The 243,793-nt window shown below is 34.2% G+C and overlaps 13 protein-coding genes and 1 long non-coding RNA gene across 36 annotated transcripts; 8 read left to right on the top strand and 6 right to left on the bottom strand.

The window, feature by feature from the left end:
- The first annotated feature begins 813 nt into the window (after positions 1–813).
- On the top strand, positions 814–6,564 carry LeuRS (Leucyl-tRNA synthetase). Of its 2 annotated transcripts, XM_069117571.1 has the most exons (16): positions 814–1,006; positions 1,707–1,919; positions 1,998–2,204; positions 2,273–2,434; positions 2,511–2,755; positions 2,821–3,046; positions 3,126–3,344; positions 3,424–3,877; positions 3,954–4,092; positions 4,216–4,486; positions 4,553–4,800; positions 4,876–5,110; positions 5,230–5,487; positions 5,756–5,971; positions 6,034–6,262; positions 6,328–6,564. In XM_069117571.1, the coding sequence occupies exons 1-16, from the start codon at positions 944–946 to the stop codon at positions 6,543–6,545; spliced, it is 3,603 nt and encodes a 1,200-aa protein (XP_068973672.1). In that variant the 5' UTR covers positions 814–943; the 3' UTR covers positions 6,546–6,564. The 2 variants fall into 2 exon arrangements, with proteins under 2 accessions (XP_068973672.1, XP_068973673.1); XM_069117572.1 differs by lacking the exon at positions 814–1,006 and having other exon boundaries at positions 1,783–1,919; positions 2,026–2,204.
- A 584-nt stretch (positions 6,565–7,148) lies between these two features.
- On the bottom strand, positions 7,149–9,118 carry LOC138182064 (homocysteine S-methyltransferase YbgG). The gene is made up of 2 exons (XM_069117592.1): positions 8,325–9,118; positions 7,149–8,219 (listed from the first exon to the last, which is right to left on the bottom strand). The coding sequence occupies exon 2, from the start codon at positions 8,170–8,172 to the stop codon at positions 7,213–7,215; it is 960 nt and encodes a 319-aa protein (XP_068973693.1). The 5' UTR covers positions 8,173–8,219; positions 8,325–9,118; the 3' UTR covers positions 7,149–7,212.
- A 171-nt stretch (positions 9,119–9,289) lies between these two features.
- Positions 9,290–10,902, bottom strand: LOC138182063 (homocysteine S-methyltransferase). Of its 3 annotated transcripts, none has more exons than XM_069117590.1 (3): positions 10,758–10,902; positions 10,541–10,694; positions 9,290–10,458 (listed from the first exon to the last, which is right to left on the bottom strand). In XM_069117590.1, exon 3 carries the CDS (start codon positions 10,375–10,377, stop codon positions 9,412–9,414), a length of 966 nt encoding a protein of 321 aa, XP_068973691.1. In that variant the 5' UTR covers positions 10,378–10,458; positions 10,541–10,694; positions 10,758–10,902; the 3' UTR covers positions 9,290–9,411. The 3 variants fall into 3 exon arrangements, with proteins under 3 accessions (XP_068973691.1, XP_068973692.1, XP_068973690.1); XM_069117591.1 differs by having other exon boundaries at positions 10,762–10,843; XM_069117589.1 differs by having other exon boundaries at positions 10,541–10,821.
- A 1,195-nt stretch (positions 10,903–12,097) lies between these two features.
- On the top strand, positions 12,098–13,105 carry LOC138181463 (2-oxo-4-hydroxy-4-carboxy-5-ureidoimidazoline decarboxylase-like). Its single transcript, XM_069116280.1, is given in 3 exon segments — positions 12,098–12,502; positions 12,709–12,797; positions 12,892–13,105. Coding segments are annotated over 3 exon segments (708 nt in total).
- Positions 13,106–13,133: 28 nt separating this feature from the next.
- Positions 13,134–15,776, bottom strand: Pomp (proteasome maturation protein). The gene is made up of 5 exons (XM_069116867.1): positions 15,621–15,776; positions 15,276–15,373; positions 15,134–15,194; positions 13,913–14,088; positions 13,134–13,302 (listed from the first exon to the last, which is right to left on the bottom strand). Exons 1-5 carry the CDS (start codon positions 15,621–15,623, stop codon positions 13,215–13,217), a joined length of 426 nt encoding a protein of 141 aa, XP_068972968.1. The 5' UTR covers positions 15,624–15,776; the 3' UTR covers positions 13,134–13,214.
- Positions 15,777–26,871: 11,095 nt separating this feature from the next.
- Positions 26,872–33,696, top strand: LOC138181444 (uncharacterized). The gene is made up of 10 exons (XM_069116230.1): positions 26,872–26,892; positions 27,061–27,231; positions 27,943–28,198; positions 28,522–28,626; positions 31,554–31,738; positions 32,142–32,372; positions 32,690–32,827; positions 33,219–33,363; positions 33,446–33,623; positions 33,681–33,696. Exons 1-10 carry the CDS (start codon positions 26,872–26,874, stop codon positions 33,694–33,696), a joined length of 1,446 nt encoding a protein of 481 aa, XP_068972331.1.
- Positions 33,697–50,519: 16,823 nt separating this feature from the next.
- Pvr (PDGF- and VEGF-receptor related) lies at positions 50,520–115,904 on the bottom strand. Of its 4 annotated transcripts, none has more exons than XM_069117496.1 (25): positions 115,582–115,903; positions 105,626–105,762; positions 104,252–104,302; positions 103,501–103,684; positions 102,801–102,928; positions 101,316–101,454; positions 97,906–98,045; positions 96,758–96,926; positions 95,129–95,252; positions 93,843–94,036; positions 92,780–92,943; positions 92,080–92,215; positions 90,857–91,007; positions 90,635–90,768; positions 88,823–88,962; positions 88,332–88,491; positions 84,635–84,735; positions 83,937–84,087; positions 64,352–64,576; positions 63,120–63,288; positions 60,175–60,445; positions 58,611–58,942; positions 55,480–55,585; positions 53,516–54,129; positions 50,520–53,367 (listed from the first exon to the last, which is right to left on the bottom strand). In XM_069117496.1, exons 1-25 carry the CDS (start codon positions 115,640–115,642, stop codon positions 53,307–53,309), a joined length of 4,242 nt encoding a protein of 1,413 aa, XP_068973597.1. In that variant the 5' UTR covers positions 115,643–115,903; the 3' UTR covers positions 50,520–53,306. The 4 variants fall into 4 exon arrangements, with proteins under 4 accessions (XP_068973597.1, XP_068973598.1, XP_068973596.1 ...); XM_069117497.1 differs by having other exon boundaries at positions 60,175–60,412; positions 115,582–115,902; XM_069117495.1 differs by having other exon boundaries at positions 50,520–54,129; positions 115,582–115,904.
- A 12,139-nt stretch (positions 115,905–128,043) lies between these two features.
- Positions 128,044–156,207, bottom strand: ZnT77C (Zinc transporter 77C). Of its 7 annotated transcripts, XM_069117501.1 has the most exons (9): positions 141,179–141,593; positions 140,995–141,079; positions 138,051–138,243; positions 134,671–134,796; positions 133,639–133,937; positions 131,586–131,827; positions 130,610–130,788; positions 129,627–129,713; positions 128,044–128,586 (listed from the first exon to the last, which is right to left on the bottom strand). In XM_069117501.1, coding segments are annotated over exons 2-9 (1,548 nt in total). In that variant the 5' UTR covers positions 140,997–141,079; positions 141,179–141,593; the 3' UTR covers positions 128,044–128,166. The 7 variants fall into 7 exon arrangements, with proteins under 7 accessions (XP_068973602.1, XP_068973605.1, XP_068973604.1 ...); XM_069117504.1 differs by lacking the exons at positions 140,995–141,079; positions 141,179–141,593 and adding an exon at positions 156,071–156,207; XM_069117503.1 differs by lacking the exons at positions 140,995–141,079; positions 141,179–141,593 and adding an exon at positions 143,963–144,063.
- LOC138182030 (polyprenal reductase) lies at positions 151,681–191,364 on the top strand. 6 transcript variants are annotated; one of them, XM_069117512.1, is made up of 7 exons: positions 151,681–151,698; positions 188,490–188,799; positions 189,545–189,638; positions 190,103–190,251; positions 190,501–190,689; positions 190,778–191,073; positions 191,146–191,364. In XM_069117512.1, exons 2-7 carry the CDS (start codon positions 188,658–188,660, stop codon positions 191,236–191,238), a joined length of 963 nt encoding a protein of 320 aa, XP_068973613.1. In that variant the 5' UTR covers positions 151,681–151,698; positions 188,490–188,657; the 3' UTR covers positions 191,239–191,364. The 6 variants fall into 6 exon arrangements, with proteins under 6 accessions (XP_068973613.1, XP_068973611.1, XP_068973612.1 ...); XM_069117510.1 differs by lacking the exon at positions 151,681–151,698 and adding an exon at positions 188,260–188,351; XM_069117511.1 differs by lacking the exon at positions 151,681–151,698 and adding an exon at positions 188,283–188,381.
- LOC138181443 (uncharacterized) lies at positions 167,852–173,362 on the top strand. Its single transcript, XM_069116229.1, has 2 exons — positions 167,852–168,716; positions 169,425–173,362. The coding sequence occupies exons 1-2, from the start codon at positions 167,852–167,854 to the stop codon at positions 173,360–173,362; spliced, it is 4,803 nt and encodes a 1,600-aa protein (XP_068972330.1).
- Positions 182,349–186,103, top strand: LOC138182029 (TNF receptor-associated factor 6). 3 transcript variants are annotated; one of them, XM_069117507.1, is made up of 6 exons: positions 182,349–182,415; positions 183,646–183,707; positions 183,919–184,049; positions 184,159–184,468; positions 184,539–184,687; positions 184,777–186,103. In XM_069117507.1, exons 2-6 carry the CDS (start codon positions 183,651–183,653, stop codon positions 185,372–185,374), a joined length of 1,245 nt encoding a protein of 414 aa, XP_068973608.1. In that variant the 5' UTR covers positions 182,349–182,415; positions 183,646–183,650; the 3' UTR covers positions 185,375–186,103. The 3 variants fall into 3 exon arrangements, with proteins under 3 accessions (XP_068973608.1, XP_068973609.1, XP_068973607.1); XM_069117508.1 differs by having other exon boundaries at positions 182,402–182,415; positions 183,626–183,707; XM_069117506.1 differs by lacking the exon at positions 182,349–182,415 and adding an exon at positions 182,422–182,602.
- A 220-nt stretch (positions 191,365–191,584) lies between the features above and the next one.
- Ostgamma (oligosaccharide transferase gamma subunit) lies at positions 191,585–194,788 on the bottom strand. 2 transcript variants are annotated; one of them, XM_069116871.1, is made up of 8 exons: positions 194,616–194,787; positions 194,173–194,351; positions 193,977–194,094; positions 193,294–193,434; positions 192,772–192,912; positions 192,554–192,704; positions 192,005–192,170; positions 191,585–191,798 (listed from the first exon to the last, which is right to left on the bottom strand). In XM_069116871.1, exons 1-8 carry the CDS (start codon positions 194,706–194,708, stop codon positions 191,783–191,785), a joined length of 1,005 nt encoding a protein of 334 aa, XP_068972972.1. In that variant the 5' UTR covers positions 194,709–194,787; the 3' UTR covers positions 191,585–191,782. The 2 variants fall into 2 exon arrangements, with proteins under 2 accessions (XP_068972972.1, XP_068972973.1); XM_069116872.1 differs by lacking the exons at positions 191,585–191,798; positions 192,005–192,170 and adding an exon at positions 192,308–192,324 and having other exon boundaries at positions 192,533–192,704; positions 194,616–194,788.
- Positions 194,789–195,376: 588 nt separating this feature from the next.
- LOC138181596 (putative leucine-rich repeat-containing protein DDB_G0290503) lies at positions 195,377–206,598 on the top strand. 3 transcript variants are annotated; one of them, XM_069116558.1, is made up of 15 exons: positions 195,377–195,644; positions 199,940–200,109; positions 200,444–200,728; positions 200,803–201,027; positions 201,112–201,588; positions 201,666–201,848; positions 201,975–202,190; positions 202,447–202,641; positions 202,720–202,853; positions 202,964–203,336; positions 203,485–203,706; positions 203,790–203,858; positions 203,987–204,093; positions 204,171–204,324; positions 204,932–206,598. In XM_069116558.1, the coding sequence occupies exons 1-15, from the start codon at positions 195,599–195,601 to the stop codon at positions 205,115–205,117; spliced, it is 3,042 nt and encodes a 1,013-aa protein (XP_068972659.1). In that variant the 5' UTR covers positions 195,377–195,598; the 3' UTR covers positions 205,118–206,598. The 3 variants fall into 3 exon arrangements, with proteins under 3 accessions (XP_068972659.1, XP_068972661.1, XP_068972660.1); XM_069116560.1 differs by having other exon boundaries at positions 195,378–195,644; positions 201,975–202,175; XM_069116559.1 differs by lacking the exon at positions 195,377–195,644 and adding an exon at positions 197,701–197,842.
- Positions 206,599–238,201: 31,603 nt separating this feature from the next.
- LOC138182031 (uncharacterized) lies at positions 238,202–239,245 on the top strand. The gene is made up of 2 exons (XR_011173674.1): positions 238,202–238,879; positions 239,181–239,245. It is a non-coding gene; the product is annotated as an uncharacterized LOC138182031 (long non-coding RNA).
- The last annotated feature ends 4,548 nt before the right edge of the window (positions 239,246–243,793 follow it).

Raw genomic sequence — 243,793 nt, 5'->3', positions numbered from 1 at the left:
ACAGGGTGGTTGGTAACTGGTGGTACAAGCGGAAACGGGGTGATTCTACGCGAAAAAAGAAGTCGAAAATATAGAATAAACATTTTTTTTTTTAATTTTTTTTTTAATTTTTCCATCAAGACAACGATCTACAGTGAGATCCGTTATAACGTACCGCACGCGTACCGAGCGAAAATTCAAAGTCGATTTTCTCGAAAACAAAGTCTCAAACGGAAAATTTTTATTCTATATTTTCGACTTCTTTTTTCGCGTAGAATCACCCCCTTTCCGCTTGTACCACCAGTTACCAACCACCCTGTATACCTGGGTGTATTCCAATCGAATCCTAAGATCCATTTCAAGTATTTATCTTGTACCGCTTCTATGCTGTTCCATTCTTTCCATTCCCAGATTTCTGTCCCGTATACAGACAATCGAACATTCGTATTTTTCTATTATAATCTCTTTGAATTTCTTTTAATCAGTTCCCCAAATCTGTTTCATTGCCACCGTTGCCTTTTTGTGCTAATACGTAATGAAATACATATTTTAAATTGATAAATAAGTATTTCTCATCACTACTTTAGCTATAAACTAAAAACTTTTTAAATAATATATATGGATAACTTTAAATATACATGAAAATATTTTTTCCTGATATAGATTTCTTTATATAGTTCATTAAAATTTGTTTAAAAATTTTACTTTTATGTTTTATCAAGTACTGTATCACTTAATGAAACATTTATCATCTATTCGTTTACCTGTGTAAATTTTTTTTTTATTTGGTAGACTATTTACAATCAATTCTCATTGAGAATTCTAAGTAAATTATTTTGGCGTGGTACTGTAACTTGGATTATAAGAGTTTATAGTATCTTTGGTTCTAGTCGAATCTAATGTTCTGTGTAAATTGCATCATTTTCTATTGAACCTGTTCAGTATCTTGTAAGAACGTTAACACATGGTATTCAACACTTACGTACTTAAGTCAGATTTTGTTGGAACTTGTAACTTTAACAAAATGGTACGTACTAATACTACTTTTTTGGAAACTATATTCATTCATTATTACTGTACTTAATCAGAATCTGAATAGTAATTGACAATTTAAGATAAATAACCTCTATAGGGATAAAATGTACCAGCTGTAATTAATAAAATTCAATCACTTAGCTTCTTGTACTGCTTAAACAGAGAACTATTTTGTTTGATTAATTGCTTTATTTTAAATGTTAATTAAATCTTATTTAAAAAATCCATGTTTTAACTTATTTTATAATTTTTATATTTTAATTTATATATTTACTTATTTATTAAAATTGGAAGATTTTAGTTTAAATTATTTATTAAATTTACATGCTGTATAAAATAAAAATTTATGATACAAACTTTATTTACAATACTTTTAAAAATAATTTATGCATTAAAAATTATCCAAACGAAATAGGTTTTTAACCTTCTCAAACACTAAATTTATGTTTCATGGCATTTTTCTAAATTTAAGATTCCATAAAAAAATTTCTCGAGTATTTTGATTATTAATGTCAGCTAATTATTAAATTTTCATATTCATTGTAAATATTCTTAATATTGATTATAATTTCTTATGTAATTAACAATAAAATAAAATTTAATATCTAATATTGGTGTGTCAAATTCAAATTTCAAAGAAACAACATTTCATATATACCAACCTAATATTTATAATTATTTGTTACAAATAGGCAACAGAAAGGAAGGGGACATTTAAAGTAGAATATCTTCAAAAAATTGAGAGAGATGTGCAAACAAAATGGGAAGCTGAGAAAATATTTGAGGCAGATGCACCTTTGGAGCCAAAGACAAATTCTGACGAAAAGTTTCTTGCGACATTTCCTTTTCCTTACATGAATGGAAGACTTCATCTTGGTCATACATTTTCATTATCAAAATGTGAGGTAAGCATTTTATAATAACAAGATAATTTATACAAGTACAAATTAAATAACAGTTTTAATTTATTGTATAACTTATAGTTTGCGATAAGGTACAACCGTCTTTTAGGGAAGAAAGTCCTTTTTCCATTTGGCTTTCATTGTACTGGTATGCCTATTAAAGCATGTGCTGATAAGTTAAAGAGAGAAATGGAATTATATGGATATCCACCACAATTTCCAAACGAAAAAAGAATTGAGGAAGTTATAGAAGATGTAATAATAAAAGATAAAAGCAAAGGAACAAAGGTAAAAAATCCATTATTAATTCATAAAATATTCGTATACGTTATTTCTTAAATGATTATTACTTTTAGAGTAAAGCAGTTGCAAAAAATGTTACTGCAAAATATCAATGGCAAATTATGCAAACACTTGGCTTAAAAGATGAGGACATCAAGAAATTTGCTGATGCTACATATTGGTTAGACTATTTTCCACCTCTTGCTGTGAAAGATCTAAAATCAATTGGTTTACATGTAAGAAAAAATATATAACTTGACAATAAATATGTAATAATTTTTTAAAAAAGAAACAATGTGAAACTTCTTCTAGGTGGATTGGCGCAGAACATTTATTACAACTGATGCAAACCCATTCTTTGATTCATTTGTGCGTTGGCAATTTCAACATCTAAAAGCTAGAAACAAAATAAAATATGGAAAAAGATATTCAATTTATTCACCAAAAGATGGACAACCTTGTATGGATCACGACAGATCAATTGGAGAAGGCGTAGGACCACAAGAATATACACTAATTAAAATGAAACTACGAGAACCTTATCCTCCAAGTTTAAAGTAGGTATTACAAAAAAATTTACAAAATTTGATCTAAATATTGAACATTTCATATATTCCTATAGATCTCTTTCTGGCAAACCAGTTTATTTAGTAGCTGGCACTTTAAGACCAGAAACAATGTATGGTCAAACAAATTGCTGGGTTCATCCAGATATAAATTATATTGCTTATACACTATTGAATGGAGATGTTTATATTTCAACAAAAAGAGCAGCTCGAAATATGGCTTACCAAGATTTCTTTAAAGAGGAGGGAAAGATACAAATTACATTAGAACTTACTGGAAAAGTAATATTCCTTCTTTACTATTTATAAGGAAAAATCTGCTTATAATGATATCATGTAATAAATAATATAAAATTGATAGGACATATTAGGACTACCACTAGAGGCACCTCTTACATTTAATAAAGTGATTTACACATTACCAATGTTAACTATTAAAGAAAACAAGGGTACTGGAATTGTTACCTCTGTACCTAGCGATTCTCCTGATGATTATGCAGCTTTAACGGATCTAAAAAAGAAACAAGCTCTTAGAGAGAAATATGGTATAACTGATGAAATGGTGCTGCCTTATGATCCTGTAAGTGTAGTGTATTTTTGTAATAATAAAGGTATCAAATTATAAGCCAAAATATAATTAACAAAATTGTATATGATAGATATCTATTCTCGAAATACCCGAATTCGGGAATTTATCTGCGGTATTTTTATACAATAAGCTAAAAATCCAATCTCAAAATGACACAGCTAAACTATTAGAAGCCAAAGAAATGGTGTATCTGAAAGGATTTTATGATGGTATATTGCTAGTTGGTCCATATAAAGGAAAAAAAGTTCAAGAAGTTAAAAAGCTAATACAAAAAGAATTGATAAATGAAGGAAAAGCAGTTATATATTATGAACCTGAAAAAACTGTAATCTCCCGATCAAATGATGAGTGTGTAGTAGCTTTATGTAACCAATGGTATTTGGATTATGGTGAAGAAACTTGGAGAAACGAAGCAGTGGAAGCTTTAAATAATCTCAATACCTTCCATGAAGAAGTGAGGAAGAATTTTATAGCCTGTCTTAATTGGTTACATGAATATGCATGTTCAAGAACTTACGGACTTGGTAAGATTACATACTTCTTAAGGAAAAGACGTTATGTAATTTATCTAGCACATAGTATTATGAGTATAAATTCTAGGTACTAGATTACCATGGGATGAAAGTTGGTTGATAGAATCACTCTCAGACTCAACAATATACATGGCTTATTATACCGTGGCACATTTATTACAAGGAGGGACTTTCAAAGGCGACAAACCAAATACTTACAATATAAAGTAAAATTCCAAATTTCTACTAAAATTATTATTATTTGCTTTAACATTGACTTTTAGTTATTTATTAATTAACATTAGCTTTTTTTTATAAAAAGAAATTATGTTTGAATTATTTTTTTATAGGGCTAATGAAATGACATCCGAAGTATGGGATTATATATTTTTCAAAGATGTAAAGTTTCCGAAAACAGATATAAAGAAAGAGGCATTAGATCATATGCGACGTGAATTTCATTATTGGTATCCAGTAGATTTACGGGTATCTGGGAAAGATTTAGTACAAAATCATCTAACGTTCTTCATTTATAATCATATTGCAATCTGGCCTAAACAATCTGAGTTATGGCCAAAAGGTATCAGAGCAAATGGTCATCTCCTCTTAAATTCAGCAAAGGTAAGAAATACGATTTTCTTAATACATCTCACAATTACTTGAGAAAATGACAAGTAATTTTCTTAGATGTCTAAATCAGAGGGTAACTTCTTAACACTTACTGAAGCTGTAGAGAAGTTTTCTGCAGATGGTATGCGACTTTGTCTAGCCGATGCTGGTGATTCAGTGGAAGATGCTAATTTTGTAGAAAACATGGCTGATGCTGGAATTCTTAGATTATATAATTTTATTGAATGGGTTAAAGAAGTGTTGGATTCAAAAGATACCTATAAACAAAGACAATCATCTACATTTAATGACAAAGTTTTCGAAAGGTACTTATGAAAATATTTATGAAGTCTCATTTTGAAAAATTTATAAAATCTATATTAAGCTCACAATTATGTCAGTGAAATGAACCTGAAGATACAAGAAACTGGAGAAAATTATTCGAAAATGTTATACAAAGAAGCACTAAGAACAGGATTCTTTGAATTACAAGCAGCAAGAGATAAATATTTACAATTGAGTTCTCTAGATGGCGTTAGTTGGACATTAATTATGAAATTCATAGAACTTCAAATTATTCTCTTGTCTCCAATTTGTCCACATGTAGCAGAACATGTGTGGTCTCTAATTGGTAAAGTAAGTTTTTTCTACTTAATACAACTTCTAAGCAATGACTACAACAAATTTAAATGAAATAAATAAAATTCAATAATGAACTTATTAATGTTAAAAATAATGAAATAACATTTTTACAGGAAGGTAGTATATTAAATGCCAAATGGCCCCAAGTAGGCGAAATAGATGAAGTTCTTATAAAATCATCACAATATCTTATGGACGCTGCACATTCATTTAGGATTCTCTTAAAAAATTATTTAACGCCAAAGAAAGCACCTAAGAGAAAAAATGAAACATCAGTTATAGAGAAACCTAATCAAGGTACTATTTGGGTAGCTAAAACGTATCCTCCTTGGCAAAGTACTATTTTATCTACAATGAAAGACTTATATCTTGTAAGTAATATATAATAAAATATTCGAAATATTTTATTATTATATATAATTCTCGCCTATTGGCTTAGGACATATTTCTAACTTAGTATTTTTTCTCTTATTTCCTATGTTTACCTATCGCACTCTCACCCGCTTTAATTATCCTTTTCTAAGTTACTAATCGTTAAGCTCTAATCTACTCTTTTGTTACCATACCATATGTGAATATTATAAATATAATTAATTTATGTGTTTATACTAAAATATTTTATGCAAAATTATTTTTCAGAAAAATGACAATAAACTACCAGAAAATAAAATTATTGCAACAGAATTGGGAAAACTACAGGAATTAAAAAAACATATGAAACGGATAATGCCATTTGTACAAGTTATGAAAGAGAAAATGCAACTTGTCGGATTAAGTGCATTGAATTTAACGTTAGATTTTGACGAGTTTAAGATTCTCCAAGATAACAAAAAATATCTTCAAAATACATTAGATGTAAGTATTATATTCTTTTTAATATTTCTTATTAGGTTTAATAATTTTCTATTCACATCTAGCTAGAGGATATCATGATAAGGTATACGGATGAAGCTCCAGAAAAAACGAAGGAAGAATGTTGTCCAGGTGCACCTTACATGAATTTTTCTACTAAGCAAGGAGTGTCAGTATGCATCATAAATCCACAGAAGTACAGTGGTTTATTTAGAACGGACATTATAATAGCAGATGGAGACACTATAGAGGATATAATATCACGATTATTAAAAGAAAACAAAATTATAAAGAGTATGCATAAATCAAATTGATTTGACCTAACCTACATTATTCACTAAATTGTTTATTTTTTTTAGATCCAACGTCAGTTTCTCTGTATCGCTATAATGATCCTCTCATGGGGCCGAGGATAAAGACTAGGTCCGGTAATATATTAAAAGGTAAAACTCATATTCCACCCAATTGTGTATTTAATGTTGATATAGAAAACAAAAATGTAAATGTAAATGTAGAAGGAAGTTTATATTATATAGGTAATGAATTGGTCTATATTTCCCAGTCTTTGGAGAATTAATATATAGATATTCACATTACGTATAACTGTTTGTAATAATGTCAATATTGTAAAACGTTCAATATTGAAGTATGTATTTGTTTTGTTTAAATATTTTTTCATACGTGAAATGTGAATTTTTTTTGATATGATATAAATAATATATAATTTATATTAATAAATTGAATGTATTTTGATAGATAAGGAACTTATACTGTTCTGTAACCAATTTTTTACATGTTTAATAAATAGTTATGGAATCTTTTGACATATTCTTTGTTTAAGCTTTGATTATAAAGAATATTTAAAGACCTTTAAATTTTATTAATTATATTATTAGGCTTGATATAAATAAATAAATAAATAAACAAATAAATAAATAAATATATATTACATAATTTATAAAATCTTATATAATTTATTTATACATATATTTTGTTAAAGGAGAAATTGTGCAAAAAAACTGTTTTCTCAATTTATGTACATATATATTTTTACATTTAAAAATGAAAGTTTCTTAAAATATATCCAATATAAAATGTAATCCATAAATGATTATAGGAGAAATATTTTATATTAATTACAAATATGTATAAAAACATTTTAATAAATCTTCTGCTCATATTCCTAAGGATTTATTTTTATCCTGTAGTGTAAATGTGCAATATATATAATAGAATTTCAACATTTAATTACTTTTCCATTTTTCTACCTCTGCTCGTATTTTATTCACATCTACAGCATTTGTTCTACAACATCCACCTATGTATCGAACACCTAAATCGAGCCATTCGTGTATAAATTCCTGTAAACAATATCCTTCTCCTTTTTTCACCCAACCCTGTTTTACTGTATACTTTTCACCACTATTAGGATATACTACTAGTGGTATAAAGTCTTGTTTGCAATTTTCATTTATTCCCTTTAATAAAGAAGTTACATTTTGTGGTGCAATACAATTAACTCCAATTGCTAAAATTTGTCCTGGCAAGGCTTCCTTGTAACACCATAGTGCTATATCTTGAAAATGAGAGCCATCTGCTATGCTCTTCCCATCGTAGCTACACGAGAAAGACAACCAAGCTTTACTATTTGGAAACTCTGTCAATAATTTAACCAGTGCTTTTGCTTCTTGCTTGCATGGAATTGTTTCTATAGCTAACATATCAACGCCACTTTCTATTAATTTTTGAATACGTGGTCTGTGCCAATTCATAAGAATTTCTTCTGACACAGTTGAGCAATATTTTCCAGTATATTCTGAAGCATCATGCAAACAAGCTCCATAAGGCCCAACTGATCCAGCAATTAGTGGATTTGCATTTATAACATTTCTTTTATTTTTTATCTCTTCTTTGTATAAATTTATAGCTTCCTTAGCATAATCTACAGCTTTAGAAAACAAATTAAGACCTTCCTCTTCTGAAAGGTTCATATACTTTGAAAAACCATCAACAGATGTTTGATAAGTGTTTGTCTGAATTATGTCTGCTCCAGCTTTTAAAAAATCCAAATGCGTAGAAATAACTGCATTAGGATTCGTAACAAGAAATCGTGCAGTCCATAAAGGATCACCATCTATTATATCACCAACATGAGTTGCTAATTGTGTAGAAAATCCACCATCTAACACCTTCACTTCTTGCATGATTCTCTTTTAAAATTGTTATCAAATATTTTTTATATCAAGAATATCTATTCACGAGTAAAAATATAAAATTATTTTTCAGTTTTAAACATTTTAAATATAACTATAATTTTGTGTAATAGTAATGCGTTTATAACATCGAGAAAACCAACTTTTATTATTTCACGCACGTCTTGACCGTTTAAATGTGTTTGCGAATCTGAGGCAATAATTTCTACAATTGGCTTTATGAAATATACTTATTCCAAAGTCCATAACGAATCAGTGAGATAAATATTAACGTGAACAAAAGCTTAAGTATAATTGTTCTAAAAACCGTTAATTTTCTTCTTGTACCTACACTGTACAATTTTTACATTAAGATCAGATTTAGTCACGTGTTTACGTATGTTACGATAAACTACGTGTTATGGTATCTATCATATGTATGCCTAACATTTTTAAATTTAGCAACTTACATTGATGTGATAAGCATTAACTGATAATCAACATTAATTGATATTTTTTGTTACAGAAATTGGAAGTTGTTTTTTATTATCATTACTAATAGTGCTGAATTTAAGTTTTTATAGTCTTTTCATATTATTGTAATGCAGTACACAACAAATAAACAAGATTAATACACAGTTTGTTTTATGACAAAAGAAATATAACAATATATATGTATGTGCAATGAATATATAAAAAATATATATATATTTTCCTTCCTTAGTAGCAAATAATATTAACTGAAAATTATTAATCGTAATATATATACAGGGTGGTTGGTAACTGGAGGTACAAGCGGAAAGGGGGTGATTCTACGCGAAAAAAGAAGTCGAAAATATAGAATAAAAATTTTTCGTTTGTGGCTTTGTTTTCGAGAAAGCCGACTTTGAATTTTCGTTCGGTACGCGTGCGGTACGTTATAATGGATCTCACTGTAGATCGTTGTCTCGATGGAAAAATTAAAAAAAAATTTTTATTCTATATTTTCGACTTCTTTTTTCGCGTAGAATCACCCCCTTTCCGCTTATACCACCAGTTACCAACCACTCTGTATATATAGATGTTATTAATTTTGATATATTTTGTTAAGATATATTAGTCAAAATATAAGATTATATAAAACCATACATATATTTTCTAAATATTTAATATAAAGGTCACAGAACTTTACTTAAAATAAACAGGAAGAAAATAATTGATTTAACATAATGACATATTTAAAATAATTGATTAAATAAAACAGTTAATCCATTATAACTCCCTTTTTCTCTTGAAATTGTTTACTTCTTTTCTAATTGATTTTATATCTTCTGCATACATTCTGCAACAACCTCCAAGATAACGTATTCCAAGTTCTAGCCATTCAGGAATAAAATTTTCAAATGAAGCAGAGTTTCCATTTTTTATCCAGCCTTCACTTTGTAAATAGATTTCACCGCTATTAGGATATGCGATTAATGGTATAAACTCATTTGCTGGCCCTGTATTGATATTTTTTAGTAAAGGAGTTACGTTTTCTGGAGCAATGCAATTTACACCAATGGCAACTATTTGTCCTGGTAATGCCGTTTTATAGCAACGTAAAGCAATTTCTTGGAAATTACTCCCATCTACTATGTTTTGACTGTCTTTTTTGCAAGAAAATGAAAGCCATGCCTTAATGTTTGGATATTCTCTTAAAAGTTCAATTAATGCTTCTGCTTCCTGACAGCAAGGTATAGTTTCTAGTGCTAATAAATTTATATCAGCATCTACAAGAGCATTTATACGTGATTTGTGCCATTCAATGATGGTATCACGAGGTGTTGTTTTACCATAAGTTCCATTATATTCAGAACCATCGTGTAGGCTAGCTCCATAAGGCCCACAGGAGCCAGCAATGATAGGATTCTTATTTTCAATATCATTGTTCTCTATAATTTCTTTAATATAATCATTCACTGCATTTTTAGCAAGATTTACAGCTTTGTGTAATAATTTTATACCTTCCTCCTCAGTTACAGATAAATATTTCATTAAATCAGGAACTGAAGCTTGATATGTACTTGTTTCAATAATATCTGCACCTGCTCGTAGAAAATCTAAATGCGTAGCATAAACTGCATCAGGATTTGTCGCTAAAAATCTTGCTGTCCACAGAGGATCGCCATCAATCTTTGCATCAATATGAGTGGATAATTGTGAACTAAATCCACCATCCAAAATCTTAATATCCATATTTTTCAATATTATATGAAATTATGTCTTGTGTAATACGAAGGTTATCAGATTTTTCTATTAAAAAGTTAAGTAATGAACCTGATAATGAAATGATGATATTGTGATTAATTTCAAATTAATTTAATATTTAATAGTATTTAATAAAGTAAAAGTATCTCACAATCGGATACGGCGTTGAACTATACTGGCTATTTGATAATTCTGTAATTTAATTGCGATAACCTTTCATGTCTGTCGTAGTGCTGAATATTTATTTTTCTTCGGATAAACTGTGATTTTATGCCAGGTTATTTAAAACAAGGAGTAAACAAAATCTATTATCACAAAATAACGTTGTAAGGAAATTAATTCTAATTATTACCAAATTTATTACATACCTACATCGAACGCATATAACATGTGACACATATAACAATTTCATCGCGCGTAAAATGATCGATATATGATTTCTTACAAATTTTAAGTTTTAAGTAATGATTTATAATACAGTTAATATTCTATGAAAAACATTGTAACTTGAATAATTTGAGTTTTACGTTGGATTACAATATTTAAATATATTGTAAATAAAACACATATTGTCTCAAATATACTTTTGTTTGTAGTTAAATCTAGATATTTATAATATTTCGAAAATTATTATGTTTCTAAAATATCATTCGATTAAATATAATACATTTCTAAAGTTTTTATCGTGAATAATTTAAACTTTACTTGTTTAATATTTTAAATCATAATATTTAAATAAGAGATTTATACATTTAAACACATAATATTTAAAAATCCATTGCTTCGATCAATTCAAAAGATCATTGCTTCAAATACATTTACTCGTATTTATTAAAATTTTTATATTTTTCAAATACTACTAAATTTTTAAAACGTACATTCGATTAAATATAATAGATTTTCAAAATCATTATCGTCCTTTAAACTATTGCATTTATATTGTATTTAGACATTTAGGTGTAATTAAGTAAATTTTGAATATTTTATAGTATATAAGAGAATAATTAATATTATTTAAAAACTATATTTAAATGCGTTTATGTATTTATATAACGAATTATGCCATATTTATTTTATTTAATACATATGTAAATCTCTCTTTATCTGTAACCTTGAATTTGATTTGCCAATAATGGAACATAGTTGAGCGTTAATAGTTCGATAGCATATCGAAGATCATTTTATATTTTTAACGAAACGTAATTTATATTTGTAGTTGTAAGTTGTTATTGTTGTTAATGGTACTGATATATAAATTGTCAGAAATAAATACTTATACCCTGAAAAATAATCGTGATTTATTTAAAAAATTTTGTTTCAAGTGCGTGAAATTAATTACTGATAATCTTTTGAACTTCGTGCATGCTTCTCTCCAATGAAGTTGGAGAAGTTTATATCTCAAGAAAGAAACAGAACGGTATCAGTGGTAAGTATCCTCACTATAAAACTTATCATTTTTCAATTATTTTATTGCATATATATAATTAGAATTATACAATTTTTATTAAAAAATATAAATTTGAAAGAAAATAACAATGTTTTAAATGTTAATATATTTCTAGTTGTATAGATAATATTTATTATGAATGGTGAAACTTCAGTTAAGTTTTAATGCATGTAAACTTTTAAATTATACAGTTTGTGTATTAGATATGTATTTAGGTAGGATTTTAAGTGCCTCGGGGCCGCCAAGCAGTCCGGCCGTGACATGGCCGCACACCGCTCCATTAGGGGAGGTATTGTAGGGGGGCGGCGCGGTGTGTCGCTCGTACCGATTCCCGGGCCTCTCTCGATCGCAGCCGGGACGGTCATCGTGGAGGTTTTAGTCGGTTGGAGTTCTACATTACCACGCCGCTTCCCCCAGAAGTGGCATGGTGTCCGTGAGGATTTCGCTCACAATAAAAAAAGAAAAAAAAATGGTGGGATTTTAAGTATATCAGAAGTAGATGCTTTAACTTCTGAACAATTTGAATGGTTTTTTAGAAATGTTGTTGAGCATTACCCAGATATTGCACAATATGTAGCACATATGAGATCATTTGCATCAGTTAAAAATACTAAAAGATATTTTTATGGATATTTAGATAATTTGGATACTTCTGGTAAAGACAATGTATAATAATAATTATTATTATGTAATTTTAATTTCATAATTTTATGATATGGACTTTTGTTTATGTAATAAAATAAATATTATTTGGTGATTAATATATTGCATATGCAAGTATTTATGTCATTTATTTTTAAAAAAGGAAAATGTATTGCTTAGACATCCAGCTTTAATAGTAAAATTAGTAAGGGAACAATTTTTTACTGCAGAATCACATTCTGAACAATCATAAACCAAATCCTGAACTCGAATCTATGTCAAAGCAAGAAAAACAATTATTAGATACAATAATTTGTGAGTAAATTAAAAAAAATTATAGTTTAATCATATAATTTTATTGCGAATAAAGGATTATGAAATGTAGCGTTATATGTGTGTATTTACTATTTCAGATACAAGGAAAAATTTCATATTCCTTTTGTACTACATATGCAAGAAAATAAAGTGTAAACAATTCTTACATCAATTCAAACGCGTTTGCAAGATACGAAAGATAACGAATTACGTGTTGCAATTCAAGAAGTTAAGAAAATATGTAATAGCAGGATAGATCATCTCGTATGGTTAGATATATATGTAATGAAATTTAATTTTTCACTTAAATAAATCTAACTATTTAAAATAAATTACCTAATTATAAGAACCAAACATTTATTGTTACTTAAGATATTCAATAATACAAAGCCAAACTCATTAGAAATAGAAATACCCGTGTTTATAATATTCCAAGACTTTTTTCAACAACAGCATGTGGTTGCCCCATTTGTTCTCTAAATTCAGGTATGTTTAATATGTCTTCAAACCTAAATGTATAAAAAGTTATTAAAATCTTAATATTTATATTAATCAACGTTTCAGAAATTATAAACTAATGTCCTGAGGATACATGTATAATTATAAATAGATTGCGAATATTTATGCAAATACATATTTTTATGAATATAATGAAGGGAAACCTAAATACAAAATTGTTTTACTTACTAAAAATTTCAATGAGTGTTCTACTTTTTTTATTCTACCTTATATGCATTCTGTTTATTTTTATAGCTTTAAATTTCACATAAATGCATAAATTTATACAATCTAATTATATTAGATATAGAAATTAATTCAATGTCTCTTTTGTATAAGGCTTTCAGATATTTATGATTTAGCATTTATTTATCTCTATTACTTTTGGACCAATTTTAGTTTATTTAATTAAGTTCCACGAGTTCTTATTACATTTGAGTTTTACTATTGTTACTTGTTTTGTCAATTCATGGTTAAAATTGATAGTTTAAATTCCAAAAATAGAGGAAAATATTGGATTTCAAACAGATCTGTAGTTGGTTCAATGTAAAGGTATCAAATTAATTTCTCTACCTAATAAATTATTTAATTTAGATAGATGATATATATTAATTAATTTACCCTATTTCTTCATCCTTTCCAAGTAACACATCTTTCATCATGTGTGATGATGGAAGAAATGGAAGTCTTCCAATTTTTTCAGTAGCTTTTAATTCCATTGCTAGACGCATTGGAGCATGTAATCCTTGTGTGTTTCTTAATAACACCATGTTCATGCGAGTACGATTTTTCTCATACTAAAAAATATACACATATATAATATATATTATAAATTTTTGTACAAATAATTGAAAATCACAAGAGAAGACAATAAGTCACAATTCTCATTCTTTACAGAGAAGCAGTTTAAAATGGAGTATGTTGTCAATTATTCTTATATTATAAAAATTATTCTTTTATTTAATTTTGAAATTATATATATATTTAGAAAAATATATTTCTTTCCCACTTTCTATAATTTTAAAAATATTGTTTACCACAATATAAAAATATTATTTGTTTTAACGCTTAGCCAATAAGATAAGGAGTTCTCCCCTCTGTGAAATATATCGCTGCGTGACCGAACAGATCTCTTTTTTTGAATTTAGTAACGTGTTCCCCTCCCCTTTTTTTGTTATTATCAGTTATTGTTTACCTGAAACTATTCTCAATTAATTGCGCTATTTTTTCCGCTTTTATAAAGTACAGTACATAATAAAATATACCAATTTAATGGTGTTAAAATTAATTAAAAAGGTACACTATCAGTTATGACTAAATAAAGTTATAATTGAACGATACCGCACTGTAAAAAAATATTAAAATACATTATGAATTTTTAATTTCACGTTCAAGTCATGTTATTTATCTTTAGTCATCTTTAATGTTTTAAATTTTATATATATATATATATATATATATATATATATATATAATTGACCACTTAAATAGTTTTTAGACTTCTTTGTTTTTTAAGTAGTGAACATTAGTCCTCAATACTTGGAAAAATATGCAGTGGACAGTGTATAGGTTGGTTTGTCTATTGCAGTGAGAAATGTATGGCTCATTGTGACGCGTGTGGTTGGCTAAGTGTTAATAGTTATATTTTTAGCTTCTAAGAAACATCATTGACTATATCTTTGGATCTAACAAACTCTTCCCATTTTTAACAATGTATTTTATTAATTTATTTTAAAATATCCCTTTCTAGTCAAAGTGGCAATGAAATAAAAAAATCAACAGTCCTGTTCTTTCTCTATGATTTTCAATTGTTACTCCAATAAATAAAATTATTTTTTTTACACTTCTCTCAGATGCTTCCAATGGATGTGCATAACCTATGTGCTGCCTAGATGCTGTTAATCTAACAAGAAATAATAATATGATTGATATTAAATGTTAGAAATTCAACTGTGAATAAAATTGTGTAATAATTTAGTCGTACCCTGAAACCATTGGATTAGGTATACCATAATTGTCATCATGAATGTTGAACTGATCGTTTACAGTAGGTTTTGGAACAAGTGGTGGCAAACCAAAACTCTGAAACATATTATTTTAACATTATTATATTGAATCAAGCAATGAAAATTTGTACTTTCTTCTTTAGTTCAAACTCGTTTCATAATGAGATAAAGTTGTAAAAGATATTTACAAATATCTTTCATAACAACATTACCTTATAACATTACCTCATTATGAAACAAATGTTTTTCGAAAATATATATTTAAAATATTATAAATTGTATCTAATGTGTATAAAATAATTAATGTTTGTATTATTTCTTACCATTATTACTTAGTTATATGAAATTCAAGTCTTTATGGAAACCAAAAGTCACGCTAGATGAATTCACAGCATAATATGTATATATTCATTGGGTTCATAAACTCATTGAAATGTGCCTTGACGTTTCACATGTACAAGTAATGCAAGTCAGTGGTAACATCATAAATAATATATGATATAGAGTTCATATCGAATAACGTTTTTCGGTGTACAAACTATATTATCGATAATGCTCAATTTATGTTTTGAATTTTTCACATAGTTCTGTCAGAGAGAAAGTGAGAGTACTCACATTTACGGTTCTGGTTGTTCCCGGATTAGTGCTGCTTCCAACGGGCAAGTATTGAAGTTGTTCTGCGCTAAAACCTATGTAGCTCCATCATAAACGAAGTATTACTCGTTGTGACTCTATGCTACAAGAGTCTATTTTATTGTATAGTTCGGTCGAAAAGTTCATACCTTTTTATCTGAGGTAAACACAAGTATAAGAATAACAAAATTGCGGAATAATTAAACGAAGTTCCTTCAGTGGATAATGGATCAGTGGAATGTTAATGGATGCAATAATTTTGATATATTCTCTATGCATAATAATCTTTTAGATTTAATATTAAATTTACTTTCCTTTCGATAATGTTTTTGTCATAATAAAATTTAAATTTCATTTTAATAGTAATTTTAGTAGTTGATAAGCTGCGAATAATATTTCTAACGTGATGTATCTTTTTTGCCATACGTATGTATTCGTTTACAAAAACAATAAAAATGGACAAAAAAATTAACTGCAGATCAGATTTGACATCATGACTAATTTGTAATCCACGATTTTTATTTTTTCTTAGTAAAACTTATTAATTTTCTAACTTTCAATCTATAGTTGAAATTATAAAGATTATACGTATTAAGATTGATAAGTTAACAAGAGGTGTTTAATAAATAGCTGACGAGCAATACCTCTCCTTCTGAGCTACCCAGCGACTGCCGTTTGTTTACATACTTAGAATTAAAGATAATAACATGTAATGGCGCAAGAAAAAAAAAAAAAAAAAGAGAGAAAGAACAAAGTGTTAGTGTGCTACGGGTGTATATCGTGTTCGTGTCTATTTGTATTGCCCATTAAACACGTGTAAGGTTTGGGCCTTAGGGCTAGATCTTCAGCCTATATTCTAACAGTTAAGAGGCAGCTGGATATCGCACAGCAACAAGTACAACCAAGGAAGATTCATAAGCACAATGTCAGCACAACATAACCAAATTTTATAACAATATCATATTTGGTCTCATTTCAATCGGAGAAGTCTCACCAATATGTTAATGAATTTTTTATTAACAAAAGATAAAAAATAAAAAAATTTCATTGTTACATTAGCATTGTCTCTATGTAGGAAGGCGATATAGGTCTTGAAAGAAAAGCCGCTGTTGCGTCACATTACTCGTGACACTAGTTCAAAGCGGAACCACCCCAGTGGTGAGGATAAAGCAGATAAACAGTTATTAATAGATCCTTAAAAACAGTTATAGACAAAATATCATTTGAATGTTGGTTTTTAAAATGTTTTTGTCCATAGCACTTACATACTAATTAGTTAAATCTAAGTATATTAAATTTTGTATCATATAGTAGTGCATACTTTCATACGACTGTGAGTTCGTTGCGACCCACCTGCAGAAAAAAAATTTGCTGATTGAAATTATGTATGTATTTGTAAGAAAACACGATACGCTATGGAGCGGTCGCCTGAATTTCATCGCCTGAATGCCTGTTGAATGTCTAGGAATACCGCAGAGCAATATTTTTTCTTTTCTAAGTTCTGACTGATATTATGTGTTATATGATGGATTTGCTCTATCGTAGAATATTGCTTCCGAAAACTGAATTGATGATCTGGCAGTGTTTTCAAATCCTCTATGAGTGGAAGGAGTCAATTCGGTAGCATCTTCCCGAATAGTTTTGACAAAGTAGGTAGAAGACTAATTGGGCGATAGGAGCTAGTTTCGTGTATTGGTTTTCCGAGTTTAGGGATGAGAGTAATCAGTGATATTTTCCAGGACATAGGATAGTATTCAAGGCGAAGAATTGCATTAAGAATGGATGTGATGAGTGCAATCCATTTTATGGGAAGTTTGTTGATTGCTTTATTACATATTTGGTTATGCCTCGATGTTTTCCTGGGATTTAGACGACGGATTAATTCTGTAACTTCTAGAGAAGTGAAAGGTTCAATAGGAGGAGACATTTGGTAGGGAGAGTGCAGGTATTCCGTTATTTCCGCGGCAATATTGGAGGAATGAGGATTAAATACATTGGATAAGTGATTAGCAAACGGATTAGCTTTTTCTATAGGGCTACGCGCCCATCCACCTTGCGGACAGCGAATTGGTGGGATTATTTGCGGTGGACGCATGAGTTTCCTGGAAGCCTTCCATAGTGAGTATATGGAGTCAGCTGTGGGAGACAGATTGGCGAGATATATTTGGAAACAGTCATTTTTATAGTTTTTAATGATTTTGGTTAAATTCCTAGTTGCGTTATTTAGTTTGCGTTTGTCGTCAGGCGTTCCATGACTCTGCCATACTATTCTAAGTCTACGTTTTTCTGCGATTTTTTTTAATATGTGATGGGAGTAATCATGTTTATTGATAGAACTCTTAGTAGGTGTGGAAGAGCGGATAGCGTTCATTATGCTCGTGTTTAAGTATTCCGTGGCTGTTTCAATATCTTCATTTGTTTTTTGAGAAATTAAGGCTGATGATTAAATAATAAGGTTGAATGATTAAAGACTTCTCTAAAGAGCTGCCAGTTGATGAGTTGGTTATGAATAAAGCCATTAGGTGGATTTTCGATAATTGTTGAGCTAATTGTTGGAATAACGGGGGAATGATTTGAGAAGAATTCTGCCGAGGAGTTGATTTGGACATATCTTGGCGAGATATTTTTAGTTATAAAGAAGTCAAGTAAATCAGGTATTTTGTTAGTGTCAGTGGACCAGTATGTGGGTTCATATGTGGTGAGGCAGTTGAGTCTGTTGGTGTTTATGCTATTCAAGAGATTTTTGCTTCTTACTGTGATAAGTCTGCTGCCCCCATTGGGTATGTTTGGCGTTATAGGCTCCTCTAGCTATGAATCGATTGCCCAGAACATCAAGGAAGTTATCAAAGTCTCCTTTAGGAACGGAGTGTCTAGGAGGACAATATACTGCTGAGGTGGAGATTGTACCATGGCAATCTTCTATCGCTACCTTTGTAGCTTCGAGGTAATCCTTCTGGAACGATGGAAGCTCATAATGCTTAATGCTGGTTTTGATGGTAATTCCGGTGCCGCCGTGGGCCTTTCCACTGGGATGTTGGGTATGATAGAAGTTATAACCGTTTATTTTCAGGTAATTTTTGTCGGTGAAGTGAGTTTCAGATATGAGCATTACGTTGATTTGCTGTTGTTTTAAAAAGAGTTTTAGTTCGTATTTGTGTTGAGCTGGACCGTTGGCATTCCAAAGAGCTATGCGTATTGGTTTTATTTTGCGTCGGGGCCTATTAATTTATCCATGATGAGTGTTAATAATGATAGTAAGTTATTAATTTGTTCTGATTGTTTCTCGATTAATTTTTCGAGTCTAGAGAAGTTATTCGTGTTTTGTGAACTGGGAACACTATTTTGAGAATGGTCACTATGGATTTTCGGATTGTTTTGGTTTCCTTGAACTGCCTGGGCATGGGAGATTGAAGGAGTTGAGAATTTTTGAGGACTTGGTTGGTTATCTCCTTGACTCTGAGTTTAGGATACTTATATTTGTACAAGGTCTTGTAGGTTGAGCAACCTTTATAGTTTGCAAGATGCTCTCCGTGAGAGAGGATGCACTTCGCAAGGGTTTCTGGAGATTTAGTGCACTGATCAGTGGGGTGAATACCTGCACATTTAACGCAGCGGAAATTATGGTTGCAATATTTCTGCGTGTGACCGTACCTTTGGCACCTTTTACATTTCACTATCTCTTTTTTTTTATAAAAGGAGGTTCGAATTTTACTGCTGAGTTCATTATTCGGTTGATGTTGTAAATTTGTTTATTGTTCGGCTTTTGTTTTAAGTCAATGAAGAATAAGGATAGCGGGGTTTTTGAGATTCTATGCCTTATGTTGCTAATGTTTGTTACTTCATGGCGATATTTTAGGAGTTGGAACTTCAGTTCGTCTAAGTTAGCTGAGTGGTGGATGTTGCGTAGTACCACACGAAAAGGTCTTTCTTGTTTGAGTTGATATGTGTGGAAGTTTGCGTTCAAGGTTTTTAGTAACTTTGTTAGTTTTCTATAGGAGTCTGGGTTAGTCGGCAGAATTTTAACTTGGTTATTATTTATTTTTAATTTGTAATCCTCTTTTGCTGATATTTTTCTTAATGAACTTTATCATTGTTTGAATGTCGATGACATCATCAATGAAGATAAGTAGGGGAGGGGGATTTTTTGTGTATGTTGGTTAGTTAGTGTTTCAGCTACGTCCATGGAGTCGTTTGTGGATTCTAATATTGCGAATCTATTGTAAGTGGTTACACAGCCTGTTGACGGTTCGTTCTGGCTAGTGTTTGCGTTTATTTTAACTGTTTCTAGCTTACGCTTTTTTATTTTGTTAGTGTCGTTTGAAAGGAGCGATATATTGTCCTTTTGCCACGAAGGAGGTAGAGCGGTGTAGTTATGGTTTTGCTCAAGAGAGCCTGATCGAGATACTTAAGCGATCTTCGAGCTAGTTAATTCAATTTGAAATAACTAGTCGAGAGGCTATGATTCACTTCCGACGGATGGGCGTCACGTGTTGTATTGTGAACTTCACAGGGCACTAAACACACGTCTGCGCGCTTCGGCACTCAACAGCAACCTCACCACAAAATATAAGAAGAGAACACTAACAACACGGTATCAAAAGCACATCATCGATTTGATTAAAAAAGAAAGAAACTGCGAAAACAATAGCAAAAGACACAGTGGCCACTGTATAATATCAACTCAATAAACTCACTAACAAAATCAGAACTGAAATCCAAAAATCAAACAACAGCAACTTTGTAAATTTCATAAAAAATCTTCACGATATCGAAGGAACAAAGTACTTACTCACTTTGGGAATGTTCAAAGAGATTAAAAAGACCAATTACTCCCACATCACCGATACAGAAACAAGATGGAAGTTGGACAAAATCTATACAAGATTAGGCGGAAACGATGGCAGTCTATTTACAAATTATATTTACAAATGAGCTGCACATTCTCTTAAATATAGAAAACAATAACCTATTAAGCCACGAAGCTAAAAAACAAAAAAAAGAAAGAAATCACTCCTGTATCAGACGCTTAAAAAACAATAAAAACCTGGATACTACCTAATAACATCAAAAATGCTGAAAGAACTACTAGGAAAGGAAGTGAGATTCCTAACAATCTTAACTAGCGCTATCTTCAGATCGAATACTTTGCAGGCAGGGCGTCGAATACGACGCGGCTAGCCAGCCGCTAGTCGGAGGAAGCACTGCCAAAGCGGTAGATGGCCGGGAGGAGACTATCGATTTAGTACAATAAGTTCTACCGCGTCCTCCAGACAAATTTGGGCCGATCAAGGCGGGCGCACGACCTGCTCTTTCAGACCATCCAGGAGAGCAGGGTCGCCTTGGCAGTGGTGGCCGAGCCATATCGAATGATCGATTCCCCTATCTGGGTCTCGGACCTGGAGGGCTTGGTCGCTATGATTTGGACGTCAACGCCAGGCACGTCCGCCTCCGGTACCCTTCTTGATCGTGACAACGGATTCGTCGCGATCGAGTGGGCCGGCATGGTGGCGGTGGTCATTTACGTTTCCCCCAACAGCGGCCGAGCCGCTTTCGACAGCTTTTTGGACGGGGTCCGCGACTGCGTGGCTCGATATCTTCCCCGGCGAGTCCTCGTTATGGGGGATTTTAATGCCCATGCCATGCAGTGGGGAAACTCCACGACGGACGCCCGCGGCCGAGCGCTGTTAGATTGGGTTGCTGGCATCGGGCTCCTGCTCGTCAACAGGGGCTCGGCGAGCAGCTGTGTAGTGTGGAGGGGATGCTCCGTAATTGATCTTACGTGGGCCATCCCTAGTGCATTACGATGGGTCTCGGATTGAAGAGTGGACGAGTGGGCCTTACGATCGACAGTCTGTGGACGTTCGGGCCGTACTTCGAGCCCCTAGTCCCTAAAGTAACGGCCACAGCCAACGTCTTATGCGGCCTACTGCCGAATATCGGCGGGGCCGGAGTCGGAGTTCGTCGGCTGTACGAGGAGGTGGTTCGATTCCGTGTTTTTTAGGGGGCCCCGGTGTGGGCGGAAGATCTGATGGCGAACCGTCGCAGTCTACTCCTGTTGAGGAGGCTGCACAGGACGACCGCTATCAGGATCGTTAGAGGATATCGAACCATATCCTATGTGTCGGCGTCTGTCCTGGCGGCTTCCTTCCGCTCGAGCTTCAGGCCTTGGCGCTCCGACGAGTATATCAACACCTAAGAGGCCTGGGCTCGAGCGGGTCAAGATTAATAACATATAAAGAAAAATAACATATAAAGAGCTGGGCGAAAGAAAACAAAATCAATCTAAACTCAAAATAAGTGCTCGCATATTATCTTTGCTTTAAACAAGAAAGAAACTCCTAAGGTCAAATTGTTAAGTTAGGAAATCCAATAGACAACTTTCGTTAAAAACAATTAATTTTTCTTTCTTAGGCAACTTACAATTAATTTCATTATTGTGTGATTTTGTCATTCTCATATTTGTCCATCTCGGATAGAAAAGTAGATATGAGTGTTCCGTAGAACTGTAGAATTAAATAGGTTCTTGTAGCGTGATATTCAATAGGTTCTTGTCTATGCTTATGTGTAACCAAACAGGACAGATCCCTAACTTTACACTTAGATACATAGGCTCCTGTATACGCTAAATTGCAACAAAATAATTTTTTAACGACGATAATATACCCAATATACAAAAAATATCAATTAATATAAATTATAGATAAGGTGCTGTTTTTAATTAAATAGTGCAATGTAGTTTGTGAAACATTTATTAAAAAACATAAAAGGCTTAATTTAACAATTCTGCTAATAATTTTTGTTAAGTAAAAAAATTTTCGTTTTTTTATTTAATTCTCGAATTCTTATATAGGTAGACCTCCGGATAAGGGAAAGAATGACTTCCAATGGGATTGTAACTTCTGAAATACTTAATTTTTCATTGGGAATTTCAGTAATATTTACAAAGCTATTTTGTAAAATACGCAAAAGGCCGTAAAGCATACTTTATATCATTTCACCATGATTCTATGCACTTTTTTGTATAGGATAACGAGTTGCATCGTTTAACACATTAAGTACTAAGCTTCCCATTGTTATTGGCCAAACTGATCAATACCACTTTTTGTCAATTTCACAATTTCATTATGTAAGTGTGCGATTAATGTTTCATTTTCAAAAAATAAATTACTTATTTCCATGAGTTCAATTATTGCAAGGAGATGACATATAAACAATAGTAAATTCTAAGGTAAATTTAAAAAATATTGTTTGCAATGTCATCACTTTCTCCTGTTTTCCAGTACACAAAGATAATTAATGTGGCATCTGAACGGCTTAAATAGAACTCCATTCTAAAAAATGCAATTGTCTTTCATGTTCTCTTTGTGTTCACTTGCAGAAAAATTAATGATACTAAATCGTGTCTTTTTTATGTCATTCAATCTTTGTTTGAATCATTTTTTCGTATATTTGTAAGAAATTTTCTAGTAATTTGACATGTTGAGTAGAATATTCCATATGCCAAGAAATAATCTCTTGCTTCTTTGTTAATAACATTCTACCTATTTACTTTCTCTCTGATTGTAAAATATAAACATAAAGTAAATGTCAGTGTAAAAGCTAATAAGACTTTACATTTTTAAAGAGAACATGAGTTACATTACAACTCATTGTTCTTTTGATCAGTTTTCATCCTCGTGATGATTAGAAGAACACGATATATACTTGAATTTCAAGGTCGATCTTAATTATACTCCAGCATTCTTCAATGAATATTTATCGAACCAATGTCCACTATGGAAGAGGAATACAAAAGTAGAAAGAGTTACATCTTTCCTTGTCTTTCGTACGATAAATTTTACAAAATAAGAGTTAAAGTATCCACTAAACTAATAATTTTTTGACATAAATAGGTTAATAATTTTTTATAATAAAGAATCTCGAACTGCATCGATTAATGTATTAAAAAATATATGATTCTACTTAAAAAGTTGATGGTTACGTAACTTTTTTGTGCCCACTTACAGAAAAACTGGCAGTATCGCAATATATCTCCCTTGAAGCGATTCGACTTTTATTTGAAACATTTCTTGCTGCAGATAATAATAGTAACGAAAATCAAAATGTTAATATCTATACAGAAAAACTACGTAGTAAGTTATACATAGGTATGTTACAGATCAAGTATCAGTAGACTTTGAAAAATCAAAGGAAATTACAAACACACGCCGTATATATGTATAACTTGTCACATCGTGCAATAATTACATAGCATTATGATATATAACATTTTTTAAACATGGAATATAACTTTGCTATATTACGTGCTATATGTATGTACTATATGTTAGTATAGGAAACTATACAGTAGTCGCACGTTTACAAGACACTCTGTATAATTTTATCGATAAAACAACACACATGTTGTGAAAAAACGTCAAGTCACATCGCACATCCATTCAGTATTGAACAAAATTAAATTATGTTTATAAAATTATAAAGTGATTTTAATTTATATTAAATTAATATTACAATTGGTTAATCAAGAAAACGAAAGATGCGTTTATACAGTAGAAGAGTTTCACTTCGTGAATCATTTCTTGAAATACTAGCAAGAAGATCATTAATTCCAAAGAGAGTAAGTACATTTTGTGCAATCTTACTAATGAATTAGTTTCTTTTAATTTTCGGTGAAAGATACATATTTAAATAAAATTGGAAGTTTTCGTTAATATTATTATTATATTTGTTGATTTTACAAAAATATATTCTATATTGAAAAATAAATTCAGTTGAATTCAATAAATAATTCATATATTTTTAAAATGTTTGCACTTAAAATATCCTGTGAATATCAATATTTTTTAGCAACTAAAAAAATACAATATCACTGACATGATATACAGGTACATATATACTATATTACTCTACATACCGTTCAAATAGTGGTATGCGGATACCTGAGTATCTGTGATTGGGACGGGTCGAAAAAACTTTGACGGGAGGCAAAACCAAAAGTTACCGGATTCCGGGACGTGATTTAGGTATAAGCATGAGCGAGCAGTTTAACCTATACCCTGTACTAGTTAGTGGTTTAACTTCGGATCGGTTTGGCAGCCCCAGATTCAACTATGTATACATATACTTCATACATAGAGATGAAGAAGGCAAGTGACATGACTGCCACGGAGTGATTCTACATCTCTGGACTGGTGGAGATTTGTTAAAAAAAGATGAAATTCAAGATCAAATTTTTTTTACTTGCTTCGTTTTCTATTCATCACGAGGACCAAATTTGTCAAAGAAACCATGGATTGCAACTCAACTATTTTTTCGAAAAATGATGTTAAAGTTCCATTGGCTTTTCCATTGACATGATTTACGACATGTTTACATTTTACAGTCAGGTACAAAATAAATAACATGATATTAATGAGAAAAGAGGAAATTATAATATTTCTTAACACGTGAGATACCCTACCTTAAATAGAATGAAGCAACTAACTTCATGATTTCATGAAATTACTTATTGTACAAAAAAGGACCTTTCAAATAAAAGTTGAATGGCGCCGAAGAGAGCACGACTTAATGTTATTGGTATGTTTGCAGTTGGTCGACTATGTTTTTTTAAAAATAGAATCGCATTTCTTTATGCGTTGGTCGATGCATCTCGTTATTTCATATAGGAAAGTATTGAGATATTCCTTCCAAAAACCGGTCCAAGATAGATTCATTCTTTCTGTTGTTTTGTTTAAAAAACACAATTTATTATAATGTTTTTTGAACCAATTGTTTTTCGTTTGAGTAGAATACAATTCGAACAAAAAAAGGTTAGCTTTGAATTTCAAGATCTAGGTCAATAGTACGGCAATTTTTTTAAACAAATCTTTAGCAATTCAGAGATATAGAATCACGAATTTCCTCGTATCCTGTAATTACTAATTGTAGGAGAAGATGAAAGAAATGCTGATAATAATTCTTAAACTAATAACTACCATATTTAAAATTTGGAAGAAAGATTGTTTCTAGTTTGATAAAATATTTTTGAATTAATTACAAAATACTTTAATAACTTTATATAAAAGACAAAGTATATACAGCTAAAATAAAAAAAGTGTAGACAACTAAAAACACACTACATGCTACAAACTCCATACAAAAATACCAAATGTTTTATTGTTTCAAATTAGTGTATATTAGGTTGTCCCGAAAGGAAATAATAGATGGAAATAATAATAATATTTCCTTATAAAATGAAAGAAATTTTTGGGACAATCTAATACATGTTCATATAAGTATATATTCAGATATAGCTATATATATTCATATAAAAGTTCTTAAATAATAATTTTACTATATGAATATCATTCGTTTCTTATTTGTAGTTGTAAATGACAAGAAAAGGAATTAGTTGTAAGTATAAAAAGTACGATTATAAAGTACTATAAAACACCACAGAGAATAAAAATATGTAATAATTAAACTATTGTACATATGTAGGTATAATATTATACATTGTCGCATTATCAAAAGAAGAATATATCTAGGAAAGTAAAATTCTCAGGAAATTGAGCTGAGCTAGAAAGTTATTATCTATTTGTATAATGAATAATTAAATAATTTAAATTTAAATATCAATTTAATATCTAATTTAGAAAAAAGCAAACTTAATTAAATTTATATTAATAAATTTAAGTCGTTAGAAAATTTCTGAATGAATTGTAAATAATAATGTTGCAGGTAACTTAATTTTTGTATAACCAAAAGAAATGTTGTTTTACTATTTATTTTTATTGTTTTCCAAATTTTGCGGATTTGTGATAAAATATTCTTTGCAGCTATTTTTTATTATTAAAAATGATGTAAACAGATTTTGTGAATTAAAACAGTTTCTTAAAAAGTATAATTTCATTGAATAATTATCTCAATTCTGTCCTAGTAAATACAATGCATAGTTACAATATGTTTACATTTTACAGTCAGGTACAAAATAATGTGGAATCAATTTTTACAGATATCTCAAAATTAACAATTTTCGAGATGTTATTTTTCCGTTAAACCAACGATATGATCACTGAAAATAATATTAATAATAATGTTGAAACATAATATTAAAATAATACGATAATAGTAATGATAATAACTGTTTAGGTCAATAGGTTAAAGGGGATCTATCTTTTCCGAGCTGCAGTGAGACTGGTCTTGGAATATATCGAATGGTTAACCGAGAAGTCTGTAGTTGAAGAAGTCAGTGACGATATTACAATTAATATTCGGAAGGCACAAGAAAAAAAACACGAAAAGAAAGCTCTTACTCTAGAGGTTCAACATTTCTTTTCATTTATATGTATATATGTAACTAGACTGCGGATGTTTATGCATATAAAATAGTAAGCTTCAAGTACCAAATTATTGATTCCTAAACTATATAACAAGGAAAAGAGATTGTTTTACCATTTATTTTTCTTTTTCTTAGAATTTCGAGGGTTTCTGAAAACATATTGTTTATGCGTATTTTTACTATTAAAATGGGAGGTAAAGTAATTTTTGTGAATTAAGTCATAATACAGATATGCAAAATACTTTAGCAATATATTCCATGTAAATAATATACCGAATATTATATACGTAATAATATCTAGTAATAAATATTTAATAATGCTTTTACCGTTATTTTAGTCTATGTAGTTTGTGTTATAAAAATACGAGCACTTTGTTCAAATGTACAGTTGTAAACTGATAACATTTGTATGTAATATATAACGCTTGTCCACTCTTTCGACTACTCGTTTTACAAAAGATTTAAGAAAATTTTACGTACGCTTATCTCTTATTCATTCTCTAACAATCTATAAATAGTGCAGGAAACAAATCTCTGTTTAACTTCTGCTTTCGCAGTTCTATTCTTTGGAAATATGAATTTGTATAAACATCCGCAGTTTATTTATAATATGAAATACAATAAAACTACAAATTGTTGCTAATCATAATTCATCGAAATAATTTAGATAAAAGTTACACTTTATATTTAAGGATCGTTCTTATTTACTAACGAGGCCAGAAGACCGATCATCGGACGACAGAAAATATATATATGAATTATTTAAAAAGTTTCGCGTGTTCAAAAAATATCCTGAACATTTGAGAGAAATTTTAGCGGGGGTATGCTTTTATCAATATTTACGACCTGATCGCGTAATTGTGCGACAAGGTCGCGAAGCTGAAAATCTTTACTTCATTATAAGCGGAGAAGTCGGTGTATCGAAAATAGTTATTGATCGCTGGACTGGTACGTAAAATAAATTTTCCTTTATATGTCTTCAAATTCTCCGTAAATGTAAATTACAGGCAAAAAACAAAATTTTTCGAACTATGTAAAGCAAAAGAAATGTATTTCGTATTTATAGTCGCCCTGCAATATGTTACAAATTTACTTTGTTTTGTAAAGTTACAAATAACTACATAAACTAACAAACGAAGTTTTAAATACAATATCTCTATTCTTTATTGTCGCCTTATTTTGACTTGCACAAGGATTCCTTAAATTTTTTGAGCAGAAGTAGTTGTGTTATAAAAGCGTAGGGAAACGTTATAAATTTTATTTGTGCTTAGGTGAATCGGAAGAGGTTGATATGGGCATCTTGAGTCCTGGCGATATATTTGGTGAAGTCGCATTGTTGCACGAAGTACCAAGATCAGCAGCTGTATTTACAAAAAGTATGTATGTACAGTAGAACTACATATTTATTGCTTGTATTTTATTATAAATTTACCTACCATATAATATTGAAAATAATCTTGTATCGTTAAGTTTTAATATCAAGTCAAGTTAATATTATTATTAGATTGTGAATTATTATGAATTCGTGCAACATTTAAAGGTGCAAGGATGTATAGAATGCATATGTAGAGGCACTCGACAGTAAACTTCCCAACGGTTTTTGTCCCGTGGCTCGCTACACAAAGACCCTATTCTTCGGATAAAATGATTGCCAGATGTCCATACGTCCTCACAGTATATTTTCAGCTAGCCTAAAGACCCGCTTTTGTTATTAAATAGGTGTTGAGGTTCGATATTTAATTGATTCACACAGATTTAGTTTTGTATACTCTGTATTTCATCATCATGTACACCCATTACAACACACTAGATACTCTCTGATAATTCACACGTGGCGGACACGAAAACGAAAGAGCGCCGTTAGTAACCGTACCAACTCTACATGTAGGAACTAGTGATCACACCAATCTAACATTTACCTCAACAGGTTTTTCGAACGGACAAATAGCCTTTGTCTCACCAGTCCCTAAGTCTATCACCTACTACGGGAAGATACGAGAAATCTGCTTTTCTCACGATGCTTCCCGCTAGCAACTTTCTCTCAAGGGCGATTAGCATCCTTCCTTAACCACCAACATAGAAATTAACCAATTAACAGCAACGTCCATTTCCCTTAGTTTCTGAACGAAGGTTTCCCTTGACGAATCCGATGATCTCGTATCTTTAGACACACCCCATCATAGTTTTCCTCTGCAGCATCATCGTGATGGAAAACCAGTCGTTGGACGTTAGTCCGACTTGCTAGTTGGTAGTTAGCAGAAATAATTGATCCGAGTTTCTCGACATCTTAAGAAATCATCATTCGAACTTGTAATCGCAAATCACGAACCGCTAATAGTAATCGCGAGTTCTACGTAAAGTGTACATATAGGGTATATGTTAATAAATATGTCGGAGATGAAAGAACAGCGGGATTTCCCGTCTGGAATGTTGGGAAAAACCCCAATACCCTAGTCCACACTTTTGCTATAGCTACACTTAAATAATAAAAATAAGAAATAGTTTAGTAGATTGGAACGTTAGTTCCAATCTGGCTTTATGACGATGGGTTCGGGCTCGAAGTGACTTAACGGGTCACTAGACGTAGCCACGGTCACGGGAGGGACGTGAACCTGACAGAGGTATGGAATGACTATATGGCTCTCCTTAAAATCAAAGATTGATCCGAGAAGTGGGGACAGGAATATATAAGGACAGTTTTATTTGGATTACGGGGTTAATCAGATAGTTAGTTAGTGAGTCGTTGTACGAATTGCTGATTGAGTTACCCGAATCGTGTATTACGTTGATACTCGTCATCCCGTGGACCGTGGATTCGTTATCGAACCTGAATTTGTTGTCACCATCATCTCAAAATTTCAACCTGACTCCGACAAATATATATTGCTAAAAATACTCAAGTGTTCCTTCCGCACCTATCACGACTTATCCACTTCACATATAATGTACAAAAATATATAAAATATCCAGTTATAATTTTTAATAGGTAAAATGGATCTCTCTTCAAGTTCTGCTTCTTCAGTTGAATCTGTGAAAATATAAAGCATAAACAAAATGAAACAGATCCACATTATACATCTCAGTAATTTTGTTACAAAGCAATATCTCGTTGCTTTTGATGATAAGAAAAAATGTTTAAGGAATGAATTGCTTGCTTCCAAGAGACAAGTATTATAACACGAAATATTTCTTTTATGGTTATATTTTTCGAGATTTAGATGTTTCCGTAACTTTTCAAAATTGAATCTTATACCTTTTGATATATTATTCGATACGTTTTTTCATTTTCTATACAAAAGTGTTAAAGTATTTGTATCCTAAAATACTTAATTTAAGATTAGTATTATATAATATATATTATATATAGAAAAGAACTTAGTATTGTTATATAGGGTATAAAAAACGTATCTATAAGTGTTAGGCGAACTGGGAAGCGAACGCGACTTTTAAAAACGTCAAACACCTAAATTCTCTGGCAGTGTGCCCAACACAGTGAAGGTAGGAGAAATCGCGAGTCTAACAATTTTGCTGAATTCGGATTGATGAACATGTAACAACCGTTTTGTACGACGGAAAAGGATAACCTTCAATAATCGAGACAAAAATATGCCGTACGGGTCAACGAGGAAGTCTTGTACAACTGCAGATAGTTAGGTAGCGGACAATGAACTTTGATTTTGATGGATGAAACTAAAGTTGCTAATTCGTCGGTAACTATTTGCTCGAGAATGAGGTAGTCACTATGCCTTTATGCGCCCCTCTCCTCTACTGTCTGTTTCCGTAGCCACAGCGTTTTCTAACTGCGTCACGTTGACACCCAAAAATAGCAATTTCTCCTCCTTTCGTAGCAGGCTATCCTGCCTGCACGAACAATAGCGCGTATGTGACGTAATATTCTGTCTATTTCCCCTTAAAGTTAGATAAAGTTAGAGTTTGTACGAGGATTAAGGAGCTAAATTTGATAAACCTCTAACTTTAAGCGATATATACTGGGTGTACTGCTATAATCAGTGAAAATTTATCGCCAGTTTTTAACAACTGATGTACGGAAATATATAAGGTTTCATTAAAAAATAAATTACGAAAATATTTAAATCTCGAAAAATGTGACCATGAAGAAAGAATGTTTCGCATTATAATAAGCTGTCCTCTTGAGTCAAGCAAATCGTTCCTTAAGCGTTTTCTCGTGTTACTAAAAGTAACGCAGATATATTGCTTTATAGCAGAGTAACTGAGATTGTAAAAATATGCAAAATATACAAAAATATTATATGTAAGAAACATAATCTTGTTTTGCTTATAGCCGCAGTAGATTTGATCCGCATTCCTCGCTTGGAATTCGATGACGTTTTGCGGTCTTCTTTAAAAAAAGAGTGGGACATATTGCAGGATGCGTTAATACATTTCAATTATTTTAAATGTTGGGACGAAGAAGCAATACGAGAATGTTGTATTCTCAGTAAATTAAAGGATTTTCAACCTGATGAGGTATAAAATTACATTGCATAAAATAATACTCATAATATTAATATCACAGAAAAACAAAAATTAAGTATTTTTACATTTGTTATATTACATTAGTAACTAAATACTTTATAAGTGCTCGCGATGGGACGATGCTAACACAACAACGAAGTTTTGTATTTCTAGTTCTTCCGTAATAAAGATTTCATTATCGTACTAGTGATATTTTTCTGATTAAAACGAGGCCAAATACGATATTATTATAAAATTTAATTATGTTAATTTGGTTTATAGTTCCTTCATCATTCATGAGATAATTCAAGCATCAAAGATATATCTTTTTCTTTATGATAGTTTCTGAAAATTTTTCGTTAAATACTATTGAAGCGAAATAAGTGTAAATGGAATGACAAAATAATTATTTAAGGTTTTGTTAGGTGATGGTAAAGGAATGGTGAATCATGTCCATTTCCTATTAGAAGGTGAATGTCGTCTGATAGAACACATGATTGTTCGTAAAACACATTCTGTTTATGGAACTGAATACGAATTATACGATCCTGAAAAGGATAATGCAAAGAAGGAACCCAGATTATTAAAGAGCTTAGAAATGGCTACAAAGATGAACGAATTGGAATACGAATATGAAACTACCAAAGTATGATTTATATACTTATGATACCTAATAATAGTGATAAGTGTAATTTGTAATAATATACGGGGAATAGGACTAAATTTTGTATTTTTTATTTTATTCTTATTTTATTTACTTGTATTTTAGTTCTAGAGCCTACTATAAGAAGACTATTAAAGATTTAATTCCTGTCAAAACATTTTTTTCTTACACTAGATAATTTATCAGTACTTCGCATTTGTAGATTAAAATCGGACTTCTGTATAATGTTATTATTACATTACATATGTACAATAATATCGAATGTATTTCATATTATAATCTTTCACCTAATTCTAAAGGCAAATGGCATAGACGATGCTATCGATGGAAGTCGAGATTTCATAGATTATGCACAGCTCTTACTATCATCGAAAACAACTGATAGGAGAATGGATTTTGAACGTTCAAGCGTCATTACAACTACATTATTAGATGTCGTAAGTACGACACCGGCAAATATTATTACATCTTCATATTATTTAAGACAAAGAATGTAGGCAAGGAAGTTGAATGTAAGTACAGTCAGTTACAAAAATCTATATTCGTACGTTCTTTAAATATAACGTACTTTAACTATTTTCATCTTCTTTATTAAGAAGAAAGTGAGAAGATATAAAATATTAGAAGTAAAATATATTAGCATTGGAAAAATTTATGGTTTTGCCATTTCTAATGTAATTGTATCTCACAATTTTTATAAATTTTGTTTTAATTTTTTAATTTCTTTTTAGAAATTTAGTAATTTTATTGATATGTAAGTACCGTGACTGACTGTAAATAGAAAATTTATAAGTTGGACATTGATCTTGACAACATATAAATCTACAGATGAATGAATGGCAAAAAATTACGGATGTAGCAGAAATGTTAATGAGAGAACCTTCATCAACCTCTCAGCAACATTATCCGACTGACGTACGTACAATATTTATGCAAATTTGTACGTTTAACAGGGGTGCGTGTTTCGGCTTAGGTAATATTTTGCTAAATTTACTTGTCTAAGAATTTTCTTAACAAAAATTATTTCTATAATAAAATTGTTACGTATGAATTAGGAGAAAATATGGTTAATCGAAGAATAGTAGCTACTTCATCCGTAAGATGCTTTTTGGTTCCACGGTATTGGTTGAGAATTCATAATCGTGCAAATATTTGGGAACGCGTAAAGTTGTTCTTGGATTCCAAATTTCCTACTGAGGGGCAATTATTTGAAAAATTTGTAACAAATCGCAGGTATGTCATTTCTCGTTATTAAATGCAGATTTTTATTCATTTAAGAAAAATTTATAGATGCTACTTCTTCTAACTTCTTCAAATTGCATTCCTAAAAATATAAATTTGCTGTCTACTTATTATTATATATTTTGTTTATTCGTTTCTTTATCAGGATTATAAGATATCTTCTATGTTGTATTCCTTTATATTTATTTCCTACATCAAAAATTTTGGAAATAAGTATAGCTTTGTTAATTCTGAAGTTTTAAATACGTATCAGATGTCGTTTTAGGCAGTGGAATTTTAATTGCACGTAGTACCATCCAAATATCGTATATCTAATTAAAGTAATTTCCATATCACTCAATATATTTTTTCAACGACTATTTTGATGTTTGGTATTTTAATTGTTCTAATTTCTTCAGTCATACATTCCTTTAGAATAATTTATGCATTAAAATATTGCTTAGTTGAAATTGGGAATGTCTTTAACCTTCCCCAAATGCTAAATTTATATTTCTATAAATCTTATGGCACCTTTTTCAAATCATTCGGGCTCGGGCAACCGAGGCGAACAGACGTGTGTAAGCAGTCGTGCGAACCAGTGAAGTGATTCAGAGAAGTGTTACGAATAGTGCTAGTGAAGGGAAGTCAAACAATGCAGCAGCAGATACCAACAATCAAGATTGCAACCAAAGGAGAAAAGTATTATATAAACGGGTCGGTAGATTTACCAGGTTTAAAGCAACAGCAGCAAAATAACAACAATCAAAACGATATGGCTACAGAAAAATTAGAAGAGTAGCGGAGACAGGAGGAGTGTAGCCACGATAACGAAAGATGTTACCAGGACGAAAACTGGAAGCTAGCAAATACTAGCAAAGAACGTAAAATAATTCCAGGCACAAGTGTCGCAGGAAATCTAGATACAGAAAAACAGCGATGGCTGCAAGAATTACCATTAAGAAACTCCTTCAGCTCACTAACGGAAGAAATAGACGATGACCCAACAAGCAAAACCACAACTCAATCAACGCACATTACAAAACCACCACCAATATTTGTTGAGGCCCAGATAATAGACCCGTTTATTGATCGACTAAAAAATATAGTTGGGAAGAAAAATTACACAATAAAACAAACAAAATTAGAACAAGTAAAAATTCAAACAAACACCCCAGAAAATTATAGGAAAGTGTTAAAAGAATTAAAGGAAAAAAATGCTATATACCATACGTACCAGTTCAAAATGGAAAGGAGCTACAAAATAGTTATAAGAGGATTACATCCAAAAATTAACACAAAAAAATTAAGTGACGAATTAGCAAAAATTGGCCATCAAACAAGAGCAATAAACAATATGACAAGATACGATACGAAGCAACCATTACCATTATTCTTAATAGTAGTTGAACCCAGAACCAATAACAAGGAAATTTATGAAATCAAAAAAATTCTAAACACAATAGTAACAGTAGAACCATCATGCTACAAAAAAGATATACCACACGCATGCGGTGCCAACAATACGGTCACACAAAAAATTATTGTAACAGAAGCCCTGCATGTGTTAAATGTGCAAAAAATCACTTAACAATACACTGCCCATACACAGGAAAAATAGAAGTTAGATGTTATAATTGTGACGGAAACCACCCAGTCAGCTATAAAGGATGTGAAATCAGGAAACAATTACAACGTAAACTGTTTCCACCACTTCGCAATAGATCAATCAATAACTACCAACCACAACAAAGTATAATGGATAATGAAACAACATTGAAAGCACAATATGAACCAAAAGCTATAAACAGAAACATAGATCCCAAGGTAACCGAAGCTATGCGTAAGTAACCCAAAACATTAGACAAGCAACGCTCACAAACAATCAGAATCAAAACAACAAAATCGAAGACGATACAGAAATCAAAGAAATGCTCAAACAATCCATTAAAGGTACGGAGATATTAGGAAAAATGGTAAGTGAGCTAAACTCAATACTAAGGCAACAAGTACAACAAACAACAGTCACGTTACAACTACTCACAAACTTGCTAAGTAAAAAATAGAGATGGACATGTTGAAAATAGCAGCCTGGAACTCCAATGGCTTGCAACAGCTAGCCCACGAAACAAAAACATTTTTGTATAAAAATAATATTGATATATTACTTGTCTCAGAAACACATTTCACTCTAAAAAGTTACATGAAAATACCGTACTACACCATCTACGACACCAAACACCCCTCAGGTAAAGCACATGGAGGAACTGCAGTAATAGTAAAAAATGACATCAAGCATCACCTACATAGTCAAACAAATCAAGAACACTTACAAGCAACCACTGTTACAATACAAACCAATGACAATTACTTCCAGATATCAGCTGTGTGTACCTCCGAGACACAAAATGACACTTAAAAAATGGGAAGAGTACTTCCACTCCTTAGGCGACAAATATATAGCAGCAGGAGACTTTAATGCAAAGCACACATTATGGGGTTCGAGAATTAACACGCCGAGAGGTAGAACATTAGAAAAATACATTAGAAGTGTTATTTGATGTGGGTTTGGGGTTGATAATTAATCGATTCACACAGATTCGATTTTCTCCAATATATTTCTCCACCTCGTACAACATGTCTTAACTCACGGAATACACTTGGTCAATTAACACATGGTCGACTTCTAAGACAAAAGAGCGTCGTTAGAAGTCGTATCAACTTAGCTTGTAGTAACTTTTTTTTTTTTTTTTTTGTTTTTTTTTTTTTTTGTTTAACGTGGAGGAAATTCGCACGGACACCAGGTCGCTTCTGGGGAAAAGCGGCGTGGTAGTGCCGGACTCCAACCGACTAAAACCTCCACGATGACCGTCCCGGCTGCGATCGAGAGGGGCCCGGGAACCGGTGTAAGCGATACACCGGGCTCAATACATCACATAGTGGAACGGTGTGCGGCCACGTCACACCGCGCCTCGTCGCCGTGCCAAACAGTCCGGTTCCCCTACCAGGCTGCTCTGCGGCCCCGGGGGCGCTGAGCTGCCAGCGCCTAAGTTTGTACCCCACCGGGGGACGCGGCGGACCTAGCGCGTCTCACCGAAGCGCGTCCATGGCCTCTGCTGCGCCCTCGCCGGTCAATCCTCTCAGGGTGAGAGAACCGCACCCTCACCCTCTCCGCAGCCTCTTTTCGAAGCATGACCTGTTCACAGAAGGAGGTCACGGCCCTCCTCCTTCTCTCGCTTATCAACAATGCCTCGAAGATCACCGGAGGCGAAAGATCCCCGCCGATTTCCACGATGAGGTCGTGGCGCGGCCGCGCCCACGCCGGACAGTATTCCAGCGTGTGCTGCGCCGAATCCACGCTCGCATCGCAGTGGTGGCAGCGCGCGGTCGCCTCCTTCCCGATTCGGTGCAGATACTCACCGAAGCAACCGTGTCCGGTGAGCACCTGCGTCACCCTGTAGGTCAGGGGAGGCCCACCGCCGTCCGACTAAACGTCCCAGTTTGGAAGGACGGCCCCGAGGACTCTTATCCCCGGCGCACCCGCTCTCGTGTCGAGGCTGGCGCGCCATCTGTCGAGCAAAGCTCGCCGAGCCCGAACCCTGACGTCGGCGCCCCCCGGGCCCGCCCCGTCCGACAGACCCCGAGTGTGGAGATAAATCTCACGGCACCTCAAGGCCTGCAATTCGAACGGGGGAAACCCGGCGAGCACCGCCGCTGCCGCCGCCGAAATGGTGCGGAAGCCCCTCACTACCCTGATGGCCACCTCTCCTGTGCAGCCTCTTGACCACTAGGAGACTGCGACGATTGGTCATCAGGTCCTCCGCCCAGACCGGAGCCCCGTAGAGGAGCCTCGATCGCACCACGCCGGCGTACAGTCGGCGCACCCCGACGTCGGGCCCGCCCAGCCGAGGCAGCAGATGTCCTAAGGCGTTCGCCGTCGCCTCGACAGACGGCGTCAGGCGCTCGAAGTGAACGCCGAAGGTCCAGTGGCTGTCGAGGGTCAGGCCCAGATACTTCATGCTGGTCCCGACCCCGATCTCAGTCCTTTCCAACCTCAGGCGGTAACCCGCTGGGGGCGTCCCGTGATCGGCCTTGCGGCAAAACCACAGCTTGTAGTAACTAGCGATCATACCAACCTAACTTTTCTCAGCAAAAAGCCGCAACCTCAACGTACTATCTACAGGAAAAACCAACGTACTGGCCGACAGACCCCAATAAAACACCTGACTTGTTGGATTTTGCAGTAACAAAAGGACTAAATGTAAGCAAATTAAAAATAACAACCAGCCTTGAGCTTAACTCCGACCATACACCAATTATATTAGAATATACAAGCAAACCACTACTTTATAACAAGTCAGAGTCGCTTTGCAATAAAACCACCAATTGGCAAACTTTTAAAGAGCTAATCGAAAACAAAATCAACTGCAATATCCCATTGAAAACACCTGAACACATTGAGCAGGCAGTAGCAACTATGACAGAAATAATACAAGAAGCAGCGTGGGCAACCACCACCCATGAATCAAATAGCAAGCAATTAAAAATTATTCCACAGGACATCCTAGATAAAATCAGGGAAAAAAGAAAAGCGAAAGCAAAATGGCAAAAACAGAGAACACGAGAAAACAAGAAAAACCGAAATAAACTTACAAAGGAATTAAAGAATAAAATAAGGGAACATCATAATAACGAATTCTTAAAATTCATCGAATCACTATTCGCGCATGAGAATACTAACTACTCCCTATGGAAAGTCACTAACAAAGTTAAGAAAACAATAAAATCAATCCTAGCAATCAGAAAAATGGACAACACATAGGCCAGAAGCAACGAAGAGCAGGCAGAAGAATTTTCGAAGCACCTACAAAATATACTTTCACCGTACGAAATTAATAACAGCATCCCCAGATGGCAAACAAATGAAGAAGTGGAAAATACCAGCAACACAACTGATAAACGCTGCACCATACTCAGCACAACAGCGCAAGAAGTTACAAACTTAATCAAGACAAGTAAAGCACCAGGATTTGACTTGATCAATGAAAAAATCTTAAAAAACCTTCCCCCAAAGGCAATAAGACTAACAACGATAATATTTAACGCAATTCTAAGAATACAGTACTTTCCTGCACTATGGAAAATAGCATAGATCGTAATGTTACCCAAACCAAACAAAATCCCACATCTAACTGCATCCTACAGGTTAATATCATTACTACCTGCGTTCTCCAAATTACTAGAAAAAATAATATATAACCGCCTAAAACCAACAATAGAAAAAGAAAAGCTAATACCGGACCATCAATTTGGATTCAGGAATAAACACTCCACAATAGAACAAATGTATAGACTCGTCAATGAAATCTTACAGGCGCTGGAAACAAAACAATATTGCACGGTACTCTTTATGGACATTGAAAAAGCATTTAATAAAGTTAACCACGAAAAACTTTGAAAAAGCATTTAATAGAGTTAACCACGAAAAACTTTGAAAAAGCATTTGATAAAGTTAACCACGAAAAACTTTGAAAAAGCATTTGATAAAGTTAACCACGAAAAACTTCTTAAAACATTCAAAAAGCAATTTCCAGAACAAATCTACAAACTACTCAAATCTTACTTAAACAATAGAACCTTTGTAGTAAAGATAAATGATGCATATTCTGAAATTAAGGATATCAAGGCAGGAGTACCGCAAGGAAGCGTCCTAAGACCAATACTATACACACTATATACGGCAGACATACTAACAACTGTCAACAGCAAAATATTAACGTTCGCGGACGATACGGCCATACTAGTGAGGCACGCAAATCCAGAAACGGCTGCCGCACTACTACAAGAACACATTACAAAAATAGAAAAGGGGCTACAAAAGAAACAAATAAAAGCGAACACCAGTAAGTGCAATCACATAACATTTACACTTAGAAAAGGAAAAACACCAGATATCCAACTGAACGGCGCCTGCATAGCACAAACAAAGCAAGTCAAATATCTAGGAATACATTTAGACACACACCTTACATGGAAGCATCACATAAAATCAATAATAAACAGAATACGTGAAAAAAGGAAGCAAATGTACTGGTTAACCAATAGAAAATCTAAATTAAGTATAATGAATAAACTAAATATATGTAAAACAATAATCAAACCAATCTGGACATACGGAGTCCCACTATGGGGGACGGCAGCAATGAGTCACATAGATAAAATAGAAACAGAGCAAGCAAAAATTTTAAGGACAATAGTTAACGCTCCATGGTATGTCAGAAATGAAGACTTGCGAAAAGATTTAAAAATTCCAACAGTCAAAGAGGAAATCGCTAGATATGCAAAAAAGTATAAAGAAAGACTTGTAACGCACACAAACCAGATGGTTGCTGAAACGAATAAAACCATAATAGAAAGACAACTGAAGAAGAAGCATCCCGCAGACCTCACAATAGAAATAAAATAAACAACTTGGAAGATGGAACCCCGTTGGGGGTAACCATCCACATGTTATATTATTATACCACTAAGCTATAATATTTTACCAAATGTCCTACTGAACAAATTGTAAAATTTAAATTAAGTAAATAAAAAAAAACCTTTTTCAAATCAGTTTGCTGTTGAGTGCCGAAGCGCGCAGACGTGTGTTTAGTGCCCTGTGAAATTCACAATACAACACGTGACGCCCATCCGTCGAAAGTGAATCAAAACAGACATAAACCAAGTGTTTCTAAAATCCAACGCTCCTAATCTCTGACCCGAATCATAGTCTCTCGTCTAGTTATTTTTAATTGAATTAACTAGCTCGAAGATGGCCTAAGTATCTCGATCAGGCTCTCTTGAGCAAAACCATAACTAGACCGCCATACCTCCTCCGTGACAAAAGGACAATATATCCCTCCTAATAATTGACACTAAAAACATTAAAAAACGTAAGATAGAAACAGTTAAAACAAACGCAAACACTAGGCAAAACGAATAGTCAATAAGCGGTGTAACTATTTATAATAGATACGCAATACTAGAATCCACAAACGACTCCATAGTCATAGCTGAAACACCAACTAACCAAAATACACGTAAAAATCCCCCTCCCCCACTTATCTTCATTGATGATGTCATCGACATTCAAACAATGATAAAGTTCATTGAGAAAGATATCAACAAAGAGGATTACAAACTAAAAATAAATAATAACTAAGTTAAAATTCTGCCGACTAACCCAGACTCCTATAGAAAACTAACAAAGTTACTAAAAACCTTGAACGCAAACTTCCACACATATCAACTCAAACAAGAAAGACCTCTTCGTGTGGTACTACGCAATATCCACCACTCAGCTAACTTAGACGAACTGAAGTTCCAACTCCTAAAACATCGCCATGAAGTAACAAACATTAGCAACATAAGGCATAGAATCTCGAAAAACCCGCTATCCTTATTCTTCATTGACTTAAAACAAAAGCCAAACAATAAACAAATTTACAACATCAACCGACTGATGAACTCAGCAGTAAAATTCGAACTTCCTTTTTAAAAAAAAGGAGATAGTGAAATGTAAAAGGTGCCAGAGGTATGGTCACACGCAGAAATATTGCAGCCATAATTTCAGCTGCGTTAAATGTGCAAGTATTTACCCCACTGATCAGTGCACTAAATCTCCAGAAACCCTTGCGAAGTGCATCCTCTCTCACGGAGAGCATCTTGCAAACTATAAAGGTTGCTCAACCTACAAGACCTTGTACAAATATAAGTATCCTAAACTCAGAGTCAAGGAGATAACCAACCAAGTCCTCAAAAATTCTCAACTCCTTCAATCTCCTATGCCCAAGCAGTTCAAGGAAACCGAAACAATCCGAAAATCCATAGTGACCATTCTCAAAATAGTGTCCCCAGTTCACAAAACACGGATAACTTCTCTAGACTCGAAAAATTAATCGAGAAACAATCAGAACAAATTAATAACTTACTATCATTATTAACACTCATACTGATCCACTGACACTAACAAAATACCCGACCTACTTGATTTCTTCATAACTAAAAATATCTCGCCAAGATACGTCCAAATCAACTCCTCGGCTGATCTCTCTTCTGATCATTCCCCCGTGATAGCAACAGTCAGTGCAACAATTATCGAGAATACACCTAATGGCTTTATTCATAACCAACTCATCAACTGGCAGTTCTTTAGAGAAGTCTTTAGTCACTCAACTTCAGTCCTAACTTCACTAAAAACTAATGAAGATATCGAAGCAGCCACGGAATACTTAAACATGAGCACAATAAACGCTATCCGCTCCTCCACACGTACTAAGACTTCCATCAGCAAACGTGAATATCCCCACTACATATTAAAAAAAATAGCAGAAAAACGTAGACTAAGAAGAGTATGGCAGACTCATAAAACACCGGATGACAAACGCAAACTAAACAACGCAACTAGAAAGCTAACCAAAATCATAAAAAAATTATAAAAATGATTGTTTTCATAAGTATCTCGCCAATTTGTCCCCCACAGCTGACTCTAACTACTCACTATGGAAGGCTTCCAGGAAACTCACGCGCCCCTCGCAAATAATCCCTCCAATCCGCCGTCCTCAAGGTGGATGGGCGCGTAGCCCTATAGAAAAAGCTAACCTGTTTGCTAAATACTTGTCTAAAGTATTTAAACCCCATTCCTCCAAAGCTGCCGCGGACATTACTGAATACCTGCATTGTCCCTTCCAAATGTCTCCTCCTATTGAACTCAGTCGCCTTAATCCCAAGAAAGCAGCAGGGCACGACCTAATAGGCAATAAAGCAATCAAGGAACTTCCTATTAAAGGGACTGCACTCATCACTTCGGTTTTTAACGTTATTCTTCGCCTCGAATACTTTCCTAAGGCCTGGAAAATTTCACTGATTACCCTCATCCCTAAACCCAGAAAACCGATATATGAAACTAGCTCCTATCACCCAATCAGTCTTTTACCTACCCTGTCTAAACTATTCGAGAAGATGCTAACGAATCGACTCCTTCCACTCCTAGAGGATCTGAAAACACTCCCAGATCATCAATTCGGCTTTCGGAAACAACATTCAACAGTAGAGCAAATCCATCGCATAACCCACGTGATCAGCCAAACCCTTGAAAAGAAAAAATATTGCTCAGCGGTATTCCTAGACATTCAACAGGCATTCGACAAAGTATGGCATGAAGGGCTACTATACAAACTTAAAAAAATCCTACCACACACCTACTAGTCCATCCTAAAGTCCTACCTAACCAATAGACAATTCATGGTTAAATGCTTAGACGCCATTTCCGCAACATTCCCAATAGAATCTGGCATACCCCAAGGTAGTGTCCTTGGACCCCTGCTGTTCTCCATCTACACTGCCGATCTACCTATATCAACTGAGATAACAATAGCAACATTTGCTGACGACACAGCGCTATTAGCTTCTCACGCAGACCCGGTAATTGCCTCATCCACTCTCCAGCGATGTCTCGACTCGATGGAAAAGTGGTTTCATAAATGGGGCTTCAAAATTAATGAAAAAAAATTCTCACATGTAACCTTCACGCTCCGAAAACAAACCATCCCAGGTCACCATCAACAATACAACAATTCCTAGCAAGAACTCAGTCAGATGCCTGGGCATGACCCTGGACAGGAGACTAACATGGAAAAACCACATCACGGACAAAACGAAGCAACTGAAGGACAAACTAAAAAAATTCTATTGGCTCACGGGCCGACGCTCCAAACTAAACATACAGAATAAAATTACCCTCTACAAGACCGTAATAAAACCTGTCTGGACCTACGGAATCCAACAATGGGGAACAGCAAGTAACTCCAACATTGAAATACTTCAACGCTTCCAATCGAAAACGCTAAGATCCTTAATAGATGCACCTTGGTATGTTACCAACGAAACAACACATCGCGACCTCAAGATACCCACAGTCAAAGAGGAAATAGCAAAATATAGCGACAGATATAGCAAAAGAGTCAACAAACATCGAAACCCCCTAATTACTGGACTACTTGATACGTCGGACCAGATTCGCAGGCTAAGAAAACACTAAGCTTTAGACCTAAGCACTAGATTCAGCTAGAAATAAACGTATTATAAATAATTAGTCATGTCACTGCGCCACGCCAGAGAAACTTACTCAAGATTCTCAATGCGAGAATTGATCCTAATGTACTTGTAAATAAAAAAAAGCCTGCTTCAAATTTAAATTGACAAAAAGAATTACATAAGTGTTCTGATTATACATCTATACTATTGTTACGCCACGAGGCTTACCACAGGCTGTATTTCTAACCGTCGCTCGCGGTCCTACAGTGTCGCAGGCAGATCGTCTTATCTGCCCGACGGAACATATATAATGTATCGACGAGCGCATAGTTGTCGCCAAGCAGCGAGCTCTAGAAACGTCGATTTTTGTCCGTTACGTTTTCGACACAAGAAGGCGGCATACGTGATCATAATCGCGAGCGGTGGCGTGACCCGAGTATAGTGCGGGTCGTCTTCCAAACAAGACGAAGAAATGATCGAAAGGCAGTCAGTCCCTTCTGACGAGTCAAACGTTATACATCGAGAGGTCTGACGAGCAACATCAAAATCACAAAGTCTAACGAATTCATTGAAAGATATTGTAAAGTTGAGTCAACTTTCTATAGTATATTACTTTATTCACTGTTAAACAATCTGTGGCGTATTATTAATTATTATCAAATATATTATTTTATGTTAACCTGTTAATACAGTGTTACATTCATTGAACCACCTCTGTTATCTTAATCGAAACAGGGGAACGACTATTTCGCGGCGTCGATTAACAGAATCGTAGCTAGAATTTACGCCTCTCGCTGACGCGTTTTTCCTAGCGACCGCGTCTCTTCGCGAACGGTCGTAACAACTATATGTCGGGTTTACATTGGAATTAGGGTTAGGGACGTGAAACGAACCTTCGTCTGGATTATACATTGTCGATAAGCAATAGAGAAGACATTGACTAGTGCAGATACGATTATTATAGAATTGGACAAGTAACCGTGGTAATTAGATACTCGAGAAACTAATGACAATGATCCTAGGTTCAATAACGAATCCGCGGTCGACGGGATGATGGATGAACGTGCCCACAAAATCTAAGTCGGACTCTTTGTTAAAACATGGAATATCCACCGAGCGTACAGACGCTAAGTAAGTCGCTAATACGATCTCGCGAGAGAATGACTTTTCGTCGCAATGATGCTGCAGAGGAAAACTATGATGGGGTGTGTCTAAGGACACGAGATCATCGGATTCGTCGAGGATAGTCTTCGTTCAGAAAGTAAGGAAAATTGACGTTGCTGCTAATTGGTCAATCCCCATATCGGTGGTTAGAAAAAGATGCTAGCCGCCCTCCAGGGAAAGTTGCTAGCGGGAAGCATCTTTCGTGAGAAAAATAGATTACCCCTATCTTCCGGCAGTTGGGACAAGGACTGTTTGTCTGTTTGAAGGACTTTAGTTAATTAAATCCTGAGATTTATAACGGGTCCACAGGCTAGCTGAACATGTACTGTGGAGATGCATCGACATCTGGTAATCATCTTACCTGGAGAATAGGGTCTGCGTGTGGCGAGCCACGGGACAGAAACCGTTGGAATGTTTATTGCTGAGTGCCGCTACAACTATTTCTTTTTAAGAAGAGCTATACTATTATTAACCTTTGTTAGTCAAAACGTAAGTCCAGTAATACTTGTACCATAGATAAGCAAGTTGAGTACAACTTGGACTTTGGAAGGAAGCGCATTTTGTTATCCCGCTGATCGCGGATTTTTTATTTAACCTAGGATCATTGTCATTAGCATCTCGAGTATCTAATTACCACGGTTACTTGTTAAATTCTGTAATAATCATATTTGCACTAGTCAATATCTTCTCTATTGCATAACAACAATGTCTAATTAAAATGAGGATTCGTTTCACGCACTTAACCCTAATTATAATGTGAACCCGACATATATATATATATATATATATATATATATATATATATATATACAGCAATACATATATATATATATATGTACATATATATGTATACATATACATATATGTATACATATATATATATATATATATATATATATATATATATATATATATATGTATTGCTGAATCGTTAGAATTGATTTTAAAAGAAAACATAACTTATATTTGCTAATCTCTAATTATAATAATATTTTTTCACGTATTCCAGATGGCTAGAGTACAAGAAGACTTTAATTGAAGACATAGGTAGACAAGGTCGATGTATTCATAGCAATGTAACAATACATGATGTTCCTTATGCGATTAGGATTGCCAACGACATAGGCATGGAAATGTAGTCCTACGATTTTTTAATACAAAGACTGCGGATGTTTATGTGTTTAAATATGTAAGAAAGACATATGACATCTGTAATATAAAATATACACCGTCATTAGTGTCTAATCACCGCGGTTACTCGATAATTTTGTAATACTCACAATGTGTTAATAAACATTACCTCTATTGTATAATAACAATGGCTATTCCTAGTGAAAGTTCGTTAAATGCCCCTAACGCTGTTCTGAATGTGCTTACTTGGCTGTGTAAGTGATGTTTGATATCGTTTCTTATTATCACTACGGTCCCTCCGTGTACTTTTCCTGAGGGGTATTTGGTATCATATATGGTGTAGTATGGTATTTTCATGTAGCTTTTTGGAGTGCAGTGTATTTCTGAAACAAGTAATATGTCTATATTGTTGTTATACAGGAATGTTTTAGTTTTTAGGGCCCGTTGTTGTAGGCCGTTTGAGTTCCAGGCTGCTATTTTCAGCGTGTCCGTTCTTATTTTTTGCTTAGCATGTTTGTAAGAAGTTGTAACATGACTGTGACTTGTAGCGTTTGCTGTCTGAGATCTGCGTTTTGTTCGCTTATCATTTTCGTTAGCATTTGGGTGTTTTTGATGGATTGTTTGAGCAGTTCCTTGATTTCTGTAGTGTCGTTGCTGTTATTGTTCTGATTTTGGTTGTCTAAGGGTGGCGATTGGTGGACTACTTGCGCGTAGCTTCGGCTACCAACGGTGTTGGTGTTACTGTGGTTATTGTTCATTACGTGCTGTAGATTTGGTGTTGTCACAGTTTCTGTGCTATCCTGTTGCGCGTGGAAGTTGTTGTGTGTCCTGTTTCGAAGCGGCGGAAACAGTTTACGTTGCAGTTGCTTTCTGACTACACAACCTTTGTAGCTAACTGGGTGGTTTCCATTGCAGTTGTAGCGTTTTACTTCATTTATCTTTTCTATGTATGGACAGTTTGTTGTTAAGTGCTATTTCGCGCATTTGACACACGCCGGGATTCTGTTGCAGTAATGTTTTGTGTGTCCATATTGCTGACACCGTGTGCATTGCGATATGTCTTTTTTATGTCTAGGTGGCTCCACTGTTACTATTGTGTTTAGAACCTTTTTAATTTCACAAATTTCTTTGTTTTTGTTTTTAGGTTCCAGTTCTATTAGGAATAGCGGTAATGGTTGTTTAGTATCGTACGTGGTTATGTTGTTTATTGCTCTTACCTGATGCCCGACTTTAGCTAGTTCCTCGCATATGTTATTTGTATTTGTTTTTGGATGTAATCCTCTGATTACTGCTTTATAACTTTTATCAGCTTTGAGCTGGTAAGTGTGATACCCGGCGTTTTTTTCTTTTAGTGCTTTTGTCACTTTTCTGAAAATTTCTGGGGCGTTCGTTTGTACTTTTACCTGGTCTTGTTTTAATAGTTTTACTCTGTAATTTTCTTTTCCTGCCGTGTTGTTAAGTAGTTCAATGAGGGGGTCTATTATTTGGGCTTCAATGTAAATTGGCGGTGGTTTGGAGATGCGGATTATTGGTTTTCCGGTTGGGTCTGTTTCTTTCTCTTCTTGCAGTGCGCTGAAGGAGTTTCGGAGTGTGATTTCTTGTAGACATTGTTGTTTTTCTGTTTCTACAGCTTTCCTAACGTTTGTGTTTAGTGTTATTTTTCGTTTCTTGTTGTAACTTGTCACCTTCCAGCTTTCATCCTGGTGGGTTAGTTCGTTACTGGTTTTATTCTCTTCATTGTTTTGTATTGGTTCCATTTCAATTTCGTTTGTAGCTGAGCACTCCTGTTTTTCGTTTATTGATTGGCTCGGTTTTGATATGTTTGTTGCTTTATTTATGTAATATGTTTCATCTTTACTAATTGTTTTTATCGGTGGGATGTGGTTTTGCATTTTAGATTTGATAATAGTCTTCTTAGTAGAAGACACGGATTTCCACCATTTGGCTATGGGCGTTGACGTTCGTAACTTTCTTTTCCGCACTTGCCGCACTTTCTCTGAAGCACTGTTTTACACGTCCGTTTAGCTCGGCTGCTCGGGCAGAACTGACATTGCAAGCTAGTGACGCGATAAGTCAAATCGAACTATTCGAATTCGAAATACAAACTGCTACCTCTTACGTTTAACAGTCAACATTGCAAATACGCTGTTTAACGTGGTTTAGCACTTTACATAGTTCTGATAAATTATATTAATTTGATGAGATAAATACATTGCAATATGTAAGTGATACGCAATATATTTTTGCATAAGTTTTCAGACATAAATATACGAAACATATGCGTTATTCAAAAAATAATATATGAACAACATATTTTTATAGTTTTTTAATCATATAAAATTTCTATCTAGGTTTTATTTCTTTACTTGTATTCTTGCATGAACATTCGCAGTCTAGTCATAAAAAACATGTACTTTATTGCTATGTTGTTAAGAACGAACACACAAGTATTGCGAAGAAGGTAAAAAATTTATTATACAAATTTTATACATTCTAAACGTAAACGTTAGACAATTTAAATTAGACCGACACACGCGCTTCGTCATAATGTTCTCTTATCTAACGAGTAGAGTTGTATAATTAAGATTAAAACACGTTGTACATCTTTGGCTGTAACTAAATATATAAAATTTTTCGAAATTCGTACCTATTAGATTCGAATTAAATCCTGCGTTCAAATTTATAACGCATTGAGTATCAAGTATTGATAAACGAACCCATTCTACTCAAACATTATGCTTTGATAAATTGTATAGATCTGAAACATTTTGTTATTGTTGTTTAAATATTTTGTTGTCAATTTTTCAAAGATATAGTAATTAATGATAACTAAATCTCTCTTTAACAAGTAATAAGTTCATTATTAAAAGTATTCACCAACGGCATGTTGTCTTTGTACATGTTTTTGTGTCTCATCAATACGATTTCACATTTATTCGTACAATAATACTATTAAAAAATATATATACTCATCGAATTGACGATACTTTCCTTCTTTTTTGAAGTCGGTCTAAGTGTGGCGTAATATCATATCGAAGTATCTCCATACATACATATTTGGAATTTGATTCACATTTTCATTCTAAATATAATAAAGACTACAGGGAAAAACCATGTTAAATCACATTTTTTAGAAAGTAAACAACTGTAAAATTCTATTACACTACCAATTAATTCCAAAACTGTCTATTTGGTTTCTTCGATTAAGTGTTTTTATATCTTCTTAAATATTAAAAAAATATTGAATGTCAGATTATAAGATTAGGTTCACAATATTATACAAGTTATAGGCATTATTGGTTTTTGCGTTATTGGCTTTTTGATTATAGTATATAAAAATACATTCTTTTAGCTACCAAATAAGAGCCATCAAAATCAGAAAATCAACAGAAGAAGAATTATCATGATCTTTTCTTGTGATCCTCAGTTTCTACGTGTACATTTAAAGACTATATATGAAAGGCATGATAAGTCCACTGTTACGTGTCTAACGGAAAAGCCGGTTTTTCCCATGCATAAGGTCACCCCGAGCCACATCGGTAGGAGGCTTCCTCCTCCAATCTTCACTTATTAATATTGGCTATAATCAATGGACATCGCGGATCGTTACCCTCACTGTTCTAACGAAAAGTGTGAATAATGAATCCACGTTCTTAGTTTAAAAGACACACCTACTTCGAGCTTTCCTTTGTAATCACATAAGAACGAACTTCACTTATTCTTCATCGTTAGAATAGTCAACTAGTCTTAATCACGTCATACTTGTCTACTTGTCACGTCTAAACTTGTTCTCGGGACTACAGAAACTGTTCTGTCACTTCATATACTTAGTCTCCTTTATTGCTACGTCAACTAAAACGACAAACTCAACTGTAAGAGTCTTGCTCTATTGTGCATGTATATCGCATCTTCATACGGCAAATCATCGTCTACGACTTATATCATACGAAACGGTGTAACTTCGAGTATATAAGTGTTGGAAATATAAAGTTTATAACCCTGTTAATCGCAGCGTTATACTACATTAACCACCCCTATTATCTCGACGGAAATCAGGGGATCGATCTATTCGCGGCGTCGATTATTATAATCGTAACGGGAATTTACGACTCCCGTTGACGTGTTTCCTCGCGATTGCGTCTGCCCGCAATTGGTCGAAAATACATCCACTTATGCCAATTCTCCAACTCTTGATTCGTAGATGACCCACAAGAGCTTAAGTTAAGCTACTTAATTTTAGAGTTTGGTTCATTTTAATTTGTATTCTGTGTTTTATATATAAAGATCACAATTACCATTTATCGCATAAAAAATAGAATGCAAATTAAAATTAAACATCCTAAAATGCTAAGTAATCTAGCATATACCTAAATTAAACTGTATGGGCCCGCATGACTCAACGATATCGAAAAGAGAACAACCTTTTAAACTTCAGAAAAATAAATTTCGTGAATTATTGTAAAAAATCAGATGCATATAAAATATTATAGCGGTGGATAATTGTGAAATGATCATAATAATGAAAAAAATATATGTCTAATCTTAAAATCAAATAACAGTATAATTTTGGTAGTATAGGATTGATATATAAACCACTGAATTTTAAAAATTACAGTGAATGATATATAAAATCGTAAAATTGCTCTTTTATGAAGAAGTACAAAGTATGCATACTTTTCTCTTGATAGTCTTCATTTGGGAGAGATGCTAACATTCTACTGCCTATTTAACGTATAAAACATAAACTTGAATAAAATCGTTTAAAATCAAATTATAGATTTCGTAAGAATATTAAACATTAATTGAACATTAATATAAAAAGACGTAGAAAAATTAGGGAATTGTTTCCAAATCCTTCAAAGTGTACGATATCTGATTACGACCAATGCTTAAATCATATCAGAAACGGTAATTTATCATTAAATGCATACTAATAACGTATTTTTTAAATTTCTTCTGTTAGTTTCGAAATAAGATTCGATTCGTATGCGATGTATCAATTGCTTAAACAGGTATTAAAAAGTAGTAAACTTGTAGAAATGTTTCATCCTCTCCAATTTCGATAATTTTGGAATATGTTATAGAAATCAACATTTTGCACAATTTATTCCTATATACAATTTTCCTATCTACAATTAGACATGTCAGACTCTAAGCAATGTCGGTTATAATAAAAGTGTTCCTGGCCGCCTTGTAACTGCCGCATTCAAAAGTCGAACTGACACCTAAACCCAATATATTGATGATGTTCGCTTTTAATTGAGTTATAAGTTACAACAGATATTTTTTGGAGCCTCCCATATCCAACTGTGCACGAGGCCTTTAAGCTTCGACTGACCTTCGTTTATAAAATACTGACGCATAAGCGACACACAACTATAGACAAAATTCACTATAGTGATGTAGACAGTTTTTTAGAAATGTTTCGGAAACTAAGCGAAACCGCTGGTTATATGTATAGGAAAAAGTTATCCAAAATATTGATTTCTATAACATATTCCAAAATTATTGAAACTAGAGAGGATAGAACTTTTCTGTAAGTTCATCCCTTTTTTTGTTTTATTACCTCAATTAGCCTTAAAATTAACATAAAAAATTAAAGTATTTTACTTTTTTATTCCTGTATCAGATAATAATATCAGAATGTTTAGTTTTGAAAAACGAATAATTATGTATCCTCAATTCTTCACAATTTTATTTTCCGTCATTTTTGTCAAATATGTCTCTTTTCCGAAAGGTTATCATGCAGTATTGCTCATAGTAATGAAATTTTTTATGAATATTCAAAAGCTCGTTAAAAGGATCAATCATATATATTATATAGCATACATATGTTCTTTATCTCATTTGTCAAATCATTTTAAATGATTTTCGTCATGGTACATTAAAGATGGACCAACATGCACAAATGCAAAAAGTGACATTTAAAATCGATCATCTTGTTTAATCACATATACACGCTCATGACACGTAAGAGCTCACCCTCATGCACATTAATAGCAAACAGTAGTGATGGTTACTTGATTCTTAACTTTGAAGCTATTCAAAGTTTAAAAAAACTATGAAGATACAAATCATTTTGAACACAATCCAAAGCTTAAAATTCTGATAAGTATTGATAAGTCCTGAATTTTCAATCTTGATTCTTTAAATTTCATAAAACTATGGAATTTACTTTATGAAGAAGAAGTAGTAGCAAAAGAATATTAAACAAGTCGTTTGATTCTCTTTAGTACTTGCTATGTTAATAAGAAGAATTCAATGATGTAAACTAATTAAACAATCTTTAATGGTGCTTTAATGCAATATTAGCCCATAATGAGTTAGTATCTTATGTCAATGTACCACTTAGGCAACAGTAAATCAAAGTACTTGAAATATTCAATAGAATATTCCTCAAGGTCTGTAAACCAGTAGGTTTATCAGTAGATATTCTTAAGACTTTCATATACTACCAAAATTTTCAAGGCCTTCAAACAAGACTGGTTAAAACTGAAGCAACAGTGAAGGATTTTCATGTTTTATTTTTCTTGAAAAAGTTACTAATTGTTGTTGCCCATTGTTCTGAACCTTGATTATTTGCTTGCTAAGCAATTGCTTTAACACTTTAACCAATACTTTTCAAAACTCCTAATAATGAATATGATTACTGCCCACAGTTGCCAGTAACAAAAGCTACTGCTTATTGTCTGTTGTTGTCTGAAATGGTAAAAATAAAAAAAGAGAAAAGATAAGCAATATACAGTAGCACTTTACAACAGAAAGAAATGTTCATTTAGTATATACACTTTTTCAATTGTTTTATGACATATTTGTATGTGGACAACTAGAAGTAAATTTCTCTTTGAAACTAAAACTTATATACTCCTCTAATTATGTTGCTTCAGTGTAAACAAAATGTTTCTACAAGTTGCTATTTACTGAATACTGTTTGGAACATACAGCAACAACAGGCAACAGAACTTCTCTTTGTTGTTTCAACAAGGACACAGTTTAAGATTTAAATCATGTCCAAAGTCATTCAATTTTCTTGTCACATCTATTGGCTACAAAAAAAGTATTCGCACATACCCTTACATACCCAATGAATCATTTTTTAAATCAAGTCCCATACATTTCATTTTCATATTATTAAATTTTTACAATCACGCGCATATGTACTATTAAATGATACAAAATTTTATATACTTGGGCCTAACTAATTAATATGTGAATGCTATGATAAATATGTACAGTAGTGTATAAATACTTTTTGTAGCCACTGTATACAGATTCTAATTACTACAAAGTGTTTCAGATCCTATCGGGAGGAGACAGTAAAAAGATGTATTATTGCTCATTTTCTCCATTTACCATATCCATATCCACATGTCTATCCATGAAAGCCCGCCTGAAATAGACATTCCCTTCAGTTAATCATCATTATAAAACAATTGTCAAATTTTGTTCATGCACAGGTTCAGACTTTCATCTGATCTCTTTCGCAATTAGCCATCACCACGTAACTAGGATTGCTAAAACTGGCTGGCATGTCTAACCTTAAGTCATTCTTCTGCTTCGGCATGTTTACGTAATTGTCCTGTGTCCTAATGATGGCTGGTATGAAATCCTTCTTTGATAACGTGTTTCCATTATTTAATATTTCAATGTCGTCAGAATCCTTCTCATTCTTTCCATTTTTCTCGTTTAAATCTATCAACTGAACATTTCGTGGAGTATTACAATATGCGAAATCCCTATTGATGGGTTGGTGATCTATTGGTTGATTCTTCATTGTCTCTTGCTGTCGGACGAACTCTGCTCGCCGCGCGTGTACGTTAATTGGTTTCAGATAAGGATCCTCTTCTTCTAGTTTCTTTAACATTGGTGACAATTCTACAGCGTCTTCTGAATCGGTAGTGACCGGAAATTTAAAGTGCGTTCTCTCTTGATTAGGTCTAGGACTGAATATTTCTGAATCGTACCCACTCTGGCTAGTGGGACTCATGCACAGGTACGTTGTGTTTGACGCGGGCAAATTTGAATAATCGTGGATGGGAGAAGAGAGTGCTGCGTGATCAGGTGCGGAGAGCATAGTTAGATAGTCGCTCCGACCACCTTCTAGCAACGTCGTGTTCATGTCCATGTAAGGATCGTTTAGACTGATGTAATGCTGCAAATTAGATAGATATTTAATGTGTTACAATGAGATTATAACGACGTGCAAAATGCTATGAAATATAATTAAATGTTATTGGAATATTAATGAAATTTATTTAAATGTTATGGAAGACAGTAATTTTATTGTATAGTAGATTTAGTAAAATTCTAGCGCATTAAATATAGATTCAATTCAATTTTAATACAATTTTAATATGTTATGTAAAATTACACGAATTAATTACACGAAAGTGGAGGAATTTATTTTGCCCGAATTAAACTCAGATAATATAATGTAATTCGTTAAATCAGGGTTAGATTTAAGTTAGTCCACTTTTGCTCTTAATGCGTTTCACCACTTCTTACGAATATCAACATATTTGACCTTCCGTCAACACAAAATTTAATACGAATGAAGGGCAAGATAGGATCGTTTGAGTCAGTATTACATTTGAGTGAAGCTATAATACAATTTGCTTTATAATTCATCAAATTCGGTTATGGATAATTTTTGAGTGATTTACATTTGAAAGCAAACTGTTTAACTTGTTGATGGTGTAATTAATGGTGTGAGTGGTGTGAAGTATATCGAGTATTTATATTGATAGTTCGACGGCTATAGTTTTCTACAAAGATATATATTCATAAAAAACTAAGAAGTTTGTTATTCAATGTTAAAATTCTTAGATGTAATTATTATCATAATTTAGTAACGTGTGTACATTACTTTATTTCTAGAAGTTATTTTATTAGTTCTTATATAATATCTCCTTTCTGATTCAAATAACTGTACCATAGACTTGAGTCATTTTATCATCTTTAATGTTATTTCTTGTTAAACCTAAAAACTTACAGACTTATATAGTCTTGTAATAAAATTTTAATTCCTCACAAGTATGTATTTTACATATATTAATAATCTTTTTAATATAGAAATTTAATTATTCTACGTATAGTTCAAGATTGAATTTTAAAATATTGAAGCTTGTATCTCAAATAATCGTACCTTACCGCATTCATTTTATCACAAAGTACAGCATATTTAGATTGCAGTGAAAATTAACATATTTGAGACACAAAGTAGACAATATTCTTGTATCAAGCAAGTATTGTTATTATTGTAGAAGTAAAGGTAAGTACAGTAAAGTTACGTTATTATTTTGTATGCTTCTTTTCGTAATTAACTTTCCAAGTATAATTTTCACAATGAAAGATGAAACATAAATATTTTTCATATCAGTGAAGACAGTAATTTTGCATATGTGTTATACAGAATGGCCATAAATGTACGTAGGATTTTAGAAATGAAATTTTAAAGTAAATAGATTGGGAGATACCAAGAAACTGTTAACATCAAACTCACCGCTTTTACGCTTTCTTCTAATAATTCGCCAATACCCTGTACCAATTCTGTGAAACTCGGACGTAGGGTAGGCTTGGCTTTCCAACATTGCAGCATTATGTCATATCTGTAATATATTCACAATATTAAATTGTAATATTATAATACATACAGGATGTAAAGATATACGAGAGTAAAATGGTTTCTTTTATTTTTGAGAAAAAGAAGCTTTATAGCCTCAGGTTAATTAAAAAATAAGAAAAAATATTAATTGTTTTATCCATTATATATGTTAATAATAACATATTACAAAAATGATATATGATGTCTCAGACTATCTTGTGTCAAACAGTGTTCTGTAGGTAATATGTTATAGACAGTGACGTTCACAAGAAAGTTTGAAGTGTAAGCTGGGATAAAACATTGCAATTTTATAAAACTAAACTATGATTAACAAGAAAAATGAATGTATAACATAACGTACATCTTAGAATAGACAAATGTACAGGAAAGATGTTTAATATAAATTTTAGTTATACTCATATACAAGTATCAGTTTTAAACATTCTTCTGTCTACTACTATATGTAGATACATGTCGGTAAAGTATGAAAAAAGTGTGTAAAATTTACGAAGTCATATGCATACTGTATTATATTTACTAGTGTGATTCAATTAAGGTAGTGCAATAGAATAGAGTGAAAAAGAGGGGAGGTAGACATATAAGAAGAGAAATAGACATAAGAGATGTAAAACCGAAAGTTCATCCAATGCCGAAAGTCAGTAAGCTAAGACTGTTGCGGGGTAATTAAAATATTTGAATATTTCTTCATTAAAATATTCTTAAAATATTTCTTTTCGTTTTCTTAGGTTTTTTCCCAAAAAAGCGGTAACACTACATAATAAGAAAAATTTGAGGCACATATACATATATGTATACGTGTGTACATAATATAGTTTTTTTGTAACAGAGTTACTGAAAATATCCGATATGTACATACACGTTCAAATACATTAGTAATTCTGTTATAAAGCGATTCTCTGTTATTTTTAATGATATTATGATATGCGGAAACGCGAGACACATATTATGATACAATTTCTTCATGGCCATATTTTTCGAGATTTAGACTTTTCCGTAATTTTTTAACATGGAACCTTCTATCTTTCTGTATATTAGTCGATGCGTTTTTTTTACTCCCTATAAAAAAATGTAAAGGTATTCGTATACGAAAGTGTTTAGTTTAAAAAATATTTCAGTTTTAATTTCATCAAAATAAGAGGCAAGTAAAACAAACGCAAGGGCACTGTTCTCTCCTTCCGCATGCTATTGAAACCATCGACACAGATTTCGTAGACGCTGTTTTCACCGATAACATCCTTAACTGACTGACAGTATTAACACAAGGAAATAAGAGAGGAGTTTTACTTATGTAGGAATAGTTATTGGAGTAGTTAACGATTGCCGGCCACTTTACAGCGCTGTGGAAGCCGGATTAATAATGTCCAAACCTAATACAGACCATGGATTTGATATTGATTTGCGTTGAAATTTCATACAAACTTAGCGTAAATTAATTGAAATCAAACTTATAACAATAACTTATTTAATTGTTAGCCAGCTTGTATTGCATATTAAGCTTGGGTTAATTCTTTTTAATCCGACCGCCGTAAGGCAACCGACTATCAAATATCTGCGACAGTAAATTTACACAAGTAAAAATTCTTTCTTATTTCTCTGTACTAATATTGCCAAAGCTATTGTCGGTGAAGTCTGGTATCAGTGAAATCTTGTGTCGGGGAATTGTCGGTGAAAACAGTTTCAGGGATTTCAATGGGACCTGTCTTCCCTTCTCCATATGCAAAGTTTTACAAAATTAAAACTAAGAATTATTTTAAATCAAGCATTTTCGGATTCAAATATCTACAGGATGACCAGTTCAAATCTATAAATGCAAATTATTCATACACTACATGTTGTAGAAAAATATAATTTAAATAAGCAGTTTATAGTTTCGGGGGGGGGGGGCACAATCTGGTGTAAGTGCTTTTTTTCGAGACGGACACGTTATATGAAGGTGACATACATTTTTTAAAATACAATTATAGATGCTTTAATGCACTGATCGACGCAGATCGTTATTCTTTACAAAAGAGTATCAACCGATTTATACCCCAAAACCACTAGTCTAGCAGATATTTTAACTTTAATTTGTTAAATTTAATGTATGGAACATAAAAGTGAAGCGGTATTCTGGTGTTTATATTGTCTTTCATAAGATGTGTTGATTAATGAACAGAACCATCGTTATACAACACGGGCGATTTCAAAGCTACATAAAATATCGCAAAGATTTATCATGAAATATCTATACATGATTGGGTAGGTACGTAAACTATCTTATCGTTTGGGGACTACATACATTGTCAGAAAAGAATTTTATAGATTGGATTGTCCTTATGCGATTCTTTGATCAAATGGAACGAAAATGATCTATTTTTGAGGTGGATAGTCGGCGGCAACGAAAAGTGAATCTTTTATAATGCTACGGCAAAAAAGTCATCATGGTCAATGAACAAACAAGGTGAACCACCATTATCGAGTCCAAAAGCAGATCTTCATCCGAAAAGGGTTATGCTGCACGCATGCTAGGGAATTCTATATTACGAGCTTCTTTCAAAAAATCAAACAATTAATTCGGATGTATACAGCTCGCAGTTGAAGCGATAGAAGGCAACAATTGAAAAGAAGCATCCAGAATTGGTTAAGGTAGTCATCTTAAGACAATGCGAAACCGCATATGTCTTTGGCTAGTAGGCAGAAATTGATACATTTCGGGTGAGTTGTCTTGTCGCACCCTCCAATTACCATTTATTCCAGTCCCTACAAAACTTCCTTAACGACTAATTCCTAAATATTCAATTTCTTAGAAGAATGAAAGGAGTAAATAAAATAGTCTTTTGGACAAAGATCTGCAAAATTCTATAACAATGGTATAATAAAGCTATCTAAAAGATGGCGAAAGGTTTATATCAAAAATGAAGAATACCGTACTGGATAAAGTTACATTGAAAAAAAAAGAGAATCGTCTTGTAATTTGATTTTGAAAAAATGACACGAACTTTTCACTCAATCTAATACATTAAACTCACATTTCACAAGTAGCATATTCCGGTTGTTCCAGTCTGTACCCCTCAATCAGTTTCTGATATTGTTTTTCAGCTTCCATTCCGGGATAAGGTGTCTTAGCCAATGTAAAGAACTCCCATAGAACTATACCAAATGACCAGATATCCGATTGCGTTGAGAAAATTCGATCTCTAATCGATTCAATGGCCATCCATTTTATAGGTAACAGTCCACCTCCTTTCTTTTTATAATTATTATCCTTGTACATAGTTTTTGCTAGGCCGAAATCACAGATTTTCACTACGTTATTTTCGGCTAATAAGATATTTCTCGCGGCTAAATCACCGTGTAACACCTACAAATGATTATTAAATTATATTTCAAGCAAATGACTTTGTTTATATTTTTCATTTATTGATATTCATAATTTAATTAGCGAATTAATGAGGTTATTCCTCATTTCATACTACTTTCATATTGCGCTTTGAAAATTTTTCTATTATTTTTGATATCTTAGAATTTATTTCATCAGACACATTTTTTAGTTATCATGATATACTTCAAGTTTCATTTCGCATCCATTTACATAACTCGGAACCCACACGTGCGGGAACTTGGAAAATGACCACACTGATTACATGTAAGCTTACTACCACTATCATACATCGACATCCATCATCTAATCTATGAGCTGCTTCTAGAACTAGAGTTACATAGATCATGTTTATTGAAAATGGGTGACTTTGAGCATCTGAATTCTATATATGTACATATATAGATTATAGGCAAGATTTTGGTTGTGGTCTCTTGTGGCGGATGGTGCCTACGCTCCATGTTGTGAATGGGTCTTTGTATCCTGCCTATGAGAAGTGATGTGTTACTATTCTCGTTTATTTGATACTGTTGTGGTCGGTATTTGTGATCGCATCAAGATACGAAGACCCAGATACATCGAGTGTTAATCGTAAGTGATCGTTAATAAATTTTTAATTACAGCGGAGAGGAAAATGTTTAATACGTTAAAAATGAAATGTAGAGAACGGAGTAGAAAAGGGCCATGATGTTTGTAAGAATGCGAATAATAACATTGTGCGTAATTACCTTTCAGGTAAGTACCTTCCACCACAAGGGACCACAACCGAAATCGTTCTGTGTTCTTGTCTGTGTTATGTATGTACATATATAAAATTCAGATGCTCAGAGTCAATCCTTTTCAATAAACGACATGATCTATGTAACCCTAGTTCTAGAAGCAGCTCGTAGATTATATGGTGGATGTCGATATATAATAGTGATAGTAAGCTTACATTTACTGGTTACAATGTGTTGTTATTGTCCAAGTTCTCGTGTTTGAGAATTCCAAATTAAGTGAATGGCACTGTAGGTAATTCTTACATACAAATATTTTCCAGTTAATCTTAATCTAATCCATTTTACATTCAAAAATCACATTTTTACATTACAAATCTAGTTTACATTCTCCAATAATTGTGACGTAAATTATAAACCTTTGAGATTTACCTTTTGCTGTTTTATATACATAGCAAATTAAACAATTAAAAAAGAAGAGAAATTGTTGAAATGTACCTTTCTTTGGCTAAGATATTCCATTCCTCGCGCTACTTGGAACGCCCAGGATAACAAATCCTGCGTGCAGATTGGCTTCAAATTGTGATCTTTGTAATCACCTCGATAATTAGATCTCCATACCGGTTGAGAGGAATTATTACTAAGAACACAGCCATCTGGCGACATACTAATTCCTTGAGAATCCGTAGTAGAGGTTTGATATGTTGCCGATTCGGTGGCTGAATCTTCGCTACGACTGCGAGAAAATGACAATGCCACGTATTTTATCCTGTCGTATGAACAGAAGAGAACACGAATTTGTTAACACCGTAACCCCATGCACAACATCAGTAGTTTTATATTATAATAGCAGAATTATGGATCAAGAGTGGAAGGAAGCAGAAATGTGTAATAGTTAGCTAATTGTGTGTAGCGGTAAGTTAAAAAACATGGGACATACAAAAACAGTAGAGCTTCCTATATCCAAACTACAGTACTATAGTTTAAGTAATTATATAGAATAAAATACACCTCACCGATTCCATTGACTTTGAAATATGTCGTCGAGTTCAAATTCTGACTTTTTTCCATATACAGGGTGGTTGGTAACTGGTGGTACAAGCGGAAAGGGGGTGATTCTACGCGAAAAAAGAAGTCGAAAATATAGAATAACAAATTTTTTAAATTTTTTTTTTAATTTTTTTAAAAATCTACAGTGAGATCCGTTATAACGAGACGCGATAAAGTGCACGCGTACCGAGCGAAAATTCAAAGTCGATTTTCTCGAAAACAAAGCCTCAAACGAAAAATGTTTATTCTATATTTTCGTCTTCTTTTTTCGCGTAGAATTACCCCCTTTCCGCTTGTATCATCAGTTAGCAACCACCCTGTATATAATCGTCGCTCGGCTATAGTTTGCGAGATATTCGCAAAAGGACTTAATCACATTAACGGTAATCATATTGTTGTATAACTCAATTTAATCCTGATTCATTGATGGTAATTATTTTTAAATAAAGAAGACATAAAGAAAATGAAACAGAGGAGAAAAATATGTGTATATCAAATGTATAAATCGATTGGGCTACAATCGAATTGGTGGTTCCTTCTTCTCTTCACCCATTCAGTAGAGCGGTAGGAGAAAAAAGCTCTTTCCATAGCTTCTTTACTCTAATGAACTTTACAACCGCACAAGTGTACTATCAGCAGGCTAGTCACCATTATATACATGTATATATAGGGCCCGGCCGAATAACATGTAAAAGTGGGCACGTCATGATTCCTTATAGAAAAATAAGAAAATAATATAAAATAAAATTTTCTCATTTTCGACTTAATTTTTGATAAAATCGAGTTTGAGAATTTATCAAGTACATTGAATATGGCTAATTACCGACTGGATAACCTAACCTTCATTTAGTACTTACATGCGTACGATAAATTTTCAAATTTATTTTTTCGGAAATAAAGCGTCTTGAGAAAAAATTTTATTCTGCATTTCCGACTTATTTTCACACGTAGAATGACCTCCTGTCGATTACTTACTCCTACCTAGTTTGGAATTAGCCATCAATTTATTAAGTATACTTGATAAATCTTCAAACTCGATTTTCTAACCCCAGAACAAAAAAGTTTTATTTTATACTTTTTAACCGATTGATATGAAATGTTGCACTTTATTCTGATTTTCAAAACGGTAAACATGCAATAATTCATCGAAAACAGTCATTGAAAAATTCCTTATAGAACAAAAATCTTTTAAGTAAATTGTTAAATAATATTTATAGTATGAAACGTAAATTGTTTTATAACTTGAAAGCTTAGCGGCGGTGATATGTATGAGGAAAAATTATTCAAAATGTCAATCTGGACAACATATTTAAAAATTACCGAAATCGGCGAATTAATACTCTAATCCACATAATTACTCAACTCCGTTTATACGAACTTGATTTATATGAGCGGAATTTTACTTATAGCCTGATTAATTTAACTCTGATTTTCTATTAACTGAACAATTATCCAGTTATATGAACATCTAAAATGTATCTGTGTCTACTTATATTTATATTTAGACAAATGATTTCTGTCGACGTTTTGGCAATCCGACGAATTCAAAGTTGCATCGATGCAAATAGCCACCATTTCGGATATCTCTTATTATGATGCAAGATTTGTTGCTTATTTTCTATTTATTGCCGAATGACCTCGCATTAAGACTCGTTGAAATCGTAACTAAAATAAACATTCTCTATTCTACTAGGAATAAAAAGCTATAGCAAATAATTTAAAAAGTGATGATGATTTTGAAATGCCCGAAAACCCTCAACCTACAAAAATATCATTACCGTCATACTATAGCACTCTCTGTACCATTAAACTATTGTAAAAAATGTTACTCCATATCTGTAGAAAGAACGGAGATATTTAAGGTGATCAGAGATATTAACACAGTCAGTATTGTATGAAGTATATGGTATAGCTATTTTGGATATTCCATATCTTTCTACATATTGTGTTCACGCTATAGTCTGGATTTCTTATAAGTGCATTAACATCCGCAATCTAGTTATTAGCAAAAGTTCTATTCCAGCGAAAGAATGTTCGGACGATAGGAAACTCGAATATTATGGTATTCGATTGAAGGTTTGGGATACGAGAGGTTTTACTGTGATTTTTTCGTTTTCAAATATTCTAATGTTAAACACAGTGTTGCATTCTGAGATTGAAATATTTATAGGATACTGCTAATAGTATTGTTAGAATATTAACATACAATGGGGAGTTGGTTATTTTATACATATAGATTTTAATTGTACACATTTTCATTTTCACGAGCTCCATTCAATCGATCATTTAATTGTGCAATGGAATAAAGCAAGCAATTATCAACGAGTATATTAATAAATAGGAATATTATTATGATATGAGTTTTTATGTGGAAGTGAAAAACAAAAGCAAACCTGTTGTTGCTGCTAACACTAACAGATCTAGTTAAAAGATCTAAACCGATAGTAGGATCGAATTTGTCAGTCGCAGGATCAATTTGGTTGATGAAATCGGCCCTGTGTCGCAGCAAATAATTGTGCAAATTTCCAAATCGGCAATATTCTACGATCACTAATAATTCACCTATTAAAAGAAGACCAGAAAACTATCAAGATTAAAGCTTAAACTCCACCTAAAAAATATTAATATTTGGCAAATTATTAGGTTAATATTATTTCTCAAAAATTAGACTTCAGTCGAAAAAGTTCAAATTTCATTTCAAATATTATAGGTAAAAAATTCAAATTTTTGAAAAAAAGTTTCATATATTTTAACCAAAATTTAATAATTAAATAAAATTAAATTATTAATAATCAAATATACAAATTTATTTATTATTTGGTAATATTAAATTCACATCTAAGAATTAATTTTCATTTACAATGAATATTTCATAAATACATAAAGAGTATTTAAAACATTAAATTTTCAAGGAACATTATTCAAGTGATGATAGAATCGCTTAGATTTTTAGGTATGGTTTAAAAAGATATAACACAAACTTTATAAAAATAATGAAGCAAAATTCTATTAAGTTTAAGAACTAGGTCTATTTACGTGAAAAACGGTCAGCAAGCTCCAGATAGAGACTTTTGTGATTTTATCTATTAAAATATCTTTAAATTAATATTAAATAAATACAAAGAGTTTCTGTTCCTGCGATTGTGATATGTCGATACGTATAATTCCATTCATAAGCATTAAGACACTTGCAAAGAAACAAGGTACTTAAACCTGACAAATTATTAGGTTGATATTTTTAAAAAATGAGACCAGTCGAAAAATTTTTATTCTATATTTTTAACTTATTTTCAAATTTAGAATAATCCCCTTGATTATCCTCTCAAGCTAGGAATTAGGCAAATATATACTGTATACTTGACAAATTTTTAAACTCGATTTACTCAAAAAATTGTGCTACAATTTTGTTATTCTTGATTTCCCTCTTATTTTGAGCCATAGAATTTATTGAATAATTTGAGGCCACAGGGCATAGAGTCTTTTTCAGCGATTTTATAATCACGTTAAACATGGTTGTAACTTTTTGATTCAACTTTATTTGTTATGCAAGTCCTGCGTTATACGGATGCTATACGTGTTACTGTAGTGTTCCTTGTAAGTCCTGGATCTATTATATGATACGTACGTTTAGAAATGTTTTTCGTGCAAGCACCGAGAAGATTAACGACGTTCAAGTGCTTTCCAAGGTGCACCATAATTTTCAACTCACTGGCAAGCGCACGAACACAAGTTGGAACTGTTGTTCGCCGAACCATTTTTACAGCCACAGTCGTTATCGGTTCGTTCTCGCAAATTCCTTCTGCTTCCGCTTTCATAACAACGCCAAAAGCTCCGCTTCCTAATTGTTTTCCTGTTAAACGTTTTGCGTAATCAAGGTATGTACGTACCACCAAATTCTATTTCGCTATAAAAATGATATAATTAATACCTACAATTTTGTATTTTATTTGACATAATCTTGTTTAAATTGGAAAAGCATTATAATACTAATCATGGTTGGACACTCTTTGTTTGAAATAGAAATAATAAATGAAATCATATTTGAGAAATTAATTATCTTCAAATGATTTATTTGCCAAATATTTGATTACTACGAATAATAATAATAGATCAAATAATTATTCATAATAAAATAACAAATTTATTCGAAGATGAAGTTACTTTCAAATCAATTACAATCTTATTCGGAAAATAAAATATTTACAAATATGTTTGCTAATTATTTGATTATTTCATATAACAATACAAGATAGAGGATAACAAACAATTGTTTTTCGTGTATAACAAATATATTAATGAAGTATTCATTGTTGAAACAGGTAGATATTGAAACACTGACAGATCAAGCAGTGCGAGATTTAAAAAATTTGAGAAAGAGCATTAGAATCTTTCAATAGGAAGAATTTTTTAAACAAGAAAATTAAAAAACCATTTTTAAAATAAGAAGACAGCACCAGTAATTTAATTTCATGCAAGCATACAATACGTATGCATAATTCCAAAAAAAGAAGTTTTGAACAAGTGTAAACAAACAAGTGAGTCGTAATATGACTAGTAAACCAATAAATGTGACAGTACTGTTGATAAAATAATAATGTTAAAAATATATAATTACATACAATAATTTAATTAACAAAGAAACGATCTAATCAATGCATGTACAATATTCTTTTAGATAAATTTACATAGTTAATTTAATTTTTAGTTAAACGTAAAAATTAATTGTTAAATTAATTGCTACATATTATGAAATCTGATTCTTTTTAGTATTTTTCTTATGCTGAATGCGTTTAAAAAAAAGTTACGCATAACTCTGCTTAACTTAAATTTTTTATTCTATTTATATGCCATTTCATTTAGAAACCTACATTGCATTTTATAATTACAAAGAGAGCTTAAAATTTTCAGTTCTTATACAAGTATGAAGTACAAGAAGATGTAAGATGATAAATTTGATAAAAAAATGTTAATTAAATATTATTTTACAGTTTCCATTTATTTTTTATTATTCTAAGCTCAATTTTCGTACAGGGTGTTCAAAAATCATTTTTCATGGTTTTGGCAGGTGAGTCTACATAGATATTCGGATTGGTAAATTGATAAGGATCAAAAGTCTCAAAGGAACCATGGGTGTCAATTTAACCGTTCTCTTGAAAAAATATATTAAAGACCGTTCGCGGAGAGACGCGATCGCGAAGAAGCACGCCAACAAGAGTCGTAAATTCCCGTTACGATTTGATAATCGACGCCACGAAATGATCGACCTAACCTATTTCGGTTAGGATACTAGAGGTGGTTGCATTGATGCCAACACTTAGTTAAGATGCACTCTCCCTTCCAAATGTCTCCTCCTATTGAACCTTTCACTTCTCTAGAAGTTACAGAATTAATCCGTCGCCTAAATCCCAGGAGAACATCGGGGCATAACCAAATATGTAATAAAGCAATCAACGAACTTCCCATAAAATGGATTGCACTCATCACATCAATTCTTAATGCAATTCTTCGCCTTGAATACTATCCTAAGTCCTGGAAAATATCACTGATTATTCTCATCCCTAAACCCAGAAAACCAATACACGAAACTAGCTCCTATCGCCCAATTAGTCTTCTATCTACTTTGTCAAAACTATTCAAGAAGATGGTACCGAATCGTCTCCTTCCACTCCTAGAGGATTTGAAAACACTCCCAGATGATCAATTCGGCTTTCGGAAACAACATTCAACAGTAGAGCAAATCCATCGTATAACACATAATATCAGTCAAAATTCCTATTCCTAGACGTCCAACAGGCATTCGACAAACTGTGGCATAAAGGGCTTTTGTTCGAAGTAAAGAAAATCGTACCACACACCTACTAGTCCATCCTAAAGTCCTACCTAACCAATAGACAATTCATGGTTAAATACTTAGATGCCACAACCACATCATTTCCAATAGAAACTGGCATACCCCGAGGCAGCGATCTCGGACCCCTACTGTTCTCCATCTACACTTTTTTTTTTATATTTACGTGGAGAAAATCCGCACGGACACCAGGCCGCTTCTGGGCGTGGTAGTGTCGGACTCTAACCGACTAAAACCTCCACGATGACCGTCCCGGCTGCGATCGAGAGAGGCCTGGAAACCGGTGCGAGCGACACACCGCCCCCCGCCGCGCTCAATACCACCACTGATGGAGCGGTGTGTGGCCATGTCACACCGCGCCTTGTCGCCGGAGCCGCAGTGCCAGGCAGCCCAGTTCCCCTATCGGACTGCTAGGCGGCCCCAAGGCGCTGAGCCACCAGCGTCCAAGCCCCAACCCCAACCGGGGGGCGCAGCGGACCCAGCTCGTTTCGCCAACGCCACACGGAGTTCCCAGGCGACACCCATCCAAGTACTATCCGTGCCCGGCGATGCTTAACTTTCGTGATCTGACGGGAACGAGTGCTTTTTTTTTTTTTTTTTTAGAGTTTATTTACCAAGATACAATTTTTAATACATATTGGGTATTCACAATAAACTATGAATTTCGATAAGATGTGTTAGGCAAAAGTACCGATACGCGACGGTACGACATAGCCATACTATATTATGTGTCGGCGTTTTACATTTTTTGTGTTTTAAATCTATTCTTTGGATTTAAGCCTCTGGGAAGCGGAGCTTTTATGTAATTTTGTTTTTGATTGATTTTTTTGTCCTGAAAACTTGGTCGCAAAATAGGACGCTTCGGTAGTCTACATTTTGGGCGCTGTATAACTTTGGGGGGAGGTGGGATAATAAGGAGGGGGCGGGGGAGGGGGATGTCAAATAGGTTTATTTACAATATTTACAGATATTTACAATTACACCTGTATTATACGGTGTCAGAGTTGTGTTCTGTCGGTTTACTGGTTTGCTCTCTTTTTTTATTATGGATTTGGAATCCACCAATATTTCTTTGTGTTTTTTCTGTGTTTGTCTTTAATGTCTTTCAGAGGGAGGGCCATGTTGTATCTTCACCTAGTGTCTGCGGTTTTTCCGTTTAAGTTTTCTTCGTAGAGTATAGTTTTGGTTCCTATTTTTCTTTTTATGTGATATATTATTGGAATGTTATTTTGGTCTTGGAGGTAGTTTTTTTCGTCTAGGTATAGGAATGCTTCTGGGGGGATGTAGCCTGTTGCCAGAGTGTTTTTGTAATATGCGTCATTTGGGAATAAGCAACTGAAGATTAGACTATTTTCTTGTATCTTTGCAGCTTGCGCGAAGTGGTTTCTTGTTAATTTTAAGATGTGACAGTCTATGCGGTGAATGTTGGCTAGGTCGTAGATTGTTTTGTTTTTGACATATTTTTTGAATCCGCTGTGTTCGGATCTGTAAGTACTCAAGTAAGCTCTGATGCATTTTCTTTCGAATCTGCGAATTTTTTCCATTTGGGAGGCTGATATGTTGTACCAGATTGGGCAGCCGTAGGTTATGATCGGTCTGATTAGTGCTTGATAGCACAGGATTTTTACTTGACTGTTGAGATGTTTAGAGTAAAATAATCTTTTTGTTCTTCAGAATGCTTTACTGGCTTTGGAGAGTTGGATTTGGATGTGCTGCTTATAGTTTAATTTATCGTCTATGTTTATACCTAGGTATTTTACGCAGTTTTTATGTGGTGGTAGTAAGTCACTATTGTAAATATTGAAAAGTAACGGGGAATTTACTGTGCCTTGTTGCAGACCGTTTTTTATGGAGAATTCTTTGCTTGATGTGTGTGAACCTTCGGTCATTACGAATGTTCTGCTTGTGATCATGTCCCAAACTATTTTAATTAAATATTTGGGAAAGTTTTTCTTGATTAATTTGTATATGAGACCTGGGATCCAGACTGTGTCGAAAGATTTTTCGAGGTCTATTAAGCAGGCGGCTACTCGTTGTTTTGCGTTTAGCGCCCAGCAGATGTCCGACGTAAGTTTGTTTATTGCGTGAATTGTGGAGTGTTTGTGTCGGAAGCCAAATTGATTTTCTGGGATTATGTCATTTTTTGAGCAGAAGGAGGTGAGGGGGTTGTTTATGATTATTTCAAATACTTTGCTTATGTTGGGGAGGAGACTTATGGGTCGTAGGTTTGCGGGTGATGAGCCGTCTTTATCTTTTTTTGTTATAGCTATCAGTTTGGCTTTTTTCCATTTTTTGGGGAAATATGTGTTGTTTAGTGCATTGTTGAAGAGTACTGTGTAGTACCATTTTATTTTGTTCTGTAGGCGCTTGAGTAGGATGTTTGGGATGCCGTCGAAGCCGGAGGATTTTTTGTTGTTTAGTTTGGAGAAGATTTTGTTTAGTTGATTATAGTTTGTGAAGTAGTTTATTTCTGGTTCCGGTTGTTTGGGATTGTCTGCGGTGTTTTCGTTTGAGAATAAGCTGACTGTTTTGTTTAGCGTTATGTCTTGTTCCATTTCATTTTTGAGTTTGTTTGTTTCGGCGATGATAATTCTGTTTAGTTGTTCACGGCCCATGTGTTCGTTTTGTGTGTGTGTTTTGGAAAAGTGGGTGCCGATAATGTCTAGTTTTTCTGTTGTTTTGGCTATTATGAAGTTACCCTCGGTGTCTTTGATAGTGTTGAGTGTCGTTATACCTGCTTCTTGGATGAGGGAGGCTTTTTCTGGGGGCAATTTGAGAGGTGGGATGGGGTTTTGTCCTTTTGGCCTGAAGATTTGATTTATTTGTGGGAACATGTTGGCTGTGTCGTTTTTGGAAATGTTCTTTATTTTGTTTGTCCAGTAATGGTTTATGGAGCTTGCGAATTTTTGTTTCAGATGTGTTTTTATTTCGTATAGAAGGTACTTTAGAAATTCTAATTCTTCTCTTTTGTCGTAAGAATAGTTGAATTTTATATTGTTTACTTTGCAGAGTATGTAGCTTTTGTCTCGTTGTAGTTCTTTTATTTTATTGTTGATATAGGGCTCGCATGAATTTTTTTGTTTTATGATTGGCACGGATTTTTGGAGAGCGATTTGTGTATGTTTTTCTATTTCGTCTAAGAATGAGTCGATTTGACTGTTTGTTAGATTGGCGTTGTTGTAGATCTTTAGGTCGCAGTTCTGTTCGAGTATGTTTTGGAATTTTTTCCAATCTGTCTTTTTGTAATTGTACCTGGGTGCCTCGGTCTGTGTTTCGAGTGTTAGGAGGTCCGATGTATTCTTTTTTATGTGAAATACTAGGGCGTTATCGTCACTGTCATAGGCTAAGGTTTTAAGGGTGTTATTTGGACGTAGGTTTTGAAATTTTAGTCGCGCATCTGCTAAGCATATGTCCAGGTATGAGCCTCCTTTTGGGTAAGAGGGTAGCTCGGAGCTGTATAAGTTTGTTCTGAAGTGAATGCTTTTATTGTCTAGCCAGTTTCTAATGAAGTTGCCTCTCGTGTTGTTTATTTCGTTTTCCAGCTTGTATGTTTTGCGTTAAGGTCGCCTGCTATTATATAGTAGTTTTCCGGTTTGTTGAGCTGTAAGAGTTCGAAAAGTTTATTGAATTCTTCGCTAAATTCATTCCGGTTTCCATAGGTTGCGTAGGCTGCAGTGATAAGTAGGTTTTCCTTATCACTTATTTTTATTTTTATGATCGTTGTTTCTAGGATCTTGAAACTTGTTATTTTGTCATTTAGAATTGTTTTGTGTTTTATAGGGTTTTTTATGAGGATTGCTGTTTCTCCTCCTTGGCTGGCGTTCGGTCTGTCTTGTCTTATCATGGAGTAGTTTTTGAAGTGTACTTTGTGTCTTTTATTTAGTTTTGTTTCTGAGATGAGTACGATGTCGGGGGTTTCTTTATTTATTAGGGTTAGCATACTGTATCTTTTTTGATTTGAAATTAGGGAGTTGGCATTTATTGCAATTATTTTCAGATGTTTTAAGTTTAATTTATATGTTTTTTGCTGCACTTGTTGGTTTTGAGGTTTTTGGTTATTTGTCATATATACTATTGAAAGTGTTGAAGATGGCGTCGAACCTTTCTTCATGCGTTGATAGTGTTGTTTTTATGTCGTTTAATTGCATTTGATGTTCTTTTAGCTCTTGGAGTATGCTTTTTTTAAAGTCTTCAATGATGTTTGTTATGTTTAGTTGGTGGGTGTTATCGGTTGTAGTTGGGCTTTGGCCTGGGCGCGGATCTAAGTTTGTTTTTTGTGGTGTGTCTTCGGTTGTTTTATTTTTTGTTATTTGCTGTTTCACTATGTCCGAGAACTTTAGTTCTGGGACGTATTTACGGCTGATTTGGGCAATTCGTTTTGCCTTTGTTTCTTTGCCTTTTTTTTTATTTTTTCTGATATGTTTTTGCGTAGTTCTATGAGTTTGGGGCACCCCTTGTATGACGCTGGGTGTCCGTAGTTTTTGCAGATTACGCAGAATATTTTGTCCTTAGTGACTGCGTCTTCTTTTTTTATTTTGCAGTCGCCTGGGCCATGGGGCTCTGTGCATTTTACACAGCGATAGTTTAGGTTGCAGTTTTGTGCAGTGTGCCCTAGTCGCTGGCATTTATGACATTGAATTATGTCATCCTTTCTTTTTATTATTTTTTCCCATTTTATCTTAAAATAGTTAAAATGGTTAATTTTTAGTAGATTGCTTATATTGCTGTGAGGGGATAGTTGTATTATATAAATTGGGAGCAATATCTTGTTCTCCCTTGATCTTTTTGTCGTGAACCGTGAGACTTTCGTGAATTGTACGTCGTCTATTTGTAATGATTGTAGGTCTGCGAGTATTTCTGTTTCAGTGTAGCTGTTGTCTAGTCCTTTTAGCAAGTATGTGTGGTGTTTTTCTGTTTTGGGTGTATAGGTATAGAAGGTTGTGTTTGCTGCAAGGAGTGTTTCTTTGGCTTTGTGAAAGTCGGGTATGTTTCGGAGGTAGAGCGCATGTTTACCTGTGTGTATCCTTTTAATGTGGAAGTTTTTGATGTTTGACACTTTTTCTATGAGTGTTATTGTGTCTTTTGAGTCTTGTGTTGTTATAACGATGGGTGGCGGTTTGATTTCCCTTGTAGTGGTAGGGGCGTTCGTACGCTCATCCGCGGTGTGTCTGCTGGGGTGTCCGTTCGGTGTCCGCCCCCCCCCCTTGGCGATGATATTGGTGCTGGGCCTCCAGGGTTGTTCGATGAGGCCTGTCGCCTCTCCGGTGATGAATGTTTTGGCGATGTGGTGGGATTGTGTTTACCCATTTTGCCTCATAATGTGTAATTTTTTTTTTATTTGCTCTAACGTTGAGCACGGCGTTAAGTAATTTGTTGGTCCCTGTTGGGATTGAGATTCTGGTTCGGTTTGTAATATGTCGAATCTATTGTTGGTTGTAATCGCTAGGGGTCGGGTTGCTCTTATGGGCCTCATGATTGTGAATTCCGCAGCTTTTTCTTCCTGTGTGCAGAGAATTTCCTCGTCTGCGTTTACTAGTCTTTTTGTCCTGGCAATCAGATTTGGTTGTGGATTGAGTTTCCGCGTCTTTTGTGCGGAAAGTCTTAAGCTATTGTTGATTTCTACAGCTGCTTTCTGTGCGTTAATTTTTCTTTTCGTTGTTTTTTTTTTTTTGTTAAGTGTAAGGCGGATTCCGTTTTCTTGCTTTTTGCTTCATTATCGATGACTCCTATTTTTTTATATACCTTAATTTTGTTGTTTTTTTTTTCTTTTACGATTTTGTTTTTTTATTTTTGTTTTATGGCGATGATGTCACTGCAATGTTTTTCACTCTTTGACACTTTTTTTTTCACTTTTTGTCACTTTTTCTTTTTCCTATTTGGGAGTGTTAGTTTGCTTTGACGCGCGCACTGTCAGGACCTAAGCCTGATGTCCCTTTCTGGGCTGAGAGGTCCGTCTTGTTCGGAGGTTTACGGTCAACTGACGGGAACGAGTGCACTCAGCGCGGCATGGGCGTTGGCTCTCTATCTACACTACCGATTTACCAACTTTAACAGAGATAACCATAGCGACATTTGCTGACGACACAGCACTATTAGCATCTCACGCAGACCCGATAATCGCATCATCCACTCTCCAGCGAGGTCTCGACTCTATGGAAAAGTGATTCCACAAATGGGGCTTCATAATTAACGAAAATAAATCCACGCGTCTAACCTTCACGCTGCGAAAACAAACCTGCCCTCAGGTGACCATTAACAATATAACGATTCCTAATAAGGATTCAGTCAGATATCTGGGCATGACTCTGGACAGGAGAATGACATGGAAATAACACATCATAGACAAATCTAAGTAACTCAAGGCTAAACTTAAAAAATTCTGCTGGCTAATGAACCAATGGGCCGACGTTTCAACTTAAGCACGTAGAGCAAAATTACGCTCTATACGACCATAATAAGGCTTGTCTGGACCTACGGAATCCAACTATGGGAAACAGCAAGTAATTGCAACATTGAAATACTTCAACGCTTCCAATCGAAAACTCTAAGGTCTATAATAGATGCACCCTGGTATGTTACCAACGAAGCAATACATCGCGATCTCAAGATACCCACAGTCAAAGAAGAAGTAACAAATGTAGTAATAGATATATCAAAAGAGTTAACAAACATCGAAATCCCCTAATTACTAAATTACTTAATACGTCGGACCAGATCCGCAGGCTAAGAAGACACTATCCGTTAGACCTAGGCACTAGATTCAGCTAGATATTTCTAATAAGTAATTTTTACGTATTTATAATATTATTATTTATAAATTATACTTATTTATATGTTATACTTACTTATAATGAGTTAATAAGTTTATTAACATATTATAAAAAATGAGCCATGTCACTGCGCCACGCCAGAGAAACTTACTCAAAATTCTCAATGCGAGAATTGATTGTAAATAAAGAAAAAAAGGGGATGAACGCTTTGTCTAACAGAGGTATGGAGTGATTTTATAGCTCTCCTTAGAAGAAATAGTTGTAGCGGCACGCGACAATAAACATTCCAACGGTTTCTGTCCCGTGGCACACCACACACAGACTCTATTCTTCGGGCAAGATAATTACCAGATTTTTTTTTATTTACAAGTACTTTACAATCAATTCTCGCATTGAAAATTTTGAGTAAGTTTCTCTGGCGTGGCGCAGTGACATGGCTAATTATTTATAATAAGTTAATAAACTTATTAACTCATTACAAGTAAGTATAATATGATTACCAGATGTCGATGCATCTTCACAATACATGTTCAGCTAGCCTGAGGAGCCGCTATAAATCTCAGGATTTAATTAACTAAAGTCCTTCAAACAGACGAACTGTCTTTGTCCCAACTACGGGAAGATAGGGGAAATCTATTTTTCTCACGAACGACGCTTCCCGCTAGCAACTTTCTCTTTCAACTCTAACCACCGATATGGAGATTGACTAATTAGCAGCAACGCCAATTTCCTTCACCTTCTAAACGAAGGTTATCCTCGACGAATCCGATGATCTCCTGTCCTTAGACACACCCCATCATAGTTTTCCCCTGCAGCATCGTTGCGATGGAAAATTATTCTCTCGTGAGGTCGTATTAGCGAGTTACGTCTTTACGCTCAGTGGATATTCCACGTTTTAACAAAGAGTTTATAATACTTGTACCGTAGCCAAGCAAGTCAAGTACGACCTGGGCTTTGGAAGAAAGCGCATTCTGTTATCCCGTTGATCGCGGATTCGTTATTGAACCTAGGATCATTGTCATTAGCTTCTCGAGTATCTAATTACCACGGTTACTTGCCAAATTCTGCAATAATCGCATTTGTACTAGTCAATGTCTTCTCTATTGCATAACAACAATGTCTAATCCAAACGAAGATTCGTTTCACGCCCCTAACCCTAATTATAATGTGAACCCGACATATATGTCGGAGATGAAAGAACATCGGGTTTTCCCGTCTGGAATGTTGGGAAAACCCCCAATACCCTAGTCCAGACTTTTACTATAGCTACACTTAAGTGATAAAAATAAGAAATAGTTCTAATGTTCCAATCTGACTTTATGACGATGGGTTCGGGCTCGAAGTGACATAGCGGGTCACTGGACGTAGCCACGGATTACGAGTTAGTTAGTTAGTTAGTTAGTCGTTGGACGAATTGCTGATTGAGTTATCGAGAAAGTTACCCGAATCGTGTATTACGTTGGTACTCGTCATCCCGTGGACCGTGGATTCGTTATCGAACCTGAATTCGTTATCACCATCATCTCGACCATCCTATCGCCGCTATTACTCATAGCCTCTTGCAGTGTCCACATTTGTACCGATAAACTTTAGCTACATCCGCGATGGTAAAGTAAGTAAAGGTTCATCGAACGCCCCCAAAATTCCAACCTTACTCCGACATAAGAAGTGGGATCAGTGCCGGTTATAACACTGCAAGAGCTTACGACCATCGTTCGCGACTGAATAGTCGCTAGTGCAAAAATCGAGTGTGGAACCTAACAATTTTCGCCACAGCGTTTTAACCCTGAAACTGCGAGCTCCGATTCCGTTGCATGATGCGCAGCTGTCAATTTGATTATGGAGGAAGATCCTTAGAAAGCAGTGGCCTGAATATAATTTCAATAACGAGCGTCGAATCGACTTCTACGTAGTGGAAGCATCAACTGGTAGATCAAGTCATCCGGGTGAGTCGTTTCCATTTTACCCCGATTTTGGAGCCGAGTGCTCACTAATTAAAGAATCCGTAGTCTTGAGATTTTCTGGCAAAAGAACGATTGATACAGTAGTAATGCGAGGAATAAGAAATATTTGTACTAAACGTACATCTCAAATCTTGTCCGTTGCAGGTGTTAGTGGTTTTACATTAGAGATAAATTTTTCATGTCCTCGCTGATAGTTATTTAAAATATGATATCGCGATTGATCGTGAAATTTTAAGTCAAGGTTTTGACGTAATATTACACAAAATAGCCTCGCTATGTATAAGACAAATAATTAATGCCTAATAAAACTGCTGAAAACGAGATCGATGTTAACGAAGTTGACAATGAGGTACATGGTAGCGATAAAAGTCGATTAATCTTTCTTTTCGAAAATTCAAAGATTCATTCGTTACGGGTTTCCTACGTACTCGCATAAATACAGGCCAATTAGAAATACAATTAATTGATCCTAACATCACCGTACTAAAAAAAAAAAAAGTCCTTATAGATTCCGCGAGGAAGAGCGCAGAATAGTATGTGAGAGAATAAGCGAATTAATTGGAGCCAAATATCATAAGGCCTAGTAATTCACCATTCACGAGGCCTATGTTACCCGTGAAGACGAACGATGGTTCAGATAGATGATTAGTAGATTTCAAGAACTAAATAAAAATACGGTCGCGGATCGGTATCCTTTACCCCTTATTGCGGATCAAGTCGCAAGATTGCAAATGCGAGATATTTTACTAGTCTAACATGGCCAGCGGATTTCGCCAAATCCCTATTCATCCTAATTCTAGAAAATATACAGCACTGAACGATTTGGACAATAAGTTGTTGTTTTCTTCAAATTCTTTTGTGCCTTTGTTCTGTCCACTCGACGTCCTTTTATATTCATAATCGTTTTTCCGAACGGCGATATTGCGCTGACTCCGTTAAAACAAGGATTTTTGCATTTTTAGACAACCCTAATAATTTTGCAACTAATACTTTTCTAAATATTCTAATTTCTTCCTTGCTGCAATTTTTAAACCATCAAAGCGTTTATCACAGAAATCCCCAGAAGTAGTCGTACCAAGTCTTCTGTACCATTTGATCCTTTTTTCTAATTGTGGTGACATAAGAAACCATTTAATCGGAGTGATCTGTACCACACTTTTCTTCATTGTATTCAACAGCGGCTGGTGATTTTAATGTTGCGAATAAACGTAACGAAAAATCATTCTTGAGATTCCTTTGAAAGCACGTATGGCAGCCAACGTGCCATTCGTACGTTGTTGTTTATTTGGATGATGTTCTAATTATTGCCTGCTCCATAGATCAAGCTCTAGAAAGATTGTACACCGTATTAAATACCCTCGCAAATGCCGGATTTTCTTCTAATTTTTCTAAATGCTCTTTCCCAAACATATCGGTACTCTATTTGGGACATGTAATTCATAACGGAGAAGTTCGCCCCAATCCAGGTAAAATACAAACCTTGAGTTCTTTACCTGAACCAACGACAGTCACACAGCATAGACAGTTCATAGGTTTAGCCTTTTATTTTCGAAAATTCGACCCTAAATCTTCACAGGTAATGAAACCCTTGTATGCACTTACTTCTGCTAATAAAAACATAACTTGGACGGATAGGCATGAAAAAATAAGGCAAAAGGTAATTTCCGTCCAGACCGACGCGCCGGTGTTAATGGTATTTGACCCAAACTATCCGATATAACTTCATACAGACGCTAGTTCGGATGGATATGGGCTATTTTAATGCACAAGACGGGAGGTAGAAATAGCGTAGTAGAATATTACAGTATAAGAATTAGCCCTGCGGAATCTAAGTATCATTCATATGGACTAAGACGTTAGCAGTTGTTAAACGCTGTTAAACATCTTTGCCACTATTTACATGAAAAAGAATTTCTTGCTGTCACTGATTGCAATTCCTTGAAGACAATAATAATAATAAGGTAAAACTTACTTACTTACAAACTTTTAATTTTGACATTGTGTATCGAGAAGGTAAACGAATGGCTCACGTAGATTTCTTTCCGCGGAATCCCATAGACATTGATCATAGTATAATTAACAAAGTCAAAGAAATGAAATTAATCTGACCGAAATCTCAGAAGATTGGCTGTTAACAGAATAACGTCGGGATCCTCAAATTTCAGAAATCGTCACTAAATTGCAAGATGATGAGCTCGCGGAAGATGTTGCAAATGCGTATGAATTACGATCTGGTACCCTTTATCGTAAAATACAAAGAAAAGGCAGGACTCTCTTCTTGTCCATTGTCCCAAGAGGTTTTAGGTGGTCCGTTATTAACCATGTGCAACAGTCAATTATGCACTTGGGTTGGGATAAAACGCTTGAGAAACTGTACGAGTATTACTGGTTCGACGGAATGGCGAAATATGTTCGTAAATTCGTTGAGAACTGTTATGCTTGTCGAGTTTCGAAGGCTAGTTCAGGTAAAATACAAGCTGAACTACATCCTATACTTAAGACTAGCATACCTTGGCATACAGTTCACGTGGACACAACGGGCAAACTAAGTGGCAAAAGTGATTCGAAAGAATATGTCATCGTTTTGGTCAACGGCTTCACTAAATTCGCATATCTGCATCATACTCGTAAAATAGATTCCCTTAGTACCGTTAAAGCACTTAAGTATGCTATATTTTTATTCGGCAGTCCTTGCCGGATAATAGCGGATCAAGAGAGGTGTCCTACGGGTAAAGAATTCCAAGATTTCGGTCAAGGTAAACACTAAACTCCACTTAATCTCAACCGGTGCGAGTAGGGCCAACGGACAGGTAGAGCGTATTATGGCTACATTGAAAATTATGTTCACAATCATAGAAACGACCGGGCGGTCGTGGCAAGACGCGATTGGGGAAATACAATTAGCTTTGAATTGCACCACCAACCGTGTGATTTAATCGAGCCCATTAGAACTACTGATCGGTAAAACAGCACGACCATACGATTTGATACTACCCGATAGTATAAAAGAAACGGCAATAGATATCTCCGGTGTAAGACAACAAGCCATAAGAAATATAGAGACTAGTGCTAAATACGACAAGGACAAATTTGACAAAACTAAGGCGAAAGTGGCTAGGTTTAACCTCGGTGATTTTGTATTGCGCAAAAACGAAGAAAGACACCAGACGAAGTTAGATCCGAAATTCAGGGGTCCATTCGTGATAGCAGAAATTTTAGAAGGAAATAGATATACTTTAAAAACCTTAGACGGCAAACGATCACATAAAGACAAACATGACAGATTAAGAAAAATGCCAGATAGTTGCGTTCCTGCTGAGTTGGACGTCTGCGGTGATGACAACGATGGTGATAATAACGATGCGAGTACACTGACCTCAGAGGATCATTAGCACTATGACCACAACACCTAGCATTCAGTATTTCCACACACAAGCTTAGTGCGATGATGCACTAGCACACAAGCCTAGTGTGACAATGCAGTAGCATTCACAAGCCTAGTGTGATAATGCACTAGCACACAAGCCGAGTGTGACAATGAACTAGCATTCAGTATTTCCACACACAAGCCTAGTGCCATAATGCACTAGCACACAAGCCTAGTGCGACAATGCACTAGCATTCACAAGTCTAACGCGACAGTGGACTAGCATTCAGTATCTCCATACACGCCTACTGCGACAATACACTAACATTCAGTGTTTTCACACACGCCCAGAGTAGTAATATGATTCAACAAACTGAGATTCATCCGTGTACGAAATCGAAAATGATCTGCCGTGTCATTACGGTCTGACTGGTAACTCACAGAATGGAACTGGCACTTTGAATACAAATTATAACGCTACAAATTCCTGTTCTCTTTTATTTTTCTGTTGACAAACCTTCAAACGAAATTTTGTTGTTGCACTGGACCCTTGGCTTATTTGAATATCTAATTAAATGGTAAATAATAGCAGTTGGATCGAGTCTAATATAGGAAAACACGACATTCCAGATGCACCCGAGGACGGGTGATTGTCAGGATGGCCGTGTCGGAGATGAAAGAACATCGGGATTTCCCGTCTGGAATGTTGGGAAAAACCACAATAGCCTAGTCCAGACTTTTACTATAGCTACACTTAAGTGATAAAAATAAGAAATAGTTTTAATGTTCCAATCTGACTTTACGACGATGGGTTCGGCTTCGAAGTGACATAGCGGGTCACTGGAAGTAGCCACGGTCACGGGAGGGACTTGTACCTGACAGTGGTATGGAATGATTATATGGGTCTCCTTAAAAACAAGGATTGATCCGAGAAGTGGGGACAGGAATATATAAGGGCAGTTTCATTTGGATTACTAGTTAGTTAGTTAGTTAGTTAGTCGTTGAACGAATTGCTGATTGAGTTATCGAGAAAGTTACCTAAAAATTCCAGCCTTACTCCGACATATATATATATATATATATATATATATATATATATATATATATATATATATATATATATAACGGGGTGGCGTTGTGGATAGGGTTGTGGGTGTTTGATGAATCTTCATTGAAATTAGTCATCGTTACGGTATAACAAAGGTACGGTTTATTAACACAAGTATGGATACCACAGATTTGACAATCAACCGCGGCGATTAGGCGCTCGCGGCACTAGTGACAATGGTCTCATTTTCGATAACGAATCCGCGGTCAACGGAATGATAGATGAACGTTCTCACAAAATCTAAGCCTGAATAATTACTGATCGTAAAGACGTTACTCTTTAGTCGATGAGATCGCGAGAGAGAATGACTTCCCCGTCCCGATGATGCCACAGAGGAAAACTATAATGGGGTGTGTCTAAGGACATGAGATCATCGGATTCGTCGAGGATAGCCTTCGTTCAGAAAGTAAGGGAAATTGGCGTTGATGCTAATTGGTCAATCTCCATATCGGTGGTTAGAAAAAGATGCTAGCCGTCCTCAAGGGAAAGTTGCTAGTGGGAGACGTCGTTCGTTGAAAAATAGGTCTCCTCTATCTTCTCGTAGTTGGGACAAAGACTGTTTGTCTGTTTGAAGGACTTTGGTTAGCTAAATCTTAAGATTTATAACTGGCTCTCAGGCTAGCTGAACATGTACTGCGGAGATGCATCGACATCTGGTAATCATCTTACTCGAAGGTTAGGGTCTGCGTGTGGCGATCTACGTTGGAATGTTTACTGTCGAGTGTTACAACTATTCCTGTTACAACTATTGTTACAACTATGTACGAGTGTAACGAGTGTTACAACTATTTACTTTTTAAGGAGAGCTATAAAATTACTCCATGCCTCTGCCAGACAAAGCGTTCATCCCTTGACCGCGGGTACGTTGGCGACTGACTGTCGCCTCAAGCCCAAGCTCACTATCACAAATCTCGGACAATTACAATCGAATTGAATAACTACAATTGTTTAATTACAGCTATAGTAGACTCTATATTACAATGTTGCGGGATTATCCAAAATTCCAAAGGCTCCGGTGTTCTTTCATCTCCGACACGACCATGCTGACTATCACACGTCCTCGTGTGTAACCAGATGACTTAAACTACCAGATGGCGGCTTCACCACGCAGGAGTCGACTCGGAGTTTGTTTTTGGGGCCGGGTTTTCTGTCTTGTTGTAGCGGACAATCAGGTGCGATATGGCCCTCCGTCTGACACTTGAAGCAAACCACCTGGGACGATGTGGCTGATCGTCTTCCTTCCGGGCGTTGTGTATTTTTTCGCTGTTCTCTACGCAGCTTACTGCGGCACTCCCCTATTTTGTGTCCGCGGCTACCACAGTAAAGGCACCTCACGTGGTGGGTCAATGGCTTGTATCGTTTGGCTTCAGGTTCCGCCGATGGACTATTCGACGAAGGTACTGGCCTCTTCTTCACGTGAGAGAAAACTCGCATTTCCTTAAGGAATTGATCTCGGGTCCGAATATCGTCCGTGAATGCTATCCTTTCGACACGCTGGTCATGCGAGATCAGTCGTAGAAAGACGGTGGTGTTGATTAGTTCGACCTTGGTTAGATTTTCCCATTTCGCCGACAGAAGGGAGTGGAGACGACTACCAAAAGCCCCCGTGGTTTCGTCCTCCAGTGGTGATTCGTTGAGCATGCTAATTAGCGCTGAGGTTGCCATCTCCGTGCCACCATAACGAGCAAGAAAATGTTCCTTAAATTTTGTCCAAGTAAGACCGTTGATCGGAACTTGCGTAAGCCACCGTGCCGCGGTACCCTTTAGAGCACGACTTATAGCAAGATATAACTCGTAGTCTTGTAGAGACACTTTGTCCATAATCGCACTAACAGTCGCGCACCACGCAGCTGGGTTGGCGCCCGCGGTTTCGGGGTTAAAACGTAGTAACGCTACATTTGTAGATTCCGTACTCGGCCTTTGCATTAGCGTCTGAATTAGCTCGCGCAAGACAGTGATCTGCCCTTGCATCTCTTGAAGCTGTCCTGATCCCACTTCTGATGTCGGGGTGGCGTTATGGATAGGGTTGTGGGTGTTTGATGAATCTTCATTGAAATTAGCCATCGTTGCGGTATAACAAAGGTACGGTTTATTAACACAAGTATGGATAATACAGATTTGACAATCAACTACGGCGATTAGGCGCTCGCGACACTAGTGACAATGGTCTCAGGTTCGATAACGAATCCGCGGTCAACGGGATGATAGATGAACGTTCTCACAAAATCTAAGTCTGAATAATTACTGATTGTAAAGACATTACTCTTTAGCCGATGAGATCGCGAGAGAGAATGACTTTCCCGTCCCGATGATGCCACAGAGGAAAACTATAATGGGGTGTGTCTAAGGACACGAGATCATCGGATTCGTCGAGGATAGCCTTCGTTCAGAAAGTAAGGGAAATTGGCGTTGATGCTAATTGGTCAATCTCCATATCGGTGGTTAGAAAAAGATGCTAGCCGCCCTCGAGGGAAAGTTGCTAGTGGGAGACGTCGTTCGTTGGAAAATAGGTCTCCTCTATCTTCTCGTAGTTGGGACAAAGACTGTTTGTCTGTTTGAAGGACTTTGGTTAGCTAAATCTTAAGATTTATAACGAACCCTGAGGCTAGCTGAACATGTACTGCGGAGATGCATCGACATCTGGTAATCATCTTACTCGAAGAATAGGGTCTGCGTGTGGCGAGCTACGTTGGAATGTTTACTGTCGAGTGTTACAACTATTTCCTTTTAAAGGAGAGCTATAGAATTACTCCATGTCTCTGCCAAACAAAGCGTTCATCCCTTGACCGCGGGTAAGTTGGCGACTGACTGTCGCCTCGAGCCCAAGCTCACTATCACAAACCTCGGACAATTATAATCGAATTGAATAACTACAATTGTTTAATTACAGCTATAGTAGACTCTATATTACAATGTTGCGGGATTATCCAAAATTCCAAAGGCTCCGGTGTTCTTTCATCTCCGACATATATATTATATATTATATATATTATATATAGATTTCAATGTAATTATTGTACTGTAATTAATGTAAGAATGTAAATATATATTTTTATAGAATGTAAGTAGAGAAATGGGACCTCGATAAAAATGTATTGTGTGATTAGAAGATTATAAAAATGTGTTTTTCATATTGTATTCTTTGAATAATGCGTATGTTTCGCATATTTATGTTTAAAAGCGTATGTAAAAATATATTACGTAGCATTCACTTATGCAATATATTCATTTCATCAAATTAATTTAATTTATCGGAAATGCTTAAAGTGCTAACAATAATAATATGTAATCGATATCAACTGTAAACCACGTTAAATAGTGTGTTTGCATATTTGCAATAGTGATTAAACGTAAGACGTAGTAGTTTGTATTTCCAACTCGGATAAATCAGTGTGATCGCATCATTATTTGTAATGTTAATCATATGATGAACAAGAAGTAAATGTATGGGAAATTTTCTTAAATTTTATAAAAAATGAATATTTGAAACGATAAACGAACTATATTTTGTATACAAATGTCATTGGTTAAAGTGTGCAAATTTGGACAGAGTGTTTGTAATTTATTATAACACAAACTATATGTACCAGAATAATTGCACAAGCATTGTTAAATATTACATCGTAAATGATATTTAATGTATTAAATTTACTATTATACCTATTTTATATGTTTTATCTATTTTATATGTGCATAAATGTTACATATGTGTAGATAGGTATCTCCCGTACTACACAACTCCGAACTCTTACAAAACGATTTCTCCCTAAAATGATTCGAGAATGCGGGAAATCTCCACAGAACGGAACGGCACTTTTAATGTGTTCACACATCTGCGTATTTTTAATCTGTCTTTAGTTCGTGGATTATTAAATCTTTGCACTCGAATTTTTTTTTGCTATAGGGAAGTAGTAACTTGAAAATTTTCTCATAAAAAGTCAATGACGTCCTTACAACTAATGTAAATGAATTATGAATCAAAGATAAACTAGTTTCCTATCGCTTTCTTTTCTGAAGAATACATTATTATTAATAGTAAATTGTCTCTCAGCATAAAAATATATTACACAACACATAAAAATTAAAAACTTTTAGATATTTATGAGACGCAATATATGTTTAGGTTAATTACATATATGTTAAGATTCCTCACCTAATTTCAATTTTTCTCGAGGAAATTCCCATTTCTTGTCGTAAGGAAGCAATTCTGCTTGATCGTCTACTGTTAACTCTGGATTTAAACATTCTACTGCTCCTTCTTCGAAATGCATCAATCCTGATTCCATTAATTCCTTTCTCATGATCTAAAAATATGGAAATGTAGGAAATGATACAATAATAGTTATTGATATACATATTAAGGCAACAATTGGTTATATTTCGGAAGATCGATTAATGAAAAATTTGAGTATAGTCCTTTGTAAGAAACATTGGAAAACAAAAATAAGAAGTGAGAGAAATTGTTAAAGTTTTATTCGAAGATATTATATTAATATTTGTAAAATAGTTGAAAGAAAATAAATGATTTTCACTTATATAAAAAGAAAATTATTCGATAATTCGAACAATTTGTGGCATGACTAATTCTAATCGATTCGATATTCAAGATTCTATTGTATTTCATAACATCAGGATAATTTAGAACATTAATAGACTACTTGATCTATATAAAAATTTATATTTTTAGGAACGTGATTAAAGAAACCTTTTAGATATTATAATTACTTTACCTCGAGCATTCTGTTTATTAATCCATATTACGTGCATTTTGCGCATTTTTCACATTCAAATTTCTTACAATTTCATAAGCATTCGCAGACTACTACTTAATATTCAATAATATAGACTTACCCTTTCACGACGAATTTTGATTGTGAAGTAGGTTAACAGAGTCACCACAGTGATCAATAAAACAACGACAAGCACGATCAACCCCATAGGAAGTTCTTTCCCTATAATTTTTAGAAGATAGAGTCATTAATAATTTTGGTATTTTTTCATGGGCAAGAAGATAAAAGAAACAACACAATTATCTGAAATATTTGCGATTATCTGATAGGTATTTCCGATTATGACAAAAGTATATTTCTTTTGCAGTTTTATAAATATGAGAATTACCCGAGATTGATAGAGATAAATTTCTATCTATACATTTCACAAAATATCTACAAAATTTTTATGAAAAATTCTGAATTGATTGTTTTAACCATTCTGCTAGTTCTAGTATTACTGTACGATTTCAAGTTGCTACTATTTGGAAATTGTTATATACAATATATATATACATATATACATACATATATACTACTGCAGTATCGTGGACAGATTGCCTAAGAAATATCGGATGAACTATAAACAATTTTTTTTTTTTTTCTGGAAGAATTTTACAATCAATTCTCATTGAGAATTACAAGTAAATTATTCTGTCGTGGTACTATATCATGTATAATAAGTGATTATCGTCTGCTTGATTCTAGCTGAATTTAATGAACCATAAACAATGTTGCAAGAAAGCCTAAGTGCCGACAGGCCCAAAGAGTCGGCAAACTTCAATGTGTCGTCAATTCTTCAGTTGAATAGTTCCGCGGAAGAAAGTGTCACACGCTCCAGAAAGGCCACACCCTCAGAAATAGTAATAAAGTAGACAAAACATCCTGCATGCCACAGTTATCGAAATAATAACAAAACAGCAACTGAATAGCCGCCTCTGATATACATCTGACGATAACCTCTCCAAAGGGACTAAAACCTCCATATAAAAACCCTCCTAAATTAGCGCTCAACACATTATTCTGTTGTAACACTTTGAACCGTCACTCTGTTGGATTTATACAATAAAATTTCCATCATCTTATACGAAGTTCAATTTCTTTACCTTATTCATGAAACGTTCGAACTGCGACGCGAGGAGATCACCGGCGGTCTATCGGTTTCGTGATTTTTTGTGTCTTCGACGTGACAAAAGCGTACGTGTTCGTGATCGCGGACGGTTACGAAACACGTACGTGGTATGAGAAAAGACAAAGAGATACTTAAGGAAGAAAGACGAAATCGGCAGTCGTTAACTAAGAGTCGAGTTGTGAGGAATTGAGAGTTGAGTTGCCAAGTTGCTATGAGTTGTAAACTATTAGTTGTGAGTTGTGAATTATCTATTTAGTTGTCTTAGTTATAGCACATTACTGTACTTAATTCATGTTAAATAACCATCGTTTCCTGTTTAATCCATTGTAAATAGATCCATCTATTAATAAACTTATCATTTCGAATAGAAAACATTGGAAACCCTAATTTCTAATATTTCCGAATAAATAAATTCTCTACTACCTCTTGGAATAAATTTGCAAGCAAACTCAGTAATACTAAGCTAACTATAAAAGTTAAAGTTTTGCAGATGTAACATGTTAAATTAGTCTGATATAACTACAAGAAAAGTAATGATGACTTTCACTTATTGTCTAGTAGAAAATAGAGAATAAACTAAATATTAGTTGAAAGACAGTATTTGGCCGATGGAAGCCCTGGCAAACTTAAATTAATATTTCACGATTTTTCGATCCTGTTATCGCCAAACATTCAAGTAATGAAACTTGACAGATTCTCATGAGATTATTTCTGCCATGAACGTGAACTACTTTCCAAAATTTCTGCCTACCAGATATTCTTTTCCAACTAATACAAATTTTATCCGGTAAGAATTTTCTTGATAATAAATGAATATTTTGATTATTTCTTTTGTATTTACCTCATATTAGATCTGTTAAACTTTCTGATGAAAGAGGGAGAGAGAAACATTAGTGAGTGGAACATTATTCTCATATATTGTTGTATAAAAAGTAAAAATCAACGAATTATAAATTGAGGCACAGTAGTAGTCAATGCTAGTGTGAAATAATTTTCGATGAATAGATTGATATATGGAATGTTGCGTTTTATTCAGATTTTCTATTGATTAAAAATGGATGTGACGAATACTACACGAAGCAAAGTCAAGGTCAATTTTCCGGGATCTTCTTTAACAGATCTCCACCGACTGAAAAGCGTCTGTCAAAGCCATATTATCAATGACATATAACTTTTAAATACCCTGTACATATAACATTAAACATAAGTTGTTTTATAACTTGAACACTAGAGTCGAACGGTGGTTATACATTCTATGCTGACTTTGACAATATATGTCCCTATTCCGAATAATTACCTGTTAATAGTATCTATTATTATCGTTAGATAATTGAATTCTCTAATTAAAAAAGTCTATAATATACCACAGCTGTTATAGTAGCACTAAATAATTACGTATATTTTGTTGAAGTGGTCACCACTTATAAGAAAACTCTACATCTGGTCTTTTTAGTTTCTCAAGCACTGAAGCCATCGACAGCGCGTAGACAAAAGACTGCGACGAAGTCAGACCATAAACAGAAGACAAGCGATGTTGGCTTCGGGGTTTTCAGTTATTGGGTAACACAGCTAGCGTGTGGATCTGGACCAGCTCAAATTGTATTCTTATTTATAATTACACTTATATTTAAATATATTTTCTGCCTTACAATTTATCCACTAGTTTTCTCTGATTACACATCGAATAACCTCAACATATTTGAACAACAGAAAATTAAACGTTAAATATCTTTCTAAATAATACATATTGTCAAAAATAACCGGATATTGGTTGACTTACTTGATCACCAAAAAGAGTTTAATTAAAATCGATAATTCCACTGTTGTGACTTTACCTTGTAAACAATTTACCTTGTACGTCACCGAATTTGCTTATGATCAGTTTTTGAACGGTTTACGTCTATTTTAAGACAAATCATTTATCTTATTGTTAGTGCTACAACAAATAGCGAAATGTATTCTGTATATTCACAGCTTAAGGATCATAGGATTCTACGACGATATAACTCATATTCATCAAACAATACGAAAGCTGTACAACTAATTGATACTAAACTAGTTAGTACTAAAAACTAATATTTTCAGTTATAATTATTGTAATTCGATACCATGTATTAATTCATATATACTATCTTTCCGCAAATACAATAAACCCATATAGGATTTCAGTCATTGTTCCATTTTTAATACTTTTTCTTGCTAAACTTAAAGTATACCATATTTTCTTATTCCTATGTTATATTAAATTATAGGTGTACACCATGGGCGTAAATTCGTGGTAGGTAAAAGTCAGGCTGATTCTATGATATGAAATAAGATGATAATAACGAAATTGCTTTGAAAGCTCCATTTTATAAAAAGATCGAGCTTGAAAATCTGTAAAATATACTGCATTTGGCTAATTTTTGATTAGACAGAAGCGGTCAGTTACCAGTAGATTATTCTATACGTAACAGTAAGTTAAAATTCTCGTTTTCCAGAAAATTATTAGCATCTCATACAACATGATTATTCTATGCAGAGTCCAACATCAAACAAGAATGTCAGGATGTTGAAGCTTAGTTGAATCAAATCACATCTGACCTTACACCTTGGAACCTATCATTTGTTAATTCATTTCATCATTTGTTATGTTATAATAAATTACCTTTTACTGTTATTGTTATGAAGGACTGGACTAATCCCAATCGATTCTTTGCTTTACACGCGTACACCCCACTATCATTATCCTGAAGATAATTAATATGCAACTCTTGGCGGTCACGGATGCACATGAATTGCTCGCCTATTTTTAATGGTACATCGTCCTATAAAGAATATATAATAATTATTAAATAATATATTGTATTATTATATATATAATACAAATTATATTGTGTAATATTGTATATTACACATAAAGTACATTATAGAAAGCATAATAATATAATAATTGTAAGAATTATATCAAAAAAAATATTTGGAAAAGTAACATTAAAATTCACGAGGTTGAAACGTCACACTATGCTTCAGTGTAATAATACTTGTAACAAATCCATCTAACACGATATAGGACATTATATTGATTAGTAAACCTTTCTGAGTATGAACAACTTTTTTTATTCAATAATTTTTAGTAACAAATTATCAGCCACTTACTCTATACCAAGTGACTAATGGTTTAGGCATTCCACCTACAAAACAGTGCAGTACTAATTCGTTGTGACCTTGGACACTAACATCGACTATAATTCCAGTTTCATTTAAATTAGTTTCTATTATGTAAGGTGATACTGCGTCTATAAAAAGAAAGAGAAAAGAACCTTAAATAAAAAATCTAATCATTCAAGTATTAGCATTCAAAAGATTCATTTACATATTTACTTGACCCGAAAAAACCGAACTCTCTAATATCCAAGATTCGCTTCATATTGATCGAATACTACTTGGATATAATGTTTCGTATTCGATCCTTCTTAGCTGATTTCGAACCTCGAAACAAGTATTCGTAAGTTTCGAAAATCTATGTACAACTACTTCAATATTCTAGAACCGGAGAGGCATTATTATTTCATTGATTTTTCTAATAAATTAAAGAAAATTCTATAGGATTATAAACGATCAACAGGATTCCTATAAATTTGATTTGAACGGTTGCACTTGTAACCATAAAAAAATGATTTTAAGTGAATGGAGATTAGTATAAAGTGCCCGTAAAGCTTCGAATCTATTCCAGCAGTGTTCGATTCTACTTGAGTTTACTTTTCTGATTTGGGTAATAGCCAAAATATTCCTAGAGAGGTCGAATCTGTCGCATTTAGTATATTTGAAAGTACTACTACCTGTTTTATACTTGCGGAGGATTTGAATCTGACTGACCAATATTCAAGTCTATATGCAACGCACTTCAACTCATTACTAATATGTACACTACTGTTCAGAACTATTTGAACACTTTTGCGTTATTATAAATAAACAGGCTCACAATAGTATTTGTAGACACCTTTTATGAATATAAATATAAATATAATATAATATGACAACATGAATATGAACATTTATGTGTGTTACTTAAAATATTTAGGAACTTCATTAGAACTATTATAAGACTCTATTATCATATTGATACAATTTGAAACGAATCTGATATTTTATGTAGAACTTACAAAATACATTACAATATTACAAGAAGAAAGGTAAGTAAGTAAGAAATGTTAAAAATGATCTCACTGAATGTTGTTTCAATATTTTTGAGATTTTTGTGAAATATATCTTGTAATTTTCATATATATTTTTAGAGTTTTTATTAATATAATCACGACAGTCGTGCCCCACAGTCTGATTACGGTAGTAATACAAAATTTCAGAATGTTTTATAAATATATATTATAGATATAGAAGTTTCTTGTGGTAAATGTTCAAAGTGTACTTTCGTAATTCAGTGCATATAAAATATACTTGGAATAAAATTCTGTAATATAATTTCGGCTTTTGATCCTTACTTGGGGGAATCATATATAACTGATAAATATCGATGAAAACAATGGTCAATTTTAACCAACATAAGTAAGAGAGCAAAAATTTAAATTAAACAATTGGTTTTACTAAAACACTTAGATTCAGTGTTATGTGACCTTACGGTACAAGCTATATTCATTTGCCATAATATTGGAATCTTAGAATGATACACATATGTGATACACATATTTCTAGTTTTAACAATATTCTGTGTCACTTACAATTAGTTCTACTTTTTTACAAATTATATTTATTTGACCCAATTATGTCAAGAAACACAGAATCAACAACAGGAAAACGTTTTTTTTTTTATTGTACTATAACTTTGAAAATAAAATATAAAATATAAAATAGCAATAAAAACATATCGGTTCTGATCACATTGTATCTATAAAGTATCTAAATACTTATAGACGATGGTATATCCTTTTCATTATAATATAAAATATTTACCGCGCACTTGAAGAATGTAAGCCATTTCCTCTTTATTACGACATGTGTACATCATTGAGTCATCTTTTGTCACATTTTTTATCTTCAAAATGGAACGATAAGTAAATCGAGTTTTGGCTCGTCCGATCGTTGTCCTGGCTAAACATTTAAAAAGCGATTGGTTAATGAACAAATATCCAAAGAACGCTCTTTTTGTTAAAGTACGATTAAAATCAAAGACACTTAATATTTGGCTCGATGGGAATGTCATCCGAGTATTTCCATTCGAAATTATCCGTGTAATTGTAAATAGAAGCGGCACAAATCAGTTCTAGATCGTCACCTTCAACCACTGGGTCTGTCGGATTTATTATGCCGAAACCACCCATTCCATCTATGGTTTTAAAATAGAATTTTAGATACAAAGTTGAAAAAATAAGTTAAATACAAATAAAATTATGAAAACAGGAAGGACTTGTTCGAATAATACACAGTATTTAACGTGATAGTATCCAGGATTTTTGATAAATCAATTATAATTAGACCGCGGATGTTCATGCAAATACATACTTTTATAAAATGCAAGTAGAGAAAAGAAATATAAATAGAAATTTATTGTGTTAATAGAAGATTATAAAAATATATTTTTTATTTTTCATCTTTTGTGCAATACATATTTATATTTAAAAACATATACAGAGACACACTGCATATTGCGTGTCACATTTATTTCATCAAGTTAATCTAATTTATCATGATTGTGTTAAGTGCTGTTAATAGCAGCAATATATAGTTAATGTCAAAAACAGACCATTGCGTTTCGAAATAGTATAATTCGATTTAATTAAATTATTGCGTTCGCTATTCTGAATTGTATGGTGAACAAGAAACAAACGTAGAAAAAAATTTCTTAAATTCTGTTATAAACTAATATTTGTAACATAAATGAGCGTTACATTTTACATACAAATGAATGACTGTCAATAAATGCAAATTTGAGCAAAGTGCTTGTGATTAGCTATAAAATAAACTATACATATTAAATATTGCATCGTAAATAATATTCGATATGTTAAATTTATATCAAACATATGTTGCATATTTTATGCGCATAAATGTCATGCATTTATTGTATATTTAATTTATATAAAAGTCCTCAGTCTGGCTATTACATCGTTTAGCTTTTTATTGCAAAGTTGGGTATATGTTAGATACAAGTTACTATTACTATTATATTATAATTACTGTAATTTGTAATAAAATTAAGGAAAAATAAATATTTTATATATTGTATTGTATTGGTTGTTTTATACTAACACAGGTAACAATTAACAAAATTTAGCAGACGTGAGAATTATTAGAATAAATTATAGTAAGCAGATCAAATATCATGGACATAAATTTAATGATCCCATAAATAAAATTACAACTCAATTAGAATTATCATTTGAGCAAAGATTACATACCGGAAACCAATATAGTTTCAACTTGAGACTCGCATCCAATAAGGTTACACGCGGTGCAAGTAAGATGGCCGCTCATTTCAATAGTCACCCTCACAGTTGAGTGAAACCTGGTATTCATTCCGCTTTCCGTTTTATTCTGTACGAAATTAAGAGAATCCTTGTTTTGAACTCTCACGACGAAAAATTAATTACTACTCAAAGTAATTCTATTAAATTGTATAATAAGTACGTTTAATTATTATTACTACTTGGCTCGTTCGATTTGTTTAATTATTCAGTTATTTATTTTTCTAAAAGAGTGTCACAGATCGTTACTTTTGTATATAAAGTCTATTTAATTTATTAAATCAAACGGAGAAATAATGTGTAAAAGTTGAGTAAAAGCAAGTTTATCAAACAAGATAAGTTACTGAGAAAATATGTTACAATAATAAATATATTACAGAAACTGACAAATCGACAACGCAGAAAGAATTCCTACAATTTAAAGAAAATAACTGTGCTCAACAAATACATCGATTCGGTTGCAAAATCCGATTGCACTTGTTTTATAACTAGAATCTAACGATTTTTTGCATAGATTTATTCTGTCTATTATTTTAGGCATGAACTAAGGCATAACTAAGTAAATAAAAAAGAAACATTCGATTTTGTCTAAATTCTCAGGATAGTACATCAGTTTAAAGAAGTTATTACGTACTTGTAATTCTATGGTGCTCGCGTCTTCATAAGAAGGATAATAAGGACATCTCATGTAACTCCACGTAATGTTTGGTGCTGGATAGGTTGCCACATCACAGGAAATTTCTACCGTCTGATTAGGAGCATAATAAGGCTCTACCTTCAACATTGGCACTGGTTTCACTGAAAAGATATCAATATAGAGGGTTAATTTCTTTTGCAGATTTTGCTAAACAAAAATTGTACACTTATTTGGTTTAAACTGTTAGAGATCGAAAATGCTCATCGAATGAAAAAAATAACTTTTCCATAGTATAGTAACAAGTTTAGTAATAAAACAAATGATATTTTACGTAAGGAAATTATACAAATTGTAGATTCTCTTATTTAATTAAAAATTACAAAATCGTAAAAATGAAATCTACCACTTGTAATTTCTATCTTTTTGGTTTATTAATATTACAAACGTAATTCAGTAGGTAAGGACCGAGCTTTGTTGGGCAGTTCTTGATGGGAGGTTTTCACCACTCTCTTAAGCTTAAAGAATTTCTGAATGGCAGACATTTTAAAGACGATGACGAATTAAAATTCACATTCAATTACTGGTAGTTAAATAGAGTGGCAATGGAGAATTGCAACAACGGGATTTTAAAGCTCGTGAACAGATATGATAAATGCATAAATGTAGGGGCTGGTTATATAGAGAAATAGATTATGTAGAACTGTAGTTTAAAAAAATATAAAATTGAATAATAAGGGTCGCCGATTATATTTGAGCCCTCTATAAATATTTCGGAAGAAAGAAAAGTTCGAATCGTTCGAATATTGAATTCGTTATAAGTAGTTTTTCAAAATTTGCAAGTATTCGTTTCGAACTAGCTTGTGAAAATCGAATATGTACTTGTCAAGTAAGCTGGACGGGTCATCAATCGTACGATTAATATTCGAACTCTATGAAACAAAACTTATAAGTATATGCCATAATTGAACCTGATATTGTGATTGAAGAGTATTTCTCTTAATTATTACTACATCATTTCTTTACCACTCGTGAAATGTGCTTATCCTTTGAGTTGACATACCTATTACGTCGAGCGTAAAATTCAGCATTTCGAATTTATCTTGGTTGACAGCCTGAAGAGAATATTCTCCCATATCTTCGATATTTAAATGGTTAATCTTCAGAATTGTATGGTTAGATGTCAATTTTATTACGTATTTCGGTCTATCTGAGTCATGCGAAGCCCCTATGATCTCTTCTCCTTTTGTATTTAACCTGGGAAATGTACAAATTATACTAAAAAATTTAAATAATATTGAGCACATTTAATATTCATTCTCTTAATACAATGAAATATTGAATAATTGTCCAAGCCTGTGAAAATGACGTTTCTAAAAAATTATTATCTATAGTAACATACTTATTAATTATACTAATTTTTAATATATATAAGGTTAATATATAATTAATATATATAAGTAATATTTTAAATAAACATTTATGGAGGAAAATTATATTGACAATGTGTGATATTTTGTCGAAATTAATTTTTATAGTACGATAATTACCTCGGATATTATGTCTAGCATTTATTGAGATGATTGGAAGGAATTGGAATATAATTTTGTTTAGTGATTGTTAGCACTATGACAAATGAACAACAAACATCAAATAAATATTGAATAGAGGGAAAAATGATATGTTATTCCGCAAAGTATTATAAGAAATTCAGGCGAGTCATGGTTATCAATAGGACTAAAAACTATGAAAGTGCTTAAAACGACCAAGGTGACTTTCATAAATTTCATAAATTGCAAAAGTACATTTTTACTGCATTATAAACTTTTCTATTCCTTACGGTTTAATTTCTTTTATACAAATTTAATACTTTAATCTTTTGTAGTTCTATAATACATGCCATTTAATTCTAGTGTTGAAATCAGTAATGTCTTCCCAAAGACAACGTTAAATATTCTTTTAAATAAAGTTTGGTTCTATACAAAATTAGTCTCATTATTATTAAATCGTGGATTTTTATGCATTTATGGGAGCTTTAAAGATACAAAAATGCATAGAATGCATCTAATATAATAGATTAGATGTTATTTCCTTAAGTAAGAAAATAGTTGCAGCTTGCTAACTACAATTTATATAAAAGCTATTTGTGTAAATAATTATATATGTAAATACACACACACACACACACACGCGCGCGCGCGCATGCATGCATGCATGCATATATATCTGTACACACATAACGTCAAAAAAATGTTTTTCATATTTCATTTTTTCTATTTGAACATTGCTATTTGGAAGACATATGTTTTGATGTTAACAATAGTGATCGATTAAGCTAAAACTTGTTACCATTTAAGAGTAGGTTCTGGATAGGCATGCACGTGTACCACCCATTGTACACTATCACCTTCTCGACGGTGATAATGTCTGTTCGCATCCTGCGCTGTTAGGTTGATAAACTTGTTTTCTGGATCTAAAAATGAATATCCGGAATAGTTTTTGGTACAAAAGCTAAACGCTACATAAGATATATATTTGGTAATTAAAAGTAAAAGGTTGTATTCAAATTTCATTTATCTTTTGTATCATGAATCGTATACGAGAATGAATCCACTATGCTATACATATCTGTATATTGAATTCTTTTAGCTACATTTATTAAAACTTCTGATATTTAGTAAATTTAAGAAGAAATCAAAAATAGTTTTATCTCGTATTCCAAGCAATCTAAAGTGTGATTAATAACATTGTTCAACAGCCCACTACCGATTATTACGAATCTGCAAGTAGTTTCTCCCCAGCCCGTCTAATTTTTCAGAAATTTGATTCTGAAAAGAATTCGTATTTTTCAAATTTAAACAAATTTTGTGCCGTAACTATAAAAGATATTTTACTTCAGTTTGTGTCGAAAAATTCTATAGATTTCCTATTCTAAAAATTCTTTCCTAAGTACTCAGATATCAGTTTTTAATACATTATAAATGTTTGAATATGTTTAAACAGTCCTTAAATGTGGGGAGACGTCGATTTTCTGGGATATTTTTCAATTTATCTTAAAAAGTAAGAATCTAGCGTAAAATCGAACCACGATAGAGTAAACTTTTACCTTGAAGAAACGCCCAAGGAAACATGCATCCAACCAGAAAGCTAAATAGCTCCGCGGATGCGAAATGTCGACAACAATACGCAAAATCAAAGCCAAAGCTCAAAGTCTCACCTGCATCGCGCTAGATGGAACATCGAGCTCTTACTTTTTGAGTTAAATTGAGAAGTATCCGTAAAAATTGGTGTTTCTCCATCTTTAATGATCGTTTAAACATTCATTATGTACCGAAAACTATTCGGAAAAGATTACAGAATCTTCCGACACAAGCAGGAATGGAATATCTTTTATAGTTATGCCTGAGAAAATCTGTTCAAATTTAAAAAGTATGAATTTAGTTGCAAATCAAATTTTTCAAAATCTAGACGCAATGAGGAAATGATTTATAATCAGAGTGGTAAAAATATCATGAAAAGTAAAAATACTTAATAGCAATAGGAACGATGAAGAGAATTTGAAATTTGTTGGACGGTGTAATTGAATAACATAAACAAAATATTCGGAAGGCGAGCAAAAGCGCATATATAATCGGAAAATCAAATAAGGAGACAGCGAATAAAAATTGATTCAAAATATATCGAATTTTTAAAAATTGCTTTTCTACAAAAAGCATAAAATTTGACTTATTATATCTTCCACTGTGGTTTTCACATTATACTTAATTGCATAATTGTAATTGAATTAAATTAATTATAGAAATAAAAATAAAAATTGAAATTAAATTAATGACGAACTTGACTTGAATACTATATTTAAAAAGTAGAAGGATACTACAAACGTTAAAAAAGAAAAATAACTTATTTCAAGGAAAGACAATATTATATACAAAACAATATTTTATACAAAATTGGAGAATTATTTAAAGTAAAACTTACCATGAACCTTGATGTACTTTCTCGTTTTGTTAAAGTCATAAAAGGATTTGATAATGCATTCATACCACCCTTCGTCCTCATCCCTAACATCTTTTATGATCAATTCGGTGGTTGTGCGTGCAACTGGACCAAACTTTTTAGTATAACTAGTAGTATTTATCCTGCTGCTCTAAAATTATACATGAAATTTATTTTTTATGACAATTAAAATTATACAGGAAGTTTTATGATTTACAGTAAAACACTACGGAAGGGTGAATCTAGTTGTAAAAAAATTAGTCAAAAATATGGAATACAATCTTTTCATACGAGGCATTGTTTGTGTGAAAATTCACTTGGAAGATGTTTTCGATATGCTCTTATTAAATTTTTTTCTTAATTATTGAATGAATAATGAATTGTTGAATTGATCTATATTTCTACATATATTTGGGTTTATTGTATCGTGTAATAGAAAGTATACAACTAAATAGAATAGCTTTTTATATTTTATATAAAAAATTTTATATTTAAAAATAAAATTCTTTTTCTATTTGTAAAATTATATGAATGTAGTTAAATATCACTGATTGTGTTAATATCATAATTTTTTCTATCATTTTCGTAGTCTTCTTACCCTAACTTCTAGTCAAGAAATTAAATAGGTAATCAAAACAAACAGTTTATCAAACTAATTCTGTAAATTTTGTCAATTACAAACACCAGTTCTAATATTGCATATTGGTTTCTATAAATCAATTTTATGATGATTACAAGGTGTAAAATTATTACATTTCGATTTATCCGTAATTTATGGGGTCACATAAAATTAATCGTATACTTGTAAATTCCAAATATCATGCAATGTCAAAAAAAAAAAAAAAAAATATTGTTTGATAAAATAAATGAACAGAACACTGCACGCTGAGAACATTACAGAGTGTTCATAGAAATTTTTGTCAATACAGGGAACAAAATGGAGCATTGAATAGAATAGAAAATGTTTTCAACAATTTTTAAAGTCAATTTTCTGAAAAACAAAGTATGAAAAAATTTTGTTTTATATTTTCGACGTATTTTTTCACATAGAACCACATTTTTTTTAGTTGTATACCAGTTACAAAACGGCCTGTATAATTTGGATAAAGATAAATAAATTGTTTCCGAACCGCTTGTGGTGTATTCCAAATTAAACCATAAGTCAAGTCTGCTGCAACAGTTGTCGTGCAATTTACATGTAGAGTTTGTCCTCGTGTTACGTGACGCAAAGTGTCTTCTATAATTACTGGAGCAAGCAATTCTGGCTTAACTAAAATCGATGCGAATTTTTCAATTAATTTAATATAGAAAATATAATTTAAATTAAAAGTATTAAAATTAATACATAGTGTCGTGCTTCTAAATTTAATCATAAATTCAACAAACTGTTTGCGATAAATTTTTGCTTTTCTCTATAATGTAGGCTCTAAAAATATATAGAATGACCCATTTAAAGCGATACGCGCAATTATCTCCTAAATTCTAAACTATTCGTTATACAAAAGAATGTTTCAAGTAAAACTTACTTTATTTCCCAGGTGATCGGACGTCTCGTGATGGTCACAAATCTTATCTAGGTGAATGTGCCTTCCAAATTTTAAGGTGAAATATGTTTTTTTGGATGAAATTGTGTGTAAAAACATAAATAAAAACATAATATAATAAAAACCCAGATAGGCGTCTACCCCATTCCGTGACGAATTCATCGACTCGAATTAACTACGTTGGTGTTCCAAGGACATTGAGGGTCATTTATTGCCGTTCAAAACTTTCCTTTGTTAAACGTCTCTAAGATTTCGTTTACCAAAGTTTGTGTTACAATTGCTTCGAAGGAATCAGTATTATCGTGACTTCGTTATATACGTGTTCTTCGTTTCAACATCAATGCAATTTACGATGGCTAATTGAACAATATGTTCCCCGGTAGTTGGATACGAAGAGGGAGCGGGGCACACTTCCCATCAAGATCTCCGGATTTCATATCAGCAGAATTTTTCTTTTGAAGTTTCATAAAAGAAGCTTATCGTGAAGGGACCGCTATCCCTGATAATATGGAAAAGTCGTATAATATTGGAATGGATACCTATCAACAAATTATTTCTGCAATATTGGAGAGGGTGCAACTATCTTTTAGGGATAGAATAAATGAATGCATTCATCTCCGAGCTTATTATTTCGAATACAAAAGATAAGGAACATTTCTGGACATTAAACGAAGGTAAATTTCGACTGACAATAAATGGCCTGATGTTCTACATCATCATATTGTAGGTCGATGAATTTGTCATGGCATGAACTACGCACTTATCTGAATAAAAACATGCAAGTAGTTGCACTAAAAAAAAAAGATCACCTCGAAATCTGGAAGACACATCCACCTAAATAAGATTTGTGCTCATCACAAGACATCTCCCTCGAAATAAAGTACATTTTACTTCAATACATATTTTTGCATAACGTATAGTTTAGAGTTCAGGAAACAGTTGCGTGTATTACTTCGAATGAGTCATCTTGTATTTATCTCACTTTGAAGCAGTGTAAATATTAGACTTTATAAATATAGCTTTCAGATCTTTATTTCAAGTCATAATTATAAACTAAATTAAGTTGACTTTTGTATAATGCTTGCCATTGTACATCCTAAAATCAATTCTTTCTATGTAAAGTATATTTTTATATTTACTTTTCTAATTTTATATCGTCAATGAATATTTTTTTAACACACTATATGAATATAATATAAGAATTGGGTCAAATTCGTTTTTTTTCGAAACAATAGAAAATGTGAATCTGCTCATATTCAACAATTATGTATAAATCATATGCCATACGAGACATGCAAGGAATACCTGAAAATATATTTCATCAATCTATGATTAACAACACGTGTGACTTTATCAAGCTGCCACAGCTTTTCTGGAAGCCCTGGCTTTTGCTTCTGTGTTTCAAGTATCGATGACGATCACTGAATCCGATTGAGGTGTGACGGGCAGTTCATACAGGACTGATCGCCGATAAAGATCTAGACTAATTGCGAGCCTCTGCAGTAGACACTTTTTATAAATATGTTGTATGTGTTAAATTGTTTGGAATGTCCATAGCACTGTTATGAGTTGAATACGGATTTTTACGTATTTGTAAAACATTTAAAAGTGTAAAAATGCACGTAATATGCAAAAATATATGTAAAAACCATCCAAGCGTCATACCATAAAATGATCAAATACAGTAGTGACCGAAATATACTGTTTGTATTTGTGCGGATACAAATTACGCTCAATGTATTAATGGTGTAGAAGTTAATAAAATTATATCTACAGCAAGCTTGTCATTAACTTAAGATCCAATCGTTACAATTTCTGATGCTATACAATTAGAAATGGAAATATATGTTTCCTACGACGGAAAATACGAGTTGAAGCTTATATTGAAAAACGCAATTTCAAAGCGCTTGGCCAGGCTGCTGATTTGGAATCATCTCGATATCAATTTAACAATTGTAGAAAAATCACTGAACATACGTAAATGAAATTGGTGAACAACAAATTCTTTGCAATAACAATAGTTAACAATGAATAAATTGAAGAAATTTTGCAAACAGGACCGATCTGTGTATTACCCCTAGAAGATGCAAACGGTTTCATTCTGATAGCTTCAATCCAATCCTGAGTAATCGATGGGCATACATAAAAATTGGACTTGCAAAAAAAAAAAATAGTTCACGAAAAACAAACGCAAAAAAGTTTTGTAACTGGACCAGTGGGAGAACATGCCCTACGAGAAGCAAAAAGAATCATCTTGATCGGTTAAGCCGTTTCGGAAAAACGCAAAAATATTAGTTTAAAAAAAATTCTTTAAGACGATCAAATCGAAAAAAATTTTTTAACGGGACCAACCGGATAACATATTCTACAACGTGCAAAAAGAATCACCTCGGATTGGTTAAAACATTTCGGAGTAGTTGACGAACATACATAAAAAGGAAAAAAGAAAACAATATATATATATATATATATATATATATATATATATATATATATATTTTTTATATATACATGTCGAACCTAGATACCTTCCTTCCTTTCCGAAGTCGGTATAAAAATGATTCAGATAGAAACAGAATTTTAGACGTGTTTCTTCTTGTAGATGCAGGTGCAGAGATCATATGAAGGTAACATACGTTTTCTTACAATCGTATTTTTTAACATACTAATCTATCTTGTGCCGAAAGAATTGATTTTAAGACCTAATACAATTAAGAGAATTTAAAATATAAACATAGTTCGATATTGCCCTGACACAAATATTCGTAAAATATACAATTTTCCTTAGATCGTTATTTTTATGATTATTAAACATATTATTTGCAACAAATAAAAGTTTTGTCAGTTATAAAAGTTACAAACGTTCTCTATATGCTAGAATAGTATATCTTACTCAATAAATAGGTAGAATAAGATTTAAGGCTTTAGATGTTATTTTTTGTGTCTTTATATAAACGATGAGGGTTAAATTAACATTTTTTGTGAAGTATACTTACGCTGCACTAAGAAGAAATATGTGATTTCATGGACCACATCTGCTTGGTCTATTACGCATTTAAAGTATCCACTGTCTTTTAACGTGATATTTGTCAATGTGAGACCAATTCTCGGATTGAAATTTATTTGCTCCTGGGGCTGCACAGTGAATTCGATTTTAATACAACAATTATAAATGATAGAATGAATTTTTATTTTCTTATATTATTAATATTTGAATTTATCAATCCGATATTTCTGCCCGACCCATTTACATATCTGAATATCTCCTAATTACGTATCTCTGTTAAAATTTTTATTCATGATTAAGTTTTATTTTAATTTTATTCATTTATTTATTTTATAATTTAAAGCGTAATTTTGGAACTACATTCCATTAAGTTTTAATTTTTAACTAACACTATAATATGTATTATAAAAATAAACCATTTTGAAAATTTTCACTATATTTGTTGCACTTGGTTTTAATACCATATAAATATTTCAAGTGTGGAAAATCCGTTGATATCTTTCTAATTTATAAAGTAAATTATTTAATCAAGATTGTATGTATTAAATGCCTTCATAATAAGCATAAAAGTAACAAAAATAGGAGTCAAAAGTTCAAACATAGTACTCAAATTGACGATAAAACGAAATCTCCTCTTTTTCCGATTTTGATCCATGGACTGGCTAAAATGATGACATTATACGAATAATTGCCCTGAATCTAAAACTAATAACGGTACTATTAAAAATCATCAAATTTTTCGGATCCACAGTGCAGTTATCATATGCCCATGCCTATCCATCGTATCTTATACGATGTACACAATATTCGTTAAAGTGGCTTACACTATATTTCTCGTGATAATATAACCAAATGTTATTTTCGTTATTATTTTTTCTAGACATACTTTTTTTTAGTTTTTCTTTTTTGTTCATCGATTTTTCGTTTTTTAATGGTTAATGCCAAAAGATTAAGCGGCAGTTTATGGACCAGCGGAGTACAGTATATAATGTTTTATATGGCGACTTTGTACGGTTGTGCTCCAAGACTGGCCAGGACATACAAACATGACCTCTTTAGGACTAAATACGAAGACGACAATGATCGGTTCTTTTAAATAGTAATAGAGAAACTGGGATGAACGGTTTTACTTATCTACGTAGTTTTTACAGGTTTGTTTATGTTCCCAATTATCATTAGAAAAAATATGTATTTATCACACATAAAAGTAGACCTCCCCAATACTTTTTGCTGTATTTGACTTTAACTCTATATAAATATTTTAAGTACTATATAAGTATAGTTGAATGTAGTATAGTTGAATGTTCTAGTAAATCTGATTAACAGGAGATATAAATGTTCTTCGTAGAATAATATGATTAATTTTTTTGCAAAAGACAAATGACAGTGTTCGCTCTGGTATATTTGTCTAATATTTTTACTATTACTATTTGAATGAAAGGTATTAATATTAAGCGTATATAAATAAACTTACCGCCTCGTTTAAGAAGACTTGGACTGTGAAATTGGGTGACGTTGGTCTGCATGGTATTACGGCAGACCCACCGACTGCTGCATGTAGTGAGGCAAAGGTATTCGCTTCTACGAACACATTTGCAGTCGCTGGAACAGTCAATACTAAATTAACATATTATAATCATATAAATTACAAATTTATCCCGATTTAATTAAAATCGGTTAAAATTATCCCGAACCGTGTAATCATTTCATCGTCGCGTCGTTCAAATATTGTAAAAATAGTAAACATACAGTTGTTTACAAACATACTTTAACATTTATAGAAATCTGTTTCGGATATGTTATGTACGTTATACAAAACATTTTGGAATTTCATCAACATTTGGAATGTCAATAAGACAATAAGATATTAGTAATTATTATTGGTATAGATATATATATATCATATATTTCAAATATATATACATGTATCGGAAGGAATATTGGGATTTTATTAACATTTCTTATTCAACTATTACGATTATATTGATAAAGTTTCAAACGGTTCTTCAAAAGATAAATTAAACGCTTATGGACCCTTACAATCATATATCATAGAGTTTTATACGTGTTTTCTACATGTATATGAATCGTAAAAGACGCTACGAATTTTCCGAACAACCCACTATTTGTTTATGATGATAGTTTAGGTAAAAAACATTTAAAAATCCACTTACACTGAACGTAAACATATACCACGCTTTTAGATGTTTTAAAGTTAGGATGTGAGGTAACTTGTAAAACATTTCCAGGGCAACCATATAACCCTGTATCTCCATGAACAGTTTCACGTCGCTGGAACATGTACATATAAATTCCGTGCTCGATGTGTTCTTGTGCATGCACTGGCGAAGTGACAATCTATTATTAGATTAAATATAATTAGTGATTATGGTAATACTATTTCTGACAATAAAGAATTTTAACGTAATAAACATAGAATCTATAGAAAATCCCAATACAATTTTAATATTATCATAAAAATAGAATTTAATAAACTGAAGATAAGAACATACAATCTTGTTATATATAATTGTTATATATTGAATTTTAATTATATATATTTTATTATATATATTATATATTGGATTTTAATTATATATTGACTTCATTATATATATATATATATATATATATATATATATATATATATATATATATATATATATATATATATATATATATATAATAAAAATTCAATATATACATAAAATTGTAATGTATTAAATATACGTAAATACGTAGATTCTGTTAAAAATTGTTACAATTATATTATATTATGAAAATGAAATTTAATAAATTCACTATTAGACGGTAAAATTAGTAAGATTCAATATGTATTGCATAGGATTCTAATTCATGAAATATAGTATAATATGAAATTATACGGCAAATTCAGTTTATCATAAATATAGATAAATAGACAACTTTATTTTGTTGCTCTTCAGCCATGAAAAGAAAGTTAGCATGTGCTTGTGCCTACAAAAACAATATAAATATACATCAATGCAATGATTCTAAATTAACTAAAAATATTAAAGTTTTTACAGTTTATTAAAATTTTAAAGGTGTATAATGCTATGATATAAATATAAGACACATAGGGAAAAGCTAAATATCGTAGTAGGTTAAATATTGTGAAGCAAATACGAAAGAACTAATCGGACATGGCTGAAGAGCGTGTGATGTGAATAGTGTGTAAGAACATGTATAAAAGCGAATTTTAATGGAAGTGGGAGTAGAAATAGAGGCAAAGAATAGAGGTAGATAAAAAGGAACAAGTGTAGTTCACAAAAAATAAAAGATAATTAGGCGAAGGTAGGAAAGCTAACTTTTCTGAGAGAACGAATCTTGATAATGACGTATAGATCAGGAAATGAATTGGGACAGTCTCCAAAAAAGATAGAAGTTAGGAAATCAAACCGTGGGTATCTTACAAATATCGATAAAGCAACGGAAACAGGCAAGGAAAGATGTTACAGAGACAGGCATGTTAGATGAATTTTTAAATAAAATCCAAGTGAAGTATAAGAGAAGAAAAAAGTACTACCTGAAAAAAGGAAAAAAAAAGGAGAGACGAAAATAACGAAGAAAAATGTGGAAAATACAGAAGATAAGAATAAGAATAAGAATAAAAAGAGCACCAGGGAAAGAAATTAAAAAAAACAGAGAGATTGCAGAAATATTAAGGTCCATAGCAGGTTTGATCAAAGAAATTTAAGGTTTGAGAGGAAGAATGAGGTAAAAAAATTGTTCAATGGAACAAGAATTGAAAGACTTGAAACAGACGACGAGAGAGGAAGGAAATAAAAAGATCGTTGGAAAATGAGAGAAAAGAGATGTTAGATATAATTAAACAATTCGAAAACAAGAGACTAAAATCGAGAAAAAAGAGGGTCACAATAATAATAAAATCATTGGATAGAAGCTAGATGATTTGGAGAGAAGGATAAGAAGGAAGATAGAAGAAGATGAGAAGGCGAGCTAAATGCAAAAGTGGAAAGAATAAAAAGAATGATAGAATTATGAAACAGGAGAAACAAAAAAAATAACATGGTAGTTGAAGAATCTAAGATATCGGATAGAATCTTTTATATTGTATATATTTTTTCATATTATGTATATTCAATGCATTTTTTCACTTGCAAATTTTCCATACATGTATAAAAGTTTGCGGTCTAATTATAACATTTCACATCTCAGACAGTTCAATATCTTTCGATAGTTTAAAGCTATTGCGTTTACTCGGAAGTTTGTTCCTAGAGGTGGTACTATTACATCAATTATTTTTTATAAACTTACCGCATTTCTTGAGTCTTGAGGATAAATGAAAGAAATCCTTTCGTGGCCGGTGCACTTAATCTCTAAAGGGTCGTTTTCGTTTATAAGAAGATCGTCAGCTTCCATTATCGTAGTTATGTCATCCTCTGTTGATCTTGCTAATAAAAAAAAATAAAAAATTTTGTACGTTACATCCTAAATTTATCGAAAAAGCAAATAAGTAATATAACTCTGTTTAAATAAACTCTATATAAACGAAGCTTTACTTATATAGTCTTTGATTAACTGAACTCTAACTGAGTTTTTGTTATCTAAACTACTATCGAACGTTACTGCAATTTCATAAACATATTATTTACATTTATCATTTATAAAATTGTTATTTATAATATTTATTATTTATTTACATTTATTTTAATTTATATACAATATTTAGTCAAATGATTTTTTCCCATACATCTATTATTTCCATTTTTCTTTATCACTTCAATGTATTAAAATTAGTTCAATCTTATATTGTACATATGTCATTTATCATTCTATTCTTCATAAAGCATTTAATTAATTTCATGTTAATATATCGTATCAATTGTCCAAATACATTTCCCGATATTATATCTTTGTTATAAACTTAATAAACCATAAAGTTGAATTAATTACACGATTCGTAACTACACGTGCTCAAATTCATATTTAAAGTCTTTAAGATGCGCAACAGTTACAAGATGCGCAACAGTTACGCATTATGATGGGATCATGTCACCAATCGAAATTTATATAAAAATGAACTCCTGTTATATATATATATATATATATATATATATATATATATATATATATATATTTATATATATATATTATCTAAACGAAAAACCATAGATAGTGAAAAGAATTAAGTGGACTTTTAATTATATACACGACCTGGTTACCTATAGGAACCTGTTTGTTCCCGACAAAGTTTCCCTGTACATACATAGATTTCACAACCAGAGTCAAACACTTTTCGGATTTTCCGAAAAATATTTGTCTAAAATAATATTATCCAAGTGAATTCCTTGTTAATCATAATTATTCGGAACAGGAACATCATTACTAATTTCAATGACTTAGACATAGGTTATCAAAGCGAACAAGGTTATCAAGATTCCAAGGTATCCACAAAAGGCTTTAGTTAAATTTAGGTTACGATTAATCTTGATTTAGCAGTAAGTGTCCACATTTTTATATAGCTAAATCTAAACTTAACTCATTCACAAGAGAGATAATTATTTTTAATGTTTTTTTTAATAAATATATAAGAAAAACCAACGGGTTATAAGCTAACAAGTGCCAGAGCAGTAGATATCCGTTCTAGTGGCAAGACTAGCGTGAAATAATTTTCGATTAATCAGTCATTACATACATGGAATGTTGCACTCTATTCTGATCTTCAATTGGTCAAAAATATAACAAATACACCTGCCGGCGTTGAAAAATTGCTTACATTCACGCAACAAAAATTTATAAAATAAATTGTTGAGTGATACACATAGTATTAAATATAAATTGCTTTATAATTTATAAAATAAAACCGAGCGGCGATTATACGTATAGGAAAAAGTTGTTTATAATGTTGATATTGACAATATATTTCAATGTCATTGCATGCGATGAAGTCGCTCCTATTCCGAATAATTACCAATATTTTCTGTGCTAATAATAAATGTTCAAATACTTTCGTAAGTCGTAAGGAAGATGAGTAACAAATATTTCAAAACGAAGCCGGTTCTTTTTAGCCACAATATCCTGCGGATAATCGGTTCCATTTCATTCTTGCTGATATCCTTTTACTACATAAAAACAGTAAAAACGCACATGTACCACGCGAGTTCAGTTCTGCGCATATATGTACAACCGTCTCTTGGGAGGAAGTCCTTTCTTTCCTCTTCTGATAATGCAGCCACATTATCAACCAACAGACTCGTTCCATCAGAAAAGCGAATAAATAAATCATAAGTGAACGCTAACGAGAAAAACGCTTTTGGAAAAGTTATTCTTCAATAGACAGATATTATTAGGCAAAATACATTCTTTGCTATCGATGATATTCTTTACAATATCTGTATAATTTTTCTTTATTACCAGAAGAAGAAATATGCGTGTATAATCTTTACATTATATCGTGATAGCATAGCATAGGTGAATCAATGTTAGTAATGAAATATTAAAAGACGTCTTTGATGTTCAAGTGTAATAATTTGCAAGTGCATTTTTTATCTTATGATTTGTAGAATATACAGAGTATATCTAATGTACAGATACATATACATATCACTTATTTTATGTTATATAGAGTGATTCAAATAACTGAAATGCCGTCTTTTACAAACGCAGTAGTGCACTTGAAAAGTGCAAATTTTTAAGCAGAGATGCATATTTACTTCTGTGTATATCAATTACTTGATAGATTCTACGTAAAAAGCTATTGAGGTAATAATACTTAGATATTCAGAAAGAACGACTTAGAAAATAATTATTTTTTATCAAGGTGTATTATATTTTTCATAAAATACGTATAGGAAACCCATAAAAAAACGCATACTTAAGATTTTAGATCTATAACTTTCTATCTTATGAAGCAAATTGTGTAATCAAAATTGTATGTATTAAATGACTCCATAATAAACATAAAATAGCAAAAGTAAGGTTCCAAAGTTCAAACATGTTCAAGTTTGATAGCTCGCTCGAATCTTTCTCGCCTTATAGGGTAAAAGGGCTTATGTCGTCAAATTTAATGTATGTACCGCAAAAGTACTTATATATGTACAAAATTAAAATTAAATCCTTGTAAGTAATCGTTTTAAGACACAAGTGTTTCAATATTTTTTTCGCAGAATACTTAATATTTAGAGAAATCTAATATAAAGTAGATATCGAATATAAATTATAGATTTTTATCTTAAAAGATGTCACTGCACTTTTAGGTGTACCATTATGCTTATGAAAAAAGTGAGACATATCGTAGAAAAGTAGACCTTCGTACGTCATTGATAGCTTTCTTCTAATAGTTTTTCAAATAAATTAAACCTATAATTATTGCGAAGTTATATGTATAGCCAAGTAAAATGACATATTATTTAAATAATCGTTTGCAACCATTTTGTTTAATAATAAACAATTATTAGAATATTTCATTTAAACAAACTTAATTGACACAACTTTTACCTTAAAAGTTTTTACACTGATAATAACCAGTGATAATAGAATCTCAAACTAATAATTTATTAAATAAACAGTAAACTTAAAAGAGAAATGTGTATTGTTTTTGTCAAATTAAGTCGATTTAAATAATTCTTAGTAATTAGTTGATAACAGCTTTAAGGTAACGCTGGAAATAATGTAAAACATGAATTTTGCGTACACACAAGTCGTGGGATTTGTTGTACATTGAGAAGTCTTGATAAGAACTGTTCAACCTACTAATGATAAAGAACGGAGAAAAACGAATGGCCTCTCGCAGATTAAATAGCATAAGATATATAGTGCCTTTCTGTTGTTTGGACACACAGATTACCATCGACTGAATAAACAAAAAATCCGAATAATTATCAGCACGTCAGATCAACTTCTATCCATATAATTGTTGAAATACAAATTTTTATTCTATTTATTATTTTCTTCATTATTTTATCTTAAATAACATTTAATATTTGCTGATATTGACAATATTATCGATTATATTAGGTCCCTTAAGAACATATTATATAGTTGGTGTAAAAGTGACATAAGTCAAAATTAAAATTGACAGAAATATTAATATTTGTAAAAAATGTTGAAAAACAGTGAAAATGATATCGTTTTATCTAATTCGAACGAAACTGTGCTATATCCCACAAAAGCGTTTTATTACTAGTGATGTGTTCAATTTTAATATCCAATATTCATATATAGATACTAATAAATCGAAATCCAATACACAAGATTCGCTTCATAGATATATAATAGCTTGAAGAGGGATTGGCACACATTTTCCTATCATTTAATAGTACTTGTACATGATTACAAAAATTTGATAATATAAAAATAAAATGTAGAAACTGCTAAAGAGACGTTTGATTGGAAAATAAGGTGTTGTAATATATTTGCCAAGTATATATTTACAAAATTTTCACACACTGATTTTCAACCTCGCAAATATTAAAGCTCTACTTCAATAATTATTTCAATAATCGAACGAATCAAATCTCTTGCAAATATCAATCGCGAGTATTCGGAAACCATTACCATTTCATTTGAAATGTTTTAATAAATTTAGGAAAGTTCTATAGAATTATAAACGATAAATGGGATCAATTTTATTGAATGTCACCATTTAAGAAGGTAGTTCAGAAAAGCGATTTTAAGCGAATGGAGAATTTCTGATAAGGAACTCGTAGTTTCGAACTCATGTAACTGATCTCGTTGTAAACACGTCTTTGTTCATAAATTTAAATTGCATCGTTTTTTCGGATTTCAGTTAGACAGAAAGAACTTCCATTTCAACTAATGTTATTTCAGTATTAGCATAAGTATAAGCTGTTAATATATTTTGGGATATGCCACTTTTCACGAATGAATTTAGATGGCCAATTTTTGTGATCGAGTAGCAACAAAATTGTTTTTTTCCGGAATGAACCATCATCAAAATGTACAAAGTAAGCATATTCTGAATTCTAGATTGTGATGTCAATTGTATCACTTTTATTAACTTATTCTTCGTATTTTAAATTGAGCTGCTTTATCTTCTTAATTATTTGATAATGGCCTGTTTTGTGCCATTTTCAAATAATTACTATTACGATTTCCGTTACCAAATACTCGACATTTCATGGACAAAAGTATTGTTTTTATAGACATTACTCCAAACTATGTTCAATATTTTGAACAAATTACTGTATATCGAATGTATTAGGTGGTCCCAAAAGTTTCTTTCGTTTTATTAGGAAGTAACAGTTGTACAACATTTTATTTTTATATTATTTTATTGAATATGTACGATCCATTTTGTTGCAATAGAACAAAAAATAATAATTGATATTTTTATAAATATACTAAAACGAACTACCATCTAATAGAACTTAGACAAAAAATTTGTTTTATCCATTAAAAATTGAATATTTTATATCATAGCCGAATTTTTTCATGTTTAGTTTCTCTAAATGTTACATTTAGTTTTTGTAAATTATTCAAAAATGCATAAAAATCTGCAATCTACATATGACATAATATTTAAACTGTATGAAGTGAATCTTGAGTTTATTCAGATTTATGAGTATATATATTGAACTTGATGTAAAATCACTCATCGCTAGTTTCACGAATTCATGTCAATAGATATCATCTTTTTAACGCTTCTTTCACACGACTGGATATCGATAATAAATTTTATCGTTTACGTTGCACACGACCATTTCACATCGTCATTTATACCCAAATAATAAATTTGTTAATTTTCATTGGGATACCATACATGTTGCATTCCGATGAAACATCGTAATTGATTGCTATAAAACTATTATTTCGACCTAAATGAAATGAGTAGTTTACAATATTGGTCACAATCACTTTCTTTGGAGATATTTACAACTAACCACTTTATGAGTACATAATATATATGTATGTTGTAGATGAAATGGCTTAATAAAACATTTAATATTTATATCTTGCCTGAAAATAATATTAATCAAACTATAATTTAACAGATTTAATACATTTCGACCATTTGTAAAACAAAGTTACAATTTGGTACTCGAAACCTTTAGTTGATCATTATCGACAATTTTTTGTATATTTTTAATATTTGTATGTTTGATGGTGTACTTCAATTGAAATTATTCCGCGCCAACGCAGATTGTTCATTTTTTTAATATAATTTTTTTAGAAAAAGCTGTTATAGCAGTAATTATATATAAGAAATGTTTAATAGCAAATTACTTATATAATAGTAGACCATAATAATACAAACTATAAGAAATTTTCATTTACTTCCTTCTAATCGTCAATTCCTTTTCTCAATTATATTGATATATTCTACGATAATTATTTAGAAAGCTGCAGTCATCTTGGATTTCGATGATTTTTTAATATATTGCAAAAATCAACATTTTGAACAACTTTTTCCTTCGCGTGTTATCGTCAGACTCTTAGTTTCCGAAATTTTTGCAAAAAACTGGCGGTATCACTACAATGAAATCTGCATACAATTGTTTACAAATAATGTCCGTGACAGCGGATGACCCAACCTATATAAACTATAAACAAATGATAAGAATTAGGTTCGGATTAAGCGTTATCTTATCTGGTCACCACACCGTGATGCTGCCTAACCCCAATCAATATTTAACGCATACGCTGTCACGGACGCAGAATTATAGCCAGAATTCACTGTGGTTGTACCGACAATTTTTTGCGAAAACTAACAATAAAACATATTTCGTGTATACGAAAAAGTTGTTCAGATGCCTCCAATAACACATTAAAAAATCATCGATATCTGAAATGGTGGAAGTTTTGGAAATAATTACTCTTAACTTTTATTTTCTTTTTTCTAAAGAATATATTTGACATAAAGTACAGCCTTCATTAATTAATACAGAACAATTCTTTGAAACAGAATTAAAAGATTGGCTGTCTCAACATTTTTCCAGATTATGTTTAATAATCTCATTAGAACTTGGTAGAATAAAATTAATTTCTTTCCTTTTCTATATCTTTTACGGTTTTGATCGCTATATATAATAATATATTTCGATCACTTTTCATATTCATATTATGCTTTTTTTGTTACTTAATCTTACGCATGTTATGAATGGTTTTACAATACAGATTTAGGTTTCTATAGACTCTTTCGCGTTTAAATAGGCCAGGAAAATATGTGGGTCATGTAATTAATTACTATATTGTTGCAACTTTTGAAAATAGTTTTGACAAACTTTTGTTATGTGTTCCGGATTGCAATTTTGCATGAATATGAAATTCTGATCGATTAATGGTTTTCTTAATAATTTGGATTATCACAATTCGAATGAAAATAATAGGTGTCTCAGTGTCCCATACTCGGAATCAATCAACGGGAATGTAGATAAATAAATTCCTTAGAAGCCAAACTGATTTCAACTCCATTTTTTACTAATTTCTCAATTACAATATTCAAGTACAATATACAATAGATATTTAATTCTTAAAAAATAAATAGGGTATTTCCATAATTTCACTTATAAATAACATGATTATTAATATTAATATAAAATATTACTAATAATATAGTAATATAAATAACAGTAAATTTCAAAATAAGTTGAAGAAATAATGCTTGTAATAATGGGATATAATCACTCTATTTTCCAATTTTTGAGTTAGTCAATATAGCTTCTACATGATTCAAATGCACAAATCATTTTCTATATAATGTCACTTTCTATGTAACAATGAAAACGAATATATCTAGGGATATCTTTAACATTTCTCATTAATTGTAAATATTTAATCAAAACAAATATTGAACGTCCCAATTACATTATACGAAAATGCCACTGAAACATGTTTACTGAAACATTTCTAATAATCAAATGATAATCTCAGAAAGCTTTCGTTTCGTAAATTATATCATTGATTTATTGCCTATTGTAACGTGCAAAGCATCACGAGTTTGATGATTCGTTAAGAAATAGATAATGTTCAAATGCTTCTCGTATGTAATTTGCATGATTGCTACGCATTAACTACACGTTTCTGTTCACAGTTCTCCTGTTTCAAGTACGAAAGAGTCCAATCGAAACTAGTATATCTGCGAATCAGGAAAAAACATTCCAAAGTATTGTATGATTCATGCGATAGTGATTTCAAACGTTTTTTTAGATCGGTCTGTCTTTATATACAGTAGAACTTGGTTTATATTAATTCGTTAAGTATTTAACATTTAACTATGTGAACGAAATTTTATGTACAATTAATGCACGAATAACTGAACGCTGACTGAATCTCTATTATCTGAACTACCGAGTGCCACTCATACCAATTACATGAACGAATGGAATGTATTTATGTCTATTTATATGTATCGAAATGATTTTTCTCGATTTTTTTTATTACTAGAATTAATTTTTTTTTATTTATTTATATTTATGTCACGTGGTATTAATTAATTACACGATTATTGTGTTCACAAATTCATTTCCAAAATCATAATTATATGTATATTTATGAGCAAATGTTTGGTGGAATACATTTATATTAATGTAAACTCTATTAGCTATCCGAAAAATCACAGATATTGTAAGAAGGGAAAATTAAATGAACTTGTACTACATCCATACAGTATACGAATGACCTGATTATACGAATCAGCTTATCCTCAACAGATTTGTATAAATGGTATTTTACATTATAGTATAAACAGGTTTATAAAAATATTCGCGGTTTTAAATATCCTTTATGAATAAATATATATATGTTGTGTGAAACATTTTGAAATTTCATTAACGTTATGAATATGAGACTCGACTATCTTTGTTATATTGGTAAAGTTAAAAACAGAACTGAAAAAACATATATATATATATATATATATATATATACATGTATGTTTTTTCAGTATATATATTCAGTATGTATAGATATATATGTTTTTTTCAGTTCTGTTTTAAACTTTGCTAATATAACAAAGATAGTCGAATGTCGAATTTATATATATATATTATATTATATTATATTATATATTATTTTATATATAAGATTGAAGTTTTATTTTTCAATTCTCCTACGACTGTTTCCTAACTATAAATCTCAATACGAGGAAAGGCAAAATACGAGGAAAGAGTATCTTGGATAAAATTTAACCAAGTAACTTAACAAAACTTGAGCACTTACAACAGTTTCATTAAAATTTGTATTACATTCGAAAAAGGAAATCAATCAAAATTTAAGCCTAAAAGGTGATACTATATTGCTCAATATCATAGAATCTAAATATCCAAACAAACGGAACGGTACGTATAACGAAACAAAAAGAAAATAATATTAATAATAATTCCTACAAAATATAATAATAATTCCCTAAAGAAATAACTCTAAATAAGTACGACTATACAATAAATAAACAAAAACAAATAATCGAGTAATTGAAAATAAATGATCATGAAATATCAGAACAGAATAAGTTGTGACTAGTTAGTAAATGAGTTAGTAAATGATTCTTTTACTACTGTTATCTTTTAAATCAACAAATCTCTATTTAACTTCCATTTCCCTAGTCGTATTCGTAAGACTATGAAATGTCACAAATATCCGCGATCTAGTTCTTATTAATTGTACAGTGTCCTATCAATGATAGTGTCACAGTGATAATGGTACAATTGACAGGGAGGTGATTTTATGTGGAAAGGTAAGTCGAAAATATAAAATAAAATTTTTTCATAGAACGCTTCGTATTTGAACAAATGAAATTTGAAAAGTTATCAAGTACGCATGGCAAAGCCAATTCTTAACTAAGCATGTTCAAATACTATTTTCATGGAAATGATGCCTTAAGCAGAAAAATGTTATTTTTCACTTATTCTTTTTCGTAGAATGACCTTCTTTTGATTGTTTACTTATATCTAGCTAGTATTTAATTAGATAAATTCAGATATAACAAAGAAATTTCCAAATTTGATTTTATCGAAAACAAAGCGTCGCGCTGTATGAAAAAATGTTATTCTATATTTTCACTGAATTTTTTCACGTAGAATTACGTTTTTACCGATTGTACCATGATTACTGGAACACCTTGTGTAGTAATGTATTAAATTATTGTGTAGTGGGGCCCACAGGTATGCGATTGAAGTTACGACGACATGTGGCACGTAACAGTAACCTGTTTTCACAAGCGTGACTCAATGGTGGCCACGTGATTGTGACACCTCACTGAACAACGAATCGATCGCCAGGGGAATATAGACGACAGGCAAAACAGCATTTACCTCGATGCAGCACGAGGACAACGAGTAACACGATGGATCTTGAAACTTGTACCATTTTCATCTTCTCTGTTTATTATCACACTGTGCACCTTCTTATTTATTTACTCTATACACTCTCGTTCTCTTTCTCTTGTCATATCATATTTTTGTAAAGAAGCACTTATATAGTAAGCCAACCTCATTCACATGGAAACACTCGTCGGAACGAATACACGATACTACACGACTAAAGCATTCCACGCGCGCTTTCTCACTGAAGAACCGAGCGAACAAACGGGTTACGCACGTCCACGATTCCATGAACAAGGCCCCACCCCGACCGATTCCTCGTTCTCTGAGTTATCGGTGACGACATCATCCAGGAGACGACGTTCTTCTCCTTCATTTGCTCCAATGATCAAAGTTAATCGCGTGAATCGAAGCTCCGAAGTCGCCAATGACGATTTCTACCACGATTGAGTATTATCAAAACAAGCTTTCATTTAAATAATTTTTCAAATTGAAATGTTGACTTTATTTGTTATTTGCTTTGTTCCTTTATCTTAAATAACGTTATTTCGATAATAATATACTTAGAAAATAAATTATTTAATTGAATAAATATATTTAGTGTTTTATTTGATATATCTACCATCAATCACAAAAGTTTACATGCGCTCCTCAAATATATTATAATAAAAACGTTAGCTTTACAAACTTTTCTGACAGATTAAGATATAACGTTGTTAAAATATAACGTAATTTATTTACTTTTAGTTTTATTAAGTAAAAGATATAAATTACAATATTATAAAAATTACATACTTCTGTTATATCTGCATGAAGTTATAAAAATAGTAGGCTTAATATTATATTATAATTTTATGCTTAACCCTCCCCCCCCTTACGTAAACATTAACAATATCCTGAAATTTCCTTGGCATTAGAAATATTGAAGGTTTGGTAATTTCTACCGTAATTTTATCTCAAGAATTTTATGAAGTAAATATTCTAATTTCTGTTTAGAAACATTAGTAATAATGTGTATAGTAATAAAACTGTTGCCACGTAAGCGTAAATAATTTTGTAGGTACATGTAGAGTAATGTGGGCTTTCGTGACTAAACATAAATATCAGTTATTTAATTTCACCAAAAGTATATAAAGGTGTTTATCTATGGTACACAGAATTTTTATTCGAAAACTTTGATGTGTAAGTCTACGTACACACATTCTTTTTAATATTTACTAATGTTCGCGCTGCTTGATCCAATGAAATATTTTTAGTGTCTAGTTGTTTTTAAAGTGACTAAAGTGAATATTTTTCGTCAATAGATATGCAGTGACTACAAAAAATATTGACAAAAGATATAAGGATATATGTGAAACTGTTTGCTGCTCTACTCTATTCCTTATGCGTTAAAAACAATTACATACAACAGAATACCGCTTAGCCCGGTGTTTGTGTAATGAGATTGCAAAATTGCTTTAAAAGGCTTTATATATGTTTACACGATGGTAAATTCTAGAGGTGCAGAAGCATATTATTGCCTTAAACATATAAGATAATAATTGATTTATTGTTCTTGCTTTCTGTGCCTATTTCCAAAATTGACTCATTCTTGACATGCAAATATATGGATTTTTGAACTTGACACAAAGATCATACATACGTATTAACCTTTTTACGAGAAGGAACATTTCACCTATTATGTGAGGTTATTTGTATGCAGAATTAGCAATGTTACTTCAAAAAAGAATTTATTTTACTTCTTGCGATTTACTTGTTGGATAGAGGATTCTATCTTCTATAACATTATTACTTAAATCAGTCTATAGTAATCAGAAAAAAGTTTTCATCGTCGATAGTGGTTACTGATAAACAAATAAATTTCCATTTATTCGTACTGATTAATATGAATAGCGGATATGGTAAATAAGCTGGTAATAATGTTTATGATAACTAAAAACAATTTCCGTCATTGATAATGAATACCGGTAACTAAATGTTGTTATTATATAATGTTTATATTATGTATAATAGTTATTTCTAACTAGAACACTTAAAAATTAATATTCTTTAACCATTTAATTTTTTGAAAAATCTCTTAAAAATGTAATGATGCATTCTACTGTTTTCCGTTTAAACAAAAATTAATTTTTTCTCAATAGCTTTTTACTAATTGTCATTTTTTAATGTTGGTAATAATAAATAAAGATGTTATTCCATTTTCAAATTTGAACCTGTAAAGATAATTATACAAATAATTCTACATAGTATGTTTTTTATCTTTTTAAATGAATCGTTTTTCATCTTTAGTTAGAATGATCTAACTATCGTGTGCTAAATATTATAAGGAGTATTATTCTATATTTTATACATTTTTACACATTATGTGAATTCTGCCCATTTTATACTTTTAAATTCCCCATAAATATTTAAAAGTCCACTAATTATACGAATACAAAACACAGACACTATAATTGTTTTAAGTTTAAAGGATGTTTTAAGTAAAATAAACTTAGTATCACTAAAATAGCATTCCTATTTCTGATTTCATCAAATTGAGAATGTTAGAAAATGATTTCATAATTTCCCTGGGCATTAAAAATATTCATCCACTTTGTATAAAATTATTTAACATTGCGATCTGGTCGTCTATCTACCAGTGGTAATAGCATAATCTATTAAACTCATATTGTAATGTATTTAGGGGTCAACGTAATTGCCACTTATGAATTAGTGCAACCTGTGTTAAGTGTTCAAACATTTTATTGTATGAAGCTTCATTTATGAATATATTAATATTGAAAATTTATCCACTATATTTATCTACATTATATATTTTCTTTCAAACATTTCAAGGAAGAAAATATAGATTGGAAAAATCTTGGAAAAGTTTACAGGAAAGTAATATACAGGACATAATTATGTTGACAGAAATAATTTTTAACAATTGAAGGTTTTGTAACAATAAAAAAGCAATTTCAATATTTAAACTGTACAAAAATTCATTACTGCGAATATTAGTTGATAACATATATTCCGTGATTCTTCTGATTTCGATAGGTCTTTGATATACATAGAGAGGAAATGAGAGTACTCACGCCCGTAGGTTTAGCTGTTCTATAGTATAGGTGCTACACCATGCGGCCAAGTGCTGAAAGTATTCCACGCTAGCATATACAAGAACCTATTTAGTTCCATCACAAACGCTCCACGCTGCAAGATCCTTTCATTGTACTGTTCGACGGAAAATTTTTTTACGTTTTTATACTATTATTTTATATTATATCATCTATATTTTATATTTTATAGTATATTATTTATTTTATATTATTTTATACTCTATACGTTTTTATTCTATCTATTTATTTTCGCGACCGTAATCAAACATGATTTCTGCGTTTCTCATGTATGCTGATGTTCGTTTGCATTGGGTCTGCTCGTCAGTATCGACATTGTATATGAATACGATTCGTTGGCGACTACTTGTTGACCAGGCTACATAGTCAACTCGATTTTATCATTATCAATCCTATCGATTGCCATACCGATTAAAGCCTCGTCTCGAATCGTAATATCGAATTTCCACGATTACTTGAATTTTTTGAACAATACTATTCTCATAGTTTTTCCGAGCGCGTTTCTTATAGCACAGTCCCCTTAAATAATTTTACTAAAGAACTGGATCATTCCCTCTTACATCTCAATCCACGTTTCCATGAACTGTGTGCGTATATCATATCACGATTTAACAACAAGCTATGATCAGTCTGAGTAATACCGATCGACCGTCACAATCAAATTATTCCGCCAATCCATACGTCTCACCCATGTGCAGACAGCTAAATCATTCTTTAATGAATCCGAAATTTACAAAGTTGTAGTACTTGTAATTACGATCGACGATCCAATCAGTTCACCAACCACTTCATTTTACGGATGTGTTCGTCCTTGCGTTTAGGTTCTGTTCTTCCATCAGATCCCGAATTCGATAACGATCGTTTTCTGCTCTTTTTCGAACTTTCTGAATCGTGAATCTGAAACGACTCATTGAGGTGAAATATCAATTTCACATACTGTATATGATTTTTCTGTAGAAAAATCTATCCGCGGACGGGACAATCGCGGTGTGTGTATGAAATTTGTGTAAACATTTTTTATATGTGCTATTACTTCTTAATTATTTATGGAGGCAAAGGATTAGAGGAAACATTAATTCTCTTTACTTGAAAATTCCATGAAACGGTTTTCGATACGTTGTTATGGATTTTAATGAGTAGACAGGTATAATGTTTAATCTACAATTTTTCTTACAGAACATCGTGCAGGATGATTTACGTCTTCAAATGTCATAATTTTCTTCTCTACTTATACGAAGTAAGCTGCTGCCCACGTATCGTTCAATTTGAGGATACTTGTGCATCTCGCTGCTTAGGCTGACCTACTTTCATTCGTGTAAGGAGGTTTGCTCGTGCACAGGAGTATTTCGCTTCATTTTTAATTGTCAATAACTAGAAAAAAGCCGAAAAAGCAATTTTTTAATTCTTGATTTCCATCTTATTTTAGCTTCAAAAATCATTCCTTAAATTTTTTTACGCATGTAGCCGAAAAACCTGTATATTACATGTTGCGTTGTAATATACAAACTGGTTTATGTCTTGTAATAAGTAACTTACCAATCTCGAGCGTGTTACTTATTTTCAGGCAAAACTGTAATTAATTGTTGAAAGTATCAAAACAAAAAAGATACTATAGCATTCTAAGTAATCTTGAATTGGTCATAAATAAGAAGAAAAGAGTGAACCACTTCTTACAATTCCTAAAAGACATAAACCAACTAATCTAGCAAAATCAACACATATACTGTAATTGATATCTACTATACATAATATGTCCATTATATCGTACGCTTTTTTGTTTATCCAATAGCAGATTAATCTAATATACAAATTATACAAGCTTATCGTCTCAATCTGTGCGTCTTATAATATTAAATTGCGGATTGTGTTCATATATCCTTTTATAGATATAAACTAATTTGTTATTTCAAAGTTAACGAATTCTTACTGATCACTACACTAAAAATATATATGAAATACATATATACATATACATATATAAATATACAATATATTTATTACATTAATATTTATTAATGTAATATTTATTACATTAATTTATATATAATTATGTAATATATATGATATAATACATTATATTAATATGTATATATACATTTGTACATAGTAACTTATATGTGTAAATATACTTAAATTAACTTACAATAATTTAACTTAAAATTTAAAAAATTTTTTAAATCTGATTTAAAATTAAGTGAGTATGCTGTCTAGAAGGTCCCGTGTTGCAACTGATTATATCTGTCGTTTGTCACTCGTCCTCACCATGAACATAACACTTCGAAAAATCTGTAAATCGTAAAAATCTTGTGCGTATATGGAAGGTGAAACCTAACTAGTAACTAATACCCTCAGAGATGGATGCGACCATAAATAAACAAAATAAAATTAAAAAATATTTAGTAATAGATATCGAACAATATTCTTACAGTTATTCTGGTATATACTGTTTGTGTTTCAATAAATTACAAGCACTTTGTCTAATTTTCAGTTGCTGACAAGTATCGTTCAGTGCAATATTTTAAAAGACGATTATTGTAATGTTTGATAAAATAAATTACCAAAACACGTTAAACGCGTTCATACAAGTTGTCATCAATACGAAAAGCAGCACCGTGCACTTAACAGAATAGAAAACATTTTCAATTCATTTTCAATTTCTAAGGCAATAAAATTTGTTAAAGTCATGCTAGCTTTGCAAAGCTTTGCAAAAAAGTTGAAAAAATGCAACTCAATTTATTCGTAATTGTATTATTTATTTCTGTTGTACTTATTTCAACGTGATTTCTGATGATTTGGAATCCATCTAAATCTGTAGGTCTCACATGTCTCCAATTGTTCCAAAGATCATTGTTATTTACTCTGCATATACGTACTGAAGCATTGGAATACTAGCGTCTTGACGCTGAAAACAAAGCCCTTTAAAATTTTGTACGCAAGTACCACAATGACACATGTCTATTGTTTAACCTAAAGTAGTCGCTAATAATCTTGCAATTAATATGGCTTTAAATACTAATAATAACAATATTAACATAAAAATAGTAAATAAACTAATAATAACATAATAACAAAATTTATGTATGACTTTTGTTAAGGAGTCGAACCAAAATCCGATTTGTACTCGAGTCGCGCGGATCGTGATCGCAGTTGCGTAGTGACTGGATACGGTGCTGAGCAAGTACCGCGATGTAGTCATTGTTGAGAAATGTTAAGTTGGTATGATCGCTGGTTACTACAAACTTAGTTGGTACGACTTCTAACGACGCTCTTTTGTCTTAGAAGTCGACCACGTTGTTCTATTGACTTGAAGACTCCTGTGTGATAAGACGTGTTATAAGACTGAACTGTTAGACTAAATATATTGGATAAAACGAATCTGAGTGAATCGTTATTTTATAAACCCAAAACCTTATTAAATAACAGGTTATGGGCCCAGGGCAGTAAACTGCGGGGAAAAAAGTTATTATTTTTGAGTTTTTTTTGTGTTTTACGAGATAATCCGAGAAGAGACCACGCCATGGCCGATCACGACAGACTAAGTGATGTGGACAGCGATATGAAGCCGGTCCTAAAAAGTGACAATTACGAGTATTGGAAGACAATGACGGAAGCCTCGCTGGTTTTCCTGGGTTGCTGGGAGGCAATAGAACCAGGATTTACGGCAGCGCAAAGGCTGGACCCAGAATGCATGAGGAAGGACAGCATGGCACGTGCGTATCTTTTCCGACATGTTCGCCCCGAATTTATCGGAGATATTAAGTCCTTGAAGACAGCGAGGGATTGCTGGAAGGCGCTGGAGGATGTCCATGGGAGGTCCACGTCGATGGACACTGTCCTATACATACGGGAACTGGGTACCATGGAAAAAACCCCCGATATGAAGATCGGAAAATACTGCGGTAAGATACACGACCTGTGTGAAAAAATTTCCAACGCAGGTCTAAGAATCGATGATCACGTGATGGCGTGCTTCATTTTAGCCGGCCTCGTGTCGGACCCAAACTACGCGACATACCTTAGGACGGTAAGGCTCGATAAGAATTTAATATCGAGGGCCGTGAAATCCGATCTCCTACTTGAGGAAAGGAGAATGGAAGCGGCTATGGGTCCATCCGAAAGGAATAGATTAGATGGCGCTAAGAAGAAGCAGAAAAACCCAAAAGATAAAAAATGCTACAAATGTGGAAAACGAGGCCACATATCGTACAACTGCCAAGAGGGAAAGGAAGACAAGGAAGGGAAAGACCCAGAAAACAAAGTGGAAGATAAACCGAGATCCAAGGGACTTATCTCCACACTGGCTTTATCATCTATCAACCACGTGGAAAGAGACAGGATCAGCTATCTCGACTCGGGAGCCTCAAACCATATGACTCCGGATAGATATCGGTTCGTGGACTTCGTGCCTGCGGCCGGACAGATTCGGATTGGCAAGGGGTACCTGGAAGTCAAAGGAAAAGGCACGATCGTCGTGAAGATGACCAAGGCTTGCGGCGGGTGGAGTCTATCCTTGTCGAACGCCCTGTGGGTACCCGATTTAGATGTAAATCTAATATCGATCAGGCAATTGGCAGTGAAAGGCGTCACCACAGTATGTACGAAGGATGAGGCCGTCAGCACACATGATGATGGGGACATGGTATTCAACTCAAAGGTAGGGGACAACGTGTACTACCTAGAGACAATACCACCTGAGAGGCATGCAGCAAACGTTTCCATGGGGAACGATCAAGAAGAACCTGGAAATGACAATGACCACGCCGAGATTATTGAAGCTAAGGCGTACAAAGGTATCGTATCATGGCATGAGAGGTTAGGTCATCTACATGGGAATGCGATGAGAAAAATCCCTGTAAGGAGCGTGAAGGAGGATTCTAGGATGCACGAGGAACCATGCGGGGTCTGCGTGAAAGGGAAAATGACGAGAGTACCTTTTCCGAAGACCGCCCACCACATGTGTCGGCGTCCTTTAGAAATAATTCACAGCGATATTAGTGGCAGAACACAATGCAAGTCGCTGGGCGGAGGTAATTATTTCGTAACGTTCATAGATGATTTTTCCCGGTTCACGCACGTCAGGATCATCAGTAGGAAGAATGAAGTACTCAAGTGTTTCAAGGAGTACCAGGCGGAGGTGGAGGCCTTACATCAATATAAGATAAGTGCACTTCAAACAGATAACGGGGGTGAGTACACTGGAGAAACCTTCGAGAACTACCTAAAGGAGAAAGGTATCTTACACAGGAAAACTGTCCCTAGAAACCCTGAACAAAATGGGGTCTCCGAACGAGCGAACAGAACTCTGGTCGAGATGTCCAGATGTTTACTCATCCAATCTGGACTCCCTGACTATCTGTGGGGGGAGGCTGTGAACACGGCATGCCACATAAGGAACCTATGCCCATCCGCTGCCATCGGAGACAAGATCCCACTGGAATTATGGAGGGGTAAGAGATGTGACCTCCAAGGGGAGATAAACAGACTGCGAGTGTTTGGATGCAGAGTCTGGTATCTAAAGAGTCCAAGCGGAGGAAAATTCGAGAGCAGAGCGGATGAGGGGATATTTGTGGGATATGACAGACAGGTCAAGCGTTATAGGATTTACCTACCGAAGACCCAAAAGGTGATAATATCCTGTCACGTCAGATTCGAAGAGAACACGTTCCCCTACAAGAGCGCTAAGGTGGAAACGAACCATATAAAGGATAAGTCCTCGGAATGGATATGGGATGTAGAAACCTTTGAACATAGGGGAGAAGCCGGTCAAACTGACGTCGAGACACAGAGTGACGGAGAAAACGACGAAGGGGAAACCGACTACTTTATGGATAGTTTAACGTGTGAGGACGATCCAGTGGATACTGTGAGTGTACCGTTTGTGCCTAGGAGGTCGGCAAGGCTACACAAACCAAGAACATGTGATTGTTGTGCTCGCACTGCGATTGTTTGTAAATCTCAGAACATGTGTGTACCTGTGAATGTGCATGAAGCCCTGAGAGGGCCAGACGCTCAAAAGTGGACTGATGCAATAAAAAAGGAACTAGACAATCTAAAAAGTAAGGATGTGTGGGACATCGTGCAAAGACCCTTAGATAAAAACGTTATAGACTGTAAGTGGGTGCTTGCGATAAAGAGAGACCCTGATAGATATAAGGCTAGGTTAGTAGCTCGGGGATTCTGGCAGAGGCCTGGAGTAGATTATTCAGAAACCTTTAGTCCGATAGTAAAACGCAGAACTCTAAGAATTCTGCTTGCCCTATGTGCGGAGAATGAGTGGGTTTACGAGCACATCGATGTGGAATGTGCATATCTCAACAGCCCTCTGGATGAGGATATATACATGGAGCAACCAGAACTCTTTAGAGTTCCAGGCAAAGACAGAACTAAATTTGTGTGTAAGCTCAAAAGGAGCCTGTATGGACTAAAACAAGCTGGAAGAATGTGGTTTAGGCACATCAATAGCATTTTAAGGGGTATGAGTCTGAGCCCATGCGTGAGTGATCCATGTGTGTATGTGGATGCGTCAAAAAGGTTGATTGTAGCTGTGTATGTGGACGACATCCTTGTGTTTGGGACGAATGAGTGGATTGAGATATTCAAAACTAGGTTTAAGGACAAACTAGATGTTAGGATGCTAGGTGTAGACACTCAATTTCTGTCCATCTACCTGAGTAAGCCAAACAGCACCACGGTAGTATTCGATCAATCTGTACAGATAGGTCAAATACTGGATCTGTTTGACATTACTCACGAGGCTGGGGTGGTGGGAGTGTCGACACCGCTAGCTAGGGAATGTGAGGCTGGTTTTGATATTGAACGCGATGAGCCTTTCGACAGCAAATTATATGAACAAGCTGTGGGGCACATTATGTATGTCGCTACTGTAAGTCGTCCTGATGTTGCGTGTGCAATAGGAAAATTGAGCCAAAGATGCGCGAACCCGACTGTATCCGACTGGAAAGCAGTGAAGCGGGTATTCAGGTATTTATTAAAGACCAAAGACTTAACGTTAGTATACCAGAGGATCGGGCAACCTCTGAAAGTATTTTGCGACTCGGATTTTGCGGGTTGTACGGTAGACAGGAAATCCAGGAGCGGATATGTGTTCATACTCGCTGGCGCGGCGATATCCTGGCTATCCAAAAAACAACCGATTATAGCTCAGTCGACGTGCGAAGCGGAATTCGTGGCAATGCAGGAAGCAGCAAGGGAAACAGTGTGGATTTCTTTACTGTTAAAGGAATTGGGTCAACTGTCGTATTGCCCTCGTCCCTGTAAAATATTCTGCGATAATATCGGAGCTATTTCATGGTCAAGGGACGAAATAGTTGCCGAGAGTTCTAAGCACGTCCAAGTGCGATACTTTTACGTTAAGAACTGCGTATCGAGGGGGATACTAGAATATATTTATGTACCTAGTCCGGAGAATGTCGCTGACATTCTTACCAAAGGGTTAAATAGGATTAAGACTCAGCAATTTACCAAAGCTATGGGGCTTGTAGAAACTAGCGATCAAAGGGGAGTGTTGAGAAATGTTAAGTTGGTATGATCGCTGGTTACTACAAACTTAGTTGGTACGACTTCTAACGACGCTCTTTTCTCTTAGAAGTCGACCACGTTGTTCTATTGACTTGAAGACTCCTGTGTGGTAAGACGTGTTATAAGACTGAACTGTTAGACTAAATATATTGGATAAAACGAATCTGAGTGAATCGTTATTTTATAAACCCAAAACCTTATTAAATAACAGTCATTGTTGACCGTTGCGATTGTTAGACGATCCTTCTTTCGATCTTCTTCTGTTCTTCTATCCTTTCTTTCCCTTCTTCTCTCACAAGACGTGGAACAAACAATAACACGCGCTTATCACCTTTGTCAATCGCTAATGATTAACCGTTTTATCGTTCCATCGACTCCCGAATTCAACTATTATGACTCTAGATTAATATAGATTATTATTTTTGCAGTGGTAATAGCGTGTCAAAAATTGTTAATACAGAGACTTTTCTTCGGGTGATTCGTAAAACTGCACTTATTACCAAACAACCACTGTATGTCCTCGTCAGGATAGTTCCAACTATATAAGTTGAAAGCGTTTCGCACACAACAACTTCACATTTTTAATCATTTATGAAAAATTTGGGGATTCAAAAATGCACAGAATACACATAATATATAAAACATATAAGATACCCAAAATATAGTACTCATTATAATATTTAGTACATAAAAAAATTTTTTATTTGTCTGTTTAGTTTCATTTACAAAAAAAAATTGACACATAATTACATAAGATACATAATATGCACATAAATGCACATTAATAATAATTTTATATGCACACAATATTGCATAATATGCAATAAGTGCGTAACATGTACTGATACAACAATAATACAAATCGGCTGCTTTGTATAAATGTACAATAAATAGCAGTTTGTGAATTTTCAACAATAAAGATGTCGTTATGCTTGGATACAAACATATCGTAAATATGTCAATGTAAATTATATCAAGTCATTAGGATACGTGGATTTTGTCTCTCAAAAGATAAACTAATCAATTGCAATTTTTGTAGGTTTAAGAACTACGTCACTTGGATAAATGATTAGTCACTTGGAAAAAAGTGACTTATTTTCATAAATTTATTTGTTATGTATACAGATATTATATAAATAGTGATAAGTTCCAAGGTAAATTTAAACAAATAATATTTATAACATCATTACATTATTATAATATTCCTCGTACTTTTCAGTTTATGGAAATACATAATCAATAGCTTCTAAGTGCTTTTTAGTACTAGTTTCCAGTCTTTCTATTCATATTGATAAATGAAAAATGAGAATATATGCAAAAATTTTTTTTAAGCATTGTAAATAACCCTCTTTCATTCTATTGAAATATAAAGTAGAACTTAATATCGATTATTATCAGAAACGCTACAAACTTTTGGGGATGTCTAGTAATATTTATTAAAATATTGTTTCTGGAACATAGAGTGAGAAATCTATTTTGCCGGAAACTTCCTCGCACCTCTATATATAACTCGTTTGAAAATCAACATTGATTGTTAACATCGAGTCGTTAAGGCCATAACGGTTTAAAATTAGATCACCTCATTTTAAAATTTCTAATTCCATCCTATTTTATTACTCGTATTAATATTTATCATTGAGAATGTAAAATATACAATTAAATTAATTATTTTATCATAGTTATCTATATTGAATTAAATTTTATTAAATTAAATTAATTAAAAATTCATTCAACTAAAAATTCAATATATCAACTAATCCCGTGGTGTATATTCTTCCAGTTATTCTCGACCTAATTATATTTCTAATGTTAAAAAATGTTTTCAGTATGGACAAAATACACAGATCGGTATGCAGGATTTCTCATTCAATATAAATACAATTGAAATATGAAAATTCGCAGATTCCAGCAGGATTAAAAGTTAAGATACTATCTCTAAATTCTGTTCATCGTGACTCGTAATACACGAAACACAATTTCCATCGTTAACATTTACTACATTTATCGCATAAAGACTGTTATCAATCGCTTTATCTTTGTTATTGTATGTATCTTCATCTCTCTGCTGACACGAACGTCCGTCAGGCAGATTTTCATTCGATTGACATGATTTTGAACCTTCTTCGTCATAGATAGTAAACCTTTTTAGATCGATGTTTGTGGAAGCTGGAATAACCTGCTTTTTTTCTAGTTTCTTGTTTATGGATAGTGCTTGTTGTTTGGTTGATAAGTCTGAACATGAATCTTCTATGAATTTTTCTTTCGAGCAGCATTGAGATGAACTGCAGTGCTCGCCATGACAACGTATCAAGCAATCGGCTTTTTCCGTATTTGATCTCAACTGTTAAATTAAGAATTAATAAAATAAGGAAAATAAGGTAAGGAAGATTCTTTTTGTTTTTTACTTTGGTGTTAATTGCTTGAGTATTTAACATATCGTAGTAATGAACATAGGATAAAACGACAATATTTTGTTAATCAGATTTATAGAAGAAAAAACATAATGCTCACACACATAAAATGGGAATGGTATTTTCTTCTTATTCATTCTCAATCTATAAAAGTCAGTATTCTATGGAGTTGTGGCAATTTTAATAATCTTTCAGTGATCTCAAATACCTAAATCTTAATTATTTTAAGTTACAACATTTGTGTGAAATGATATTTCTACTATAATTGTGTCACTTTTTAAGTTTAGTTTATATATGTCGACAAATTATTATCTTAAGTTATGATAATATTTGAAAACTTTTACTATATGGTAAGATTAATCGACAGGAAATACGAAACAAAAATATTTAATGGAAAATTTCATTAACAATGAAATATATTTTCCGGAAGCAAACAATAATCATTTATCATACCAAGAATAAAAACGTCCATTATCAACGTACAAATTTACATAGCTATTTTTGACAATATAATAAACATTCGATGTAAAGTATTTTATTCAAAATATATATACTAAAAATTATCATAATTCCTTGGGACAATTTTCTGAATATCGCTCTTTATGTTTTTGGATAATAAAAATCATAATAATAATTCATCGAAAGTGCTATAAACTACAACCACTAACAAATAGTTGTCGAAAGTGACACAACTCAAAATATGAACCAATCCGAACAATCCGTAAGAGAACGATTTTTTTCACTTAACCACGAAAATTCAACATTTATGTGTAGTTCAATAATTGGATTAATAATTTAGCACTATGAAAGTTACAAATATCCCGAATTATCGTAATTTTAACATGGGTATAATATATAATCTTGTAGATATCTAATATCAATTTACATTTCACATCATATTTATACATGTTTGATTTCTTAATATTCTTTTTTACAATTCGTGTCTATTTAAAAATATTTGCTTACATACCTTGTAAAATTCTGGCTGTATTGTAACTTGAGTTATTCCTATCTGTATGAAAAAGGCTGTTACTTCGTCGGTAATACTGGCATAAACCTGCGCAACAGAGTGTTATTCCTTATTCAATACACCCACTAAATGCAGTAAACTAATGATGGGATCATGTTCGGATATGGACTAATTCATATCATTCAATACTAAGACTTTACTCCATAGAATTGAATACTACTAATAACATGCAGAGTGTCCTCAAAATCATGGTACAACCGGGCGGGTGGTGGTTTTACATGCAAAAATAAATCGAAAAATGAAGAATATTTTTTCATTTCAGGCTTCGTTTCCGAAAAAAATGATCTCAAAAATTCCTCAGATACCCGTGCATTAACTGTTTTCGAGGTATGTTGCCTGTGTTTCTACTCGTATTTTTATTATTAAAGATGGACAATGTCGCGATTGTATAATGGTTCGTCCATTGTAAGTAAGGTGCTTGTCAAGTATTGGATCGTCGCAAATTGATTTCGAAGCTTGGAAGGACTACTTGCACCTTTCAAAAATCTGCTTATAACTACTTCGATGTTCGAACAAATTGAATCCCTTACAAGTAGTAAAAAAACATAAAAGTCAGAAAGGCATTACCTTTATTAGAATTTCATTAAATTCTCTTAACTAGACAAATTCTCCAGAAATTATAGGCAATAAATAAGATTCCTATAAATTTTATTTGAACGTTTGCATTTGTAACGAACCGGAAAAATTAATTTAAGCGAACCAAAAATTTCTGATAAAGGGCTGGTACAGTTTTGGACTAGCGTTTGACTATACGTTTATTTAGTACCAGCCAAAGTACTCGTAGGGGATTCGAATCTTTTACATTTAGGTTCAAGTTTAAAACTTGAAAAAGTGGCAGTTCTTTTTCTCAAGACTCTAATCTAATTGGTTAGTGTTCGAATCTACTTGCGATGTACTTAAACCCATCACTGCAGGAAACTCACCATTGGATCCAAGAATATGATGTGAACCGTAGAGATTATCTTCTGGCCTGTTAATTGCCAAACATGTAAGTCGTGTACGTTCACGATACCAGGAAAAGCTTCTAGTAATTCTCTCTTAAGAGAATCAATGTTTATGTGATTAGGGATTGTTTGCAGCAGTATCAGTCCAGATTCTTTCACTATAATAAAAATTTGCACGCATGTCATGATCAAATTAAAAAGTGCTTTGCTAGAAATTGGATCAATTTTAAATGGAATAAAAATTGTATTAATCAGTTGAATCAATCACGATAGTTAATGTTAATATAATAAAAATGTCTTTGTAAGACAGGAAAAAATAGTCTTTGATTTAAACAGAATCAAAGTATGGGACGATTAAAATATTTAAGAGTTCAACATAATTACTAGTTCTTACACCCAATTCCATTTTTTAACTGAAGAATCTCAACAACTATTTCTTATTCGTTTATCCTTGTCACGAAACGCTTGAAAATAAAAAAAATTCTGTTTGATACTCTAACTTCAAAGTACTGCTTCTAAATTCTTATTTTTTTTAATTTTCGATATTTATTTTTCATTTTGCTTCATATATACACACACTCACACTCACACTCACACTCACACTCACACTCACACACGCGCACGCGCACACACAGACACACAGGCACACTGACACGCACACACGTACACACGTACACACATATATATATAATCACACTCATTCTAATTAGAAATCTTTTTGGTTCCTCTGTTCAAATAAGCAGGATGATCAGAATCATGTTAATCAGAATTGGACTAAATGTCTTATAATCGAGTAATTTTTAGCCATTTCAACGATAGGTCAAACACAGAACCAAAATATTTCCATTCGGAAAAGCTATGTGCGAATAAAATTTCATTTGGAAATATTTATTATACCTAATATTACCAATCTAACATCTTTCCAGTAATTTTTTATTTACATTTTAATACTTACTATATGAATAGCTAAGTGCGAAGAGTGAAATGGCTGAAATAATTGCGAAAAGCGGATCGATGTATTTGGCTACGTTAGAATCGGTAAAATATACTAAAATGGACACGAGAATAACAAAAACACAGCCCAAGGCATCACGACACGTTTCTCGTAGACCTTGGCTTTTTGGTATACCCAGAGGACTTCGCCTAGTTTGCGAAGATAACTGTTCTTCGCCTTCTTTTGCTTGCTGCGAACTGTTCCTAAAAATAAACAACGCATATCTTACTGTTAGTTTCGGAAATCTTCCATATTTCTTTTGAATTTGGATTAGCCAAGAAACTATATGTATATAGTAAAATCATAGAGTGCAGATATTTATGCAAATTCTTATTTTTATGAATATAGTTTCAAAAATGGAATTCAGACGGAAATTTATTTTATCTACTGTACCATAACAAATATTACACGCAGGATATTTCATATATTTTTGAATATTTTGTGTATTTTTGGATTTCTCCATAAATGCAAAGAAATTTATGGTTCGGTCATAATATATTTTTTCTAATTTCTCTATCAAGCATTGAAGAGTTCGATGACGTACTCAAATTCTCAAAAGTTCCGAATAATATATTGTTCGCAATAAATTTATTTGTATAGTATATGTCTATACATATTTATATATGTATAGTGTCCTTCGTAACTGAGAACTATATGATTCTATATGGACAAACAAATCTAAAGCTAAAAATGAAATCTTTTCGAAAGAATATAATGATATATATTTTCGAATTACAATGATTTTACTTTTCATAATCATAATAAAAAGGTGTAATAAAATATTACGATGTATACAAATGACTTTTACTTGCACACTTGTAGAATTATTTTGCTACTGACAAGCGCTTTATCTTGATCACTTTTTAATTTTTTAATTATAAATCAAATTAAGGAACTTCTTCTAAACTTATGGAAAGACTTCTGACTCTAATATAACTTACATCACATTTAAATAGTAAATGTACATAACAGTAATATCATAAATAATGAAATATATAATTGCTACTATGTTTTAGTAGGAATTTTAAATTTATAGTTTGTTAATCTATTTTCATTTCTCTATTTGAATTCTATTGTGTAAAAACATGTATTTACGTAAACATACGCAGACTAATTATACTGTTCACTAAATTTTAATGTTTTCTCGATTTTGTAATCTTCAGTAGATGATTCCTGCACATTTCTGTAAGCTAAGCACAAAAAATCAATTTTGAAAAAAAATTGCAAATTTTCAACTTTGGAGATATATTGCGTTTGTAGAGTAGAAGCTATGCAATTGCATTTGGGACAAAAAAATGATGTAAGCTCTACTAAAACGCGCCATTTTTTGCTTACATTTCTCAATTTATTCCAAAAGTTCTAGCAGAAAATCTAACCATAACACGCCATAGAGTAGATATTTTCGTTACGAAAAGTATCAAGCAAAACTAGAAAATCATGTTTTGTTTAAAATATAAAAGAGTAGCAGTTTGACGAAACACATGGCAACGGCAGTGGTACTCAATGTTAGCGGATGTCTCGCCCGTCGTTCGGCCTAATGGAATTGATAAACGCGCACGGTCCTTAACCGCCGAAATTGAGTACCATTACCGCCGCCACATGTTTTGTCAAACTTCTTCGTTTTTACACTTTTACGTTGAAATCAAAACATGATTTTCTAGTTTTTCTTGATGCTTTCCTGAACCAAAGTATTTTATCTATCACGAGCTAGTGTTGGGTGCGTATTAGGCGCCCTTCGCGCATTGATCATTATTTATACATATTTAAATGTTTTTAATGCATTAACAATACATATCATTTTGTTCAAAAGAGTCCACAGAATATTTTCGTCCCAACCGCAACTCGGTAACTGCTACTCTAACAGCACAAGACATATCCAAAGTTGAAAATTTGCAATTTTTTTCAAAATTGATTTTCTCGAAAACCGTCGGTTCTAGGAAAAAACGGTTTGCAAAATTAGGTACGTGTTAAACAGTGTTATCAAATAACATGCAGTTATTATAATATTACATACCGTCGTAGTATCACATCTCCATTCATTGTAACGTGGAGAACCAGACCCTGATTGAAGGTGTATCCTCCAATTAGTATGTAACAAAAAGCATTAAGGAGGATACCACACGCGCCAATTGTGAGAACAGGCATCGGATGGTGCATTTCATCCAAATGATCTATATGCACCAGAGTTTGTAAAGCTTCGACCAGCAAAGAAAAGCAAAAAGACGCGAGAAAAACGCAACAAATAAGCATCGTAACGATATCTATTCTCGCCCAGCCAAATGTATTCTTCATCCTCCTATCCGATCGTGATTGCTGAAAAGTAAATTTTTTGTTTTTTCACGTGTTTTTTAAATATAATTCAATAAATAGTTCTTCAAATTTCGATCGTGCTTTTAATTATGCGTTATAGTTTGTGTCGGCGCAATGTTTCGCTAACATTACAGTTCACTTCTTTGGAATAGACCTGGAACAGTTGTTACAGGTGAACGCCAGAACAGGAAATTTAAACGATAAGGTTTGAAACAGTTTCTACTTCTAGTAACTTCTATTCTTCTAGTAACGTTGACGAGATGTCAGCACAAAGTGAGACAGACGATTAAGAACACGATCGAAACCTGAAAAACCATAAATATATCATCCAATCGTCATGGAAGCCTAAGATCTAAATAATATCTTAATAAAGGTTAAAATGATAGGGGATAATAATTGGAGCCTTGAATTCTAAAATGGTTCACCAATATTTTGAGAAAATTAATTTTCTTTAATTCATTGTATTCTTCATAGATCTTTACCATACATCTTTATCATATTTATATTTTTATACATAACCACCTTTTTTTAAAAAAAATCTTGGTAAAACCAAAAGTTGTTTTGGAAATCATCGAATAATTTATTGATATTTAACAAACCAAATATTTATTTTTAATCACTGTCCCAATTTCACTTTTGGAATCTTTGCAAGCTTTTCGGTGTGTTGGGTATATTTCTGTATTAAATTTTCAAAGTAAGAACGATCTGATTACAAATTGAATTATTTTATTTTTACCTTTGTTTTCGTCGACAAAGACGTCGTAGAACCGCGTTCATCCCCATTTATGCGAATTACTGAATTTCGTAAGGAACTGGAAACGCTATTTTCACTATGACTGATGCTGCTTTGACGATGGCTATACTACAAAAAAGAAATATGTTAATACTTAAATTAATTATTATTCTCTATAAATTGTATTCTCAATAAAAAAATATTTTAAGATACTTTTGAAATAAAATTCAATACAAAGTTCTTTCTCATTATTGTTTATTTTGATCAATAATAATTGTCGCATTTTCTAATAGTTAAAGTTTAGCTATATTCTTGATAAAGTAAACAAAATGTTGTTCGTTTTATACGAAATATTTCACAAAATTTATGGAGTTTTCATATTATCTAATAATAGTAAGATTGGTGGAAGGTACAGAATCAAGAATAATATGAAAGAATCAGTATTTTGAGATATAACGGAGAATATCAGAAGATAAGGGCAATAACTATTTCAGACTAATCATCTAAGAAAGAGGGAACAAAGGACCAAAAACTAATGGCGAGGTTCAAACGTGCAAACGATGAACAAGGAAATAAATTTTAATTTGAAAGAGAAAGAACGAAGGTGTAGACTATATGAGGGAGAAAAAGAAATTGTAGAGTACTGAAGAGTAGATGCAAGGAAATGAAGGCAGAAAGAAGAGGAAGAGAGAGAATATGTTTTAGAGAAATGCGGTTCAAGAAAGGACTGGATAAAGAAAATAAGTAGGAAAATAAAGAAAAGGGAAAGGGAGTAGAGAGGATAGAAAAGTATGGAGAGGAAGCATACGAAGAGGATAGAGAATGAGTTAAAATAACTGATAGAGAAAGAACCATACAAAGAAAAGGAGTGCTGTACAATGCGATACTAAAAATAATAGGAATAAATGGCGAACAAGACCATAGATGATTTAGGTCTCAAGACAAACAAATATATTTACTATATGTAGACGTATATAGGTTATGTTAAAAGCAAATATAAGGATGTAAAACCAAACCCCCTCAAGGCCCAAAAGAGCAAATGAGCTATCAATAAATGATACTCTCTGTTGATTATAATATAATAATAGAAATATGAAATTGATATGAATTCTATAACTTATTGTGACTATTAGTTTTTATAACGATAAATCACTAACATTAATTTATTTCTAATTAGTTTATATAGTTGTAAATAATTGCGTTCTGAATTACAAACATTTGAAACTTAATTTACGCTTTCTTAAACAAATAAGTTAATCGTGTACGTTATTCAGTTTTGTAAGACTTGTTTTACAAAGTAGTTAATAACATGCATATATACGATTAACTTTAATTGAATACAAATTAAGATTTTTATCATCATGGGAAATGATAACGATAACACAATCTACTCTCGTCTATTATAACTATGTACTCTGCGCATGTTTATACTAGATATTATATTAAACGAAAAACAAACTATATCAATTTCAGAAATTTTATTCTGGAACGCTTAGCGTAAGCGGTTCTGACCAATCACCAGTCAATTTTAGGCAATTGTATTTATGACTCACGATTTTTTACCGTCTATTTAGTTTGTTTTAATCGTTGTTCCCTTTCTACTTATAATTTGCTCCATATTTTATATTAACTATTTATTTTTGTAGGATATTTTTTAATGGTATTTATAATTTCAAGTAATTCTGAATTTTTTTAGTGTATAATTTGTAATATTTTGTTACAACGAAAATAGAAAGTGAAGCTATATGTGTTTAATTTATAATAAAATATTATTAAACGGAACACCTATATTTACTTATGCTATGTTATAAAAAATTTTGATAATTGTAGAAGCAAGTTATATGGAAAGAGAAACAATTTGTTGAGTTTTGTTATAAAACATAGATCACGAAATTTTAACTAACTCATAAGGACAAAAAAATTTTCTTCTACATTTTCGTTCTTCTTACTCCTTATTAAAGTAAATAAAATTATGTCAATTACCTTTGGATATTTTTTGCGTTGTCATATGCATTTTGCAAAGTTTTGAACCTTTAAATTTTCTATGAAAGCATAACGCATAAACACCTGCAGTCTAATTATAACTAATCTACTATTATTTTTTAAACATACATTACCTAATTAACTTAATTCCAACAATCAGTAGATAATTTTTTATGATATAACATGAGTGATGAATACACGTATTTTATTTAATAATATTTATCAACTAGGTTTATTTTTGTTTTAATGAAACATTACAAGTTATACGCTAACGAAATTCATGATTATTAAAAATTATTATTAATTAATTAGTATAAAAAATGAAGTAAATTGAAAATATAAATAAGAAAAAAATTTTTTAAAAAGTTCGAAGATCGAAAAATCATGTGCATCATCGTGCTATGATAAAATTAATCAACTTCTTTGAAATCAAAATCCTTCAGTGTTTTTCTTTTTTTCTGATAACGAGATAACACATTTCTGAAGCATCAATCCAATGGTACAAACACACGTTAAGTTCTTACAACGAATTCAAAATGTCACCGATTAGATAAATAAGAAAAATGAAAAAATTATTTTAAAAAATCATATATAATAAGGAATAGAAAAAAATGATGTTATTCAGAATATAAAAATAACAACATAATAATATATTTAAAAGTACAAAAGACTATAGAGAATTATTATCGTCGAATCAAATAATATTCAGAAGCGTAGAATTTAAAATGTTACATATTCATGAAATAGAAGAAAATGTCTTTTTCAAGGGTACAAATATTCCCAAAAATGATAAGCACACAAGAGAACATCGTTCCAATGGAGCAAAGAAATAGAATAAAATTAATACGAATGTTATAAAATCAATAATAAAGTTTCAATACTTCGTCATAATCCTTCTTAACATTGAATACGTATCATTAGACTGCGAATACTTATGTAAATTCGTATCTTCACAAATATGATTTAGGAAATATAGGATACATAGAAAATTGTTTTATCTATTAAATGCTATAGAGACCACTGTACGTGTATGTGTAATTTATTAGCATTATACATTTTTGTATATTACATGTATTTTGTGCATTTTTTGGATGTTCAAATTTCTCATAATTGTATAAAAATCCACAGTCTACATATATCATATATCATTTACATTATCATTCAATATCGTAATAAATTTCTTGTTCTTTGATACAGTTGATAAACATTGCAACAGAATTTAATGGATAATATTGACGCGGGCAAACTCAAATCAAAAATCAATTCAAACTTAGGAGAAAGAACATTTCATATACAGGATATGTTTGTTGTTTATATGAAATATTCTTTATTATGGTAGATAGTTGATGATCGTCAAAAGGAATAGTTTGATAAGCTGGATAATTTACGGTGAAACTTACCTTGATGGAGGCGATACAACCAACAAGTGCTATGATGTTGCATAGCATGTGATAGGCATTGAGGAGTAACGTGAGCGAATGAGTCACATGACTGGCGACCATTTCGACGATAAAGAAAGCGGTGGTGAAAAACAGGATCAGGTACAATTGGACGGGCTGCAGTCTTCTGAACCATTCTTTCACAGCCATGATCCTGCAGCAAAGCCACACGGTGAACGTTCCTACTTTATCCCAGATACTGCACATATACATATAGAAGAACCACAATTCCACGGTTCTATCTGCTGAGAGATAGGATACCGTTGCTCTATTACTTTCTCTTATAATTAGAGCAAAATTGCATTTTTGTGCAGTTATGTGATATTTGAATGTAAAAATTCGCGGAATCTACATATAGGATATGCAAAAATATACAGATTGTATATATGCCTTAATACTTTTTTATACAGAGTACAAAGATCCATTGATTAATGTAAGAAAAAGTTAGTTCTATTTGAGAGATAGAAATAGTTCTTAAATATTCAAAACGTTTCCGCTTTCGGAATGAACACTAGGTCATTCATATTATTCGCAACCATTTAATTTTGCCTAATAAAATGTTGTCTATCTTTTACCATATCATAGCTATAGTTTGTCCCCGTTATGGAACGCCCCGTATAAAATATCCAAAGTATAAATGACACTCATTATAATATTTAACAGATAAAACAAATTTCTGCTTAGGTTCTATCTTTTTCAATTGTGATCAGGAAATATTGTATTTGCATGAATATCCACACTAATAAAATATTATACTTATAATACACTATATATATACTTATGATACTACAATATACTATAAAACAACATACTATAGTATATCTACTTATAATATAATAAAATAGGATTACATATTTGAATCACCTACACTGCCTCACAAAAGTATTTCAACACTTATCGTGTTGTTTTGTGTCTATATTATGTGTGTCATATAGAATATTTTGAAATTTCATTAACACTATAATGGGCAGATTACGGATATTTACGCAAATCCATACTTTGAGAACGTAATAAAAGAATATAAGGTAAATAGAGATTGGTTTCTCCGACAAAATATTATATTATATAGCTTCAGATATATTAGATATTTAGATACTTTTTACTATATGTGTATTCGGCAAATTTTTGCAACTTGACATTTTCTATAAGTAAATAAATATTCGCGGCCTAATCGCGATTATCACGATTACACTATTATTACAACCAGTTTGAACATGTAGAATTTCAACATTGAAAGTTACGAGATATTTATCACAAACAAATGTTTGACAAAAATTTAGAATACAGCAAGAATATCTATCTTGAGTATACATATATAGGACAAATATCAAACATGATCCTGCTAAATAATGCAGTTTATAAAAATAATTGATTGTTTAAACACTTTTGTGATCTCTGCTAAATACGTACCTATATTGAGTATCATAATGCAAATTATATGTATATAATACTCAATATAAGTAACTGTCGCATCGCTACGATTTTTCAAACACTTCTAATAATCTGAGAAAAAAATGTTTTTGATTTATCATTTTGATATAAGTTTTGTTAATTAGCTTTTAATTGGCCACAAATTTCAATACAAGAAATTTCCAAAAAACTGTTTTGATAATATTGTTTTCGTCAAGCCCATCTTGACTTTTTTAAATAAAGCTATGCATTTTCTACTACATATTGTTGTAGCTGATCTTAAGACGAGTTCAACGACTTACTATGCTATGACTTTGAAATGACTCTGAATCTTGAAATCTCGACTTAATCGAAGGAAATGTTATCGTTAAAAATTATTTTAATTCGATCAAATTACACATTTCGAAATGGTGAGCATCAACAAGAAAAATGTAAATCATATCCATATCACAGAAAGAACGTAAATGGCCTACAGAAATAGACAATCTTGTTTAATATGATATCAAATCATAAACGTGTAATGAACATTAATTGGGCACTTACAAACCCATTCCTTGGGTACCGCGGAACCCTGAATTGTTATCGTTAGATTTTAGATTGTTATATTTATTTATTATTTTCATTTCAAATGAAAAATACCCAGTTCCAATGTATTGTATTTGTTAACACAGTGATCTATTTAAGAAAGAGTTCATATTTCTAACACTTTTCATTATTATATCTCAAAACTACATAGTTACGTGATTATAAAATATCATAAGGGTATTATATTATTTTTATTTTCCTATGAAGAACATTTTTATCTCCATACACATTTCATTTTTATAATATCGAATGTTTATAGTCATATGAAAATATTACTAAATGATACGAAATTTAACATATTTCGATCTAATTAATTTAATATAATAAACACAATGGTGTGCAAATATTTTTCGTAATCAATGTTAAAATCGCTTAAATAAAAATAACGTTGCAAACAAAGTACTTTGACATAACAGGCACATACATTGAGATACAATAAGACACTTCACAAAATTCATATTTAAAGACCAGCTTAGAAAAATAGAAATTAATTTAACTCTTGCACTGCAATGTCTGGATCCCTTTGGACAAATCGGCAAAGAACAGAAGTTGTTTATGTTAGAATAATAAGAAGCCAAACGTATCTCTAAAACAGAGTTAACATCGATATTTAATGTAATCTCAGAATTTTATCTCCGAACGAACCTAGATACTGTTTCCCGTGTAGTTGATCGAGTCGTTCGTCTTTGGAAGATAGCCATGTTCCGTATTATTTTGGCCGTAAGAATCTCAACATATATTTCCTCTCTAACATACACAACTTCTGTCATTTATCGACTAGTCCGAAGGGATTTAGGCACTGTAGTACAAGAGTTAAATTAATTTCTATTTTTCTAAACTGATCTTTAAATGTGAATTCTGTGAAGAGTCTTATTGTATCTCAATTGCTTTCCTTGTCCCTTATTCTTACATTCGATGTTGATCCAAAATCAGATAAAACTGGTCAAGTTGTAAAAAGTTATCGTCAATTTTTAAGTACAGGATGGAGGAAAATGCTTAAACATTAAAAATGAAAGTTAGCCAACGAAATAGGAAAAGAAGCTCAATGTCTGTAAGAATGTGAACTATTTCATTGTATTGTAAGAAAAAATTACATTGTACTTATATTTCAGATGACCGTCTTCTCCTTATTGTGATAAATTTAAAATCCTTCGGCAAAACCAAACCGCCCTGTGTTCTCGCCTAATTATACTTCTAGTAACAGCTCATAGATGGCGAGCGACATTTGACTACGTAGTAAGCGTATATGTTACACTGTTGCCATTTTCATATGATATATTCTCGCGAGCGTGGATTCCGAGTTAAGTGGATAATCCGCACGTATTAGAGGATGTTATTTCATGTGACCCATAGTCACGATAACGTTGCGTCATGAATAATAATTGCTCTGTTCGAGCAATCTTTCATAACTTTAAGATATACGAGTATTCAGTATTTAGTATTTAGTAAAAAATAATACAAACTCGATTAAGTCCTTAACACTACACTCAGAAAATGTTATTTGTAAAAAAGTCCACAATAAATAATAAATGTTTATAAAAATCACAAAAATTCACTTTACATGTCAGATTGAAATATGTAATTTTTTTAGTTTTTATACAAAACGATTTCAAATGAAAATTCGTAGACAATTTTTGTAATTTTCACGTTTATGGAAATCACAAAATTCACTTTCAATTTATTATACAATAAAATATCGAATTTTTTCATTTACACAAAATGAAAACTTATAAACGAGAATTTATATATAATCCTCATAATAACTTATGTTTATAAAAAGTCACGAAAATTCGATTGTAACCGAAAATTTATACAGAATCTTTTTATAATTGTGATGTTTGTAAAAATTATGAAAATTAACTTGCAATTCATTTTAAAACAAAATATCCAACTTCTTCAGCTACGGAAGACAAAAATAGAAAATTCGCTTAGAATGTTCCTAATTTTTAGAATGTTGTCCGTATATATAGTAATATAAAACTACATTTCGGAGGTTTGGTGAATGCAGTAGAATTTGATTATTGTGACACCAATGTTCGGATAATTGAATTTTTCTCATAATCCAATAACTTTTTTTGATAAAACTATCACTATACTAATATATGTATATTCTAATAAGTATACATGGATTGTGAGTTGTTAAAAAAAAAATTGTGCTTATACTAGCATATATACATTCAATATGTACATTTAAATATACGTAAAGTTAGGAGAAGTTCATCTACACGTAAACAAACTACACAACATTTATTATAGGTTACAATATAGTACAAATATTACGTAATTGGAGTATTTGAATATCGTGTTTTAGAATACATAATTTACAAACATGTATTTAGTCAAAGTCCTAAATATAAATAAATGATCTCCAATATGCTTCTAACAGGATTTGACAGCAAATAGAAACGAAAATTTAACGTGTATCTATATTTATATTTAAGAATCATGAGGAGGAAATCGGAAACAAGCAAGCCTGAATGGGAAATTATTGTCAAACTGCATAAAGAAGGAAAATTATGACTTCTAAATAGAGCTAAATCAGATGGACAGTACACAACATAACAGAAAAGTATTTACAACAGTCATAGAAATATTGTAAACATATTTACACAATTGGACATTCTAGACGTTGAAGGTAATTACCAAGAGTAGAAAATACAGCTTTTTGTAGGACAATAATAAATGATAAAAATCCATTTATGTAATAAACTTTAACAAGGAGATGCCCGTACGATTATGCCAAGAGTTTATGGGAGAACAATATCCGTAGTACAGTTTCACGAAAGGAACCGTAATTAGCAAGAAAGACTTAAAAATACCAACGGTCAAAGAAGAAATCGACACGTACGCAGAAAAATATAAGGAAAGAACGGCAACACATCCAAACCAGCTGGCTGCTGAAGCGAGCAAAACTCTCATAGAAAAAAGACTAAAAAGAAAACAGCCCACTGACCTCACTAAAGAAATAAAATAGTCAAACTCAAAGATGGTATCCCGCTGGGGGTAGTCATCCACATGTTATTTAGCAATTAAGTTAGAAAAATTTGCCGAATGTCCAGCTGGACAAATTGTAAAGTATAAATTAAATAAAAAAAAAAAAAAAAGGAAAAAATTAGCAAGGAAGACAAACTGCCGTTCGATTCGAATGATTTCATTACTCACTGTACGCATACACTACATTCATACACTCTATTATACACAGACTACACTTATTTAAACAAACGATTCTAATATTCCTTTTCAATATGTCCAAAGTATGTGTGGTGTTCAAAAATTCTTTAAAACTCTCGATTATTCGTGGTAAGTGACAGAAATGTACATCTATCACGACTGCAACCGACACAGTCGACGGATGTGGTCGTCACACTCATCACATACGCGATACCGAAAGAAAAACATGAAGCACGACGCGATTGCCAAAGCCACGTGGTCGAGTTGTCTTCAGATGGTTTGACAGATTAGCTTCAAATGAAACAAATGAAACAATTAATTATAGAAACGTCAATTAATGACAAATTTGGGCGTGGTCCCAAATGAGAAAGATTGAGAAATGAGAATAGAGAATGCACAGATACATTGATACATTTAAATTTAAACATTTTTACTCTCACTTAATGTATATTAAAACTATTATAGAATTAGGAAATATAATTTTATTTTATTTAATATTATGTAATAATTAGTGTTTATTTTAATGTTTATAATGTTATGTTATATATTATATGTGATATAAAATTGTCCGAAATATATATAAATCATACGAAACAAAATTATTCGATTATCTAAAGAATGTGTCCACGACTAATTCGGATAATCAAGGATTCTCCTACAATATGAAAACTCGACACTCCGTAAATCCACACGAAATAATGATTTACCGTCACTTCGCCTTCAGTCGAGTCGATCAAGCACTCCACCACGTCTGTCCCCTCGAACCACACAGCTTGTTATGCTTTGTGACGTACTCTCCGTTGTGATAACGGACTTGAACGGAAAGAACCACTGTATTCCTGCTTCAATGAGGTTATTGCTTTTTTCCTGGGGCCAAGTAACCTCGCGAGCGAGAATACGAGAGTGAAAAGATTCACCAAACGAAATATTCATAATGGTGTAGCATTGGATAGATGGGTACATGACAATATACTGTGATTCATGAAATTATTTATTTGAACCAATTGGTTCATTGGTATACAATTGTATATACTTCGGGTATATCGTTTATAACTTGAAAATATGTAAAATACAATATTCAAAATCCAAATTATTTATTACCCTATTAGAAAGTTAACTAAAATAGAAAATTATTAAGAAATAATTTATTTGATCTTAACTAGGGACTAAAACAATACTGTTCAATAAATTTGAACTTTTTTCGATTTTGTAACCTTCAGTAAATGATTCTCGTATACTTTTGTGAGTTAAACACAAATCTGCAACACATTTTTTTCTTGAAATCTACAGTTTTCGAAAAAATCAATTTTGAAAAAAATTGTAAATTTTCAACTTTGGAGATATATTGCGTTTGTAGAGTAGAAGCTATGCAATTGCATTTGGGACAAAAAAATGATGTAAGCTCTACTAAAACGCGCCATTTTTTGCTTACATTTCTCAATTTATTCCAAAAGTTCTAGCAGAAAATCTAACCATAACACGCCATAGAGTAGATATTTTCGTTACGAAAAGTATCAAGTAAAACTAGAAAATCATGTTTTGTTTCCAATATAAAAGAGTAGCAGTTTGACGAAACACATGGTAACGGCAGTGGTACTCAATGTTAGCGGATGTCTCGCCCGTCGTTCGGCCTAATGGAATTGATAAACGCGCACGGTCCTTAACCGCCGAAATTGAGTACCATTGCCGCCGCCACATGTTTTGTCAAACTTCTTCGTTTTTACACTTTTACGTTGAAATCAAAACATGATTTTCTAGTTTTTTTTTTATAATAGTATTTTTTTGATAATTTTTCGCCGTCGTTGATTTATATTAGCATTACTGACCTGGAAATAATTAATACCTCGAAAGTAAGACATAATGCATTTTTAATACGTTTCCAATATTTCTATATTCCTATATTTGAAAACGCCATTCGTCTAATTTTTCACATTGTTTTTAAGGAAACTAACTTCTAAATACTTTTTAATTTGGATTATAATTGTTATGATCCCAGATTTAAGCACTTCCCATAAAAAGTTTTATGAATATATGTATTATGAAATTTTAAAAAATTTTACATGACACACATACTAATGTAGTCATGAAAGTTTTTTATACTAAATAACCAAATACTTTCGTGGGTCATTCTATGTACATTCAATGGGTGCAATGGTTTGTACAAACGTGTTTAGTCATTTTGCTAATCATATCTATCGGCAAATTATTTGTATTTTCTGAGAGATAATCGGAGAGCTTTGATGTGAACAGTCACAAACATTTTGCCCCTTTACATAGACTTGTTTACTTAAATGTAAAATGTTATGGTGAAAACTTTAGCTCTACAATATTTCTTAGGCATTTTAAGACATTATTGTTCATTCATTCGTTCATTCATTTATTCATTCATTTATTCATACACAATTCATTCGTTTTCGCATTTATTGGGATAAAAGAAGTAAAAATATAAAATATAACGTTACAAAAACTACATATACATATCATATCAATATGAAATCATAAAAGTAATAGGCTTAATATGTATTATATTAATATCTATAGCCCCGCCCCTCTCTAAGTAAGCCTCAATAATGTACTTACAATCTCCTTAGTACTGAAAAAATTAAAGATTTTATAACGTCTAACGTAATTTTATCTTAAGAATTTTGTGAATTAAGCATTTTAATTTTTGCAACTTTTCTACGAAATAAATTATTAATAATGATATTGATATGCAAGTATTAATAATTTTGTGGCGAAGTGCATTTTTAGTTTTTGATAAATAAGGTAAGCTTCCATAACTGACTATACATGTATTCATATAATGACTTGTGAAAGCATTTGAGCATTTGCTATAGAAGCTTTTATGGGTATATGAAAGATTATAAATAGGTACAACCAAAGAAATATGATCTAAAGATCGAGATTTATATCATTCTCTTATTTTGGGTACTTTATAGATGTTTATACATATGTAGACTCCCACATGTAGATTTCCCATAGATGCATAAAAATCCGCAGTTTACTGATGTTATTTCACAATATTTTGTGTCAAAGACATAACATACCCGTAAAAGGCTTTTTATAAATCTTCAAATACATACTTTCATAAGTCACTTTATACCTGCATGGCTAATGAGCTCGATCGCTTTTTTTTATATATACATTTCTTTCAACTATTATTGTTATATTTGACTTCTTCATAGAGCTTTTTATTACATTTACAAATACATTGTTAGATCTAATAAATTAGTGCTACACATATGAGATTTTACTGAATCCTTAGAGCTATAATTCTTTCATTGTATTAGTCTTGCATCTTGGTTCTTTGTCAGGATACTTATCTTTTAGTTATATTCGAATCCTGTATGATATTTTATTGTAGCTTATTTTAATATCATACATACTTGCTTGATTACGGAAACTTGTATTTTCAGTTCTTTTCGGCAATACTCTAGACTGTTAGGCCTTTTCTCACAACTTTAATTAATATCGTGGATGATAATTCAACTGTTTGGTTGTTCTAAAACTTGATAGAATTACATATTCTTTGAATCTTCCATTTAATTTTCTTTGCTTTCTATTAAATCTTTGTTGATATTATAATTACATATTCCTTCATCTAAACGTATATAAAGCATCTAAGAATTTTACAAATAAAATAATAATAATATTTTCGTAACAAAGAACATACAATAAATATATTGTAATACAGAAATATAATCTTTTTATGGAGGTCCAAATTACGTCAATAAAGAAAGGACAAGAAAGAGAAAAAACGATAGTACTAGAGAAATAAAAACTGACATTTTTAGCTAGCTTAAGTAACTATGAAACTGAATAACTGACTAACTAACTTAACTAGAAATATTTCTCAATATTGAAAAAATATATTACTTTCATATGGAACCAATCCTCTTTCAATAGAAATTTCCCACAAAATTAAAGGATCACTAAGTTTTGACCCAAAAACTGTCGATATTTGAACTGATGTAATTTCATGAAAAAAAAGTCCTACCTTGGTTTATTTTAAAAGGCGAAACTTCTACTTTTATACTGTTAAACTTAGTTTTCTCAAAATGGTCTTTTCTGTTGCAAAACAAAGTTGAATCAAGTTACTTTTTTCCATATGTTCCTTTATTTTCGTAATTCTATAGTATTGTATCGCGCTATGCCCTATTGATGTCATAATATAGAATACTTTTTTTTCTTTTTTTTTTTGCACATGGAGAAATCCTCATGGGCACTCCGCTGCTGCTAATAATCGGTAACAGCAGAGAAGTGTCGGACCCGTTCCGATTAAAACTTCACGATGACCATCCTACGCGTATGACAGGAGTGCTCCAGGAACCTCTTATGAATTATCTTCTGTTGCGAATTATCTTTCCCGCGTCCTCTTATTCGAGCCAGTCCTAACAATTCCCTGACTGTTGAATTTTGGCGTTGGGGGGAGGGGGGCATTGCCCCTAGCGCTATCCCTCCTAGTTGCGGTCCGTTGGGACAACGATGAAGCGGCTCTAGGCCGCCTGACCGCCATCCCCCATAATATAGAATACTAACTATAGCAGTACACTGTATACTGTAATACTATTTACCAAATGTCCAGCTGGACAAATTGTAAAGTACAAATTAAATAATAAAGCAAGTACGAGACAAAAAGAAAAAAAAAGACTGTATTACTATACACACACTCAGACACTGCACAACCGGTATGTAAAATGTAAGTAAATGCAAGCAAGATTCGACCATGCAATCTCCTCGATGGTCTGTCTTGAGTTATTCCAATACTAGCGGCACATTTTTCATTTAAAGTGGGATAAAACGGCAAAAAAAAAAAATAGCGCATTAGTTTCTTGTAATTTCGTTTTAAATGGGAGACGTTTATAAAACGTTTTCAAAACGAATTTCAGAAAGAATTTGTAAAACTCCGTAGAGTCCCCTGAATTTGTAAAATTTGGAAAGGAAGAAAGCAACTTAAATTTCTCACATCGTTTTACAACAAAAAGAGATCTTTAAAAAAGTTCGGGGGTATGAAAATAGGGGTTTCACCCATTAAAATGAGTCTAGGTAGTCTGTTGTACGATTCTTTTTCGTGGAATTACAGCAATTTAAATATCGACAACATCTTGATCAAAATTTGGCGACCCTTTAATTTTATGGCCTAATGTTTATTCAACATAAAATTATTTTTGTATTAAAAATATCTTCAAAATAGAATTCGAGCGGTTACCACATATATGTATAAATATCTAAATCAAGCTACTCCGGATTTTGATTTTATACTTGTTCACAAAAGATCTTAAAGTCATTGAAATTCACAAAGAACACCGTTTCCTAAATAATTATTGTATGTAATTATAAAGAAATTTTATTCTATATTAAAATATCTTCTATTTATTTAAAACGAAATAAATATATACATAAATCAATTAGAAAGGAACTACGCTTTATATCAGAAATCCAATCCAAAATAATCAAATGTACTTCACATGTTTTCATAAATACTATACACGACTAATCTTTTAAATCACCAATATATAAACATAACAATAATGATAATGAAAAAAAAATAATAATAAGGCACGTAAAAAATAAATAGAAATAACGACGTATTACGCATAATAGAATCAACAAAAGATAATAGAATCGTTAGCTCACAATTTTTGGAAAAAGAAATTTAAACCGTTTTTGATGCATTTCGTATTTGATGTAAAAATGTAATATTTTATTGACACTGCATTCCATAATACAATCATTGATAGTCTGACGTATAGATAAAAATTACAGGAAATTCATTTAAACAACATCGAGAGTCAAGAATATAAACATTATGTGTGGATGTATGTGTCTTTTACGCATGTTTAGTAGGAATGACACGTTTAAAGAGGAATGTTTGGACTTGTCGAAAGTTATTTTTTCCAAATTACTGAGTACGGTATGCATTCCGTACAATGCAATACATTACAATACAATAGAACCTTATTTATATACCTGCAGATTACGGTCGCGCCGTATCGTTTATACGAACAAGAGTTAATGCTGAGCCTTTATTATCCGAACTACAATCGAGCGTAATTTCAATTGTATTGGGTCGCCCGGAAAATTCGTTCCGATTCTTAAGGAATTTGGTTGACATGAAAGACAATATTGAAAAGTTTTTCGCCGAAAAACCTGAGAGGTTGTGGAAGGGTGGAATATTCAAGTTGTGTGAAAGATGGAGAAAGGTTGTGGAACAAAATGGCACTTATATAGTCCCATAAATGTATATCAAATCGGAATCGAAATGTAAATTGGAACGAACTTCCCGGGCGGCCCAATACATACATGTACAATCAAATATTCTTATAACGAATATACTAATATATATAATTATTTGTTTTTATCCAAAATACTTTCAGAGATTTAGAGATTTTAATATTTGAAGAAGAATATTACGTATATAATAAAAAGAATTGGAATGAGTGCTTTAGATACATACGTATAGTGAGCCATTATTGTAGGAACTACATATTCGACTATTCGAAATGGATTGTCCCCAATTCGTACAGATAAACGAGGTTCTACTCGATTCTACTATTGACAAATCGCCCGTTTACGTGTTGACCTTCGATACTGTTTAGTTAACCTTCCCGCCCGTTACCCTATAATTTGTCGTGAAAATTACTGTTTTCGTACGTGGAACATCCATAAGCATCTGGACATTTTGGTCAATTTGTAATAGTATTTGCATTTCAACAAAGTGTACAAATTAATGATGAATGATTATTTACAAGCAATATTTACTACCTTCTCATGGAATTGGAATTATGAGATTATAAATTTAATGTACATCTGAAAAGACGTACATAAGAACAATATATTTTACTATTTACTATATGTATTTCTATTTTTGTTTATTGCTATACATACATTCACATTTAAATATCATTATTTGCATTAATGTCGGACTGTCTGTCATTCGTTATCTTACTTGATCGAATTGTCTACCATTTAAAAAAAATTGATGTGACTTATGGTTCAAAAATGAAAGAACTGGAATGAAAAAATCTTGTCCACTTAAATATTTCAAGATATAATCTTGATACTTCGTCAAACATCGAACATATCGTTCCTCGTTCATACATTTCGAACACTAAAGATGTTTATGTGTAAATATTCCTTCAAAAACTATTTTCATTACTTTGATATTATTATTATATTACAAAAGATTTTTAGGTAGTGACACATTCTAATAATCAGAAATGAGACCTATCCACTATCCAATACCGATATTGTAAAAATTAATCTATTTTAGCTTGATACCGAATGAAAATTAATAGGTTCTATAAAAACAACATGTCTTGTAAGATCCACAACTTCATAATTTAATTACATGCAGTTCTTCTGCGATACGATTACATTTCTAATGTACTTACATATACTTACTTGTAATGGCTCGATTCGTTCGAATATCAAAATAGTTATCTAAACCTGTAAGTTCCTGTTCCATGATTCGAAACCAGTTTGTAAAGATCGAATATTTGGCAAGTACAATGAATGAACTATTATTTCTTATGAATAGACTGCTGATTTTCATGCATTTAACTATAGAAAATTAGAAAGTGCAAAATTACACAGAATGCGTAATATTTGGTAGATAAAACAATTGATAGAAAGTCGAGATTCTATATTTAGAACGAACCTTGGGTATTAGATTCGATTCGGATTTATAAGTACCTGTTGAACTTCCCATTACTATCACTAATCACATGTTTCAGCATATCTTTATCGCTTTAAACGTTCTATACATTGAAACAACACAATATGTATACAATTCCGCAACAAACTTTAGAATAGGTCGTCAAAGAGTTAGTTACCAACATCCGGTCGTAGTAATAGCTTTTGAGCTCTGAAATGTCCGCTCCTCTGACCGCTATTGTCGTCTTAATGCGACTTCATCAAAGTTGCTCTAGCTCGTTATCCACTGACCTTTGCACGCATTATGCTAATTGTAAGTGTTCATTTGAGAGTTTCTTTTGGTAGTTTCTCTCGAGAATACTGTCGAATTTTATTTTTTTTATTTAATTTGTACTTTACGATTTGTCCAGCTGGACATTCGGCAAATTTTTCTAGCTTTACTGCTAAATAACATATAGATAGCTATTCCCAGCTATCTTCGAATTCTATTTTATTTCTTTAGTGAGGTCGGTGGAGTGTATTCTCTTTAGTCTTCTTTATATGAGAGTTTTGCTTGCTTCAGTAGCCAGCTGGTTTGGATGTGTCGCCGTTCTTTCCTTGTATTTTTTTGCGTATCTGCTGATTTCTTCTTTGACCGTTGGTATTTTTAGGTCTTTGCGTATATCTTCGTTTATGACATACCATGGGGCGTTGACTATTGTTCGGAGTATCTTCGATTGTAGCGACTCTAGTTTATTTATGTGACATTGTGTGTGTATATTGCTGCTGTCCCCCATAGTGGTATTCCGTACGTCCAAATTGGTTTTATTATCGTCTTATAAATTTTTAGTTTATTTTCCATGCTAAGTTTAGAGTTTCGACTAGTTAGCGAGTACATCTGTCTTCTTTTTATCCATATTTTGTCTATAATTAATTTAGTATGTTGCTTCCATGCAAGTTGTGTGCCTAAGTGGAGTTCTAGGTATTTAACTTGCCTTGTTTGTGTTATGTGCGTGCCATTCAATTGGATATTGGTCGTTTCCGTTTTCGTAGTGTAAATGTAATATGGTTGCATTTACTCGGGTTTGCTTTTATTTGTTTTCCTTGAAACCATTTTTCTATTTTTGTGATATGCTCTTGTAGTAGTGTGCCTGACTAATACAGCCGTGTCATCCGCAAATGTCAGTATTTTGCTGTTGGTAGTTCTTGGTATGTCGGCCATGTATAGTGTGTATAATATTGGTCCTGAGACGCTTCCTTACTGTACCCCTGCATTGATGTCTTTAACTTCAGAATATACGTTTATTTTTACTACGAAGGTTCTGTTGCTTAGGTATGATTTGAGTAAGTGGTGGATTTGTTCCAGGAAATGTTTTTTGATTGTTTGTAAGAGGCTTTTCTGGTTCACTTTATCAAATGCTTTCTCGATGTTCATGAAGAGGGCTGTACAGTATTGTTTCTTTTCTATTGCTAATAAAATTTCGTTGACGAGCCTATGCATTTCCTCTATCGTAGAGTGTTTGTTTCTCAATCTAAATTGGTGATCTTATTGTTGAATTGTGTGCCCATTTGAGAGTACCTTGGAGAATTTCTACTCTCAGGCAGACAGTAGAAAACTCGCCGAAAGCTTAGTACCAACCAGAATTCCCAAAATCATGTCCATTTTAGATTCTTAATAGAGGAAGAAAAATTAATATCGGATCACCAATTTGGATTCAGAAACAAACACTTACTCAAGTCAAGATAGTTGGCAGATCGCTTGTCACCAGCAATCTTTCGCCTCACAGCTTGGCGATTTCGAGTTGTCGACTATCGATTTTCTAAACATTCACTCAAACACCCTGTTCGAGGTCCCCATCGATGCCTCAGTCTACTCGTAAATTATGGTAAGGCTAAATAGCGGCGGGTTATAGGCCACAATATCGTTAAGAAAATGTGTTGTCGTTGATATGCTTTTGAAATAAAACAACGATAATAATGAATATCTCCAGAGCTGATTTTCTGGCGTGAAAAACTTAATACTTTCCTACATGGAACAACGGAAAACATCGGCCAACGCATAAGGACATATTGATATGTATGATTTTACAATATTTAAAAGAAACTTAATTGGCCTCTTTAGTTTCGACGTGTTTCAAAAGTTTCTTTCTTCTTCTCTGTCCATATTTCCTAACTTTGCCTAACTAATAACCTAACCTAACATTTCCTAACTTTAAAAGAGAGCAACAGTAGTGCGTTACATTTATATGGGAATCAATTCCTTATAATTTTGAAAACTTACCTACTATTATTAATGTTTGTTTTATATAATTCACTCTGAATGTATAGATATTGAATATCAATAGAACTCATTTTTCATATTTTATTTTTGTATATGAAAATCTCGCGAAAAAATAGCCTTGAGAAAAAATTCTTTCCACCGTTACATTTATCCCTTCACATAGGAGGCAGACATTTAGCTCATTTCATTTAGTTGAGACACGTTAGATATGTGAGTTCGCTGTTGAGTGCCGAAGCGTGCAGACGTGTGTCTAGTGCTCTGTGAAGTTAGTAAAACAAAACGAGACGCCCATCCGTTAAAAGTGATTCGAAACAAACTTAATCCAAGTGTTTCTTAACTAACCAGTGGAAAATCCAACGCTCCTAATCTCTGATCCGTATCATAGCCTCTCGACTAGTTATTTCAAATTGAATTAACTAGATCGATGATGGCCCAAGTATCCCGACCAGGCTCTCTTGAGCAAAACCACAACTGCTCCGCTTTTCCTCCTCCGTGGCAAAAGGACAATATATCCCTCCTAACATTCGAGACTAAAAGTATCAAAAAGCGTAAGTTAGAAATAGTTAAAACAAACGCAATTACTAGCCAAAACGAACAGACAACAAGCGGTGTAGATACCTATAATAGATACGCAATACTAGAATCCACTAACGACTCTGTGGACACAGCTTAAACACCAACAAACCAAAATACACGTAAAAATCCCCCTCCCCCACCTATCTTCATTGACGACGTCATCGACATTCAAACAATGGTAAAGTCCATTGAGAAAGAAATTAACAAAGAAGACTACAAACTTAAAATAAACAATAACCAAGTCAAAATTCTGCCGACTAACCCAGAATCCTACAGAAAAATAACTAAGCTACTAAAAACCGCAAACGCAAACTACCACACGCATCAACTTAAACAAGAAAGATCTTAACACTATTCTTCGCCTTGAATACTTTCCTAAGGCCTGGAAAATCTCACTGATTACCCTCATCCCTAAACCCGGAAAACCGATATATGAAACTAGCTCCTATCGCCCAATCAGTCTTTTACCGACCCTGTCTAAACTATTCGAGAAGATGCTAGCGAATCGACTCCTTCCACTCCTAGAGGATCTGAAAACAATCCCAGATCATCAATTCGGCTTTCGGAAACAACATTCAACAGTAGAGCAAATCCATCGCATAACCCACGTGATCAGCCAAACCCTTGAAAAGAAAAAATATTGCTCAGCGGTATTCCTAGACATTCAACAGGCATTCGACAAAGTATGGCATGAAGGGCTACTATACAAACTTAAAAAAATCCTACCACACACCTACTAGTCTATCCTAAAGTCCTACCTAACCAATAGACAATTCATGGTTAAATGCTTAGACGCCACTTCCGCAACATTCCCAATAGAATCTGGTATACCCCAAGGCAGTGTCCTTGGACCCCTGCTGTTCTCCATCTACACTGCCGATTTACCTATATCAACTGAGATAACAATAGCAACATTTGCTGACGACACAGCGCTATTAGCTTCTCACGCAGACCCGGTAATTGCCTCATCCACTCTCCAGCGATGTCTCAATTCTATGGAAAAGTTTCATAAATGGGACTTCAAAATTAATGAAAAAAGATCCTCACATGTAACCTTCACGCTCCGAAAACAAACCTGCCCCCAGGTCACCATCAACAATACAACAATTCCTAGCAAGAACTCAGTCAGACACCTGGGCATGACCCTGGACAGGAGACTAACATGGCGAAACCACATTACAGACAAAATGTAGCAACTGAAGAACAAACTAGAAAAATTCTATTGGCTCACGGGCAGACGCTCCAAACTAAACATAAGAATAAAATTACCCTCTACAAGACCGTAATAAAACCTGTCTGGACCTACGGAATCCAACTATGGGGAACAGCAAGTAACTCTAACATTGAAATACTTCAACGCTTCCAATCGAAAACGCTAAGATCCCTAATAGATACACCTTGGTATGTTACCAACGAAACAATACATCGCGACCTCAAGATACCCACAGTCAAAGAGGAAATAGCAAAATATAGCGACAGAAATAGCAAAAGAGTCAACAAACACCGAAACCCCCTAATCATGGAACTACTTGATACGACGGACCAGATCCGCAGGCTGAAGAGACACTACCCGCTAGACCTAAACACTAGATTTAATTAGATACTTATACTAAATAATATTTATTTATCTATTAAGTAATATTTACTTACTTATAACAAGTACTTATAAATTATACTTATCTATAATAAGTATTAATTATTATAAATAATTAGCCATGTCGCTGCGCCACGCCAGAAAAATTACTGAAAATTCTCAATGCGAGAATTGATTGTAAATTTCAATAAATAAATAAATAAAAAAAAAAAAAACGTTAGATATGTAGTAAATACGATAGCAAGTACTAAAATATATTGTTACCATATGTTTTAATGGATAATCTAAATTTATAGTTTGCTAATTCATTCATTATTAATTTTGTACAATTTGCAAATCGATATACTATTCTGACACTGACTACTGGCAAAGTTATCGTCAAAACATTTTATTCAGCGTACTGAAATATTAGAAAATAATAGACTAAATGGACTGATTAACATGAAATCTTATCATCTAAACGAGTTAATTTATGTAACAATATTTCCTCTAAAGATCAATCTTTTCTTTTTCGTCGTAACACTTATCCGCTTACTGTTTTTAGCAGTTTTCTTATCTACCGATATCTTAACACGACTTGAAGAAATAAACACACAGAAGTCGAATCATTTGGAAAAAGAAAATGTTTCGCAACCCATGCTATTTGTCTACTATTCTTTGCATAATTAACGTCATTAACCTAATAATATAATAATATTATTATACGATATATTACAGAAAATAACTTACAATATTCTTAATTTCTCTTGATATTCACGGTGTAACGCAAAAAACGCCTCCTCCTCGTTAAACTTTCACCGATGTTGAACGAGACAGTCGCAAATGACTTGACAGCGATCGAACATTTGTCTTCGAGCTTGCTTGAACTGTATCTTTGACCATTGTAATTATCGGAAAAGTAGGCAGCACCCGATAACCCAAGATTATCATTTTCATTATCGGACAATCAGCATACAAACATGGAACCATGACAGCTTTGTGATAACAGGATGACCATCACTTGTATCTAATTGTTGAAAGTCAAAAGTCGATGGGAGGAGATACAATTCATGTAATTTTTCATTTGACTTTATTTATCGGGAACTATTATATCACTGCATGTACACAGAAAGTTTGCTCAAAAAACTTTTCAGTCAATTTATTAACGAGATACGCAGATCCTAGTCATCAAAATAGCAATGTATTTAGAATTTCTCTTTTTTAACTACAATATTGGAAAACCTGTATAAAATTTTACGGATCATCTTTATCTTCGTAACTAATTAAAAAAAACTGGCGACCTCCACCATGTCCAAGTGTGCGTCAGCAGAAATTTATTACAAAACACGTACACTGCAGTAAATTATTAAGTTTCTTGTGTTTTCAAGCGTTCCAATTTTACTCAACAATTCCAGAAAATATATTACGTGCAGTACTTGAGTAATGAGTAGATAAGTTACATAAAGAAATATATAAATGGTACCTATTTGCTTTATATCTCAAAACTTGTTAATGATCATTTCTCTCTGCGTATTTAATTGTAAAATCACGTTCGTGTGTTTTGGAACATTGTCATACGAAGCAAAATCATCATGTAAAATATCGCTTACTGAAAAAACTACTTTCTACTTTCTAATACATATGTGTTGCTGTCTTTAATCGGTTGATAATAACGATTCAAATAATAACGATAATAACGATAACGAAAGCAGTTAAAGAAATAAATCAATAAACTTAGAAAAAATAATAACGAAAATGATATTTGAGTATATCGTCACGAGAAATATAGTATAAGCCACTTAAATGAAGATGGTGTGCTTCGTACTATACAGTGCATAACATGTGATGAGTATATATCTGACTGTGGATCCAAAGGACTTGACAATTTCTAATGTTACCGTCATTAGTTTAGATCAGAGGCAATATCATATACTACTGTAAGAGGAATTAAATCCTCCCAACTCTAGAAGGACAGCATTTTACTGGTTGCTAGACTATAAAGGATCACGTGTAACGGGTCTCTTCTCTCCGGCGCTTGTACATCACAAATTTGCAGCAAGCCTCAAGGAATTTTTCCTCGGACCGCACCTTCACGAAGAGCCTTCTTTCGTCTTCGAGTCTTCGTCTGCTTTCGTCAACGAACGATCACCGCTAGAACGAAATCACTCATCTATCAACTATGTGGAACACATTGTTGTATTCGCCTTTCGTACACTTCGTCTAACCAATATATATGGATCAATATATATATGGGTCAAAATCAGAAGGAGAAGAAATTTTATTTTATCTTTAATTTAAGCACCATGTTTGAACTTTTAAATTCAATATTTGTTATTTTGTGTTCATTATAAAGACATTTAATATATACAATTTTGATTATATGATTTCTTTCATAAATTAAAAGGTTAGAAACTTAGAACTTTAAGCATATCATTTTGTACGAGTTCTCCATATTACATGCATAAATGCGTTCATCCCGTGACCGCGGCTACGTCCGGCGACTGGCTATCGCCTTGAGCCCAAGCTCATTATCACAAATCTTGAACAAACACAATCGGATCGAAAGACGACAATTGTTTAATTACGCCTATGACAGAATCTAGATTACGGTGTTAAGGGATTTTCCCAGGGTTCCAAAGGGAAGGCTCCGATGTCCTTTCATCTCCGACATATATATATGTCGGGGTGAGAATGGAATTTTGGGCGCGTGACAATTCTTCACGTGAGTTATCCATTGTTTAACACAACTAAGATTATATTTTCACGTATACACAAGTCCACTACAAAGATTAACAAGTAATAAGTCTAGTGAATAATAAACTTAACAAATAATGAAGTTAGTGGAAAATAAATTGAACGAATAATAAATTAAACAAATAATAAAGTTAGTGGATAATAAGTTGAATGGTTAGTAAGTCTAACAAATAATAAAGCTAATGAATAATACGTTTAACGGGTAGTAAGTTCAATGAATAATATGATTTACAAACAATAAGTTAATAATCGTTATAAACAATAATTTTGAGTTCAAACGAATCCACGATCAACGGGATGACTCCTGATTAAGCGTAGCCTGATCTTAAGCACAGAAACACGACGTGTCACTCTCCAAAGCAGTCACAAGACGAATGCTCGCCTCGTCGAGATCTTTCTCGCTGTACGATTGCATTTTGTTTTTCTATACCCGTTTGGAAGCATCGAGAAGGTTCCAAACACCGTTGTTAGGCAGACTCGTTGGAAGCATCGAGAAAGTTCCAAACGCCGTTGTTAGGCAGACTCATTGGAAGCATCGAGAAAATTCCAAACGCCGTTGCTAGGCAGTTTCTGCCTGAGTACATCCCGTGACCGTGGCTACGTTCGGCGACCAATTGTCGCCTCGAACCCAATCTTGATATCACAAATCTCGAACAATTACAGCTATGATAAAATCCAGGCTAGAGTACTAGAGGATGTTCCCAAAATTTCCAGGGAACGGCTTCGGCTTTCCTTTCATCTCCGACATATATATATGTCGGGTTATGGTTGGAATTTTGGGTGCGTGACAACTCTTCACGTGAATTAACCATTGTTTTACACAACCGAGATTATATTTACACGTATATACAAGTCAACTACAAAGATTAACAAATAATAAGTCTAGTGAATAATAAGTTAGTGGATAATAAGTTGAACGAATAATAAGTCTAACAAATAGTAAGTCTAATGAATAATAAGTTTAACGAATAGTAAGTTCAATGAATAGTATGATTTACGAACAATAAGTTTAATGAACGCTATTAACAATATTTTTGAGTTCAAACGAATCCACGGCCAACGGGATAACTCTTTACTAAGCGTAGACTGATCTTAAGCACAGAAATACGATGGTTGAAAACTCGACGTGTCACTCTCCAAAGCAGTCGCAAGAATGCCAGCCTCGTCGAGATTTTTCTCGCTGTACGATTGCATTTGTTTTTCTATACCCGTTTGGAAGCATCGAGAAGGTTTCAAACGCCGTTGCTAGGCAGACTCGTTGGAAGCATCGAGAAAGTTCCAAACGCCGTTGTTAGGCAGTTTCTGCCTGGAGTTTGATTAGTAATACAATGTATGACCCATTGTATCACACGTGGCTAGGCCCGCTCCCGAGGCCGCATGCCGCCACAACCACATTTCTCGGAAAACCCATACAACCACTCCAGATCTCCGTTAGGCAAAACGTCCATCCCGTGACCGTGGCTACGTTCGGCGACCAATTGTCACCTCGAACCCAATCTCGCTATTACAAATCTCGAACAATTACAGCTATGATAAAATCCAGGCTAGAGTACTAGAGGATGTTCCCAAAATTTCCAGGGAACGGCTTCGGCTTTCCTTTCATCTCCGACACGGCCATTCTGACTATCAGACGTCCTCGTGTGTAACTAAAATACAGAGTTTTTTCTTCAATATTAGACTCGGTGTAACTGATGTTATTTACCATTCAGTTAAATGTTCCAAATAAGTCAAGGGTCCAGTTCGACAGCAAAATTTTGTTCGGAGGTTTGACAAGCAAGGAAATGAAAGAGAACTCAAATTAGTAGTGTTATAGTTTGTATTCGAAGTGCTAGTTGCATTCTGTGAGTCACCAGTCAGACCGCAATGACACGACAGATCATTTTCGATTTCGCACACAGATCTCAGTTTGTTGGATCGTATTACCACACTGGGTGCATTACGAAAGGCGCAGGACACCACACTGGGTGTATTACAGAAGGCGCAGGACACCACACTGGGTGTATTACAGAAGGCGCAGGACACCACACTGGGTGTATTACAGAAGGCGCAGGACACCATTGAGCGTATTACAGAAGGCGCAGGACACCACACTGGGTGTATTACAGACCACAACGCGGTGTTAATGATCCTCTGAGGTCAGTGTACTCGCATCGTTATTATCACCGTCGTTGTCATCGCCGCAGACGTCCAACTCAGCAGGAACGCAACTATTTGGCATTTTTCTTAGTTTGTCATGTCTGTCCTTGTATGTCCGTTTACCGTCTAAGGTCTTTAGAGTATATCGGTCTCCTTCTAAAATCTCTGCTATCACAAATGGACCCCTGAATTTCGGATCCGACTTCATTTGGTCCCTTTCCTCGTTCTTTCGTAACACAAAGTCACCGAGGTTAAACCTAACTATCTTGGCTTTCGTTTTGTCGAACTTGTCTTTATCATAGCTAGCGCAAGTCTCCATGTTCTGTATCGCCTGTTGCCTTACACTGGAGATGTCCACTTCCTTTTCCTCGACATTATCAGGCAACGATAAGCCGTAGGGCCTTGCTGCCTTGCCAATTAATAATTCCAGAGGACTTGATTTAGTTACACGATTGGTGGTGCAATTCAAGGCTAACTGTATCTCGCCAATCGCGTCTTGCCACGATCGCCCGGTCGTTTCTACCGTCGAAAACATATTTTTTAAGGTGCTCATAGTACGCTCTATCGGGTAATTGGGGTCAAATATCATTAGCACCGGTTCATCGGTCAGAATAGAAATTACTTTTTGCCTTATCTTTTCATGTTTATCCGTCAAATTTATGTTCTTGTTACCGGAAGTGGGTGCATACAAAGGTTTCATTACTTGTGAGAATTTTGGAACGAATTTTCGAAAATAAGAAGCTAGACCGATGAGCTGCCGAAGCTGTGTAACGGTCGTCGGTGCGGGTAAAGAGCTTAAGGCGTGTATTTTACCCGGGTTGTGGCGAACTTCTCCGTTACAAATTACATAACCCAAATAGAGTACCGAGATCGTTAGAAAAGAACATTTTGAAAAGTTGAAAGAGAATCCGGCTTTTACAAGGGTATCTAATACGATGTTCAATCTTTCTAGGGCTTGATCTACCGAGTCAGCAATAATTAAGACGTCATCCAAGTAAACAACGACGTATGAATAAGCGAGGTCGCCTAAGGCTTTGAAAATGACTCTCTGGAAAACGGCTGGTGCATTTTTCAAACAAAACGGCATCGTTACGTATTCGTATTTACCGTCGGGGGTGACGAACGCTGTATATTCAGTCGAGTTAGGGTGAATGGGAATCTGATGGAATCCGCTGGCCATGTCCAAGCGAATGAAGTATCATCTCGCACTCTGCAATCTCGCGATTTGATTAGCAATAAGGGGTAAAGGATACCGATCCGCGACCGTGTTTTTATTTAGCGCCCGGAAATCTACGCACAATCTGTCTGATCCGTCCTTCTTCTTCAAGAGTAACATGGGGCTCGCGAACGGCGAATTACTAGGTTTTACAATTTTTGCCCTAATCAGTTCACTTATTCGCTCGCGCGCTATTTTCCGCTCTTCCTCGCTAAGTCTGTAAGGACTTCTTTGTACGGTGACATTAGGGTCAATTAATCGAATTTCTAACTGGCCCGTACTTACACGAGTCCACGGGAAACCCGTAATAAATGACTCTTTGAATTTTTCGAGAACAGAAATCAATCGATCTTTGTCGTTACCAACTACATCAGTGTCGACCTCGTTAATGTTGACCGCATCTTCCGCGACTTTGCTACAGGCGTTAACCATTTTTGTCTTGCAAATATCGACGCTATTTCGTGTAATATTGACGTCAAAACCTTGGCTCAAGATTTCACGACCAATCATGATATCGTATTTTAAGTAGCTATCAGCAAGGACATGAAAAGTTATCTCCAATGTAAAACCGTTAATACATACAGTGGACAAGATCTGAGATGTACTGTTAACACAAGTATTTCCTATACCTCGCATTACTACTACATCAGTCGTTCGTTTGCCAGAAAATTTCGAAGATATAGATTCTTTAATTAACGAGCATTCAGCTCCGGAATCGAAACAAAATGGGTACGACTCACCCAGATGACTTAAACTACCAGCTGGAGACTCCACCATGCAGGAGTCGACTCGTCGTTCGTTCTTGGAGCCGGTTTTCTTGTGCTGCAGTAGCGGACAATCAGGTGCGATATGGCCCTCCGCCTTACACTTGAAGCAAACCACCTGGGGCGATGTTGCCGGTCGTCTTCCTTCCGGGCGTTGTGTATTTCCTCGCTGCTCTTTCTGCATCCTACTGCGGCACTCCGCTATTCTGTGTCCGTGTTTACCACAGTAGAGGCACTTCACGTGGTGGGCCGACGGCTTGTGTCTTTTGGCTTCAGGGCCCGTGGAGGTGTCGCTCGTCGAAAATACGGGCCTCTTCGCGAAAGCAGTAGCTCTCATTTCGTCTAAAAATTGGTCCTTGGTCTTGATATCCTTCATAGCTGCTATCTCTTCGATGCGCTGATCCCGTGAGCTCAGGTGACAAAGAACGACAGCGTTGATTACTTCAGCCATAGTGGCATTTTGCCACTTCGTCTCCAGGAGGGAACGGAGACGGATGGCGTACGCAGCCATGTTTTCGTCCTCTTGTGGTGGTTCCCTGAGTGTCTTCATTAGCGTCGAGGTTGCCGTATCTTTGCTACCAAAACGTGTAATGAAAAGTTCCCTAAACGTTGGCCAGGTAAGCCCTTCGCCGGTCACTATCTGCGTGAGCCAATGCGCTGCACGACCCTCTAGAGCACTATTTAAAACAGAAACTAGTGCACTGTCTTGCAGAGGATTACCCTTCATAAGCAGGTCCACAGTCGAGCACCATGCGGCTGGATCGGCGCCCGCGATCGCGGGGTTAAAACGTGGTAGCACGATGTTTTTAGGTTCCGCACTTGACTTCGGCGCCAGCGTCTGAATTAACTCGCGCATGATGGCCATATGTTCTTGTATTGTCATAGTCGGCACTGATCCCACTTCTGATGTCGGGGTGAGATTGGAATTTTGGGCGCGTGACAATTCTTCACGTGAGTTATCCATTGTTTAACACAACTAAGATTATATTTTCACGTATACACAAGTCTATTACAAAGATTAACAAATAATAAGTCTAGAGAATAATATACTTAACAAATAATGAAGTTAGCGAAAAATATATTGAACGAATAATAAATTAAACAAATAATAAAGTTAGTGGATAATAAGTTGAACGGTTAGTAAGTCTAACAGATAATAAAGCTAATGAATAATACGTTTAACGGATAGTAAGTTCAATGAATAATATGGTTTACAAACAATAAGTTAATAATCGTTATAAACAATAATTTGAGTTCAAACGAATCCACGATCAACGGGATGACTCCTTACTAGGCGCAGACTGATCTTAAGCACAGAAACGCGACGTGTCACTCTCTAAAGCAGTCACAAGACGAATGCCAGTCTCGTGGAGATTTTTCTCCCCGTACGATTGCATTTTGTTTTCTATGCCCGTTTGGAAGCATCGAGAAGGTTCCAAACGCCGTTGCTAGGCACACTCGTTGGAAGCATCGAGAAAGTTCCAAACGCCGTTGCTAGGCAGTTTCTGCCTGGAGTTTTGATTACTAATACAATGTATGTCCCATTGCATCGGCACCTCCGAGGCAACATCACACGTGGCTAGGCCCGCTCTCGAGGTCGCATGCCGCCACAACCACATTTCTCGGAGAACACATACAACCACTCCAGACCTCCGTTAGATAAAACATCCATCCCGTGACCGTGGCTACGTTCGGCGACCAATTGTCGCCTCGAACCCAATCTTGATATCACAAATCTCTAACAATTACAGCTATGATAAAATCCAGGCTAGACTACTAGAAGATGTTCCCAAAATTTCCAAGGAACGGCTTCGGCTTTCCTTTCATCTCCGACATATATATTGTAAATACTAAATATGTTGTTCTTATGTCTTTTAGTAAATAATTTAATTTTATTAATTAATTTATTAATAATTTAATTAATTAATCGAAATTATTAATTTCGAATTAGTTAGCTGCTAGTTATTTGGCATTGATTACATATTGTTATTACTGTTAATTGATGTAGGTTTGGGGTTGATAATTAATCGATTTACGATTTTTCTCTATATATTTCTCCGCCTCGTACAACACGTCTTAACACACAGGATACACTTAGTCAATTAACACGTGGTCGATTTCTAAGGCAAACGAGCGTCGTTAGAAGTCGTACCAACTTAGCTTGTAGTAACTAGCGATCATACCAACCTAACTTTTCTCAACAATTACCTCTTTACACAGTTATTGTTGAGATAAATGTCAAGTTGGTATGATCACTAGTTTCTACATGCAGGGTTGGTACGATTACTTGCGATTCTCTTCTGTTTTTCCCCGTTCGCTACGTTTTTTTATCTGAGTATCCGGTGTGCTGTAAATGAATGTACAAGGTGGTGAAATACAGAGCATACAAAACTAATCTGTGTAAATCAATTCAATCAAACCCCAAACCTATTTAATAACAGTTATGATAAACAAAATTAATTTTTTTATACACGCCCACCCCAATAATATTTACATTCTATTCCAGTTTTCATTAAATTACATTTTTATAGATTAAAATTGGTAACCTAAATGGCGTGAGTCACCGGTGGGTCACGCCGTCAGATAAAGGCAAACTGCAGATTGTGGCTACCGGTGAGTCACACCGATTTGAACGTGTTAATGAGATATAAATATGTGATTTGGAATATATTCTTACATATAAATATATACAACAAAAAAACGCAGAATACAAAAGCACATTCTTATATTCTTCTAATCATATAACAAATTTTTATCCAGGTTCCATTTCATTACTTAAACTCTATAAGAACATATACATTTGCACAAACATCCGTAATCTAGTTATGACGTACGTAATTTATTGCTGTATTGTTAACAAACAGACTAAGAGTGTTGTGAAGGTAAAAAATTTATTACTCTAGTTTTATAAATTCTAGTAATAAATTTAGGGAAATATAAATTCCTTTTATCCTATACAATTTCCTACGCAGGATTTTAATAAAGATAAAGATATGTTAATGCAAATCCGAACGCTTATTCGTTTTGTTAATGGGTTATCAGCTTTTGACATCATGTTGTTCTCATACCATCAATGTCGATCTACAATTACAATATCACATATACAGGGTGTACAAATCACATGTTATATTCTTACCACAGTTTTTTTTTTTATTATTTAATTTGTACTTTACAATTTGTCCAGCTGGACATTTGGTAAATTTTTTTAACTTAATTGCTAACATGTGGATGGCTACCCCCAACGGGATACCATCTTTGAGTTTGACTATTTTATTTCTTTAGTGAGATCAGTGGCGTGTTTTCTTTTTAGTCTTCTTTCTGTGAAAGTTACTTACCACAGTGAAAGTAGAAAAGCTACTTCACCTTCGATTTTAATGACTTTTGGATATGTTGTAAAACTCGACGTTTTGCACAACTTTTCCCTGTACATATAATCGTCGGCCTCGCTTAATTTCTGAGAAATTCGCAAAAAAGTGCAGATACCATTACTAGTATATTTCTGCGTATATTTATGCATCCGTTGCAGCGTATTCGTCAGTTTGGTTGCCAGCTGGTTATCTTCTGTTTGTAATCAAGGTTCGAATGAGCCTAAAGGCCCCGTGTACAAGAAACATATGCGAGACTCACAAGCCCACCCTCGGTTACAAACAGAAAGTAAGTGACAACCACCAGCATAATAAACGCGATCCGTTCTTCTACTCCTACTAAGAGTTTTGCTAATAAACAGGAATACCCCCATTACCTAATAAAAAAAATCGTAGAAAAACGCAGACTTAGAAGAGTATGGGAAAGTCATAGAACACTTGACGACAAGCGTATGCAACGAGAAAATTAACTAAAATCCTTGAAAATTATAAAAACGACTGCTTTCAAAAATATCTTGCTAATCTATCTCCCATTCTGTTGTCGACTGCCAAAGCGTGTAGACATGTGTCTAGTGCTCAGTGAAGTTTACAATACAATAAGTGACGACCTTCCGTTGAAAGTGAATTGAAACAGAAATAAACCAAATGTTTACTAAACTTACTCGTGGAAAATCCGACACTTCTAATCTTTAATCCAAATCATAGACTCTTGACTAGTTATTTCAATTTGAATTAACTAGATCGAAGATGGCCCAAGTAATTCGATCAGGCTCTCATGAGCAAAACTATAATCACACTGTTCTACCTCCTCTGTGGCAAAAGGATAATCCGTCTCATCTCTCAAACCACACAAACAACAGTAAAAAATGTAGCTAGATATAGTTAAAAAAAAACGTAATCACTAGTCGGAACGAATCGTCAACAAGCCATGTTACCACTTCTAATAGATTCGCAATATCAGAATCTACAGACGATTCTATGGACGTAGTTAAAACATTAACAAGTCAACATACGCAAAAAGATCCTCCTCTCCCACCAATCTTCATTGATGATGTCATTGACATTCAAATAATGATAAAGTCAATAGAGAAAGATGTTAACAAAGAGGATTACAAATTTAAAATAAAAAATAATCAGGTTAAAATTTTGCCGGCTAATCCAGATTCCTATAGAAAACTAATAAAGTTACTGTTACGTCGCCTAAAACATCTGTGCTGCATCTCTCGCGACCGGCCAGCCGACGGCCTGCGTAACGTCACTTCGACCCTCAATAAACCTGAGGACCGACCATAACTTTCTCTCGCATTCTGTATACATGTATCTGCATTCCATCCGTCGTCCTGAAGGCTTTCTTAAGGCTAGAAATATTTGCGACGCACATCTGGTTTTTTAGAGAGGTCCTTGGGTTTATTAGGCGCAATCAAAAATACGGAGAAAGCGGGTACGCGTCCATCAGGAAAAAACAAACATCTGTCTAACAGAACAGGCTGAGTTTTCCCATGTGCAAGGTCATGTATGAACCACGTCGGTAGGAGGACTCCGACTCTCTCCTTCAGGTTTCAGAATGGGTCACAGCCAATCGACATCGCGGATCGTTGCCCTCACTTTTCCTAATGAACAGCGTGAATAACGAATCCGCGTTCTTCATGCAAAGGGCACACCCACCCCGAGCTTTCTTCCGCGCTAGCCTAAGGGCGACAATTAGTAGTAAAAAAACCAACGTCGACGTGTAGCATCTAACTCTCCCGTCCACTAACATACGAAATTCGATTGTACGGACCTTGCATTATTATTCGTGTCTATCTCATATTCGTGTGATAAGTTGTTATTGACGATTTGTATCTACTCAACAGTGTAGTTTAAGTGTTGGAAATATATATTTTATAATTCTGTGAATCACAGTGTTATATAAACTTAATCACCCCTATTATCTTAACGGAAATCAGGGGATCGATCAACTCGTGGTGTCGATTAATATAATCGTAACGGGAATTTACGACTCCCGTTGACGTCTCTCCTCGCGATTACGTCTCCCCGCGATTGGCCGAATTTACATGGTCCTTCGAGCCGGATTTTGCGCCATTAAAAAGTGCATTGACCAGTGACTATACAGTGTCGCGTGAAATCCACATTCCAACGACTTAAGCAACTAACCAAAGGAGCTGCACTCGGAAAGGAACTCCTTCATCGCTCAGCACATACGCGAGCCCACACCGCACTGTAACGAGTAGCTACCGATTCCTCGATCAACGTCCATTTGATTAAGGTAAGCCCATTCCAATTATTAAATTCAAATATGGCTCAAGCTGAACCGATCAGCACGTTACGGCGTAGACGAAGCGCCTTAGTCAGCCGATTTGCAACCACGAAGCGTCAACTCGAGGAATATGAAGAGTCTGAACGGGTAGACAGAAACTATCTAACAGCTTGCCGTAATTCGTTCGACGAAAATTGGCGAAGAATCTGCGCGGTGCAAGAGGAATTAGAAGTGTTAGATGAGGGGGAAATAGCTCGTGCAGACTCTTTAATGCGAGAGCGTCATAAGATTGACGTACAGATCATGGACCTTTTCGACCGACTACCATCAGTAACCCCTTCGCTAACAAAGACCCGCGATCCATGCGTGAAACCGGAGACGACACCAATCACTTTGCCAGAGGTCCGTTTACCTCAATTCGACGGTGCCCTCGAGAACTGGACCTATTTCTACGACACGTTCCTATCCACAGTGGATCGCAATGAGAACTTAACTAACGTCCAAAGGTTTCAACATCTACGCTCCGCTATAACTGGACGAGCCGCACGGAGCATACAATCCTTAGAAATCACAGAAGCCAACTATCCCATCGCGCTCAACACACTGAAGGAAAATTTTAATTGTGCCCTCCGAATCTGCATGCGTCATTGGGAATTACTGCGCAGTTATCCCGAAATAAAAAGGGAAACTCCAGAAGCCATTGAAGATTTGCTGGAAACCGTCAGCGTAAATTTGAAAGCGCTTGAAAAATTAGGGCAGCCTGTAACATCAGATATAGTGATTATCGAGTTGCTTGCATCGAAATTACCTTCGTCCAGCATGCGCAAATGGCAGCGCACGTTGCCAAACCAAGACGTGCCTTCCTATCAACATCTGATAGAATTTCTGAAAACACGGGCAAACGGTAATCAACTCCTTTCTAAATCAAAGGAAACGAAAGGATCAACCCACAAAAAACATCGTCATCGACAAAACGTATCGCGCGGCCGAACCTTTGCCACAACCAGCAAGACATTAGTGTGCCCGACCTGCAGCGGACCCCACGTACTCAGACATTGTAAGGTCTTCAAAGCCAAATCGGCGGTAGAACGCTTTCAAATCGTAAAAGGGGCAGCATTATGTATAAACTGCCTAGGCAGCGGACATTCGCTGACACAGTGCACAGCGGGTTCGTGTCATATCTGCGGGCAACGACACAACATCTACCTACACCGAGAGCAAACGCAGATAATTCCACGTTCGTCGAGTAATCAATCATCTAGCAATCGGTCATCTAGCAATCGGTCGTCTAGCGGTCGGTCATCGAGCGGTCGGTCATCGAGCGGTCGGTCGTCGAGCGGTCGGTCGTCGAGCGGTCGGTCGTCGCGCAGTCGTTCATCGAGCGGTCGGTCGCCGGGCAGTCGTTCATCGCATAAACGATCTAAGAGACAATCCCCACCGGAATCATCGACGTCACGTTCGTATCATAAGTCGAGACGGACAACCGAATCATCACGGAAGCATACCTACTCGGCTCCTAAAGACTCGAAAGTTACTGAGTCAAGTTCCCCACGGACCAAGGGCACCGCCATACACACCTTATCCAAGTCCCAACCTGAGCTAAATTGACTAGCTCAAGAAACTACAAAAGGGTGGACCGAATTGGAAAATACATCTCCAAACGGCATACTACATCACGATCTACTGGTCACAGCACAGATCGACGTGCTAGACAAAAGGGCCTCACCAATCCGAGCCAGAGCATTGCTAGATACCGGATCTAGTATGAATTTCATGAGTGAGAAATTCGCAAAATCCCTCGGTATGAAACGAAGGAGATGTTCAGTCCCAATCGGCACCCTCGATGATTTGACGACAATTGCCAAGAGCCAGATCACGGCCACCATTGTTTCTATGGATGGCAAATATAAACGCGTAGTAACGTTCTTAGTAATCCCAATAATATCGACAGTCGTTCCAGATCAACCAATCGATAGGTCCGTTATCCAGCTACCCAAAAATATAAAATTAGCCGACCCGGCATTTCATCGACCAGGCCCGATCGACATATTATTGAGTTCGGGACCAACCTTAGCATCCTTTTGTGTCGGACAGATCAAACTATCCCAATCCACCGATACGGAGCTGTGTTTGCAAAAGACTCGATTCGGTTGGGTTATCGGGGGGAGCCCGCCAGCTCGCGCGGGGATCCATTCCTTTCACGTCACCACCACCGACCTACAAGCGGATCTCGCACGTTTTTGGGAAATCGACGAGGGACCACCTACCACGCATTTCTCAGAGGCGGAATTACAATGTGAGGAGCATTTCCGCAACCATGTCCAACGCAACAAGGAAGGGCGATACGTCGTCGCCCTGCCATTCAACGAGAAGCTTCCCACGCTGGGGACGTCAAGGTCCGTTGCCATGAGTAGACTCGCCTCGCTCCATCGCCGATTCCAACGCGATAAGCAATTCGAAGCCGCATATAGTGCGGTGATCCAAGAGTATCTAGACTTGGGTCATATGACGAAGATCACCCCTGACCTTCCCACAACCAACGGTTATTATTTGCCTCATCACGGCGTGATAAAGGAATCGAGTGATACTACGAAACTCCGAGTTGTTTTCGACGGATCAGCAATCAGCACTACCGGAGTATCCCTCAACGACATGCTACATACAGGACCAAAATTACAGGAAGATCTAATTGAAATTCTATTGAGATTCCGGTCGCATCAATATGTTCTAACGGGTGACATTGAGAAGATGTATCGACAAATCCTCGTACGTCCAGAAGATCGTAAATATCAACTCATTCTATGGCGTAATTCCAACGGGGAGGTCGATACATATCAACTTAACACCGTGACGTTCGGACTATCAGCTGCCCCATACTTGGCCCTCCGATGCCTCAAACAATTAGCAGAAGACGAAGGACATCGATTCCCGCGAGCAGCAGCGGTTGTGCAGCGCGATTTTTATGTCGACGATGCCCTCACTGGAGCCGACACAAAAGAAGAATTACTATCGGTAAGACACGAACTCACAGACCTTCTCAGATCGGCCGGCTTACACATCCGGGAATGGGCATCCAATGACAAGGACATATTGCGAGGACTAACAGAAAGAGATACCAATAGAAGGCTACAATTGGGCGAGTCACAGACGTTGAAAACCTTAGGCATTTATTGGGATTCTCAGGAAGACGCAATCCTTTACTCAGTTGAACCCACAGCGACCATCACTCGAGTCACTAAACGATCAATGAGTTCGGTGATAGCCCGAATCTATGATCCACTTGGTTTGCTCGCGCCAGTGATTGTCAAAGCAAAAATATTGCTTCAACGCGTCTGGGCATTAAAAATTGATTGGGACGAATCCCTACCAACAGAGTTGCATACTGAATGGGATCGATATCATATCCAACTACCCTTGCTTAATGATATTCGGTTCCCTCGTAAAACCATAATCAAGGCAGCTAATCATATAGAGCTGCATGGTTTCTGCGACGCCAGTGAAAGGGCATACGGAGCATGTGTCTATCTACGCAGCACCAATTCGGAGGGACACACACAAACTCAGATACTCACTGCTCGATCTAAGGTCGCGCCACTAAAATCGTTGACAATCCCGCGACTCGAGTTAAGCGGAGCATTACTCCTCGCCTCACTTATGTCCTTGATAAAGAAGTCCCTCAATATAAAGGTTTCTCGCACTGTGTATTGGACGGATTCTACTATAGTGCTTCAGTGGATCAAGTCCTCGCCACACATGTTGAAAACCTTCGTAGCGAACCGCGTAGCCGAGATCCAGACGAAAACAAACATCGACGATTGGCGTCATGTGCCCACCAACGACAATCCAGCAGATCTCATCTCCCGCGGGCAGACTCCCAAGGAATTTCTGCGCCCGACCATCTGGAAAAACGGACCCGAATGGCTCAAACAACAAGAGGAAAACTGGCCGATCTGGATACCCACGTCGCTGGGAGAACTCCCAGAACAAAAGAAGACGATATGCTTAACAACTAGTACCACCGACAACACACTCCTCCATAGATACTCATCCTGGACAAGACTAATAAGAGTCGTCTCTTGGTGTCTTCGATGGAGATATAAGCAGAATCGATCCCCCCATCTAACAACGGACGAATTAACCACCGCCCATAATAAATTAATCAAGATAATCCAATCCCGACACTTCGCGGCGGAGATTCGGACACTGCAGAAAGATCGAAGCAAGGATGTAGGAGGAAAACTACAGCCACTAAATCCATTCCTCGACGAAGAGGGAATATTACGCGTCGGAGGACGACTGACCAACTCTGCTATCCCATTCAGGCAAAAGCATCCAATTATTTTGCCGAAAGCGACGATCACCGAGATCATTATAAACGAAGAACATCGAAACAACCACCACACAGGGACACAAGCTACGCTATACGCCGTGAGACTACGCTATTGGCCGATCGACGGCCGTAGCCAAGTGTGGCGTACTATCAAAAGGTGCGTCCGTTGCTGCAGAGCTAATCCTCCACCAGTAGAGTACTTGATGGGAGACTTACCAGAGGCACGTATTACCGAATCGCGCCCGTTTACGAATGTCGGTATCGATTACTGCGGTCCGCTCTATATCAAAGAGAGAAGGAATCGCAACCGCAGTAAAGTCAAGGTATACGTTGCCATATTCGTATGTCTAGCAACCAAAGCCGTCCACATCGAGTTAGTCAGCGATCTAACTACCGACGCATTCCTAGCCGCTCTACGCCGATTCATCTCCCGAAGAGGATATTGCGCAACCATCCTCACCGACAATGGCACCAATTTCGTCGGAGCTAATCGGGAATTACAAGAACTCCGAATCCTATTACAGTCCGACGACCACAAGGAAAAGGTGCAGAATTTTCTCGCCGACCGACAGATACAATGGCGTTTCAACCCCCCAAACTCACCACATTTTGGCGGTTTATGGGAAGCCGCCGTAAAATCGTTCAAACGTCACCTCATCCGCGTCGTCGGCACGGAGCTCTTGACCTTTGAACACCTTAACACCCTTGTGATTGAGATTGAAGCAATTCTCAACTCACGACCTCTGACTCCCATCTCGTCCGATCCGAAAGATCCCCCTGTCCTCACTCCCGGTCACTTTCTAATCGGCGATACATTAACGAGTTTACGGGAGCGTGATTTCAGGACAGTTCCATCAGGCCGGCTATCTAGTTGGCAGCGCATCCACCAGATCAAGCAGTACTTCTGGAGCAGGTGGAATCGAGAGTACCTCAACGAGCTGACCCGCCGCAACAAATGGGACAAGGGAAAACACGACATCCGTGAAGGCACCGTCGTAATCCTCAGGGAGGATAACGTCCCATCCATGCAGTGGCCTTTGGGCCGCGTAATCAAAGTCCATCCAGGAGCCGACGGAATCATACGGACCGCTACCGTGCAGACGGCAACGAGTATCCTGGACCGTGGTGTCAAAAGATTGGTTCCCTTACCCATTCAACCAGAAACAGGTGAATCCGAGCATCAACCCGGAGCGAAGGAAATGGACAAACGACGCACCTGACTCCACAGGCGGAATTTGATCGGTGCCCTCTCAACGGGGGGAGGATGTTACGTCGCCTAAAACATCTGTGCTGCATCTCTCGCGACCGGCCAGCCGACGGCCTGCGTAACGTCACTTCGACCCTCAATAAACCTGAGGACCGACCATAACTTTCTCTCGCATTCTGTATACATGTATCTGCATTCCATCCGTCGTCCTGAAGGCTTTCTTAAGGCTAGAAATATTTGCGACGCACATCTGGTTTTTTAGAGAGGTCCTTGGGTTTATTAGGCGCAATCAAAAATACGGAGAAAGCGGGTACGCGTCCATCAGGAAAAAACAAACATCTGTCTAACAGAACAGGCTGAGTTTTCCCATGTGCAAGGTCATGTATGAACCACGTCGGTAGGAGGACTCCGACTCTCTCCTTCAGGTTTCAGAATGGGTCACAGCCAATCGACATCGCGGATCGTTGCCCTCACTTTTCCTAATGAACAGCGTGAATAACGAATCCGCGTTCTTCATGCAAAGGGCACACCCACCCCGAGCTTTCTTCCGCGCTAGCCTAAGGGCGACAATTAGTAGTAAAAAAACCAACGTCGACGTGTAGCATCTAACTCTCCCGTCCACTAACATACGAAATTCGATTGTACGGACCTTGCATTATTATTCGTGTCTATCTCATATTCGTGTGATAAGTTGTTATTGACGATTTGTATCTACTCAACAGTGAAGTTTAAGTGTTGGAAATATATATTTTATAATTCTGTGAATCACAGTGTTATATAAACTTAATCACCCCTATTATCTTAACGGAAATCAGGGGATCGATCAACTCGTGGTGTCGATTAATATAATCGTAACGGGAATTTACGACTCCCGTTGACGTCTCTCCTCGCGATTACGTCTCCCCGCGATTGGCCGAATTTACAGTTACTAAAAACCCTGAACGCAAATTTCCACACATATCAACTGAAACAAGAAAGACCTTTTCGTGTGGAACTTCGCAACATTCACCAGCTAACTTAGATGAATTGAAGTTTGAACTCTTAAATCATGGCCATAAAGTAACTAACATTAGCAATAGTATCACAAAAACCCCGCTATCCTTATTCTTCATTGATTTAAAGTAAAAGCCAAATAATAAAGAAGTCTATGACATCAACCGTTTAATGAATTCTGTAGTAAAAATTGAACCACCTTTTGTAAAAAAAGAGATAGTTCAATGTAAAAGGTGCCAAAGGTACAGCCACACACAGAAATATTGTAACCATAATTACCGCTGTGTTAAATGTGCAGGTCTTCACTCTACAGATCAGTGCACTAAATCTTCAGAAACTCCTGCGAAGTGCATCCTCTATCAAGGAAAGCATCCTGCGAACTATAGAGGTTGCACAGCCTACAAGACCTTGTATAAAAATAAGTACCCTAAACCCAGAGTTAAGGGCCTAACCACTTATTCCACAAAAATTCACTACTCCTCCAATCTCCTATACACAGGTAGTTCAAGGAAATCAAAGCAGGCCGAAAATCTATAGTGATCTTTCACAGAATAGTGTTCCCAGTTCGCAAAACACGGATAACTTCAATATGCTTGAAAAATTAATCGTAAACAAACAGAGCAAATTAATAACTTGCTATCATTGCTTACAATCATCGTGGACAAATTAACACGCTCCGACGTAAAATGAAACCAATACACATAGCTCTTTGGAATGCCAACGGTCTAGCTCAGCATAAATATGAACTAGAACTCTTCCTAAAACAACAAGAAATTGACGTAATGCTTATATCTGAAACTCACTTCACCGATAAAAATTATCTAAAAATAAACAGTTATAACTTTTACCATACTCAACATCTCAGTGGAAAGCCCCACGGCGGCACTGGAATTATCATCAAAACCAGCATAAAACACTATGAACTTCCACCATTCCAGAAGGACTACCTCCAAGCTACAAACGTAACAATAGAAGATTGGCACGGTCTAATCACCACATCAGCAGTATACTGTCCTCCTAGACATTGTATTTCCAAAGAAGACTTCGATAACTTCCTCGAAGACCTGGCTAATAAATTCATAGCTGGAAGAGCCTATAACGCCAAACATACCCAATGGGGGCAGCAGACTTATCACAGTAAGAAGCAAAAATCTCTTGAATAGCATAAACATCAACAGACTCAACTGCCTCACCACATATGAACCCACATACTGGTTCACTGACACTAACAAAATACCTGATTTACTTGACTTCTTTATAACTAAAAATATCTCGCCAAGACATGTCCAAATCAACTCCTCGGCAGAATTCTTTTCAAATCATTCCCCCGTTATTGCAACAATTAGCTCAACAATTATCGAAAATCCACCTAATGGCTTTATTCATAACCAACTCACCAACTGGCAGCTCTTTAGAGAAGTCTTTAATCATTCAACATCGGTCTCAATTTCCCTAAAAACAAATAAAGATATAGAAACAACCACGGAATATTTAAACACCAGCATAATGAACACTATCCGCTCTTCCACACCTACTAAGAGTTTTGTCAATAAACATGAATACCCCCATCACATAATAAAAAAAATCGTAGAAAAACGCAGACATAGAAAAGTATGGCAATGTCATAGAACACCTGACGACAAGCGTAAGCTAAATAATGCAACAAGAAAACTAACTAAAATCCTTAAAAATTCTAAAAATGACTTTTCAAAAATATCTTGCTAATCTGTCTCCTACAGCTGACTCCAACTACTCACTATGGAAGGCATCCAGGAAACTCACTCGTCCTCCGAAAATAATCCCTCCAATTCGCTGTCAGCAAGGAGAATGGGCGCGTATACAAAAAGCCAACTTGTTTGCAAGTCACTTAACTGGTGTTTTCAAACCGTATTCCTCCACTATTGCAGCGGAAATAACTGAATACTTGCAATCACCCTTCCAGATGTCTCCTCCTATTTAGCCTTTCTCATCTCTGGAAGTTATGGAATTAATCCGTCGTCTAAATCCCAGGAAAGCATCAAGGCATGATCTGACAAATAATAAAGCTACTAAATCATCAAAATCGGAGATGAGGTAACTTTCCTGCAATTTCACCACAATTAATTTCTCTCTCTCTTACATTAGTTTAATTATTGCGTGATTTTGTTATTCTCATATTTGTGTGTGCATATTTCCGATAGAAGGGTATAAACTTCTCCACGCAACCGAAAAATTGAACAAATTTTGTATATATGTACATGTAATGTTACATACTAACGTGGAACCACAGACGAATATACAGCGTAGATCTTGTATCTTATGGGACTTCGTGTTGTGAAATACCGTTCATGTAAAAAATCAGTGTTTCTTACACACTCTGTGATGTATAGTGGTGAGTATAGAAATTGTATTCAATTCAACTAATAAAATTATTAAAATCACAGACAAGTGTAGTAAAATCAATAGGAGTAGAAATATGTGATGCAGTTTGGTGTGGGTCTTTGGCTGGCTTAGGTAACATTATGATCTGTACTAGCTTCCATAAATTAGGAAAGTATTGGATTCGTAAAATTGCATTGAATATTATTGTAATTAAACGTATTGCTTTCGGGGGAAGGTTTTTCAAGACTTTACCATTGATTAGGTCGATTCCTGGTGCTTTATTGTTTTTTGTTTTCTCGATTATGATTCTAATTTCTTGTGCTGTTATATTAGATATGGTGTAGTGTTTGTTAGTTAGGGTACTAGTATTTTGCGCATCTTCGTCTAAATGACAATTGGATTTGCTGTTGTTAATATTATATGGGGTAAATGTGTCACAAAGGTGGTTGGAAAATTCTTCAGCTTGCTTTTCGTTGCTTCTGGCCCATGTGTTGTCTGGTTTTCTGATTGCTGAGTTTAGTTTTATTGGTTTCTTTATTTTGTTCGTGGCTTTCCATATAGAATAGTTGGCATTCTTGTGCGCAGACAGTGTCTCTATGAATTTTAAGAATTCATTACCATTATGATCTTTTATTTCACTTTCTATTTCCTTTACAAGTTTGTTCAGATATTTTTCGTTTTCATGTGTTCAATGTTTTTGCCATTTTGCTTTCACTTTCCTTTTTTCTCAGATTTTTTCAAGGATGTCTGCTGGAATTACTTTTGTTTGCCTGCTATTTGGTTCATAAATAGTAGTTGCCCATGCTGCTTCTTGTATAATTTCGGTCAATGTTGTTACCGCTTGTTCGATGTGTTCAGGTGTTTTTAGTGGAATATTGCAGTTGATTTTGCTCTCGATTAGTTCTTTAAATGTTTGGCATTTGGTGGTTTTATTGCAAAGCGACTCTGGTTTGCTATAAAGTATTGGTTTGCTTGTTTATTCTATTATTATCGGTGTATCATCGGAGCTAAGCTCTAAGACTCGGTGTAATTTTTAATTTATTTGCTTCTAGTCCCTTTATAACTGCAAAATCAATCAAGTCAGGAGTTTTGTTTGGATCTGTCGGCCAATTTGTTGGTCTTCCTGTGGATAATATGTTGAGATTACTAGTTCTAATATATTTTTCTAATATTCTACCTCGAGGTGTATTAATGCTTGAGCCCCATAGCGTGTGCTTTGCATTCAAGTCTCCCGCTGCGATGTATTTGCCACCTAAAGGTTGAAAATACTGTTCCCATTTTTGTAATGTCATTTTGTGTCGCGATGGTGCATATACTGCTGACATCTGGAAGTATTTGCCATTAGTTTGTATTGTAATGGTGGTTGCTTGAACGTGTTCCTGACTAATTTGATTGACTGATGTAAGTGATGTTTGATATCGTTTCTTATTATCACTGCGGCTCCTCCGTGTGCTTTTCCTGAGGGGTGTTTGGTATCATAGATGGTGTAATAGGGTATTTTCATGTAGCTTTTTGGTGTGAAATGTGTTTCTGAAACAAGTAATATATCAATATTATTGTTATACAGAAATGTTTTAGTTTCGAGGGTCCGTTGTTGTAGACCATTGAAGTTCCAAGCTATTTTCAGCGTGTCCATTTCTATTTTTTACTTAACGTGTTTGTAAGTAGTTGTAGCATGACTGTAATTTGTTGTATTTGTTGTCTGAACTCACTTATCTTTTTTGTTAGCATTTTAGTGCTTTCGATGGATTACTTGAACAGTTTCTTGATTTCTGTAGCGTCGTTATTGTTGTTGTTTTGGTTTTGGTTGTTTAAGGGTGGTGTCTGGATAGTTACTTGTGCATAACTTCGGCTACCAAAGGTGTTGATGTTTCTATGGTTAGTACTTAACCCCACCGATCCCCACTAAACACCCCACTGATCTCACTAAAGAAATAAAATAGTCAAACTCAAAGATAGTATCCCGCTGGGGGTAGCCATCCACATGTTATTTAGCAATTAAGCTAGAAAAATTTACCGAATGTCCAGCTGGGCAAATTGTAAGGTACAAATCAAATAATAAAAAAAAAATCTGTTTTGATAATCCCAATAGGTCATGCTCTTAACACCTTCGCATTACTGAGTGAGGGATAAATTCAGAAACTTGTCGCAGCCTTCTAAAGCGCGGCACTATTCCAAATATCCTAGAAGGTTATGCTTTAATTACTTCCGCGACAACCGAATGGATTCAAAACCTTATCGCACCGTTCGAAAGCGCGGGGCTATTCTGAATTTCCAAACTGTTCTATCCTTGATGTTCTAATTCATTATTATAACCGTATGAGTAGCGTTAATTAGCCTATCAATACGACTGGTAAATAAACTCTACGTTTTGGCTAATGCGCTATGTGCGGGAGTACTAACAGGGGAAGGATTAAAGTTTTCTTGGAATAAATAAATCTTTTCGATATCCTCTTAACTGGTGATTTATTTGAGTTATTTAGTTATAAGTTTAGTAACAAGGTTCTATTATTAATTCTTTATGCAAGTTATGAAACGGGGATAATAGATATTATCTTAACTACTGGCGATGGAGCTTTAGATTAACGAAGAAAAATAGATTTCCGTTTGTTCTATGATTAATCCTGATTCCTTTCAAACTTTCTCTTCTTCACTTTTAATTTCGGCGGCTAATTAATGTTTAAACCAACATTCTACACGTTTCTTACCGTTATGGTCTTTGTTTCTATGATTCCTTCTTGTCCCTGGCATTTAACATGAACAAAGATTATTTGTAACAATAATACTCTTCGTGGAAACCAGTGTGGCTTCACAAATCTTGCTCAAAGATGAACAGATATTTCTGCTAACAGTGGGAGGAGAAGTGTGAAAACCCGTAAACTTCTTCAATTATTGAAGGCACCGTAATCCGCGCGATTCTTTCGGTCGTGACGGATCACTGATTACAATAGCGAATAACGGTTTACTCTTAATATCTTGAATTTAAAACGTAAGAAGCAAGAATAAATATTTCAAAACAGTAGATTATTCACGACGGTGCTTTCTGTGGATAACCTATGTGGTTTCGCAAGTCTTGCCCAAAGATGAGTAGATATTTCTGCTACCAGTGGGGGGAGAAATGCAGATTCTTTCAGTCGCAACAAGATCACAAGTTAGCACAGCGAACGGTCATTTTAAATGTTTAATGTTCTTAAAGAAGGTCTGATTAAATGTACAATAATAATTCTTAATTGTTGATGATAATGGTCAATGAATAATTTCATTCGAATTGTATATCTGTCGAATAGTACAAGTCCGAAATAATTGAAGAAGAGAATGTTACAATGTCTGAGACTCTCACCTTGCTTATATGTATCGTCGATTGCACTTTGGAAAAATCGCACTAAATGATATAATTGTTCGAAGACTGGCCGTATAATTCGTTGACAATTGACTCTCGACCAATTCTCTACTCTACTAAACCCTTTTCTCGACTAAACTATTAACTCTTGACCAAATTTTTACTGAACTAAAAGCGACTGAATCTCAATTGAAAACTGACTGACTGAACTGACTGAATCTTTACTCAACCAAAATCTTAACTCCGCTGCAAGCTGACTGAACTGACTGACTGACTTAAACTAAAAGCTAAACTGAACTGAACTGACTTCTAAACTCTAAGTGGCTACGCTTATTTATACTAAAACTATCATGGGATAATTGTCACGTGATAGTTTGTTCCCATGATAACGCGGAGTTTTGGCACGTAATTATCTTTGCAGTCTTCGTTTCTGTTGGTGTCATTCTGAAAGTATTAGAGTTTCTTCTCCCCGCTGATATGGTTTTCGTGGATGCATTGTTGGGATTTTCCCTTTTAGAAACCCTTGTTGCTGCATTCTTCTTGCAGTATTAGTTTCTGTTGATGATAAGTTGTACTTTCCTTGACACTTGGTTACCTTTGCTGTTGAGAAATGTTAAGTTGGTATGATCGCTGGTTGCTACAAACTAAGTTGGTACGACTTCTAACGACGCTCTTTTGTCTTAGAAGTCGACCACGTTGTTCTATTGACTTGAAGACTCCTGTGTGGTAAGACGTGTTATAAGACTGAACTGTTAGACTAAATATATTGGAGAAAACGAATCTAAGTGAATCGTTATTTTATAAACCCAAAACCTTATTAAATAACATTTGCTGATGCCGATACTTGATCCTTTAGCGCGTGATAATTGCTTGTCTCCGCTAATGCTGCGTGAGACGATCGTAGTCTCTCAACTCTCGCTGTCTGCTTATCGTACTCGGTATTGTGATGGGGAGAGGGCGCGCAAGGCGGTGCGCATTGGCGAATGTTTCATTGTTCCTTGTTTCGATTTCAATATTTTTAGGTCAGCTTTTAATTTTGTTCAATAATGTTGTTGTGTATTTGTTCGTTAATTTATTGCGATATTAAAAAAACGCGTCATATCCTTTGTTTCCCTTAAGCTTTCTGTTCCTAATTCTATTTGCCTAAAGTTGTGGCTCGCACTATTCGCGAGTGATAACGGATTCCTTTTTTGTCTCACGTTACGGCTCGTGTGAAGCAGGGACGTGACAACGACATTTCGACAAACAGCATGTATTTTCAAATTTTCTACTTTCGTCTTTCCTTGCAACAATAGCAAATACCGGATCATAAATCTCATCATACAACGGGACCAACATATATAGATTGACTTTGAATGCACATCTGCCGACAATTCTTAATGTGTACTAGACTTTTATCTGTATGGATTTGAATTTTGTCTCTAAAATACATTAAAAACTGTTACATTTCGGATGTGATGTCACACGTGTGGTGTGACATATGATATGTCATAGTCTCTGTTTATCGAATACTATCAAAAGATGCAAAACAAGTTAAAAAAGATTGGTGCCTAGAAACGAAATTTAGTCAAAAAGTCAAAACACCAAACAAAATAAAATGAAACTATCATACACATGTTCACTATTCAAACACGTCAACTAAGATATATCAACTAAAGTGAGTTTCTACGATTCAGTAATGTTTGGCAATTTGAGAAGCATTATGGCAGATAAGAAATTCAATATTTGTGTACAGCATTTACAGGAAGCTAATAGCTACTAGCTAGCGACTTTGACTCACTTGATTGTTTAGGAATTTACGAATTTATAACACTTTACAACAGTAAATGACCTCATACGCAAGGTCGTTAAATTCGTCTCAACAAACACGATCGTACTTACTAAAGAAAAGATATGTATAATAGTTCCACGCGACGATAAAAAAAATTCATGCCAGTACGATTAACATGCAGAATGCCAAGAGTTAATGTTAAATCTAAATGGTGTATGGAAAATGTATTAAAATTATTGCATCGCTACATAAATCCATTATCGTTTGAAAGAGAATATTCTCTTTCCTTCTCTAAAAAAATATAATAAACTATTAATTCCTCTTTCTTAGGCAACTTACAATTAGTTTAATTATTATATGATTTTGTTATTCTTATACTTGCCTATTTCAGACAGAAAAGCAGATATGAACTTTTCCATACACTGTAAAATTAAAATAGGTTCTTGTAGCGTGGAACTCAATGGGTTCTTGTCTATGCTAGCGTGCAACTCAACAGGGCAGGTTCATACTTTTATAGGTTCTTGTATATGCTTGCATGTGCCATCTTTAGCACTTCACCGTATGGTGCAGCACTAGCCCAGAAACAACCAGAATCATAAGAGTGAGTACACCCATTTCCTTTCTAATGATACGTATTTATATAATCGAAGTGTTTTTCTCATGCTCTTGTTATAAAAAGTGACTCATAATTTAATTAAAAATGGCTACAAATCCTATAAACTCTTAAATATCTTTGAAAAAATTGTATTATAAAGAGAGAAGAAAATATATCATCTTTTACAATAGTTGTAGGTATCCTCATAATATTATATCTCAAAATATGTGTACATAAAAATTATTATACATACACATACATATACAATGCAATTGTTTCATACAGAGTATCTCATTCGAATCGGATATTTGAACTATTTCTGTTGCTATTAAAGATGAAAAGAGATGATTAAGAGCAATTTAAATAGATTTAAAGCACGCATTTGGACTCACAATTAAACCAATATTACTAGCCAAATATCACAAATTAAAGAAAAAAATTAAAAGAAAGAAAAATAAATTATCTCCTAATACAATTTTAAATGTGGAATAGTTTGTTCTTTATCACATAAGGAACAATTACTATCTCACATGTAAATGTAAATTATATGAACTTGCTCGAATATTGTGCCAGGTGTATCGGACCCCCATGTAAATGTAAAAATACATAACAAAATTAAAGATTGAACATTTTTGGGTTATTTCATTATAGGACGCAATGTATTATTACCTTGATCGTGATAAAAACGTGTCCCTAAAATCATTTTAAAGATTATTTACTAATAACGAAATGTGTTGTTATATATTTGCTAACAAAGGAGAAAAAGCAAATATAATATTAATTAATGGTAGAGTTACATACATGGCTTTATGTAGAAATTTACTGATCTGTCAAATATGTAACAAAATATGCTAATTTACTATTTTTATATGGTATCAATTTAAATTTGTTTTACTTGTACAAGATCACTTCAATATTATGGTATAATCATTTATTGAATTTGTCTTGTTACTAACTAATAACATTGCATTATAAAGAAGCAAATATTATCAAACACATGCCTTAAAACATTTAAGTTTTTAGCAAATTTTTTGTTACCTTTAATAGCAGAAAGAATAATTTGGATATTTAATTTAATTGAAATACCTTGTATAAACTTCACTATTCATAGTTGCAAATAAATTATATTGTTTTTACAATTTAATAATTGCAAGTAATAACGTATTTGTTGATATATTTTTATTTATTTATATATATATTTATATTGTGTATATAGTAAATTATTAATTCTTACAGATAAAATGGCCAAGTCGGACAATTTTAAAGATCATGTTAAGATAGCTGAAGAAAATATTGTCGTACGTATGTGCATTTATATTTATTGTATTTAAACTTATAGATATTAGTAATATTTACTTCATTTCATTTTCTTTGTTGTTAAAAACTGTAAAAAAACTGATTTTGTTGCATTGCTATTACAATGTACATCTCAAAAGGCTTTGCTTTCCATTTTGTGTTAACACTCCTATTATGTTTCATTTATTCTGGTAACTGAACTATTATATGAAGTGTGGTGATGCTTTGAAAGAATACCTTGAACCTAGATTCGAGTGTCCTATTTGTTTAACTTGGCTGCGTGATCCAGTTTTAACATCTTGTGGTCATAAATTCTGTTCGCAATGTATATACACTTGGCTTCAGTAAGTTATATTTCAAAATGTTATAAAGTAACATGCATAAATATGTATATATACATATGACATATTATATTTATATTTTACATTTGTGAACCCGATTTTTATATCTTAGGAAAGAAGGTGCTTGTTGTCCAGTTGATAGCAAAAGTTTAAAATCTGAAAATGATTTATTCAGAGATTTATATACAAGCAGAGAGATATCACAACAACGTATACCTTGTCTCTACCAACAATTTGGCTGTGAAATTAAAATGTCCCCAATGGATATGGAAGCACATATAAATGGATGCTCATATAAAAGAAGTCTGGCAGATTCACAAACTGTCTATTGTTCCTTTAAGAATGTTGGTTGCATGAAAACTTTTCAAACTGAGGAGGATTTACATGCACATTTAGAAGGAAATATGAATATCCATTTAATTGTTAGTTTATTTTATTTGATACAATCATATTTTGTTACAATATAGAAATGACTTTCCATCTATTTCATAGATGATCCTGAACATATTAACGCAACTATCTGCTTCAAAAAATAACGTTAATAATATAGCTGCAGAATCTAAATTATGGGATCCTCCACCAAAAAATACAACTTCTATAGAAAAAAATGAACCACCATTAGAATGGCAACACTTATTAAAGTAAATTCTTTTTGCATGCTATTGTATAAAAACTTTCTATAGGGCATGTTAAATAGTTTATTGTAATTAAATATATTATCCTCTATTAGGAATCTATATGAAAGGATAGTGGTGCTGGAACAAGAAAACAAGGAACTATCTATAAGTATTTCTAATTACAAAACTCAACTCACAACTTTGCAAACTTCTTTACGATTTAGCCAGGAAGAAATGTCTTTACGTAGTTGTAATGGAGTTTATATTTGGAGATTACATTGTTTTCATGAAAAACTTGAAACCATGATGAATGATTCGTTAAAAATGTTTTATAGTCCTGGCTTTTATACGAGCCCTAATGGTTACAAGATTTGTGCTAGAATTAATATATCTTCTAAAGATCCTGAATCTCTGTCACTTCTTCTGCATATAATGAAGTCAGAAAATGATGATGGTCTAGATTGGCCATTCAATGGAACAATGTACTTTGTTTTGGTTCACCCAGATAATCGGGAGAAAGATATACGAGAAATAACTTCATCAAGACCAGATCTTGAAGCATTTAGAAAACCAATATGTGAACTCAATAAGCGCAGTTTTGGTTATACAGAATTTGTGCGAATACGAGATTTATCTGATTTTTTGGAAAATGATTGTTTAATTTTTAGGATAGAAGTTCATGTGTATGATAAATTTAAAATATCAATATAATTCAAAAATGTTTGTGACATTGGTTTTCTTCCTTGTCTAAAATTAGAGCCATTTTTAAGATATTTACTAGAAATTTCCATCCTTATGTTAATATAACAAGTAAAAATTCATTCATTCTTTCATTCATTCAATTCAATCATCATTCTTTAAAACTTCGATTTGGCACAAATGCGTATCATTTAACCTGAAACTTGAGTAATATAACACATTCAGGTGCATTTTTATACAACCAACGATTCCACTCATTGAACTCATTGTCAAATAGAAGACAAGATGGCAAAGCAACTCAGAATGTAAATTACACTAAAAACGCCCAATTTTAAATGCGGGTAACTCCTGAACCGCTACATTCCTGAAGTTAAAGGTCGAAAACTAATAAATGACACAAAAAAGAAGACTATAATTTTGTTTCCTAAAGTAAAGTTTAAATCCGAAACGCATCCATTCTGAATCATATAAATTTGCATTTTTATCGAAAAGTACGCACTTGATTCGATTGAATGTCTTAAAGTTGTGCTAAAAAGAAATGTATTTATTTTAATGTAAAAATCTGTTACCTTTTTATAAATATTGAATACAATCTTTAATTCACTTTAGATGTATGTAAGTGCATGTAAGATGTAATTATGCGTGTTTTGTAAGGAACTGTAATCCGTCCTGTAATGTGATCAAATTAATTCTATTTGTCTACAAATATTTAATTGAAATAAAACTTTTAATTCACATATATATGTATTATACTTAAAATATTTTTCCTCGAGATTTCGGAAACATATAACAATGTATTTTAGATACATACATACAGTAGCAGACATATACCTTTAAATATACCAATTAATTAAAAATTTAGTGACCTTATAGGACTGTTCCGTCCTTCCCGGCGTCGATAATTTTTGAATATGTTATAGAAATCAACCTTGTGAATTTTCCCTTATGCACATAACCACCAGTCCCGTTTAATTTCCAAGCATTCGTAAAAAACTGCTGATACCACTACAGTATATTTCTTCCTATGGCTATCCATCTGTGATATTATATACGCCAGTTTGGTCACCGGCCGTTTATCTTCTGTTAGTAACCGAGGTTTGGACGAGCGTAAAATTCCTGTGCACAATGTATATGAGAGGCTGCAAGAAATGTGTGTTTCAATTAAATTCAATTAAAAACGAATATAATCAATGTATTAATTTTATGATTAGGATAAATTTTCCAATCCGGCCGCCTCGTGGCGTCCGACAATACTTACCAATATCTCAAAACGCACAAAATAATAACGATTACTTTATCTCGTAACATAATATCAATTATTCAAAAGTGAAGTGGAAGGACAGAAAAATATTAGCAAGATTTAGATGTGGAAACGAGACCACAAAGCAAGGGAATACTGGAAAGAAGAGGGAGAAAAAAGATTCAGGCTATGTAAAAGGAAAGAAGAAGACCTGAGACATGTAATAGAAGAATGCGAAATAACGGGAAGACCAAAAGACACAGAAAAAATACTAAACGAGACTGGAGAAGGACTAACAGAACTAAAAACAATAATGGAGAAGAGAAGGGCAATACAAGATGGGGAGGAACGATAATAAGGAAGCACAGCAAGGAGGCAAAAGCTCAAAAGTTGCCATAGTTTTAGAGACAAAATAATTAAGGGAGTGCAATATAATAGAGTGGATAAGAGGGAAGGTAGATATATAAGAAGCGAAATAGGTACGAGATGTAAAACCGAAAGTTCGTCCAAAGCCGAAAGGCACGAACTAAGTAATAATAAATAATAAATAAATATAATAGACATTTGTTGCATCCTCGGATGTATACATTGTGCACGGATCCTTTATATTCGTCCGACTCACAGTTACAAACAGAAGATAAGCGGCAACCAAACTGACATATGCGGTCAAATAGACGCACAATTATAAACAGAAATACACTACAATGGTACTTGCAGTTTTTTGCAAATGTCTCGGAAGTGTCTGAAGTCGAGTCTATAATTATATGTATAGCAAAAAATACACTACAATGGTACTTGCAGTTTTTTGCAAATGTCTCGGAAGTGTCTGAAGTCGAGTCTATAATTATATGTATAGCAAAAAATTGTTCAAACTCTAAAAAGCTTTACGACATAGTGAAAAATCATCAATTTTTATACAGGGTGTATATATAGTCTTAGATATCCATATATTATAATATATAGTCTTAGAGTATCCATCATTTTTATGGCATTTCCAATAACTTTAAGAAAAGAATTGCTGTTTCAATAAAACGTCAAGGTTACCTTGACTTTTGCAAATGGTATTATGTACGAGTACCAAAAAGTAATACCTCCTTTGAAATAACAACAATAAAAATGCATTTTAAAAAGATTTTTTGATTCGTAACTTTAGTATATATACTACTGTACATTTATCGTAACATTATACGAGTTTTTGTATATCTTCGTCAGATGATTCCGCCGCTAATTCCCATAATCATCGACATACGCAATCCTTTAAATCATCTTGTCTTGTGAAGCATTATCGACTAAATAACTCTTTAAGTTTTGCAAAAAACTGGAATGAAATCGCAGATTCGTTCTTGAGCTCCTCTGTAATGAGAGATGAGCGGCCTGAATGCTTACGATCACGTATAGTCTCTTTATCCCTATTAAATTAGTCCCTATAAATTATTGATTAGTCCCTATTGAAAAATTATTTTATGAAACAAATGAAATTATGTAGTAAATAAATTCAACAATTATATACCGTTTTGCATAGTATGCTATAATGGACAAGTAGAACACTAACTTTAGATAATACTTTTTTTTATCTTATCTTAAAGTATGTACAATCAATTCCTCTTAGGAATTTGCTGTCTTTATTTGTTGGTATTTTTAGGTCTTTGCGTATATCTTTATTTCTGACATACCGTGGGACATTGATCATTACAGCGACCCTAGTTTATTTATGTGGCTCATTACTGCTGTCCCCGTTAGTGGTATACCGTACGTCCAAATTGGTTTTATTATTGTTCTGTAAATTCTTAATTTATTTTCCATGCTGAGTTTAGAGTTTCGACTAGTTAGCCAGTACATCTGTCTTCTCTTTATCCGAAGGTGAAAATGTGAGGCTCGTTTTTTTAGGGACTGTATTCTCTTTATGTGACGTCAAATTTAAACTCCTTCGTCGACATCTAAACCGCCCTGCCTTCTCGGCTAATTAAATTTCTAACACTGCAAGCGTATATGTTACACTATTGCCATACCCACATGTTTTCGCGAACACGGGTAATTAAGTTACTTCTGAATTAAATGCATAACCCTTTAAATACAGGAACAGTTCCTATGGTTAAGTCGGATGGCTATGTTGTCTGGGCGTTTTTTGTAGTTCCTGAATCTTCGATGGCGTTGTCGTGCGAGGCAAGGATTATCGTGTCGCCTGCAAATGTGGCAGGTATTATTTTTCATCCGTATATCTGCCATATAATTAAGATACGGGTCAGAATCAAGCAGATTAAATAATATGTAACACTTCCAATAGATCTGTGAATGAATGAAAAATCAAGAAATAAAAAAATAAAATATATGAATAAATAAAATAATTTTCCACATTGACGTTTCTAATCATAGAAGTCAAAATTTCTGAACTCAAGATAATGTGAAAATCATAGTTTAGTAGAATCATTGAATTCATTTTGGAGTCAGCTATAACTCTATCTAATTAAGAATATATAGTGTCATTTGCAAAAATCAAGCAAATTTTTTTATTGTAGTTTGTAACCAAATTGACACTGATCCTTTGTTTTAAACAATTCTTTGTGAGATTAATGAAAATGCCATGAAAACAATAAGTACTCCTCAACTATACTCCTTGTACATACGATAAGTATTCAATTAGTTCCATTACAGTACATAGCTATGAAATGTTGATTAGATAACAATAATACATATGTATATAGTTGCCATCATACTTATATACATAAATATACATATGTACTTTGTTCCAGTATATTAACTTGTACGAAAGTGGATTTAGTGGAACAAATAAATAGTAGCAGACGTATCAGAATATAAATAGTGTTACATTTACTTTGTCAGTAAGAATTAGAATAAAATGCAAATAAATATTATACTTATTATATTTATTCCTGCTTCGTTACTTACGGGTATTCTTGGACTATTACTCATTTATATGGAAGCCTACCTGCCCATTTTGATAACTCGTTCTGTTCGTTATGGTAAATATTCCATTAATCATCAATCAATAATTAAAAATGCAGAAGTACCTAAAAGGTGGGTAGTAATAATATAATACTTTAATTAATTAATATATTGGCCAATTTGCTGAAGAACCCATGGATTTGAACGGGACACATTTTAATCATTTTGTTGTGACATACATATAACAAGAGAAATAATAAAAAAGATCGGATGAACCCTACTGATTTTAAGAAAAAGTAAAGTACTGTTGATATTAATAAGCGTCAGTTAGATTAAGCACATTATATACATTTATGATATTTAACAATCGATAATTTAATTAAGAAAGAAATATTGTTAGCATATTCATGAATAATATTAATATACGGATGCATTCGCATATTATTTTTCTTCTTATATGTATGTCACAACAAAGTGATTAAAAAAAGTTCCATTCAAATCCCATCAACTGAAAAAGTAGCTTTTCAACAAATTCATCAATATATTATTAGTTTATTACAATATTTTTAGAAAAGTAATCATTTATAACATTTTAGATGGTTTAAACATTTTTATGTTTTGGCTGCACCAGTTTCAAGCTATGTCTTATATTTGATAATTTGTAAATTTTTATGGACGGGTAATAGTTCCAAAAATGTTATATGGATATTAGATATATGTTTGGGATCATTCAGACAAGCACTAGGTAAATACTTAGATCTATTGAATTTTAAATTTACTTATTAAACTCTGGATAAGTGCTCGAAAATAAATCGCCGAAAATTGAAAGAGAAATAAATTCGAGAACTGACTTGATTAAAAGAAATATGTGTATCGGTATGTGAATGACGACGGAGCATTTAGGCGTAGATCATTAGGGGTAAAAATTAGGCGTAAAAAACTAATAAAAAATATCTTTTATTAGTAAGCATTTCATTTAACAAATGTTTTGCAGTATCACCAGAAAGTACATTTATAGCAACTCTGCTTTTAACTTTACACTGCTGGAAACGATTTTATGAAACACATTTTGTAAATATCTTTAGTGATAATATGATGAATATTAGCCATTACTTAATGGGATACATACATTACATAGGAACTTTGGTATGTATCATAGGTGAATCTGATGGTTTTGTTGAAGGTAATTAAACACTTATAAATATCAGATTAAAATTTGTTTTTAATCAATTGAGCCCAATTTCTTTTAAAGCTGCATGTTCCTCATATAGGTTCAGAAGGAAACTTTTCCTGGAGAAGAATTACATATTTACAACTAATATGTACTATTATTTGTGTACTATCATCATATGTACAACTCAGGACAAATTTTATTCTTAGTAACTTACGATATAATAAAGATGGAAAGATTACTTTCATGGCATATAAAATACCACATGGTGGTCTGTTTGAGTATATATCAGGCGCATTGCAATTTACAGAGATAATTATTTATATACTACTTTCTATTATCTTATGGCAAAGTACTAATTTTCATTATATTACACTTTGGGTCATAATTAATCAGGTAAAAATATTATATAACATTTTTAAAGTATGTATATAACTTTGAATTAATAATTTCTTTCTTTTATTTTAGACTGTTACAGCTGTACTGACTCACAAATGGTATATACAAACATTTAAAAATTATCCAATGTCGCGAAGAATTCTACTTCCTTATATTTTTTAAGTATGACAAAATTCTATTTATTATACATATAATGTTATTACAGAAATCTTAATTATATTTACGAAGCAATATTATAATTAAATGAAAGAAGTGAAGTAGTTATACCTTCTTAATAATGTATATCTTTTTATACATTTTATATATTTTATATATTTTATTTGAAATAAATTATATTAAGCAATATATGCCTACTTCAGTGTGACTCTGGTAGTTCTAAGTCCACATAAACCTGTAAGTCTACACCATCACTATTTTCTGAAAGTTCTCACATGTTACACCCTCATAATATCTCTAGCCGCTAATAATCTTGTGTAATTGATGTGACTTAAGACAATAATAAAACAAATAAGATTTTAAATATTAATTTATTTTACATTACGTACAAACAAATGTAAATTATGATCAAAATACAACACTTTAACAATAATTAAAGCTAAAGTATTTATTTATTATTTGTATCCTAATTTTTAATATTGACAAATAAGTGAGAAATTTTCTTTGCAATATATACAAATATTGAGTTCTTGTATATTTATTTATTCTTTCACTTGAACAGTAAGCTGAAACAAATAATTTAATCCTCTCTGAGATACGAGATAATAGTAATTCTTAGAAAAATATAAAAAGTGGAGTATATTGATATATTTATTCAGATTTTTTGTATACATCACAATAATTAATGTTTTTATAAATATATTAATATACACCAACATGGAAATGTTTTATCAATTAAGAATAAAATACAAATTAAAAACATTTTATTTACCTGTACGGATAGCCCTGTACTTTATTCCTAAATATTGATAACAGCAAACTAAAGAAGATAGCGACTAATCCAGCGCCTATTGCTGCGAATATTCGTCGTTTTTTTACATCACCTTTACGTGAAGCGGCTTCAGTCATTAATATCATACCCAATACCACTGCTCCATCTTATTACATTTTGTTAAGAAAAATATTAGCTATATATCTATGCATTGAGAAAGCCATGGTAAGGTCATAACAACTGTATAGTACACAAACCATAACATTTCACTGTCGAATATTTACGATTTAAGAAAAGACAAATCAATTTTGGCATTAATCCTTTATGAAATAAAAGAAATAGACCTTATTGAAATTTAATACAGTTTTATGACCAACATATAGTTTTTCAAAAATAGAAAATGTTTGATGATTTAGTAAAAACTTCGATTTTTGTATTACTTGATTAAACACCATATATAATACTATATTTGTTCAACAAATGCCTAAGGGTTAAACTAGATTAAAATTTATTTTATGAATCACTTACACACTTTAATAAAAAGGATACTCAAAATCATAACAATGTATGTTTCTAAAATAAATTGGCCTTGAGAAGAAGCATGTATGTAAGCTACGTTTCCACTGGGTGATCTATGTATGAAAGGTGGACCTCTAATATGATTCCACATTTGTCCAGATATCATTGTAAGCGTAAAGAACTGTTTTAAAAAAACATTAGAAGATAAATTGTCATTTCAATGAATATATTTATACCATGACTATTACCAATGCACCAAGACCCCAAATTGTTTTATTATAAATGAAATCTAAATTGTTACGCCTCAGGTATAAAAATCCTCCAATAAGTACTAGCAACATTATTATTGCCACTGTGCCAGAATAGTTCGGTGGTCTAAGTACTCTAATCTATAACACATTTTGAACATGTTAATATGATTCTTACTGATTAAATACTCATACATATATACAGGGTGGTTGGTAACTGGTGGTACAAGCGGAAAGGGGGTGATTCTACGCGAAGAAAGAAGTCGAAAATATAGAATAAAAATTTTTCATTTGAGGCTTTGTTTTTGAGAAAATCGACTTTGAATTTTCGCTCGGTACGTGTGCACTTTATCACGTTTCGTTATAACGGATCTCACTGTAGATCGTTGTCTCTATGGAAAAATTAAAAAAAAGAAAATTAAAAAAAGAATTTTTATTCTATATTTTCGACTTCTTTTTTCGCGTAGAATCACCCCCTTTCCGCTTGTACCACCAGTTACCAACCACCCTGTATATAAATACCTGAATATCAGTACGTTCAGATATCCACTTTGCAATTGCTTCCGCTGCAAATCCTACTCTTTGAATGTCCATAGTATCTGCAGGTTTTGGTTTGCCTTTTGGTGGAAAATGTATATATACTGGTGCAGTATTTAATCGCATCTATTGTAAATACATTTACTTTTATTTCTCACGTATTATATTCCTATATATATAGAGTGTCACAGGCAAAAATTCCACCATGTGTTTAATAGATTATTCTGAATCAAGGTCATATATACTGAGACTTGGTTTATGTTTTTTTGAGATAATTGTTGTTCACTTTGCTACATTATCAATTACCACAGTTTGAGTTTATGGAAGTAATCTTCATTGATGTTAATAATCTTGTATACAACCTTATTACAACCTTGAACTAATATTTCCAATTCTTCTATGTCAGAAATGAAATATGATCATGATATGGAAGCCTAATAAATAATAAAAATCGATTTTATGTTAAAAGCATTACTATCAAAAGGAGACTGATTAGATATTTTTTACTCTTCTTAATGAATACTATAAGTACTATAAGTCCTTTAAGTATTGGTCCCTGTTTCTATTAATTATGATTTTTATGATTCAGAGTAACCTATCAAATATACTATGAAAATGATTTAGTTTCCTTCTGGGATAACCTGTATAAGCATAGATGTATTGCATACCATTTGAAAAACATCAGATCCTTCATCAAAATCTACAGACGCAAAGAACAACTTCTTTGAATGAGATTGTAAGTATCTGAATGAATTTGCTACTATTACAAATTCATCGTTTGCATGCCTGATAAAATAAAAATATAAAAAGGCTAATTAACATTAAATGTAGTAAAGTTTGAAGATAAATTAACATTAAAATTACCTGCATATGTGACATTGTCTTTGAGGTGCCATAGCTGTAAACATTACAACAACAGAATAATTTCTTGGTGTAGTTTTAACATATTCTTTAAATTTTGCCCCATTGAACTTAATCACAGGTCTCGTGAGAGCTAATTCTGATAACTGCTGTACCCGGTCTGACAATGAAGAGCCAGGAGTCTGAAATACATTATTTTACTTATATTAAATATAAGAAAACTGAAATTTAAGTAAATTTTGAGTGATTGAAGGTTAAACATATTTTTGTTATGTTGAAAACTTGAATATTGCGTAAAGTTGTTAAAGTGCATTAATAATAACGTTCCAATATTGTCATAATTGTTTCATTGATCATTTTTGAAATGGATCGAATTTAAGAAATTGAAGAACTAATTTGTCATTTCCATATGTATAACAATTGCAATAAAGTAATTAAATTCTCACGTTTTTCATCCTGTATTGCCCATAAACATAATTTAAACTTAAAATAAGTCCCAACAGTACAATACTTGTTTTAAAATCCATTACAAACAGCATAAATTAATATAGTACAAATACAAATGATCTTCTACCACGAGCACATTACAGCTATGCAGATAATGTACGAATCTTATTGGTCTATGCAATACAACGTGGCAAATTTTATCCAAATAAATAAACGTACCAAAACTTTATTATTTACACTAACCAAATATTTTTTTTATAAATTTATTTTTTATTTTATATATACATTGTATAATAATTTTTAAAATCATACATTCTATATTTTAAGTTTTTATGTAACATTTGTCAGGAGCGCATACAAAAATTTTTGAACTTTAAATTTTGATATCCTAGTATAAAACCACTATTTAATTTTTAATTTTCTTCTAAAACTTCCAAATATTTTAGATATTATAAATAACATATAATGTTATAAACATTAATTATAATCATAATAAAGTAGTTTAAAATATAAATTTGTAATTGTATATGTTAGTTGAGTATATATTCAACTTATATATATAAAATAAATTGTCATTTAAATGTCGTCAGTAAATTGTCATTAAATTTATCTTCTAATGATCTAAGTTTTTGGTACGGGATTGGTTCATAGCAGAAATGTATCTATTATCTGATTGGTCAGTTACATAACACATGCCCGTTGATTCGTCATTTTACTATTGTTCAACTTGTGTAACCGTTATTTCAAATCAGAAGGACCGGTGGAGTGAAGAAATGTTTGAATCCGACTAGGAAGTTAATGTCGTGACTAGTGCCTTTCCCTCTCATTCAAAGATTGCAGTTCAAAGGCGGAGCTGGTGTAACGAACACCGTGAACAGTGTTTTTCTCCGTACTAAAATCAGTGATAAGTATTAACATTATTTTCAAAGTTGTTAGTTTCTTGTTGTGTTTTGTTGTCTAAATACGTTAAAAACATTTCACAATGTCATTTTCAAAAGCCAGAATCCAAAGATTTAATGAATTCGAAAGTAAGTAAACATATATCTTTATAACTCTATTTTCCTTGGTGCACATTATAATGTACGCACTCTTATATATGTAAAATGATAGTAATGTTATTATTTTATAAATTTGTTGTTTTCATTACCTCTCTATTTTTTCGAAATTACCAAATGTTGTGTAATTTTTATATTTACACAATATGTATTTGGCGGGAAGTAAATTGAAGATATGTTAGAAAATATTAATATCAATACGAAATATTATTTATTTATATGTAGAAGTACATACATATATATATTCTAGTTGTCATATATCCTTTATTGTTAACTAGTACAGATAATTATAATTAACAGGATAAGTTTACTTATCAGAAAGTACAGTATAATATATGTAGTGTACGCATTTAACAAATATAATATAATTTTTATAGTATAAATATAATATGACATTACAATATAAGAAATGCTATTATGTTTCAGTATTGGAAAACAATTTTGCTTCTAAATTATGAGTCTTTTACCTGAGAAATAGTTATCAAAGTATTAAATATTACTTGTATTATGCATTTATATGTGAATTTATGTAAATAATAAATTATTTCTTATTTTACAGTAATAAAAATAGTAGCTTGACAATAATTTTTGTATATTATGTATTGTATAGTAATATATGTATATTATAACAGTGTTTTATATATCATTTTTAAAAATTAATTTTTATTCACTGGATTAACAGAATTTTGTTAGTTAACACATTGATTTTCTCGAACGAAGTCAATGGTAAAATTAAACTCATTATTTATTTCTATTTTTTACGTAACTTACTTAACTTTACAGGAAAATCTCATAACAAAAATAATGAACGATCGATCGTTTAATTATTATAGAATTATTAATGATATATCCTTTTTTTAGGCTGTGGAGCCGAAAAATAAATAAATATATGTATATATATACAGTACCGGACAAAAGTTTAAGACTACCTTTCTGATAGTTTATTGCATTATATTATAGATTCTAAATGACCTACAGTTCGAAGTTGTCCTTACAATTACATATACACTCAAAATTTATCTACGAACGGCCACGAGACTTTTAAAACATTTGAAGTATTTGAAAGGATGAGTATGAAACAATTCGATGCTGTATTTGCTGCGGACGTTCAAACATTAAGACGAACATTCAAATACAGTAGTGCTACGAATTTATCCAACAATAATAAGTTTATTTAACATGACATATTAAATTTAACAACAACAATCTACGCCTAGAAGATAGAAAATTTGTTACATCACTACGCAAGAGAAAATAGCCATTTACCGAAATATAGCAAATATTATTGAAAGATCTGAGATAGCGTGCAAGCAGTTATGATACCTAAAAATTTTAGAAAAAAAATGGGTGCTATTAGAATGAACCAAAAAATTACAGTAAAGATCCATCTTTGCATCCACCGGTTATCCGAAAAGAATAATTTTCGAACTGCTACTGATTTTTAAAATGAAATTTATGCTACTAATGTTCTGAACATTTATGAAAGAACTCTTTGAAGGTGTCTTTATGATTTTGTTATTAAAGGACGTATGTTTCGGAAGAATCCAATGCCCAATTGTAAGAATCGGAAACTGGGAATTGCTTTTACTGAAGCACGCGAACACTGAACAGTACAAGTATGGACAGTATATTTAAAAAAGTGTTATTTTCTGATGTATCGAAATTTAGTAGGCTATAATAAAGCGAAATTCAATAACGAATAATTGCAGACTATTGGTTATTTATTATGTACAACATAGCGCGATAATTTATTAGAAAGGTAGTGGTTTCAAACTTTTTTCTGCTACTGTATATTATGTATGTTTATACAAGGTGTGTGTGTGTGCGTGCGTGCGTGCGTGCGTGCGTGCGTGCGTGCGTGCGTGCGTGCGTGTGTGTGTGTGTGTGTGTGTGTGTGTGTGTGTGTGTGTGTGTGCATTACTGATGCAGATATGTATATGTATAATAATAATTTTATAATAATTAAAAATAAATATCACTAAATTATCTAAATAAAAAAGAATATAAGATAATGAAATAAGAAGATGGGATGTCGGAAGCCATTTAATTCTTAAAATTAAGTGTTGCATCCAAGAATAAGAGAGAGGGGGATAAAAGGCGTATGATATAAGATCGATTTCGTTACGCAACTATGAAAGAAAGGGTGGTTTGGACGTTAGAGAGTACACCTGGTAATTTGATGATCCCATAGAGCATGTTTCTTGCATTTAAAAACAGCTGTCTTTCATTTGCGCTTACTCTATGTAAACTAACACCTACCGAAACGGGATTTCTTTTTACCAATGTTAGTTGTGTTACTACCCCTTCCACTTCTCATAATATATAATGGAATCAACTAAAAATGTTTGGAAATTAATCAAATGAATTTCATTTGTATACAATTATTTCGCAATAATTATATTATATTACAATTATTTATTCTAACTTATTGATATTTATCATTTCACTTATAGTAGCTTATCCAAATATTTGAGTACTTATAAAAACTTTACATGACACATGAAACATGAATTTTTATTAGCACTTCAATGATACTTGACTGTCATTGTTGTATTGGTAATGTTTGAAATAAATCTGAAAACATATGTACAAGTTACAAGATACTCAATGCATATATATATTGTAGGAATCACAAAAGAGTATGTAAGCAGTCAATTAAGGATTATATTAATAAGTGTCTTATATGTTTATATGTGACTCTTTATGCTGTATATATAAATATATGTTTTTAATAGGTACTAAATATATGTTTGTACGTAGTAAGTTTATATGCATTCTACTTATATGAACAAAATTTTATTTAGTGCCTGATTAACTGAACTTGAATCGTGCTTCTATTATCTTAATAATTGCTAAGTGTTACTCTGATTATATAATTCCTAACATGTATTTGTTTATCTATATTTAGCCAAATGATTTTTCTCAATGCTTTTATTATTTACATTTTTTTTTATTATTTCCAAATGTATATTTTGATTGAATTTTGCAGTATATGTTATTTATCATTTCATCCTCTACATATAAAACATTGAATTAATTTTATGTTAAGGATTACATTAAATTACAGTTGTCTGAATTCATGGTCTGATATTCTGCATATTAAGAAATAAGTAAAGAATTAAGTCAAATTATACAATTACTGACCTTAAAAATTAATTTCTAAAATCATAAGTTTTAAAACTTATCATGTATTTATAAGCAAATATTTGGATCCATTTATACAAGTGTGAATTCTGATTAACTGAGTGATAAATTATACAAAGTGGAGAGAATTAAGTAGATTTCTATTATATGAATAACTTGCCCATATAAACTTGTGTATTCAGCAACAGATTCATGTAAATAGCAATTACTGTACATTTTTAGATAAGTTTAAAATTTTATCAGTGTAATCATGACAATTGTGTTTCATTATAGAATTAGTGAAATTTTAAAATGTTTTATATAACGCACATAATACATATATGTATATACCTGAAAGTTTTCTATGGTAAATATTCAAATACTCTCATAATCCTTATGGCCATATAGGATGTAAACAAATTTTTTGTCATGACCACAATCATATAGAAAGGTCTCGACACTTGCTAGAGAAAACCGTTCGAAAATTGAGTCGTGTCTAGTCATGAAAAATTAACATGGAAGGTCAATAACAAAGTAGTACGCGTTCTTGCGAGACAAACAGAGATGAGTGTCATGCATGCTCAGAACGAAAATCTTCTTGTCTTCCATATTGATTTTTTATGACTACTTACGATTCAGTTGTCGGACGACTTCCCTAGGCTTCGATATATGAGTGTCCAAAAGTGTTTATGTTATCGTGATCATCACAAATAATTCTTTTACATTTTATGAATACATGAACAATAACAGGAAAGCAGAAACAAGAATATACCTATAGAATCCCATTTCATTAAATGTTTTTTTATGAAATTATTTAATACAAAGCTTAAAAAAATATATTTTATACAGTGACTACAATTAGTATTTGTACATACGCTTATTTTCCAATGAAATGTTTTTTTTTGTAGGTTCTCTATTTCATTTCCACAGTATCAATTTTTTGTAATCATATGTAAGTATTAGTAAATGAAATATTTAATATACTCGAATGTAATTAATTAGTGTGTATTAATTATTATATTAGTATATATTATTAGTATATATATGCTATAATAAATATAATGATGTACAAATACTTATTGCAGTCACTATATATATATATCTTCTTTTCTTAATTTATATTTTAAAAGAAATAATTGTTACAGATGATGTACCTCCACCAGGGGCATATGATCCAAAATTAGATAGTAAAGTAAAAGGTTTTGTTATTGAAAAGTCAGAGAGATTTCATGACAACAAAAGTGTTGCCAGTGCAGAGTGCAATGTATCAGTGTGCACTAAAAATGCAAGCAATGTGGCAATTACTTTTAGAACGGTGCGAAATAGAAATTAATTGGATGTAAAAAATTTTCTTATTGATCTTGCAAGGGATGCAGTTGATCTGAGAGATATGTACAGAAGTATTATTTAATTGTTTATATTTTATATTTTTTTTACAACAAATGCATATATAGTCGGAATGTATGTTTTAATAAATTTACATTTTTTTCATATATTCATACACTTTTTATGTCAAACTTGGCACTATGGCACAAATTACTGTATCTCTTGGATATACCGCAGCTTACAGAGAGTTAATAAGTTATACAGAAATATATGTTTTTTTTTTTAGAAAATATTTTAATATCAGTAACAATATGTATTTTTAGCCACAACCACCACGAAAACACAATCGAGATCAAACAAGATCAAGTTCAAAAGTGAAGTCACGTGGGCTTATTACTGCTAACGAACAAAAATTGAAGTACGATTCCGAGCATCAACTTGCTGATCTTCAAGTAGAATGTTCCAACAAAGACAGGACGATACAAGAGCTTGAGAAGCACATCGAGGACATGAAGGAGGAAGTGCAGAAATTAGAATTGCAACTCGATGAGTTACATAAAAAACAAACAGAAGTAGAGGAGCAACACCGAAAGGACATAGAAATAATGGTTGTAAAATACTTTTTACCAAGAAGTATAATTTTATTTCTAACAAATATTTTATTAACGATTCCTGCATCCAGGCTAAATTGCAACAAGAAATTTTAAATGGTTACGATGAAAAGCATCAAACCGAAGTGAAGCGCCTTCGTTCTCAGCTTTTGGAAGTTTCAGAGGAGAAAGAACGCGAAATTGAAGCAAGAAAAGCTATGGAAGGTGATCTTAGAAATCGTATCGCGGATTTCTCGAAAAGAATAACAGCGTTAGAATATGAATTGGCAGATAAAAAACACACAAACGTGAAAAGAGTAAATACTTGTTTATTTTGAAGAATTAAAATGATTTGGAAATATTGTAACTCTATCACAATTTTTAAAATTTGTTCTTCATAGGTTCAATCTCTTGAAATACAAATTGAAGAACTAACAATAAAATTAGAAGAGATAACAGTAAGTCACAAATATGAAGTTGGCTTGCTGGAACAAGAAAAGGCCAAACTTAATTCATGTGTTATTAATTTAATGGAGGAACGTGATAAGTTGGAGCTAAAGTTGCAAAAGCGACAAAATGTAGTTCTTGAACTACAAGGGCAACTATCTGCCCTTCAATGTGAATTAGACGAATTAAAGGGTGAATATGAAAAAGTTGTTGAAAATTTTTCGAAAAAAGTGGGCGATCTTAGATATAAATATGAAGAAGAAACTAATAAATTGAAACTCGATTTTGGAAAAGAAAAAATGATCCTTGTCAATGAAAACGAATTTGAAATATCGCGTAGGATAGAAATTGAAGCTAAAGTAAAAGATATTGACGAACAAAATAATTTTCTGAGAAAAGAACTGGAAAACGTTCAAAATCTTTCCAAAGATGTAAATATTAAAATTTTTACCTGTTTGAATAATAATAAAAACATTTTCTTAATTTCCTACTTTTTATTTTAATTCAGGTTAATAATCGTTTACGTGAGGCGCATCAAGAATTAGAAGATTCACATAGAAAACACACTCTTATTTTGAAAAAACATCAGGAAGAATTAGGTGATATAATAAAACTTCATGATGAAGAAAAATATAAACTGAAACAGCAATTGGAGGATGCAAGATTGAATTATATAAAAGAGATAGAAAATGTATATTCATATGTTGTTTTATCTTTTTTTTATATATTCTAATTCGAAACATAGACAAGATTTACATACATTGTTTGTTATATAATAATCTTTTTGTGAAATAACATATACTAATCTTTTGCGTAGCTAACGATAGCAAGAGACAAAGAAGTATCAGAAGTGAAAGAAGCTGCGGGCAAAATGATCGAAGAAGAAACGAAACGAATTAAACAACATGCCGATAAATTAGTAACAAATGCAGAAGCTGTTACGAGAGAAACATTGGCAGCTTGCCGTACTGAATGTGAGGAAAGAGTAAAAAGAGTGATTGCTGATAGTGACGCGAAAGTAAGCGGGTCACACGTGCGTAAAATAAAAAACATCACTGACTGAGTTCTTTCTTCTAACACCCAATAAAAAATTGTTCAATAAAAATTCTTTTTTACTATACCGAGAAGAAAAAGAGTTATATTGAAAGAATTTTTATTGTGGACACTATTTCTTTTTCGAAACCTCTTTTAATATTTTCTCTTCCAGTTTCTGTGATGTTTGCCGAATATTTTATGCTCTTTTGTAAGAACGTATGCATATAGTTTTTAAAATGAATTTATTAATCTAGATAAATGCTATGATCAGAGAAGCAAAGATTACTGTAGAGGAAGAAATGCGACTTACCGCGGAAAGATATAAAGCGTGTTTAGCGCGAGTAGAAATGGAACGAACGGCATTAGACGAAAAACTGGCGATTAAAGATGCTGAAATTAATAGACTTTCCGCGACTCTGGAAGAATTAAAGAACTCTGCAGAAACTCAGGTGGGTTGTAAAACGTAATCAAAAATAAAGATAATATTTCAAAGTATCAGTTTGCAATAATTGATTAAATGAATTTAGGAAAGTTTTGGCCAAAGCTTACAAATAGAATTAGATCGAGCAGAAACTGAACTAGCAGAAAAGAAAGATGAATTAAGAGCTCTAAAAGATCAAATCCGAGCGGAGGCAGCGGAAATGGTAGCTAGACGAAAGAGGTACATCATTTTTCACAGAAAGAACTATATGTATTTTTATAAATAGGTACTTATATATATATATATACACACACATGTATACATGTATACATGTACGAAATTTTATTTAGATTCGAAGTTATAATGGCTGAAAATCAAGCATCAGTTGCTGCCTTAACTAAACGTTTGGCTCAAAGTAATGCTGAAGTGGAAAGATTACAGCATGAATTAAAACGTGGTGAAGATTGCATAAACGAACATCGTGATTTACTGAGTATTATGCGCAACAACTCTCAAATAGCACATGAACAGGTGCATGTTTTGATGGATCAATTAGACGCCAAAAAGGGATTGGTCGATCAACTTGAAACTGAAAGTTTAAGCGAATTGGAATCATTAAAATCTGTATTCGAAGCTAAAATCGATGACTTAAAGAAAATAGCAACCAGACAAGTTGCGAAATTACAAGCTGAGAATGATGTGAAGAACGCACAAAATATTGAGGTGCTCTTTATTTTCTGTTTTTGCTTCAAAAGTATTAAAAATTTTAATAAGTGAAAAATTTGAGAATTATAATAATTATTTAGATATAATATGATTAATTGCTTAAAGAGGAAAGTAAATCACTTCATCATCTCATTTCGAATTTTAGATGAAAAATCAGCTTCAAGAAATGGCTAACCATCTTGCTGAAGCACAAAGTATGCTGCTTAAATTGGAAGAAAGAAACGATGCTCAAGAACTAGAAATTTCTCGAGTGGATATGCTAAACAACAAATTTAACGAACAGTTGAAAGAACGTGAAACAGCAATAGAAGACTTAAATAAATTGTTAGAGCATCAATCAGAAATTCAAAAAGTTACCTTAAATGAAGTATGCTCTCGAAATTGCTATATTAATGCTTCCTTTTTATGTAATAAAATATATGAATTTAATTATTTTTACTATTTTTACAGGCAAGTCTAAAGATAGGAGAACTTTCTGATAAAATTAAATGTCTTGAAGAAAAGGATAGCCAGATACCGGTAATCGATTATTTTTTTTATGTTTCATATCTAAAAAGACAAAGAAAAGAATTTAAAAAAAAATATACAGTAATTGTTGTATTTTGTAACATATATGTAATTTATTCAAAAATATTGTATCTGTATAGAAACATAATGAATTACTCGAAGAAGAACAGAACAAATGGAGAAGTTTAGAAAAAACGATTATAGAAAAACTTGAAGAAGAAAAATCTCGCCGAGAAGCAGCTGAAGAGTACGTTGTTTTCTCCTCTAAAAATAAGAATAATCTGAGAAAGTTATAAAATAATAAATTTATTTTTGTCTGTTTAGTGAAGTGAAAAAGCTTTCTAAATATAATGAGCAACTTCTAAAAGATTATCAAGAAATCCATGAAAAATACGCTGAAGTTGTTGGTCATCATAATCACAGGCAAAGAATTAAACATGTATCTCAACTGAAAGATAAAATCAATCAACTCGAACAGGTGCGTTTAACTATCTGTCTTGGCATCGCGATCATTTTATATTGCATGTTAAATTGATATCCTTATCATAATAGTAGTAATATCTTTTAATATTACAAACATTTAACATTGAAACAAATATTGATTGTTAAATTATTGAATGAAAATATTAAATTTTCTGTTTATATTTATAGTATGTTAATTCGTCTCACTGTTTATTTTTGTGTGCGTTATTATTAATGAATGTTTATTCATTGTTATAATGTACTGAATTTGACAAACTATTTGGCTTCTTTTATTTTACTTTTAATGATATACCATAATTTTATGTGAATTTAGGCTAGAACCACTTTGTTGTTTAGGTATTCACTCATTAGTGTGCCCAAATTATTTGTTTAAACAATAGGAGAGAATATGTATATATTGACTGAGAATATTAAATGTATATAAATAAATTATTTCTATTGCGTAAATGGTATTATTCAATTTCATTTGCATTGGTCTAATTATTTTGTCTTTGCTTCTCTTAGTTGCAAGTATTAACTTATATACATAAGTACTTAAATACTTATGTAGTATATATTGATTGATTGTAAAATAAATGTGATAAAATGTAAATTGTTTTTAGGATTTATATGCGAAGGCGAGGACAATAGAACAGCAGCACAAGATGATAGAAAAATTGAAAGCAGAAGAAAAACGTGTGCATAGTAAAGGAAAAGAGAACATGTTAGGAATTTCACAGAACACTTTTGCGGCACCTATTCCTTCCCCACATAAACCATTGACGCCACTGAGGAATCGGAATGATTAGTTTTAATATTGGCATATTATTCATTTATGATTATCATAAATGCGAGTTGGTACTAATTTACATTAATGTTTACATAAATTACAGTAATTTACATTAATGTTTATATTTTAAGAAACATATTCGAATTACTGTATCAGTGATTAAGATATTAAGTTTGCCAGAGCTTTAATATGTTAAAATTATAAATATATATTATATAGTAAATAGATCCTCTACAAGTACTGATTTTCAAACTTCTAATAAATGAATAATCTTTGTGGTTATTATAAATACGATTTAAAAATAATTTAATTAAACTCATGTAGTAATTCTAAATAAATATTTACTTCCTGAAATACATATAAAACACATACTGTGTACGTCGTGACTGTATTATAATTACTTATTGATGTAATAATTATCGACTCGCATTTATAATAATTTTTGAATCAGTATGCATGAATTTTTTTATTATGAGACATATTTATAACTCTAACATTTTTAAATCCATAACAAATTTAATAACTTAATACAAGATCTAATACTCTATGTAAGGTCAAGTGTTCAGTTTGCTAGGTTCTGTTAAAAGACTGTAATAATAATGTTTCGTTATAAAGATTACATGTTTGAGCGATATTGACTTTCTAAACTTATGTTTAGCTTGTACAATCGATATTAAAAGAAGAAAAAGGAATTTTATTTATATGACAGGTGTTTTTCCCCGACGTTTCAATATATGTCAATTACATAAATTTTATTTGTAATACATTTTTGTAATCTATGACTATATATTGAACTTTGAAAAGTAATATTAAAATCAATGTGAGTGAACAAGTTCTATTGCATGAGTTTCTCGTATGAGATTATATATACTGCTGAAAAGAATCGCTTATTCTTATTGAATTTTAGATGAAATATATGAACAACAATTATGTACTTAACGTTTGTTATCGTCATAATACTTTGGATGTTTGTTTTTTATGCAAAATATGGTATATCTATATAGTTACTATACTCACAAAAGTATTCAAGCACTTATAGAAATCGTAAATAAATATATTACGTGTGTTACACGAAACATTTTGAAATTTCACGAGGTCTGTAATAATCCTTTGCAGTTTAGGACTGTTTCGTTTCGGCAACTCGAAACTACTTTTCGTATACTTGGTGAATTTCTTACAGCTAACTTGAAATGATTTCATATACAAATTAACGTATAAAACTATTATATTTTAATATTTTATGTACCCTTACATCTGAAAGGAGTATTTTATAAAACAATCGCCAAGATCCTCAGTTTGTCGGTGCAAGTATCACAATAATTTATTGTTTGATGTCTTTCGCCAGGATTATTTCGTTGAGGGTAAACTTTACGATCCTTTTCAACTCCTGTTAGAATAACATGTAGCTTTCCATTCACAATCGTGACACTAAAGTTTTTACATACTTCGTTCGTTCTCTGTTTTTTTACTGAGTCATAAAAAATATAAGAATTAATTGAATATATCTCTAAATCGCCAAAAATAGCTTCTTACACCTCTAACTTCATCGCTATATTCATCACTGCTTTCCTCCTCTCTATCGTTAAGTGCTTTATGAATAGAGATAATTTCATTGTTTAACAACGAAAAATCAAATTCATCTTCACTTGGACTGATTTCATTACTACATCCCATGCTTATAGGACTCAAAAATCTTTGAAAGTAATATTACTATTGCCACGGCGACTGTCAAGTTCGGACTAACCCCGAAGACGCAGTTCGATCCGTGATGACGGATTAATATGAGATCGAAAAATCTTATAGCCATTTGAGGGGCTATCATTCTACACTTCATAAGATTATACATAAATAGCTTGAGAATCCACTCATGAAACGATATTGCTGTCACGTAAACTTGAGGGTTGGATGATAAAATAAAATAGCTGAGTCGTAACACAATTATTAATTTTGTTTTAATTAAACTTTATTATGAATTCAGCAATCACAATGGAATACACACTGAATTAACGTAAATCACAATTCACTCCAACCACGTTATGTAAAACTTAGTTACACTGATTAAGTACGCGACTGTTATAAGGGTAGAGACCGGTAAAGATATGTTGACTATTAGGATACAGAATAAGTGAAATTTAGTGACGATGATGCTGCGGAGGGAAACTATGATGGGTGTGTCTAAGGATATGAGATAATCGGATTCGTTAAGAAAAGTTTTCGTTAGGAAAGTGAGCTGTGCAAACGTGTTTTTTACAACAATGCACCTTCATACAAACGTGAAACCAAGTCTGTGAAATGTCGCGATGTTTATCTCAACAGAACAAAATGGATCGTACGTAATTCGGCAAAATAATATAAAACAGAAAACGTTGTGCGCTATTATTTCCTCATATAACGGAAGAAACTTTTCGGACAACCTAGTACTAGGTTGGTGGTTGAGGAAGGATTCTAACCGCCCTCGAGAGAAAGTTCCTAGCGGGAAGCATCGTACGTGAGACAAACCAAATTTCCCGTATCTTTCCATAGTAGGTAATAAATTAAGGAAAATGCAAAGACTAAAAAATATTTGTTCAGTTTGAAGGGCCTTAGCTAGAGAAATCCTAAGATTTATGGCGGGTCCTTAAGCTAGTTGAAAGTATGCCATGAAGATGTTTGGACATCTGGCAATCATCTTGTCTGAGGGATAGAGTCTTTGCGTAGCGAGCTACGGGACAGAAACCGCTGGAAGCTTTGTTGTCGAGTGCCGCTCACTCATAATTCACTGATATCACTGATAATTGCGCGAAGGTTCGTTTGCCTGCGGTAGTTCCTGAGGAGATTTTGAGTGCCCATGTGCATCATCACCTCACCGAACAAGAAGGGGTTTCGCCCATCGTGCGGTTTTGGTATATGAATGTATTCCGACAAATGTGTCCCAGTGAGAACTCCTCCGATGTTTCTTGTAATGATTTCGATATTCTTAGTTAGATTTTAATTTTGTTCAATAATAATGTATTTTCGACCAATCGCGGGTAGACGCAATCGCGAGGAGAGACGTCAACGGGAGTCGTAAATTCCCGTTACGATTATAGTAATCGACACCACGAGTTGATCGATCGATTTCGGTTAAGATAATAGGGGTGATTTAGTTAGTATAACACTGTGATTCACAGAATTATAAGGTTTTTATTTCCAATACTTAGGTTACATTATTGAGTAGATATAAATCGTAGATGACACTTTGTCGCACGAAGATAACTATCACGAAGATATCTATCTTATGATAGATAGGCACAATAGAGCAAGGCTCTTATAGTTGAATTTTGTATACTAGTGGACGTAGCACTAGAGGATACTTAATAGAGGAAGTGAATGTTCGATATTTCCGAGAACCGACTTAGATAGTTGATGTGAGTTACACTCCTCTAGCGTTGTATAATAAGTAAAGTTGACTTTTCGTGCTTAGACTTAGACGTTAGACGTTAGATTTTGACTCTTCTAGTGGTGTAGAAGAAGTAGTTGACTTTTCTAGTGATGTAGAAGAAGTAAAGTTGAGTGACGATGCTGTGTCGGAGGAAAGCTAGCGATGGGTGTGTCTTGCGCTCGGGACCATCGGATTTGTTCATGACATTTTTGGTCAGGAAAGTGAGTGCAGTATACATTGCTCCTGATTGGATAAACGAAGGTTGGTGGACTAGGAAGGGTCTTAGCCGCCCTCGATAGAAAGTTGCTAGTAGGAAGCATCGTATGTGAGAAAAACTAACTTTCCCGTGTCAAGCCGTAGTAGACAATACTCTTTAAAAAAGCGATTTAGAAAAAAGATATTTGTTCGGTCTGTAGGACCTTGACTAGCAAATTACTGAGGGTAAGACTATTGAGGGTAGCAATAAGGATGAGCGGACATCTGGTTTCCGTCTGGCCCGCGGTGTATGGCCTGGTCTAGATAGAAGGTCGCCCGACGTAACAAATAATGTTGTGAACATTATTACCGACTAGTCCGAAAAGACTCAAGCATCGTAGCACGAGGGTTAAATTAATTTCTTTTTTTTAATTTGATCTGTTAAATATAAATCCTATGAAGTGTCTTATTGTACTTCAATTGCTTTCCTTGTCCCTTGTTCTTACAGTCGATGTATTCTGATAAGATTAATTAATCAAACATAAAGGTGTAAAATAAACAGTATTTAGTAAATTCACATGAGCCAAGCTACCTGCACGTCCTTAGTTGCATGTTGTTCATACAGTCTATGTACACACATTCATCACATTTTCTTTTCTACTCCCTCCGTCTATCCGTCTATCCGTCAAAAAATATCAAGCAGAAGCGAAAATACGTGAAGTCGCATATGTCATTCAATTATTCAGAAGGATTCAATTTCACGGAGTTCCGAGTATACCTACGGGGAGAACGGACGTGTCCTGCTTTCGACATTGCAAATAGCGTAAAACCATCGCTTATTTGTCAGCATGACTTCAACAGGAGCGAAGATATAAATCGCATATGTCAATGAATTACTTCGGAAGATTGCATTTTGTGAAGTACTATGTACACCATGTAAAAGTAAAGTCGTACCCCGCATTTAGCATCTAAAATAAAGCATAGCAAGTGTTTATTCGTCGAGTAATCTCAAACAGGTAGAAATGCAAAATCCTATATTGCAATAAAATATTTCCGAAAATTGCCTTTTACGGATACCTGAGTGAACGGTCCTACGCGTGATGCATTCGGCATCCAAATAAGAGTGAAACGTATGTTTATTTGTTAGAGACTGTCATAAAACCTAGAAGACATTTGCAACTCCATATTAAGTTAAATACCTGCTGGCAACATCATTAATTCAAGTTCTCCATATGCGTAGATGTGGAGACAGAACATGAGCGTTTATCGATCAAAATAATTCTAAAAGTAACGAAAATAAATAAAATTAAATATTTTTCAGAAAGATTCAATTTTACGGATTTCCGAATAGACCGATGGGAAAGCAGTGACGTGCGCCACATTCGGCGCCAAAAATAGAGTGAAACCAACGAGTCTTCGCCAGGATATCTCAAACGGGAGCGGAGTAACAGAAAATTTCAGACAAAATCTTCAAAAGATTGCATTTTGCGCTGTCCTGGGCCAGTTTTCGTCAAAATTGTCGGAAAATATCATCTTGCGAGGTGCTTGGCTTGTCTCGACAATGATAGTGGCGTGCACTACATTAGGCGTGTAAAATGGACTGAAAGCTACGTTTAAGCGCCGAAATATCCCAAACGGGAACGAAATAACGCCTAGTTTTCGTCATAACATTGCGTTTTACGAGCTGCTGCAAATTACAGCTAGTTTTCATCATTATTGTCAGAACATGGCGTTTTGTGAGCTGCTGAGCTTGGTTAGACGTTGAAGGAGGCGTTCGGCGTGTAAAATGGAGTGAAAGCAGCATTTGAACGTCGAAATATCTCAAACAGCAACGAAATAATAATGTATCACGGGCAAATTGCAGCTAGTTTTCATCATAATTGTAGAGAAGATTGTGTTTTGCGTGCTGCTAGGTTTGTTTCTATATATTTTGTTTCTATAATAGCTGAGTCGTAACACAACTATTAATTTTGTTTTAGTTAAACTTTATGACGAATTCAGCAATCAAACTGGTATACACACTGATTTAACATAAATCACAATTCACTCCAACCACGTTATGTAAAACTTAGTTACAATGATACGTTAAGTACGCGACTGTTATAAGGGTAGAGACCGGCAAAGATATGTTGACTATTCGAAGGATACAGAATAAGTGAAGTTTTACTGACTGTGTCTGAGGAAAGCTAGGGGTGGGTGTGTCTAAGGACACGGGACTATCGGATTTGTTGATGATAATTTTGGTTAGTGAAGTAAGGGTAGTAGATACCGTAGTAGGTAGTAGTAACCGTTTCTGATTGCATAATAAGAAGGTTGGTGGACCAGGAAGGGTTTTAGCCGCCCTCGTGAGAAAGTTGCTAACGAAACATACCAGACGTGAGGAAAACTACCTTTCCGTGTTAACCAGTAGTAAACAATAAACGTGAAAGGAAACCTAAGACAAGAGATACTCGCTTGGTATGAAGGACCTTAACTATGAAAATTTCAAGACCCCCGGTGGGTACTTAGGGCTATTGAGGGTACGCGCCAAGGATGTGCACACATCTGGGTGCCATCTTGCCCGCGGTGTGTGGCCTGGTCTCTGATGTGAATTGATGTTACATGCCCCCCTCCTTAGATTGATTTTGGACCTCCAAAATTTTAGTGTTTCTTCATGATTGTTTTATGGTCGCTGATTGGTTAAAAGTGTACTTTTCTTCTTTGCCTTGTTCCTCTATGGAAAAAAAAAATGTTTTATCGGGTTCTTGAAAAAATTCATCGCGCACATACACGCATACATACACGTACAAATTCCGTTCTCTCTGGTATGTACAACTAGAAAATACATAACACAGCTACTTATATGCGTACAAGTTTTTTTTTTATTTATTTAGTTGTTTACATTCACAATTTGTCCGATTTGGACATTTGGTAAAATTTTTTGGCTGTTTGATTATCATGTGGGTGGCTACTCCCAGCGGGGTACCATCTTCGTGTTTGTTAGGTTATATCCTTTGTGAGATCTGTTGGGTGTTTCCTTTTTAGTCTTCTTTCTATGCTTGATGTGTTGATCGTTTCCGCTGCCAGCCGGTTCGGGTGCGTTGCTATTCTTTCTCTGTACCTTCTTGCACATCCGCTAATCTCCTCCTTGACCGGTTGGTATTCCCAGGTCTTTCCGAATGTCCTCGTTTCTAACGTACCATGGGGCGTTTACTATTATTCTAAGAATTTTAGCTTGCATTGTCTCTATTTTGGTTATTGCTGCTGTTCCCCATAGTGGTATTCCGTACGTCCAGATTTGGATCATTTTGTATATTTTTAATTTATTTTCTATACTTAGTTTGGATTTTCAACTTGTTAGCCAATGCATTTGTCTCCTTGCCGTCTGTATTTTGTCTGTATTTGTATTTGTATTTTTTACTTTTTTGCTCAGCATGTTTGTAAGTAGTTGTAGCATGACTGTGATTTGTTCCGTTTGCTGTCTGAGGACTGCGTTTTGCTCGCTTATCATTTTTGTTAGCATTTCGATGTTTTTGATGGATTGTTTTAGTAGTTCTTTGATTTCTGTAGCGTCTTCGGTATTGTTGCTTTGATTCTGATTGTTTGTGTGCGTTGCTTGTCTAATGTTTTGGGTTACTTGCGCGTAGCTTCGGTTTCCTTGGGGATCTGTGTTTCTGTTTATAGCTTTTGTTTCATTTTGTGCTTTCAATGTTGCTTCGTTATCCGTTATACTTTGTTGTGGTTGGTAGTTATCGACTGATCTATTACGAAGTAGTGGAAACAGTTTACGTTGTAGTTGTTTCCTGATTTCACATCCTTTATAGCTGGCTGGATGGTTTCCATTACAGTTATAACATTTTACTTCGTTTATTTTCCCTATGTAGGGACAGTGTGTTGTTAGGTGATTTTTTGCACATTTAACACATGTCGGGCTTCTGTTACAATAATTTTTAGTGTGTCTGTATTGTTGACACCGCATGCATTGTGGTATATCTTTTTTATGGCGTGGTGGTCCCACTTTTACTATCGTATTTAGAATTCGTTTGATTTCGTAGATTTCCTTGTTGTTGGTGCTAGCTCTATTATGAATAAAGGTAGTGGTTGCTTTGTATCGTATCTTGTCATGTTGTTTATTGCTCTTGTTTGGTAGCCAATTTTTGCTAATTCGTCACTTAGTTTTTTTGTGTTAGTTTTTGGATGTAGTCCTTTTATAACTGCCTTGTAGCTCCTTTCCGTTTTGAGCTGGTACGTGTGGTATATAGCATTTTTTTCTTTTAATTCTTTTATCACTTTCATATAACTTTCTGGGGTGTTTGTTTGTATTTTTATTTGTTCTAGTTTTGTTTGTTTTATTATGTAGTTTTCCTTCCCAACTATATCGTTTAGTCTATCTATAAGCGGGTCTATTATCTGGGCCTCGACTAATATTGGTGGTGGTTTTGTGGTGTGCGTTGATTTAGTTGTGTTTTTGGTTGCTGGGTCGTCGTCTATTTCTTCCGTAAGTGAGCTGAAGGAGTTTCTTAGTGGTAATTCTTGCAGCCATTGCTGCTTTTCTGTATCTGGATTTCCTGTTATTTTTTACACACAAGTATTAAATATTTGGTTAGTTCATCGTGTATAGAGAGAATGTATTGATTTCCTATCTTGGTCTTTTTCAACGGACCTATCAAATCCATAGTGATTTTGTCGTTAGGTTCTAATGGGATGTCAGTTATTTGTGGTTCTTCCTTTCCTCTTCTCCTTGTAGTCTTTGATGTTTGACATGTCGCGCAAGTTTCTATTCTAGTTTTTATTTTGTCCATTAGGTGTGGGATTTTATATTTGTCTTTGATTATGCCGTACATCTTTTGTATTCCGGGATGTCCTATCAAGTCATGATTTTCTTTTAGTATTTGTTCTATCTCTTCTTCACTTAAACTCTGTATTGGTTCGTAAGCAAATCCTATGTCGTCGCGTTGGTCATTGAAAAATAAAAAAAGTCTTTTTATGTGTGCTTTGTTTTGTGCGTTTAAGTTGTTGTCTCCTATTCCTATCTTTCTATTTGTTTTAAGTATGTTTGATATTTTCTGTAACCATACGGTTTCGTCATATGAGCCTAGATATGTTTTGTTAAAAGTTGTCTTTGTTAGATGCTGGTTTCAATAATTTTGGTATTTCTTCTGATTTTTCCCAGTCTCTGAACTGTTTTAATAAAACGTCAGTTTGTGTTATCGCGTGTACTCTGGATAGGGCGTCAGCGGCTGTGTTTTCCTTTCCTTTTACGTAATCTATGTCATATTCGTACTCTTCTAATCTTAATCTCCATCGAATCAATCGGCTAGAGGGGTCTTTGCAGTTGTGTAGCCATTTAAGAGCTTGGTCTGAATTTTGAATTTGCGGCCTAATAAATATTGCCTAAGTCTTTTAACTGCCCAAACGATAGCCAGTAATTCCTTTTCTGTTGTAGTATAATTTTGTTCAGGGGGGTTTAATGTCCTTGAAATGAAGCAACAAGGGTGTCCGTCTTGTGAAAGGATGGGTCCTAAACCTTCGTTACTGGCGTCCGTTGTTAACGTAAATGTTTTCGTATAGTCGGGATATTTTAATACTGGCGCTTGGCATAGTTTTTCTTTTAATGTATCGAAGCTAAATTGTGTTTTGTCAGTCCGGTGGAATTGTATGTCTTTTTTAGTTAGTTCTGTTAACGGTTTGGAAATTTTTGAGAAGTTTCTAATAAATTTTCTATAGTATCCAGCTAGCCCAAGGAATGATTTTACATCTGTAGGATTTTTGGGTAGTTTGAAATTCTTTACTACTTTTATCTTTTTAGGGTTAGGTTTTACTCCATCTGCTGTCACTACGTGTCCTAAATATTCTAATTCGGGTTTTAAGAATTCACATTTATTCGGTTGTATTTTTAGACCTACTTCCCTGAGACTTTGGAATACAGTGGCTAAGTTTTTATTATGTTCTTCTATCGATTGCCCGAATATAATGATATCATCGAGATAAACGAAACAATGATTGTTAATCAAACCTCTTAACGCGGTATCCATTATTCTTTGAAAGGTAGCGGGTGCGTTCTTGAGCCCGAATGGCATTCTATTGTAGTGGAAGTGTCCTTGTGGTGTGCTAAATGCAGTGTATTTCTTTGAATTCTCGTCCATGGGTATTTGATGGAATCCTGAGGATAAGTCTAAAGCGGAGAAATATTTTGCGTTTCCTAGTTGTGAGAGCATATCGTCAATGTCAGGTAGTGGATATGCGTCTTGGTCTGTTAGTTCGTTTAACTTCCTAAAGTCAATTACTATTTTCCACTTTTGTTTCCCTGATGCATCGATTTTCTTTGGAACGACCCAGACAGGAGAGTTATAGGGAGAGTCAGAGGGTTCTATAATCTTTTTGTTTAACATTTCAGTCATCTGTTTATTTATTTCGGTTTTATGGTGTTCGGAAGGACGGTAGGATTTTACGTTGATGATCTTATCTTCTTTTAACGTAATGGAATGTTTGGCAAGAGATGTACATGGTAATGTTTCGCTGTCTAAATAAAATACGTCCATGTAATAGAAAAGAATCTTTTCCATAGGTTCTTTAAGAGGCTTTTCTATGTGCGATAGTCGAATCAAAGATTTGAATTTTTGAATTTGATCTACAGTGTTTGTATTTTCAATAATGTTAGAAACTTGAACTGAGGACTTATCACCATTGATAAAGCATACTGGCGTTGGCTTTCCTTCGAGCTATACAACTTTTTGAACGGTTTCTCCTGGTGCGAGGGTTTGTTCTTGCTGCAGTAGAAGGGTGTTATTATCTAATTTCAACGTTTTATTGGAGAGTTCGATTCGATATTGATTTAAACCGGGTAAGCCTAATATGCCGTCTTCTATAATAGGGAAATTATCGTCTACTAAGGAAAAGTCTATCTTTTTGTTGAAGAAATTCAACTTAATTTTGGAATTGGATTCGTATTTGGAATGTCCCATGGAGAATTTCTTTGTGTCTGGTATTATTGTTCTTCCTGGGTAGCATCCTCGTTTAAGCAAGTTGATTCCTGCTCCGGAGTCAACGAGAAGTCGCAATCCTGGTCGTCCTGGTAATTGTAGTAGTATTGTGGGTAATCTTCCTGAGGTAGCATTGTTAATTCTGATTGTTCTTGAATATAATTTATTCCTGGAGGGGCTTTTCTTTGAGGCGGTATTTGAAAATTTTGGCATTGATTGGGAAGGTGTCCCAATTGATTGCATTTGGAACATTTCGTTTGTGTCCTTTCGCTTAATGGTCGGTTCTCAAGCTTTGTAAAATTATTCATTCTTGGTTGAATGTTGTAATTTCGACCAATCGCGGGGAGACGCAATCGCGAGGAGAGACGTCAACGGGAGTCGTAAATTCCCGTTACGATTATACTAATCGACACCACGAGTTGATCGATCCCCTGATTTCCGTTAGGATAATAGGGGTGATTAAGTTTATATAACACTGTGATTCACAGAATTATAAAATATATATTTCCAACACTTAGACTACACTGTTGAGTAGATACAAATCGTCGATAACAGCTTGTCGCACGAAGATGAGATAGATATGAATAGTAGAGCAAGGTTCGTACAGTCGAATGTCGTATGTTAGTGGACGGGAGAGTTAGATGCTAGACTTCGACGTTGTTTTTCTTACTAATTGTCGCCCTTAGGCTAGCACGGAAGAAAGCTCGGTGTGGGTGTGCCCTTTGCATGAAGAACGCGGATTCGTTATTCACGCTGTTCGTCAGGAAAAGTGAGGGCAACGATCCGCGATGTCGATTGGTTGTGACCCATGCTGATACCTGAAGGAATGAGTCGGAGGCCTCCTACCGACATGATTCATAAATGACCTTGTACATGGGAAAACCCAGCCTGTTCTATTAGACAGATGTTCGGTTTTTCCTAATGGGCGCGTACCCGCTTTTCCGTGTTTTTAATTGCGCCTAATAAACCCAAGGACCTCTCTAAAAACCAGATGTGCGTCGAAAATATTTTTTAGCCTTAAGAAATCTTTCAAGATAACGGATCGCCTGAAGACCCATGTTGACACAATACAAAGAAACAGACAAGTTATGGTGGGTCCTTAGGTTTATTGAGGGTCGAAATGACGTTACGCAGGCCGTCGGCTGCCCGGTCGCGAGAGCTGCAGCGCCGATGTTTTAGGCGACGTAACAAATGTTTTGTGTGGGTGGAGTTTGGTTATTCATATTACTTGTAATAGCGAGGCGGTTACCTACTGGATGAGATGTCTGGTTACGATAAGATGGCGGGGCGGTTGTTTGTCGTGTCATCTGTTTGCAAGCGTTGTCTTCGCGAAAGTATCTTTCCATTGCTTTTTTTCTGCTTCGATGATGTTTGGGGGGAGATTAACCATTAGCACCTGCACTATTTCTGGACGAAGGCCTCCTACATAGTCGGTCACAGAGTCCATGTATAGTCGATCGTTCATCGCTCGTCGAGTTAGTTCGTCTTTATACTCGTTGGTAATGCTGTATTGAAGTTTGTTAAAAGCACGTTGAAATCTAATGTTATTATTATAATCTAATGTAATATGTTATAATTTTGCACGCTTACGGTTAATCCTTGCCTTATTTCTCTTAATTGGTCTTGGTGTTCTCTTACTGATGCTTCAGTAGCTACGTTGCGTCTCAATGCTTCGTACAGAGTTTCGAATTCGGTAATATGGATATTGCGGATTGCCATTGCGGATTTTTCTACAATTTTCTCTATTTTGATTATTTTTAATAATAATGTTTGTTCGCTACACATTATTCTTATTTCACGAATAAAATCCTCTACACCTATGTCATCTTCTCCGTTTAGTATCGGAATACATTTTAATGCACTTTCAGCTTTTAGATTTCCAGAGCTTGCAGCTGTTGGATCGGATGGTTGGACGTATGTTGGTGATCTGAATATGTTGGTCTGAAGTACCTTAACTATGAAAATTCCAAAACCCCTGGTGGGTATTTAAGATTATTGAGGGTACGCGCCAAGGATGTGGAGACATCTGGGCGCCATCATGCCTGTGTGGCCTGGTCTCTGATGTGAATTCACGTTACAAAAGAAGCGTGCACTACATTCGGCGTGTAAAGTGGATTGAAAGCTGCATATAATCGTTGAAATATCTCAAACGGGAATTATATTACAATCTGTTTTCGTCAAAAGTTGTAAAGAGATTGCATTTTGCGAGTTGCTGAGCTTGGATAGACGATGAAGGAGGCTTTCAGTACATCCGGCGTATCAAATGGAGTGAAAGCAGCGCTTAAACGTCGAATTATCTCAAACAGGAACGAAATAATAGTATATCACAGGCAAATTACAGCTGGTTTTCTTCAAATTGTCAGATGATTGTGTATTGCGAGATGCTGGGCTTGTTTCGACGATGAAGGAGGCGTTCAGTACATTCAGCGTGTAAAATGTAGTTATAGACGAGTTTAAACGCTGATATATTTCAAACAGGAACGAAATTTATGCCAGTATTCGTCAAAATTATCAAGAGATTGCGTTTTGCAAGCTGCTATGCTTCATGTGACGATGAAAAGAGCGTGTACTTATTTCGGCGTGTAACATGGCGTGTAACAAATAGAAACGAAATAACAGCAAGTTTTCGTCATAGTCGACAGAAGGCTGCGTTCGGCGAGCTGCGGGGCTTGTTTCGATGCTGAAAGAGGAGTGCACTACATTAGGCGTGTAAAATGGACTGAAAGCTACGTTTAAGCGTCGAAATATCCCAAACGGGAACGAAATAACGCCTAGTTTTCGTCATAACATTGCGTTTTGCGAGCTGCTGGGCTTGTTTCGACAATGAATGAGGCGTTCTTTACATTCGGCGTGTAAAGTGGAGTGAAAGCTGCGTATAATCGTTGAAATATCTCAAACAGAAACGAAATTACAGACAGTTTTCATCAAAATTGTCGAGAAACAGCATTGGGGTGTATAGGTCGTGAGAGTTATGCTGCGGATGTAGATGTCGCTGCTGCTGCATTTTTCTTCTCATTTAACACGTTCGTCGCCCAGCGTGATTCGGCTATGTTTCCTGCGGGACTCAAATCCGACCGCCGGCACGCAGAACGTAAATAGAGCGATAAGCGGGAATTCATTGTTTATCTTTTTCGATTAACTGTTTATCGCCTTCGATTCACTGTTTATCCCCTTCGATTCATAGTTTATTGTCTTCGATTCATTGTAAGGAATATGTCGGATTAGGGTTGGAATTTTGGGGCGTTCGATGAACCTTTACTTTAATTTACCGTCGCGGATGTAGCTAATGTTTATTGGTACAAATGTGGACACTACAAGAGGCTATGAGTAATAGCGGCGATAGGATAGTCGAGATGATGATGACAACGATTTCAGGTTCGATAACGAATCTACGTTCCACGGGATGAAGAGTGCCAACGTAATACACGATTCGGATAACTCTCTCGATAACTCGCAATTCGCCCAACGACTAACTAACTAACTAACTAACTAGCTAACTAACTAACTAATTAACTCGTAATCCAAATGAAACTGCCCTTATATATTCCTGTCCCCACCTCTCGGGTCAATCTTTGTTTTTAAGGAGAGCCTCTGTCAGGTACACGTCCCTCCCGTGACCGTGGCTACGTCCAGTGACCCGCTATGTCAATTCGAGCCCGAACCCATCGTCATAAAGCCAGATTGGAACATTAAAACTATTTCTTATTTTTATTACTTAAGTGTAGCTATAGTAAAAGTCTGGACTAAGGTACTGGGGGTTTTCCCAACATTCTAGACGGGAAATCCCGATGTTCTTTCATCTCCGACAAATATATGTCGGGTTTACATTGGAATTAGGGTTAGGGGCGTGAAACGAATCTTCGTTTGGATTACACATTGTCGATAAGCAATAGAGAAGACATTGACTAGTGCAGATACGATTATTATAGAATTGGACAAGTAACCGTGGTAATTAGTTACTCGAGAAACTAATGACAATGATCCTAGGTTTAATAACGAATCCGCGGTCGACGGGATGATGGATGAACGTGCCCACATAATCTAAGTCGGATTCTTCGTTAAAACGTGGAATATCCACCGAGCGTACAGACGCTAAATAAGTCGCTAATACGATCTCGCGAGAGAATGACTTTTCGTCGCGATGATGCTGCAGAGGAAAACTATGATGGGGTGTGTCTAAGGATACGAGATTCGTCGAGGATAGCCTTCATTCAGAAAATAAGGGAAATTAGCGTTGCTGCTAATTGGTCAATCTCCATATCGGTGGTTAGAAAAAGATGCTAGCCGCCCTCGAGGGAAAGTTCCTAGTGGGAGATGTCGTTTGTTGGAAAATAGGTCTCCTCTATCTTCTCGTAGTTGGGACAAAGACTGTTTATCTGTTTGAAGGACTTTGGTTAGCTGAATCTTAAGATTTATAACGGGCCCTCAGGCTAGCTGAACATGTACTGCGGAGACGCATCGACATCTGGCAATCATCTTACTCGAAGAATAGGGTCTGCGTGTGACGAGCCACGGGACAGAGACCGTTGGAATGTTTACTGTCGCGTGTCGCCAGAAATATTTCTTTTAAGAAGAGCTATAGAATTGCTCCATACCTTTGTTAGACAAAGTGTTCATCCCGTGACCGCGGCTACGTTCGGCGACTGGCTGTCGCCTCGAGCCCAAGCTCATTATCACAAATCTCGTACAAATACAATCGGATCGAAAGACGACAATTGTTTAATTACGCCTATGATAGAATCTAGATTACGGTGTTAAGGGATTTTCCCGGGGTTCCAAAGGGAAGGCTCCGATGTCCTTTCATCTCCGACATATATTTAGTTCTGAAATGGAGAAAGCGATAAACTTTCCAGCTAGAGTATTCCAAGGGATGTCATGGCAAATATCTCAGATCTTTGATTTAGCCGAGAAGCATACTTGTGAGACGTACATCAGTGATTTTTTCATCCTCAAAATGTTCAGTATACAGTGTGAAAATATATTTGAAAGTGAGGAGAGTAGTGATGACGAAGTAGTGAATTTTAGAAAAAAAAATTATAAATAGAATTTCATCGAGTTCGAATATTGAGGAAGCATGTGCAAGCGAAGACCTCAAAGACATGTTGGAAGAACTTGCTATAAACGAAGAAGAGAAATTCGACTCTATTGATAATTCATTGAACGATATTGAATGGAATGAATTCGCTAACAGGCAACAGACATTTCCGTTTACCGGAAAAAGCGGACTTCTGATGGATTTGCCGTCTGACATTAGCACAGAGACTAATAGATATGCAGGCAAAAATTACACCAACATGAAGTGACCGGTCAAACTTGACATAAGAGGTGAAAACCAACCACGTCCAAAGAAATGATAAAATTTATCGAACTAATGGTTTGGATGGGTCTAGTACAGACACCGCTTATTACATGTTGGTCAACGAACCGTCTTTACAATTTTCTGTTTCCACGCTGCAGAATGTCCCGTAATCGTTTCGAATTGCTATTGCCAAACTTACATTTTGCAAATAACGAAATTATAGAACAGAGTAACAGACTTGGAAAAGTTTTACCATTCATAAACATATTGACAGACAATTACCAACAAATTTTTTCACCAGGCAAAGATATTGTAGTCGACGAGACAATGGTTCCTTGGAGGGGACGACTAATATTCCGGCAATACATACCGACGAAATCACATAAGTATGGTATAAAACTATTCAAACTGTGTTCCACCGAAGGTTACACATGGTCTGTAAAGGTATATTCTGGACGAGAAATCACCGGAAATAAGCAAGTTGGCATAGCTGAAAACGTCTGCATTGAACTTGCAGATAAATTGCTAAATGAAGGACGAACTTTGTTCGTCGACAACTTTTATACGAGCTATCAGTTAGCAGTGAAATTTTTAAATTTTAGGACGCATGTCGTTGGAACTGTACGGCACAACAAAAAATATATGCCGCCTTCCGTAATGTCATACCCGTTGAAGAAAGGTGAAATGATAGCACGAGAAGATAAGAACGGTATTGTGATCCTCAAATGGGGAGATGTTTGAAATGATAGAATATTATCAACAAAACATGCACCCATTGTAATTTCGACCAATCGCGGGGAGACGCAGTCGCGAGGAGAGACGTCAACGGGAGTCGTAAATTCCCGTTACGATTATACTAATCGACACCACGAGTTGATCGATCCCCTGATTTCCGTTAGGATAATAGGGGTGATTAAGTTTATATAACACTGTGATTCACAGAATTATAAAATATATATATTTCCAACACTTAAACTACACTGTTGAGTAGATATAAATCGTCGATAACAACTTGTCGCACGAAGATGAGATAGATATGAATAGTAGAGCAAGGCTCTTACAGTCGAATTTCGTATGTTAGTGGACGTAGCACTCGAGGATACTTGATAGACGTTAGATTTTGATGCTAGACTTCGACGTTGTAGTATGTAGAGGAAGTAAGTTGACTTGACCTAGCGGTGTTGACGAAATAAGTTGACTTGACCCTCCTGATGTAGCAGGAGAAGTCTTCGACTTGACCCTCCTAGTGTCGTAGGAGAAGTGATGAGTAGGAAGCCTCCTACCAACGTGGTTCGTGAGTGACCTTGTGCATAGGAAAACCCAGCCTGTTCTATTAGATAGCTATTCGGTTTTTCCTAATGGGTGCGTACCCGCTTTCTCCGTGTTTTTAATTGCGCCTAATAAACCCAAGGACCTCTCTAAAAACCAGATGTGCGTCGAAAATATTTTTAGCCTTAAGAAATCTTTCAGGACAACGGATTGAATGAAGACATATGTGTACACAATGAAAGAGAAAAGTTATGGTTGGTCCTTAGATTTATTGAGGGTCGAAATGACGTTACGCAGGCCATCGGCTGCCCGGTCGCGAGAGCTGCAGCGCCGATGTTTTAGGCGACGTAACACCCATTATGATTTCAAGTTCAAATTCTACATATCACGGATGTCCTTTGAAACAGAAACCTTTGGCAGTAATTGCATATAATAATGGAAAAACTGGTATCGACAGAAGTGACCAGATGGTCTCATATGCCACTACGATACGGAAAAGTATCAAGTGGTATCGGAAATTAGCACTACATTTACTCTTAGGAACAACTATAGTAAATGCTCATATTGTGTACTTTAACAGCCACATACAAACAAATACCGATAAGAAAATTTCGGGAAATTCTCGTTTCTGAATGATCCTCAGAAAATACTGTGCCCGACAACCATCCCAAGAAAACGGCGAAGGTGGAGATACGTAATACCATTTGGAGATACGTAAGAATCAGGAGGGCAAGCCTATAAGAAGGATGTGCACCCTATGTTACAAGAAGAAGAGGCAAACTGTCTTACGTGGAGACTAACGTGTTAAGAATCGTGGAAAGAAAAGTCGGACAACGGTCGCGGGGATTTGAACCCAGGTTTCGAACGTTCGCAACCTAAGGCGCTAACCACTGCGCTGCCGTACTCCGACACTAGTTGATGTCGTCCGGTTGCATTTGCCATCAATTGCCGAAACAGCATTTTGCGAGGTGCTTGGCTTGTTTCAACGATGAAAGTGGAGTGTTCTACATTCGTTATATAAAATGGAGCGAATGCAGCGTTCAAACGTCGAAATATCTCAAACAGAAATGAAACTCCAGCCAGTATTCGTTAAAATTATCAAGAGATTGCGTTTTGCTTGCTGCTGGGCTTGTTTTGACGATGAAGGAGGCGTTCAGTACATTCGGCGTGTAAAATGGAGTGAAAGGAGCGTTTAATTGCCGAATTGTCTCAAACAGGAACGAAATAACAGGAAGTTTTCGTCATAGACGTCATAAGATTGCGCTTTGCGAGCTGCTGGGCTTGTTTCGGTGCTGCAACAGGCGTGCATTTCATTCGGCGTGTGAAACGGAGTGAAAAGAGCGCTTAAACGTCGAAATATCTCAAACAGGAGGGAAACGACGGTTTGTTTTAGTCAAAATCGTCGAAATCGTCGCGATTTGCGAGCGGTTGGGCTTGTTTCGACGTTTCAACGGCTGTGCATTTCATTCTGCACGTAAAATGGAGTGAAAAGAGCGCTTAATCGTCGAAATATCTCAAACGGGAAGGAAATGACGGCTAGTTTACGTCCAAATCGACGAAATCAAAGCGATTTGAGAGCTGTTGGGCTTGTTTCGACGTTTAAACTGCTGTGCATTGCATTCTGCACGAAAAATGGAGTGAAAAGAGCGCTTAAACGTCGAAATATCTCAAACAGGAGGGAAATGACGGCTAGTTTTCGTCAAAATCGACGAAATCGCCGCGATTTGCGAGTTGCAGGGTTTATTTCGACGGTTAAACTGGCGTGCATTACATTCTGCACGTAAAATGGAGTGAAAAGGGCGCATAAACGTCGAAATATCTCAACCGGGATGGAAATGACGGTCAGATATCGTCAAAATCGTCGAAATCGTCGCGATTTGCGAGCGGTTGGGCATGTTGCGTCGGTTACACTGGCGTGCATTAGATTCTGCACGTAAAATGGAGTGAAGAGAGCGCTTAAACGTCGAAATATCTAAAACGGGAAGGAAATGACGGCTAGTTTTCTACAAAATCGACGAAATCAAAGCGAGTTGCGAGCTGTAGGGCTTGTCCCGACGGTTAAACGGTTGTGCATTGCAATCTGCACGTAAAGTGGAGTGAAAAGAGCGCTTAAACGTCGAAATATCTCAAACAGGAGGGAAACGACGGTTTGTTTTAGTCAAAATCGTCGAAATCGTCGCGATTTGCGAGCGGTTGGGCTTGTTTCGACGTTTCAACGGCTGTGCATTTCATTCTGCACGTAAAATGGAGTGAAAAGAGCGCTTAATCGTCGAAATATCTCAAACGGGAAGGAAATGACGGCTAGTTTACGTCCAAATCGACGAAATCAAAGCGATTTGAGAGCTGTTGGGCTTGTTTCGACGTTTAAACTGCTGTGCATTGCATTCTGCACGAAAAATGGAGTGAAAAGAGCGCTTAAACGTCGAAATATCTCAAACAGGAGGGAAATGACGGCTAGATTTCGTCAAAATCGACGAAATCGCCGCGATTTGCGAGCTGCAGGGTTTATTTCGACGGTTAAACTGGCGTGCATTACATTCTGCACGTAAAATGGAGTGAAAAGGGCGCATAAACGTCGAAATATCTCAACCGGGATAGAAATGACGGTCAGATATCGTCAAAATCGTCGAAATCGTCGCGATTTGCGAGCGGTTGGGCATGTTGCGTCGGTTACACTGGCGTGCATTAGATTCTGCACGTAAAATGGAGTGAAGAGAGCGCTTAAACGTCGAAATATCTAAAACGGGAAGGAAATGACGGCTAGTTTTCTACAAAATCGACGAAATCAAAGCGAGTTGCGAGCTGTAGGGCTTGTTCCGACGGTTAAACGGTTGTGCATTGCAATCTGCACGTAAAGTGGAGTGAAAAGAGCGCTTAAACGTCGAAATATCTCAAACAGGAGGGAAACGACGGTTTGTTTTAGTCAAAATCGTCGAAATCGTCGCGATTTGCGAGCGGTTGGGCTTGTATCGACGTTTCAACGGCTGTGCATTTCATTCTGCACGTAAAATGGAGTGAAAAGAGCGCTTAAACGTCGAAATATCTCAAACAGGAGGGAAATGACGGCTAGTTTTAGTCAATATCGACGAAATCAAAGCGATTTGCTAGCTGTTGGGCTTGTTTCGACGGTTAAACGGTTGTGCATTGCAATCTGCACGTAAAATGGAGTGAAAAGAGCGCTTAAACATCGAAATATCTCAAACGGGAAGGAAATGACGGCTAGTTTTCGTCAAAATCGACGAAATCGCCGCGATTTGCGAGCTGCAGGGTTTATTTCGACGGTTAAACTGGCGTGCATTACATTCTGCACGTAAAATGGAGTGAAAAGGGCGCATAAACGTCGAAATATCTCAACCGGGATGGAAATGACGGTCAGATATCGTCAAAATCGTCGAAATCGTCGCGATTTGCGAGCGGTTGGGCATGTTGCGTCGGTTACACTGGCGTGCATTAGATTCTGCACGTAAAATGGAGTGAAGAGAGCGCTTAAACGTCGAAATATCTAAAACGGGAAGGAAATGACGGCTAGTTTTCTACAAAATCGACGAAATCAAAGCGAGTTGCGAGCTGTAGGGCTTGTTCCGACGGTTAAACGGTTGTGCATTGCAATCTGCACTTAAAATGGAGTGAAAACAGCACTTAAACGTCGAAGTATCTCAAACAGGAGGGAAATGACGGTTAGTTTTAGTCAAAATCGACGAAATCAAAGCGATTTGCGAGCTGCTGGGCTTGTTTCGACGTTTAAACTGTTGTGCACTGCATTCTGCACGAAAAATGGAGTGAAAAGAGCGCTTAAAGGTCGAAATATCTCAAACAGGAGGGAAATGACGTTCAGTTTTGGTCAAAATCGACGAAATCAAAGCGATTTGCTAACTGTTGGGCTTGTTTCGACGTTTAAACGGTTGTGCATTGCATTCTGCACTTAATTTGGAGTGAAAAGAGCGCTTAAACGTCGATATATCTCAAACGGGAAGGAAATGACGGTCAGTTTTCGTCAAAATCGTCGCGATTTGCTAGCTGTTGGGCATGTTTCGACGGTTATACTGACGTGCATTACATTCTGCACGTAAAATGGCGTGGTCAGAGCGCTTAACCGTTGAAATATCTCAAACGCTATGAAAATGACGGTAAGCCATCTTCTAAATTGACGAAATCGTCGCGATTTGCGAGCTGTTGGGATTGTTTCGACGTCTAAACTGTTGTGCATTGCATTCTGCACGTAAAATGGAGTGAAAAGAGCGCTTAAACGTCGAAATATCTCAAACAGGAGGGAAGTGACGTTTAGTTTTGGTCAAAATCGACGAAATCAAAGCGATTTGCTAACTGTTTTGCTTGTTTCGACGTTTAAACGGTTGTGCATTGCATTTTGCACTTAAAATGGAGTGAAAAGAGCGCTTAAACGTCGCAAAATCTTAAATGGGAAGGAAATGACGGCTAGTTTTCGTAAAAATCGACGAAATAAAAGCGATTTGCGAGCTGCTCGGCTTGTTTCGACTTCTAAACGGTTGTGCATTGCATTCTGCACATAAAATGGAGTGAAAAGAGCCCTTAAACGTCGAAATATCTCAAACAGGAGGGATACGACTTTTAGTTTTAGTAAAAATCGACGAAATCAAAGCCATTTGCGAGCTGCTGGGTTAGTTTCGACGGTTAAATTGGCATGCATTACATTCTGCACTTAAAATAGAGCGAGAAGAGCGCTTAAATGTCGAAATCTCTCAAACGGGAAGGAAATGACATTCAGCTTTCGGAAAAATCGAAGAAATCGTCGCGATTTGCGAGCTGTTGCGCATATGTCGACAGTTATACTGGCGTGCATTATATTCAGCACGTAAAATGGAGTGAAGAGAGCGCTTAAACGACGAAATATCTCAAACGGGTAGGAAATGACGGTCGGTTTCCGTTAAAATCGACGAAATCGCCGCGATTTGCGAGCTGCAGGGTTTGTTTCGACGGTGAAACTGGCGTGCATTACATTCTGCACGTAAAATGGAGTGAAAAGGGCGCTTAAACGTCGAAATATACCAACCAGGATGGAAATGACGGCTAGTTTTAGACAAAATCGACGAAATCAAAGCGATTTGCGAGCTGTTGGGCTTGTTTCGACGTTTAAACTGTTGTGCATTGCATTCAGCACGTAAAATGGAGTGAAGAGAGCGCTTGAACGTAGAAATATTCTAAACGGGAAGGAAATGACGGCTAGTTTTCGTCAAAATCGACGAAATCAATGCGATTTGCAAGCTGTTGGGGTTGTTTCGACGTCTAAAGGGATGTGCATTGCATTCTGCACGTCAAATGGAGTGAAAAGAGCGCTTAAACGTCGAAATATCTCATACAGGAGGGAAATGACGGTTAGTTTTAGTCAAAATCGACGAAATCAAAGCGATTTGTGAGCTGCTGGGCTTGTTTCGTCGTTTAAACGCTTGTGCATTGCATTCTGCACTTAAAATTGAGTGAAAAGAGCGCTTAAACGTCGAAATATTTTAAACGGGAAGGAAAATGGCGGCTTGTTTTCGTCAAAATCGACGAAATCAAAGCGATTTGCTAACTGTTGGGCTTGTTTCGACGTCTAAACGGTTGTGCATTGCAATCTGCACGTAAAATGGAGTGAAAAGAGCGTTTAAACGTCGAAATATCTTAAACGGGAAGGAAATGACGGCTAGTTTTCTTCAAAATCGACGAAATCAAAGCGATTTGCGAGCTGCTGGGCTTGTTTCGACGTCTAAACTGTTGTGCATTGCATTCTGCACGTAAAATGGAGTGAAAAGAGCCCTTAAACGTCGAAATATCTCAAACGGGAAGGAAATGACGGCTAGTTTTCGTCAAAATCGACGAAATCAAAGCGATTTGCGAGCTGCTGGGCTTGTTTCGTCGTCTAAACGCTAGTGCATTGCATTCTGCACTTAAAATTGAGTGAAAAGAGCGCTTAAACGTCGAAATATTTTAAACGGGAAGGAAAATGACGGCTAGTTTTCATCAAAATCAAAGCGATTTGCCTGCTGTTGGGGTTGTTTCGACGTCTAAACGGTTGCGCATTGCATTGTGCACTTAAAATGGAGTGAAAACCGCACTTAAACGTCAAAATATCTCAAACGAGAAGGAAATGACGGCTAGTTTTCTTCAAAATCGACGAAATCAAAGCGATTTGCGATCTGCTGGGCTTGTTTCAACGTTTAAACGGTTGTGCATTGCATTCTGCACTTAAAATGGAGTGAAAACAGCACTTAAACGTCGAAGTATCTCAAACAGGAGGGAAATGACGGTTAGTTTTAGTCAAAATCGACGAAATCAAAGCGATTTGCGAGCTGCTGGGCTTGTTTCGACGTCTAAACGGTTGTGCATTGCATTGTGCACGTAAAATGGAGTGAAAAGAGCGCTTAAACGTCGAAATATCTTAAACGGCAAGAAAATGACGGTTAGTTTTCGTCAAAATCGACGAAATCAAAGCGATTTGCGAGCTGCTGGGATTGTTTCGACGTCTAAACGGTTGTGCATTGCATTCTGCACTTAAAATGGAGTGAAAAGAGCGCTTAAACGTCGAAATATTTTAAACGGGAAGGAAATGACGGCTAGTTTTCGTCAAAATCGACGAAATCGAATGTCACGTCCCGCGCTCCGCACGTGCCGTAACGAAGATACAAAAATACTATACGCAAATCAGCGAGAGTAAAATTTGAATACACCAAAGTACACACGCTACTACAAAACAAAATAAAAGATTAACGAATCAGGGCGACAAATAAATCCAACTAGTATAAAATTAAAGTAAATAAAATCTACCAATAAATTGAATGAGTCGCGAACCGAACAAATAAACCAGGAAATAAGAATAACTACAAAAGGAAAATAATTGAAACACCAGGAATAAATGTGTATATAAATATATTTTATTCAATCAACGCAGCAACAACTTGGAGAGTCACATATAAATATAAACATATATGCCAAACACATAACAATTTAGTAAATATTAGAAATAAAACTTTTAATACTATGTAATAAATTACAAATATATATGTATATATGAAATCAAATGGTTAACAGTCTAATGAATACATAACCTAAAATACACAATACTACACTATTAAAGAACTTATATAAAAATCACATTGACGAAAATATATATATGTGTGCGCATTCTATACTATTAAATCAAATTAACAATCTGGTAAACATAAAATACATAATCAAAACTCGTGATCATTCCAGTAAAGAATTACACATGAAAACTATACTACGAAACATGCATATATATATATATATATATATATATATAAATCTAGATTTTAAACCAAGCTATTAATAATCCAAATGAACAATACTACTGTCATTTTAACAATAATAATAATAATAATTATATAGTCTAATTGCGGTAGAATAAGGGAAAGCGAGCGACAGACAGGAAAATCAGTTCGATAAAACTAAAGACCCGCCACTGTAACCTCACTGATGACATTTGCGAACAGCCATGTTAGATTTATACGCGCACGTCGAAACACACGCAATGATTGTACGCATTGGATAAATACGAAATACTATATTTCTCACTTCGACTATACGTCAAAACACCGAAACAAGATTTACACATAATCGATAAATAGATCCGAGATCAATAGAAGTCACTGTATGCTAGGGACATTCACGGGCGGCCATTTTGTAACATGCGCGCACTAATTCGTACGTGTTACAAAAAAAATAATAATAATAAAATTATACTTTCGATAGGGAAAAGAAAAGAAAAGGAAAAGGAAAGAACAGCAAAAATAAATATTTAATACAAAATGGAACGTCGTGCTGAGGTAGCAATAAATAATGACACGGGACAGGAATGTTGGGGATTGGTGGAAATCAGCCGCGAGAAACGAATCATAAAACACATTGTTAACAATTTTATTATGCGAAAATTACATTGTCAAATACAAAAGTATAAAAAAAAATATATATATATGTCGGAGATGAAAGGAAAGCCGAAGCCGTTCCTTGGAAATTTTGGGAACATCTTCTAGTAGTCTAGCCTGGATTTTATCATAGCTGTAATTGTTCGAGATTTGTGATATCAAGATTGGGTTCGAGGCGACAATTGGTCGCCGAACGTAGCCACGGTCACGGGATGGATGTTTTATCTAACGGAGGTCTGGAGTGGTTGTATGTGTTTTCCGAGAAATGTGGTTGTGGCGGCATGCGACCTCGAGAGCGGGCCTAGCCACGTGTGATGTTGCCTCGGAGGTGCCGATGCAATGGGACATACATTGTATTAGTAATCAAAACTCCAGGCAGAAACTGCCTAGCAACGGCGTTTGGAACTTTCTCGATGCTTCCAACGAGTGTGCCTAGCAACGGCGTTTGGAACCTTCTCGATGCTTCCAAACGGGTATAGAAAACAAAATGCAATCGTACAGGGAGAAAAATCTCCACGAGACTGGCATTCGTCTTGCGACTGCTTTGGAGAGTGACACGTCGTGTTTCTGTGCTTAAGATCAGTCTACGCTTAGTAAGGAGTCATCCCGTTGATCGTGGATTCGTCTGAACTCAAAATTATTGTTTATAACGATTATTAACTTATTGTTTGTAAACCATATTATTCATTGAACTTACTATCCGTTAAACGTATTATTCATTAGCTTTATTATCTGTTAGACTTACTAACCGTTCAACTTATTATCCACTAACTTTATTATTTGTTTAATTTATTATTCGTTCAATATATTTTTCGCTAACTTCATTATTTGTTAAGTTTATTATTCTCTAGACTTATTATTTGTTAATCTTTGTAATAGACTTGTGTATACGTGAAAATATAATCTTAGTTGTGTTAAACAATGGATAACTCACGTGAAGAATTGTCACGCGCCCAAAATTCCAATCTCACCCCGACATATATATATAATCGAGTAAAAAGAAAATATAAAACTAAACAAATATATTTAACAAACATTGGATTTAAAATGTATAAATATATATATATATATATATATATCCAACATATGAACGGGGTATATCTAAAGCGGCAAAATCGAAATCAAGACAAGGAGCTTCAGGATGGAACTCGCAACACATCGTGCGTTGAATGCATCGTTTGGAATCACTCACGGTTCTTCGGAATCCCACTTTCTCTTGCGCTGAAACGACACAACACACTTTAAATAGAACAAAGCAGGACGAATTAAACGGACAAAAACAAGATAAAATACGCACCATGGAAATCTGCGTGAGAACCTCCGATAGAAACGCCTCCACAAACATTGTTCGAACGTCAATCACCGAAGCCTAATGAAACAACAAAAAAAGGAAAAGAGATCAAAATCACGAAAACAACCATAATATGCAAATATCCATTTAAACCAAACTTACGCAAAATAACTCGAAGGAAGAGGACCTCGTTTTGGGAGAACAGCGGACTACGCGTGTTGCCCGAGCAAATGTCGATATAATAATGAGACTCCAGCCACCGGCCCTTCCACACGCCAAAGAACAAAAATTATTCCCACAGTACTCACATAAAAATTCCCGAGAAAAGACTAGATCAGCATGGACCCCTTCAAGTCTCCTAGACGCTAACTCAGCAGAAACACAGGACCGACAGGAACTGAGTCGAAATATGAAATCCACATTCTCTCACGTACGATCTCAGGAAACCAAAACTGCAACGTCCCGATTCCCACGGAAGCATACCCCCAGTGGACCACCACCCCGTGGGGGATGGCATTATAAATAAGCGTAACAACATAGAGCAAGATTCCATTCCATTATAATTTCTTACGGCGTAAGCTCATCATAACGTTCATCAACACTTAGCGTTTCGACGGTCTTTAGCCATTCATTATAAAATAAAGAAAAAGAGGGAGAGGGAGAGTCGCGATCGATTTAGAGATTCTTAAAGTCCTCATTTTCATTGTTAAAATAAAATTGCGATATTAATCCGGTTAGATATTTGTAAGTGCTTATCAAAATAAATAAATAAATAAATAAATAAAGTAGAAATTCGATAAAAAGTTATACCCGAGTTGAATAATTAAACCTCCAACGACCATTACAAGGTGATGGCCCCTGACGCAACCTACTTTACAAGGTAAGAACTCAATTTTGTAAAATTTTCTTCTACTCTGACAATTTCGGCACATCCGGGAACCGAATCCAGTCTACTTATCACCAATTATTAATATATATATATATATGTGAATAGCTACCTAAGCGATTCGATCCGTTCAACGAGGACAAATATCCATTGCATACAACTTTAATCCTCTCCCGTGCCAGTATCCCTGCGCATAGCAGGTTAGCAGAAACGTGGAAACTACTTATCAGTAGCCTGAATATTAATTAACGCTACCGGGCGAATAATCAATTAATAAACAATCGAAAGAAATTTCTCTAATCGAAATAGTCCTTAGACTATTTCTGGTGGCAGCAACTACCGTATAAATCGAACGTTTCGATAAGGAAAATATATAATATACACTTTCAACTTAGAAATAGATTTTAATCGGAAATCTTAATTCAACATCTTAAATATAATTATATCGTCTAAATTTTCCCTTCCTGATGAAACTCAACCTAAATCGAGCTAAATTGAATTAAAATAAATTAAAACAACCACAAAAACAAATTAAAATTAAACAAATAATATATAAAAAAAAAACTTGCGAATTCAACGGTTTAAAATCAATTCAAACAAACAAGAACGTAACATTAGCAATTATTTTTGGTGGCAGCGGTGGGATCTGCTCTACAGAGGATTAAAGTTGGTTTAAAAAAAAAAAAAGAGTGGATACGTTCCACAGAGGATTAAAGTAATCACACTAGTCGATAAAATATACATTCATTAAGAAACAATGATGTCTAAAGTGGAATCGTTGGACGAAGAAATGGTTTTAACATTGTCGGAAGAACTTAAAGCATGGGACTTGAACTTTCGCGATGTAAGTGCAAAACTCGCCGAACTACAAAGCGGCATGTTCGAACTCAAAGCAAAGCAAGAATCTAATGCACCCGCATCGCCGCCTACGACACAACAAGAGACGGCCCAGCCGAGTGGGCATACCCAGCCAATTAAAGTAAAAGACGCGATTGAATCGGTGCCAGTGTTCGACGGTTATCGACCATCGGTATTTCATTTTTTAAGAGCTTGTGAGCGCGCGCGGAATATGATTCCTAGGTATCAAGAACCACAATTAGTAAAATTGTTAGCAAATAAACTCCGTGGACACGCGTTCCTCGCCATCGAAGATACAGAATTAAGGAGCCTAAACGATTTCGGAAATAAATTAAAGGACCTATTCGGCCCAAGGAAATCTCTTAATGAATATAGAGGGGAATTAGGAACGATATTTCAACGACCCGGGGAAGACATATTAGATTATATGGACCGAGTTAGAAACCTTAGATTGGCAATAATGGACGGAGAAAAGGGCGACTACGGTATCATTTCCCCCGATATCCAAGAAACTATAGATTGGGAGGTAAGAGAAGCTTTTGTTAAAGGACTTCCGAACGAGGTATACGTGCGAGTGAAAATAGCAGGGTACCACACTTTAGAAGATGCATATCGTCAGGCCGTCCATGCAACACACGAATTGAAACAAATAACCGATAGAACGCGACCCACACGACCGACTCCCTCAAACTATTACAGACGCGATAACGTACGTCCTCCGAACGCTAACAACAATATCAGGGAATAACCGCCAAGATCGAAGATCGGTACCTCCATCGCAGAATTTTTCGAATACTAGAAGGCAGAATGTTACATGTAATTATTGTAAAAAACCCGGGCATTTAGTGAAGGATTGTTACACATTTAAAGCCCGCGTAGATGCTGGATTAATCGTACCCTATGCATCAAGACCAGCGGGAAACCAAGCACGTCCTTCGGGAGAATGGGGCGAGCCACGAAGGAACGATACGCCGAATCGCCCAAGAGTGCAAGCGGCAACCAGGAGACCGGCGCCGACGGCAACGAACAGAACAAGGGTAGCCGCCCCCGCAAGATCGACTCCACCACCTATAATGAGGAACAGAGCGAGCGCAAAGCCGACCGAAAGGACGAACGAACAAGTATTAAATACTGTGGGGGAGACATCCCACAACCAAACGAGGTCACAAACAGAGAATCCAGAATCTCAAGTCAAAAAGGAAAAAGTGAAGCACAAGCAACCGGCGAAGGAGGATCACCAGGAGTTGAATTCGGACTCGGAAGGCGACCTCTCCGAATTATTTCAATAAAATTTAATGATTCCCCAACGACACCAACTGCGCGAATAGTTTCCCCAGAACTAAAAACTAAGACGAGTTTATTATTAGACTCTGGATCGGAGATTAATATTATCAAGAAATCTGCTTTACGCGATTCAGCCATCATCGACGATAAAGAATCACTTGAAGTGCGAGGAATCACGGCAACGAGCCTGGTCTCCCTAGGGCAGACGGTAATACAGGTTGCGGGCCATCCGGTTATTTTTCATGTAGTCGATGATTCATTGCTAATTGATCAAGACGGAATCCTAGGATCCGAATTTTTTGCAGGATGTAAAGCTCGTTTAGACTACGAGGAAAAACATATCAAATGGGGAAATATTTATATTCCCTTTGATACTAAAGAAAAGGTAGTTATACCGAAGCGAAGTTCAGTAACGTGTTCAATAAATATCGCAAATCCAGAGATGAAAGAGGGATTTATTCCCAGAATCGAGCCAATCAAGGGAATCTATTTTGGTAATGCAGTTGTGAGGAATTATAAAGGAAAAGGTTACATAAGGATAATAAATACTACCTCGAGGAATTACGAATTTACAACACCATCAATGGTAATTAAAGAATTTGAAAACCCCTCCCCGCTTCCTAGGACAGCGTGTAATACAGTTTTAAAATCGAAGGAAAGTAGATACGATCAAATAATTGAGTTACTACGGCTCGAACACTTAAACGAAGAAGAAAAGGAAAACGTTCAAAAGTTGATTCGTAATAATCAAGATAGGTTTCACATTCCAGGAGATGCACTGGAAGCAACTGGAGTTTTGGAACATAGAATAATTACAACAGATAATATACCAGTTAATACTAAACAGTATCGATATCCACCAGTACATCGAGAAGAGATAAATCGACAAATTCAAGAATTACTAGATACGGACGTAGTGGAACCGTCAATATCTCCATATAATTCCCCGTTATGGATAGTACCCAAAAAATCCGATTCGCAAGGAAACAAACGCTGGAGATTAGTTATTGATTATAGAAAATTAAACGATAAAACGATCGGCGATGCTTTCCCACTACCCAACATTACAGAAATATTGGATCAATTAGGAAGTGCGAAATATTTTTCCACGTTTGACTTAGCATCGGGTTTTCACCAGATCCGTATGTCACAAGAAGACGCCCACGAAACTGCATTCTCGACACCATACGGACATTTTCAATTCAAGAGAATGCCTTTTGGATTAAAGAATGCCCCAGCGACATTTCAACGTTTGATGAACTCAGTGTTATCTGGTCTACAAGGAATAGAACTATTCGTCTATCTGGATGACATAGTGATCTATTCAAGGTCCCTTCAAGAACATGAAATTAAATTTAATAAGTTAATGGAAAGACTGAGGGCAGCTAAATTACGATTACAGCCTGATAAGTGCGAATTTTTACGACACGAAGTGAATTATTTAGGACATATAATTAGTGAAGATGGAGTGAAACCCGATCCGAAGAAAATCGAAGCCGTATCAAAATTTCCACGACCCAAAAAGGTGAAAAATATCAAACAATTTTTGGGACTAGCAGGATACTACAGAAGATTTATACCTGATTTCTCCAAGGTCGCAAAACCATTGACACAACTATTAAAGAAAGACACTCCCTTTAAATGGACGGAAAACCAAGAAAAAGCATTTGAAAATTTAAAGACAGCACTAATGACAAAACCTATTCTACAATATCCAGATTTTTCTAAACCTTTTAACCTTACTACAGACGCATCAGGATATGCTATAAGCGGTGTACTAAGTCAAGGGCCAATCGGAAAAGATTTACCGATTGCGTATGCCTCAAGACTATTGAATTCCGCTGAACAAAACTACTCTACCATAGAAAAAGAGTGTCTGGCAATTGTTTACAGCGCAATGCATTTCCGACCGTATCTTTACGAAAGAAAATTTACTATCGTAACCGATCATAAACCCTTAGTCTGGATGCATTCTATCAAAGACCCTACTTCGAGAATTTGGAAATGGAAATTGAAATTATCGGACTTTGAATTCGATATTGTATACAAAGAAGGTAGGGCGAACGCAAACGCAGACGCATTATCTAGGAATCCTCCGGAAGTTTGTCTACCAATCAGAAGGAGAGAGGAAGTCTCACCAATTCGCTATCCTGTCTCAAAAAGATTCGAAAAGGATACATCATCTGAAGACTCTCCCATATTCGAAACTAAACCACGCGACTTGCCTCAACCCACTGATCCTGCAAAACGAGAAAAAGTTTCTGCTCGGAAGTACCTTGCATTGGAAGAAACGCCCGTAAAATATTTTGACGAAGCACTAGCTGAGCTCGATGTAAATAGAGAAATAACTGATCGAGGGAAAAGGGGCATGGATGCAACAAGCAAAGAGGAGTATTCCGCCGAAATTCCAGAACTAACTCAACAACGAGAAAGGGATACGCATGTCTCAAAAAGATTCAAATTGGATACGTCAACCGAAGATTCTCCCATATTCGAAGCTAAACCACGCGCCTGGCCTCAAGCCAGTGATTCTAAAAATCAAGGAAAGGTTTTCACCCGAAAACATCGTACAATAGAAGAAACCCCAATAAAATATTTTGACCAGGCACTAGCAGAAGTCGATGTAAGTACAGATAGAGGAATAACCAAGCGAAGAAAAGAAGACACAGATATGACAAGCGAAGAAGAGCTCTCTACTGTAATTCCGGAATTAATTCCACAACGAAAAAAGGACCAGAGACCTACAATAATTGCGGAACTAAGAATTTCAGAAACCCGAGATTCAATTACAAGAGTAAATGACCATAAAATAATATTCATAGATGTACATGGCAACCCGATAGATAAAGGAGCCTTAGAAATGAAGGAGACGGGAAAATTGCCTCGTTATGAAGATTTAATGTTGGAAAAAGCAAGATTGAACTACGATTCCGGGAAATACATCGTATCTCTACCAATAAAGGAAAATAGAAATATTCCAATAGCACCAGAAAATTTATTAAACTCACTACGATCTCTACTAGATGTAGTAAATGAAAAACAGTTTACTTCCTTTAGCATTAGCAAAGGAAACTTGGAGGAAATACCCTGGCGACATACAATCAGAAAATTGAAGGAAATATTTATGGAAAAAACCCTAACCATCACCATTTGCACTGGGGAAGTAATTACCCCGCCTGTGGAAGCACGAAACAACATAATACGAGAAAAACATGAATCAAGTGTAGCAGGACACAAAGGAATAACAAAAACTTATCAAAGAATACGACAATATTACTATTGGGAAAACATGAAAAAGGAAATTCAAGATTACGTAAACACATGTAAGGAATGTCAATTGAAGAAACTCACAAGAATAAAAGCAAAACAACCGATGGTACTTACAGACACACCAGGTAAAGCGTTCGACAAGATTAGTATGGATATTGTAGGTCCATTGCCAAAAACTCAAAGGGGAAATGAATATATATTAACTATCCAAGATTTATTAACAAAATACTCTATCGGTATTCCAATAGGAGGAATCTCTTCAGCCGAGGTAGCGGATGCATTCGTAAAGCAATTTATTTGTCGTTTCGGGTCACCGAGAGCTATTCTCACTGATCAAGGAACAAACTTCACATCCTCGCTAATGAAGAAAGTAGCAAAGAGATTCCGCATCAAACAATATACCACGACGGCATATCATCCACAAAGTAACGGTTCAATCGAAAGATCCCACCACGTACTGATTGAATATCTCAAGCTATACATCGAAAATTCCAAAAACTGGGACGAATGGGTAGAATTAGCTATGTTTTCCTATAATACTTCCGTACACGAAGGAACGAAATTCTCTCCGCACGAATTAGTCTTTGGAAACTTAGCCAGAGAACCTACTGGTGAAGTAATAATCGAAGAGAACATGGAACCAACATACGCAGAATACCTCGGAGATCTGTTCGATAAAATTAACACGGTACAACGAATAGCAAGGGAAAATTTGATAAAATCTAAACTAAAATCAAAAGAATATTACGACCGACGAATCAACCCTCAAAATTTTAAAGTAGGGGATTCAATATATCTATTAAAAGAACCTAGTAAAGGAAAATTCTCCGATCAATATACTGGACCACATAAGGTGCTAGAAATCTTGCAAAACCAAAACGTCAAGATTGAAGTAAAAGGGATTCCGCGAATAGTGCACTTAAATAAGTTAAAACTAGCGCATAATCGAAATAACCAATAACTAAAGTGATTTCAGTGGGCAACATAGTAGTGTGTGCGTTGTAGTGCTGTTCTTCGAGTAATACAGATAGCGAAAACCTAAAAGGAAAAAGGAAAATTATTAAGTATCCTTCGATTATTGTTTGAATATAAAATGTGTTAATTCAACGAATAATTAAAATAGTGAAAGTGAAAATTACCTTGTGAACAAGTAATCAACATGCAAGAAGGTGTACGTGCAAATATAGGTTGTGAATCCTTGTTTGTGGAACGTAATGTATGACAGCTACCTAAAATAAGTGAATAAATTAGTTTCAATTGTTTCAGTGCAAAATACAAGGTTACTAAATGTCATAATTATATTGTGGTTAAAACAAAAGCAAGTGTGACTCTGTTCGTTGAATAATACAGATAGAGGAAACTTAAAAGAAAAAGGAAGATTATTATGTGTATAAAACGTGTTAATTCAATGAATAATTAAAAGGGTGGAAGTGAAAGTTACCTTGCGAACAAGTAATCGCTATACAAAAGGTTTACGTGCAAAATAGGTCATGGATCCCTGTTTGCAGAACACCATGTACGACAGCCAGCTGAAAGTAAATAAATGGATTAACTTCAATCGCCTTGATGCAAGATACAACACTACTAAACGTCATAGCAAGACTGTGAAAGCGTGACACTGTTCGTCGAATGACACAGATAGCAGGTAACCTGAAAAAAAAAAAGGGGGAAAGATTACTACAAGTGCTCCAATTATTGTTTGAATATGAAACGTGATAGTTCAACGAATATTTAAAACAGTGAAGGTGCAACTTACCTCATAAACAATCAAACACCATACAAGGAAGTGTACAGGCATGAATTTCACAGATTAGTAAGAAGAAATAAAATAGCTGATAAGTATAGAAAGTGGTTAGGAAGATAATTAAGATAGATTAATTGGAAGCTAGTAATAGATATAACCGGAGTAAAAAGATAGTATATTGTATTAACTATTATATCTAACATGTAGAAGCGTATTTTGTAATACACAATAGCGGTCGCTCACACAATATATCATACACATATTGAATTAATAAATTAATCAGTACCTTTATGATCACAGACATAGGATGATTGAAGGCAACCATAGTAAGTATCCAAGGTATACCGAAGAATCTGATGATGTTGTGGAAATGATCCAGGTAAGCAACACAGCATCAAAATAAAAAAAAAAGAGAAAAATTTTTTACAAACAATGTTAATCTAATAAATAAAACTTAATCACTAATAAGGGAACTAATTCATATCATACATAAAATAATAACAAATAGCGAACACAAGCAATAATAAAATTAATAGGGAAATAAGAAAAGTTAATAAACACAGAAATAGGTTAGAAACTAATCAAGATAGACTAACTAAATATTAACAAGTCATGACTGAACTTAGTACCAAGGAATAAAGTTATGCTACATGAAAGCGACTGGTAACACAATACACAAAACACTAACTAAATTAAACGAGACTTATATAAACGCAAGTCACGTATAACCAAAACAATAACCATTAAAATTCGATAACAATATAATCCATGTTATTACATTAAAGTAACACGCGGTATTTACACACACAATCCCATGAAACACAAAACAATATTACAAAACACTACTAAATAAAATCATAACCAGTTATTTCAATAATACATTACTGTTGACATTAAAACAACACCATACCAAAGATACACGCGAGCGACCATGTTGAAAAAAATCCGTCGCGCACACCCCACACACACACACCTCATCACGAATATTAGCCAATACAATGTAATATAGGATCATAATAGCTATGTTAGGTACTAATAATAAAAAAAAAGAGAGAAGGGAAAAGAAGGGAGAGAAAGAAAAAAAAATAATAATAAATAATAACTAACATAATCATAACATATTACATATATATTATATTATATACAGGGATGCAATATTCATATAAAGGAACAGGTCCGAACGAAATATATAAAAAAAAAAAGGAGAAAATATATTAATTGTTTTTGTATGTATGTACAGAACGAGTGGCGAACTCATCAATTCCGACATAGAAAACCCAGACGGACCCGAGCTCGCATTCTATCTGGAGGTGACGGAGGAGGTTGAATCCTGCCTCTGTGCTCGGTTGATACGCTCCGTTTACCATTTTTATAGCGGCTATCTTTGTCAAGATTGTTACGACAACCTAGATCCAGACGCGCAGGACCTATGTGAAGAGCCGCCCACTCATTTCCTATGCGGAGAACCTGCAAGTATACAAATATCATACTGCAGCATGTGCGATATAAACCTAGGGAACCTACAACCCGCTATATCATGCCTCTAATGCATGATGGTCTACAATAATCTGACTCACCTTGAAAGAGAATTTTTAGTTCAAGGAATGATACTCCGCACCATCGAAATATAACGTACTTGTATACTTATACTATCTACCTGTAAACAAACAACATTAATAACTATACATATAATTTTTATTCATGTTTACCAGTATATCTACACGCATGTTTTAAAGTAGATGATATTTGTAACACTCACTTCCATTGACAATGCAAGTGACTCATAAAATAAACTGTCATATTTATACACACACACATATATATGTCGGGGACGAAAAGGACACCAGAACCTTCGCCGGAACCTCGGAAAAAGCTATGAACATGTAACGAAAGTAATTAAATAAAGTACTGTTACTCGATCTAGTCGTATTTGGTTTGCGATAGTAAAGCCTAGACCCAAGGCGACCATCCGTCGCCGGACGTAGCCGCGGCCAACGGGACGGGCGTGCGATTTAGAAAAAAAGGCATGGAGCGATAGTATGACCCTCATTAAAAGGACACCCATAGAGGTACCCGGCAGTAAAACACGCTAACGGTTCCTTCGGACAAGGAATATTAGATATTGAGGCACGCACACAGCACAAGTCCAGTTAGCCTAGGACCGGCTATAAAACCTGGGTTTTTTTGGTAATTAAGATGCTTCTAACGGACAAGTAGTCTTTGTCTCAAGTTGACCAATAGACAGCGACGTCAACTTCCCTCTCTTCGAGAACGAGGGCTATCCTGGACGAGTCCGATGATTTTTCGTGTCATGGGAGATATCCGCATCAGAGTTGCTCTCGGTGGCATGATTGAGACGAGATTCATTCTTTCTGGAGAGCTCGCCTACGAAGGTAGTCGCGCCTTCTGATCCGAGTAAGTGCATCCCGTTGGTCGCGGATTCGTTAGGGACATAGGGATACCAATCCGATTATCGCGAGTGTAGTCACCGTCTTTGATTGTCGCGTCTGGAGTGCTTGCTCACGGAATACGAGTTCAAGTACGCAGGATAAGGTTATGATGGCCGACTCCGAGGGAGACTCACCAAACGCCCCCGGCCCTAGTCTGGGTCCTTCTCCGACATATATATGTCGGAGTAACGTTGGGGTCAGGATTGTGGGTGTTTGGTGAGTCTTCATTGAAATTAGCCATCGTTGCGATATAATAAAGACACAGTTTATTAGCACAGGCACGGATGATACAAGTTTAACAATCGACTGTGGTGATTAGGCACCCGCGATACTAGTAACAATGGTCTCGGGTTCGATAACGAAACCGCGGTCAGAGGGATGATGGTTGAACGTGTTCGCGAAGTCTAAGTCCGCACAATAATTCGTAAGAACGTTACTTCCTTCAGTTGACGAGATCGCGTGAAAGAATGCCTTTTCCGTCCCGATGATGCCACAGAGGAAAACTATATCGGGGTGTGTCTAAGGGCACGAGATCATCGGATTCGTCGAGGATAGTCTTCGTTCAGGGAGTAAGGGAAATTGGCGTTGCTGCTAATTGGTCAATTTCCATATCGGTGGTTAGAAAAGATGCTAGCCGCCCTCGAGGGAAAGTTGCTAGTGGGAGACGCCGTTCGTTGAAAGAAATAGATCTCCCCTATCTTCCCGTAGTTGGGACAAAGACTGTTTATCTGTTCGAAGGACTTTAGGTAACTAGATATTAGTGTTTATAACGGCCCTCGGGCTAGCTGGTCACGTACTGTGGAGAGACATCGACATCTGGCAATCATCTTTCTCGAAGAATAGGAACTGCGTGTGGCCACGGGACAGAGACCGTTGGAATGTTTACTGTCGTGTGTCGCCAGAGATATTTCTTTTAAGGAGAGCTATAGAATTACTTCATACCTTTGTTAGGTAAAACGTTCATCCCTTGACCGCGGGCACGTTGGCGACCGACTGTCGCCTCGAGCCCAAGCTCACTATCACAAATCTCGGACAATTACAATTAGGTTGAATAACTACAATTGTTTAATTACAGCTATAGTAGGCTCTAGGTTACAATGTTGCGGGATTATCCAGCATTCCAGAGGCTCCGGTGTTCTTTCCTCTCCGACACGGCCATCCTGACTATCACACGTCCTCGTGTGTAGCTAAAATATTGTATTTTTTTAACATTAGACTCGACGTAGCTGATATTATTTACCATTCAATTACATGTTCCAAATAAGTCAAAGGTCCATTTCGGCAACGAGATTCTGTTCGGGGGTTTGACAAGCAAGGAAATGAAAGAGAACTAGAATTAATGGCGTTATAATTTATATTCAAAGTGCTAGTTGCATTCCGTGAGTTATCAGTCAGACCGTAACGACACGACAGATCATTTTCGATTCCGTACACGGGTGAGTCTCAGATTGTTGGATCGTGTTACTACGTTGGGCGTATTACGAAGGCGCAGAGTGTCCCACTGGACGTATTACAAAGGCGCAGAATGTCCCACTGGACGTATTACAAAGGCGCAGAATGTCCCACTGGACGTATTACAAAGGCGCAGAATGTCCCACTGGACGTATTACGAAGGCGCAGAGTGTCCCACTGGACGTATTACAAAGGCGCAGAATGTCCCACTGGACGTATTACAAAGGCGCAGAATGTCCCACTGGACGTATTACGAAGGCGCAGAGTGTCCCACTGGACGTATTACAAAGGCGCAGAATGTCCCACTGGACATATTACGAAGGCGCAGAATGTCCCACTGGACATATTACGAAGGCGCAGAATGTCCCACTGGACATATTACGAAGGCGCAGAGCACCACACTGGATGCACAGCCGCAACGTGGTATTAATGATCCT

Source organism: Bombus flavifrons, chromosome 7, assembly GCF_040668555.2.
Source record: "Bombus flavifrons isolate JBK064 chromosome 7, iyBomFlav1_principal, whole genome shotgun sequence".
Lineage (NCBI taxonomy): Eukaryota > Metazoa > Arthropoda > Insecta > Hymenoptera > Apidae > Bombus > Bombus flavifrons.
Note: the sequence above shows the minus strand (reverse complement) of the source record. Positions and strands in the feature narration are given on the sequence as shown.

Excerpts from the sequence above, each read along its gene's own strand:
- LeuRS (XM_069117571.1), top strand. The coding sequence starts at position 944 with ATGGTATTCAACACTTACGTACTTAAGTCAGATTTTGTTGGAACTTGT. Across the intron at positions 3,878-3,953 it reads TTCAAGAACTTACGGACTTG|GTACTAGATTACCATGGGAT; the intron begins GTAAGATTACAT and ends TATAAATTCTAG. Across the intron at positions 5,111-5,229 it reads TGTGGTCTCTAATTGGTAAA|GAAGGTAGTATATTAAATGC; the intron begins GTAAGTTTTTTC and ends ACATTTTTACAG.
- LOC138182064 (XM_069117592.1), bottom strand. The coding sequence starts at position 8,172 with ATGCAAGAAGTGAAGGTGTTAGATGGTGGATTTTCTACACAATTAGCA.
- LOC138182063 (XM_069117590.1), bottom strand. The coding sequence starts at position 10,377 with ATGGATATTAAGATTTTGGATGGTGGATTTAGTTCACAATTATCCACT.
- Pomp (XM_069116867.1), bottom strand. Across the intron at positions 15,195-15,275 it reads CCTAATCCAATGGTTTCAGG|ATTAACAGCATCTAGGCAGC; the intron begins GTACGACTAAAT and ends ATTTCTTGTTAG. Across the intron at positions 13,303-13,912 it reads GGAAAGGATGAAGAAATAGG|GTTTGAAGACATATTAAACA; the intron begins GTAAATTAATTA and ends TTATACATTTAG.
- LOC138181444 (XM_069116230.1), top strand. The coding sequence starts at position 26,872 with ATGTTTACATTTTACAGTCAG. Across the intron at positions 27,232-27,942 it reads AGAAAGCTCTTACTCTAGAG|GATCGTTCTTATTTACTAAC; the intron begins GTTCAACATTTC and ends TTTATATTTAAG. Across the intron at positions 32,828-33,218 it reads CAACTACATTATTAGATGTC|ATGAATGAATGGCAAAAAAT; the intron begins GTAAGTACGACA and ends ATAAATCTACAG.
- Pvr (XM_069117495.1), bottom strand. The coding sequence starts at position 115,642 with ATGAAAATGGTACAAGTTTCAAGATCCATCGTGTTACTCGTTGTCCTC. Across the intron at positions 104,303-105,625 it reads CTCAAGACTCAAGAAATGCG|GCACAAGCACATGCTAACTT; the intron begins GTAAGTTTATAA and ends TTGTTTTTGTAG. Across the intron at positions 95,253-96,757 it reads AAAGTACATCAAGGTTCATG|ATCCAGAAAACAAGTTTATC; the intron begins GTAAGTTTTACT and ends ATTCATTTTTAG.
- ZnT77C (XM_069117499.1), bottom strand. The coding sequence starts at position 140,122 with ATGAAAATAATAAATAAATATAACAATCTAAAATCTAACGATAACAAT. Across the intron at positions 134,797-138,050 it reads GTTGTATCGCCTCCATCAAG|TATAGCCATCGTCAAAGCAG; the intron begins GTAAGTTTCACC and ends TCTTTTTTGTAG. Across the intron at positions 130,789-131,585 it reads CGCACTTAGCTATTCATATA|TGAAAGAATCTGGACTGATA; the intron begins GTAAGTATTAAA and ends TTTTTATTATAG.
- LOC138181443 (XM_069116229.1), top strand. The coding sequence starts at position 167,852 with ATGGCTCAAGCTGAACCGATCAGCACGTTACGGCGTAGACGAAGCGCC. Across the intron at positions 168,717-169,424 it reads TCTGAAAACACGGGCAAACG|CTCAAGAAACTACAAAAGGG; the intron begins GTAATCAACTCC and ends TAAATTGACTAG.
- LOC138182029 (XM_069117507.1), top strand. The coding sequence starts at position 183,651 with ATGGCCAAGTCGGACAATTTTAAAGATCATGTTAAGATAGCTGAAGAA. Across the intron at positions 184,469-184,538 it reads ATATGAATATCCATTTAATT|ATGATCCTGAACATATTAAC; the intron begins GTTAGTTTATTT and ends TCTATTTCATAG. Across the intron at positions 184,688-184,776 it reads GAATGGCAACACTTATTAAA|GAATCTATATGAAAGGATAG; the intron begins GTAAATTCTTTT and ends ATCCTCTATTAG.
- LOC138182030 (XM_069117512.1), top strand. The coding sequence starts at position 188,658 with ATGCATAACCCTTTAAATACAGGAACAGTTCCTATGGTTAAGTCGGAT. Across the intron at positions 190,252-190,500 it reads ATCATTCAGACAAGCACTAG|TATCACCAGAAAGTACATTT; the intron begins GTAAATACTTAG and ends AATGTTTTGCAG. Across the intron at positions 190,690-190,777 it reads ATCTGATGGTTTTGTTGAAG|GTTCAGAAGGAAACTTTTCC; the intron begins GTAATTAAACAC and ends TTCCTCATATAG.
- Ostgamma (XM_069116871.1), bottom strand. The coding sequence starts at position 194,708 with ATGCTGTTTGTAATGGATTTTAAAACAAGTATTGTACTGTTGGGACTT. Across the intron at positions 193,435-193,976 it reads GATCTGATGTTTTTCAAATG|ATGCGATTAAATACTGCACC; the intron begins GTATGCAATACA and ends TATTTACAATAG. Across the intron at positions 192,171-192,553 it reads ATACATTGTTATGATTTTGA|ATGGAGCAGTGGTATTGGGT; the intron begins GTATCCTTTTTA and ends AAATGTAATAAG.
- LOC138181596 (XM_069116558.1), top strand. The coding sequence starts at position 195,599 with ATGTCATTTTCAAAAGCCAGAATCCAAAGATTTAATGAATTCGAAA. Across the intron at positions 195,645-199,939 it reads AAGATTTAATGAATTCGAAA|ATGATGTACCTCCACCAGGG; the intron begins GTAAGTAAACAT and ends TAATTGTTACAG. Across the intron at positions 201,589-201,665 it reads TTCAAAATCTTTCCAAAGAT|GTTAATAATCGTTTACGTGA; the intron begins GTAAATATTAAA and ends ATTTTAATTCAG.